At 48.8% G+C, this 243,793-nt stretch overlaps 7 protein-coding genes across 17 annotated transcripts in view; 2 read left to right on the forward strand and 5 right to left on the reverse strand.

The window, feature by feature from the left end:
* Nucleotides 1-52,355, reverse strand: part of FAM222B (family with sequence similarity 222 member B) — a 63,129-nt gene extending 10,774 nt beyond the window's left edge. The window contains exon 1 of one of the 2 annotated variants that reach the window (XM_059998031.1): nucleotides 52,249-52,355. The gene's annotated coding sequence lies outside the window, so the exon portion shown is untranslated. Of the gene's footprint in view, nucleotides 1-25,509; nucleotides 25,650-52,248 lie in introns of those variants that run through there. The other variant, XM_059998034.1, reaches the window with a different exon arrangement.
* Nucleotides 52,356-62,337: 9,982 nt separating this feature from the next.
* On the forward strand, nucleotides 62,338-66,578 carry ERAL1 (Era like 12S mitochondrial rRNA chaperone 1). Its single transcript, XM_059998103.1, has 10 exons — nucleotides 62,338-62,623; nucleotides 63,783-63,910; nucleotides 64,025-64,102; nucleotides 64,504-64,550; nucleotides 64,714-64,775; nucleotides 64,943-65,055; nucleotides 65,141-65,389; nucleotides 65,531-65,680; nucleotides 65,802-65,882; nucleotides 65,999-66,578. Exons 1-10 carry the CDS (start codon nucleotides 62,341-62,343, stop codon nucleotides 66,119-66,121), a joined length of 1,314 nt encoding a protein of 437 aa, XP_059854086.1. The 5' UTR covers nucleotides 62,338-62,340; the 3' UTR covers nucleotides 66,122-66,578.
* Nucleotides 66,579-80,537: 13,959 nt separating this feature from the next.
* FLOT2 (flotillin 2) lies at nucleotides 80,538-96,171 on the reverse strand. Of its 6 annotated transcripts, none has more exons than XM_059998681.2 (11): nucleotides 96,011-96,158; nucleotides 90,573-90,654; nucleotides 85,331-85,421; nucleotides 84,272-84,395; nucleotides 83,704-83,822; nucleotides 83,472-83,585; nucleotides 83,251-83,370; nucleotides 82,947-83,161; nucleotides 82,352-82,535; nucleotides 81,894-82,043; nucleotides 80,538-81,778 (listed from the first exon to the last, which is right to left on the reverse strand). In XM_059998681.2, exons 1-11 carry the CDS (start codon nucleotides 96,057-96,059, stop codon nucleotides 81,740-81,742), a joined length of 1,287 nt encoding a protein of 428 aa, XP_059854664.1. In that variant the 5' UTR covers nucleotides 96,060-96,158; the 3' UTR covers nucleotides 80,538-81,739. The 6 variants fall into 6 exon arrangements, with proteins under 6 accessions (XP_059854664.1, XP_059854666.1, XP_059854667.1 ...); XM_059998683.2 differs by lacking the exon at nucleotides 85,331-85,421 and adding an exon at nucleotides 87,441-87,531; XM_059998684.2 differs by lacking the exon at nucleotides 90,573-90,654 and having other exon boundaries at nucleotides 96,011-96,171.
* Nucleotides 96,172-96,735: 564 nt separating this feature from the next.
* DHRS13 (dehydrogenase/reductase 13) lies at nucleotides 96,736-100,886 on the reverse strand. Its single transcript, XM_059998728.1, has 5 exons — nucleotides 100,662-100,886; nucleotides 100,450-100,568; nucleotides 99,293-99,416; nucleotides 98,801-99,112; nucleotides 96,736-97,369 (listed from the first exon to the last, which is right to left on the reverse strand). The coding sequence occupies exons 1-5, from the start codon at nucleotides 100,786-100,788 to the stop codon at nucleotides 96,927-96,929; spliced, it is 1,125 nt and encodes a 374-aa protein (XP_059854711.1). The 5' UTR covers nucleotides 100,789-100,886; the 3' UTR covers nucleotides 96,736-96,926.
* Nucleotides 100,887-103,148: 2,262 nt separating this feature from the next.
* On the reverse strand, nucleotides 103,149-143,366 carry PHF12 (PHD finger protein 12). 3 transcript variants are annotated; one of them, XM_059997242.1, is made up of 15 exons: nucleotides 142,731-143,366; nucleotides 141,901-142,082; nucleotides 121,547-121,619; nucleotides 118,517-118,910; nucleotides 117,219-117,339; nucleotides 115,860-115,992; nucleotides 113,615-113,779; nucleotides 110,814-110,972; nucleotides 109,400-110,195; nucleotides 108,083-108,208; nucleotides 107,259-107,402; nucleotides 106,274-106,372; nucleotides 105,472-105,554; nucleotides 104,744-104,882; nucleotides 103,149-104,378 (listed from the first exon to the last, which is right to left on the reverse strand). In XM_059997242.1, the coding sequence occupies exons 1-15, from the start codon at nucleotides 142,794-142,796 to the stop codon at nucleotides 104,044-104,046; spliced, it is 3,015 nt and encodes a 1,004-aa protein (XP_059853225.1). In that variant the 5' UTR covers nucleotides 142,797-143,366; the 3' UTR covers nucleotides 103,149-104,043. The 3 variants fall into 3 exon arrangements, 1 of the variants encoding a protein (XP_059853225.1); XR_009516977.1 differs by having other exon boundaries at nucleotides 104,367-104,378; nucleotides 104,744-104,850; XR_009516978.1 differs by lacking the exon at nucleotides 103,149-104,378 and adding an exon at nucleotides 108,332-108,356 and having other exon boundaries at nucleotides 104,842-104,882.
* Nucleotides 143,367-146,859: 3,493 nt separating this feature from the next.
* On the reverse strand, nucleotides 146,860-242,972 carry SEZ6 (seizure related 6 homolog). Of its 2 annotated transcripts, XM_059998141.1 has the most exons (18): nucleotides 242,475-242,972; nucleotides 192,243-192,331; nucleotides 170,936-171,604; nucleotides 170,361-170,494; nucleotides 159,798-159,993; nucleotides 155,629-155,814; nucleotides 152,388-152,556; nucleotides 152,089-152,255; nucleotides 151,317-151,511; nucleotides 150,945-151,083; nucleotides 150,637-150,833; nucleotides 149,846-150,040; nucleotides 149,272-149,463; nucleotides 148,988-149,185; nucleotides 148,671-148,709; nucleotides 148,306-148,423; nucleotides 148,119-148,221; nucleotides 146,860-147,922 (listed from the first exon to the last, which is right to left on the reverse strand). In XM_059998141.1, the coding sequence occupies exons 3-18, from the start codon at nucleotides 171,555-171,557 to the stop codon at nucleotides 147,893-147,895; spliced, it is 2,880 nt and encodes a 959-aa protein (XP_059854124.1). In that variant the 5' UTR covers nucleotides 171,558-171,604; nucleotides 192,243-192,331; nucleotides 242,475-242,972; the 3' UTR covers nucleotides 146,860-147,892. The 2 variants fall into 2 exon arrangements, with proteins under 2 accessions (XP_059854124.1, XP_059854122.1); XM_059998139.1 differs by lacking the exons at nucleotides 192,243-192,331; nucleotides 242,475-242,972 and having other exon boundaries at nucleotides 146,860-147,938; nucleotides 170,936-171,623.
* PIPOX (pipecolic acid and sarcosine oxidase) lies at nucleotides 224,670-237,367 on the forward strand. Of its 2 annotated transcripts, XM_059996326.1 has the most exons (8): nucleotides 224,670-224,833; nucleotides 226,038-226,186; nucleotides 232,628-232,841; nucleotides 233,121-233,303; nucleotides 233,855-234,001; nucleotides 234,362-234,520; nucleotides 235,109-235,184; nucleotides 235,483-237,367. In XM_059996326.1, the coding sequence occupies exons 1-8, from the start codon at nucleotides 224,720-224,722 to the stop codon at nucleotides 235,611-235,613; spliced, it is 1,173 nt and encodes a 390-aa protein (XP_059852309.1). In that variant the 5' UTR covers nucleotides 224,670-224,719; the 3' UTR covers nucleotides 235,614-237,367. The 2 variants fall into 2 exon arrangements, with proteins under 2 accessions (XP_059852309.1, XP_059852310.1); XM_059996327.1 differs by lacking the exon at nucleotides 233,121-233,303.
* Nucleotides 242,973-243,793: the final 821 nt, after the last annotated feature.

The raw sequence follows: 243,793 nt of genomic DNA on the forward strand, positions 1-243,793 counted from the left end.
TTTCATCTGGGCCCCAGCTGAGGCAGGAGCACAAAGGCTAGGGCACAGTCTAACTGAGGTGAAGGAAAAGATGATTTCTCCCTGAAAACAGAACAATGTTCCTGAAGAGAGCTCGCCCTCATAGGGCCCAGCTCCGTCTATTCTCAGCCTTGGCTGGCGGCTGGGGCAGTCAGACATTTCCAGAGACAGTACAGTATATGAGTTGCAAAGGCTCCCAAAGTCCAACTTATGACCCCAGTAATCTGAACTTACTTTGTTTTGGGGGTTTTTTTTTTTTGGCCACGCCCCATGGCTTGCCGGATCTTAGTTCCCAGACCAGGGAGTGAACCTGGGCCCTCAGCAGTGAGAGGGCGGAGTCCGAACTACTGGACGGCCAGGGAATTTCACCTGAACTTACTTTTAAAAAGAGGAAGGAACAAAGCATCCTAAGAGACAAATTAACTACTATTAAAACAAACTGTTTGTATGTTTCTAGGGATTCACCTTGTTATTGCCTTTCACACAATTAGACCTCCAGAACCCAAAAAAAAGAAAAAAATTGCTTTGCTCCCAGGGTAAATCAAGGAGGTGGTAGGCTGCCAGCAGCCCTCTTTGGGCAGGCAGTCCTGACATTGTATCAAGATGGCGTGGTTTCATCAGTGAAGTCTTCCAACAAGACTTACACAGCCAAAGCAAGCAGACACTGATGTAGCCTTCTGTAGGGAAGGAAGCCTTGTCAACAATGCAAGCTCGCTGTGTACCAAGGACCAAGCTTTTTCCCAAACAACTAGAATGTACTAAAACACATTAAATTCCTTTCCCATACTGCAAACCCCAGAAATCAAGGTAGCATATTAAGGCTTTAGATCACAACAAAAGAGGAATGGGGGAAAGCTCAAATGTTAAACAAAGACCACAAAACCTCTTTCTTTCCCTTAGAGGGCCCTCTCAAGTATGTGAAACTACCTTGTCACGATGAGTATCAGAGAGCTCCAGCTGGAAAGGCCAGGTAGCTGAAAAGATACTTTGTAAAAGAGGCTACTCAAACTGTGTCTAAGATAGCAAGTGCAGAAAGAACTGAAGAGTGAATGCCTCAATGAGAATGGAGCTGCCCCAGAGTTCTGGCACGGATTCAGTCTTTTCAGGTCTCTGGTGGGTGGGATGACAGTATGAACACACTGTGCCAACTGCAGTGCCTCAAGAAATAAAAAGTCTTCTGTTAGGGTCAAATGACTGAGGTACTGCTCACAACCCTTCCCTTGTGAATGCTGATCTCTATTTAATAAGCTCTCCCCTATGGTCCTAATATAGCTGAGGGCAAACTCTAAGGAAAGGAAGAGAATTAACAAATACTGGAGCCTAATATTGTGAAATGGACTGTGTGAGGGGCTTTAGTGATTTTTTCCTATTTATTTATTTAGGTATGTATGTATGTATGTCTGCCTGCACTGGGTCTTCGTTGCGGCGAGCAGGGGCTACTCTTCGTTGCAGTGTGCGGGCTTCTCATTGCAGTGGCTTCTCTTGTTGTGGAGCACGGGCCCCAGGAGTGTGGGCTTCAGTGGTTGTGGCTTGAGGGCTCTAGAGCGCAGGCTCAGTAGTTGTGGCGTACAGGCTTAGTTGCTCCGCGGCATGTGGAATCTTCCTGGACCAGGGCTCGAACCCATGTCCCCTTTGTTGGCAGGCAGATTCTTAACTACTGCGCCACCAGGGAAGTCCTAGTGATGTTTTCTTAATTAGGTCTCCCAACCTTTCTTGGAAGTAGGCAATAAGTTCACTTGTCATCTCATCATCTCTAGCCTGGATTACTACAATAGCCTTCCAAATGGTCTCTCTGTTCCACCCTTGCCCCATCACCCAATCTATTCTCCACATAGCAGCCAAAGTAATTTATTTTTTTAAATTGGAAATCATATCAGCTCAAAAATCTCCAATGACTTGCCATCTCACTTAGAATAAAATACAAAATCCTAACGTGGCCCACAAGGCCTTCCATGATCTGTTACATGATCACTACCTCTCTGACCTCATCCTCTAACCTCCCCTGCCCCCCTTGCTGATTCTACGAGCCAAGCACACCCCCACCTCCAGGCTTTGTAATTCACCTGGAAAGCTGAGATACTGTGACGATGGAGGTACAAAAAACACATTCATTCAGCTCTCTTGCAGATACACTCTCTCCCTGTACTTTCTGGAAGGAACCAATCTATGAATGATCACTGTAATCTCTGATATACCTAGTAGATCTTGATGCCTTGCAACCAAGAAGAGACGAGTGGAGGCTGTGGATCCTAAGAGCTGACTATAACATACTGCCCTTCAAGCCACAACTCTGGATTTCAAGAGGCAGAACAAGAGAGAATTAAGTCAGCTAAACTGTGGCAAAAGGCATTAATAGATTTACTGACAGCAAACAAAGGAACAAAAATAAGAGGTCAATTCTGTAAAGACTCCAGAAAGTCAGTTTTTAGTTTGCGCAGGAAGAAGTAAATGAATAAGAAAGACACCAGATCTTGGGACCCTCTATGATTATGTTCCCAACCAGAATCACCCAGCAAGTCTAGACTATTCTTGAGCTCTCACTGGCATTAACTGGGCTGCTAAGAGTACAGCCCTTAGTTTGTGAACCTTTCTTTAAGAGTTCTGCCATCCTTAATCTTCAAGCCCCCTGAGCAGTTTTACTGAAGTCAAGAATCAGATTCTGCCAGGGCAGGGAAGGCAGAGAATGTGGCAAGGTCACAAAGGGTATGATGAAACAGGAAGGAAGCAACTTCCTTCCACAGCCCATTCTAGAAAGCAGGGATGCATAGTATAAAGCACTCCTCTGGAGGCTCGACAGCTGAGCACAAGCCTTTTATTTAAAAACTTCAAACCACCCACACATTTTGATTACCATCTGGCTTTTTCTTAAACGTTAAATTCCAATACAATTTACAGCTGATATTTCCAGAAGCACAATTAGACCCAGAAATCAACATGAGCTCTACCTTCTCTGAAAGGGCCTCAAAATTCAAGTCCAGACTACTGAACAGAATCAACTAGTAACCTGGTGCTCAGACCAAATAAGCTGCAGATGCCACAGAGAAAGGAAAAAGATCTCCTTGGCAGAGCCTCTCTGGGCGCTCTCAGACAGCTTTCCCACCACCAGCTGGTCTGCTGCCTAAGCAGGGGGACGATGGTATTACCATGAGCACAGAACTAAGGTGTCCAGACTCTCCTGGGGCATTTGCACAAGTGCTAGCTTCTCCCAGACTACCTCTAATTAAGGAACAAAAAAACCCTGTCCCCACTGAGAAAATTCAAAAGGACTTTCACCCATGCCCCCCACCTCCCCCGCCCCACCGAGACTGACAGAGGTTTTATTAAGAGTTATGTTGTTACACTCTCTGCTTTCCTGGGTGGCATCTGATAAAGGACCATCTCTGCCTTAGGACAGGTTTGCCAGTAGGAAAACCTCCGCTGTCTGTACTGTTTGTCCCTGTTTATGCTTACGGTCACTGAAGGGTAGAAAAGGAGGAAAAGGAAGACTCCTCTTCATATTTTTTTTTTTTTAGTGAGAAAAGGAAGGGAGAGAAAATAAAATGCTAGCAAAGGCGTTTTTACTTGGGGGCTGGGGGTGAAGCGATCTAGAGTAATCACCTCCCAGCACAGTCTCCCACTCACACCCTAGTGCCTTCCAGTACCCTTCTTTGCCAAGTCTCTCTCCTGCTTTCCTTTTCCTTCCCTTCAACCCCACCTTCAAAAAGAACCCCCCCCACCGCCGCCGCAAAAAAAAGGTTGACTAGCCCAATTTCTGATTCATGCTGTGGTTCAAAATTTTAAACCTGCCATTTATGGACTTTAATTAAAAAATGAAATTGAGAGCAGTGCCATCTCTGAAATACCAAGTAAAAAAGAGAAAATGTTATGCCCCATGTTATTTGACTCCACTTTATAAAATATACCCAACAGTGAAAATCCTAAGCACATGCATCTTAAGAGAATATGATTAACACTGAGAAGCTGCATTAATTAAAAGAGTCATCACTATCTCTGATTAATAAGCCTTCTCATCCATGAGGTAAAAGGCTTATCTAAAAAGACTACTTTTCAATAGTGGGGGTAGAAGTTTTATCCTACTGTTCCCCATTCTTTTACTCCTGGGGTCCAAGAAATTAGGTTAAAACCTAACGGAAATACTGCTCTGGCGAAAATAAACGGGGTCAAGGATGGCAAAAATTACATGTTTATCAAATCAGACTCTGCAGAATCAGTCATCTTATAGTCTGTGTCAATGAAATAATCTATTCAACCAGTAATTTTTGCCAGTCCAGGTAACTGTGAACTTCCAACTACCTTGTACTTTTCACTATTTACGCGATCTGAATAACATTCAGTCATTGCTCAAAGGCATCTTTCTTCTCTATCTTTAACTCAATAGGGGACTTAAAGTCACTTGTAATTGTAACCTCACAACTCTGGGCTGGGAGAAAGAGCAGGAGAGAAAGATGGATGTTCACTCTGGACTAACTTTGTTGAAAGCCCAGAACTATCCCTGCTGCAAACCATCTCCACATAGCTGAACACAGAGGCTCAAGGGGTTTGGAAACATTATTTCTTTTTTTAAAAATTTCTTTTTTTAAAAATATTTATTTATGGCTGCGTTGGGTCTTCATTGCTGCGCGTGGGCTTTTCTCTAGTTGTGGTGAGCGGGGGCTACTCTTCGTTGTGCTGTGCGGGCTTCTCATTGCAGTGGCTTCTCTTGTTGCGGAGCACGGGCTCTAGGTGCACGGGCTTCAGTAGTTGTAGTTCGTGGGCTCTAGAGTGCAGGCTCAGTAGTTGCGGCACACGGGCTTAGTTGCTCTGCAGCATGTGGGAACTTCCTGGACCAGGGCTTGAACCCGTGTCCCCTGAATTGGCAGGCGGATTCTCAACCACTGCGCCACCAGGGAAGCCCTGGAAACATTATTTCTAACTACCCTTTAGACCCATCACAACAGGTCCTGTTCCTATGCTGTTTCCCACCCCACCCTGGTCCCTAAAGGTGCTTTCTCTGCCAGTGCTTTCTTTAGCATGAATACTCTTTCCTAGATCCTCTTATTATTTATCTCATCTATGACCCACTGCTTTCTCCTGAATTTGTTATTCAGGTCCTAGGAAAGTATTTGCCCTGGCCATTCTAACCTTTCAACTCGAGTGTGAGCTTCCAAAGACTGTCTTTTATTTATCCTTCCAAGTAACAGGGTCAGGAATGAGATTATTCATGTAACAGATGTTTAATAAATATTATTGGCTCACATTCCAGAAGAATAGCAATACACTTTAATCCCAGGCTCTGGAATTTATCTGAATTTAGGTCCTTGAAACACATGGATAATACAAGTGCCATAAAGTGTCCGTGCCTGTGTGTGCACAGGTGCCTTTACTCTGAGAGTGAGAGAGCAGAGGAGACAAAAACTGCCTAGGTACTTAAAAAAAAAAAAAAAGGCCCAGGTACTACTTTTGTATTGTATTGAAAAGTATCCTTTGGGACTTCCCTGGTAGTCCAGCGATTAAGACTCCATGCTTCCACTGCAGGGGGCCAAGTTCGATCCCTGGTCTGGGAATTAAGATCCCACATGCTGTGCGGCAAGGCCAAAAAGTAAAAAAAGAAAGAAAAAAAAAACAGTATCCTTTGGCTTCTGTACTTTCATCCCCATTAGGTAGAAATCAGTGTTCCTAAAACTGTGAAATGCAGGCTGTGTTCATTGCAAGCCACTAAATCAGAATTTGCAGTTTTTCATTATCGTATGTAATAGCCTTCAGTTTCCTATCAGGGCTGTATCACTATAACTTAAGCTGAACAATTTTAGAAAGGTAGACTGACCTTTGTATTTAACCACATTCATAATCACAAGCAGAGCTCTCAAGCTGGGTAGAATTTTACTCATAAGTACCTGGGACTGTGCCCAGCAAGACAATGAGAATAACAACGAGAAGAAACCGCTTGCTTGAGATAATACACAAATATTGGATTTTTACCTTTTACAATTTCCTGTAGAAACTTGTATCAAATCAGAAAGTTTCTGATTATTACTCAGATTAAATATAATTTAACAAATAACCTATAATTATGTGGCAGTTTTTAATCTTCAAAGCCCACATCACACATGAGTCCATGAAAAGCTGCCAGAGAAGCACAGATCTCACATCCAGATGGGGAAACTGAGGCATCAGAGCTAAATCATTAAAAAAAAGAAAGTAAATCTGTAGGAAAGATATCAAAGTTGGGTGCAATTTTAAGACTCAGGGTGTCTAAAAAGTCCTTTAATAGGCCTTGACTGAGCCCAAAACAAGTCAGATCATAGACAGGTATTCATTCCGGTTAAAATGAAAAAGGCAGTTCCTCAGTATAGCTTCTGTAATTTTATAGATCAAAGACAACATGGAAAAAGAATGTGAAGAATTTAGCAGGCTGTTAAAAAACTTTGGCAAGAATGTGTTTAAAGAACATCTAAATGAGCTGCTTACTCACGCCCTTTCTCCTCCCCTCACCTGCACGGAGGCCGCATTCTCTAGTGACTCCCTTGCCTCAGAATCACCTCGCCAGAGTAGGCCCCCTAACTCAGTCTAGAGTCTGGCTTTCAAGTTTGAAGGGTGACAGAAATTTAAGAGACTTAAGGTCATTTAGAAAGCCTGCTTCATTTTTTTAAAAATGTGTTTTATTGAAGTTGATTTACAAGGTTGTGTTAATTTCTGCTGTACAGCAAAATGATTCAGTTATACATACATATATACATTCTCTTTCATATTCTTTTCAGTAGAACCTTGTTGTGTATCCAGTCTATATTTAATAATAGTTTGCATCTGCTAATCCCAAACTCCCAGTCCATCCCTCCCGCACACACCCCCCCCTTGGCAACCACAAGTCTGTTCTCTACGTCTGTGAATCTGTTTCTGTTTCATAGGTAAGTTCATTTGTGTCATATTTTAGATTCCACATATAAGTGATATCGTATGGTATTTGTCTTTCTTTCTTTTCTTTTTTTTTTTGGCCGAGCTGCATGGCTTGCAGGATCTCAATTCCCCAACTAGGGATCAAACCCAGGCCACGGCAGTGAAAGCCCAGAATCCTAACCACTAGGCCACCAGGGAACTCCCCTTGTCTTTCTCTTTCTGACTTACTTCACTTAGCATGATAATCTCTAGATTCATCCATGTTGCTGCAAACGGCATTATTTCACTCTTTTTTATAAGCCTGCTCCATTCTGAATACGTAACTACAAGACATTATTATTTATTTTACTAAATAAATTTATTTATTTATTTTAAAATTTTTGGCTGCATCAGGTCTTCGTTGCTGTGCACAGGCTTTCTCTAGTTGTGGTGAGCGAGGGTTTCTCATTGCAGTGCCTTCTCTTGTTTCGGAGCACGGCTCTAGGCACGCGGGCTTCAGCAGTTGCAGCACGCGGGCTCAGTAGTTGTGGCGCATGGGCTTAGCTGCTCCGCGGCATGTGGGATCTTCCCAGACCAGGACTCGAAACCATGTCCCCTGCATTGGCAGGCGGATTCTTAACCACTGCACCACCAGAGAAGTCCCTACAAGGTATTATTCTAAAACAAATCTAGATGAGAGTGTTTGGACCTGTGTGTGCTTCTGTTTCCTCACCCCGGTGCCAAGGTGTCTTCCTTATCTGGGTCTAAAGTGCCTAATCCAAAGTTCACTGCTGGGTTTAGAAATTTCAAGAGACATTTATAAACCCATATTTTTGCTATGTAATGAGTAACACTGATTTATACTGCCTAAGAGAGTAGTTTGTCAAAACTGCAGAGAATGGTTTTAATGAAATTTTGAAGAGGTGTTGAAGAGTTATGAATGGAAGCAGTGAAAGGAGACAGGATCCACAGCAACATCTGAATGCATGTGCGTGGACTGAAGACACAACTCCCACCAAAGTCGTTGGAGAAATATAAGCAAGTACTAAACATATAAAGAAATGGTGCAACTATCTAGTATTTAAAGAAATGTAAATTAAATAGAATGACATTTTATTTTTTGATTAAAAATTGACAAACATGTTTGGAAAAAAATCTAGAACACACTGAGTCAAGGATACAGTGAAGAGTCACTAAAGTGAGATGTTAAATTGACACATTCGTTCTAGAAATAAATATGAAGTTTTTAAAATATTCATACTCCTGATATGGTAACTACACTTCTAAAGTCTAACTTAAGGAACTAATCAGAAATGTAAACAAAGGGCTTCCCTGGTGGCGCAGTGGTTAAGAATCCGCCTGCCAGTGCACAGGACACGGGTTCGAGCCCTGACCCGGGAAGGTCCCACATGCCGCGGAGCAACTAAGCCCCATGCGCCACAACTACTGAGCCTGTGCTCTAGAGCCCTCGAGCCAAAACTACTGAAGCCCGTGTGCCTAGAGCCCATGCTCTGCAACAAGAGAAGCCACCGAAATGAGAAGCCTGCGCACCGCAACGAAGAGTAGCCCCCGCTCACCACAACTAGAGAAAGCCCATGTGCAGCAATGAAGACCCAACACAGCCAAAAATAAATAAATAAAATAAATTTATTAAAAAAAAAAAAGAAATGTAAACAAAGATTTCCATACAACTCTCTTCACTGTAGTATGGTTCATAATTGTGCAAAAACTCCAACAATCTAAATGTCCAAAAGTAAGGAAATCGTTATATAAATTATGGGCTATTCATCTATTAAAATTAGTATGAGCCTCCCAAATTAAAAAATATATATTGTTAAAAAATATCTAAGGACAAAAAAATGCTTATAAGATAAATGCTGGGTTAAAAAAGTATGTGTGTGTGTGTGTGTGTGTATATATATATATATGTATATGGTGTAATAATTTTGTAAAATTTATTATATATACATAAAAATTATGAAGTCATTTGTATTTCAGCATTAAATGCATTACAGCACTTTGTGGGGATAAATTCTCATTCCTGGACTATCTAGTTCAGGATAACATTCTACTTAGCTTTCATTTCTTGAATATAAAACGAACAGAGCCAAGGAAGTAACTTAGGAAAAAACTGGCTGGCAAGGGCAGTCATTTTCTCATAAGTTTTCAAAAGGGGAAAATTCACATATAGATAAGTGTCAAGTGAAGCTCAAATCACCTGAAGAAATCTGGATTAACAAGAGGCACATCAAAGTGGTTAAGAGACAAGACTGAGTTTGACTCTCAGCTCTGCTGCTTACCAGCTATGTGACCTTGGGAAAGAAACAACTTCATCTGTAAAATGGACCTAGTTCATGGGATTGTTGTAAGAATTAAATGAGTTTAATATACTCAAGTGCTTAGGACACCAGTGCCTGAACGTTATTCAAATGTTGGCTCTTATCACTTTCTTAATCTATCAAAATCCAGGTCACTTTTTATTTTGCCAACACAACTAAACCACCACCTTACATTTTATATAGTTCTTTATACTCTGAAACATGTTTGCATACACTATTTCACTTGAAATTTAAAACAATCTTTTAATCTATATGGAATAAGTATCATTCCCTTTCCATAGATTAGCAGGTTTAGAAAGATTAGGTAACTTGTCTAGTGATATGTAGCTGGGATAGTGGACCTCATATCGAGTCTCTGTCATAACTCCTAGACTTGGGGCTCATTCCATTAGACAAGTATTTTCTAATCTGTAGGCTTGACCAGCCTTAAAAAAAAAAAAATCACAAAGTAACAGTAGGAATGCTTATTGTTTCATGACTCTATTCCAGCTATTTAAATTATGTGTGTATTTATTGGGATGCAGTCTTTATTGTGGGCACAGATGAAGATGTTCGAAAAACACTGCACTATACCATGGCTGCCTCTCAAGTCTTTATTTATTCGGTACCTATCACAGCCCTCTTCTTACACTTATTTTATTTTATTTTTTTTGCGGTACGCGGGCCTCTCACTGTCGTGGCCCCTCCCGTTGCGGAGCACAGGCTCCCGACGCGCAGGCTCAGCGGCCATGGCTCATGAGCCTAGCCGCTCCCTGGCATGTGGGATCTTCCCGGACCGGGGCACGAACCCGGTATCCCTGTATCGGCAGGCGGACTCTCAATCATTGCGCCACCAGGGGAAGCCCTTCCTACACTATTATATACAACAAAAACATACAATTCTAAGCCATGGTTTTGTTTTTTAAGTGTAATTATCGACTTTCCTATGGATTTGGGGAACTACCTGTCCCACATCAGCACTTCGCTCTGTAACTCTATTATACTATTATACTCTGTAACTCTTCGGCTAGCCTAACACTTTGGAATCAGCTTTTAGTGAAAATTCCTTTTAAAAAAAAGGGGGCGGGGCAGCAACTATAACCAAGGTAAGACTGCAGTGGGAAAGTGACTACATAAAGGCAAAGAAACGCTTTAGGTTCGAGTGGTCAGACTTTCTTCCCCAGGGGAAAGCTCTACCATGCACACTGAGGAAACTGTATCAGAGAATACTACAAGTAATGATCAAACACAGTTATCTCTCGTTCTCAATCCTCGCACAGAAAACTCTTCCCTTCCTATTCTCATGCTCTTTCCTGAATGTGAGAAGTAAACCTTGCCTAACTGTGAACGTACTCTCAACTCATACCTTTTCTAAGTCTGTTTCCACTTTGGACATGCATACTATGATGGAAGCTGGGCATCATACAGCCCACCAAGGTCTCTGGCAGGAAGCATCCCTCTGCTCTTTAAGATGTTCTAAATTTGGGGGCGGTGAAAAGGAGCTCACACTTTTCCATGGCTATGCATCTAGTATATCCACCATATATTCATTTGGTCTGTTACCTTCTTAGAACTAGTTCTCTGTACACAATACCTTGAGCTTATGTGCCTTAGATTTCTAGTGTAGAGTTTCAGTAAGGCTAGTAAATTCAGCGCAGGTAGGGAATGAAGTTATGCTTACAGTAAACACATCACCCTTCACTGTATTAGTATTATTAGGGTTGGTTTGGCAATAGGCAGATTTTAAGGTAATAGGGCAAGGCATGACTGATACACTAATACGTTCTGTTCATTTAGGCCTTTCCTTCTGCCCCAGCCTGAGTAGAGGACCATGAGGAATTCTGATGTGTAACAACTTTGGGGGAGGGTTTCTATAGCCTTAGTGAAAATCAAAAGATCTTGCCTTGCCATTTCACTAAGACTCACTATCACTGGAAGCTTTATGGCTCACACTCCACATATCCAAGGAATTACCAGGCTTCTGAAGCCTACGGTGTTTCTGAAAGCAGGAGAGGCTGCTAAACCTCAAAAGGACCCAGGAACTGAAAGCTTACTGAGGAAGAGGAGCAACACCTCCTCCCACACCCTGCAAACTACCACAACTGGATAATGAAATTCAGAATACTGGCTGTATCCACAGCAAGAAGAGAGAACAGAGAGACAGTCCCTGTCCCTGCTGGAAGAATACTTTGATAGCTAGAGTAAACACCCACAGAAATAAGATTCTGAACTTAGCTTTAGGAGGCTTCCTCATTTCAGGAACTGCCTTAGGAAACAAAACAAAAACTAACAAAGTAGTTTTAAATTTTTCAAGGACTCAAAGTACTACAGCTCACTCACAGATCAACCCATCAGCAGACTGGCCCTGAGAAATTCCATAATCATTCATCATTGTTATATGTCAGTGTGTGACCGGTTCTAACTGGTCAAACATGTGTCTTATACGAAATATTAAGTGCCACCCAAACAAAGCAATTTAACTCAAGATTACTTTAGCACTGAGTGAATCAGGAAAAAGTATATAAATACACGTTTTATCTTACAGATGTCTAAATGAGCTGTCTTCCTTTACCTCAAAGATACCTCAAAGAAATGGCTAACACTACACAAATTAACATTTTATAGACAGTGGCAGAAAACAAGTTCACAGCTCTTCTATTCCTGGTACATGCCTCCTTTACTCAGTGTACCCATTCACTGTCCTAATTTCAACTCCGTCAACTTCTCGCTCTGGGGTCTCCCTCACCAACTAAGTGTCCTCACCAACTTTCACCCAGTTCCCTCTGTTTCAACTGGATTAGAAAGAGAAGGTACCCAAACAGAGCACAGAGTGAGGAGGGTATCCACAAAGTTGAGGGTGGGGAGCCCTGATGTGGGGAGTCAGAACCCAAGTGGCGTGAGAACATCCCCAGAGGGGATGGACGCAGCGACTACTTCCCATTCAATAACAATGAGCCCCAATAGGGTCTGCTCAGATCTTGGCTTTTAAATACTAAATCCTCCGTAACAGGAACAAAGGCGCCTTGGAGAAATGGCTGAGGCAGAGAAAGTACTAGATGAGGCTGGTACATACTACTGTGTAGGAAAGGAAGTGCTCAAAGAATAATGGTGACATGTCAAAGAACACAGAAGCTACAGGATGCTCAGCTGGTGAGGGAAACTCCAGAAAGATAAGTTTACACAGTAGAAATTAGAGGGAACAGAGAATGGATACACTGAGTGAAGGAGGCATATACTAGGAATAGAATAATTACAAACTTTTTTTTCTACCACTGTTCAAAAGATGTTAGTTTGGGTTAGTGTCAGCCAAACCTTTGAAATAGAAGGACAGCAAATCACTTAGGCATCTTTAAGGTTAAACATATAGTTATGTATTTTTTTTCCTGATTTACTGGCAAAATCTGGGATAATTTGAACATCAAAGTAAATAAAGATAACAGACTAAATTTAATAAAATGTAATAAGTTGAATAAAATAGGAAATCATGAGTCCATACTAATGTAAATAAACTAGTAAACTGAAAGGCTTAAGAGGAAAAGGATATTTGCATGGTTTCAAATTGTCTCCTCCCAAAATACTTAGTAATTACAAAGGGAAAAGAGTAACTTTACACTGGAAATGCCTAGCAGGCACCACCTTAACCAAGTGATCAAACATTCCCAGTTACGGAACAAATAAAAATTCTGCACTTCTTGAAATTATGCAGTGAAGAACACAGCATCACTCCTGTGATATTCCTGTTAAAGACATATAACCTAAGTTAAACACGAGGAACCATTAGACAATCCTAAATTGAGGACTTTCTACGAAATAATTGTCAGTAGTGTCAAGGTCGTGAACATCAAAGGCGGCCTAAAAAACTGTTCCAAATTAAAGGAGACCAAGAAGACATAAGAAATAAATGCAAGGTATGATCCTCAACTGGACCCTTTTTGTAATAAAGAACATTACTGGTACAGCTAGCAACATCTGAGGGGGGTCTGAGAATTATTTGATGGCAATGTGTCATTGTTAACTTCCTGATTTTGATGGCTGAATTGTGATAATGTTGGAGAATGTTCTTGTTTGTAGAAGATAAACACCAGAGTATTCAGGGATGATGATGCATCAAGTCAGCAACTTATTCTCAAATGATTTAAGGAAGAAAAATATTCTCTGTACTGTACTTGCAACTTTTCTATAAATTTGAGATTGTTTCCAATTTTTTTTTTTTTTTTGGCTGCGCTGGGTCTTCATTGCTGCGTGCGGCCTTTCTCTAGCTGTGGCGAGCGGGGGCTACTCTTCGTTGTGGTGTGCGGGCTTCTCATTGCGGTGGCTTCTCTTGCTGTGGAGCACGGGCTCTAGGCGTGCGGACTTCAGTAGTTGTGGCACACGGGCTCAGTAGTTGTGGCTCGCAGTCTCTAGAGCACAGGCTCAGTAGTTTCGGCACACGGGCTTATTAGTTGCTCCGCGGCATGTGGGATCTTCCCGGACCAGAGATCAAACCGGTGTCCCCTGCATTGGCAGGCGGATTCAAACCACTGCACCACCAGGGAAGTCCCTGTTTCCAAATTTTTTACTAAAATTGTTAAAACAAATAAACAAGATAGCAGTGTTGAAATCTGAAGGGGGGCGTGTGGAGATCATAAAGAAAAGTTGAAAAGAGTGGTCTGTTAGAAACCATTCTCATTTTATCTCAACGCAGGTGACATCTTTGAATTGGTGAGTGCCGACACTGGGGTTCCTGCCTTCTGGAATAGGTTTCCTGTATCTTTCTGCCTCATCAACTTCTAATTTCTTTTCAACACTGATCTGAATAACATTTTCTCCTGTGCCTGCACTTCAAATTCTCTCCCAACCTCCACTCTGTTCTGGCAATGCTTCCACTAAGTGGCATTCATGCAACTCTCTTACCCTAAAGATGGAAAATTTCACCTTTAGAAAGGTTCCAAAAGCAATGTCTTATCCTGAAGGAGGCACTATTAATGAGCCTCCTTTCTTTAGGCCTGACATTCACTAACATCTCCATCAAGTTCATGTTTTAGTGAGAGTTTTTCAAGGCCTTTCCTTCTAAACACATATAACCTACGCTCCAAGGGAAAGCCTTGTTATATCTTCTGGACTGTAACAGGGTTTTGACACTCTTTCCTCCCACTATACAAAAAGTTTCAAATGACATCATAAGCTTTATCTCCAGACTTCCTGAAATGTAGCAACTATAACTAGCTTCTCTACTTTCACACCAGCAGCAGCTGGCAGGCAGAGTCTTGGTTATTCTACAGCAGAAAGGTTTTCAGTAACAATCAATGAAGAGCTTTGAAGTAGTACAAAGATGATGTTTATCACTCATCCTTTCCTCTTCTTTCCTATTTAGGGTGATCATGGAAGTTTTGGAAGAGGAACAACTATATTATAGCCTGTCTCCAAGCAGCCACGAACTTTCTCCCCCCTCCCCTCCTTTGGCTGTGCCACGCGGCTTGTAGGATCTTAGGTCCCGGACCAGGGACCAGGGATTGAACCCGGGCCCACGGCAATAAAAGCTCCAAGTCCTAACCACTGGACCGCCAGGGAATTCCCCTTCCCTTACTTTAAACAAACACTAACAAAAGCAGACTCTTAAAATGTGTGGCCATACTTTTTGGCAATTTATCCTCAACAAAATTTTTATGCAGCCACATCCATGAAAATATCTAAGGAGACCGATAGGCCCTTGGGAAGAGAGCCTAGCAACAAAGGACACTAAGGTGAGCAACAACATCCAGAATGAAAGCAGCAGCAGGTCACCTAGAGATCGAGGAACAGCTCTGGCTGGAATCAGCTTCACTCTTTTCGTGTTAAAGAGAGAAAATTTTGCTTACTAAGCCAATTCAGGGTAACCATCAAACAACAACAGAGAAAGGGGAAATAGCAAAGGAACGTCATCATCTTTAGAGAAAGACAAACTATTTCCTTTTGTTTCTTCCCTCTTTCTCTACCTAACAAGGATTGTTTCCAAAGACATTATGCAATTTTTTTAAAAATCACAAACTAAAATTCCTACAGAGCTAAAGAAACGTGTCCTCAGTGTCATACTGACTTTATTTTTTAAAATTTATTATTATTATCTTTTTTTTTTTTTTTTTTTTGGCTGTGCTGGGTCTTCATTGCTGCGTGCAGGCTTCTCTAGTTGCGGCGAGCGGGGGCTACTCTTCGTTGCGGTGCTCAGGCTTCACGCTGCGGTGGCTGCTCTTGTTGCGGAGCACGGGCTCTAGGTGCGCAGGCTTCAATAGTTACAGCGCACGGGCTCAGTAGTTGTGGTTCATGGGCTCTAGAGAGCAGGCTTAGTAGTTGTGGCACACAGGCTTGGTTGCTCCGTGGCATGTGGGATCTTCCTGGACCAGGGATCAAACCCGTGTCGCCTGCATTGGCAGGGGAATTCTTAACCACTGCGCCACCAGGGAAGTCTCCATACTGACTCTAGTGTCCAAAAGTTTTCTTTTGCACTTTTAGTGCAAGCAGAGGACTAAACTGCACCTTGCTAATTACTATAATCTTACATAAGCACATACTCCTGTGAATGACATTTAGTTCCATCTCAGTCTATTCTCCCATGATAAGCAGCAATGAACTCAAGGGTATGATGTCAGAATATAAAAAGCCATTAAGGCTGCTCCTAACAGATTCTTTTAAAATATGATCCTACACTGCTCTTCAAAAGAAGGACAATATGTTTTAATTCTGAAATGGATTTTTACAATGCTTTGACCTCCTATTTAAAAGAAGTCTGGAAAAAAAAGTAACTGCAGTGGAGTGAGGGAGTGAAACATGTCACTCTGGTTATTAAAATCCATCAAGTTCATACTTCAGCCTTAGGATAACTGCAGCCAAAAAACAGACTCGCAAGTAATTAACACCACTGTCTGCAATAAAAGTTAATTGGACACAACTGAACTAATGCCCTAGTCATCAGGAAGCTGCAACTGGCGAAGAGCCCACTTCTCCTGTTCCTTCAATTTGCAAACAAAACTGCTAATGATAATCTGTGGACAAACAAGAAATTGCTCTCATGGCTTCCCCACTGCAAATCACTCAGCAATTCCAGCTAATGCCCAAGCATGTTGGGCCAAGAGAAAAATCATTAACCAACACTTCCTTGGATAAAGATGAATTTTAACAATAACCAAGCCCATTAAGGCTGAGAGTTGCTGAGAACTGTTAACTTTCCCCGGACACCCTAAGTAAAGCAATGTGGCCTGATCTCCACACCTTAGTACTACACACGAGACGTGCCCTGTGCCACTAGCATGTGGTAGTAAGAAGAGACATTATGCAAGGCTGGGAGCTACTGTTACACAAATAATTTATCTTCTTGTAAGAGAATCCTGAGTAATCTCATTTTTAGACAGGCAAATGGCATTGCAGATCTGCTTCAATAGCAAAGATTAAATCGCTTCTGAATTGACTTTGGAGTTGATAGATTCCTGCTGCCTGACTCATCTGCCTTCAATTCTGGACAAGAACTGTGCCCTTTCCCCTGGAATTAGTATCAGACTCTCTGCTTTTCAATTCTGTCTACAGCCCAAGAGACTGAGACTCCTAAGGGTATTATGGCATCTTAGGTAGCCACTCTTACAAAAGGGGAAAATTGTGGTCATTATATCTACAATGACCTGAAAAGTGGGCAGGAGGCAGTAACCTCCTGAGGTGACAGAAGGTAAAAGAGAAAAACAAGTACAAAGTACTACCTCTGCTTATTTTTTCTTAGGTGGTCTGGGCTCTATCCCAGCAAGGAGGTGGCTAGAGAAATTACTAATGCAATCAGAACCATCCCCAAGGAAGCAGCTGGACCAACTGTCCACTTGGTATACTTTTCAATAAAAGTTATTTTGGAAGGTTGCAGTTTACTTCCTCTAGTCATCAAAATACAACATTTTCTGATATGAAATATGGAAAAGCCTAAGAATATCTCATCCAGTATGTAAAAAAGAGAAGGATCTAGAAACTGTAATATGGATAGCAAAGTGAAACAGGAGTTTAACCTGAAAAAGAGGACACTTAGTAGGAACGTCATTCATTCACTGGGCACCTATGACACACTAGGCACTATGGTAGTAGTAGTACTATATATTAGGAATACAGATATGGCAGACAAAATCTTGATGAGGTATGTGATTAATGTGATCATTTCATAATATATACAAATATCAAACCATTATGTTGTACACATGAAACTAATATCATATTGTTTATCAATTAAACCTCAGGAGGGACTTCCCTGGTGGTTCAGTGGCTAAGACTCCACACTCCCAATGCAGGGGGCCCAGGTTTGATCCTTGGTCAGGGAACTAGATCCCACGTGCTGCAACTAAGAGTTCACATGCCGCAACTGAAGATCCTGCATGCTGCAATGAAGACCCAGCAGCACAGCCAAATAAATAATAAATATTCTTAAAATAATAAATAAATAAACCTCAGGAAAGGAAGGACGGAAGGAAGGAAGGAAAACAGAGTTGTTTGAAAACCTAAATAATGAAAAAGATACTTCCAGGAAACAATGAGAAAGATGGGAGAAAACAATATGGGTCATTGAAGGCTGAGTAAGAATTTACCAGATTGAGACAGGTAGGCCACTCTACACAGAGAAACTAGCATAATGAAAGGCATGCAGTTGTAAAACTAACTGGCTGGCTTGTTTGGGGAACCACAAGTGGTCTGGTATGGAGAGGAGAGTGTCGGGTGTATGGGCTAAACCTGGAGATGAGCCTGATGTGTTAAATTATGAAGAGCCTTATATTTTATACTAGAGGGACAGAATAGCAGATTAAAAATAAATCAGGGGGCTTCCCTGGTGGCGCAGCGGTTGAGAATCTGCCTGCCAATGCAGGGGACACAGGTTTGAGCCCTGGTCTGGGAAGATCCCACATGCCGCGGAGCAACTAGGCCCGTGAGCCACAACTACTGAGCCTGTGCGTCTGGAGCCTGTGCTCTGCAACAAGAGAGGCCGCGACAGTGAGAGGCCCGCGCACCACGATGAAGAGTGGCCCCCGCTTGCCGCAACTAGAGAAAGCCCTCGCACAGAAACGAAGACCCAACACAGCCAAAAATAAATTAATTAATTAAAAAAAAAAAGTAAAATAATTTTTTTAAAAAAAATTTTAATAAATAAATAAATCAGCAGGGGCGTCCCTGGTGGCACAGTGGTTAAGAATCCGCCTACCAATGCAGGGGACACGGGTTCGAGCCCTGCTCCGGGAAGAGCCCACATGCCATGGAGCAACTAAGCCCGTGCGCCACAACTACTGAAGCCCGCACGCCTAGAGCCTGTGCTCTGCAACAAGAGAAGCCACCATAATGAGAAGCCCGCACACAGCAATGAAGACCCAACGCAGCCCAAAAAAATAAAAATAAATAAATAAATCAGCAGAAAACTAGCCCTGACATCTTATAGACTAATTGTGATGATTAAATGAGATTATATTTATAAAGTGCTTAGTACAGTGCCTATGCTCAATGACGGTAGTTATAACTATTATTAGCTAATGTCAGACTTTATCCTGAAGCCATGGGGAGATAGGAACAGGTTTTAAGGACAGTAACATGATCAGATGTCTATTTTAAATAAATCTGCTGGAAGTGTGAAAGACAAATGGGAGATGGCAGAAGTCATTTAAGTGGCTATAGTGATTTCGAGGTGAGAGATGATGAAGATCTCAAATAAAGGTGTCATAAGAGGGCTGTCATACAAAGGAGGGAGCAGCTTTATCTCTGAGCTCCAGAGATCAAAAATAGGTTAATAAAGTCTGAAGAAAGGCAATTTTCAGTGAACATAAACAATAATTTGAGCTTATTCAACAGTGGCACAGCACTAGAAACACTAAAGCAAAAGCAATGACCCCTTCATTAAGAATGACGGAAAAGAGTTTATTTTCAGTAGCTAAGAATTTGGACTAGAAGACCACTAAACCCAATTTCCAGATTCCAAGATTCTAAATCACTTACAAAGGTGGTTTTGTAAAATCATTAACAATTGCTTACATTTGTAGAGAGGTTTACAATTTTCAAAGTGCTTTCACATTGATTCTCTAACTTAATTTTCTCAAATGCCCTGAGATAGTCTGGGCAGGTATCATTAGTGCCATTTTCACAGATAAAGAAATTAGGAAAAGCTAGTAAGTGCCTGGACTTCAACCAGATTTTCAGACTCCTGGCTCTGTGCTCTTTCCATTCTCACCATTGCCGCCAACATGGTGCCCGCGTTGAAAATCCATTCTGAGAAACCAGCCCTCTTTGGTCACCTGTTCCAGTGTTTACTCTCAAAATCAGTAAATTCTTCTGCATGTCTTATTTTCGCTGTTCAGAAGTTTCAGCCTATTCCTTTGCCCTCGTGTAGGTGAATAAGAGCTAGTCATCTATCTTTATACAATGTTCCTTCATATTTACATATTATAAAATGTCTGTCATGGGCTTCCCTGGTGGCGCAGTGGTTAAGAATCCGCCTGCCAACGCAGGGGACACAGGTTCGAGGCGTGGTCCGGGAAGATCCCACATGCCGCGGAGCAACTAAGCCCATGCGCCATGACTGAGCCTGCACTCTAGAGCCCGTGAGCCACAACTACTGAGCCCAAGTGCCACAACTACTGAAGCCCGTGCACCTAGAGCCCGTTCTCTGCAACAAGAGAAGGCACCCAATAAGAAGCCCGCGCACCGCAATGAAGAGTAGCCCCCGCTTGCCACAACTAGAGAAAAGCCCACACACAGCAACAAAGACCCGACGCAGCCAAAAATATAAATAAATTAATTTAAAATAATAAAATAAAACAAAATGTCATTTCTCTAATCTAGGATAATTAATCCCAATTACTTGAGTTTTTTCACATAAATATTATTTCCCTTAAAGTAGTTAAGTAATCTGATCCTTAATTTAGTACTAGCTCCAGGAAGATAATATTCTCTTCCCATCACTCCAATTCTAATCCCCAGATATCTATTCTATTAAAGAGTACTTCCTCCAATTAATTAATATCAATATTTATTGAGTACCTAATATGTAGCAAGGCACTGCTCCAGGAGCTAGGGACTCAGCAATGAACAAAACAGACAAGAACTCCTGTCTTCATGGTGCTTCCATTTGTACATGAGGTAGAGTGTGAGGGTCAGATAAACTTAATGAATACGTAAGTGACACAGACTATTAGAAGGTGATAAATGCTATGAAAAAAACAAATGAAGCAGTGTAAGGAGATGAGGAGGACTGGATGGGGCAGCAACCTTAAATAGCATAGTCAGAGTGTGGTCCTCACTGAGAAACTGTACTTTCTCCATGCTTTATCTGCTAGTTTCAGTGCAAGGCAGCAGTACAGCTTTTAATTACATAAGAGACCTTTTTTTAGCAATTAAACTATAACTAAAATAGTTTTTCCCCCCTCTCATTTCAAGTTTAACTCTTAGGTACTTGCACATTTAATAAAAAGCAATTGATCAACTTGTTTTGAAGAGGAAAATTTTGTTTCTGTAATGCTGAAATACTCTTCAAGAAATAATGAAAAAAGTAATGCAAGCCCACCAGCACACACACGAAGACTGCTGCCGGATGCAACTCTGACTTTAATAAAGACTAGCATTTCTCTAGTTGTGGGGAGCTGAAAGATGAGCAGCTGTGGACAGATAGGGGGATGGAGGGAGCTGGTAGAAACAGAATTTTAGAGAGCTACAAAATTGGCATGCAGACTGAAGTGGCATCAGCCTCTCACTTCTAGGTGCACTAAGGAACAATCTCTCCAGAACATACTATGAATGATAAGAACGACACTTTTCAGTTGGGACATTTGTTCAGCTTGGAAAAGAGGCAAAAATTAAAATATAGCTTGCTGAAAAAGCAACTGGTTCCAAATTCATTTTGCCACAGGATATGGAAATAGGGAAAGCACTTTTCTTAAGAGGAAAGGTTCCTTTCATCTCTCTGGAGAAATGTCCTAACACAGTATCACACTCCAATCGTACCATACCTCACAGGGACTGAATGAAGCCTAAGTACTAAAATCCTCAGTAAAGCACTTTATTTATTTATTTTTTGCGTTACGCGGGCCTCTCACTGTTGTGGCCTCTCCCGTTGCGGAGCACAGGCTCCGGACGCGCAGGCTCTGCGGCATGTGGGATCTTCCCGGACCGGGGCACGAACCAGTGTCCCCTGCATCGGCAGGCAGACTCTCAACCACTGCGCCACCAGGGAAGTCCCACCTACTTGTCTCTTGAATGACCAGACAAAGAAACAAAATTTTAATCAGTTTGTTCAGTTGGAAAATCGCAGTTAAAAAGCAGAGGAGGGCTTCCCTAGTGGCGCAGTGGTTGAGAGTCCGCCTGCCGATGCAGGGGACACGGGTTCGTGCCCCGGTCCAGGAAGATCCCACATGCCGCGTAGCGGCTGGACCCGTGAGCCATGGCCGCTGAGCCTGCGCTCCGCAACGGGAGAGGCCACAACAGTTAGAGGCCACAACAGTGAGAGGCCTGTGTACCGCAAAAAAAAAAAAAAAAAAAAAAGCAGAGGAAGTTAAAGCTATTGCTTAAAAATGTGGCCTAGGGATATGTTTGGATTTTACTTGTCTATACTTTGCCTGTTTGCCCTTCTGCATGAATAATCAAGAACTGACTGTATGCTCTGATCAGGAATGAACCCTTAACTAGAGTTCTGCCTGTATGTTGGTAAAGATGCCTCCTGCCCTTTTCAGCTAGGCTTAAATGCAACAAACTCAGTCTATGACTAAATTTGATCTAATCAGCCACACACCCCCACCCCCACACCCCCACCCTGGATCCGTTGGCACCAAATTTAATAAAACTTCAATTTGGCCTTTCCTTTACATCTCTTTTATTCCTCCAGCACCTCATCTTGAACCTTTCTCCTTCTCTTGACTGATACTGGCATCTTGGTCTTTGGATTCTCTTCACAACTAGAGAAATAAAAACACCTTCTCAGGGTAGAGATAGGAAAATTTCAATCATTTCAAATAGGGACCCTGAAAGGAGTTCTTGGAGAAAAGAATTAAATATATTAGAAATTCAGAGAAGGGAAGAATTCAGAGACCTTGGCTCTGGGTCTGGCTTCACTACCAAATCACTTTCTAAGTTATTTAGACATTCTTGAGGCATTAGTTTTCCCTACCTCAGAGAAATGCTGAGACCACTAAGAGAGTGCTTATTTAATTCACTGGATGAAAACTAATCCAAAAGTAAAAATATTTATATTAATACTGGAAATGATTCTTGGGCTGAAGGAATTCTTGTCTTAACCTTTTGTGAGCTGTTATATATTATACCCTACAACCCGACATTTAATTTCAAGGTACAATATAATATGTACTCAAGGTACCAAATAATTCCTTTAAGCCAGGCTCAGGTCCTCTCTTCTATTACTATATATATTTACAGACGATGAAATCTCTAATTAGGCAAAATTCTAAGATGTGACCAAACAAAAGGACTGTCCAGTATTCATAAAATGCTAATGCAGAAAACAAAGTTGGGGGAGGGAGCAAAGGCCTGGATTCTAAAAAACAGATGAGCTATTTGGGTGTTTGGTTTAAAAAAAAAAGAAATGATGGATTAAAAGTTTATATCTAAAAGGCAACTCTATTTTGAATGGCTCTAACAATCCCATAATAAGTGCAGTATCAAACAAGTCAGGGTAATTAATTCAGTGGACTCTTCCCCTTTCACTGCCAGATTGAACAGCTCTGAGGATAATCTCCTTCATTCTCCCAGGGCTCAGTTGGAAGATTCATTATTTATGCCCTCAATTGTTTACTCTGTCCTATTTTTCCATCCATCCAGGCCCAAGTGCAGTGTTATCACTGGCCTGTTTCCAAAACGAATGTATTAGTTCACTGCCTTACTAGTTACAAACTCAAAGATAATCGAATAGTGGTATCTTAACATTGGAGAGCAACTTCATCCCACCACTTGATCCAGGAGAGAAGTTAATGATAATGCTGACCCAGGTTACCAAAAGCTAAGTTATTTTAGATGGATGAAATGAAACACACAAGTTATTCTAGTCTTGTTTTGTTTTTTTTTTTTTTGAACCACTGAGCAACATATATGCACATCCAACAGGATTCTTAAAGGGCAGTATCATTAGAAAGACAGCTCTGGCTCTCACCAAGAGCAGACCTGTAAACTATTGAGGATTAAACTGATTGAGATGCACTTTGCCTAGCAACCATTCATTAGGAAGAGTTCAGTAACTCACCAGCAATCAATTCCATGTCCTTATCTAAGCCATAAACAGATAACAGACTCCACCAAGTCCTCTACCCTCTGGATTCAGACAGCAAACAACTTCCTCAAAAGATTCAGCTTCCAAGAGTCAACCTTTGGGGGAGGGGGTTGTGCTTAAACACACAAAATATTGTCTCAGACACCTGACTGACAGAGCTGAAGAGCTAAAAACTACCACCAGCCCCATCTCCATATGAATGCATTCATTGTCTCCCAGGTCTTTTTGCCTCTAATATTTTCTCACCTTGAGCAAGCTTTTCCCAATTCCAAACCTGACAACACTCAAGCTGATTATCATGAGAATCAAACAACGCCAAGGGTCCAATCTTTTCCTTCACCTTCTCAAGGGGACCATTTTATACTTCTGATGCGAATGGGGGATTGGGCTTGAGTCTCCCTTTAGAGAGAACATAAGACCCTTTTTCTTAACACATTCTAAGCTGTGACTCACAGAAATAAGCAGAATGGACAAAAACAGATTGCTAAAGAAAAATCAGTGGACTGAACCTCAGCTGCACCATGTCCCCTCAACCTAAGAGATTATGGAAAGTCATGGGGGGATTCTCTTTGCCTTTCAATTTAAACATGATTCATGGAGTCTTAAGGGATAAATGGGTAATAAACTAAAAACCCAAAATCTAACAAAGGTTTACTGTGAATCTACTTTTTTTTGCACAACTCTATATTAAGGCTACTTGCGATTAAAAAAAAAAAAAGGATATTAAGTTCCTGATCCCTAGTAAGTTTCCACAACTGAGATGGTTTCCTATCCCATCATCCCTAGTCTTTATAATACTTGCTTTTACCCCAAACTGCCCTTATTGATTAGAGATAAAATAAATCAATGCAAAGAAAAAATATTAATCTAGCTTAAATGGTAAAACAGCTCCAGCATATTAATTCTATCTTCAAAACTGAACTCCAGTTAGAACAATTTCTGGAAACTGAACCTGGATTACAAGACTGAACTCTCAATCATTTCAATTAATACTTACCAAAGTGCTGCCAAAAAAATTGGTATTTCTCACTTTTGGCATTCGAGCTCTTTGCTAATCAACATTAAGATAAATCTGGTCCAAACAAGTTTACCATGAACACTGCCACTCAACACACACACACACACACACACACACACACACACACACACCCTCCTTTGTTTCTATCATAAATTTTGGGTTTTCTATCTTCAATTGATAACTTTCCTCTCAATTAAAAACCTATAAAGAGGTTCCTGATTTTGGCTGAAGATGAGCTCTGTCCTTCAGAAAGAAGGGATCCATACATTGTAGAAGCAAAGGAACTCAGGACATACATATAAATTGTAATGATACAGCCACACGAATTCATGGGGGTGGCGCTTTAAAAAATAAATGAATTAAACAAAATTCATCTGGATTTGTTTAAAGTTTGGTTTTTGATGACAGAAACTAATCCCTCTGAGAGCCTATGAATGAGAAATATACAGATGGAGAAAAAGATAAGACTTTTAAGTTTCAGTAACAGCAAGGTAAGTTTGCTTGCTCTAGCTAGGTTTCTCCAACAGGGCTGAGTGCTACACAAAGCCGGTAACACTGTACTCGGGGAGAGACTTTAGCAGAGTTAATCTCTAACAACTATCAGGATTTCCTTTAACTACCATCTGACGGGGGCTGATCCCTCTTTCCACTGGCACCTCCTTCCTTTTCAGATTGTTTTTGCTGATTAAGGCAGTCCCAAGTAGGAAAATGGTGAAGACAGCCTTAATGGACACGGATGCAGAACAGTTCCAAAAACCCACTCCTATCCTAACCTGCTTTTTTTTTTTTGGTTTGCTGCATCAGATGCCACACAAGAAAGGCTCCTCTTTTTTTCTTCTGTTCATTTTACTACGCGACCGACATCGACACATCAGTAAAAAGAGATGAGAGTCCTGAATCTCCTTACCCTGCTGCACGGGTGAGATGAAGGGAGGGAAAGAAGAATGAAGGGTAGAATTAGAAAATCAAAATAAACTGATTAGATGGGGAGCTCTTACTTCCCATTCCATTTCCCCCTTTCTCACAAGGTTAAGTCGGCTGAAGTCGGGGTTGGTTAGAAAAAGCACACACACCTTGAGCCCTGGAAGGGAGGGAGGTGAGGTTCGCTCCGCAGCGCTCGGTGGGGCTCCGGGCTCCGCCCCGCCTGCCTGGGGCAGCTCAGCCCTCCTCGCCTGAGCCCCGGGAGGATGGAAGAGAAGGGGTTTCTAGCTGTCTTGGCAGGGGGAGGGGGAGGCGGCTGCTCCGGGTGCCAGGCTCTCTGAGCGCAGCACTCCGCGGCGCGCCGACACCCCCTCCCCCAGCCGGCTACCGCTCGCTCCCCCTTCGCCGCCGGAAGCCAGCCCCGCCCCCTCAACTCCATCCCGGCCCTTCTCGAGCCCCCTCCAGTCCGCACAGCCAATGGCGAGCCAGGGAGCCAGCGGAGCGACTCACCAAACAGCCAACTGGGGAGGCCCACTGGGAGGTCAGCCGCCCGGGATAGGCCAGCTACCCGCGGCCCCGGCCCTGGCACGGCTCCTCTTTGTTAGAGCTGCCCCCATCTCTCCAGGCCCCCACCCCGAAGCCTGCAGCCCGGCATCCCGGATGGGCCAGGTGATGCGGCACCCCTTCTCCTGCTCCCCCGCCCACGCCCTGCCTGGGTACTAGGAATGACCCCCATCCAGGCAGTACCTCCCAGAGTGCATCAGACTTCCACAGCAATAGCCATCCGGAGACACCTGAGAGTAGAAAGATGCTCCCCAGGCCTCTCTGCCTCGCCCTTCTTTTCTCAGACTAATCAACTGCACTCCCTCATAACAGTGCATAGATTTAGGTTTGCATATTAGATCAGCTGCACACATCAATCCACCCTGTCTGAAACTCCTGCTTCCCGTGACGCAGAAATTAGGGGGGAGGGGGGCGCATACTGGGAAGGGATTTATCTGGAAGTTGGTGCGCTGGGAGAAGGAATACATCAAATCATCTGCAACAAACAAAACACCAAAGACACACACTCAGCTGGATCCAACCCACCTCAGATACAAGCTATCTACATCCAATTAAACCCAGGCTAACCACTCCCTTAGCAGGTTTCAGTACAATTAGGAAACAAATATCTAAGTCTTGTTCAAGCCATACACCTAATATTAGAAAAAACTCTCAGGAACTGCCAGGCCTCCGCATAACTGGCAGGTTGCATCAACACTTCAATCACTAATGTCAATGTTAAGGGCCTAACACTGCTGGGATGGAATATGCTAAAGACTGTCGAATATTTTCTTAGGTATAGTGGTGAAGCAGTAGTAGGGGTTCATTTAAGAAAAACAAAGTGGGGATGGGGAAGGCAAGTTATTACCTACACTGTCATTTTTGTCCACAAAGTTCTTGCAACTAATGTTAAGTGTCTACCTCACACTACAATCCCGCTTAGTTCCCAAGTGCTACTACAATTTTTAAGAAACAACAACAAAACACTTTAAAATTAAGTAGCCTTTTCTTATGTGGAGCCCAAAGCATTTCATATATATATATATATATATAACCTCAGTGTTCTGGGAAGCTGGAAAAGGAATTGTGTGACATGCCCATTTAAAAGCCAGCTCTTTTTTCTAACCCAAATTAAAAGGCTTGGGCTTAAATAGATTTATGGAGGAACTTCATTGCTGTCTCATAGGCTAAGTTCCAGATAAAAAGACCCAAACGTGAAAATTTTATTTTACATACTGCCCACAAAAGTCTCCCAAATTAGCTAACGAGTCCATTCCCTTCCCAAATACATCTGACCTAAACAAAAATCCTCAAAAGCACAAAAGCAGTTACAACGCTCCATATCATTTAGCAATTCTCTGGCATTTTCCATATTAAAATAACTAAACAATACTTCAAGAAACTACTATTTTAAATAGCTGACCTAAAAGCTACTTTTTTTTTTTTTTTTTTTTTTGCGGTACGCGGGCCTCTCACTGTTGTGGCCTCTCCCGTTGCGGAGCACAGGCTCCGGACGCGCAGGCTCAGTGGCCATGGCTCACGGGCCCAGCCGCTCCGCAACATGTGGGATCTTCCGGGACCGGGGCACGAACCCGCGTTCCCTGCATCGGCAGGCGGACTCTCAACCACTGCGCCACCAGGGAAGCCCTAAAAGCTACTCTTGATGACTAAGGTAAACAGCTGTGTGAGTACTTTCCTTCAAATTCTAACCTTCTTGAAAAAGGCAATTTTTCTCTCTTTAAGGATTAAATAGAAACTAAGATTTAGGGAATTCCCTGGCGGTCCAGTGGTTAGGACTCCACGCTCTCTCATTGCCAAGGGCCTGGGTTCAATCCCTGGTCAGAGAACTAAAATCCTACAAACCTCACTGCGCAGCCAAAAAAAAAAATCCTTCCAAGATCACTCATAAGCCCATTAATTTGCCAAGACATCAAAAACAAACAAATAAACATGTCAGTCTCACCATTATCACAAATGTTCTTGACAATTAGATAATTCAGACAAAACTTCTAATATCCTCTTCTAAAATATAAATGAGGAACTCAGGGTATTTTGAATACCTAAAATAAAATTAAAACATCAAATTTATCTTCATCTACACAGTCCAAGAAAACAGAGAGGAATTACAACTGTTTAATACAAGATCACAGGGGAAGCCCAAAACACCTCCTCCTAAAGAGGAACTCAAGTCCAATTTCTTTTCATGCCGCTCAAATGTACTCTATCTTATTACCACTACCTTAACAGAGACCCTTACTACGTCTGTGGGGGAAACTATAACTTCTTTCTAGTCTCCCTAATTCCACATAGCACTGCTTTCACATCCATTTGCTCTTCTCCTTAAGAACTACAGAAACACTTCAATTTATTGCACATTTACTAGGTGCAAGCCCCTGTGTCAAGGGGGAAAAAAAAATATATATATATATATACACACACACACACACACAAAATAGATAAATAACAAGGACTTACTGTATATCACAGAGAACTATATTCAATATATTGTAATAAGTTATAATGGAAAAGAATCTGAAAAAAATATACATATAAATGAATCACTTTGCTGTACACCTGAAAAATACTGTAAGTCAACTATCCTTCAGTTTAAAAAATATACATAATAAATAATTATGATTTTATCATCATGATAAACCTATGAAATAGACATTTCCCCCATTTTTACAGACAAAGAAGCTGAGGTCCAGAGAGGCTGAACAATCTGCTCTAGGTCAACAAGGTGGTAAATGGAAAAGCCAATTTTAGAAGTTGAGTATTCCTGGCTCCAAGTCTAATACTCCTATCCACTAAGCTCTACTGTGGCTCTCTGGTGCCTATGCCATCCAACCAAGCTTCCACTCTATGGCTATTGTATGTTCCACAGTCTGGTACTATCCTATGTTATCAAACTTACTCTCCACCTTTCCTCAGCAGTTTACTCCCATAGCAGACAGACCGATCTGCTTGCTCACTGTCTGTGTATCTTCCATTTCTACTTTCTTGCCATGACTTGTATTGTTATAACCATTCCATTTAAATCCTACCCATTCTTCAAGGCTCAGCTCAAATTCCACCTCCCTTGTGGAGCCTTCTTTAATGCTCTCAGCAATGACTCCTTTTCTGAATCACTACTACACAATTTAGTACTTAACTGTTCTGTTGTCTAATATGTGATTTGTCTTCCTAATTTAGACTGTAAGTCAAAGCTTATATTACACTTGTTTTTGTATCTTCTCCTTTCCCAATTTTGCACAGTAAGTCATACATAGTAAAGTTCTCTATAAATATTTAGACCAGTAAACACTACAGCAAAAGAATGGTCCAAATCACTAAATGACCCAAGTTCTCATAACAGCCACCAAAGTTGAAATAATTAATAACTTCATTCATTTTCAAGATAGAACAAATAACCAAATTCTAAGTCTGCCGGTACTGACCAAGGACTTATCCACTCTGTGCTTCAACAATATCATGGACAAATTGCTAGGAGGGGATTCAAGAGGGCTGGTAATGTTTCTTGATCTGAGAACTAGTTACGTAAGTATGTTCAATTTGTGAAAATTCATTGAGCTGTACACTTAACGTGCACTTTCCTATACATTTTATCTCAAAAAGTTTTAAAACATCAAGTTTCAGATTGTATTATAAGATAAACACATCTATTTTTGAAGCACATATGAATATTATATATATGTCTGTAGGTCCAAGAAAATATCTAGAAGTACATACACCAATCTGTCAACAGTAGTAACCACTGAGAGGAGGAAAAGAGGGGTACGGAGGAATGAAGAGGAAAAAATTTTTATATTTGTTTTACTCAATCTTTTAAAAGATAAAAAACATGCATTAATTTTGTAATTTTAATAGATTAGCTGAGTAGTAGAATTACAAATTATTATTTGTAATTTTTGAACTTTCTGTGTTGAACATGCCTTACATTCACAATCAGCAAAAGATATTAAAACACAAAACAAACATACCATCTCTCAGAAACAGAAGGAAAGATCAATGGGTTGGACTGAAAACTAGTTTAGGTAACATCCATCTAGTCTGATCATTGTTTGCACTTCAATATTTCTTGAGTACTCTATTTTGCAAATTTCCCAAATGACACTTTTAACAAGCAAAAAAACCCCAAAAAGGTGCGTTTGATGCTTAATTTACTCAAATCAAAATAAATATACAGTTTTCAGCAGAACCAGATAACAAAAATAAAACAATAACAATGATCTATTCTGAACCTAAGCTAAACACTATTAAAAAGGCATTTTCCAAATCAAAACTACGAGGTACCACCTCACACCAGTCAGAATGGCCATCATTAAAAAGTCTACAAATAACAAATGCTGGAGAGGGTGTGGAGAAAAGGGAACCTTCCTACACCGTTGGTGGGAATGTAAATTGGTGCAGCCACTATAGAAAACAGTACGGAGGTTCCTCAAAAAACTAAAAATAGAGTTGCCATATGATCCAGAAATCCCACTCCTGCACACATATCCAGACAAAACTATAATTTGAAAAGATACCTGCACCCCACCCCCCCATGTTCATAGCAGCACTATTCATAATAGCCAAGGCATGGAAGCAACCTAAATGTCCATCAACAGATAAATGCATACAGAAGATGTGGTATATATAAACGATGGAATGCTACTCAGCCAGAAAAAAATGAAATAATGCCATTTGCAGCAATGAAGATGGACCTAGAGATTATCATACTAAGTGAAATAAATCAGAAGCAGGGGGAGGATGAATTCAGAGACTGGGACTGACATATACTGATACTATGTATAAAATAGATAACTAATGAGAACCTACTTTATAGCACAGGGAACTCTACTCAATGCTCTGTGGTGACCTAAACGGGAAGGAAATCCAAAAAAGAGGGGATATATGTATACATATAGCTGATTCACTTTGCTGTACAGTAGAAACTAACACAACATTGTAAAGCAACTGTACTCCAATAAAAATAAAAAAAACAAAAGCGAAAAATACCACATGATGTGACTTATATGTGGAATCTAAAATATGCACAAATGTACTTATTTACAAAACAGAAACAGACTCACAGACATAGAGAACCGACTTTTGGTTACCAAGGGGGAGGGGGGTGGGGGAGGGAGGGATTGGGAGTTTGGTATTAGCAGATGCAAACTATTATATATAGATTGGATAAACCACAAGGTCCTACTGGATAGTACAGGGAACTATATCCAATATCCTGTAATAAAGCATAATGGCAAAGAAAAAAAATAAAACTTTAGTGTTAAAAAATAAGTAAATAAAATAAAATAAAAAGGCATTTTCCCCATAAAGACCCACTAGTGACATTTTACAAAATTCAAACACCCAAGAGACAGAACACAAACTTTGATAAGGAAATTTATTATTCACTAGACTTAAAGAGAACAACAGGTCTGAAAAAACAAGTGTGAAAACTTGGGGGAAAAAAAGAAAAAAGGCAATGCTTTGACTATTATTTCAATGTAGCAAGGTATTCTTTTAACTTTTTTTTTAACTGGCTGCACTTTCTCTTTCAGACACTAGAGGGAAGTATAAAATCCATTCACTGTATCTTTGGGAATTCAATTCATTCATTCATTCACTCACATTACCACGTATTTACTGCATTCCTACATACCAGGAACTTCATTAGACCCCAGAGACAAAAAGATGAATAAGCTACAAACTCTGTCTTTAAGGTGCTTAGTCTAGTGAAGGGAGACACCAGTTTGGAAAAAAAAGGCAAACTACAACAAAGAATGCACATGAGAACCAAACCCCAACTTTTGCAAGACTGTGGGTTTGGGGCAGGACGGTTTGGCAGAGGGAGGAAAAAAACATGTGTCCATATAAAAATTCATACTAGACAAACCAGCTTATCAAAACTGGCTTACTCTCCTATTTACAATTTTCCCACCTTAATCTAAATGGAAATAGCTTCACTTAGAAGGTATCTTTAGGGCTTCCCTGGTGGTGCAGTGGTTGAGAATCCGCCTGCCAATGCAGGGGACATGGGTTCGAGCCCTGGTCTGGGAAGATCCCACATGCGGCGGAGCAACTGGGCCCGTGAGCCACAATTACTGAGCCTGCGCGTCTGGAGCCTGTGCTCCGCAACAACAGAGGCCGCGATAGTGAGAGGCCCACGCACCACAATGAAGAGTGGCCCCCGCTTGCTGCAACTAGAGAAAGCCCACACACAGAAACGAAGACCCAACACAGCTATAAATAAATAAATTTTAAAAAATTAAAAAAAAAAGATTCTTTAAAAAAAAAAAGAAGCTATCTTTAAACTGTTATCTATAGAAAGTAGAGGAGTGAGGCATTAACGTGCGTGGAAGATTTGCTAAAATATCTAGTTGGCTAGGTTTCAAAATCAATTGTACACAGTTTAAAAAGCATGAAGGTAACAGATACAATTGGAGTTAAGACTGCTTACATGATAATAAAAATTCTCATTTGAAATCAAGATAAATTACACTACACCCCCCTGCAAAGAGCACATCAAGGATAAATAAATAAGTAGAAGTTTCCTAAATGTGCTCTCTCTTATGCAAATTAAGTTGCCCTAATCCTCAAAATGACTGCTGCATCTTTTGCTATGGTTTGGGATGTTTGGATTGTGTGTGTTGGGGGTGGAGAGTTGGAGAGAAGGAACAAGTTGTTAATTTCTCATACTGATGGAGTAGCACATGGTAGAAAAAGTAAAAGCCAACATCCTGAAAAAGTTTCACACACATACACAAAATGAGACAGCAAACTTGTGAATCAAGCATGATTTGGCATCTTTAAATGAAGAGCCAATTCCCTTCTAGTGCCAAAGCCAATGGCTTCTCCTGTAGATAAAATGGCACAGTTCCTGAAAAAGCCCTGGACGCTGTTTCCCCACAATCCTATAATCTGTCAGAAGATAGAAAACAAAAAGAAGGCTCTGCCAGCCAGAAAAAGCAAATTATAACCAACACAGAGCCAACACTTTACTTCAGACAGAAGGAGCTTTTCTATGCATTTTTGGAAGGAAAGAGACAAAAGAAGCTTACCATTGCTCAAATAACCAAGGCAAACATTTTAACCAAATATCATCTTTGATAAGCATTTGATGCAATAGCCTGCTTTCTCATTTATACATAGCCTTAAAGAATATTTGCAACAAATTGGCCACAAAATACGAATAATTTTTACAAGTCAATAAGAAAAAGAAACAACCGAAGGGGATATTTTCAAAGGGCATGAACTAGTTAGTAGTCACAGAAGAAATACATAAGATCAAGTATTACATATATTCCATATTGTTAGGAAGTGGTGGAAAGTGCCTTCTCCATACAGTCCCAAAGGTATTTTGGCTTGATAGTACTGCCAACTGCAAGCCTCCAGAATAAAAAGAACAATAACAGAAGATAAGGGTGCCTCAAATCATGTTGTACACTTTAATATCTTACAATTTTATTAATCAATTATACCTTAATAAAGCTGGAAAAAATATACATTCCTAAAAATATATGATAGAAGCTTTGTGAAATATCTACTCTGGAAAAGAAACAAGAAACAATTAAGTAGAATGGATACAGGTCAACTGCAAATCAAACCCAAAGGAACTAAAATAAGAATTTAAGATGAACCTTTACCTATGAACTTGAAGCCAATCCCTGAGTCTACAATGAGCAAGGCAGATGATGGCAGCAGATAACAGAAAGCCTAAATACAACCACAAATGTAAAGCATCTCCAAGAAAGAAAGCTTACTCCACCGTCTTTGCTGTAGAAGCAGACCATTCAGGGACCCCCTTTCCAGTCACCAAATGCAAAAATAAAGCGAATAATGCCTGGGTGAGGCAAAAACAAGTACAGTCTTCCCATCAAAGAGGAAAAGAAACCTAAACCTTTCACTTGTCCTTGATACAAAGAGGTAATGGATTGTGGAACTGAAATTCCAGAAAAAAGATTCAATTCTGACCTATGTAAAGCTAAGAACTTCATGTCACTCTGTTCTAAAATTAGCAATACACAGGTCTCCATAGAAAAAAATAATACACAAGATCCCAACTGAGCTGTCAGCAGGGTAAAGTTCTGAGCACGTCAGCAGACTATTGCTTAACCATTTCCCTTATCGGTTTTAAACATCAAAAGAACCACATCCCAGTTTTCCTCTATTGTTAATGTCACTTTAGAGGCTGAGAAAAATTTAGTTCATCAGATTCAAATTTCAGGCATTTTCTAAGTACATTATAGGTAATGATGCCACCAATTCTATATTTAGAACCAGGTGTGGAACAAGGAGTGCTAGTTTTGCCTGAAATGGCACTGTCTCTCTCTTTAAAGCCTAACTGCAACCATCACCTAAGCCTACATTAAAATGTCTATATGGTGTTGCCTAAAATAAATTAAAATGCTTTTTCAATGCTTTTTTTTGAGTGGTTCTATTGATTGGCTGTGACACTTTAAATATAGACAATAAACCACCACCACCAGTCCTTTAAACAGAGTTTTAACTGCCATAGGGTGCCACTCACACCCTCACTTGAACCAAAAAGCCAAGATGGTAAAACCCTTGTGATAAGAAACCTCTAAAGTGATATTATAATAAACCTTTAGGAAATATTCTCTTTAATAAAAAGTTGTCTCATTATGGTTCCATAATTGTTACACTCCAGAAATTAGGATAGCAATCTTTTCCCAAATCCTGAGCTATTTTTTTCTGCAAATAGTATTTACAAAAATATATCACCGGGACTTCCCTAGTGGTGCAGTGGTTAAGAATCAGCCTGCCAATGTAGAGGACACAGGTTTGAGCCCTGGTCCAGGACGATCCCACATGCCGCGGAGCAACTAAGCCCGTGCGCCACAACTACTGAGCCTGCACTCTAGAGCCCGCGAGCCACGACTACTGAAGCCAGCTCTCCACAACTACTGAAGCCCGCGCACCTAGAGCCGGTGCTCCGCAACAAGAGAAGCCCCCGCAATGAGAAGCCCATGCACCGCAACAAAGAGTAGCCCCCACTCGCCACAACTTGAGAAAGCCCGCGCGCAGCAATGAAGACCCAATGCAACCAAAAATAAAATAAATTTATTTAAAAAGAAAAAAAAAATATATATATATATCACCTTTCTCAAAAGGAACTTAAGGGCTCTAAGAGACAGCATATTGCTAATTTTCACAACATCCCAATAAAGAACTATTATTTAGGGCTTCCCTAGTGGCGCAGTGGTTGAGAGTCCGCCTGCCGATGCAGGGGACACGGGTTCGTGCCCCGGTCCAGGAAGATCCCACATGCCGCGGAGCGGCTAGGCCCGTGAGCCATGGCGGCTGGGCCTGCGTGTCCGGAGCCTGTGCTCCGCAACGGTAGAGGCCACAACAGTGAGAGGCCTGTGTACCGCAAAAAAAAAACCAACAAAAAACAAAAATTATTATTTAGCATTTATATCACATTTTAACTTGCAAAAGTGTTTTACAATTTTCATTAGTAGTCATGCCTCACAACCACCCACTGAGCTAAACTGGTCCTGTTATCCTCATTTGACAGCTGAGAAAACTGATGTATCATAAAGCCAAGGTGAAGCCGGTCTGCTTTTCCAAGACTAGGGACCTGATCCTTAAATACAGTCTCATTCACTCACCAGTGTATATGTATTGTTCATAACCCTAGTTAAACTAGGGGGTTTTGGGGTTTTTTTTTTAAATAAATTTATTTTATTTATTTTTGGCTGCATTGGGTCTTTGTTGCTGTGTGTGGGCCTTCTCTAGTTGTGGCAAGCAGGGGCTACTCTTCATTGCAGTGCGTGGGCCTCTCATTGCGGTGGCCTCTCTTGTTGTGGAGCATGGGCTCTAGGTGCGCGGGCTTCAGTAGTTGTGGCATATGGGCTCAGGAGTTGTAGCTCGCGGGGTCCAGAGAGCATGCTCAGTAGTTGTGGTGCATGGGCCTAGCTGCTCCGCGGCATGTGGGATCCTCCCGGACCAGGGCTCGAACCTGTGTCCCCTGCCTTGGCAGGCGGATTCTTAACCACTGCGCTACCAGGGAAGCCCCTAAGCTAGGTTTTGAGAGGACAGGAATCTACCTAAAATGATGGTACAAAAACATTAAGATTATAATGCTTTGACAAAAATATATAACCACATTGGAATACAAATAAGTAAGAATTTAGTAACTACACAGGAAGTTTTTAGAAACAGGCTTCCAAAACCTTGCCATCATCATACAAAAATGAAATGCTTTTCATCTCATTTGCTCCCTCCAACCACTACAATCAGACATCTATCTCCACCAGTCCAATGAGTAGTTCTACTCAAGATCACCAATAACCTCTAGGTTGCCAAACCCCACAGGTACTTCTCTGCTCTTATCTGAGACAGCAATGCAATACAGTGGTCCACTCCCTTCTTTACATGTTCTTTACTTGCCTTCCATAACATCATTTTTCCTGGTTTTCCTCCTACCTCACTGGCTACTCCTTCTGTGTCAGACCTCTCTTCTCTAGACACAGACCATTCTAGGTGACCTCCTGACTGAATTCCATGATTTCAACTTCTATCTACACGTTGATGATCTCCAAGTCTACAATTCCAGCCCAGACCTCTCCCTGGAATGCCAGGCTTTTCTACCCAACTATCTTATAGCTCCAGTTGGCTGTCGAACATGCAGCTTGAACTCGACATGACCAAAACAGAATCCTTGATAAATATGTTCTGCCACAGTCTTACCCATCTCAATAAATATAATCACCATTTATACACAGTAACCAGAGTATCTTTCTAAAAGTACAAATCAACTCACATCATATCCCTGCTTAAAAGCCTCCAAAGGAAGCACACTACCCTAGCTTTCAAATCTCAATGTCATATGGCCTCTGTCCTCTTCTTGCATCACTCTCCCTCTCACCCACCATATTCAAGCCACATTGGTCTTATTCCTGCTCCTCCAACATATGGAGTTCATTCCTCCTTAGTTTTGCACTGGAATGCTTGATCTGCTAATCCTTGTATCCTCCTGGATCTTAAATGCCATACCCTCAGAGAGATATTCCCTATTCTCCCAATCTAAAGTAGCTATCCATTCATCCTCTAATACATCATGCTGTTTTAATGCTCTGCAACTGATTTTTTAAAAGTTGTTTGTTGTCTGTTTACCCTCACTGGAACATCAGCTCCATAAGAACAGGGACTTTGCTTACAAGAGAATTGTTAGTTCCCAACACATACTAGAAACTCAATAAATTTGGCAGGCTTAGTTGTTAGGTGCTGCTGAACTTAAAAGGGTAAAAAAGACATAACCCCTACCCACAAAGAGCTCACAATCCAGCTGATGAAACAAAACATTAGAATAATAAGTGTAATGCTAACAGGATACTAAAATATCAGAGCAGCCCAGAAGCAGAAGTGATTAATTCTGACTTGGAAACTAGGAAGACTTCACAGAAGAAATGAGCTGTGAGCTAAATTCTAAAGATTAATCAGGAGATTCACTAGATTATTGGTTATGTCTGTCTGCCTGTTTTGGAAGTGTCCTTGGAGGGAAAGAAAACAGCCTGAGCAAAAACATAATGAGGAAAGGAGGAGGGAAGATGGAATCAAGCATGTGCTATGTATCAGGCACTGTGGGTAATGAAGGGTTTGAAAGGGAAAGCCCGTAAGTAGTCTTAGAATTTAGGAAGATCACTCTTGTGGCAGTGTGGTGGATCAAGTGAAGGATGATAAGACCTGAGGCATACAGACCAGTTAGGAGGTTACTGCAACGGTCCAAGTGAGAAATGAAAACGGTCTAATCCAAGACTTCAGCAATATGGCTGGAAAGGAAACGGCAGGTTTAGGAGACCTTGAAGGTTAAAATCAGACCTAGGTATCAACCAGATATGAGTGATGAAGGAGAAGGAAGAAACAAGGTCAAGTCCAAAGTTTTTGATTTAGGCAACTGTGTGGCTGTTAATACCGTTCAACTAGGCAGGAAATCTAGAATGTTTAGATTTTGTGGGGAAGACAATGAATTCTGTGATGCCTATGCAATGTCTAGGTGGGTTTTGGAAATATAAGCCTTAAAAATAAATATATATATAGGCCTGGATTCTAGGAGGGAAGGAGGGATGGTGCAGGGGAGAGGGAAAGAGAGACAAAGAGAGAGATCTGAGTTAAACCTAGACATCTGGAGAAGTTGTCTGTGTGTGCAGTGAATTACATCACCTGTGAAAAGAAAAAATAAAGACAGGAAGACTAAGGATTCGGCTGAAAGAGAAACAGTGATACAAGGTCACAGAGGATTAACAGTATAGTGAAGAAAGGAAAGGCCAACATGAATATAGTAAACCCTATAGGTGTGGAAGAAAGAAGTAAAGATAATCCACTTGATAGCCTTTGAGAGAAAGATGGGGAAGAGAGTAACATCAACGGACTAGAGATTAATGATTTACCAAGAACAGGCAAATATTTAGGTGAGATATAGAAGCCTAATTGGATACCCAACAATCCCTTACTTAAGAGGAAAGATCTTATTTTATCTAAATAAAAGTCCTTACTTAGAAATTTGAGATCTGATGGAAAACCAGAGTATTTGTGGGAAAAAAGGGCAGAGTAGAGACATGATCCAGAAACACTAGCAAATAGTTCAAATTATCTCTCACCAAAAAACCAGTAGCAAAGGGAAGAGGATGGATGCCCAGCAGAGGGGTGCACCAGGTCTTCATTTTGGTTGCGCCAGGTCTTTGTTGTGGCACGCGGGATCTTCGTTGCGGCATGCAGGATATAGTTCCCTGACCAACTACCGAACCCAGGCCCCCTGCACTGGGAGCACCGGGTCTTACCCACTGGACCACGAGGGAAGTGCCCTCATTACGTATCTTTTAAATTATTTAAAATATATTCAAAAAAGAAATTAAGTTAAAAAATTCAAATATTTAAGAAGTTGTATTTCTGGAATTCTTTAATGTCTTTAAAGAGTTATTTAAAATCTTTTTTAAAGTCTTCTACCCTCAGACTTTCTTTCTGAAAAATTTTACACAGGGACTTCCCTGGTGGCACAGTGGTTAAGAATCCGCCTGCCAATGCAGGGGACACGGTTCGAGCTCTGGTCCGGGAAGATCCCACATGACATGGAGCAACTAAGCCAGTGCACCACAACTACTGAGCCTGCGTTCTACAGCCTGCAAGCCACAACTACTGAGTCCACGTGCCACAACTACTGAAGCCCGTGTGCCTAGAGCCCGCACTGGGCAACAAGAGAAGCCACCGCAATGAGAAGCCCACACACCGCAACGAAGAGTAGACCCTGAGGGCTTCCCTGGTGGTGCAGTGGTTGGGAGTCCACCTGCCAATGCAGGGGACAAGGGTTCGTGCCCCGGTCTGGGAGGATCCCATGTGCCGCGGAGCGGCTGGGCCCGTGAGCCATGGCCGCTGAGCCTGCGCATCCGGAGCCTGTGTTCCGCAACGGGAGAGGCCGCAGCAGTGAGAGGACCGTGTACCGCAAAAAAAAAAAAATTAAAAAAAAAATAAAGAGTAGACCCTGAGAAAGCCCGTGCACAGCAATGAAGACCCAATGCAGACATAAATAAATAAATAAATAAAAATTTTACACAGTAGAATTCATTTTATAGTGTTCAGTTCTAAGAGTTCTCATAAATTCATATAACTATAACCACAAACAAGGTACAGAACAGTTCTATCACCTCCCCAAAATATCCTCATGCTACCCCCCTGTAGTCAAACACTTCACCTACCCTTAACCCAAGGCAATCATTGATCTGTTCTCCATCGTCCCTATAGTTTTGAGTTTTCCAGAATGTCATATAAATTCAATCATGTAGTATTTTTTTTAATTGAAGTATAGTTGACTTACAAAGTTATGTTAGTTTCAGGTGTACAACAAAGTGATTCAGTTATATATATATGATATATATATATATCACATATATATATACACACACACACATATATACATTCTCTTTCAGATTCTTTTCCATTATAGTTTATTATAAGATATTGAATATAGTTCCCTGTACTATACAGTAGGTCCTGGTTGTAGAGTAGCCTTTTGAGTATGGCTTCGTTCACTTACCATGATGCATATGAGATTCATTCATGTTATTGCATATATGAATAGTTCCTTTTTGTTGCTGAGTAGTATTCCATTGTATGGATATATCACAGTTGGTTTTTCCATTCCAAAGTTGAGGGATATTCAGGTTGTTTCCAGTTTTGGGTGAGTACCAATAAAGCTGCTATAAATATTCACATACAGGTTTTTGTGTCAGAGGTTGTCATTTAATTTGGGTAAACACCTGAGTCATATGGTTAAGTGTATGTTTTACTTTATAAGAAACCCCCACAGTGTTTTCCAAAGTTCCAATTGTTCCACATCCTCATCAGTCCATAATCTAGACAGTTTTCTTTTGTTGTTTTTTAGTCATTCTAATGGCACATCTCATTATGATTTTAATTTCCATTTTTCTAATGACTAAGATGTTGAGGACATTTTCATGAGCTTATTTGCCATCCATATATCTTCTCTGCTGAAGTCATTCAAATCTCTCACCCATTTTTTTAATGGTGTCATTTGCTTTTCTTCTTGATGAGTTTTGAGCTCTTTATACATTCTATATACAGTTCCTATCTTGATAGATGACTTGCAAATACTTCCTCCCAGTCTGTATCTTGGCTTTTGCAGAGTAAAAGTTTTAAATTTTGATGAAGCCCAATTTATCAATTTTTTCTTTTATGGATTTTGCTTTTGGTACTGTATCTAAGAACTCTTTGCCTAACTCAAGGTAACAAGGATTTTCTCCTGTTTCATTCTAAATATTTTATAGCTTTCCATTTTACATTAAGGTCTGTGATTGATCTTGAGTTAATTTTTACATAAGGTGTGAAGTGTAGGTTGAGGTTCTTTTTTTCTTTTTTTGCGTATAGATATCTAGTGGTTCCAATGACTAGCGGTTGAGAAAACTATCTTTTCTCTGTTGACTTGCCTTTGCACCTCCGTCAAAAATCAAACAGCCCTATTTAATAGTGTGGGTCTATTTCTCTATTCTCTATTCTGTTCATTGATCTATATATCTATCCTTTTGCCAATACCACACTGTCTTGGTTACCGTAGATCTTCAGTAAGTCTTGAAATCAGGTAGTATGAGTCTTCCAACTTTGTTAACCTTTTTCAAAATTGCTTTGGCTATTTTGGTTCCATATAAATTTTAGAATCAACTTGTCAAGGATTTTTTAAGCTTCCCCAAAAGTGTCTACTTATAGATGGAAGTTGGCTGCCTAGGTTAACCTTAAGAAAGACGATGGGGGTACGGGCTTCCCTGGTGGCCCAGTGGTTGGGAATCCACCTGCCAATGCAGGGTACATGGGTTCGAGCCCTGGTCCGGTAGGATCCCACATGCTGCAGAGCAACTAAGCCCGTGCACCACAACTACTGAGCCTGCAAGCCACAACTACGGAGCCCATAAGCCACAACTACTGAAGCCCACGCACCTAGATCCTGTGCTCCGCAACAAGAGAAGCCACCGTAATGAGAAGCCCTCACATCGCAACGAAGAGTAGCCCCCACTCACCACAACTAGAGAAAGCCCACGTGCAGCAACGAAGACTCAACACAGCCATAAAGAAATAAATAAACAAGCAAACAAACGATGGGGGCATTGTAAGGGCTGGAAATTCTAGGCTTATTTTTCAAGGTTCTGATTTTTCACTTGCACAGCTGTTTTGAGATTTCCTTGCAGTTGTGCAAAAGGGAAGAAAAGTGCTTTGTATAAAGATATGTATTAATATTATTTGGTACAATAAAGTTGAAAACACAATTTTCCTAAAAAACATGCTGTTTATTTCAAATAGTGAAAATAAAAATGTTAAACTTATTATATTTTACAAACAACAGTCCCTCTGCTGCCAGTAATCCTAACTCCAAGTCATCCTTCAGGTGTTACATTGAACATTCCTTCATCCATCCACATGCCTTTCTTGATCCCCCAAATATGGGTTAAGGGTTAACATGTTTCCATTGCACCCTGAGGTCCTCTAACATCCCTCTTAACATGTTATATTCTATAACTGATAGCTAACTTTGTTTCTCCCATCAGGACATAAACTGGGTGGGCAGAACTAGCTACACTAGCTAATTCATTCTTAGCTCCTAGCACAGAGTAGGCAATGCATAAATCTTTGTTGTGAATGACCAATTGCTTTGAATGACAGGAAGAAACTGAAAAGAGAATGTCCTATCTTGTAGACATACTGTAAAAGGAATCCTCCAAAAGAGTAAAAGGGGATAACAGCTGTTAAAAAGGAGATATCTTGGGGCTTCCCTGGTGGCGCAGTGGTTAAGAATCTGCCTGCCAACGCAGGGGACACGGGTTTGAGCGCTGGTCCGGGAAGATCTCACATGCCGCGGAGCAACTAAGCCAGCGTGCCACAACTACTGAAGCTCATGCACCTAGAGCCTGTGCTCCGCAACAAGAGAAGCCACTTCAATGAGAAGCCCACGCACCGCAACGAAGAGTAGCCCTGCTCCCCCCAACTAGAGAAAGCCCACGTGCAGCAACGAAGACCCAACGCAGCCAAAAATAAATAAATAAATTTAAAAAAAAAAAGGAGAGATCGTCAATGAATACATGAAGAAATGGAGGGCAAACCTATAGGTTAAACGATAAAAAGCAGACATATGAAATCATTCTGTATGGACCTATTTGGATACTGTTCCAAACAAACAGTTGAAAAATTATTGAGGTAATTGGGGAAATGTGAAAACTAACTGGATAACTGATGCTATTAAGAAATAAAATGCCTGTTAATTTTTTGTGGGATTTCTTTTAGTCCTTATCTTTTAGAGATACATACTGAAATATTTATTCATGAAATTATGATATCCTGGATTTTTAAAAAATAATGTAGGTGGGTTAGTGGGTAGGGGGTACATAGATGAAACAAGACAAGCATGAGTTGACAATTATTATAACAGAGTGATAGGGGTTCATTATACTGTTCTGTCTACTCTTGCATATATTTGAAATTTTCCATAATAAAGCGGTAAAATGATAACATATCTACAGATTAATTTTCTTTTTAACATTAAATCCCCAAGGAAAGGGAGAAAAAGAGAAATATGGGAAGCTAAGCCTTGAACCAAGTCAAGACCCTAGAGATGTCTGTGATTCCCAGCATTTGAAACTCCAGTCAAAGCCAGACATCCTGTTCAATGTCAATATTAAAAATGCTTAGCTAAAATATACCAACAACTTTAAACACTCTGCAAATTCCTTCCTTTCATAAAACATGCCTTTGCTTATATTTCAAAATCATGAACTAAAAAAAAAGCACCTAAATTATACCAAATTGTCCTTCCAAAAAGCAACAACAGCATGTATATCTTTCACTTACCATCGGGCATATTTATTTCAGTGTTTTCAGTTATTATATAAACGGTGGAAAGCTGTGTGGTAGGAAAAGACTGCACAGAGATAGCTGACTTGAGTTCCCAATCCCAACTCTGAACTAACCTGGTATCACTAATTAAAAATTATCCTGTGGTCTTCAAATCAAATCTTCTGAGGTTTTGGTTCATAAAAATCACCTAGCTTGGGACTTCCTTGGTGGCACAGTGGTTAAGAATCCACCAGGGTTCGAGCCCTGGTCCGGGAAGATCCCACATGCTGTGGAGCAACTAAGCCCGTGCACCACAACTACTGAGCCTGCGTTCTAGAGCCTGCGAGCCACAACTACTGAAGCCCGCACGCCTAGAGCCTGTGCTCCACAACAAGAGAAGCCACTGCAGTGAGAAGCCCATGCACCGCAATGAGGAGTAGCCCCCGCTGGTCAAAACTAGAGAAAGCCCGCGCACAGCAACGAAAACCCAAAGCAGCCAAAAAAAAAAATCACCCAGCTTTTTTTTTTTTTTTGCGGTACGCGGGCCTCTCACTGTGGTGGCCTCGCTCGTTGTGGAGCACAGGCTCCGGACGCGCAGGCTCAGCGGCCATGGCTCACGGGCCCAGCCACTCCGCGGCATGTGGGATCTTCCCGGACCGGGGCACGAAACCGCGTCCCCTGCATCGGCAGGCGGACTCTCAACCACTGCGCCACCAGGGAAGCTCTCACCTAGCTTTTAATCTGAGGTACTCAGTGGAACAGATTCCTTTTTTCCCCCCCATATCTATAATGGAACTGATGTTAGAAAAGGCAGTTTTCAGGATTTCCCTGGTGGTCCAGTGGTTAAGAATCCGCCTTCCAATGCAGGGGACGCGGGTTGGATCCTTGGTCGGGGAACCAAGATCCCACATGCTGCAGGGCAACTGAACCTGCGCGACACAACTAGAGAGCCCGTGTGCCGCAACTACAGAACCCACACGCCACAACTAGAGAGGAGCCCGTGTGCCACAACAAAGACCCAACACAGCCAAAAATAAAAGAAGGAAGGAAGGAAGGAGAGAAAGAAAGAAAAAAGAAATAAAGAAAAGGCAGTTTTCTAAGTCTGGTAAACCACTGAGAATAGGAAAAGAAAATGTACAGCTGATGTGCCCACTAATTTCCTTTCATTGAAAAATTTACAAACTTACATATGCTTTTAAGCAGGAATGGTATCCTTATTTAATTAAGAGTAATACCATTCTTTCCACTAAGATGTGAAGTTTTGTGTTTTATTCTTGCTTGCAACCTAAAAGCTGCTAATTTAAGCCAAGTATGTAACACATTAAAAAATGTAAAAATAAGTATGAACTACTATTGAGAAAGTACTGAGTGCCACATTTCCATTAAGCCAATCCCTCCAGATGATGTGAATGAACAACATATTAAGCAACTGGAACTTAGACTCACAGGGTCATCATGCTGGCTTTAACTATTACTTACACCCTAATGATTTCTAGATCTGCATCTCCATTCTAAACCTCTCTACCGAACTCTAGACCCAAATATCCAGAAGCCTATTGGACATTTGCTCCTGGATTTCCCAGACACCTCAAATCTAACATACCAAAATCAAACTCATTTTCCCTCAAATGTAACACCCTCTTATTCCTGTATTCCCTACCTTGTTTAATGACATCACCATCCACTTAGTTGCCCAAGCAATTTCAAATCCATCTTCGACAACCACTTCTCCCTTACACACTCCCCAACATAAAGTCAATAAGATCCTTCTAGTCAGTCTCTTAAAAAGCTCTTTAATCTGTCTACAATTCCATCACTACCACTGTAATTGAGATCTTCAATGTCTCTCAAGCAACCATCACACCAGTCTCATAACTAACTGTCTCCCTGCAGCCAATTTCTCCTTTTAAAATCTAACTTCCACACTGTCAACAGTGTTAGATTACTTTTCTTTTTTTAAAATTTATTGTATTGAAGTATAGTAGATTTACAATGTTGTGTTAATTTCTGTTATACAGCAAAGTGATTCAGTTGTACATATACATTCTTTTTCATATTCTTTACCATTATGGTTTATCACAGGATATAGGACCTTGCTGTTGATCCATCAGTGTTACTTTTCTTAAAGAGTGATCTGAACTCTTCCATAGCACCTACAAAATAAAATTCAGACCCCTCACCAAGGCCATCCACAATTGAGCTCCAACCCATCTTTCACCTCACGTCCTTCCACTTCTACCCCATACCCCATGATCTACGCACATTAAACCACTAGCCTAAGGGTCCATACTCTTATACCCTTGTGCAAGTTGTTCCTTGCACTTGAAACACTATCTTCTCCAATCCTTTTCTGTTGAAGCAGCCAAACTGTATTCATTCCTCAAGACTCAATTGATTCTTCCTCCAGGAAGCCTTCTCCAACCTTCCTTTCCCACCCCCAGGCAGAACCAGTGCTCCCATAGCTCTTAGTGCAGATCTCTATGACAGCACATACTGTATTGGTTCATAATTACATATTTGTCAGCCTCCAATTAAAATGTGAGCACCCTAGGGGACTTCCCTGGTGGCACAGTGGTTAAGAATCCACCTGCCAATGCAGGGGATCCAGGTTCGAGCCCTGATCTGGGAAGATCCCACATGCTGTGGAGTAACTAAGCCCGTGAGCCACAACTACTGAGCCTGCTCTCTAGAGCCTGGGAGCCACAACTACTGAAGCCCGCGCGCCTAGAGCCCGTGCTCCGCAACAAGAGAAGCCACCACAATGAGAAGCCCGCGCACCTCAATGAAGAGTAGCTCCCGCTCACCGCCCGCACAGCAACGAAGACCTAACGCAGCCATAAATAAATAAATAAATTTTTTTAAAAAAATGTGAGCACCCTAATGGACTTCCCTGGTGGTCCAGTGGTTAGTTAAGACTCCACGCTTCCAACGCAGGGGGCACGGGGTCAATCCCTGGTGGGAGAACCAAGATCCCACATGCCGAGCAGAGTGGCCAAAAAATTAAAAAAAAAAAAAAAATGTGAGCACCTTAAAAACAAGGATCATGTCATTCACATTTTAATTCTCAGTGCCTAGCACAACGCCTAACACACAGTAGGCACTTCAATGTTTGCTGAATTTGACTGCTGAGGATCAACCCCAAAATTTTTCAATGAGACCAGAGTCCAAAAAGCTTAAGAGAGTCCAGTTTGGGGGATTTCCCTGGTGGCACACAGGTTAAGACTCCGTGCTCCCAATGCAGGGGGCCCAGGTTCGATCCCTGGTCAGGGAACTAGATCCCACATGCATGCCACAACTAAGTTGTCCACGTGCCATAACTAAGGAGCTGGTGAGCTGTAACTAAGGAGCCTGCCTGTTGCAACTAAGACCCGGCACAACCAAATAAATAAATAAATACTTTTAAAAAAAAAAAGAGGGCTTCGCTGGTGGTGCAGCGGTTGAGAGTCCGCCTGCCAATACAGGGGACACGGGTTTGTGCCCCGGTCCGGGACGATCCCACATGCCACAGAGCGGCTGGGCCCGTGAGCCATGGCCGTTGAGCCTGCACGTCCAGAGCCTGTGCTCCGCAACAGGAGAGGCCACAACAGTGAGAGGCCCGCGTACCGCCAAAAAAAAAATAAAAAGAGAGAGAGAGAGTCAAGTTTTGGCTTACCGGTGAAAAGAAAAGACACTACAGAAATTCATGCTTATGCTATTTTTCGTTTTTCATAGTTTTCCCTACTAGCTTCAGGGTTAGTTACCAGAAAATTAATAACTGAGTTTTTTTTTTCTTTTCTTCTGAGTCTTTTTTTTTTTTTCCGCGGTATGCGGGCCTCTCCCGTTGCGGAGCACAGGCTCCGGACACACAGGCTCAACGGCCATGGCTCACGGGCCCAGCTGCTCCGCGGCATGTGGGATCTTCCCAGACCGGGGCACGAACCCATGTCCCCTGCATCGGCAGGCGGACTCTCAACCACTGTGCCACCAGGGAAGCCCTTCTGAGTCTTTTAAGTCACTCCTTAAATGACCTATGTTTTCCCATGAAACTGTACAATCCAGCACTGTACCAAACCACCATTTTATAACTGAGCTATCAAATCTGATAACTTATTACCCTCCTTGTATTAAATGCATCTTTAATAAAGAAAATTTAGCATTTTTCCTCTCAAGTTGTATTCCTTTTCACTCTGAGTTACAAAGCTCTAACAGGGACACAATCAAGACCCTGATAGGCAGTGAAAAGACAGAAATAGATATTAAACACTTCTCTGCTGAGAAAGCATTCACCTCACACCAAGAGTACAGGGACTTCACACTTATCCCCTCTCTGGTCAGCTGTAAAGCTTCAGCCCTTCCCTTGGCCACTTCACTTCTCACACATACTCTCACTTCCCAATTTATTGTATTAGAATCATCTTTTTAGAGTTGTGATATTTTAGGAGTTTAAATCCAAGAATTAGGCTCATGTCTCTTCTGAAAACGTTCCAAGCTTCCTGTCCTGCTCTGCTGCATTATACAATGTTACTCTGCCAAAGCCTTAGCTCATTTCCTCCTCCTGCTTGTCCTGATATGGTGGTACACATCAATAATGCCCTCTCCCTTCCCATTTTCAGACTTTACTGTCTGTCTGGAATGCCCTATCTTTCATGTCCATCTGCGAGGGCCTATCATGCAGGTTCAATGCAGCAGAGGCCTTTACTGACGATATCTGAACCCAGCCCTTCCATCAACTCTCGTAACAAGTTGTACCTTTCTCTAGTAGAGCACCACTTACTACACTCCATCAATTCTTTTTTTTTTTTTCTTTTGGCCATGTGGCATGCAGGATCTTAGTTCCCCAACCAGGGATCATACCATCATCCCCTGCAGTGGAAACATGGAGTCTTCACCACTGGACCCCAGGGAAGTCTCTCCATCAATTCTAAGACACCCTTTTTTCCGTCATATTTCTCTGAAAACAGGATACACCTTACAACTGATGGCATGCCAGTCTCATTAGCAGCATTTCTTCTTTCTCAGTGGTATGCAAAATAACTGTGAGCCTTACAATCATTAGCACCACAGATTTGATAAAATAAGATATTGCAAAAAAAATTTTTTTTAATTTAAAAAAAATTTTTAAAAATAGATATTGCATTCTATGTAATTACTTTGTATACTTCTGTTTCCTTCACTAGACTGTGAACTCCCAGAGGGCAAGGGCTATGTCATAATCATCTTCGACCAGTGGTTTGGGCACAAAGAGAGTGTGTATCCAACAAACACTAGTAATAATTAGCATTCATTTAGCATTTACTAAGTATCAGGTACCATTCTAAACAATTTACATGTATTACCACATTTAACCCTCACAACAACCCTATGAAGTAAGTACAATTATTATCTTTGTTTTATATATGAGGAAACAGGTAAAGACACAAGGGTAAGCTTATTCAAAGACACACAAAGTTGCAGAAGATTTGAACCCATGTTTGCTGATTATGATTCATATTGTTATTATTTTTCCCTTCAGCAAATATTTAATCAGCAATTACTCTATGCCAACAACCGTGCTAAATAAATAAACACTGGTAAGCAAACCCTGGTCCTCAGAAGGCTACTCTGAACCACAGGTCCATTCTTGAATCCTTTACCCTCCAAACATCAGAACCAACTTACAAATTCACTAAGTTAAATCCACTCTCCTCACAACATTGTAAATCAACTATACTTCAGGTTTAATAAATAAATAAATAAATAAATCCACTCTATTTTTCCTTTTTAACATTTTCTCATATAGTATTCCTTTAAAGTTGTTAGCACTCTATCAAGAACCAAAACAGGGCTTCCCTGGTGGCGCAGTGGTTGAGAGTCCGCCTGCCGATGCAGGGGACGCGGGTTCATGCCCTGGTCTGGGAAGATCCCACATGCCGCGGAGCGGCTGGGCCTGTGGGCCACGGCCACTGAGCCTGCGCGTCCGGAGCCTGTGCTCCACAACGGGAGAGGCCACAACAGTGAGAGGCCCGCGTACCGCAAAAAAAAAAAAAAAAAGAACCAAAACAAATGACAAACAGACCAAAAAAAGAAACCCCTTTGTGCTCTATTGTTAAGTGGCTATAAAAATATCACAAAGGTGACTTCAGCTAAGGAATGGGTGGCAAAATCACAAAGGCTCTGAAGAAACAAAGATTCTGTTTGCAAGCAAATATTCTCAGGAAAAAAGAGAGGGAGGTAAAAACACCAAAATTTTGTTTTTATACAGACTGCTTTAAAAAGGTTCCCCCGAGGGGCCTCCCTGGTGGCGCAGTGGTTAAGAATCCGCCTGCCAATGCAGGGGCCACAGGTTCGAGACCTGGTCCGGGAAGATCCCACGTGCCACGGAGCAACTAAGCCCGTGAGCCACAACTACTGAGCCTGCGCTGTAGAGCCTGTGAGCCACAACTACTGAAGCCCGCGCGCCTAGAGCCCGTGCTCCGCAACAAGAGAAGCCACTGCAATGAGAAGCCTGCGCACCGCAACGAAGAGTAGCTCCCACTTGCCCCAACTAGAGAAAGACCGCGAGCAGCAACGAAGACCCAATGCAGCCAAAATACATTAATTAGTTAATTAATTTTTAAAAAAATAAAAAAATAAAAATGATCCCCCGAGGCATGAGATGCTTTTTGCTTTTTTTTTTAAAAGAAAAATGATTCATTTTATTAGAATAAAAATGAACCGGTAAACCTTATTCCTTTTATTTTAGCTCTTGCTATGTCAGGGATTCAGGGGAAGTCCTTACATCCCCTGGCGGGGGATGTAATCCCTTAGGCGGACTGCTCACACAACAAGGCAATCAAGGCACTGGCCATCCCCTTTCTTTCCCTCAGGGGAAGACTCCTCATTCTGTAACAGTAATCTACTACATAAAAGGAACCACAAATAGGAAAGAGAATAGAAGGAGAGGACAGGCAATTCTCATCACAGCTGAACAAACCTCTACCATTTTAACGTAATAAGGATAGCATTTATGGACTTGTTTGAACTGATGGAAGTTTCCAATAGAGGAGAAAATGCATTACCAAAATTAAAAATAAATGTCCAACTATTAAAAATAAGATGGTTAGGTTAGTTCTAACATTTTATACCTCTACTTCATCTTCCATGTGGTGGTGAAAGACAGAATAAATTTGTATCCTGTAAATGACCTATGACAACAGTAACAAATGCTTTCTTTTTTAAACTAGCCTCTAAATAAGAATAAAAAACTTACCTCTGTGTTATGGACACAGATTTTATTGGGACAGCCAAGGAACTAAAGCAAAAAGTTAAATATAATGTATCACTGTGTATTTCCAGGAAAGAAGTAAAACACATTTTACCAGATGGAGAAGTTAAAGACACCTACGGTGCATTTCCCTATTCCTATAAAATAATTCATTCTCCTTATCTGTGAACCTTCAAGGATCTAATACAGCTACTCCCTACCTTTGGTCAGATGAAAGACAAATCACTCACTAATTTCCAAAAGACCTCACCATTTCAAGCTCCGCATCCTCAGAGCCAGCAGAGCTGAAGCATCGTCTCTTTCTATCCTTTTGAAAGGAGTTTCATCTCTTTCAAAAGCTGTGACTAGAAAGCCATTTTCTCTCTCTCCAAGTACACCGTTTAACTCTGTCCTCTGCTTTGTCCACCCTAAACAGCAAGAACAACAACAAAGCCTCAGGAGCGCTCCTTCAGCCCCTCAGAAACAAACCAGCCACCTCTTGGGCTCCTGCACAGCTGCTTCTGTCTTTCTTTGAGAGGCACTCCACCCTGGAGGTTCCACAGGCAGGGTAACAAAAAGTGGAGATGAAAAGTTGCTATATGCTATCTAACCTCCAAAATAGAGACAGGGCCTTGGGGCAACCAGAGACTCTTGCAACAAAAAACTTTTTTACAATTAAAAAATAACAAATTGTATTCGCACATCCCTCACTGTGCACCCCTCCCAGTTTGTCTCAAACTAGTTTCTTCAACTCATCATAAAGCACGTTAGTACCAACTGTGGTTACAAGGGAACAAACCTAAACGGGCTGTGTTCAGAAAGCATTTAACAGATTGGCCTTCCATTCTCTATTGCCTCCCTCTTGAGTAAGGAGCTACATACCATTTGTAAAAATGCCTGAGAGTATGGTATTTTTCCTAAACAAGTCTGATGGTTAATTTGTCACATCACAGAAGAAACTGGTATTTCTGCACATGCACACGATCTGCTGTGCTGATGAAGAAAACACGTCTGTGCTGTGCCTACTGAGGTTTTACAAACAATATGTTTCGCCTTGACAAAGAAATCAGTTGTTCCATTAATAACGGTAAGATCTAAAATCCAGTGATACTGTTGGTGATATAGCAACCTCGGCACAGTACTCACAATTTACAATTTTTATAAACGATCTCAATCACATACATGATGCTTGCAATAGTCCGTTGAAACATATTACATCTTCCAGAGGTTCAGAAAGGTTAAGTGGGACCTGCCCAAGGTTACCTTTCAGCTTTAAACAGCGGTGGACGTGGGTTCGAAACTGCCGGACTCTAAGCCCCCAGCTCTTTTCCTTAGACCCCTCCCAGCTTTAAACGACCCCCCACCCTCTACCCAGAGCAGCCTATTACTCCGGGCGACCGGCTCTTCCCTGCCTGGACCAGAGCCGTCTTCTTCAGCCCCAGCAGGGCTTTCATCCTCCACGCACCCCCATCCCCCGAGACGATTCTCTGAAAGAAGCAGAAAGCGAGAGGCGACCGAAAGCTCCCGGGAGAAGGGACGATGACAAACGGGGGAGCGCGGGACACTGCCCCTGCGGCGGGCTCCTTCACTCTGCAGCGCGCACCCCGTTCCCTCCCCAAGCTGTCCAGCCCTGACGCCGGGCCATCTGACCACCCCTGCCCCAAATTCCCGCATCATCATCTCAAACTGTCCCTCCCCCACGCCCCTTCGCCTCCGACAGGCAGAGCCCCCCCACCAAGTCGGAGTATCCCTCCAGCAGGTTACCCCCTTCCCTCCCGTCGCCCACCCCGCTTCCACCACCACTCACTGTCGGTGACTGGGCCCGGCCCTCATGGCTGCTCCGTTGCCGCCCGCCGCCGCCACTGCTGCTCCACGCCCCGGCTCCTCAGTCGCCGCTGCCGCCGCCGCCGCCTTGGGGACTCGCCGGCAGCCGCTCCTGCGCCTGCGCAGCCTGGAGCGCCGGGGCCCTTCCGGGCCGCCCGCGCCTGCGCAGCCCGCACCGGGGGTGTCTGCCTCAGTGCCTGATGCCCTGGACCCCCGGGTCTCGGGTGGACATGGCTGCTGGCTTCGAGGACTTAATCTTAAGAGGCTTTGGCGCCTGCCCCAGGGTCTGAGGCTTCTGGAAGGTAGCGTAGGTTTCTAAACGCGGTGCCCGTAGGGGCCGTAGACTTCATAGCACTTCCAGGATTCTGGATCCCACTTGCACTTAAAGGCCTAAATGCTCTGACGTGACTACTGATAAATTTAGGTTTCTTTCAAGAATACGATCACGTCTAGAATGCACTGAGGGGTAATTGTGCAAGAGTCAACTTTGACATCCCTGAATACACTACTGGCCAGTAGGTGCTCAGAAGCTCTGGGGACCTTGTCAAAAAGGTGACTGCACCTAGAATGCACTGTTCAGTCTGTTTATCAAGCTCGTACTGTTTATGGGACGAAAATGCTCTAGGCATCTCATATGTGCCATCGAGGGACTTGCAGGTTAATAGTCCCCTACTTTACAACTCTCGCTGTGGAGCCTGGCTCTTTTGCAAATTGGTAAACAGAAACCAGGCCTTTAGCCCAAGGAGGCCCAGCTGTCACCCCTAGACCCCTACCTAGACTGCTGCCTTATCATAACCCAACAAGAAACTAGGCTCAATTCAGTCCCAGGAATTCAACAATACAAACTTTTTTGTGTCGGGGGGGGGGTGGGGGTGTGGGCAGCGTCTGGTGGCTTGTGGGATCTTAGTTCCGCAACCAGGGATGGAACCCCAGCTCTAGGTAGTGAAAGCATGGAGTCCTAACCACTGGACCACCAGGGAATTCACCTCAACAATGCAAACTTGAAAGCTGCGGACGATGCACTGCAGTCAAAGGGAAGAGGAGGTACAGGACGAAACTCTCCTTATCACCGTGACTCTTCCATCCTACCTCCAGCCCAATCTTCTGTCTACAATTCAGAGTCTGGAGGGATAGAGACCAAGATATAATGTAAGTCCAGAGAGACAGAGAGAGACACACAGAGAGAGAGAGAAAGAGAAGAAGAAGTTCCATTCTTTTGTGAAGGGTCTTAAGTTCGCTTTACTTCTAGGGAAAGCAAAAGCTACTGTTGGATGCCAGGATCTGGTACGAGTATTTGAACTCCTCATCTAAGATTAATATTTGAACTCCTCATCTAACATTAAGGGTCTTCCTCATTTTGGAAAAAAGCAAAAATACGCCCTAGAGTAAAGGTTGAAAAGGCTGTAAATGGAATGTCACAGACATGCTGGAGGTAATAGAGCCTGCTCACATTCTTCTGGAAAAGGAGGCAGGAAGATATATACAAATGCATATAATGGAATTCTCAGTTCCCTAAGAAACTAAGGGTTACTCCCTGAAGCACCTAGGAAACTAAGAATTTTTTTTTCTCCTCAGATGTTTGTGACTTTTACATACATAGGCTTTTACATATATACATATGTTGCTGTAGAGAAAGTGTATAAATTGGCATAATCCTGTCCCTAGAAAAGCAAATCTACTCAAAGGTTCAGGCTTCATGTATGAATACCCTCCCAGCTAGGGAGTTCCATCTGGACATACGTAGAGTAAACTACAACAGCTGAGAGGGTGGTGGGCAGTAAACAGGACATCCTGTAGGTGGGGCCCTACAGAGCCTAGCTCCAGGCTTAGAAGGGTTGTCATTACTTGCAAAAGTATTATCCTTTGGAATGAGAGCACATTTGGCACCACAGGGGAATTGCAGAACCAGAAAGGAGCAAGAATTAATATCGACACGATGTTCTGATGAATGGATGACTAAAAAGAAGGCCATAGCTGCCCCTGAAACTTCTGGGAACCGTGACTTCCTAACCCCACCACCACACACAGCCCCTGAGAAGGCCTGCTGGAATCTATATGATGACAGCATATTTTCTTATATTTGAACCATAAGGGTCTCCTGAGCCATTTCCCTATTTGAATGTCTCACCAAGGGCAAAATTGTGATTTTTTTTTCCTGCCAAGCATTCACTCACTATATCCAATGATACTCATTCAGAGATTCACCCCTACTCCAATTTCAGACCATGTGGATGAGCAAATAGCCTAGACCCCAAGTCAATCAACACGTAACATTCCCTAAGTTACAGTGACTGTTTCATGGATGGGCATGTAATCCAGTCAGAGCCAAAAATGCACAAGGAGTTCCTTCTGGGAAGATCTGTTGCTCTTTCCCACAAAAACTGGATGTAAGAAGATATAATATCTGGAACTGCTTCACATGTTGACACCACCAAGGGACCACCAATCCAAAGAAAGATGTAATTTATTCAGTCACTGAACAATGTGCCAGACACTATGTGCCAGACACTGCTCTAGATGCAGGTGACACAGTAGTGACATACATATAAAATATCTATATTATTTGTCCTCTCACAACTTACAGTCTAGTAGAGGACATATAATAATAATAGCAGGGACTTCTCTGGTGGCGCAGTGGTTAAGAATCCGCCTGCCAATGCAGGGGACACGGGTTCGAGCCCTGGTCCGGGAAGATCCCACATGCTGTGGAGTAACTAAGCCCATGCGCCACAACTACTGTGCCCGCGTGTCACGACTACTGAAGCCCGTGTACCTAGAGCCCGTGCTCTGCAACAAGAATCCCGCAATGAGGAGCCCACGCACTGCAAAGAAGAATAGCCCCTGCTCACCACAACTAGAGAAAGCCCACATACAGCAGCAAAGATCCAACACAGACAAAAATAAATAAAATACATAAATTTTAAAAAAGAAAAGAATCTGCCTGCCAATGCAGGGGACACAGGTTTGAGTCCTGGTCCGGGAAGATCCCACATGCTGCAGAGCAAGTAAGCCTGTGCACCACAACTACTGAACCTGCACTCTAGAGCCACAACTACTGAGCCCACATGCCACAACTACTGAAGCCTGCGCGCCTAGAGCCCGTGCTCCACAACAAGAGAAGCCACCACAATGAGAAGCCTGCGCACTGCAGCAAAGAGTAGCCCCCGCTCACCGCAACTAGAGAAAGCCCATGTGCAGCAATGAAGACCCAACACAGCCATAAATAAATAAAAAATAACAGCAGACACATAGCATTTACAATGTGCCGAGCACTGTTCTAAGCACTTTACACATATTAAATTCTTTTAATTGTAACAACCCTCTTTTACAACAACAATCAATATTCCTGTTTTATAGATGAGGAAACTGAAGTAGAGAGAAGTTACTTGCCCTGGGTCACACAGTAAAATAATGAGGTTGAGAACCATAGCCAGGATGTCTGTCTCAATAATCTGTGTGCTCATTCACTATATTATTAACTGCTTTGTCATAGAAGGATAAAGGATCCTAAGAGAAAATTTAACCAGCCATGGAAGGAACAGGTTATGGAAAGACCTAGAAGTAAGAGAGAATACCAGGCAATTGGGGGACTGAAAAAAATTCAGTTGAGCTGAAAAAGAGGAACAAGAGATGAGACTGGCAAAGTAAGCTGGAGCCACGTTACTTACTTTACACTTTATCCTGAGGGCACTGAAGCAAGGGAGTGACTCGGTTAGATTGGGGCCATCAGCAGGTAGGTAAAACCCTGAAGAGCCCTGCACAGCCTCTTACTGTATTCCAGACACTGCAACAGAATCATTGAAGGTAGTGATAAATGCTGTGAGGAAAAGGCTCTCTGAGGAAGTGACATTTCAGCTGAGACCTGAATGGGGAGCAGAAGCCAAATCTAGAACATAGGAGGCAGGAGTAGCAGGTGTAAAGGCCCTGAGGCAGAAATTAGCTTGATATATTCAAGAGAAAACTAGTGTGCCTGACACCTTGGGAGTAGAAGTTAGCAGGGCTCAATGCATGCAAGGACTTTGGACTAATCTAGTTGTAATAGAAGGCCACTGGAGGGTTTCAAGCACCATCTCCTTCAAATTCTATCTCCTTAAATCTCTGGAATCCATCTGTTTCTGTCCACCATCTTCACTGCAATATTTTAGTGAGAAAGATAAAGTGACTTCTATTGGAAAAGGACTTGGGGGTCAAGGAAGTTTTTGGTTTTCAGATGGAAAAGGTGAAGCCTTTAAAAAATAAATGCTGGGCTTCCCTGGTGGCGCAGTCATTGGGCGTCCGTCTGCCGATGCTGGGGACGCGGGTTCGTGCCCCGGTCCGGGAGGATCCCACGTGCCGCGGAGCAGTTGGGCCCGTGAGCCATGGCCGCTGAGCCTGCGTGTCCGGAGCCTGTGTTCCGCAACGGGAGAGGCCCCGGCGGTGAGAGGCCCGCGTACCGCAAAAAAAAATAAATAAATAAAACATAAATGCTGATGGGAGGTCACCCTGATACCAAAACCAAACAAAGATGTCACATAAAAAGAAAACTACAGGGCTTCCCTGGTGGCGCAGTGGTTGAGAGTCCGCCTGCCGATGGAGGGGACACGGGTTCGTGCCCCGGTCCGGGAAGATCCCACATGCCACGGAGCGGCTAGGCCCGTGAGCCATGGCCGCTGAGCCTGCGCGGCCGGAGCCTGTGCTCCGCAACGGGAGAGGCCACAACAGTGAGAGGCCTGCGTACGGTAAAAAAAAAAAAAAGAAAAAGAAAACTACAGGCCAATATCTCTGATGAACATAGATGCAAAAATCCTCAACAAAATACTAGCAAACAGAATCCAACAGCACATTAAAAGGATCATACAACATGATCAAGTGGGGTTTATCCCAGGAATGCAAGGATTCTTCAATATATGCAAATCAATCAATGTGATACACCATATTAACAAATTGAAGGATGAAAACCATATGATAATCTCCATAGATGCAGAAAAAGCTTTTGACAAAATTCAACACCCACTTATGATAAAAGCTCTCCAGAAAGTAGGCATAGAGGGAACCTACATCAACATAATAAAGGCCATATATGACAAACCCACAGCCAACATCATTCTCAAAGGTGAAAAGCTGAAACCATTTCCACTACGATCAGGAACAAGACAAGGCTGCCCACTGTCACCACTATTATTCAACATAGTTTTAGAAGTTTTAGCCACAGCAATCACAGAAGAAAAAGAAATAAAAGGAATCCAGATCAGAAAAGAAGTAAAACTGTCACTGTTTGCAGATGACATGATACTATACATAGAGAATCCTAAAGATGCTACCAGAAAGCTACTAGAGCTAATCAATCAACTTGGTAGAGTAGCAGCACACAAAATTAATGCACAGATATCTCTTGCATTCCTATACACTAATGATGAAAAGTATGAAAGAGAAATTAAGGAAACACTCCCATTTACCACTGCAACAAAAAGAATAAAATACTTAGGAATAAACCTACCTAAGGAGACAAAAGACCTGTATGCAGAAAACTATAAGACACTGATGAAAGAAATTAAAGATGATATCAACAGATGGAGAGATATACCTTGTTCTTGGATTGGAAGAATCAATATTGTGAAAATATTACCCAAAGCAATCTACAGATTCAATGAATCCCTATCAAACTACCAGTGGCAATTTTCACAGAACTAGAACAAAAAATTTCACAATTTGTATGGAAACACAAAAGATCCCGAATAGCCAAAACAATCTTGAGAAAGAAAAATGGAGCTGGAGGAGTCAGGTTCCCTGACTTCAGACTATACTACAAAGCTACAGTAATCAAGACAGTATGATACTGGCACAAAAATAGAAATATAGATCAATGGAACAGGATAGAAAGCCCAGAGATAAACCCACGCACATATGGTCACCTTATCTTTGATAAAGGAGGCAAGAGTATACAATGGAGAAAAGACAGCTTCTTCAATAAGTGGTGCTGGGAAAACTGGACAGCTACATGTAAAAGAATGAAATTAGAACACTTCCTAACAAACATACACAAAAAAAGTAAACTCAAAATGTATTAAAGACCTAAATGTAAGGCCAGACACTATAAAACTCTTAGAGGAAAACATAAGTAGAACACTCTATGACATAAATCACAGAAAGATCCTTTTTGACCCACCTCCTAGAGAAATGGAAATAAAATAAACAAATGGGACCTAATGAAACTTAAAAGCTTTTGCATAGCAAAGGAAACCATAAAGATGAAAAGACAACCCTCAGAATGGAAGAAAATATTTGCAACTGACAAAGGGTTAATCTCCAAAATACACAAGCAGCTCATGCAGCTCAATATCAAAAAAAAAAAAAAAAAAAAAACCAGACAACACAATCTAAAAATGGGCAGAAGACCTAAATAGACATTTCTCCAGAGATATACAGATTGCCAACAAACACATGAAAGGATGCTCAACATCACTAATCATTGGAGAAATGCAAGTCAAAAACTACAATGAGGTATCACCTCACACTGGTCAGAAGGGCCATCATCAAAAAAATCTACAAATGATAAATGCTGGAGAGGGTGTGGAGGAAAGGGAACACTCTTACACTGTTGGTGGGAATGTAAATTGACACAGCCACTATGGAGAACAGTATGGAGCCTCCTTAAAAAACTAAAAGTAGAACTACCATACGACCCAGCACTCTCACTACTGGGCATATACCCTGAGAAAACCATGATTCAAAAAAGAGTCGTGTACGACAACGTTCATTGCAGTTCTATTTACAATAGCCAGGACCTGGAAGCAACCTAAGTGTCCATTGACAGATGAGTGGATAAAGAAGGTGTGGCATGTATATACAATGGAATATTACTCAGCCATGAAAAGAAACAAAATTGAGTTATTTGTAGTGAGGTGGATGGACCTAGAGTCTGTCATACAGAGCAAAGTCAGTCAGAAAGAGAAAAACAAATACCTTATGCTAACATATATATACAGAATCTTAAAAAAAAAAAAAGGTTCTGATGAACCTAGGGGCAGCACAGGAATAAAGACACAGATGTAGAGAATGGACTTGAGGACATGGGGAGGCGGAAGGGTAAGCTGGGACGAAGTGAGAGAGTAGCACTGACATATATACACTACCAAATGTAAAATAGATAGCTAGTGGGAAGCAGCTGCATGGCACAGGGAGATCAGCTCGGTGCTTTGCGACCACCTAGAGGGGTGGGATAAGGAGGGTGGGAGGGAGACGCAAGAGGAAGGGGATATGGGGATACATGTATGCATATAGCTGATTCACTTTGTTATACAGCAGAAACTAACACAACACTGTAAAGCAGTTATACTCCAATAAAGATGTTAAAAAATATATATACTGGAGCTTCCCTGGTGGCGCAGTGGTTGAGAGTCCAGCTGCCGATGCAGGGGATGAGGGTTCGTGCCCCGGTCTGGGAAGATCCCCACGCCACGGAGCGGCTGGGTCCGTGAGCCATGGCCGCTGAGCCTGCGCGTCCAGAGCCTGTGCTCCACAACCGGAGAGGCCACAACAGTGAGAGGCCCGCGTACCGGAAAAAAAAAAAAAAAATTATATATATATATACTGATGGGAGGAATATAGTACAGAGAGAAATTGTCTATACAGAAAAGAAAGGATAGGGGCTTCCCTGGTGGAGCAGTGGTTAAGAATCTGCCTGCCAATGCAGGGGACATGGGTTCGAGCCCTGGTCAAGGAAGATCCCACATGCCGCAGAGTAACTAAGCCTGTGCGCCACAACTACTGAGCCTATGCTCTATAGTCCATGAGCCACAACTACTGAGCCTGCGTGCCACAACTACTGAAGCCCACGCGCCTAGAGCCCGTGCTCCACAACAGGAGAAACCACTGCAATGAGAAGCCCACGCACCACAACGAAGAGCGGCCCTCATTCGCCGCAACTAGAGAAGGCCCGCGCGGAGCAACGAAGACCCGAGGCAGCCAAAAAATAAATTAATTAAATAAATAAATTTACTTAAAAAAAAAGAAGAGAAAGGATAATTCATGGAACAAGGTTTCTGAGGGGGTAAAACAGCCTTAAGATAGGAACATTTATTAAGAGCCTACATTGTTCTAAACCCTAGATTCAAATGAACATATGATATTAGATAAATATGTTTATTATCATCTGCATTTTACAGAAGAGGAAACTGACACGTGGAGAGTTTAAATAACTTGTCCAAACTCACACAGCTAATAAGTGGCAAGCTGAGATATGAACCCAGGCAGTCTGATTCATTTGATTAATCTCTCCTAACCCCACAAAATACAAAATTCCCCCCACAATATCCCTTGATAGAAAATCTCTGGGAAAGAAGAGAATTAACAAGACACTTTGACTCATTTCCCCTAAGTTTTTGTGTCATCCCTGGGATTCTTTCACTGTTATCTGTTACCACCACTGTAGTACTTAATATGTGTTCCTTGGGTGATAGTTGCATTTATGCAATTAAGCTCTTCAACTACTGTTTAACCTGACATTTCCCTTCTCCTAAATTGCAGTTGAAATGGTATTTCACCTAACTGTCCATGAAGGAAGATTTGTATTTTTCTGATTGTTGGCTGTCTCATATTTAGTAGCATCTTTTTCTTTGGACACCCATATGCCCAAAGGACATCCAGAATATCACGTTCCAAAAAGGTTGTTTCTTCTACTAACAGAGCAGGCAGCCTGAAAGCTGGAACCTGACACCATTTGCAAACCATCAGTGCATCTGGCTGCCCAAGGCTCTGTCAATCCATGTCACTAAGAGCTTCTCTGGACACTCAGCATCCACTCCGACAACAGCAGCCTGGCCAGTTGGTTCTTACCATCCTCCAACAATTCTCCCCTCTCTGTCCTATATCATCCATTTCTTCCTCTCTACTAGGTCACTACCATGAGCAAACAAAAACTTCCCATCTTAAAAAAAAGAAAAAGGAAATCGTCTCTTAACTCCACCCCTCTCTTCCACTCTTGTGTTACCATTCTCTTTTGCTCTGCTCCTCTGGTAAGAGTTGTATATATATTCTGGCCGCCCTCAATTCCTTTCCCCTCATTCTCTCTTAAACCCACTCCATTTAGGCTTTCACCCAGACCATCCTACTGAAATTATTCCTGTCAGGTCACAGGTCACTTACGTATCTCTCTCTCTCTCATACATACACACACACACACACACACACACACACACACGCACGCACAGCCCCCAGGATACAAGTCCCGTGCTGGAGATTTCTGTCCGCTTTGTTCATTGTTGTATCCTCAGCACCTCCAAACCCGCGAGATTTATCCCTCAATTCCAAAAGTCTGACTGAGGCTTCAAAGGATGAAGAGAGGGCTTAAGGCCACAGATCGGCCAAGGTCTATCAGGTTCCTCAGGCCGCTAAGGCAGTCCGGGAGATCCTAGGTGACTAAGCCGCTTCTTCTCCCTTTGCAGACCCTCTGGTTTTTCTCCAGAAAGGAATGGCCTCAGAGAGGAGATAGTAGCCGAGTCTTACAGGAGGGAAATCCGGGTCTGCTGCTCATCGGGAACACCGACCCTTCCTTACAGGAGGCTCCCATAAAGGTACAGACTGCCGGAGGCCGCTGCCGACGCTATGCCAAGCCAGAGGGGCACTGGGAGGGGATCCTGCAAGCCTGAGGCTGGAAAGGACTAAAAAGACCCTCACGGGGAGCAGTACACGGTCCCACGCCCCGGACCATCGCTCCTTCGTTGCGCGAGTTTCTCCCGCTTAGTGGGGTCAGGCGCTAAGAGAACGATTTTGCCGCTTGGCCTCGTGGGAGATGTAGTCTTTCATGAGGCAGGGCTAGAAGGGCCTTCTACAAAACTTTGGCAGGAGAAGAAGAAAACACGATGCGTATGAGAATCCAAAAGATCTTCAAGCTCACACAAACTCTAAATACACTTTTTCCCCGTTCCTTAGCCTCGGGCAGTCTCCAGAGCGCTTCCAACTCCAGCCCACCTCCAATGTCCCATGTTCCTCCGCTCTGTTCGGGCCGATCTAGCTCTCTCCCGCTCGCTCGCCTCTCCGCAGCACTGTCCAATCATAGGTGCGTTCCTGGGAGTTCCCGGCGTGCCTTGCGGTTGCGATGGCTGTCTCCGGCAGGCGAGGTGCTGAGCTCCTTCGAACAGTGTTAGGGGTTTGGCCGCCGGGTCCCGACGCCGCGAGGGAATGGGTGACTCGGCTCCCCTTGCTCTTGGGCAGTCAGCAGAGGTGCGTCTCCTGTGTCTCGGGCCCGGCCTTCTCTGGTCCCCGCCTGGCCTCGGCTTCTCGCCCTAATGGCCAGAGCTCAGCCCTGGACTGCTTCCTCGGACTCTCTCAGCCAGACAGCTCGTTGAATTTTCGCGTCCCCGCCGTGTCCATGCACAGAGGTAAAGGGCCCAGATAGATTTGTCTGGGATTGTCACTGTTTTAGCACAGAAAGTCCCGTGTCGGGGAAACCCCTCAGTCTCTGGGGATACCGTCTTTGGCTCTGTATTACAGAAAACGATCTTGAGGCCCCGAGAGATAGAAGCGAGCAGTGAAGGATCTCATAGGAAAGAGATACTAGGTTCTAAGAGTTTTCGAGCCAGAGGGAACCGATCTGGTCACAACCACAGACGTTCACAAAGAGCAGGAGATTGAAGGGCCACAGGCATGGAAGAGTTGTGGCTCTCTGTCCTCACATGGGGAGCAAGCTTGACCCACCTACTTGTCAAGACACTGAATTACAGTTGGCCCTTGAACAACTCGGGGCAGAGGTGTTAGGGGTGCAGAACCCATGCAATCGAAAATCCTCATATAATTTATTGTGGGCCCTCCGTATATGCAGCTCCTCCGTATCCACGAATCCCATCTGAGGATTCAACCATAGTTGTTCAAGGGCCATAGTACACATTTAGTGAAGAATAAAAAAACAAAATAACCTGCGTATAAGTGGACCAACACAGTTCAAACCCATGTTGCTCAAGGGTCAACTGTACACCTGGAAATAGCACCCTCTATTCTTCAAGTAGCATAGACTAAAGGCTGAACACAAAAACTGGTAATTACGATGCAGTGTCATGAGGAGCAATTACAGAAAGACTGAGAAAGCTTGCAGAGCCTTCATTGTACTCTTAGTAGGGTAAGATAGAGCTGGAGGGATTTCTGGCTTTATCTGGTATAGAGATACTTTCACACATGTACATACATTTACTGGGCACAACTACACAATACGATTCCACAAGATTATTGAGTATTAAGTGCCAGGCATTGTGCTGAGTGGTTTCACACAATTGCCAATGGTCAAAAGAAGGTTATACAGTAAGTAGTCATCAATACCATTTCTGTTTTACATATGAGAAAACTAAGGGGCTTAGAGCAGTTAGAGAACTTGATAAAGGCATATAAACAACGTAATGGACAAACTGAATCTCAAAGCCAGGTCTCGGCTTCAACCTGATGCATGAATCTCGTATCCATATTCCCTTTGTGGATGCGTAGGACCAAGTACCTGACAGGGGATCCATGTTGCACTACCTCTCATTCCCCTCCCATTCCCACACACAGATGAGCAGGATCTCCTCTTGGTCCATCGCCCCGACATGCCTGAGAACCCCCGAGTCCTACGAGCAGTCCTCCTGGGTGCCCCGAATGCAGGAAAGTCAACCCTCTCCAACCAGCTGCTGGGCCGAAAAGTATGCTGCATCCCTGACACCCCCGACCCTTTCATTTCTCACTTCTTACTGTGCCTTCGTGGATTGTCCTAGAGGGATCTGGGACCTCACTTGGGACTTCTTTGTTCCTGGCAGGTGTTCCCTGTCTCCCAGAAGGTGCACACCACTCGCAGCCAAGCTCTGGGGGTCATCACAGAGAAAGAGACCCAGGTGGTGGGTACTTGCAATGGATGTCCAGCAAACAGGACAGAGGTTGAAGCTAAGAGGGTCTCACTTACTGTTAGACCTGAAGAAAATGATGCTTAGGCTCACTGCTCTGAGGGAAGGGGGCTCCTCTTCCTTTTAGGCCTGTGCAGTTCTCTCTCTACCTTCCCCCTTTGGCATCTAGTCAGAAAGGTCTCACTGCCTCTTTACTGCTTCCTAATCTTCCAGATATTCACAGTTGTTCTCTTTCTCCTGGATCCTGTCTAGAATTAAAGCAAGGCTGGAGGGTAAAAATTGGCCAAGAAGTGGGGGCAGGCTCCTGACATCAAGGGTGGGTGACCTTTCACTACCCAGCCATAATCTTTCCTCCTGGGGTCGGGGGTCTGGGCATCTCTTTTTCCTGATTTTAGATTCTACTTGACACACCTGGCCTCATCAGCCCTGCTAAACAGAAAAGGTAATATCTAGGGAAACAGGGAGTTGTAGGGGGAAAAGGTGTTGAAGAGGGAGTGGGGAGATTGCATCATAGGGGCTGGAAAACCCCCTTATCACACCCCATCCCTCCTCAGGAGGGCATCACTCCCAAGACCCTTCCTGATCTATGTATGTCTGTCCCTTAGGCACCATCTGGAGCTCTCTTTGTTGGAAGATCCATGGAAGAGCATGGAATCTGCTGATCTGGGTTAGGCTCAGGATGGGAAACTGAAGCCCAATTTACATGGTCATGGCCTCTCATTGCTGATAGTTTGGGGGGAATGGGGGTTGGCCAGATCCCATACCCTGGAAGTTTTGGGGGTTAGGGGGAATGAGTGGTTATAACCTTGTCCTCCCTACACTGCCAACTGCCAGTTGTGGTTCTTGTGGATGTCTCGGACAAGTGGACTCGGAACCAGCTTAGTCCCCAGGTGCTCCAGTGCTTGACCCAGTTCTCCCAAGTCCCCAGCATCCTTGTCATGAACAAGGTGAGCACCACCTACCTGAGGAAGGGGTCTACTTAAAGGGTCCCGTCTCACTGACCACAGCCCTCTGCCCGTCCCCCACCCCCAGGTTGATTGCCTGAAGCAGAAGTCAGTTCTGCTGGAGCTTACAGCAGCCCTCACTGAGGGTGTGGTCAATGGCAAGAAGCTCAAAATGAGGCAGGCTGTCCGCTCGCAGCCGGGCAACCATTGCTCCAGCCCAGCAGCTAAGGGCCCAAACACACTGTCTGTGGGAGACCCTCAGCGGATTGGCTGGCCCCACTTCCAGGAGATCTTCATGTTGTCAGCCCTAAGCCAGGAGGATGTGAAAACACTAAAGGTCAGTTGGCCTTGACCATAGCCTGGCCCTTGGTTTCCACCATGTGAAGACAAGCCTCAGAGTTCCTCCTCTTGGAAGTGAGAGTGAGAGGAAAGTCCTGCTTGGGACTGAGATGCCTACCTACGCCCTCTGTGCCCATAGCAATACCTCCTGGCACAGGCCCGGCCAGGGCCCTGGGAGTTCCACAGTGGAGTCCTCACCAGCCAGACGCCTGAGGAGATCTGCGCCAACATGATCCGAGAGAAGCTCCTGGAGTACCTGCCCCAGGAGGTGCCCTACAACGTGCAGCAGGTGCAGGCGCAGTTAGGGGTCATGGGGCTCTCCATCAGGCACACACCCGGAGCAGACAGCTGGGTCTCGAAGAGGGCGGGGTAGGGGCCTGCCTGACCAGTCACGGTGTCTCCCTGTGCAGAAGACGGTAATGTGGGAGGAAGGGCCAGACGGGAAGCTGATGATTGAGCAGAAGCTTCTGGTGCCCAAAGAATCTCACATGGTAAGCAGGGCCGGGCTTGGAGGGGGGACCAATACTCTGTTAGGCAGGGGTTCTTCCCTGACTGCTTGGGAGCTCTGAGAGCAGGCTCACGTCCCTGTCTTTTACCCCACCCTCAGAGGATCCTGATCGGTCCGAAAGGGCACCTGATCTCCCAGGTGGCACAGGAGGTGGGCCGCGACCTCATGAACATCTTCCTCTGTGAAGTTCAGCTCCGCCTGTCTGTGAAACTCCTCAAGTGACCACCCTCTGATAGCTTTCCCAAGGCATCCCTGCCCAGGCTGCTGGCGGGAGCCACTGACCAGAGCTGCCCTTACCTGGGGCCTGCAGGGCCTGGAGCCGGGCCTGGACAGTGACTGGGTGGCTAGCCGAGCATGCACAGCCCCTGCCCGGCCATGCCTCCTGCTGGAGGAAGGAATCTGCCTTAGCCTGGTTCCCACGTGGTTCCTCTGCCTGGGCCTGTAGCTACTTAGGTCTTAGAAGCTGGCCCTTTGGTGTGGGAGCACTTCTGCCACCTGGCATTGGGCCGAGTTTCTTCCTGAGTTGTTAGCAGGGAGATCTTTCCCCTCTCCCCTCAGTTCGTACACCTTGCAGCTGTGTAAGGACCCACGTGTCCTGAGTGAGATAGTGCCTCCCACCTGCTCCTCAAGTCCTTGATCCCTCTCTCCAATCTCGGATGCTAATAAAGTTGAAAGACAAGCAGCATTCTGGGTCTCATCTTTATTTCTTTAGAACAGGAAAGAGAAAACGTACCCATTCCCTCCACCCCTACCCCATTGTCTGAGCTGGAGTCTCCCTCCCTTCAGTAGGCTGCTCCAGGGTCCCGAGCAATCTTCTTGGCACGTTTTCTGGGTGCAGCAAAAGAACCGTTACCATTACTAAACTCAGTAATGGTAACGGTTTCCTCGCCACCCCCAAGTGCCCTGGTGGTCGGCAGGCTGTGATAGGCTGAGCAGTGAGAACGGTGGGCTTGCAGCAACCCCTGGCCTCTTCATCAGCCTCCAGAGCTGGGAGTACCCGGACTAGTACATCATCTATACTGTAGTGTCTCATCACAAACTTACAGTATATGATGATATCCCAGCCAGGGCCCTGCAGGAGGCACAGGGAGCATGGCTTGAAGAGCACTGTGGCAGAGAGAGCCAGGCACTGGGGGCACAGCAGGACAGGTCAGGGATGGACACAGCTCCCCACTCCCTGGCCGGCATCTCCTTGATCCTGTGGTCAAGGGCAGCCTGAAGGGGACTGATCCAAAGAGCCCTTCAGAGCTAGGGTCTGTTGAGATGTCCTTAGGGACCCAGTGCCGGAGGTTAACAAGCCAGAGGTCACATAATGAAGCGGAAAATTTCCTCTGGTCAGACCAACAAGCAGACAGACCCAGAGGAGGAACACTTACCTGGGGCTGGAACTGCAGACTAAGGCCTTTGGAAGTAGGGAAACCCTGTCCCTCCTGCCTCTCCACTCGAGCTGCTCACTTTTAATCCACCAGCTGGCCCCTCCCCTTGGGCGGGGCACTTTCCCGGGTTCTGGAAGGCCCTGCCTCTTAACCCTTTCCCTGCTAGACTCCTTGGACTGAGGGTCACTGGCCCTTCTCCATTAGGCCCTTTGTCACATACTCTTTGCAATTTTTTTTTCCCCTCCCCCAGTACGCGGGCCTCTCACTGTTGTGGCCTCTCCCGTTGCGGAGTACAGGCTCTGGACGCGCAGGCTCAGCGGCCATGGCTCACGGGCCCAGCCGCTCCGCGGCATGTGGGATCCTCCCGGACCGGGTCACGAACCCGTGTCCCCTGCATCGGCAGATGAACTCTCAACCACTGCGCCACCAGGGAAGCCCTGTCACATACTCTTTTATGGACCTTGCTAAGCCTGCTAGGCTTGGGCCTGGCTGAAGGAAAAACAGCCTCACCCCAGACATCCTGCAGGGCTTAATTGCTGGTCAGAACCCTGGGGAGGTGGTGGTGGTTGTTTTTGGTGGTGGGAATGTTAGTTTGAATCTCTATAAGGCAGGGAGGGTCCTGACAGCTGGATCTTGGGGCAAGCGCTGACCTAAATTTCAGTCCCCCGGCCCTTGTCTATGTTGCTGAACCCAAGGAGGCCGGACCCTTTGCCCACCTCTGCCAGGGCAAGGTCCTCTAGGGGGAGGGGTCCTCTGCCGGAACATTTGAGGGTGGCTGGCTGAGTCCCAAGCTCACGTGGGAGCCAGCTTAGGAAAGGGTAGGGGCTGTTCGTCAGAGCTCAAGGCCCCCAGAGTGAGAGCCCGGCAGTATTAGGTTCTCTGCCTCTGGGAAAGGTGAGACTTGGAGTAGAGACTCCTCAAAGCAGGGCCTCTGCTCCTTGGACCCCCATTCTGGGGAACACGTCTGCTTTTCTGCTCCCTCCCCTTCTCCTCTCCTAGACCATCTGGTGTGTATTCTGGGAAGCAGTTACACCCCCCTCTGCAGGGGCAGATGAGGCCAGGATGGGGAGTGAGGGGAGAGACCCAAACTTCTTTCGGTTCCTTGGAGGTGTTTTATCTCCTGCCGTCGCAGAGGCTTGACACATGCTCTTGACTCTGTTTGATGATCTTCCCTCCTTTCTTGTCTAGTTAACTCTTATTCCCTCTCTTCAGATCTCTAAGTGTCTCTTCTGCAGGGAAGTTTTTCCTGGCTAGTTAAATCCCCCTGTTATGGGCTCGTTTATTTGTGTGATTATTCACATTAAGCAAATAATCACGAGGGCCTGGTTTATTCACCATTGTATCTCTACCACAGAGCAGTGACTAAACAGGCATTCACGTCGGATGACTGATGTGATGTGGGGGAGGGGAGAGACTTTGACCTGGGGAGGCAGACTGACAAAGATGTGGCTCTCTCAGGCAAGCCATTTTCTTGGACCATCCATGTTTGCCTTTGTAAACAGGAGCAATAACAGTCCCCAGTTCGCAGAGCTGTGAGAGCTAGGTGATGAGCTGCCGGTAAAGCACTTAGCACTTAGCCCACAGAAGGGGTTAAACAAATTAATGCCTACTTCACCCGCTTCCCACAGGGGCTCACTGAAGGCCACAGGTGAGGCCTGTTGCTTCTTTTTAATTAATTAATTTATTTATTTATTTTTGGCTGCATTGGGCCTTCGTTGCTGTGCGTGGGCTTTCTCTGGTTGTGGTGAGCGGGGGCTACTCTTCGTTGCAGTATGCGGGCTTCTCATCGCAGTGGCTTCTCTTGTTGCGGAGCCCGGGCTCTAGGCACATGGATTCTAGAGCACAGGCTCAGTAGTTGTGGCTCACAGGCTTAGTTGCTCTGCGGCACGTGGGATCTTCCTGGACCAGGGTTCGAACCCGTATCCCCTGCATTGGCAGGCGGATTCTTAATCACTGCGCCACCAGGGAGGTCCCGAGACCTGTTGTTGAACATCTGAGAACTCATGAAATACTCTTGAAAGCAGCTGGAGGCCATAGAGAAAGCCCAGGATTAGAGGTAACAGGCCTGGAGTGACAGTCCCGACTCCATTGCATCCAGCTCTGTGCCTCTGGGCCAAGTGCTCTCTGCTTCAGTCTCCTCAAATGTAAAATGGGCGCTGTCCAACCTACCTCAAGCAGTGGTTACAAGGATTATGGGAGCACTCATGTCAAACACCCAGATCAGAGCCCAGCGTGCATGAACCAATGTCAGTTTCCTTCTCTCCTTTCCTGTTTCACTCTCTTGCTGTGTGACTGGGGGCAAATGCCACTGTTCTGAGCTTTGGTGATAATACGTATCTTACCAAGTTGTAAGAATTAAGTGAGAAATGTGGGTGAGAAGCCTTTATAGACCCAGGTGCTCTAACCCAGTGAGGAATTATCCTTGTCTACTCCTGCCTCCCTGCGACCCCCTTTCCTGTCCTGTGACCCCACAGATAGTCCAGGCTCCTTTCCCAGAGTAAAGCCTTCATGCACTAGGGCCAAATTCATGCCACTCGCTGGCTAGGTTTCCACTTAGACCCTGGGGGCCAAGTCCAGGGGTGAGCATGGACAGAACTCAGGGGTCCTGGAGGTAGAGGAGAAATATCTCCACCAGCCAGAGATCTTGTGACTGTGGCCTCAAGCTGGGTGGAGGAGCCTGCGCTCAGGGTGTGGGCTGAAGGAGAGCCTGAGCCTGGGCGGGGTGGTCTGGGGACCCTGATTAGCAGACTTAGGGCTATCAGGGTAGGGGCCCTTTTGCTTATCAGGAGCTTGCAGGGGCCACAGTAGAACCTGAGGACACTTCATGCTGAGGGCGGTCTCCTGGATGGCTGCTTTTCCATCCTTCTCCCTCCTTAGAACCCTGAGGGGAGTTAGGTTGGGAGTACTTCTCCCTTTCTGCAGGTCACATGGAGACGCTGCCCCTTGCCTGGCAGCCAGCCTGGGGTTGGGGGACACAATCCCAGTCCTTGGGAGAAGGCTTATATGCTCACAGCTTTTGCTTCAGACTAGGAGCTTCATGGCTCTCCTGAGACTGGGGTGGGCTTGTCCGGGACCTTATCCTTCCAAAGTCTGATTCCAGTCCCTGCCACTGCAGCTTTAAACGTTTGACTCTTATTTTGTCCTTCTTTGGATGAAGTCCTTAAACCATGTGCTGAGTGATGAAATTAAGGACAGTAAGATCTGCAAGTTTCCTTCAAAAGCATGAAGTTCAAGTCCCTCCTTTATATAAGAGAGGAAACTGAGGCCCAGAGGAGGGGAGGATATATCATCCAAAGCCTCAGGGTTCCCTCCACCTCTGAGAATCAGGGAACCCATGACCCTATGAGGAATAGGAAGGCAGCAGCAGGTACCCACAGGTACACAGACATACAGAGTCACACACAGATACACATACACAACACACATGTATGATGTCTGCATAGACCTATAACACACGGAGATACACATCAAAAAAACCGGACTCAGCTAGTAAAATTACTCTTAATTTTCTCTTGGTTGTTTTACTAAGTTTCACGAAGTCGGCAGTTTTGTACAAAGATAAAAGAAGGCCGAAAAATACGGTCTTTCAATGTCTCACTCACAGCACAGTTAGCAGCAAAACTCATCTTGGAACCAAGGACTTTAAGAAGTTCTGGGAAGCTCTCGCTCTCCTGTTTTGCTTTAGATGCAGGGGACTCAAAGCAAGAGGCTGTTGTGGTTCTAGGAGCTTAACAGGTGTTAGCAAGAAAGGCTGGAAAACTGATCTAATCCTTACTCTCCGTGTGGTAGATTGGGGCTTGCGACCTGGGGCTTCGTCAGAGATTACGCTGGCGAGCGCCTTTCCTCCCAGCTTGGTGTCCTCATGACTGGCCTGTGAAGCCTCTCCTAACCCTCCCTGACACTTGCCCCTGTGTCTAGGCTTGGACCTTCCTTGTTCTCCTTATCACACTGTGAGAATTCATCTGATCCCTTATCTGTCCCCAGCGGCTCCATGAGCAGGCACCTTGTCGGATTCTTCTCTATGGCCCCAGCACCCTTCATGGGCCTTATCCTGGGAGATGCTCAGAGAAAGCCTTACACTGAACAGATGCCTTGCAGACAGTGACCAGCGTGTACTCACGTTCTCAACACATCCCCTTACACGCTCTATTCCTGTTGGCCCCATGAGCAAGGGCACGAAATGAGCAATGAACTCAGGTGCTGCGGGTCATAGCAATGGCTTCTCTGGGGGCCTTGCCAACGTCCATCAGTTTCCGAAAGATGACTGCATGCCAATTTTATAACAGAAACTGAAGCTCTGGGAGGAAACTCATGACCCTGGGTCACACAGTAACCAGGAAAAGAGGCAAGACTACAGCTCTGCTCTCTAAACTCCAGATCCCAAGCTCTGTGCACAAAGCTGCTATGAAATGAGGTTGATCTTGTGTGTGTCTCTGTGGGGCCTTAGAAAGTTTCAGAGGCAATGGAATCAGACCCGAGCTTTGCCACCTACCAGTAATGTGATTCTGACCACAACGCTTGCTTCATCTCTCTGAGCCTTGGTCTCCTCGTCTCTAAAATGGGGCTGACCTCGGGAAGACTCAGTGAAAGTGTACGTGGGAAGCTCCCAATGGAGTCGGGATTCCCTCCTTGCTCCTGCTTCCTCAGATACTCCCACCCGTCTCACCCCTTTTTAAGCCTCTTCCACACCTGCTCTTGGCCAACTGCAACCCAGCAACAATGCTCTGCATCCTCTGACCTCCTGCGGCTCACGAGCCAGGCCCTCGTATGGAGCTCACACGCCCTGGAATCACAGGCCAGGCCCTCTGAGGCTTGAACCAGCGCCTCAGCCTGTACAGTTCAGGAGTCACGCCTTAGAGTTCTTGCTTTTTTTCCAGACCACCGGCCCGGGATAGACTCAGAGCCAGAAGGGAAAAGCATGGCTTTGGACCTGTCAGAGCCCGGGCTCTATCACAGCTGGCCGAGTGGGCCTGGGCCCTGCCTGCTCTTGGAGCGCCGGCTTCCTTATCAGTAAAATGGGCTTAAAATGCCATCTTTTTCATGATTGTGGTACAGATGAAATGAGACGGTAGAGGTGACAGTTTCTAACTTAGGGACTGGCTCATATGTAACAGGAGCTCAGCAAATGCCAGGCTCCTTCCCTTCTGGCTTTGCCATGGGCTTTTCCTACTCATCCTCCCCGGGGCGGAGAGGGGTGGGGCGTGTGCTCACTCAAATACCTGCCAGGTGTGCGTGGGAGCGCACACCTGCCCAGGCTCATATTGAGGCAGAAATAGAAACTTTCCAACCCACACCTTCCTAGATCTGTTCATCAGCTCCCAGTTCCTGTTCTCTTGGTCAGCCCCCATGTCCAGACTCGGGCCATGCCCGCTCCCATCTCCTGGCACAGCCCTGAAGGTAGCTGTTAGGTAGGAAAGGATCTCCAGGGAGTCTGGGTGTCCCTCCCTCCTCAAATCCTTCCCGCCATCAGCCGGGCTTTACCTCCCTCCCTCCCTGCCAGGACAACCTGTCTGCTTCACAGCTGCTGTGAAAGAGATAGGCAGCCTGGATTATCAGGCCAGAAGAGGCTCCTCCAGACAGTCCTCTGCCTCCACCCCCACCCCAGGCAAAGGTTCCAGGGTGCTTAACCCCCTCTGTGCTGGGCCCTCAGCCCTTCCTGAGGCTGGTTCCAGGCTCAGGGAACGAGGCCTTGTTCTCCCCACTCTCGGAGTCCATTGGCTTTAACACAGGTGCTGATGCCTCAGCCTCCCTCCAGATCATTGCCCCTTCCCCGCCTCCAGCATCCTTCAAGCCTCTTTCAGCAAGACCCTTGCCTTTTCCCAGGCCCCTCTGGTCGTCTCCTCTGGCTAGCCACTGTCCCTGACGCTAAGGCGAACCGGGACCATATCCTACTTAGGTCCTAGTGCGGCCACCCAGGCCTCCATTTCCTGAAAATCAACAGGAAGTAGTGAAAAGAGCAGGAGCCTCAGAGTCTGGGCATCTGGCTTGCAGTCCTGGTTCCGGCTCAGACCCTGTGTGACCTCGGGTAAGTTTCTCCACTTCCGTGAGCCTCAGTTATTTCATAAAATGGAGGGCAGTAGCTCTTTTCACAGGTTGACTCAGGGATTAAATGAGTACAACATATACATCATTTTAGTAATCAGTTGGAAAATAAAATTAAAATCTGAAAAAAAGAAAAGAAATGCCTATATGTATATGTATAGCTGATTCACTTTGTTATAAAGCAGAGACTAACACACTACTGTAAAGCAATTATACTCCAATAAAGCTGTTAAAAAAAAAAAGAAATGCCTGCAAGAGGGCTTTATAAGCCAGCTACCAAGCAAATCATACCAGCTCCTACATGCTAAGCGCTCATGAAATGTCATGTTTGATGCGAACCTGAGCTATGTCATTTAGTCCTTATAATAACCCTCACTATAGACGGCCCCAGGCTCAATCCTTGAACCTCTTCTCTTTACACCTGCACTCATTCCTTCGTTGATCTCATCTCGTCCCATGGCTTTAAATACTGTCTACACACCGGTGACTCCCTAATCCATGTGTCCAGGCCAGACCTCTCCCCAAAACTAACTTGTAAAGTGAACCTCCTAGTTGGCAAATTTCTCTAATAGGCACCTTAGACTTAACATGTCCAAAACCGAGGTCCCTGATCCCACCTCAAATCTGCTCCTTCAACTGTTTTTCCCATTTCAGTAAATAGCAGCTCCATTCTTCCAGATCAGCCAAAAAGCCTTGGAGGCAACTTATCCTTTTTTTTTTCAACTTTTAAAAATACTTTATTGAGGGCTTCCCTGGTGGCGCAGTGGTTGAGAGTCCGCCTGCCGATGCAGGGGACGCGGGTTCGTGCCCCGGTCTGGGAGGATCCCACATGCCGCGGAGCGGCTGGGCCCGTGAACCATGGCCGCTGGGCCTGCGCGTCTGGAGCCTGTGCTCCGCAACGGGAGAGGTCACAGCAGTGAGAGGCCCGCGTAACGCAAAAAAAAAAAAAAAAAAAAAATACTTTATTGAGGTATGATTGACCATAAAGTGCACGTATTAAAAATGCACAATTTGATAAGTTTGGAATATATATACACCCACTGAGACAAGTTATTCTTTTTTCGCTTTTTAAAATTTAGTTATTCGTTTTTATTTTTGGCTGTGTTGGGTTTTCGTTGCTGTGCGTGGGCTTTCTCTAGTTGCGGCGAGTGGAGTCTACTCTTTGTTGTGGTGCATGGACTTCTCATTGTCGTGGCTTCTCTTGTTGCGGAGCATGGGCTCTAGGCGTGCAGGCTCAGTAGCTGTGGCTCGCGGGCTTTAGAGCGCAGGCTCAGTAGTTATGGCGCACGGGCTTAGTTGCTCTGTGGCATGTGGGATCTTCCCGGGCCAGGGCTCGAACCTGTGTCCCCTTCATTAGCACACGGATTCTTAACCACTGCGCCACCAGGGAAGCCCGACAATTTATTCTTGAATTAACTTTTTACCGAAGTACAATATATATGTGTGTATATATATATATATATATATATATATATATATATATATATTCAAAAAATGGGGAATTCCTGGTGGTCCAGTAGTTAGGACTCTGAGCCCTGGTCAGGGAACTAAGATCCCGCAAGCTGCGTGGCACCAAAAAAAAGGAAAAGAAAGAAAAAAGAAAAAACCCCACCAAACTCATAAGTGAATTATCACCAAGTGAACACACCCAAGTAAGAACCACCCAGGTCAAGAAACACCACCTTCCCAGGTGCATCCTCTCTCTCTAACCCGCCTCTTTCTCTCCAAAGGTGACTTCTATCCTGCCTTCTAATACCGTAGATTAGCTTTGCGTGCTTTTTTGGATGTTGTATAACGGAACGACGTACTGTGTATCATTTTAGCTCAACATTATGTTTGCAAGACTCATTCAAGTTGTTGTATGGATCAGTAATTGGTTTATTTTCATTACTGCACAGTATTCAATTTCATGAAAACACTACACTTTATTCATTCTACCATTAGTAAACATTTGGATTGTTTGAGTTTGGGGGCCGTTATTCATAATGCTGCCAAGAAGATTCTTTTTTTTACCACGCTGCCACGAGCCATGGCAGTGAAAGCCCAGAATCCCAACCACTAGGCCACCAGGGAACTCCCATTATTCTTGTACATACATGTGTGTGTATCTCTGCTGGGCGTGGAATGGTTGGGTCAAAGGGCATGCTTATGTTCAGGTGTAGGTACTATATTCCGTCAAACAGGTTTTCAAAGTGGTTGTACTGACATTTCTTCCAGCTGTGTGTGAAATTTCCAGTTGCTCCACATCCTCCCCTACACTTGGTATTGTTACTCTTTTCCATTTTAGTCATTCTGGTGCATGTGCAGTGATATCTGTTCTGGTCAGAATTTGGACTTCCCTGATGACTAATGAAGTTATGCATGCTATTCCCATTATCCATTGCTATGTAACAAATCATCCCCAAACTTAGAAGCTTAAACAACAGTCCTTTTCCTACTTTGCACAGTTTTGGAAGTCAGGATTTCAGGAGGTCTGCTGTGCAGAACTGGCTTGGGGTTTCTCATGCAGATGAAGTCAGATGGGGGCTGGGAGAGCTGGGAGCTGGCCGGGCATCCCTCTCTCTTCATGTAGCTCAGGGCCTATCCATGTGGTCTGCCTGCTTGGGCTTCCTCACAGCACAGTCAGACTGCTTACACAGTGGCTGAAGAATTAAAGACAGACTATTCCAGCAAATAAAGTGGAAGATGCATTGTCTTCTATGAGCTAGCCTTGGAAGTCATATACTATCACTTCTGCCGTATTCTATTGACCTAAATAGCCACAAAAGTCCACTCAGTTTCAAGGGGAAGGGGGCATAGTCTCCACCTCTAATTGGAAGGACTGTCAAAGTCACACTGTAAGAGGGACATCTAGAATAGAAAATATTGTTGCCACTGTCTTTGCCACTATCTTTGCCATACATGTTTTCATGCATCTATTGGCCATTCTGTGCAGTGCTTGAGCCATCATTTCTCTTTTTCTTTTGGGTTATCTGTCTTTTCCCTTCTTGATTTGCAAAGTATATTCTGAGTGCTACATTTTCCCCCCAGATATATGTATTATAAATATCTTTTCCCATGATTCTGAGGCTTGCCTTCTCATATTCTCCATGGGTCCTTGTGTGTGAGTGTGTGTGTGTGCTTATTAATTGAAATTTTTATTGAGGCAATTGTGGATTCACATGCAGTTGTCAGAAATAATATGCAGAGGTCCCTTCCACACTTTGCCCAGTTTCTCCACTGGTGACGTTTTGCAAAACTGTAGAGTAATATCATAACCACAGCCAAATATCACAGGATGTTGACATTGATATAATTTACCAATTTTATTCAGATTTCCTGTTTTGCTTGTGCTCACTTATGTAAGTGTATTAAGTTCTACACAATTTCATCACGTGTGTATGTACATGTATCCACCACGATAAAGTTACTGAACAGTTCCAGTACAAGGATCCCTGATGTTTATAACCACACCCACCCCTGTTCCTACCGCTGGCAGCCACTAATCTGTTCTCCATTTCTAAAATTTTGTCATTTCAAAAATGTTATATATAACTCACACTCATTAGGATGGCTACTACCAAAAAAAAAAAAAAAAGAGAGAGAGAGAGAAAGAAAGAAAGGGAGAAAGAAAGAAAAGAACAAGTGAGAATGGTGAGAATGTGGAGAAATTGGAACACTTGTACACTGTTGGTAGGTGGTGGGTATATAAAATCGTGCAGCTGCTGTGGAAAAAAATATAGTTCCTCAAAAAATTAGAAATAGGGGTTCCCTGGTAGTCCAGTGGTTAGGACTCGGAGCTTTCACTGCTGAGGGCCCGAGTTCAATCCCTGGTGGCGGGGGGGGGTGGGGGGGTGGGGGGGGTGGGGGGGGTGGGGGGGTGGGGGGTGGGGACGGTGGGGGGGGGTGGGTGGTGGGTGGGGGAGGATGGAGTGGGGGGGGACAAAACAAAACAAAACAAAAACAATAGCTAAAACATGGAAGCAATCCAAGTGTCCATTAACAGATGAATGGATAAGCAAAATGTGGTGAATATATACAATGGGATGTTATTCAGCATTGAGGATGTTATACTAAGTGAAAGGAGCCAGTCACAAAAAGGCAAATATTTTATGATTTCACTTATGTGAGGAATGTATAGTAGTGAAATGCATAGAAACAGAAAGTAGGTCGTTGGTTGCCAGGGACCAGGGACAAGGAAGAATGGGGAGTTACTGTTGAATGGGTAGAGTTTCAGTTTTACAAAATACAAAGAGTTCTGGGAGATGGATGGTGGTGATGGTTACATAATAATATAAATGTACTTACTACCACTGAAATGTAGGCTTCAGATTGGTTAAGATGGTAAATTTTATGTTATGTGTAATTTACCACAATTAAAAATAAAAGTTATATAATTGGAATCATATATGTAGTATGTAACATTTTGGTACTGATCTTTTTTGCTCAGTATAATTCCCTGGAGATTAGTATGTCTTTTGATAAACAGATATTCTTGATTATTTTTATTATTTTTGGCCACACCTCGAGACTTGCGGGACCTTAGTTCCCTGACCAGGGATTGAACCCAGGCCACTGCAGTGAAAGTGCCAAGTCCTAACCACTGGACCGTCAGGGAATTTCTGCTCTTATAGTTATTGAGTTTTGACTTGTTTAAAAAACTTTTTTGATTATCCTAAGGTCATGAAGATATTCTGTTATTTTCTATATGTTTTACGGTTTTACTTTTAACATTTAGATCCACAACCCATCTGGAAGTGATTTCATGTACAGTGTGAGGTTCAAGGTCAAGAACCATCCCCACCCCCCCAGATATCCAGTATCGTTTATTGAAAAGACTGTCTTTTCCCCACAGTTCTGCATTGCCACTTTTGTCATAAAACAAGTGTGGGTCTTTTTCTGGACTTTCTGTTCTATTCCATTGGTCTACCAAGTGCCAGTATCACACTGTCTTGATTACTAAAACTTTAAAAGTCTTGACATCTGATAGTTCGAATCTTCCGACTTTAGTCTTTTTCAAGCTTGTCTTGCTTATTCTTGGTCCTTTGGCATTTCCCCATAACTTCAGAATTAGTCTGTCAATTAAAAATCTCTTGGGATTTTGATTGGTATTATATTGAACCTATAGACCAATTTGGGAGAAATTATATCTTTGCAATACTGAATCTGTTTGTTTTTTTGGCCGCACTGTGTGGCATGCAGGATCTTAGTTCCCCGACCAGAGATCAAACCCGTGCCCCCTGCAGTGGAAGTGCTGGACCACCAGGGAAGTCCCTGTAATACTGTCTTTACATTCATGAACATGGCATACTGAGGGCATTTTCTTTCCCCTCTTTTTCTCTTATACCCAATGTCAGCAACTCTGGTTAGTTCAAAATAGATCCAGAATCTGAGTGCTTCTCACCAGCCCCCATTGGTCCAAGTCACCATCATATTTCACCTGTATTATTGCAATACAGGTAAGAAGCAACTGTCCCTCTCCATTCTATTTTCAGCAGAGCATTAAGAGTGACGTTCGTATTGTGTTGTGTTTCTATTATTGATTTGTGGGAGCTCTTTTTATTTACTTATTTATTGCCACACCAGCCGCTCGTGGGATCTTAGTTCCCTGACTAGGGACCGAACCAGGGCCCACGACACTGGAATCGCAGAGTCCTAACCATTGGACTGCCAGGGAAGTCCCTGGGAGCTCTTTTTAAATGAGATGCAAGCCCTTTGTTAGAAACGCATACTGTAAATGTTTTTTCTGACTATGCTTGCCTTCTCACTTTAAGTTTCTTTTGATGAACAGAGACTTATTTTGATGGTCTAATTTCTTTATGGTTAGTGCTTTATTTTTGTTGTTTTTGTCCTAAGAAATCTTGCCTGTGCGAAGGTCACAGAAACATTTCCCTGTTGTCTTATAAGCATTATGGTTTGATTTTTTACATTAGATCTATGATCCATCTCAAACTAGTTTTTGTATCAATATATGGAATGAGGTAGGGCTTGTGACTCAATTTTTTTCTTATTTATTTATGTATTTTTGCTGCGCAGCATGTGGGATCTTAGTTCCCCAACCAGGGATTGAATCCTCGCCCCCTGCGTTGGAAGCTCGGAGTCTTAATCACTGGACCACCAGGGAAGTCCCAATTTTTTTCTCATTTAGACTCAGTTGTTCCACCATTTCTGGAAAAGATTTTCCTGCCTCCCTTGGATTGTCTCAGTGCCTAGAATGATCTTTTTACATGTGTCAGATCACATCACTTCTCTTTGGAAGAGCTTCAGTGGTTTCCCATCTCGGAGCAAAGGCAAAAATAGGCCCCATTAAGATTCTACATGAACCAGAAACAGGTTTCCATCCTGACCTCATCTCCCACCACTCACCCCACTGCTCATTCATTCACTCACTTCCAAACACACTGACCTCCTTGCTGGTTTTTCAGTCATGCCAGACACACTTCCATGTCAGAGGCTCTGGACAGAAAGCTCTTCTCTGGTATCTGCATGACTCATTCCTTTGCTTTCCTCAGTGCTACCTTCTCAATGAGGCCTTCCTCACACTAAAGTTTCAACACCCTCTCGAACTTCCTATTCCTTTCCCTGTTTATTTTCCTCCTTAGCACATACCATTATCTAACATAGTGTGTATCTAGTTTTTGTATCTATTTTGTATCTATTTTGTATCTATTTTGTATCTAGTTTTTGTATCTATTTTGTTTCCCCCACCTGAATGTAAGCTCTAAAAGCTAGGGATTGGTTTTATTCACTGCAGTCTCCCCTGCATCTAGGACAACTCCTGGCACATAGGAAGCATTAAATTTGTAAAATGAATACAAATACTGAAGCCCAGAAAGATGAAGCTACCTGCCCAAGATTCCACAGGTGATGAACAACAGAACTAAAATTTAAACCCAAGCAGTCTGACTCCAGGGCTCACGCTCTTGAGAAACAGTCTCCATTACCGAGTGGGGCTCAGGATGGGCAGGGGTGCAGTGAACCTGGCAGCCCCTTCCATCTTCTGTCTGCAGTGGAGCCAGGTCTCCCTGGCCTCAGGTCTAGCTTCAGCACCTGGGCGATGGCGGCCCTGCTCTAGGATGCTAAGGGGGCATGGCCTGGGTGCTGGTGCCCCCCAGTGGCTAGGGTGGGGAAGAACAGGCAAAGTGCAGCTTTCAGGCTGAAGGGGTGTAGGGGGTGGGGGACCTGGTTGGTCCTTGCTTCCCAGTCTCTCCCCTCACAAAAGACACAATACAGGGTGTGGGCATAACCAGATCTTTATTTCACCAGAAGGGACGGGCAGCGGGGCAGTGCAGCGTCCAAGCCCCAGACCACACATGCAGCATCCACATGCAGGAACGGCTACACAGGCTGGGGCAGGGCAAGGGGTGGGGGACTGGGACCACAGGATGCTTGGGTCCTGGGCTCTTCTGCCTCCACTGGAGCAAGGATACAGAGGACTGGGCTGCTTCCCCATGGCTGGAACCTAGTCACTCTGGCCAGGAAGGAAGCTGGCACAAGGGGTGTGGAGTCTATATAGGGTACCATAGCTTTGCCCACTGGAAGGGCCCAGCCCGACGCCCAGGACAGTACAGCCCTGGTAGGAAGAGGGTCTCTACACTTTCTAGTCTCCAGAAGGGCTAGATCCTGATCCCAGAAGGGCTTAGCAGAGTTGGGACCAAGCCCCACTCCACCTAGTAGGGACATGTCCATGAAGGGGACTTCCCTGAGCACAAGCAGGGGCCTCCTAAGGCAGTAGTAAACTGAGGGAGCTGCTCTACACAGGAGGCCTTCCCTCCGTGCCCCTGGGCAGGGGAGAAAGAGGTAAGGTATGAGAGCAGGCCTGGGGCTGGGCACGGGGTTAGTGAATGGTGCTGGCCCTGGGCCTGCAGCCACAGATAACCTGGGCCGAGAAGGGCCAGAGTGTGCGAGGCTGGGGGCTTCCTGGGGGCAGGGACCAGGCCAGGAGAGGGCAGGGTGGCCGTCCTACCCAGAATCCCTGCACCCATGCTGAAGCTCTGGCTGGGGCCACAGGGGGGATGGACAGATGCACAGAAAACTTCAAGGCACCAGGATTCTGAGGAGCAGCAGGGCCACCCCCCAACAGACAGACAATGACTATACTCAACATCTTCAGCCTAAACTACATGATGTGTGTAGAGGATGGGAGGAGAGGGGAGAGAAAAAGACAAACAGACAAAGGAAGAAACGTACAGGAAGATAAGGGCGGAAGAGACAAACCAGACAAATGTGGCAGTGAAAATGAGGGTGTGGGGTAGAGGAGAAGAGGATGTAGACAGACAGAGACAGGGGAGAAGGGAAGACAGCCAGAGGCCTGAACACGCAGCACTCCTGGTCCCTACAAAATAAGGCACCAGAGTCAGTAACGTTCCCGTTGTCCCTGTGGTACTAAAACGGGTGCTGAAGAGGGGGCGGTGGCTGCTGAACGGTGTGAGCCTTCGGGACCTCACACCTGTGCACCGGTGGCCTTCTTGATCAGCGGTATCTGCAAGGATGGGAGATGCCATGAGGCCTTGGTTCCGGGGCCCCCAACTGGCCGCTCCGCCTGGGCCAGTCCACTGGGCTGCCCAGCAACCCACCGCAGATGGCTAGACACCCACCTTAGACAGGTCCACGCCCGTGAGGGCGTGCACAGAGGCAGGCAGCTCGGCCAGCAGTCGGTTCACCTCTGAGGTCACCTTGCTGTTGTCCCCACTGAGGACCACAATCTCATCGACTTTGGTCAGGGGGGCAGAGATTTTGGCAGCAATCTAGGAGGCGGGGGGCGGGAGGGGAGCTGGTTGGTACTCAGACTCCATCCACCTGCCCTGTCCAGCATCTCCCCCTCCCGTCTCTACCTCACCCAATCCCAGTGTAGCCTGGGTGGCCTTCATTTGCAATTCATGGTCAGATGGCCCAGTGGGTTAGGGATGAGCCTATGCCTGTTGTGGGGTTCTCTCCCCACTGCTGAGTACTCCCCAATTTAACCCTCCCAGCCAGCCTGTCGCTGTGTTACGGACAAAGTCCAGAGAAGTCCAGCGCTTGCCCAGCCAGTCCCAGGCTGGGGTGGGAGCCTCACCCGGGGCAGGGCCTCCAGCACCAAGGCCATCTTGGCTGCGTCCCCGTATTTCTGGTAGGCCTCAGCCTTGAGTTTCATCCGCTCAGCCTCCGCCTTGCCCATCGCCTCGATGACTGCTGCCTCCGCCTCCCCGATTCTGCGGATCTTCTCAGCCTCTGCCTGTGCCAAGAGGACCTGCTTCACCCTGGGGGAGCCCGGGTGGGCAGGATCAGTGGGAAGTGCCGGGGGCCCCTCCAGCCTTGCCTGGGGGCCAACAAACCCCGAGCCTCTGCTTTGGCAGGTGTCAGGGGTGGGGGACCCACGAGAGGGGGGTGCCCTGGCCTTCTGGATCTGGCCAAGGAGAGGGCACTGGCTCCCAGATGCAAATGAGAGAGGGGACCAAGCAGAGGTGCCCTCTGTGCCAGGCACCATACCAGGCCCTTAAACCTCCTACATCTAATTCAGTCTTCCTAACAACAATCCCGTGGGGGAGGCGGGTCACTCCTACTTCACAGTGGGGGAGAAGGGGCCCCCAAGCTCGGTCAGGAGTGGAGGGAGTGCATGGGTGGCAGAGGAGCTGGACTAATCCCCCAGCCCGGGCCCCAGCGGCACCTACTTCTCGCCCTCGGCGATCTGCTGTATGCGGTGGGCCTCGGCCTCGGCGGGGCAGCGCACTGTGGCTATGAGCTCCTTGTCTGTGCGCAGGATCTCCTGCGCCTCCACTGCAATCTGCTTCTTGCGCTGCACGACCTCAATCTCAATCTCTTCCTGCCGGATCTTCTGCTGCTCACGGGCTCCTTGTAGCTCGTAAGCTAGCTGGGCCTCAGCCGTCTGGGGCGGGAGTGTGGTCAGCATGTCAGAGGCTGGCTGCCAAGTCCTGGGCCCTGAGCCCCAACTCGGGATGCCCTACGGCTTCTCACCTTGATGTTGACCTCCTCGCTGAAGGCTGACTTTTGCAGCTCGAAGGCTCGCTTGGAGTCGGCGATCTTGGTGTCTGCCATGAACTTCACGTCCAGCATCTCCTTCTTGCACTCGGCTTCCTGGGAGCAGGAGGGGCAGGTGCTCAGGGTCCCCTGAGCAACCGTGGTCCCACCACCCCTGAGCTCCTTGTCCCTGGGGCTGGGAAGGAAAGCCCACATACCCGGATGCCTGCATCCCTCTCAGCCTCGGCCACTCCGATGTCGGCATCTCTCTGTACCACAGCGGTCTGCGTCTTGCCCAGGGAGCTCAGATAGTCCACTTTGTCATACACGTCCTGGGGAGGGAAGGGGGAGTCATCCCTGGAAACAGTCAGAGGCATAAAGGTTCTCCTCTGGCCAAGCTCCCCACTCCCGGATGGACGCAGAGGCCACAGGCTTCCCATCACACTGCACCTTGATGGTGAAGCTGAGGATCTCGATGCCCATGCGGCCGACGTCGGGGGCTGCCACCTCCCGCACCAGCTTGGCAAACTGGTCCCGATCCTGATAGATCTGCTCCACTGTCAGGGTCCCTGAGGGCAGAAGCATCGTGGGCTGGCTCCCCAGGGGCCCAGCCAGCTGGGAAAGGGAGGAGGCATGCAGGCGGAGGTCTGAGTATAGCAGGGGTCACGCGGTCAGAGCTGGGTCTTCCTTGGTTTCTTCTTAACAGTGTCTAACACTGAGCCTCCTCCTGCAGGGTCCAGGCAGGATGAGGAAAAGTGTCCCAAGCAGCACCAGGTGCCTGACCAGACTGGCAGCCGCTCCCCCCCTACTTCAATGCCCTCCTCTTCACTCAAGTCACCTCATGTTTTGAAAGGAAATACTTGACGGAAAAGGTATCAGCTTTTCAGCTAGAAGCCTCTCAGTGGGACTGACAGACAGAACCCCCTGCTCGCCCTGTCCCCTCCCTGGCCATGGCCTGGGGACACTGTGAGGCTCCTTGAAGGCAGCAGAGGGGTCCCTGGGCTGGGCAGGGCCTCACCGAGGATGGAGCGCAGGTGCCCCTCCAGGGTCTGCAGGACGACGTTCTTGATGTCCTGCACACTCTTGCCCAGGAACTGCTCGCAGGCCACGGCCAGGAGCTCCTTCTCGGTCATGATCTTCACCTGCCGGTAGTCACAGAGGCGCCTGAGCCAGGCTGGAGGGAGGCAGACGGAGGCCCCAGACCCAGGAGGATGGTGATGGTACCCCTCCCCTCCTTTTCAGGACCTGGAGGCCTAGGGGCTGGGAGGGGGTGGAGTCTGTCTGAGGCCTCCAGTGTGGAGAAGACAGGAGGAACTCATACTGAGAAGCTTCATCTTCACTGGCAGCCCCAGGCCCTGCCATGGCCTCTCTCCTGGGCATTTGGGGCTCCCCACTACCCCTCCAGTCCACTCTCTGCCCCTCAGCCTGCAGGTCTCTGCAAAAAGGAGAATGAGCAATAGGGGCACAGACAGACAGACAGACTAGGAAAGAGAGCCGGGACAGGGCAGGAGACAGGTCCGGGGTCCGCCACCGAGGGTGGGCATCCTCCTGCCTTTCTCTCCCAAGGCACTAAGCCGACAACCCCCTCACCAGAGGCCTAGAACATGGTTGAACCTGCCCTGTGTGGACTTCTGGAGAGCAGGAAGCCCCTTGGCCAGGCACTGAGCTGGGAAGATAACACGGCCTCCGACTCCAGAGCTCCCCTGCCTCACGTGGCCTCGCCCTCTGGTCCCCACCTGCAGCCCCCTACCCAGGGAACAGGGAAGGCTTGGATTCTGGGGCTTGGCATTTCTGACACCTGCAAAGAACGGGGTGGGGTTAGTGAGACAGGAGTTCTCAGCACTGGTTCTGTCCTCCGTGGGCCCGCTGGGGAGAGAAGGGGTGTCTGTTAGTCCTGCTGGGCGGCCAAGAGGCCGAGTGCGTTCCAGTGGCGATGACACTCTTGGCAGGGGGGGCGGGGGCAGGGGCGCTGGAGGGAGACTGCCCCTGGCTGCCGTCCTCTCCTCCTCCCCCCCAAACCCCAGCATGGGGACGAGGCAGCTCAACGGACATGCGCGGGGCTGCTGAGTTACTATACCTGGGCGACACCCGTCACAGTTAAAGCTACCCCCTCGGCCGTCTCTACGTCCTCGCAGCGGGGCTGCAACGTCATAATCTCTAGGGAAATCCTGCCAAGAAACGCAAAACAGGGACATGGGTCTGGGGGCCCAGGGCCTGGGGTGCGGGGAAAGAGTGCGACACCTCACTGCTCCGGCTGGGATGGGCCAGGGGTCCTGCTGCGGGGGAGGACCCTCTAAGGGGTCAGAGCAGGGAGCATGTGAGGAGGAGATGGGTGGGAAAGCAGGCAGGGGGTGGGGTGCAGAGGGCTCACAGGAAGGAGTGGAGTGTGCTACCCACGTGCACACGTGTCCTCTGCTCAGGTCAGCCTGGCTGGAGGAGTGGGAAAGGGAAGCAGAGGAGAATTGGCTGTGGGTGGTCTGGGCTGGAGGATCGGGGGTGGGCAGAGTCTACAGATGTAGTTGTGTGTGTGTCCTGGGACAGCATGTCAATGCTGGTCCTCTAGGCCGTGCTGTGCGGGCCGTCCAGGGATGCCCTCACCTGTTCCCTGGGTCTGCTCACACCCTGGGATGCCCCAGGAGGCTGCTGAGAAAGCTCTGCCGTGTAGCCTGGCACGCTGGGAGTCTGCCCCCTGCGCGGGAATCCCGGCCTGGTCCCTCTACCTGGCAACAGGCTAGGACTTGAAGCCCACCCTCTGGGGTTGGGGCCAGGTGGGCCAGCGGGGGAAAGGGCTGGGGTCACACTAGAGCTTCCTGGCCAGGGAGCACTAATCCTACAAAGAGCTGTTCTGCCCAGACAACCTGAGTCCTCGAGGGTCCACAGCACCCAGCTGAAAAGGGACCTGGGCATTTGCAGCCGTTTCAAGTAGAACGTTGGTTTGGAGGGAGATGAGGCTGCTCTGGAAGCGGGTCGAGAGAGGCCTGGACCCTACTCATTCCACACAAGGCGCTCTGAGCTTCTTCTCAGGCCTCTGCCCTGAGGCCTTCCCTCCTGTGGCTACAGGGGTGGGTGTGATGGGGACAGTCCCCTTCCCATTAGGGATAACACGATGGGTGAGGAACGGTGTGGTGGTGCCGGGGTTTTGCCTGAGAAGCTGGAAGACAATTTCATGAGAGGGAAGGGGATGGGTAAGGTGACATGTAGGTCTCTTCCAGCCTGGGGACCTGCCAGCATGCAGGCTCTGAGAAGCCAGGGGTTTTCTGATGTTCATCGCTGCCTCCTCAGTGCCTGGAGCTGACAAGGTGCTCAACAGGGAGCTGGTGAATGAAGCAATGAAGATGGGAACTTGCATGTCATGAAGGAAGCACTTGGAGTTGCTCAACGCCCTTGCTCAAGAAAGGGTTTCATAGCTACGGCTGCGTGGCAGTGAGGAGTGAGACAGCAGGTCACTTGCTTTTCCAAGTGAGATCATGAGATCGTGTTCATGGTACAGATGGGGTTCCTCTAGCACTTCTTCCCTGAAAATCCCAAAGCGCCCTCATATTGTTCTACTCGCCTTTCCAATATTCCTACAAGGCACAGGGAGGGCGTAATTCTCCCCATTTCACGGATGCGGAAGCTGAAGTCTGGTGACAAGAGATCTGCTCAAAGGTCCCTCAACACAAATTAGGGGCAGGAAATTGGGGGGCGTCAAGTGGCGAGGTGAACAGAACTCCCCCTGGGACGCATCTCCTGGCCCTGCAGGGAGGACTAGGGCTTGACACTGAGGTGTCAGCCTGGAGCAGGGGCTGGCAAGGGGCTCCGTGGTGCCTGGAGGGCTAGGACTTCTGTAGGAGTCGTTAGGCCGGAACCCTCCGCCCAGACAGCCCAGCTCTGTCACTAGAGGGCCTGTGTCTCCTGCCTCAACTTACTCCCAATTTAGGCTTGTCATCCAAGGACCCCCACTGGCAGACTTGGGCAAAGCTTCCAGAAGCCCTCGCCCTTTCCCCGCTAGCAGCCCCAGTGAGCGAGGGCAAGGGAGTTGGGGATCTGTAGGGATCCACCCTGCCACCCAGAGCAGCAGAGGTGGGAGCAGAGGGGAGAGAGGCACACTCTCAGAAGTGGAGTCCATCCGGCGCCTGCCTGCCAGGCCCCGCAGGGCAGGAAGAGAGAAGGTTAGACACAGAGGAGGGAAGCAGGTGGGTTATTACCTGTGCAACCCCTGTTACGAATAGCGGGACCCCCTCCGACGTCTCAATATTCTCACAGCGACACAGGATGGTCATAACCTCCAGAGACAGTCTGAGGAGCAGCCAGGGGGTGGGGAGAGGTAGGGACAGGAAGGGGTAGGAGGGGACACAGCAAACACACACAGTGGTTACCAGACAAGCACCCAAAGCCTGACGCCTGGGGGGTGGGGCGGGGCTGCTCTTAGCACTTCAGCTCCCCCCCGCTGCCAGCTCAGCCTAGGGCCGTTGGGGGACAGAGACACCCCCTTGCTGGCCTGAGGCCTCTGGGTCTCTTCTCTAGCCCCCATACCCTTCCAGTGAGGAGCTACTGGGCTGGAGGAAAAGGCTGCCAATGCCCTGGGCCTGTGACCTGAGGTTGGGAGGCCTGTGCATAGGGCACCTGGGTTACCCACCACCTCACTTTCCCAGGAGATTCCTGGCACAATCTGCGAGACAGCCTCAGCTCCACCCTCCGGACACAGGCTAACCTGTGTTTCCAGAATTGGCGGGGGAGGCCACTCTGGGGATCAATAAGCCACAGAAAATACTGAATCCTGCTGGGGGCACAAACCCTCAAGGCCTGTGCTTCATATCACTAAGAAGGCAATTTAGGGCCAGAAAAGCCCCCTCCCTAGATTTTTGGATTTTCTGATCAGGGGGAAGGGCGTGTCCAGGAAGGCTGGGGCAGAAAGTGCGCCCCTGCCAGGATAGTCACAGGAACAACAACTGGGAAACAACGGAGTCGTTCACTTTGGAATTTCTAGAGCTGGGCACAGCACAGAGTCATGGCAAAGGAAACCAAGTGCTTCAAAGCTACCTGGCCCCCCCCAGCTGGGCCTTCCTAGGGCAGCGTGTGTGAGAGTGTGTGCAGGGTGCTGGGCCAGGCGGAGGCCAGGCTGTGGACAGCATGGAAGGTTCCTTACACCAGAGGAAGGGAGGAGGGAGGCTGAGGTGACGGAGCAGAAGCAGGTGGACTGGAGGGACGGGGAGCAGTAGGCAATGTGGATCCCCCAACTCTACTCTCGCAGTGCCAGCCCTGGGGGCTCCAGCCATGCAGATGTGCAAAGGTTGCCTTCCCTCGAGCCCCTAAAAATAGCACCCTTGGGTCTGAGAGGACTCTAGACCCAGCTCAGACAGGAACCCACCAAGCTCTCTTTTGGGGAAGGAGGAGAGAGGGGGACAGGAAAGAGGGAGGAGGGAGGGAGTAAGGGAGCGAAGGAGGGAGGCTGCAGCTCAGATGCCAGAGGTGGAGGAATCACTCGGGCAAGGGAGAGAGAGCTGCCCACATCAGGGCCTCAGGATAGGACAGGATGTGGCAGCAAAGTGCAGCAGGAGGAACTTCCCTGATTCTGGAGAAGAATGGCTGACACCAAGGAGGGTGACATGTAGGATGGCTGTGGAAAGTATCTCAAAAGGGAGGCTGGGCTAGAAACCTCTACTCTGACCTGAGAGGCTCCTGCCAGCCTAGGGAAATAAAGGCCCCAGCTTGTGGAGATGTCCCCCAAGCAGGCTAGGGGCTGGGGAAGGGGCTGCCCCAAACAGGGCCCAGGAAGGGGAGCGGCTGCAGGCTCAGACTACCCAGCAAGTGGGACCAGAGGGAGGATGCTGAGCCTGGATGTGGGAGATCAGTTTCCTAGGATGAGGACAAGGGCCCCCACCCCTCACTTCCAAGCCTGCTGTCAGAGGAGCTTGGCCCTCCTGTCTTGGGGCTCTGCTCCCTGGAGCAAGAAGACAGAGCGGGGACCATGGATGTGGAGAAAGGGCTGCTGGGTGTTGCCCCAGCAGTGGATGCCCGGGCAGGACAGGTCTCTGGGCAAATGGCAAACTCTCGGCATGGCTGTATGTCGAGGTGTCTTGACAAGATGCTCTGTCGCCCCATGGCGGGTGGGGTGGGGTGACAGTGTCTCTGCGGAGGGCACCTCAGGGCTTCTGACAGGCCAACTGGCCCCCTCAGGAGTGCTTAGGATCCGCCTGAGAGGAAGCTGTGACCAGTACTGATTACTCTCTGACACTTTTGGCCTTGGGCCAGAAGAGTCCCCCGGGATCCCTCAACTCAGGCAGGGCCAGGTGCGGGGAGAGATGGAACAGTGGAGGGGGTTAGTGAGAAATCAGTGAAGTTTAAAAGCGGTGACATGCTTCCCATGCCCCTGACACTAGCCAACACCCTCAGACTCCCTGAAGCCCCAAGCACTAGCAGCTCAGTGTGGCCATGGGGCATCTCTCTGCTGACTGGTGGGGCTGGGATCCAGGAAGGGGATTTCACTGGAATCTCTGCTGCTTCCCCTTCAGATGACCCCCACCGCCGCCAACATGCCCGCACTTTCGCAGCTCTACTGCCTGTGTTGCCTGGGTCCTGGCCTGGAAGAATCTGGGCCCCTCGCCTGATCTCCCATAGTCAGGAAGTGGTGCTGGTGGAGAGGTGCCCGGGCCTCATCTCCTCCTGGGTGGGCAGTGAGGGGGCAGGAGAGGCCCAGGCCAAGTCCACCCCTGCGGCAGGCTCTGGGAAAGCCAGCAGGTAGAGCCTGACGGTGGGCTCTCTGGGGAGCTGAAACCTCCCTTCCCCGAGTAAGTCTCTCCAGACTGACTTAGGAGGTCCAGAGCTGTCTTGCCCGGCCCCAGAGCCAATTCCTTAGATCCCTACCCCTTGCCTTTAACACGCTGCTGTCAGAGCCCCTTTAGACTGTATATCCATTCTCTGCCATTTAGGCCCTGCCTGCATTGTCCCAGGGCCTGCACAGGTGAGGGTTTGTGTAAGGGGTCCCTTCAGCCCTTCTTCCCTTCTTAGACCCACTCCAAACAGGTGTGTAATTAAGGCTTCGCGAATAACTCTGAGCTAGAATCAGGGCATTAGCATGCTGCTTGAATTCTCTGGGACAGAAGTGATGCCCTCAATGGAAAAAAGCACACCCACCAAGGAGGAGGTGCCCACAGACAGACCTCCTGCATCCCTGTGTAACCCATTTCATCTGCTTCTTAGGAGGTCCCGCCCCCCAGAGTGGAAGGCAGCAAGTGGTAGATGCTCTAGCTGACCTGTGGGGTGAAGGGGGTAAGGATGGAAACCCTTTTCTCCCTTGCCCACCAGGATGCCCGGTTTGCTGGCCCCCAGGCCCTTACCTCTGAGTGTCGGAGATACACCACCAGGCCCAGGCCCAGCCGCCAAACACATACTGTTTATAGTCAGAACCGCAACAGCCCCCTGGAGAGCAAAGCAAACCACTGCTGGTCAGTCAGTTCTTGGGTCTGTCTACCCTCCATGCCGCCAACAGCAGCTCTGGGCCTTCGCCTGCTCTGACACTTGACAACTCCCACTGCTGGGTGCCAGGTGCTGAGGTTACAAATAAATGGAAGGTATGCCCTGAAGGGCCTTGGGATCTAGTTTGGTAGACAGGCAATTTGCATAGAAAGGAGGGTAGCCAATGAGTAGTTCAGAATGTAAGTGCTTTCAGAGAACAGATGAGAGGTCAGTGGGCAGGAGTGAATGGAAAAGCTTCCATCTTTGATTCAACCATCCATTCGGCAAACAAATATTTTTTCATGCTAGGGAAACAGAGATGAAGATAAAATTCCTATCTTAAAAGAGGTGAGACTAGGAAGAGGGACCTTTTCCTGGGATGATGGTCATACTATGCGATTCGCCTGTTATCAGAGTGAGTGCAGTCACAGAGGGAATGCGGGTGGGAGGCTAACGGAAGACAGACTCTGAGCCAAGGTTGGGGCCTTGCTCGTGTCCAACAGTGAGGCTGGTTCTCTACTCCCAGGGGTTCAGAGTGAATTCGTTCTTCTTGTGGGAGTGGATGGGGAAGGCAAGGCCTCATAACAGAGCCCAACTCATGGTACCAACTGGAAAAGAGAAAGGGAAAAGGCCTAAAAAGGAAGTGATTCCTGGAAAAACTGTGTATCAACTAAACAGCATGTTGAACCTGGCCACGACCTGATTCACGCCGTGGACACGTACGGCAGCTCTCTATACAGAAACGAGAAAAATCAATTCTTGAAATTCTTGTCACAAACCCTTCTGCTGATGCCAAAATTACTCAACAAGTTCAAGAAAACTCAGTAAAAGCAAGAGGGGTTGTTCACTTGCAGTGCAGACATGTTCAGAAACAGACGATTCAAAGGAAACGTAATGGGGAAAATGCCAGTGGGTGTCATCATTTCCTCGTTCACAAACGGGTTTTCAGGAAAGCCTTAGGGTGTTTGTCTCCCATGGTCAAAGGTCAGGGCGTAGTTTTGTATATCTGGGTTACAGTGTCTCTCAGGCCCCTTGGGAGGGGACAAGGCAGGGTGGAGGGGCAGAGGGCAGATCATGGAGTGTCTTAGGTATCAGGCCAAGGACAGGGTTTGTGTGTGTGTGTGTGTGTGTGTGTGTGTGTGTGTGTGTGAGTGTGTGTGTGTGTGTGTGTGTGTGTGTGTGTGTCTGAGTGATGGGGGAGTCATTTAAGCTAAGGAGCAACAGTTACATTTGTATTTTAGAAACACCACTTTGCAGTGGGAGGAAGATACCTGGGTCAGGGAGACTGGGTAGAAGCAGCCTCTTGCAGTGACCCAGGCCAGCCCTAGGGGTTCACGTGGGGGGATGACTCCTAGAGTAGTCTTGTCCAAGAGAACTTCCTTCGACGGTAGAAACGCTCCCCAGCTGTGCTGTGCAACAAAGGACCTACCAGGGACATTTGTTACTGAGCACTTGAAATGTGGCGGCTGTAACCAAGGAACTGCATTTTAATTTAATTAACTTAAATTTAAGTGGCCACCTGTGGCTTGTGGCTACCATATCGGACACTGCAGGTCTAGAGCCTGGGTTTGGGTGGGTGGTCAGGCCGACAACCGAGCAGAGACAACAGAGAGAACCACAAACCAGAGACAAGTTTTAAACAGGCGGAGGCAAAGGAACAAGGACCCCGCAGGAGCGTCGGGCCTGCCGAGTCAGAGGGCCGGTGTCTGGCACGGCCCACGGAGCGGCCAGCCCTGTGTCCTGGTCTGCTCTATGCACAGGGTGCGAGCAGCCGAGCCCGAGGCCCAGGGGCCAGGAGCAGCCCCGCAGCGTGCACAGGGGCAGGAAGAGGTCTTAGGTCCTGGAGATACGGGTTCTCGGGGCCGCTGCTCAAGGTAAGGCGCTGCAGGCTTCTCTGCCCTGGGGACGGGGTAAGGGAAGCCGCTAAGGACAAGCAGTCAACTTGAAACCCAAACCATCTCGGGATCCAGTGAAACTGGAAGAGGGTCCAAAACCACAGCTTGTTCCACTTCTTCTGGCCTGGTCGGGGCTGGGGCACAGCTTCCTTGCTGTGGTAGCCTCCTGCAGTGACCCAGGCCAGACCTAGGGGTTCATGTCCGGAGATAACTTCTAGAGTAGCCATCACTTCCTCGTTCCTCACCCCCCCGCCCCCCCCGGGGACTTCTCAGTGTGCTGTGGGAGGGGTGGTGGTAGTGGCGCGGGGCGGAATGGGGGTGGGGGACCCCAGGGTGGCTGTCCACCCTTTACCTTTAACTCATTCTCTGACCTTGGGAGCAGGCTGTCTCGGCTCAGGCTGGGCCTCAGCCAAGGGCAACATGGCCAGGTTCCCAGGGGTAGCAACAACAGGAAGCTGGGACTGCCAGGCTGTCCCGCCCCCAGCAGCCTCCTCCCCTGGAAGGCATCTTCCTCCCCCCAGCTTCCTGGTCACATTGAGCACCACTCCCAAAAGAGGACGCTTAGGCGGCCCCTCCTTGACCTCCCCAGTTCTCACTGTCTCCAGACCCGGAAGTTTCTCCTAATGTTAGCTCACTTTTTCTAACTCAACCTGCTTTCTTTTGCTCTGTCCTCAACCAAGCTGAAAAATCAAAAAATATCCCATGATGACCTCTGTCCTACTCTTAGCCCTCCCCAAACACAGGCGCCAGTCCACCCTCTCAGGAACACTCCTTTCCCTTCCTGCCCCTCTTCCATCCTTTTCTTCCTACTAGTCAAGAAGACCATCTACAACTCTACAAGCGGGATTTTTCTTTTTTTGGCGGTGCTGCGTGACTTGTGGGATTTCAGTTCCCTGACCAGGGATTGAACCCGGGCCATAGCAGTGAAAGTGCCGAATCCTAACCAGTTGACCACCAGGGACCTCCCATACAAGGGGGATTTCTTCAGTCGAAATCTCCCTTAGTAGTCTGGTAATGGCCAAATGTTCATAAATGCATAAAATAAGATACAGAAGAAACAAATTAAAGTTATCAAAATGTTAAAACCACCAAATGTGTGATATAGTAATATGTGCTCTGTGTAATACATTAAATAATAAGATCTCGTGGTAGATATTTTAACAACTGGCTTAATTTCAAAGTAGTGATGAGCATAAATGGTTCTTACGGTACCTGCAACAAAGGCAGAATGGTAGGAAAATACCTGCTAATACTATCATGGATTGTTGCTGACGTTAATAATCATAAGAAACGCTAAATATCAGTTTAGGTTAGTGTGAATAAAAATGTACTATTCTCCCCTCATCCAAATACGAAGACCTCTACATTCAATCCACAAACTCCAGGCTAAGAACTTCTGACCTACTGTAGAGAAGACAGAAAGGTGTATGGAATTTGGATTCCCCTTTTAAACTCCCAAAAGCGGAAACAGAGGAAAAAATTTTACATTACAGAATGAAGGAGCGGGGTTACACAGGAAGAAGAACCTCCAGACTTTTCAAGAGGAAAAGATGCATGAAATCTATCAACATCCTCCTTCTGAAAGTAGGCTGTGTGAGATGCCCCTGGACTTAGATGCAGGCCCAAGTAATGGGGCGGGGGGGCGCCGGGCTGGGAGTCCACGTGCTAGAGAGAGCCACAGCTCAGCTGGATCATCTCAAATCCGAAGGTAATATTATGCCAGGCATTCTCTCTCTCTCTCTCTCTCTCTCTCTCTCTCTCCCTCTCTCTCTCTCTCTCTCTCTCTCTCCTCTTCCACCCTCCCTTGACTCCAGTCCTCTTAATTCTCAGCATGGCCTCCTCTCCGCACCCCTAAAACAGCTTCGAAGCTAGCACTGCCTTGGCCTCTGGCCAGAGGACCAGGTTCCTGGCAACTGGAAGGCACAGAGCAGCCCATCTCAGGGGTTCCTCTTGCTCCTCAGTCTCAAGGATCTCCACAAAGACAGGACTGGACCTTTTGTCTCCTCAGGATTAGGAGATCCAGTGAAACCGGAAGAGTGGCTCCCCCACCCCCATCCTGCCCCGCGCCACTAGGATTCTAGAGAGAAATCCCACAAGAAAAACCAAGTGCAATGCAGATTTGGGTTTCTAAAAACCTTCTTTAGGAGTGGTGGCTGGGAGACTGGCCCAGTTCTTACAGAGGAGCAGGTTTGGCCTCAGTGCTCTCTGGGGGTCTCCCAAGGCTATCTTTTCTGGTTTTCAGGGAAGTGAAGGATCTTAGTTCCCCAACCAGGGATCGAACTCGGGCCCCCTGCAGTGGAAGGATGGAGCCATAACCACTGGACCACCAGGGAATTCCTAGGGAAGTGAAGGATCTTAATTCCCCCACTGGAGTAAGGTGCTAGTTAGGGAGACTGGGGATTTCCCGTCCCAGGGGAGAGATGGATTTTGAGATCCAAACTGAGCCAGAGGCCATGTTCTGGGGTGAAAGTGCCCAATGGATTCATCACACCTCTCAAAGGTGGGCAGCTACAAGCCCTGGCACAGCCCACCCTCTCCTGTTCATTCTGCAGCCGGCCCTAACAACTCTGCACAGGCGGAGAAGCCACACTGACAGTGGGAAGATATGAGGGATTCCTGCAGCTACAGGCCTCCAAGCTGTCAGGAAACACAGCCTCTCCCCAGCACCCGTGCCAGGGGCTGCACGAATTCGTGGCTTGAAAGGCTTCTGCCACTTCCCAAGATACCCAAACATACAATTTAAATAGCAGCCTTAAGGCAAGATATCTCTCCCCTCCCCAATACTGCAGTCCCCCAGCCCCACCTAAGCTCACAGAAGTTCTGGAGCCTGCAGCATTTTGCAACCAGAGCAACACAGAGCCAGGTTTCTGTAGAGGCCGCACCCGCGTCCCTGGGGCAGGCAGTGCCAGTTAACCCCAGCAAACCCAGCCTGCTGGGAATTAACGGGTCTGTGCCCAGAGCCCAAGGATTCATGCCCAGGGTCCCTCCCCAGACGTGCACCTGCGACCCAACCCCCGTCCCAGGCGCTGACATCCGGCCAGACTGTTCCCGGAACCCCAAGGCTTCAGTTCGGGAACCCCTAGGCCACAGGGGAGACCCTGTCAGGGGAGGAAGCAGAGAAAGGAGGGAATAAACACGGTTAAACATTCAGGGCGGGGGAGGTCGGAGGAGACCCTGGCCCGTGCCCTAGGGCGCAGAGCACGGCAAATGGGAGTACTGGGGGGAGGGTCCCTCCTGGAAGGGGTCTCAGGTGCGGCCCGGAACGCCGTAGGCTCAGGCCCCACCCCCGGAGCCCTTCCCCGGCCTGGCCCCTCCCTGCTCGCTCCCCAGCCCGGCCCCCGCCCTCCCAGGCACAGCCCCCGCCCCAAACACCCTCCAGGCCCTGGGTGTCCCAGACCCACCTCCCTCGCTCGCTGCCCGCTCACCTGAAACCACCAGCGCCTCGTTGGGCCCCACCGTGTGGCAATTGCCCATGGAGCCGGCGGGACGGAGGGCCCTCGGGGGGCGCAGAGACCTGGACAACAGCAGCCGGCCCGCAACCCGCGCCCGCCCGCACCGCCGGCCGCGCCCAGCCTATCCCGCCACCCCCAGCGGCCGCCCGCCCGCGCCCCTCCGCGGCCGCGGCCCCACCGGAAGTGTGGCGGCGGAAGGCGGGGCTGGCGTGTCGAGGGAAGCAGCCAGAGCTCAAGCCGCGGCGGTCAACACGCTTTATGGCACGGGGTCGCCATAGCGGGGCCCAGCCCTCAAAGGCGTCCCTCCACTCCCGCCGGGCGCCTCGATAACAACCGCCCTGCCCTTTCTCACCTCCCAGCACCCACCTTACAGCGGCCGGCCCTGGAGTCAGCCTGCCGGGGCTCCAATTTCAGCCCCTGCTCTTACTAGCTGGGAGACCTTGGGCGAGTCCCTTACCTGGCTGCCTAATCCCGCCTCTGGAAAAAGGGGATAATGCAACTACCTAGCTACACGGTCGAAAAGGGCCCGGCTGAGTAATTGTCAGTGTTGGCAGTGCATCAGATCGCAAATTCCCAGGCCCTCATCCAGGGCTGATCAGCATTCCTGAGGGTAGGGCCTGGAAAATACGAAATTCAAATTCCTGAGAAGCCGCATCTGGCACACTACGCCCCACCTCTCAATCTGGGGCTACGGTCACTCTCAGGAAGAAATCATCACCCTTTATTTCCTTCCATCAGGAAACGAGCTGTCCAGGATGTAGCTTGAAGCCCCGGAAGGTAACCATGGAGGTAAAAATTGCAACCCTCTCAATGCCCAGTGCGTGGCCTGGCACACAACTAAGGTTTTCAAGGCCCACCAAGTGCCCTGGAAAGCTTCCCGGCCTGGGGGTTAGGAGGTTTGGAGCTCAGGTTCAGCTTTAACCAGAATTCGGCGCATGACCTTAGACAAGTCTGGTGAACTCTGAGGGCTGGGGTAGAGTTCAGAAGCCGTGGGCTCCTCAGGGTGGGGGCTGCTCGGAGAATATGGGTCCTCAGGCTGGGGATCTTCATCAGATTCGGCACCCTCGCCAGGCCCAAGCCCGGCTAGCCTTTTGCTGGCCTCCCATAGCCGGTGAGCTGCCCGGTCGTCTCTTGCAGCTGGGGGCACCTCCTCCACATGGCAGTTGGCAAAGTATCTCCCACTGAGGGGCTCAATGCCCTCCTGCAGAGCGCAGTACAGGGGGGTCTGGGCACCCCCTCGTGGTGCCCGCAGCACCAGCCAAGCCACTGGGCGCAAAAGTGGGCGGAGCCATCCAGGAACGTGGCGCAGGAACAGCTCCGAGTTCACTGGCCCTGTGGACAGGAAGAAAGGAAGGAAGGAGCAGGGAGGACAGTGGGTGAGGGCCCAGGGTAAAAGCAGCAAGAATAGGGCTACAAGGGAGTGGGGAACAGAGTCCAATTCCAGGGAAACCAAGGTAGTATTTACCAGGTAGTATTTAGGGCCCCGACAAGGTGACCTCACTCGTTTCTAACAGCAAGCTCCTCTTCTCCATCCAAACTCCTTATATATCCTCATCTTCCAGATTTTGCTCATGCTGTGTCCCCAGCCTGGAACAATTCTGACTCTCTCCACCTTTTCTACTAGCTCATCTTTTTTCCTATTCCTTTGTTTAATCAGCAAACATTTATTAACACCTGTAGTAGACCAGACACTGTTTCCGACGTTAGAGGCATGGAGTGTAATAATGGTTATCTATAATTATTATTGTCACTATTATAGTTACTAATGAGCCTTAGGCAATGATTATCTAATATGCAGTATGGTAATACGGGTGGGGCAAATCTTGTTATCCTGGAACCTGTTCCCTAAAGGCAGGGATGGGTCTTAGTCATCAGTAAAATCACTCAGACTGTTAAGACAAAATGCTTCCAGTGGACCCGCAGACCCCGGATGACCCAGCCCATCTCTATTCCTCATCTCTTGTCACTCTCTCCGCTCTCACTCTGTTCCAACCATACCAGGCTCCCTGTTCTTTCTCAAGCACACCAGGCACTTCTGCCTCAGGGCCCTTGCACTCGCTATTTACTCTGTTCTTTAACTCTTCTCCTCAGAAAACCTCATGCCTCATTCTCTCATCTCCTTCAGGCCTCTACTCAAATGTTACCTTTTCAGATACATCTTCCTTGACTGCCATAGATAAAAATAGCACTCCCTGACATTTCTTTTTCTTGTGCCAACCCTGTCATTTCTTAGTCCCCTTACCCTGTTTTATCTTGCCCCGTAGCACTTTATCACCACCTGTCACCGTATATATTTATTTATTAGCTGTCTCCCCCTTCTCTAAAGTAGAATGTAAACTCTACAAGGATAAGGTCTTTGTTTTGTTCACTGCTACATCCCCTGCATTGAGATTAATGCCTGGAACATAGTAGGTACTCAGTAAATGCTCCCGGAATGAATAATTATTAGCTAACATCATCATTATCATCATGTTATAGTCAGTTCAGTCATGTGGATGGCTCCTTGGGGTGAGAACCTAGGCCTTATTCATTGCCATACCCTACCTAGCAGTCAGCATCCCAGTTTGTGGTGTGAGAGGAAAAACCCAGACAAGGAGAGCCTAGCTTCAAGATCAGCAAGGAACAGTTCTCTCCTTGGACCAGACTTCCTTCCTACCCTGAGATTCTGTGGCTCAGTGAGAGGTTGGGGGAGCATGGGATGGGGGCGAGGATGGGAGAGGGGGAATCAAAACACAGCAGAGCAGCCAGAGAGCCAAGTCTCACCTGGGTGGGCTGCATAGCAGGTGATGCCAGTGCCCTCAAGCTGAGTGGCGAGCTCCCTGGCAAACAATACATTGGCCAGCTTGCTGTCGGCATATGCCCGCAGCTCCTGCCGCCAGCCCACCACTGGGCAGTCCAGGCGTGTGAAGTCGAGGCGGCCTCGACGGTGGGCGGCTGAGGATACCACCACCACGCGGCTGGGGGCGCATGTCTTCAGCCGGGGCAGCAGCAGGTGTGTCAGCAGGAAGGGGCCGATGTGGTTCACTCGCAACAGCAGGTTAAAGGACTCCCGGGTTCGGCCACAGGAACTGATCCCTGGGGCAGGGGCTAGGTGTGAGCAACTGCTCCAGAGGGATTCCTGGAGGCCTCGGTGTCCCCCATGTGAGATGGTGGTAGGGGGCATCCTTCCCACATGTCCCCTGGCAAAGCCTGGCTGGAGGGGTCGGCTGCCCCCTGGCCACCCGCCGCCCCCCTGCAGGGCCTGCTGCCCCTCACCGGCATTGTGGATGAGGATGTCCAGCCGTGGCTCAGAGCTCAGGAAGGCAGTGGCAAAGGCCCTCACGGAGGCCAGACTGGCCAAGTCCAAGGCCATGAAGATGACCTCATTGTTCCCACTCTCCTGTGGAGTGGCAAGGGCTGGGCTGTCATATGCACCCTTCTCTTCTTCCCCCTCCCCAGGCACCAAATTCTGAGAGTTCAACTCCTACTATTACTAAGATCTGCCCCTAGGCGTTAGAATGTAGTGGATAAGTGTGTGAACACTGGATGCAAACCTTGACTTTGCCTATTACTAGAGTGAGACCTTGGGCAAGATGCTTAATCTTTCTGAGCCTTAGTTCTCTGTAAAGTGGGAATAATAATAATAGTACCTGTCTCAGAGCTATTGTGAGGATTAAATGAGTTAATATATGTAAAATCTTTAGAACAGTGCCTGGCACGCACTCGTGCATAGGCACTTGCTATTATTATTATTATTATTATTATCATACCCTCTGCCCATTATTGTTTACCCTAAACTCTACAACAGACTTCTCACTGGTGTCCTCCAACCCACCCTTACCCCCTCCAAACCAGACGCCACACGGCCACCAAGGGGTTCATTCCAAAAGGCTATTCTGACAGTCCAGACCCTGTGGAAGACCCTTCACTGGATCTCCACTGCCCATTCTATAAAGTCTGATCTCAGTAGGGTCTGTAAGGGCCCTCAGAACCTGGCCCTGGCTCAGAGTGTTCAGCCCCTTCATTTTGCCTCTTTTCCTCATACTCTGTGTTCCAGGCTCATTAAACCTTTTAATCGGTTTCTTAAATCAGACCAATTAATTTGCCTCAGGGCCTTTGTGTATGCTGTTCCCTCTGCTTTTCCCTTTCCGACTCTTTCATTAATGTAACTTCTACTGGTCCTTAAATGTCTTAGAATAGCAATTAATTCCTTCAGGTCTGGTGCCCTTTTTTTTTTTTTTTTTTCTGGTGCCCTTTTGCTGTGTGACCAGAAGACCTGTGCACCCGCTCTTCTGCACCTGGCGAACCGAGCTGCACTCTCCTTTCAGGGGCTGCGTTTCCTCCAAACCCGCCCCGAGCTGCTCTGCTCACCCCTGTGTCCCAGGTGTGACTGTCCTCTGTTCACGGTCCCGCCGGGCCCCGCCCGCCCTCACCTGGCGGAGGTCGAAGGCGGCCGCCTCCCCGCGCTCCCGGCTCCGGCAGGCTAGAACCACGCGCGCTCCCCGGCGCGCCAGCTCCAGCGCCGTCATCTTCCCGATGCCGCTGTTCGCGCCTGCGGAGGGCGGGCGGGAACCGAACTGAGCCCGCGGGCCACCGCCCCCTCCGTCCCGGCCTCCCCGCCCCCTGCCCGCCAGCCGGCACTCACCCGTGACCACGGCCGTGCGGCCCCGCAGGCTGGCGATGCCGCGGCACGGCGGCGCCTTCACCAGGTTGTAATAGACTAGCACGTAGGCGCCCAGCAGCAACCCCACGCTCAGCAGCAGCGCCTCCATGCCGGCCGCGCCTCCGGGCTCCCGCTCAGGCCTCCAGCCGCCCTGGATCGCCGCCTGGAGGCTGCGGGATCGCCCCGCACGGGCCTGGAAGGGCGACAGGCGCTCTTCGGCCTCGCGAAGGCGAAGGCGGAGGCGGAGGCTGAGGTGGACGGGGGCGGGAGGCAGGGCAGGGGGTGTGTGTGCGTGCGTGTGCGCGTGGGCCCTGGGAGCGCCCCCTAGGCGTGCGTCTGCGTCCTCTGGGTGTGTGCTGGTGCGAAAACCTAGGTGCGCGTGGGCCCTGGGAGCGCCCTCTACGTATGTACATGAATCCCTAGGGAGGGCGTGAATGACTTTTTGGTGTGTAATGTGCCCATGGATCCTGGGATCGCCCTTTAGGTTGTGTGCGTGCCTCTGGATCCTGTGTGTGTGTGTCCATGTGAGCACCTTGTAGGTGTGTGAATCTGTGGGCCTCGAGACCCTCCAGGTGTGTGCATGCATCTGTAGTCTGTCAGTGGGTGCTTGAGTGACGGTCTTCGTATGTACCTGTACTTTGTTCTGGGCTCTGGAGCAGCAGGGGCTAAGCAGATGTGAGAGCCCTCTGGGTGTCAGTAAATAGCAATCCTGCCCATCTGGAGAGGAGTGGGTACATGAATGCTGCTGTGTCTGAGAGCGAGTCCAGTCCTGGATGCTCTGCTCTCAGTAAACACAAGCCCGTCAATTCCTAATCCTCATATTCAGCCCTCAGCTTCTGGGATTCTTCCCAAAGAGGCCAGAGGTGGCACAGTGTGTTCAGGGTGGCACCATCAGTTAAGGGCTGTCAGGAGTCACTCATTCATTAGCTGTCTATCTCCCTGCCTCCCCCACCCCTCCATTTCTGAAGGGAAGCAGGAAGAGAGTGTAAAATCTGTTATCTGACCTTCAGGAGGCAATTTGTCTCTGAAATTCTCACAGGTGGTAGAAATAGGTAAAGAAGCACCATCACTGAATGGAAGTGATTATGATGGCAAAGTGGGTGGGGACAGCTAGGGAGGCATGGGTAAGGGTATTCCTGGCCAGGTGACTTGCCAGGAGAAAGGAGAAAAAAATCTAGTACAATTTAGCACCCATTGTTTGGCACTTAGGGCATGCCCGGCAGTGCAGATAGCCTTGGAAATACCGAGCAGAATAATGTTTTTGTCCTTAAGGAGTTCAAGAGGCCCATTAGGGTAGGGGTAGGAGAGTGGCGGAGACAAAGCTAGACAAGTAGGTGGAAGCCAGGGCCAGACCTCACATTCCATGGGGAAGTTTCCTATTTAGCTGCACTGTGGATTCAGTGTTCAAGTGTTGACACTGTGGGATGAGGCGAGGGATGGAATATTAATGAAATTAATGGATGCACTCTCCACCCCCGCCAAGGCAAAATCCTGATATGCGAACAGGTACCACCCACTCTGACAGTGCTGGCATACACACAGATGTGTTCTTTAAGGAGTAGGAGATGGTCTTCAGGAAAAACTTCTCAGATAAAGTTTCTTAGGTAAGTGTACGAGGAGGAAGAAATAGTTTGGTTTAAAAAGAGGGTGCTTGGGGGCCTTAGAATTAAGGTAACGGGTAGAATCATCTTCTGATGAGGAACTACAGTTGTAAAGTTGTGATCGCAAGTCACGTTACTTGTGGCACGGCTGAGTCTAGAGATTGGATTTCTCCTTTTTCATGTTCTCCAGACATTCGAATCAAAATTCCACACTAGATTCTAAGCTCCAAGAGGCAGGGGCCACATCTGCCCTGGTGATTGCTCACAGCAAGTGACCTAGACCAAGACCAAGGCCTGGCAAAGGCCGGAACTGGAGGAACTCGAGTGATACTGGAATATATTAATGAATTCCTCCATGCCCAGCTAAGGGCTCCAGGCAGAAAAAAACAGAACCAGGTGTTATGACTTCCCCCAGAATAGCTGGATAAAATATGATAACAAACAACTGGAACCAAAGGCAGCCCCAACTCGTTGGGTTAAAGCTTCTAGACCAGAATGCAGAGGTCTCATGCCATCTTCTATTTTAATGTCTTGCTTTTGGAGCCAGGAGGAGCAGCGATCTGCACACTCTTGGATTCTTGCAGAATCTGATCGTGTCAAATGATCAAGCCCTCTGAACTCCCTCAAGTCACCCACAAAGCCACAGAACAGCCCCCCTTCACAGCTGCACCCGTCCCCTCCCATTTCTCCCTCCCACCTTAGGTGCACTTTTCTCCAGCGCCTCCCCTCTCCTGACTTTCCTTGGGGACTAAGCATCTGGGAGTGAGGCTTGTTCAATGAGACTGTGGGACCAGGGCCTCAGGGAGGGTCCCCTCTAAGGGTGATGACAGGTAGGACAGACAGGCAGAAAACATAATTTGAAGTATTTTTGTTTTTTTATATACAGAATACAGGAAAGTTTCTGTAAAGTCTAAAACATTACAATTACTATGTACATCGGTACTAGTTGTCGGGGTGGAAGGAAGAGGAGAGAAGTGGCAGGAGAACAAAAAAAGGAGACAGAACAGGTTTACGACAAAAACGCTTTTGCTACAATAGACAATTTGAAGAAAACGCTCTACCACATGTAGTACTGTACAGTTTTAAAAAACATTGAAAAAATGTCATCACTAGATGTATTTACACAAAATCCAAATACACTTTTCCTTATTTGAAATAAAATAGATGGACAGCCAGAAAAAGAATTCATTTCTCATTTGTCCATAATACACAGTAGCTACCTGTAGTGCAACCGCTGCAGAAAGGGAAAATAACCTGGAGGGTGGGAACCATGGAAGGAGGGTGGGTAGCGATCTTTATATTAAATAAAACAATGATATTGTATAGATTTTGCTGTATGAAAACTGTATTTTTTTCTTTTAATATAAAACTATTGTCACTGCCACAAAATAGAACAAGTTTCTGATTATTTTACAACGGCGGGCGAGGGGGAGGGAGCAGGAGGTGGGTGGGGAACGGTTTTGTGTCGGAGGAGGTGTCCAGACCACTGGCCTTCCCCTCCCTGCCCACGCTGTTCCTCAGCTCGGTCTGCCGCTTTCCCATGAAATGTTGAGTACAAATATATGTGCAAATGCCCCCTAGAACTTGAGAAAAGAAAAAGGATTTTTAAAAAAGTCAAAAGGTTTTCTTCATTTCATGCAAAGATTGTAGTTGAAGGGTTTCTGGTGGAGTATAGAAAAAACCCCGGGCTTGGTTTGTGTACATTTTTGCATTGCAGGAGTCTTGGGTTGGGTGGAAGGGCGGGTGACGGGTGGCCGCCAGTCCTAGGGAACGGAGTTGGAGCGCAGCACAGGGCCCTGGTGGGGCTTGAGAGAGAGCTTCTCGGCCAAGACCCCATCCTGTAGCAGGCCGGCATCGCCTTTGGGCTGTTTGGTCGCAAACTCAGTGATGCTGAAGACAAACTGCAGGCACCCCAGCTTGATGTAGCTGCCGTGGTGCAGTAAGGCCGTGCCCTCCCAGCCGGCCCCACTGCCCCCAATCAAGCTCGAGCTGCTGGCTTTGCAGTTGCAGGGTCTCCGCTGCGGCCCCTGGGCCTGGGAGCTCATCATGGCTGCCTCCTCACTTGGCTCTTCATCCTGTTTCTGGTGCCGGCGGCGCCCTGGGGAAAAGGGGGAAGGTCACAGGAGAGGAACAGTGAGCAGCCAACCCACCGGGGCTGTCTGCCAGGGTTGGGCCCCTGTACCTCCCCCCTCTAAATGCTGCGTGACTCGGGGTGAGGGGCACTCAGAAAGGACTGGTGGAGTCTGAAGTCCCCAGGTAGGTGTGTACACACGTGGGGCTGCACAGCACATGCTTCTCTGTGGCCTTTCCTGGGCCCACGAGCACGGAGAACCTGGCCAACGGGACCAGGAAGGCAAGAGACAGCAGGTCATGGCAGCAAGCCAGAGCCACCCTGACTGAGGCATTAGAGAATGTGTCCAAACATGGTAGGTTCTGTGGCCACAGGCCTCTGCTCCAACTTACTGATGACACTCTGCACTTTGGCAACAATACTGCTTGGGGGGGTTGGCGGGGTCTTCTCAGAGAAGTCACATGAATACAGCACGTTGTCCACCGTCGTCCCGTGCTCACTGTAGTTTAACAGCTCATAATGTTTGGTATTCTGAGGAGGAGGGGGGAAGATAAGATGTGTGGTCTGCTGCGTGGGGCCTGGGGCTAAGGGGAGAGAATACACATGGAGAAGGCTGTGCTGCTCTACCTGGGGAGCTCCCTCTTTCTTCCCCAATCATGCCCCCCTTCCCTGTCCCTTTCGAATGGGGCGCAAGACTCACCTCTTCAAGGAAGTTTCCTTCCTAACCCGCCCCCCGCCCGCGCAATAGTCTGCCTCCTCAGCACGGGCTCCTGGTGAAATGATGTTCACCGGCACGTGATGATGAAGATGAAACTCACAGGGACACGCCCAGAGGGCTTGGTTCCTCCTATGATGGCCCCCTCCCCTGCTTTAGGGTGCTCCGCCCCGCGCTGGGCCTGCTGACCAACCTCAGGAGAAATGGGAGCCCTGCTCCTGGGGAGCGGGTAGCCGGGTAGGATGCCCCTTCACACCAAGACTCTTCTCCAGGGATGACGGGGAGGGAAGAAAAGGAGAGGACCCCCAATCCCCTTCCCCTCACCCCAGGGCACTGAACAAACCCCGGCGCCTGGGACAGGGCTCATGTTGGAAGACCTCTCTCCCACCGCGTCCCCACCCTCACCTCATCGTAGAAGATGCAGGCGTGTTTCCCAGACACGTAGTTACAGTGACCATAGTTTGTAAGGCACACGTCCATGTCAGCTCCTGTGAGGTGGCAGGACGCGAGGAAAAGGAAGGCAGAGAACAGACTGTCAGGGGTATGTGTGGGGGAGGTGAGGGGCCAGGGAACTTCCGGGCGGGAGCTCAAGGGGTAGGTAGCTCAGGGCCCTCTCCTTGTATTTTTGAACAAAAACTGATGTCTTTTCTAATCCCCTGTTAAAGAACAGCTGTCCCCACCAGCTCATCTGCTTTAGAACATGTGCTGTTGCCCAGAGGAGAGCAGTGAGCTACTGAAGAGGATGGGGTATTTCTAGGAGAGTACAAGATGGGGTGCAGGGCCCATAAACCGTATCATCTGAAAGGGAAAGTTCTAGGCTAAGGGCTCATCTGTCCCTCTGCACAAGATGTAGGGCTAACTAAGTAAGTGTTAGATATGTGTGAGCCCCATCACTTTTTCAAAGATCTCCAGGGACAAAGCATCTGCCCTCTCCTCAGGTATTTCCTGCAGTGTTTAAAATGCCTCACTGGGTGGCAGTCAGAGCTGACGTTCAGCCCTCCTGATGCCACACTGGGCACAAGGCAAAAGGGCCTTTAGCAGGGAAGACAAGCAGTTGATGGTCTCCTTTCTTAGTCCCTCTTGTCCAGACGTCTGCTGGGTTAAACCTGTCAGCCCTGGAGAGGGCTTCCCTCCCTTTCTAGCCTCTGTGGGTAAGAGTATCAATCTTTAGGGCCGACAGATTCAGCACCTCTCCCAGCTGGCTTACCTGTCCCGATGTAGAGGGTTCGATAGCACATGTTCACAGCTCCTCCCAACCCTAAGAGAGGGTAGAACACAGCTCGGGCCTGTACTTCCCTTCTCGGCACTACAAGGCAAACACAGGGACGTGACCATTCAGAAACAGAACCTGGGGCCCAAACATAAATCAACAGAACCTGGACCTTTGGTGATGGCCTGAAGAAAATAATCCCACTGGATGAGCCATCTTTCCAAACTCACATCTGACACTAGGCTGCTTCAGGGTGAGGCTTCCTCTCCCCACTTACAGCATTTCCCACATGGGTAATAAGAAGGACCATCTTTGAAGATGACCATATAACTCAAGGATGATAGTACTTGAAGCACCTGGGCTGCTTGTTGGTTTATCAGGGATATACCAACCGATACTATAGGGAGGCTGTGCAAAAAAACCCAGAAGGCAGAGACCAATGCTTCTCTAATTTTGAATATGAATCACCTAGGGTTCTTGTTAAAATGCAGATTCTGATTCCATAGGTCTGAGGTGGGGCCTGAGCTCTGCATTTCTAACAAGCTCTCAGGTGATGCTGATGCTACTGGTTTGGGGACCACCTTCTAAGCAGCATGGCTTTTAATGGCTAATGCTCAAAGGGCTATCCTAAGCAGAGTTAACCTTCTGGGAAACTCTTCTAACTCAAATATTTGAGAGCGATTGAGCAGAAAGCACACCACAAATACCCAAAGGCGCTCATAGCTGCTTTCTGTGCCTCAAAGAGGACGCGTATGAAAGAGTTACAGCAGACTTTCCCGAGCCTGTTCTGAAAGCTGTGGTTGCCATCTTGTTTCTGCTTTCTGAGAAAAGAAACCACGGTGTTTTATTAAGCCCAGTAAAGGCATACATGGAGGACTGAGATACTGAAAGCTGAGGTTCTCCATGGAGAGGAGACGGCTGTTCACACACACAGAGGGTAGATCTAACGGTGTGGTGTGGTGGCAGATATGGGCATGCGCACCTTCTGTGTGGTGCCCTCCAGAAGCCAGCGGATGTGCCCCGACACTGCCCGGTGAAGCTTGGACCCGGGAGGGGAAAAGCTGATGTATTCTCTGCAAGGCCAGAAACTTGACCAGCTTCTCGTCCAGCATATTTATCTCGATTTCTATTAACCAAAGAGAAAGATTAAAAAGCTGCTGAGGAGGAAATGGAATGCGGAAGTAGGTGAGCATCACAGAGCAACTATTTCAGCATTCCTAAAATCCAGCCAAGTGATTTTCTTAAAACAACACAGAGTACAAAGTGGTACAAGGATCTGGAGCTGAGCACCTCACTAGCCATTTGCAGCGAGAGACAGACGCCAACGCAGCCTGTGCAGATGCCTCCTGCAGTGGGGTAGCTTAATGTTAGGTACAGCTGTCCTAGAAAGTGGAGCGAGACAAACCACTTGCCTGCCTGTGGGCGAGGGCCCAGATGTCTGACACTGAGGCTTGGATTTTCCACCCACCCTGTTCACAGAGATCAAGACCTGCCCCAGTTCTCCCTGACTCTGGGGATTTTTCACAGATGAGATCCCTCCTTTGGGAGCAAGGCTCCTCCTGGTTTTATTCTTCAAGTCCAGATGATCTGCCTAAAGTGATTTTCTTCTCTTCTCACTGGTTCAGCTTGGCTTTGCTCTCCCTTCGAAACAGGAGAAGGGGCTTTCTTTCCTACCCCGCTCCCCGACCCACCTCCCAGCCCTCTGAGATCAGGCATCCCTTCTGTCCCCTTTTCAATGAGCTGAATGCTGCACAGGGGCAGCACCTTCACCACAGTCGCTGGTGGCAGAGCAGTTCACTCACTCACCTCCATTGACATCCATAAATGCTCGAAGTGAGTTGGTGAGGTCCACCATGGCAGTAGAGTTGGCTGGGAAAGAGGGTACGGTTAAAGCGCTTCCTATGGATAACGTGCCGGGGCTGACCTTGCCATCTGGGGACGGAGCAGGAAGACTGTTACTTACGTCGCCTGAGGGAAACCCACCGGTCCAATCCCCCACTGCTGAGACAGGTCTGGATTTCGGACCCAAGGTGATGTTCCCTTCTTGATTCTCACCCCATAGGCTCTGGAACTCCTAGAGCTAAAAACGTGTGGTGAGGAAGGGCAGATGGAACGACAATGCACCCGGGCACGCAGGAGTCTCCAGAGCACCGAGAACAAGTGAAATCTACTGCTCTGGGGAACGTGGTGGGACAGCTTCATTCGCTGGGCCGCGACTACCTCCCTGCTGCCTCTGCTCATTCAAATAAGTGGTGTCTGCCTCTGCAATCCCTGCGCACTCAAGTTGGACTCACAGGGTGCAAAATCTACCCAGGTTGGTATTAAGAGATAAGCAGAACAAGAAAAGAGCCTGAGAGTAGGGGCCATCCTGGGACCAGGGGCCCCCATGCAGAGAAGTCACAGTCACCTGGTTACCGAGACTCCCAGCTGACTAGGAGGCCGGCTTCAGTTCAGACGGGAGAGACCACAGGGGGTTCCAGCAGCATCTGAAACCTGGTTCAGATGCTGGGGTCAGCAACCTTGAGGTCCTGAATGCTGACTGGGGACAGCTGAAAGAGCAGGTCTACACCAGGCCAAGTATGGATTAAGGGACTGCCTTTTGGAATGTGGCCCGAGGGCAAGCTTTTGGGCCAGACCAACCTCTGCGGGCATCTGCACTCCCTGACATGGAAATTCCTTCAAATGAGCTCTCTCTGAGAATCTGGATCAGGTGTGGATCTAGTTTCTGGTGTGGATCGTGAAACACTGAAGCCATCACCCAGAACCTCAGGCTGACCACAGTGGCTCCAGAGAGCATGCTGCTTTCCTCTAAGGTGAAGGAACAAAACAGGAAGAAGACTAAGCCTGGAAGGTGCGGGAAGGTGGAGTGAGAAGACCCAGGCCACAGTTCGAATCCTGCACTGACTTGGTAGGTTACCTTAAGGAAATCACTTTCAGAGCCTAAGCAGTCCCGCCTACAAAATAGGGACAAGTTAACATGTACTTTCTCTTCTATCATAGAAACAGGGGAGGACAAATAATACGGACATCGAAGTCCTCTGACATATTTACAGGGATACACGTGTTTTTTGAATCTTAAGTCTTATTTGCCAGGAAGAGCATGAAAGGCTGAGCAGCACTCACCTGACGATGGCGCTGGTGAGCAGAATCGTTGGTTGGCTCCTGTGGCCAAGATACCATCTCCTGCTGCTTGGGGGGGAGTGAGCACCCGGGTGGCACTTGGGGCTGAGCCCAGGGGCCTTGACTCTGCCAGCGGAGGTCCTATCTGTGATTGGACAGTCTTTCTTTGCAAAGTGCTGGTGTTCTCGATGCTGGCACAAGAGCTGGGAACGGAAGGGGGTAGGCTTGGGACAGGAACCAAACTCCTCTGGGGGCAAGAGCTGGGGCCAGTGGCATTCTCTGTCTTCACAATGATGCCGACGGTGTGGTTCTGAAGCCCCCCAGCCGCTGGTGGCGTGAGGGGCCGAGGCCAGCCTTGCCGGTGTGAGAGGCCTGGTAGGGGGGTGTTGGCGCCTGGAAGTCGCCGGGGGTCCGTGGAATCAGTGGGGCTGCTGTAGAGGTGTGGGCCATTGGCTTTCACCTCTGTGTTCACTGGCCCGTTGGCAGTCCCACAGGGGGCTTTCTTGGATTTTTCCGCACAAGAACTGCAGCTGATGTCCTCTAGGGTTGGGGGCTGGTGGGGTGGAGAGCAGCTCAGGGAATTCTGGGTGCTAAGCCCTGAGGGGCAGGACAAGGGGTAGTGGGAAGGTGTAGGTGCCTTGTCAGCTGTTTGCAGGGAGTTGGTGATTGAGCTGTCAGTCACAATAACAGGCTTAATATCAGCCTTCTCTGTCTGCTCAGAGTCCCAATGCGAAGGCATCTGCTTAGCAGATAAATGTTTCAATATGCTGCACTGGAGCGCAACAACACTACAGAGCCACTGCAACGGAAGGAGAGGAGAGGAGAGGAGGGTGAGAGGCCTGGGAGGCGCTGGTCCTTCCTGCCACAGCGGCCAGGGCTACAGCAGAGCTGACAAGCACTGTTTCCGAGGTCCCATCGCGAATGCCCAGAGAGGGTGTGCTTGGCTCCTGAGAGGGTTCCATTTCCATTCCCAAGCACGGCTTGCTGGTATACTCGGCAGGCAACACCCTGGTCAGCAGAGCTTGGGATTCCCGTTCTGACTCTGCCCCTAAGGCTCACCTTGTCACCAATATTGAGCAAGCACCCAAGCACCTGCTGTGTGTCCAGCACTGTCACCTAACTTCTCTATAGGTCTACCGATCTGTTTCTACAAGACAGATTTGCCCGTCTCACAGCACCCTGGGGGACTGACGGAGAGAAGCAGACCAGGTGACTGTGTAGTTCTCTTACTTGCCTCAGGATGTGAGCCAGAGGTTCTCTCTGGAACATTCAACTCAGGGGGCGGGGTGGTGGTGGGGGGCTCAGGGAGGGGGAGGGTGGGGCTGCAGAAGATGGGGATGAGAATGACTTCCAATTAACAGCTGCGGCGAGGTGGAAGGAAGATTGGACTTGGAATCCCGGCCCTGCCTTCACTCACCTCTTGCTGCTCTGCCTGGGTGGCTAAGTGCTCAGAGTTCAAAAGGTGCGTCTGTGATTCCTCAGGGATCCCATTGCAGATCAGCTCCCCATCCCGAATGGCCGCGGGTGCAATGAGAGGGGGTGGAAACTGGTACTGAGATTTGATAGCATCGGGAACCTGTTCAGGATAGATAGATAGAAGGAGGAAGGAGAGGGTGATAGTGCCAACAGGCCCAGTGGATTCTGCCCTGGCCGTGCTCTTCTGTTTGTGGTGCCGATGCCCAAGGGGAAATCATCCACTAGGGTGTCCACCAAGGACAAGGAGGCCCAGTGGGCTGCTACTGTTCTATACCTCCATCTCTTTGACTCTGACACACACACACACACACAGACACACACACTAGCCTGAGAAGGCACAGAACTGGAAAAAGCAGCCATGTCTCCCACTTTTCTTCACCAAGGTCCAAGGGCTGCAGAAACTAGGCCTTCTGGCATGCTGCCTTCTGCTTTGGCCTAAAAAGTATAGGATGGCCACTGGACAGGACTTCAAATTGGTATTCTAGGCTCTTATTGATCAGTATCAAATTTGAGAGATGAGTGAGCAGTATCTGAGAGATAAAAAGTTAAATAAGGTCACATTCACAGCAGAAATGCTCAGCGTGAGGCCTATCTCGTGATAAGCATTCAATCAATGTCAGTTTTCTTCATCCATTCATTCATGACTCACAAAACAATTGAAGACCTATTTGTTGCAGAAAGACAGAAGACACACTCTGAAACACACCACGTATGAATGAAAGAGCCATACAAGCAAAGAGTCATTCATACATTCAATCAACATTTATTGAGCGCCTCCTGAGTCTGGGCACTACGCCAAGTCCTAGAGATCCAGAGATGAACAAAACTTAAGCCTTGCCCCCAAGGAGCTCACAGTCTAGTGGGGAGATAAGCACAGAAACATTACAATACAATGTAAATGGGTCCTAGAAGACAGGCATGTCTAAGGAGCTATAAAAAACACAGAGAGTGCTTATTTCTGTCTGGGGGGGCAGGAGCTTGGGATTAGGGAAGATTTCATAGGAAGGCAGTATTTGAGCTGAGACTTGGAAGTTGAGGACAAACTTCCAGGCAGACAAAGGGGAACTAAAAGTAGGGGAGGTGGACTTGGAAAACATGTGAGAACCAACAGATTTGGTGACCAAGTCCTTACAGAGGATAAGGGAAGAAGAGCTGAACTTTGGTTTGAGGGACTGTGTAGAGATCACTGTCATTGACTGAAACAGGAGATACAAGAGGAAGAGCAGATTTGGAGGCAGAAGACTTTTGGTCTTGGGCAGGCTGAGACTGAGGTGTCTGTGGGATGGGCAGGCAGATATGAATCTAGATATGATGAGAAAGGCAAGGAACATGAAATTGAGAGTCATCCCCACTAACAGTGGCGGCTGGTGCTGTGGGCTTGTCTGAGGTCATCCAGGAATCAGAAGTGGAGGAATGGGGCAGTAGGCTAGCCTAAGGTTGGCCCTCGGGAAGAGTGAAGGGGTGGGGGGAAGAGGAACCCACAACAAAGATAAGATATGAAGGTCTCAGTTGATTTTGCCTGCACTGCTATACATCAAGGATGAAGGCCAATGTTCCAGAACAGAGCTGGAGCAGTTCCCTGCCACTGTCCTCTGGTACTACAGTCCTCATTTCACTCTCAAACTGTCTAAGAACAAAATGCTTTTCAGGTAACTCATACCCTTGGATTTTCTTCGAGAATAAGGAAACATTTAAAAAGGGGGAGGGGGCATCATAAAACAACAGGATTTTATCAGGGCCTCCTGGCCTGTTCACTTCAGCAGCCAGGCTTTCTTCCGAATGCACATGGTGAATCACACAGCTGAGATTACTCTTAGCTCTAGATGTTTAACTAAGGTATGAGGCACGTCACCTCCAAAATACCCTACCCTCAACTGCAAACACCTTAATTTAACTTTGGAAAACTGGTGTTTCTACTGACGCATAAATATTTACACAGTTAAGAGTCTGTTATACAATTTTCAACAGTTAACATCTTGCTAGCTAGCGCTGACACCCAATGAAAGTGTGATGAGTGATTTTAAAGTGTGGCTGCCACCAAGTGGCCATATTTGAGAATTGCTGTTTTCCATTGGTGCATGGGACTGTCTGCAGGATTATTTCAAAAGAGAAAAATCAAGTTTACTTTCAGGTATATAGTGTTGCGCTCTCTAGGTTAAATGAATGAGACCGAACGGTTTATGAGAGCCTCAATACTACCAAACGCTTTTCAATGAAGGAAATACTCCCGTCCATCTCTGTGGACACTTTAGCAGCTGTCAAATGCATACAAATGTCAAGTTGTACCAGTGTCACAATTTTTTGAGTATTGGTTGATATATTAACAGCAGCCCAGAAAAATGGATAGTTCCTCACCTTCCATAAGGCCTTCTGCTTAATCACCCCCACGTTCCCCTCACCCGACAGCTGTGGGAAAGGGGCCATCTAACAGAAACAGATGTAATGAGTGCCAGGCAAGGGGCAGTAAAAGCAGAGCACACCTAAGTTTGGTGGGAGGGGCTGAAAGGGCACTTATCCTTAGGAGAACTAGAAACCTGGCCGAGTCTGAAGGCCCACTTGCGGGTTTCCTGACCACCAACCCCAAGTATTAAAATGATGGTCACATTCATTACTTGCTAAGACACCACAGACAGACCTCAGGGGCTTCAGTCTCCCCATCTGTAAAACTGGGACCATGATCCTCTGTCTACCCCAGGAAGGCAATCGGAGACCACATCCTGCCTGCACCAGGTTGTGACTCACCTTCAAGCTTCTTCTTTTGACCGACTGGAGCACGCGGCGGTTAGGAGGGTGCTTCTTGTGGATTCGGTTCAGGAAGTCCACTTTGACAACGTGCTGCGAAATGGTGTCCTGGAAACGGTCAAACACCTGGCACCGATTGCTCAGCGTCATGTTCTTCTGGTTCAGCTAGGGACAGAGCAGACACACTCCTGCAGTGAAGTTCAGAACGCATCCCCCTCCCAATTAACTCTATGCTCTACTTTTAAAAAAGAGGAAGCCCTGGGCCAAATGGGCTCCTTCTGTCAGGTGCTGGTATGTCAACACTCCCGTCAGAGGGCCAGGGAATATGGATGAGACATTCTCCCTTAACCCTGCCCAGTCCAGCCTAGTTCCTACTCCCTGGGGAGGCTTGAGGGGTACAAGAATAGGGAATTAGCCAAGAAGTGCCCTTCCAAATTCAGCCTCTGACAGTCGACTATCCAGCGTATAGGGTTCAGAGATGCAGGCCTTGGCCCTAGAGCGCTCCAGACTCCCTTCCTAGCAAGGGATTTTCTCCCACCAGAAGCAAGACTGTTTCCTGTATGGAAGCTTGGCTGACAGGTAAGATCAGCACCAAAATACTGTGTCTCCTGCCCTATTCCTCCACCACGGTACTAGGGAACGTTAGTGAACCCATCTGGATACCAGAGCCTTGCTCTACAGCAGGCAGAAAACCCTGGACTGCTCTCAGAGGCCATAAGGAGGGAAGAAAAGTTTGTGCAGCTGCATAGAGAAGGCACAAAGAAACGAGGCCTCTTTTCCTCTTCTACATCTGGTCCCCTACACATTAATTAAAAGAAAAGGGGACTTCCTTGGTGGTCCAGTGGTTAAGAACCTACCTTCCAATGTAGGGGACGTGGGTTCCATCCCTGGTGGGGGAACTAAGATCCCACATGCCGCGGGGCAACTAAGCCTGTGTGCTCTAGAGCCAGCCTGCCACAGCTAAGACCCGATGCAGCCAAATAAATAAATGTTAAAAAAAAAAAAAAAAAAAAGATCTATGTGGCAGCTTCCTACCTAGTACATTAGGAAAAACCCCTAAGTGGCTAATAAAAAGCCACCCAATTAATAATTTCTCATCTGCTGGAAAGCTGCTCTTACAGATTCATATTTGGGTTGACTGCTCATGGTTGGGTTTTTCTGGTTCAGCAAGAGGCAAAACAAGACCACTGGAAAAAAAAAAAAAAAAAACAAGACCACTGAGCCTCGCAGAGAGGCTTCCTCCTATGTAAACTTTTCTGAGTGGCATTAGTCAAATGAAGAGGGCCAAACAAACCTTTTCTCCCTATGTGCAAGTCTATAACTGAAGTTCCTCTTGGTGCAAAGTGGACAGCACACTGTCATGCTGAAGGCAAGCAGTCATTCCATGGTTATCATCATCTGAGGGACAATGTCTTAAGCAATTACCCTTTTAATTTGGAAAGGCTGCTCTTATAAGGGAGCTGCTCCGCCTGAGGCCCTCTCCCATTCAACCTTCTGAGTGACCGTGCCTATCAGGAAATGTCCTAAACCTCTTTTGGAGATAGCAAATTACAGTTCTATTCTAGCCCCGGGAAGCAGTCTGGAAAATGTAACCAAACCTCCTGGGAGATAAGATAATAGCACCCTCATACCATTCATTCATTCATTCAACAACTTACTTACTGAACACCTATTATGTGTCCTGACAAGGTCTTTGTAAAGAAGGAAGAGAAGGGCAAGAGCCTCATGTGGTGCGTAGGACACAAAAGGTGTTCAGTAAGTGGCTGACTGTCTGGAATACCGTTATCTGTGTCAATTCTTCAGTTCTCCAAAGTTACTGGGCAGTTAACTGCCAGTGCTACGAGAATAAATATTTTAGAATTTTCTTAGTTTGTTCCCTCTGAGAACAAGAAGCAAGAAGATATGGAAGAGCATTTATCTGCATAAGGTTGGGTCTAATGCACTCCCCCTTTTAGGGCTGTAAAACCAACTGCTTAATTCATTACAGAGGAAATTATTCATGAACAACCAAGCGCTAGTGGGTTAAGTCTGTCGGTGCGACTGAAACAAGGCATTGCGGGAAAAGGCTAGATGCACAGCTGAGGCATGTCAAAGTAATCAGAACTGAGTAGGATGGTTTGCAGAAACCAGTGTCTGAGAGATTAAAGTGAACTCTGGTACAAAGCTGACTATACTATGCTTTCCACTGAATCAGTCCATGCCCCAGCTGTGCCCACAGAGGACTGAAGGACACTGCTGTGCTTACCACCACATGTTCGATGTGATTCGGACACATCCATCTGCCCAGGGGCATGGCAGTGAGCGGTGGCTCGAGGCAGTCCATGTGGAACAGGAGGGGGCAATAGTCACACTGGATAAGAGGGGCCACGCGACAACTCCTGCAAAAAAGAGATATAGGCCATTTCTATGGCAAGGTGGGAGAATTCAAACAAACTCTGCACTATGGAACAGCATCCCTTCCTTAATCCTAACAATGTTCTCCCACACCCTCCTCCCCAATAATCCCGTTACATTCACCATTAGGAAGATGGATGAAGTTGGGGGCTACCACCAGGCTCCTCATTATTCTCTCTCCTAAGAGGAATGTAGAGAAGTGAATTTTTTTGGAGTAGAGCTAAAGTGGTTGTCACAGCAGGAATGATCAATGCTTGATACCCACTGGGGGAAGACAGCCAACCCTGCTCTGATCTTTCTACTCCTTAAAAGAAAGCAACTACCTCAGTTTAAAAAAAAAAAAAAAAACCACTAGCAACCTTTCCAGAGTCTTATACTACAAAAGGAAAAGACTTCTCTTCCATATGAAGCACTCAGCAAAACTGACAACCAGAGAGTTGTGCTGGAAAAATGATTTTGTAATGTATTCGTGTAAGCATAGATCAAGGGAGGGCATGTAAGCTAATGCCAATCATGATTTGTAACTACGATACTCAGTGAGTCCTTAAGCTATTCTGGAGACACAGTTTGGGTGTGGCTCAGAGTTCTGCTGCTCTACTATCTGGTTCCCTATAGCTTTTGCTGTGGAACATTTCTTTTTGATAGCTATTTTCTCCTGCTATCCTGCCCTTCTAACACATCCAAGCCAACAAGTCCAGCTTCGGTAACTGAAGCAGCTGGTTCCTATCACTGAGGAGATCCTATTTGAAGGGAACCAGCGTCCCAGGGAAGCTACAACTGGGGCAGCCTAGAGGCTTTTGGAAGTCATCCAGTCTGAGGCATACCAGCTAGTATGGATATTTGTACTACTTTAAAATTCATCTTTAGTGCTTTAGAAATCATTTGCCTTTTTCCAGGGATGTGTGTCTCTGCTGGCCACAGTTCTTCCTGCTAGCCAGTCTAAATATCTCATGCTTCATTTTAAGTCCAACTCCTCTCGTTCTAGCCTCTATAAACACGGTTTACAGTACTTCCGCACTGTGATTCTTCAAGAATTTTTTGTTACAACATTCAAGGCTCTGGTCAATTAGTCACTCAGTCTCTTTGTACTCATACCATCAGAATATGGGTTATCTATATGTAACACACATGGTTTGGAAAAGACAATAGAAGAGAGAAAAAAACATTTGCTAGATATGAGGAAGAGCCTCTTGCTATGGAAGAAAAATACCTGTTACACGTGAAACAGACTTTGACTGGTAAGGGAACAAGACCATTGTGATCTAACTCATGCTGTGTCTTCTTAACGTTTTTCCCTGTGGTTTCCTCCTTTCTTCTCCTCTTGCTAGAACCTAGAAGAGAAATTGGTGGTGTTGAATTTCTCCTGGATGGAGAGTTCCTAGTTCGGGATATGGAAACAACAGTAAGTCCGAGGAACAGGTCTTAGTAAAAGCATGTGTCATGGCCTGGACATGCATCTCTTTCTGAGGCCCCCTGGGCTGGTTTGAAGGGAGAAAAAGAATGAGAAAGGAGGAAAAGGGAGATATTAAGTCAGAACTAAGATTACAAGTCACTTGCTCTATGGCAGAAACACATCTAAATGTTTTGCAGACATGAAGTGGTCAGAAACCTAGGTTAGATACGGGTGACTTAAGAAATAGAAATACCCAGGTCTAATGGTCAATAAAGACTATTCTGTGAAGGTGGCTGAGGAAAAAAATATAATTTTACTGCATTTTTATAGAAAGCAGAAAAGCTTTGAGTCTGTATGCATCCTACTGACCAGCAGGTTTCTTAAGCCTGCCAATTTCACTTTCTCTGGGAAGAAAATAAGATCTAGACGCTTTGTGGTATCAAGTAGAAGCCATGAGTTGATTAAAAAAAAAAAAAGGGAATGGAGGGCAATTTATAATATCCATCAAAACTACAAGTGCATAGTTTAAAAACAATATAAATGCATAGTTTTGACCCAGCAATTCTAGTATTAGTAATTTATCCTACTTATCCTACCGATACATTTACATGTATACAATGATGTATTTACAAAATTATTTGTTGAAACAGTATCTGTGGTAACACAAGATTAAGCACAACCAGAATTTCCATTAATAGGAAATTGGTTAAATAAATTATGGTACATCTATATAAAGAAATTCTAGGAGATACATAAGAACCAAACAGTGGTTATCTGTGAGGGGTAGGAATGTAGAAACTAGGCAAATGGCAGACAGGGATGGGTATGAAATTTTTAATTGTAACCCTTTTTATATTTTTTGATTTTTGAACTATGTGTGTGTATTACCTTTTTTGTTTTTTAAAGTGATACTGGGAAGGGTGGAAAATAGAAAACTGAGCAAGCATTGTAAACCTGCAAAGATCTCGAACCAAGAACAGGAACCGGAGACAGTGGCTACACGGACACCAACTACACCTGTGAGGCTACACCTCACAGGCTGCACAGCCCTTTGGTTGGACAAGAGTCCTTTGGGGAAGCCAGGGTAGGGGAGAGGATATGACAGTCTGGCTAACCTGGTAGTGCAGTGGTACAAGTCAGTTCATTGGGCAACTGAAATTGGGTGGGGTTCCGCTCCATGGCGGCAGCAATCAGCAGCTCAAAGGGGCGCCTTAGCTGGGGCTGCACGTAGTCCGGCTCTGCTGCCACTGGCTCCTCGTCCACGTCGATGATGTCCTCGTCGACATCATTCTGCTCAGAGGTGGGGGTCTCTGTGCTGGCATTGGATGTGGGCGTGCCAGGACGGCTGGCTCTCCTTTCCAGGATCCGGGCATGGGCAATGGCCTTGAGTTCAGTTTTGCTAGCTGATCTGTCCAACAAGTCAGTGTCGCTGCTGGGGGATGTAGTCCGTTTGCCAGATTTGTCCACCAGTCCATTGACGTGGCCCAGCTCCTTTTTCTGCTCTCGTTTCTGTGCAAATAAACAGGTGGGCCCATCACACAAAGTGACACAAAATAGAGATGGATGCTACAAAGTCCTGCTAGACCACTAACCAAAATTACGGAAGTCTCTAATATCAGAGACTCATCCACCTGGGTGGGGACTTGGAACAATGGTCTGTTAAAGTTGACAAAACTATAGCTGAACTAAACTAAAGCTGGCAAAACCACTGCAGCAGGGAATCACCAAAAAGTACAAAAGTTAGAAACAATTTTACAAACCACACATCATATGATACACAGTGTCTGTACACGAGGTGGGGGGGGCGGTAAAGGGATAAAACGTTAATTGTGAGAATAAACTTAGTCTAAGTGAGGACAGTGAGAATAACGTAGAGAATCAAAGAGAGCACTGTTGTTTGCCTCGGAGTGCCCTGAATGGTTTTAAGAACTTTGCTCAAAATACAGAAAAACCTGCAGAAGCAAAGGTAAAAAGTAAAAGAGGCAAGTAGAGCTCCCTGTCCAGGGAGGCTGGGTGCTGACTTGCAAGGCAGCCACACCACAAGGTGGAAGGGTGGTGTGTGGAGGGCAGTGATCCAGCAATCATGGCGTCCAAGAACGGCGGCTTTCAATGTCTCAAGTTTAACTAGAACTCTGACAGTGACACTTTTTGAATGGAAAGGTGGGGACATGGAAAAAGATTAAGTGTACAGAGTAGGACTGAATGACTGATAATACATTTTCCTCCAGGGCTCCAAATAGAGTGGTCAAATGAAGGTTTAGCACTGGTCTCCAGTCAGGAGACCTGGGATCTTGTCCCAGTTCTGCCTCTGATTCCCTATGACCTTAGGTGACTCAAGCCGGAGGGCAGGAATTTCTCTATGCGTAAAGTGAGACTAGTAAGACCTTTCTTCTCCTCCTCTCAGGGATACGGTAGAGATAAAGAGCATCACATATATGAAAGGGATGGCTCTGAGTTGGGGGAAGATCTAGCCTCCACTAGGAATAAAACCCGAACATCAGAGGTTGATGAGGCCCACAGGATGTATCATTTCAATCCACTTCACTGTAACCGCAGGAGGCCAGAGGGCTGTAGAGGTGATGGTGCAAAGGGCAGATTTGGCACTGGTAGGCATAGAGGTCCATCTGAGAGCAGGTCAGAGTGGCATTTCAGGAAAAGCACACTCTGTTGAAAAAGGCATACTATAATATAATCCCCAGAAAGTAGCTCTGTTTCCAGAAAATTGATGAAGAAGTAATAGGGCTTTGGAACGAAACAGAATTTGGTTCAAATCTTGGCTGTGTCCATTCCTTTGAGTACTTGGGTAAGTTCTACCAATTGTGAACCTCAGTTTCTTCCTTTTAAAAAGGGAGAGAGAAAAAAAAAAAAAAGGAGAATATACCACCAGTACCCATAGTTGGCTGTATGGGCTAAATGAGATAACACATGTAAAAACCCAGCTATGATGAGCACTAAAACAATGTTAGTTCTTCTTCTTCACCCTCTTTTCCTGGCTTCATCTCTTCCGCCACAGCTGTTCCCAACCCTTTCAAGTCCAGCTTCGAGTGGCAAGTTTCTGAAAGGCCTCCTGGCTGGCAGGTGACTCTAACTGGCCCCACTCTAATCTAGCTGGGGACACACAGGTAGAGATCTTGGAAGGAGGACAAGCTGGAGGACACCCTGGTTTGTGGACTTCAAGAGATATTAAACTACAGCTGTGGTTAGATGGCTGACTTGGCCTTGGCTTGCTTCAATAAGAACCCTATGCACACATTGAAGAATAAAGGTCTGCCTAATTGTTTACCTTCTTCTTAAAGGCTGAAAACTGTTACACACATAAACCACAATCTCTGAATCATCTCATCCTGTTTCTGCAACCAAGGAAGTAATCATTCATTGTGACATCATGTTGAGGGGCCAGGAAGAGGTTGACGTCACAACAAGGGAAAGTTGCTTGGTGTATAATTAGTGTGGGGTGGAGGGTAGGGAGTGGTTTACAATTCACAGACAAATCCGAATCCACAGCCTATAATTTGAGGATTGGGTCTCTCATAATCTGGGTGGAAGCACACCTACTTCCTTTTTTGATAAGGGAGCATTTAGCTTTTATACCCCACAGAAGTTCTCAAAGTAGAAAATTATGTTCTCAAAGCCAGTACTGAATTATCAAAGCTGAGGGAAGGGGAGCTAAAGAAAGGTTAGGCAACCTGGGGTCCAAGTGGGTCCAAGTCCTCTCCACCCCACACACCTGGCCAAGCTTCTGGATACCAGCAACTTATTTGCCTTGGGGTGAAGGGAATCCTTTTTGTATCAAGCTGGAGGAGCGTCTTCCTCTTCAGCCTCTTTCAGCCACTGGATATGGCTGCCACATTCAGGCCACTTATCAGGAGGTCTACAAGGAGATCAGACTACTCCTGTCACTAGTGAATTAACATGGCTCAGTAAATTAACACACCTTTTCTGCCCATTTCAGCAGCCCATGTTTGGATTTTAGGCCCTACTGGATTCTAAACAGTCACCATGGGGAGTGTGAGGGTGATTCCAGGGCTGGAAGAGACAAGAAGAAGGGACAAAAATGCCTTCAGGGCCAAGCCGTCTTAGCTCTAGAATATCAGTGCTCTAGATCTGGCATCCTGAGCAAAGCCTTCAGAAAGCAGCATTATTACCTTTCGGCGAACAGTGCACCGGTGACACATCCACTCCCCAGGAGGCAACATCTCTTCACTCAGTGGAGGGTTACTGTGGGGAAAAGACAAGGGCAAGACTAAGTAACTAACCCTTTGATGCAGCAGGGAAAAGCCTAACTAGGTCTGACACAAAGCTGCATGCCCCTCAACTCGTATTCTGGCCAGTCCTGCAGCACTGCTTGGGTTCTCTTATCCTTCAAAATGCTTACTTGGCATCATTTACAATAACCTAAGGAGTAAGCATCCCTTCCCATATCTTAGAAAGAGAAGCCAAATCCAAAGCTGTTAACACTGGGCTTACAGGGAAAGAAAGATATAATGAACTAGTTTGGAGCCTTGAAGAGTCATTCCCAAACTCTGCACCATGCTAATAAAATCACTGAGAGAGAGGTCCTCCACCATCTTTTTAAAGCCTGCCAAAGGACTTCCATCTGCTGTTCAAAGCGCTCTGTAAAATGGTCTCCTTCCATCTTCCCAGACCCCGTTCGTGTTCTTTTTCTCCTAGTTAAACTGAAGACTTGCTATTTCTTCTGCTAGAACTCTTCCCCTTGAAAGCTATGCCTACCAAAACCCTATTCATCCTGTAAGGCCTGCTTCAATCAGCCTATGGTAGATTAAAGATGCCTACAAATTTTTCGCTACTCCTTCCGCCCAGAAGTAGTCCATTTCCTTCCTCTTGAATTGAGCTTGTCTTGTGACTTTTTTTTTTTTTGGCCACAGCTAGTGGCCAATGGGATCCTAGTTCCCTGACCAGGGATTGAACCTGCGCCCTCAGCAGTGAAACTGTGGAGTCCTAACCACTTGACTGCCAGGTAATTCCCTCTTGTAAGTTGTTTTGACCAACAGAATGCAGCAGAGGTGACAATGCTGTAACTTCCATGGCTGGGTCTGAAGAGACCTGCAGATTCCATTTTTAAATGCTTGCAATGTTCCATCTCAGAGCCCTGCTCTCATGCTGAGAGGTCACATGGAGGAGACTTAAGGCGCTCCAGTTAACTCCAAGCCAACAGCTAGCACAAACTACTGCTATGTGACTGAGTCATCTTGGATCATGCCAGCTCAGTTGAGCCTCCAAATAACTGCAGTCCAGATAACAATGTGTACAGAAAAACCACCCAGCTGAGCCTAGTCAACATGCAGATTTGTGAGAGATAATAACTAGTGTCAAAAATAAATAAATAACTAGCGTCTATTTTAAGCCACTGAGTTTTGGGGTAGTTTGTTATTCAGCGACAGATAACTGAGCACACAGCTCCTCCATGCGCTCTTCCCAGATTACTCAGACATCCTTCTTCAGCTTTCCCTTGTGTGACAATTCTCTTACTTCTTTTATTAGAGGAACCAAGACAAGGACTGGATCTCTTCCCTCTTTGTATCTTTATAATATAGAGGTTGTACACACAGTAGTCACTCAGTAATTCAATACTGAGTCAAAATTACAGCTGTGTAGGGCCGGCCTTACTGCTCCTCCAGATTATTGATTTCCATTAAGGTTACACCAAGAACCATATGAAATTTTATTAAATTCTTAGGAGGGTCACATTTATAATGTCTATACAGCAGTAGTTCTCAAAGTGTGGCATCAGCATCATCTGAGAACTTATTAGAAATGCAAATTCTGTTCGATAAGATACATGCTCCCCAATGTTCACAGCAGCACTATCTACAACAGCCAAGACATGGAAGCAACCTAAATGTTCATCGACAGGTGAATGGATAAAGAAAATGTGATACATATATACAATGGAATATTACTCAGTCATAAAAAAGAATGAAATAATGCCATTTGCAGCTAAGTGAAGTAAGTCAGACAGAGAAAGACAAATATTCTATGTCATTTACATGTGGAATCTAAAAAAAATGATACAAATGAACTCACTTAGAAAATAGAAAAAGACTTACAGACACAGAAAACCAATTTATGGTTACTAAAGGGCATAGCATAGGGGGATGAGGGGTAGGGGGAAGATAAATTAGGAGTCTGGGATTAAAATATACACACAGTACTATATATAAAACAGGTAAACAACAAGGACCTACTGTATAGCCCAGGGAACTATACTCAACATCTTGTAATAACCTATAATGGAAAAGAATCTGAAAAAGAATGTATGTGTGTGTGTGTGTGTCCACATGTATAACTGAATCACTTTGCTGTACACTTGAAACTAACACATTGTAAATTAACTATATTTCAATTAAAAAAAAAAAAAAGAAGAAATGCAAATTTTGAGACCTCACTCCAGGCCTACTGAATTAGAAATTCTGGGAGTGGGGCTCAGCAATTCATGTTTAACAAGTTCTCTGCTCAATACCAAAGTTTGAAAACCACTGCTATACAGAATAAGGCTACGTTTACGCTTAAGAAATGCCTACATTTGGTTCCTGGGAGTCACCTACTTGGAATGGTATGGAGGAAATTTTTTTTTCAAAATACATGAGAAATGCTAAATATATATATACATAGACTATGAATATATAAGGACTCTCCCTTAAGTCCCAGGCCTTAATGCTAGGCTGCTTTACCGTTTCTACCTAAAACAGCACTTGGCTTGACAAATTTTCCTAGCTCCCACTTTGCTAATGCGTCCCTGGAGCCCTGAGCATACATGTCAGGATGTCCACCAAGCCCTCACAGCTCCTTGCTTCCTATCCTCTGTTTCCTTGGTGGAATCTCAGGAGGATCCTTACCAGGAAGCATAAAACTGGAGGCACACTGGCCTACTGGGACAGGTCTTCAAGCCCTGGAGGGCCACAAGTGAATGTCGCCTGTAAAGTCTTTCCTAGTTCTCTCCAATGTATTTCTGCATAGGCCATGTCCAAACTAATGAAATGCATGCATGTAATGTGCAAAGGCCTACAGACTCTGCTGTGCTTCAGCAGCTGTCATATTAAAACTAATCCTGAAAAGGCTGCCATTTCTCATTCTGTTTTTCATCATTTCTTTTCATCTGCCTACTGACTTTGTGTTTTGTATCAAGATACCCTACAGCAAACATGTAAAGCACAGAAGGGTGAGGCAAGGCGGCAGTGGCTTAGATCTTTTACCAAGATGTGAATGGCCCCCTGGCCACTCTTCCTGCCTTCCTCAATCTATTTCCAACCCTGCTGGCAGAATAATTCTGCCACAATTCTGATCATATCATTCTCCTTATTAAAAAGCCCTTCAATATTGCCCTTACCCCATCAGGATAAAGTTCAAGCTCCTCAGTACTGCAAACCAGAACCCTGTCCCTTCCCCAGCTCCATCAGTCTGGTGGCTCCCTACACAGTCCACACTGTTTCTCAACCCTTTCTCTGATCATTCTCATTCTCTGCTACCCACAACCACAAAAGCTGAGCCTCCCCCCACTCCTTCACCTGGTGAACACCTTATCTTTTGGAGCTCAAGTCAGGCACTATCTCCAGGAAGACTCCTCTGACAGCCCCTGATTCCCTACAGCACTTCTGGGCCATACTATAGTGAAATATTATGTACCTGAATCTCCTTCTCTGCCTCATTTACCTTTGTATCTCTACACTCTGCATTATGCCTGGCACACAGTAGGTACTCAATAAAGCTTTAAAGAACTGGGGAACACTAAAATAATGGGCTTCTAAGAAGTGAATGTAACCCCCTCCACCCAAGTCATGAGGCAAGGCAATGTGGATGTGCAGACACTTGTTCTGGTGGTTAAATAACACATGAAATTACTTATGTTTTCAATAAGAAGACATCAAAGTCCATATTTGCAAGCTTGAACTTCATACCGTAACCTACTTAAACCCTCTTTAAACAATTTGATTTCCCATTTCTCTTTCTTTTTTTTTAAACATCTTTATTGGAGTATAATTGCTTTACAATGGTGTGTTAGTTTCTGCTTTGTAACAAAATGAATCAGCTATACATATACATATATCCCCATATCTCTTCCCTCTTGCATCTCCCTCCCTCCCACCCTCTCTATCCCACCCCTCTAGGTGGTCACAAAGCACCGAGCTGATCTCCCTGTGCTATGAGGCTGCTTCCCACTAGCTATCTATTTTACATTTGGTAGTGTATATATCTACATGCCACTCTCTCACTTTGCCCCAGCTTACCCTTCCCCCTCCCTGTGTCCTCATCATTTCTCTTTCTTAACACAGGGGTAAAATGCTCAAAATCTGTATTAAGAGGCTTTCAAAAGTAGCTCCTGGTTAGTTTCTAAAGGATCACTTTCAGAGATACCATGCTGAAGAACAAACATTTCTCAGAATTGTAGATGATGGCCACAGGCTCCTCTTGTCTGCCCTAAAGTTCAGGCTGGGAGTTTAGGGAGCCATGCAGGAAAGTCAGAGTGTTGTCTCCAGGATGAACACAGAACATTTAAAAGAGTGAGGCGTTGTTGGGATTTTGCTGCTTTCTTAGAGACAGAACATGCATCTTGAAATAAATCTGAAAATATGGTGGGACTTCCCTGGTGGCGCAGTGGCTAAGAATCCGCCTGCCAATGCCGGGGACGTGGGTTCGAGCCCTGGTCCGGGAAGATCCCACAGGCCACGGAGCAACTAAGCCCGTGCGCCACAACTACTGAGCCCGCATGCCACAACTACTGAAGCTCGTGTACCTAGAGTCCGTGCTCTGCAACAAGAAGCCCGCAATGAGAAGCCTGCGCACCGCAAGGAAGAGTAGCCCCCCTCCTGCCACAACTAGAGAAAACCCACACAGCAACGAAGGCCCAGCACAGCCAAAAATTAGAAGGCAGTTTTTCAACTCAAACATCTAGAGGAAAAGGATTCATGAAATGACTCAAGGAAAGACAGGCTGCCATTGGGGTAATAAGCTCAGGAACTAGTTCTGGAAGATGTTGTTCTGCAAACAGACTAATTTTGTTCCATATGAGAAATACTGTCAACAGACAAAGGATTCCAGGGAGAAAGGAGATTCTGCAGTCTCGGGGTACTCACATACACATCCTGAGGACTTCCCCACCTCACCCACCCATCTTAAAGCTCCTTGCCCCCCATGTTCTCATAAGTTAAGTATGAACTTCAAAACAATTATATGCATGCCAGAATCTTTAAATCATGATATGCCTGTCAAGAAAAACATGGCTCTGTTCCAGCTCCCTCTCATCCCCATATATCAATGAAGACAGGGTACTGAGAGCCATCCTCTACAAAAGGAAATCATTAAAAGTTAAAAGTCAGGTAGTGCTGAAATTATCAGTTTCTGCTGCTCAGCAGTAAAAACCATGAAAACACTGTAATGAGCCAGTGCTGCTTGTAAAGACATCAATATGCTTCCTAATCGCTAAAGCTTAGAAATAGCAGAGTGACAATCTCATTTTACATCTAGTCTATTACAGTTCACAAAGTGTTTTCACAGATGCTCTTACTTGATCTTCACCATCATACAGTGAAAATTAATTCTTACTCCCATCATACAGGTATCTCTAAACGGACTTATCTAAAGCCATGGAGTCAGAAAGCAGAATTAGAACCAAAATCAGCTTCCTGGTTCTTCCAAATCTTGAGCCCAGTGTGATTTCTAGGTAGTTCTCCTATTTCTAGGGAACACAGTGGAATATCCGTCACAGTATCTTCCTCAACCACAGGGTTGAGCATTCCCCTCTCCTTTAGTCAATATTTATTGAGTTCCCACTGCTTACTAACCAATGCCACACTGGAGGTACCATGCTAGAGGAAGGACACAAAGCAAACAAGTTATGATCTAACCCATCAAGAAACACAGCCTTTAGGGAGAGAGGACCAGAGTCATTCATCACTCAAGCATTTACTGGACACTATGTTATGCTAGACAACGTGCTAAGTGGTGAGATTTCAAAAATGGTCCTTGCTCTCAGGGATCATAATGTGAAAAGGACAGTTGGTAATGAGACCACATATAATCAACTACAAACTGATTCTGATTCTTGCCATACAGACCTATATAAAACTCAGCAGTTCATGGATGCCAGACTCAACACAGAGCCTCAGAACTTTGGTCTTTTGGTACCTGAAGGTGACGGTGGCCTTTCCCCTACTCTTTCCACATCTCAACAACTGCTATTCAGCAAATGGTAATTAAGCCAGTGATCCTTTAAAGATGGTGAAGTTAAGGATCTTGAGGTGTTCACGAGGAGACTATAGTTTTAGAAGAATGTATATTTCTGTATTTTGAAAACCTACCTGATGAAAGGAAGGTTCTGGGAGTGGAGACATTTCCCTGGGAACAGAGACTAAAGTCCACCTAGCACACAATATTATTTGAAACTTTAGATTCCTTCTGAGAACTGTCTATGTCCTGGGAAGGAAGGTGAGTCCTGGAAGAGTCATTTTCTGTATGTGAGCTGGCTTGTCTTGGATAACTGGTAGCTCTTTAGCCAACAGGCCAAGGGCCTTTATTTTACTTTCTGACTTCAAAAGAATATGGCCTGCGGTGCTGCGAGACAGGCACTCTTCTCCATGGCAGAGAAGAGAGTGCCCTGTGAGCATGGTGCTCTTGCAGAATATCTTCCCATCTTCATGGCTCTGGATGTTTCCTTCCAGATCGTTTGTTAAAAAGCCCTGGCCTGCAATTCCTGGCCAGAAAGTGACTGTTCACTGCTCTCCAACTTGTTATTTATTTTAACCACTACCTGATCTTGAAGACACTGTTAGCTATAAAATAATTCATAACAATAGAGCTCTAAATCTTCAGAGATTGTACAACTGAAGAGTATGCGTCTCAGAGTTTGGTGTGGCTCTCTGTGAGGCCTGAGAGGGCCTATAAACTGTTAACAGTAACATCTGCCCACAAACCAACTAAAAAGCTGGACAAACATTAATTTTTTAAAACTAAAACTCCTAAAGCCAACCTCTGCAGCGGGACTCTGGCATCTGAACTTCCATAAACAAATGCAAATGATGCATCTCTGTTGCTGAACAGGGTGTCTAGATTGGTCTATTTCTGGAGTCATCGAAAAGAAAACCACAAACATACACCCCTCAGCTAACTGTAATGCCTGCACTGACAGACCTCTCCATGTCAAAGATTCAAAGCCCAGAGCCAGATGATCCCAACTTACAGCCCAAGGACAGAGCCCAGTTTTAATTTAGAATGCCTCTTTCATTCACTAATGAGGCTGCAGCTCACCACTGCAGGTGGAAGATATTGGTAGTTGTCATGGTTCTTGGCTCTCTAATTAAGAGGATCTATTTCAAGTCATATACCAGTGTGGTTGATCGGAGTCTAACCTCACTCATCTCCCTCGCCTATTAATATATGTGAACCTGCACGACATTAACATTTACTTCAGATTTAGTCGCCACCAGTGGGACCTGTTGCTCCATAGCTCTGCGTTAATTATCCACCCAGCACAAGCAGTTTTTCAATATGGAACTGGAAGAGAGAAGGGGGAGGGGAACAAGAGAACAAAGGGAGGAGGGGAGAGGTGAAGGGAGACAGAGAAGCAGAAAAGACTGCCTTTTATTTCAGAGACCTATTTTTTACATTATAACATGCAGATAAAAATGGTGTTGGGCTCTGGACTTTTTTTTTTTAATATGTTGTTACTGATGTATGGCTTGCAACCGTCCATCCAGCCAAGCAACACTGACATTTTAAAACTTGAGCCAAAGGCAGCCAGAGAGACATGAAAATATCACTTAACCAAATCATAAGCTTTGGTGTACGTCTTAGGACAAGAGGGAGCAAGTGGATGAAAAATACTTAGGAAAGAACACACTCCATTTTCTCTTCCTGGACTGACAAAAATATTCTATTTAACACAAACACTTAACAGGAACACTGTGCAAACAGCATGTCTGCACACAATATACCAACAACAGCCTTCCACTCAGGTTCTCTTCTAAAAGAGGTCAGTCAAATGACCCTGGTTAGGGTCCCTCCTGTCAGAACCCACCATTCTCCAAGAATCAGAAGCTCTCTAGCTACATAAACAGTCATTTCAGTTGAAATAAAATATCAGACTAAGAAAGATTCCACTGCCCGCCGCCCCGCATCATCTGTATGTCTCTCCCCCCCCCCCTTTGGTGGTGGTGGGGTATTCAGCAAGCAAACAACGGCACTGAGCAGTTTTGATTTTTAATTTCACAGTTCATGGGTCTCATCCATCCATGTGAGGTCCACTACCAGATAAAAATCCTGCATCTATATTTCACGGCATCGTGTAAGACCAACTGCAGAAGACAATACATGCGCGGAACAGGCCTCCTCTCTCTCAGACTGGCCCTGCTGCTCTCCGTCCGCTCAGGAAACGTGTTGGTACCAGTTAAAAGGGGAGTGAGGGTGATCGCTGACAGGACCACAACCATGTCCCAGCCTCCTAGCAGCCATCTTGATCTATAAAGGCACCTATCAGTACAGAAAACAAGCCTTTTATAAATTGAAATCAGCTTCTGTCCTGGAAAAGCTAAGAGGTGATGGGTAAAGTTTAATTTAACAATATCTTTTAAAACTTAAATTAAAAGTTATATTAATAATTCCCAAATATAATGGTCTGTGTTTTGAGCGAACAAAATTTAATGAAATTTAAATGTCAGCAGAAATAGTAAGCTTTCTCTGGACACTTGTGTGGGCATCAGCTTTTCCCTTCATGGATGGCCTACCTTTCAAAGGCAGAGAAGAGGGTCATATCGAAGGATACTGGAGAGATGAAAGCAGAGAGAAAGTTCATGGGGGTCCCTGAACCTTAATTTCTTACTCTCCTTTACCCCAGCTACTGACTCAAATACAGCTAATGCCACAAAGTACATAAAAAGTACAAGGGCTGCTGGTTCTTTCATGCAGAGCCTTAGTAGCTGTGTTAACAAGGAGGCCAATGAAATGCCAGGCCATTACAAATGCCCTATTGAGAAACTTAGCTAGTTGCGTCACTTCCACAGGCATATAATCCTTTCAAACTAGCTGACTGTGCCCCCAAATTTTATTGCCTTCTATGTAGAGCTGGCTTGGGGCATCCTCCCAGTGAAGGACACCTGGAGAAGAGGGTTATAAGAAGTGCAGGGAAAGAAGGAGGGAGGGTAGAACCAACAGTTATAACAGGTGTTTGCCTCTGCTAACTTCTCTACAAGCCAAGCCCGGTGCCACAGGACCTGATCTACCACTGGTTTGCCTATTCTTGCAATCCTGGCTTCTCTACAATGGAAAATGAGCTGGCTGCAAACAGTTAAAAATGGGCTTCATTCATTCACCTTATGATGGATGCTGGAGACCACCTATTTTAGAAAAGAGTCAATATTCTGGCCTCAACAGTCACTTTCTTTTTTTTTTTGGCAACAAAGGATTTTAGTTATTTATTTTAAAATTTTTTTATCATCTTTATTGGAGTATAATTGCTCTACAATGTTGTGGTAGTTTCTGCTGTATAACAAAGTGAATCAGCTATATGTATACATACATCCCCAACAGTCACTTTCTAATACTCCACTTTCTAATATTCCATTGGAAAGAACCAACAATTTTAATTGTGTATTCCATAAGAGTCTCAAAGGTATGGAAAACTGGGTACTGTTCCGTGGTCAAATTTTAGTGGGACTATCAAGAATAAGGAAAGAGGCTACACTCTTCTTGTAGACACAGCTCAGGGAATCTGGACCAGTTCACACCTTACAGATATTGGACCTAAAATTCTATAAAGGCTGGGAAAACTAAAAATAATAACATCCTAGGGAGAATATTTGAAATCCAACTAAATGTAGAGCGGGTTTCTACCCAAGGCTCAGCTGCTTTTCCCTAAGGAGGATTTCTGCTTCATTTACTCTCCTCTGACAGGGTCTTCTAAAAAAAAAAAATGAAGGAGGACGAATAATGTTACTGGGACTTTCCTGGTGGCGGAGTGGTTAAGAATCCTCCTGCCACGCAGTGGTTGAGAATCTGCCTGCCAATGCAGGGGACACGGGTTCGAGCCCTGGTCCGGGAGGATCCTACATGTCGCGGAGCAACTAAGCCCGTGCGCCACAGCTACTGAGCCTGCGCTCTGGAGCCCGCGAGCCACAACTACTGAGCCCGCGTGCCACAACTACTGAAGCCTGCACGCCTGGAGCCCATGCTCCGCAACAAGAGAAGCCACCGCAATGAGAAGCCCGTGCACTGCAGCCAAGAGTAGCCCCCCTCGCTGCAACTAGAGAAAGCCTGTGCACAGCAACGAAGACCCAATGCAGCCAAAAATAAATAAATAAAATTTTTAAAAAAGAAAAAAAAAAAGAATCCGCCTGCCAGTGCAAGGGACACGGGTTCGAGCCCTGGCCCAGGAAGATCCCACATGCCGCGGAACAACTAAGCCCATGTGCCACAACTACTGAAGCCTGCGTGCCTAGAGCCCGTGCTCCACAACAAGAGAAGCCACTGCAATGAGAAGCCCGCACATCGCAAGTAAGAGCAGCCCCCGCTCGCTGCAACTAGAGAAAGCCTATGTGCAGCAATGAAGACCCAATGCAAACAAAAATTTAAAAAAATTAAAGAATAATGCTACTATTGGGGCCAAAACAGCACAGGGCTTATTCCCCTCTTCTTTTACCCTTACCCTTGCCCCTCCCCCAATTTTACTCAGAAACCTCAAAGCTCCCCACCCTGCATGACTGAAGTAATCTCCTGGGCACGCTGTCAAACTGTGCTGTCGTGGTTTGATGCCACAGCTAAGTGTGGACTTGGGCTTCTGAAGCCTTCCAGTTATACCCCTGGTGACCTATTTAGGAGTTGAACATACTTGTCAGAGACAGAGTGCCATGATTTTTCCCTTTGGCCCACTTTTCTCTCAGATGGTCCCTAACCAAAGAACAGTCACCCTAAGGGCCTGAATGTGTGCACACAAATGTTAAGATTTGTGGAAAGCTTGTATACAGCAAGCATACAAGCCTTGCACATGAGCTCTTTCCCGTAACTTAAATAACCTGCAGGCACTTTTCTTACTATACAGCTTCCTACAACACCACAAACTGCAGCCTGAAGTCAAAGATGTCTGATATCATGGAATCAGGCGTCAGAATTGCTTTGAGTTAGAATGGCGAAGTGTCATCTATGCCAGGCAAAACCAAGAGGACTACCAAGGAGGGATAAAGCAAAACAAAGATAATAAAGCAAAACAGTGTTTCTCAATAAAGGTCAAAATTAGTGACATAGTTCTCCCTACATTTAAGACGCTCTTTCAAAAAAATGGCAAGATCAAGGAAAGTTAAATATAGCCAACCCATGTATAGAACTATGAAAAGTTACAGGTTTAGACACATTTAATGAGATTTATGTAGTATAATCTTCACAATGTATTTTGACCAATAATTGATGATTGTTAATGGAAAAAGTTCACCATAGAGTTTCCCTCTAATGTTTCCAGAGCTTTGTTAAAACCAAGAAGCAGTAGAGGGGCTTCTCTGGTGGCACAGTTGTTAAGAATCCGCCTGCCAATGCAGGGGACACGGGTTCGAGCCCTGATCCGGGAAGATCCCACATGCCGCAGAGCAACTAAGCCCGTGTGCCCATGAGCCACAACTACTGAGCCCACGTGTTGCAACTACTGAAGCCCGTGCACCTAGATCCCATGCTCTGCAGCAAGAGAAGCCACCGCAATGAGAAGCCTGTGCACCACAACGAAGAGTAGCCCCTGCTCGCTGCAACTAGAGAAAGCCCGTGCACAGCAAGGAAGATGCAACGCAGCCAAAAAAAAAAAAAAAAAGAATCAGTAGAACTCTACCTGAGGGTTCAGTGAACATGGGAATTAAAAAGCTCACAGCTCATCACAGGAGCCCATGGCTGGTGGAAAGAACAGGAGTAGCTCCACATTGCCCAGTTGTAATGCAGAGACTTTTCTAAACTCACTCAAAGTTCCGTGCACTTCATTAGCTTCTCTGCTCTGTTCTTTGTACAAATGCAGACAGGAGGAAAAAATATCCAACAACCCTCTGAGGATCACAGCTGGATAAAAGACTATAAATGTGCTCGTGCTGCTACAAACAGGTTTCCACCCTAGAATTCAACGTTGCTAGTAATTCTGAGAGGTACCCCCACCCCTGCCTGGCCTGGAGGTAAAATGATGTCTTTGGGCTACAGTTAAGCTCAAACCCCACAGAGAGTCCTCTCCTGCTCACTTGAGCTTATTTCAAAAAGAGCCTCACGCAGAGCCCAAATCAGTGGGAAAGACTAACGCTAGGTTCAGGCACTGAGTCCCCGCCACCTGCCTCCCCCACCCTGCTGTTACTAAGTCTTTTGTCCTTTCAAGACCGGGAAACATTTCCTGGGAGATACCCTGTACAATTTGTCAGAAAACAGGGGAAGGGCAAAGATTAAACACCAAAGCTACTAACATACAGAAAAGCAAACGTAATTAGGGAGAACGGAATAGTCACCATGTGTTTGTGTTAACAAAGGTACCATCCACTTCGAAGAACCCACACATCATTTCTGTTCCCCAACCAGTGTTTATCTTTGCACGTCTCTCATTTGTAATACCACTAAGTATTACGCAGCAAAGAGCAGAGGAAATGGGTCAGTCTCTGGCTTTCAAGTAGTTTAATGAACATTTAGTACAGGATTGCAAAAGGGAAAGGAGTAGTTCTTTGAATGAGTGAGTCAAGTTTTTCTTTATTTAGAAAATTTCATCAATCTGCAAGGTGTACTTGGAATTTGCTTATTGTGAATTCAGCAACAGCTGTATGTAACAGCCAAGTTCCTTTTTACTGATGGGTCCAATCAATAGTTTCTTCTTTTGTCAGTGCCCATTATACCCCTCAGTGTCTTTTGCCTCTCACACAAAACTTCGTCTTTATTCTTATTTGCTGAGACTAGATTTAGAAATAATTAAAGGCTTAAAGGATGAGGATTTTGATATCTGTAAGTGGCAGGCAGAAAAAAGAGTCACCTTCTTATTCTTAACTGTTGTTGAGTCATGGGAAAAGCAGTCAGCGAGCGACCTGTGCATGCGTCCTGGGCATGGTGACAAATCTGCAACACCAAAGTGCCTTTCTGAAATTTGGTCTAGGACTTGCACTGAATACAATGTCCTCCTCTTTCAGGAAACTGGCAGGGGGACAGCTGTACTCCTGTCCTGTCTCTTGGGAGGCTAGCATTATGCAGAGGTGCTCTTATAAGTGTCACTCATTGAATGGCAATGCAGCTGGCCATGTTGTACTCCCTGGGGACTTTAAGTCAAAGGAAGAGCACAGTGGAGGTGGGAAAACAAACTTTTTTTTTTCCTGCTCTGGTGACTTAAAACTCTGGCACCTTAAAACAAAAATGCAGGGACTTCCTTGGTGGTCCAGTGGTTAAGAATCCGTCTTCCAATGCAGGGGACATGGGTTCAATCCCTGGTCGGGGAACTGGGATCCCACATGCCACGTGGCAACTAAGCCCTCAGGCTGCAACTACTGAGCCCACAACGAAGAGCCTGCGTGTTGCAATGAACACCCAGTACAGCCAAAGATAAAAAACAAAAACAAACAAAAAAACCCCAGAAAACAAGAATGCATTTCCAGGTGCCTGTGCTGCATTATCATAGTAAATGCCAACATAACCTCAACCAGAATTTTCCACCAGATTGGTCTGCTTAACTACACACCCAAGGAACTGTTGTGTATGCGCAACTACTGAGCCCACAACGAAGAGCCTGCGTGTGGCAATGAACACCCAGTACAGCCAAAGATAAAAAACAAAAACAAACAAAAAAACCCCAGAAAACAAGAATGCATTTCCAGGTGCCTGTGCTGCATTACCATAGTAAATGCCAACATAACCTCAACCAGAATTTTCCACCAGATTGGTCTGCTTAACTACACACCCAAGGAACTGTTGTGTATGTGCTGGGGGTGGGACAAGAAAGTTCAGAGATGGATTTCAGTATTCTACTCATAACTCAAAGCAAACAACATTCAGCTTCATCTATTTTCTATCGCCATATCACTTGTAGAAGAAAAAATATACCCATTTCTGTTAAGAAGCAGGACACCTGCATTTCTAGGGAGCATCAAAGCAGACGGTTTCTTTTTATAAGCTATATAAAACCTTCAAGCAAATATTCTCTGCATGCCGCCTCCCTATTTACTGTTATCTGGACTTACATAAAGACACGTATAAATAGGTGAGTTCACTGCACTGTTCGAACAACTTTTTGTTCTTGTTCACCGAGATCAAAAGCTCATTAACTGATCTGTAGTTATTTCCACCCCAAGCAGTTACCAATCAAACTGAGGTGATTAAAATCTTCCTCCTTAAACCAGGAACCAGGGGCCTCCAAGTATGAGAAGTGCCTATACACAGAAATTTTCTATTCTGGCTGGTGGGAGCCAGGTGAGCATCCTGCCTTAGGGCAGGTGGTGGATTTTTTATACTTCCTCTAGGGTAACTTCCAGCCTTAGACTTCTTTGCTAAGAGGGGTCACCCAGAAAAGCTGAAATAGCAACATACCAAATCATCATAAGGTTCCCTCCACTGAGACACATCATCTTGACTGAGTTCACAGAAAAAATCCTTTACTTACTGTCATTACATAGACAATATAGGCATAGACATTTAAGTGTACTTAAATCAACCATCTTTTTCTAGGTAAGACTAAAAATTTAAAAATAAAAAGATAGGGGAAGTGAAAAGACAACCCACAGAATGGGAGAAAAGACTTGCAAATCATATATCTGACAAGGGACTTGTATCTAGAATATATAGAGAACTTTTACAACTCAATAATAAAAAACCTAATAAGCTGATAAAAATTGGACAAAGATCTGAATAGACATTTCTCCAAGAAAATATACAAATGGCCAAGAAGCACATGAAAAGATGTTCAGTATCGTTAGCCACCAGGCAAATGCAAATCAAAACCACAATGAGATAGCACTTCATAGCCATAGGATGGCTTTAATCAAGAAGACAGGTAATAGCAAGTATTGGAAAGCATGTGGAGAAACTGGAATGCTCATACACTGCTGGTGGGAATGTAAAATGATGCAGCCACTTTGGAAAATAGTCTGGCAGTTCTTCATCGGTTAAATGTAAGAGTTACCATATGACCCAGTGATTTCACTCCTGGGTATATACCTAAGAGAAATGAAAACAGATATCCACAAAAAAACTTGCACACAAGTATTCACAGCATGATTATTCACAATAGCAAAAAGAAGAAACAACCCAAATATCCATCGACTGATGAATGGACTACAAAAATATGGTATAGCCATACACAGAATAGTATTCAGCCATAAAAAGGAATGAAGCACCAACAAATGCTAGAAGGATGAAACTGGAAAACTCACTGAGCCCTTTTGAGTAACACTTGTACTTTCACTCAGAGCTTAATAAAAAACAGTGTTTCATTCAACACACAGTAGTGACAATTTGAATTCCTTTTCAGTTCAAATCAGGTAATTTATTTGTCTTTATGATTTGGCTTTAAAAAAATTCTCTTGGGGCTTCCCTGGTGGCGCAGTGGTTGAGAGTCCGCCTGCCAATGCAGGGGACACGAGTTAGTGCCCCGGTCCGGGAGGATCCCACATGCCCCGGAGGGGCTGGGCCCGTGAACCATGGCCGCTGAGCCTGTGCGTCCGGAGCCTGTGCTCCGCAACCGGAGAGGCCACAACAGTGAGAGGCCCGCGTACCGCAAAAAAAAAAAAAAAAAAAAAAATCTCTTGGAAACATACTTGATTAAGAATTTTAAAAAGACCAACATGAATCTCATCTCCAGATTAAAATGAAGGCTGTACCTAAATATGGCTTTTGCACATTTAAACATGTAAAAAACCACACAACTCATTTACAAAGGCCCCAAACAGCACTAATGTACTAGTGGAGCCCATCTGTAAAGTACTTTCAGAGCCTTAAGGAACAGCAGGAGATGGATGAGATTATAACTGCATTCTACCTTTCACTGAGTATGGTAATTAATTTTGGGACAAGCCCGAAATGAAAAATTTCCTACAACAGTACCACTAAGTACTTGCCTTAAATTACACAAAAACTGTTACCTCTGAGAAGTATTACCTCTCTTTCTGGTTTTAATATTTCTGACGCTTCCTTTCTCAACCAAAGCCATCTGGTTCACAAACATTTTTTGAGTAAACAACTCATACCAAGTATTAGTCTTATATTTTTAAACAGCGATTATCCCTTATCTTTGAACTAAAGTACTCATTTCATAAAAATTGGTCCCGGAGCCCCACATTAATTTGACGAAGCATGCATGTGAAATTGAGTTAAAGTTAAATGTTACTAGACCCCTCCTGTTTGAGTGGACCATTTAAAAACAATACTACACACCCAGATTCCAACACAACACAGCAAATGCAAAAATAAATAAAATACACACAAAACCAAATTAGGTTTGTTTATTGTTGAGTTATTTTACTATTGAGGGGGCAGAGTGAAGGGAGGGAGTCCAGATGCTGTCACCTCCAGTTCTTCAGTGCCAGGCTTCCAAGCACTTGGAATGTCAGAAACAAAAGATGTATAAGATAATGTTAAAACAAATGTATTTTAATTCACCACTTGCCTGATACTATTCTAATGACGAGCTAATAAACACAACAAAATCAGAAAAATCACCTCCTTAAAAGTTCAAACAGTATAGATTTTCTGCAAGGCAGTTTTCTACTGTGTGTGTGAAACCTTTCTTGTTATGACTCACTGAAAATTAAATATGCAAAACTCCAAGCTGAGCTTAGTTTTGCCTGTGCACAGAGACCTTTTTACTCTCATTCTTCGAAAACCTCATTTTGGATCATGCTGCCAACACCAGAGAGAGGAAAGCCGGCCAACAATTCCAAATATAACATGCGGAGGCAAATGCTACAGAAATCTGTCTGACGGGAAGCGACCATGCTGAGGTCTGCTGAGGTAGATGCACTTCTCAACCAGACCGTTCTGGTCCCTCAGACTGTTTGGAGCAAAATGCAATCAGAGGAAACCATCCAGGTTCCAGTCAGCCCCATTACCGATGCCTATGGTATTCACTTTCTCAGTGAGAACAATCCTATCCATCTCAAACAGAAAGATGGGTCGGCGGCAACCAGAGCTCCACCAGTTAGTCTAATTTTTTTTTTTTTTTTAAGGCCAATTTTTAGAGACCAGTCCATGGAGATCAGTATTTTCGGAAAGCTCAACTTATTGCACGACAATTATGATAAAGGTAAGGTTCCCCAGGGAACACTTAAAAACATCTCTTCCTAATTCTCTAGGAGCAGGTTTAGTAACCCCTAACCCCACTCTGAATAATTGATAAACCAGTTAAACTTGGATAAAATGATTATACTATCACTTAAACAAATATGAAGACATCAGCTCCTCAAGTTTAATTCTTCAATGAGTTCATGGTACTGAGCACAGGACAATTCATTCCCTCACCCAGATCATCAGAGAAAACCCAGAAATAGGGCTCCCAGTCTAACTGGGAAGAAAGGACTGTTCCTCATACAGAGCCCTGGCCCCTGAGATAAGACAAGACAATTAATACAGCTTATGTGACCAGTCATTTCCTCCAGTAGATTATCTTAGGAAAAATCCCCTGTGGTTATGGCCATGTCACTAAGCCCAGGAGGTAAAGCTTGCCTAGAATCACTTCGGGAGCATTTTACTAGATGCTGTTCACTGGGAGGCAAGCTGGCAAGGCCACCAGAGACTGAAAGAGGACTTGTCTCACAGAATTTTGAATGGAGACCCACAGCAGCACTGCAATTATGACCTACAGTGTTTGTAAAACGCCACCTTCACTTTTGAACATTCTGTACATAAGGAAAATTATCATTACTATGCTTACCTAAATAATCCAGTCTTAGTTAAAAAGGGAAGGAAGAGAAAATATAGTCACACCTCCTAACCTCACTCCCACATGACACAAATAAACAATAACGGGACAAATTACCATGAGCACACCCAGGAATCAAAATTTTCTGACACCATTAAGTGCTTGACCTAACTACTTGGGTTGAGATGGTTAATGAAATACTTCACTTGGGCTAGAAGAGTGTGGGGTAGGAGGCAGGAAAGTGGGGTAACCCTCACTTGAAAGAAGGGTTCCTGCCTTTGTACCAATATCTGCAACGTTTTGTGATTTATATAACTACTCAGATAAGTCAATGGTACATTCAGTCCTGGCATCTTCAAAGAGGGAACTGGAGATGTGAAACAAGCTCTGCCTCATTTACTAGGATTCGCAAAGCTCTGATTACCAGTTCCCATTCATGGTCTTAAAAAAAAAAGTAGTCAATGAAATGCACAGTCTGAATCTCACTAACAGCTAGAAACCCCTCCCTCTCTCCTACCAGCTAAAGTAGAACTGTTAATTGTTACAATTTGACAAGACTTGAACTCATCAAATTCAAAGATTCAGGGGTTAGGTTTTATAGTTCGAAAGCCCAATCTCAGGCAAAACAGCACACTTTTTCTATGCCTGAAGTTTCTAATAAACAATTTCAGCTTTATTAAACAAACAATAATAAAGAGCTTACAAAATTCTCACTCAGTATGGGAATCACCATTCTTGGTTAACGGTAACTTCATTCTACAGGTAAAACATTAACCCACATTTTAAATCAAGAAGTCTACAATTCAGTCTTAGTATGTATCAAACAAGCGCAATAAAAAAAAAATCAGCTCAAGTTTAATTCTCAACCAGAGCAACACAACACATCCAGGTACAAATCTCTTCTGTGCTCAAGAACAGCACAGGAAACTTGACAGGAGATTTTTTTCCCCAGGTGGATTACACCTTATACCAACAGGAAGCAAAGGTTAAAAACCACAGAACCTTACTGCTGGTATTAGTCACTTCACAATAAAAATTTTAAAGCCATTGGCAAAGCTTCCTCCAGGATAATCATTTTTGTCCCTGCAACATTACAAGCCAAGATAGGGTGCTCTCCTGGGCAAAGGAATCTTGGGAATGGTAATGGGAGCTTCCTACAAAACTTCTGACTACAGACTTAATTTGCCCAGTATCAGTCATCTGTCTAATAAGTGTTCCAAAACCTGCAATTAGTACAAATATACAGTGGGCACTACTCCACCAACCGAGAAACAGAATGTGAATGGAACTGTGTAGAGAGCTTAAGGAAAACCTCACTTTTTTTTTTTTTTTTTTTAAACAGAGGGCTAAAAAAGGCAACATCAAAAACGGGTGGGAACAAACAGAACAGCCCCTCTCCTTCCCGCTCTCTCCAGCCATCTCCTCTCATAAACGCCTGCCTCAGTCAACTGTTGCTGAACAGAACAAGACCCATCAGAACAAGATGCAATCGGGGTCCCGGCGCAGATGTGGGATTTTTGTGGAGGGCAGAGGTGATTTCTCCAGGCAGAACCTGGAGTTTAAACTCTTCTTGGCCGGATTGTTCTGGGCTGAGCTGCAGAGGAGGATCAAGCAGCGGGCGACCAACCCTGGTCCCTCCCTCCCTCTTCGGTCTCTCCCCTCCCCTCGCGTTCAGTAAGCGTCGCGGGGGTGGTGGGGGGGTGGGGGGAAAGCGCACAGCTTTTTTGCTCCGGTCCTTAAAAATGCCCTCGCGGGGCCACCACACACAATCCTAACCCCGACAGCAAAGGATTCTGCAGCGAAGGGTTCGCCGATCCCGAGCGGAGAAGTGAAATCGGCGCCCAATGGCAATTTTAATTGTCTAACCCGGCCCGATTTCCCAAGAGGCGGCAGCGCGGGGCGGGGAGGGAAGAGGGAGGCAGCTCCGACAGGCAACAGGGGGCAAGCGGCGGCAGAGAAAGGGGACTAAAGCGGCAAGATCCCAGCCCCGGCCCCCGAGGAGCTTCCGCAGAAAGGACCCCGAGGCAACCCCCACCGTTCCCCGGGAGACGTTTGCAAATCATATATGCAGCCAAAATGGCGCTGAGAATAAAAATATAATTTAAAGGCAGGTCGCCATATTGTAAACAGAGAGGCAGAGAGAAGAGGCGGACTCGAGAGACACCCTCCATGATTTCTTCCACAGCCGGGAGCGCCCGGGCGCCGGGTCCCGCGGGTCTGGACCAGGGCAGCTCCGGCCGCCGAGGGCTCCGCGCACCCACCGCGAGGACAGCCCAGCCAGGCAGGAGCCCGAGGGCGGCAGGCGCGCGGGGAGGCGAGCGGCGCAGGGCCCGGAGCTCCTCCCCTTCCTCCCCGCCACCGTCGGCCGTGCCCCACCGGCTCCGTCCCGGCTCCTCAGCGACTTCCAATCCCAGATGGGGCTCTCCTCACCCCTCCCAACCCCCACCTCGGGGTCCGGACCCACAGCTGCTCCTCCCCCCCCAAACGGCCGGATCCGGGCAGCACCTGGGGGCGGGGAGGCGCTGGCCCCAGCGGCTGCAGAAAGCTAGCGGCTGCAAGCGCCCGTTATTTCGGCAGCCAGGGGTAGGCCGGGTGAAGGAATGTTCCGAGAAGGGTCCGCCAAGGGGCTCCGGAGGGGTCCCCAGACCTTACCAGCACTGGAGATGGAAGGCGGCCGGGCAGTGGTCACAGCACAGGAGATCCCCACCTTCTTTGCAGCTATCGCAGCTGTCGTGGTTGGTGGCCCTGCCGCTTCGCCGGGGCTCCTTCTCAGGCTTCCGACTCCGCTTTTCTGCCTCGTCCGTCTTGGGGGGAGCCAGCAGAGCTTGGATTTGCTGCACACACATACAAATGGCGTGTGTGCACACCCGGAGGTCCCGGGCGGTCCGTCGCCCCCCCGGCGCGGCTTCTCCGTCACCCACCCCTCTCCCCCCTTTTGTCCTTCTTCCTCCCATCCAGCCTGCTCCCAGAACCTCTCAGCCCCCGGAACCAGGGGGAGCCCAACCTAACCGCGTTCCTGCAGCACAACAACGAGAACGGCTTCTTCCAAATGGGGAGGATCAGAGTAGGGGGATGGGGAGAGGGTGCGCGGTTCCCTTCTCGCCACTTCCTTGTATGGACAGTGGGGGACTCCAAAGCCAGGCTCGGGAGAGGCCTGAAGCCCAGTACCCGGACGTGCTGGGGGAAGCACAAAGGGGCCGACAAGAAGGGGGTGGGGAGGCCCGCCGGTGCAACGAGATGGAGTGGGTTGGCGCCTCGGGAGAGCGAATCGAGGGCGGCGGGTAGGTGAAACTGCTGCAAACGTCCTCGGCGGCTGAGCGTAACCCCCCGAGTTGCAAAGATGGGAGGGAGAGTCTGGGTGAGGAAGAGCCCCCCCGTCCCCCGGCCCTCTTGCGCTGCGAGCTCAGGGCCGGCTTTGTGGGGCGGAGGGCGGAGGTTCCCTCCCGGCGCTGGGGGAAGGGGATGAGGAGGGCCACTCTTACCTCCATCAGCCCCCCCGACGTGTCCAAGTCGTACACGATCGTCTTGGTCTCCATTTTCTCCCACATTCATCCACCTCCCGGGCTGGGCGCTCTCTGCTCCGGCCCCCCCAACCCCGGGGGGAGGGGGGAAACGGGGGGAGGGGGTGCTCCTGACCCCGGCCCCCCTTCTTTTTTCCAAACACGGGTCCCGACTTCCTCGCCCTGGCACCCCCCCCACCCCCCGGCCCCCAGTCCCCGGGACGGCAGCGTCCTCCCCACGGGCCGTGAGGGGGGAGCGGCCCCTCAGCCCCGGCCCGGCGTCTGGCTGCACGGTGGGTCCCGGCTCCGGGAGTCAGGCCTCGGCGGGGCCTAGTCCCACAGGCTAAAGCCGGTGCTGGCGACCGCTGGTCCGGCCGGGAAAGCTGGCGGGCGCTGCCATCCCGGGGTTGGGGGGATCGCAGTGGGGGTGAGAGGTTAGGTGAGGTTGTGGTACGTGAGGTGACTGCGGGGAGGGTGATGGGGGGTGGTCCCCGGGCTCCGCCTCTCGCCGCCGCCGCCGTCTGCGTCCCGGCTGCCGCGCACTTGGCGCAAACTTACCGCGAGCGCCCGCAAAGCCACCCGCGCAGGCGCCCCGGGATCGCCGCTCGCCGCGCGCAACCGCAGTGACAGCCGGCGGCCGGGCTCCCGCGCAGCCGCAGTGAGGGGGTACCCCCCAGCGCGCAGCCGCGCTGGCATTCGTCTGGAGAGCCGAAGCCCCGCCTTTCTGCCCTGCGCCAGCGTACTGAGAGAAAAGGGCGGGACTTGAGGTCTCGCGCAGGCGCCTGGGAGAGCGCCTAAGGGTCACGGCGCAGCCGCAGGAACATGGGGATTCTTCATCCATTGGTGTTTGAGTATAGACCGAGACTACTCTGTTCCCGCGCAGGCGTATTGAGGATGCTCCCCTCCCGCCCCACAGCAACACAGCCGGCTCCGCGCAGGCGTATTGTCACCTGCAGGCCCTAACAAGAATGCTTCTCCTTTCGCCATTTTGGTAGTGGGATATAAACCACCGTGTCCTTGGTGCCCTCAGGCATGAACAGAAAGGAGCAAAGTGTGGTGTTGGCTAGAGCTGGTAGGCTGTCGGTGACAGCAAGTACTTCTAGGGATGTTGTACTGGACTCTGGTTCCAGCGTCAGGTGTGGCTGGACCAGGCGCCATATTGGTAAAGAGAAAAGAAAAGCCATCGCGACGGAAAACGATGCTTTTGGTGTCGGGTTGGATGGCTACTGTTCCCTCTTCCCTCCCGCTCCCAGCAGTAAATTTTAGCCTGAGCATTCCTGCCTTTCATGGTGATGAAAGGAGAGGTCAACCTGCCCGTTACTACCCTCTCTTGATCACTGTTCCTGAGAATTGCTTTCCAAGAGGAAGCCCAAAGCGAAGAGTTCGTAATGCTGACAACGCCCAGCTACCTGCCTACAGTGGACTTCAACTCCCAGTTTGCAATGCGCAAAGGGTCCAAAGGGCGAACGAGAGCGCATTGCATCCTGGGAGCAAGAATCGCGATGGCGCTGGTGGGTTATGGGGGCCGTAGTTCCGTGTGCATGCGATGCAGTGGACGGTAACATAGACTCGGGGAAGAGTGATTTGCCTGCCGGAAAGATACTTTTCAGAGCTGCCGTGCTGCATGCTGGGATTTGTAGTCTGAAAGGCCTCACCTCGAATTCTGGGCGGGGCTTCACGCTCTCCACGGCGCCCGCCCCTGCCCTTGGTACCATCTTCAGAGGCTGCCAGTTATCTCTGCCTGACTGTAGATGAAGCGGTGGAGAAGGGAGTGGCATCATTGTGCCTGACACTAGGCGTTTAGTTGGCGTTGTTACCAGGTAGCTGTGTCCTGGCTCACTTTTGATGTTAAGGTGTACTTAGCATTCTCAGAAGCCTAAAACTGGAAAGGGCTTAAAAACCATCTCTTAATCTCCTCACTTCCAGATGCACAAAGAAGAGCAGTGATTTGCCTCGTTCACATAGTGAATTTATGGCAGAACTAGGAATGAAACAGCTTTCTTGATTCCCAGGCTAGGATACTGTCTAACTGCCTGCGAGGAGTTGCTGCTTTTTTGGGGAGAGTAAGGAGGATGATTGGATAGGGTGGGGATGTCGGTGTGTGGACTTAGGTTTCCGTTTTTCTGACTTTCCTAATGATCCTGTTGTTGCCTGGGAAGAACGATAAAGTCCTGGGCCTTATTGATCAAGCAGGGGAGTATATCATGTAGATCGGCCCTCTCTGCCCTCTACCAGCCTCAGCAAACAAGAAATATTAGTGGCTATGGGCCAGAGATGTGGCCCTCAGAGAGAGGAGGGCTGAGCTAGAAGTATGGAAGTGGGCGGACCTCATCTCTTCTTAGGCTGTATTTCATGCCACAGACCCTCAGAAATGGATACATCATGTGCCCTCTCCCACTGGCGTCCTTCCCACTGCTCAGGGCCCAGCTGTGTTGATGTGTCAGCCTGAAGGTATTATGGGGCAGAAAAGTAAGCCATTGGCACATGTCCAAAGAGCCAGGCTTTGCTTTGATCAACACCATCATTGCTGTTGAGAACAGACATAGGCATTAATAGGCTAAAGAGGGAAATAATACTTGGCTCTGTTGACAAGTGCCAGGGGAACTAATCACTCCACAAACCTTCCCCTCAGAACTTGGAGGATGAGGTCAGCCCAGTGGGGCCAGTAGTTGGTGCCACCTTGGAGAGCTCCAGCCCTGGCTGTTCCAGGGGGATTGAGGAGAGAGAGCAGGTGGGTTACAGATGCCTTCGGAAGTGACCTCTTGTGGCTAATTTAGGCACTGCATCCTGCATAGACTGGAGCCTCTCCATCCTTCAAGGTGGCTTGTGGTAGAACCAGGAGGTGGGCAGCCGTGAGTGGTCAAGACCTCCCTGCTGGATGACTGTAGAATTTCTGGTTACTGCTACTATTTCCGTCAGAGGGTTTGTGTCATCTGGCTTCTGAGTGCCCTTAACTCCCTGTTGCCTCCCTCTTGCTCTTACTCTGGAGAGCAGCCATGCAGAGCATACCTCTAAGCATGGATGTATGATGGGGACCAAGGCTGGCTAAACACATCTCAGGAGGTTCTGGGGGCCATAGGGAAGGGGCATAGAGGCTAGGAGGGACCAAACGTGGCAAACCTAAGCACATCCGCTTCAGTCACCTCTTTCTGGAGTCCATGGATACAGCTTTTGTTAAAATAGGAGCCAGGGGCTTCCCTGGTGGCGCAGTGGTTGAGAGTCCGCCTGCTGATGCAGGGGACATGGGTTCGTGCCCCGGTCCAGGAAGATCCCACATGCTGCGGAGCGGCTAGGCCCGTGAGCCATGGCCACTGAGCCTGCGCATCCGGAGCCTGTGCTCTGCAACGGGAGAGGCCACAACAGTGAGAGGCGCACGTACCACAAAAAAAAAAAAAAAAAAAAAAAATAGGAGCCAGGCCCCTACGCTGCATTGCCTCTGCGCCTCACAGTCTGGATGTTCTCTGAGGACAAAACAGACTAGAGCCTCATGTTCAGGGGTTCAGTCTCTGATTCCTATTCCAATTTCCTAAGCCTTGCTAGCTGGAAGGAAGCGAAAGAAGAGAGGCATCAGGCTTCCTGGGCTTTTTCAGCAATACAGTGGCTCAAAGGAGAGGCTTGGGAATGTGCCAGCCTGCAGTTCTGGACCTAGCAAAGAGGAGGAAATGAAGCATTGGGATTGATAAGCATTTGAGTTCCTGGGCTCCCATACCCCTGTGGCACCAGCAATTGGGACCTCTCATTTCACATGCCATCTGTTGCACTGACCTTGTTGGGACAGTAGTCCCTGAAGCACTGGCACGTGACTGTGTTTTTTCTGTTGTTGTTGTTGTATATTTTTTGGCTGCGCCACACAGCTTGCTGCTGCAAGGTCTTAGTTCCCTGACCAGGGATTGAACCCAGGCCACCACATTGAAAGTGCTGTGTCCCAACCGCTGGACCACCAGGGAATTCCCATGACTGGTTTTTGATAAAATCTGGAGATGATCAGTTGGTAGGTCCAGCATGCCTTCTAGTCCTAAAGTCCACATCCCATTTATCTCCCACCTTCCTTCCCTCCAAGAAAATACCATCCACCAGGCCATTGCTTGTTTTTTTTTTTCAAAAACACCATTTTAATAAGGAAACAACAGAAATAGAAGATTGTTCTCTGGCTGGAGCCCAGACGCCGTATAATACATTACATGTACAAAGTGGCCTGCAGCCAGCTTCTGGGCCTCTCCCTGGGACGCTCTGACCCCCTGTTCCATGCCAAATTCCTGGACCCTTTGACCTCTGCTCCTCTCCAGAATATGCCTGCCCACTCCCCTTATCCCAAAACGCAGTGGCCAGGAGGGAAGCCTGACAGGGGGCTGGGGTTGGGGGAGGGGCTAGTGGGAAAGAGGATGTTTTTAACAGCCAGACTGACATCAGGGGAAGGTCTCCCTCTCTTCAGGGTGCAGGGCTGCCAGGGGAGCAGTGGGGTGTCCTGCTTTGGTGTGGAGCATGAGTGGTGTGGCCTAGGGAAGCCCAACCTGAGCTTGGGGTAGAGTCCCTAAACCCTTTAGGATGCCTTAGAATTATTGCCTCCCCTAGAAAGGGATAGAAGGCAGAACTGACCATTCCCAGGGCCTTAGAGAAAGACTAGAGACCCCCCCCCCCCGAGGGGGCTGATGTCAGCATGTCAGGACTACCCAGAGGTCACTGCTGAGAGCAGTTTTGGCCACTGGTGATGGCCCTGTGAGGAGCACCCTGGCACAGTTTCCGCCACCGTCAAGTTAACCCTGCTGCAGGGCGCTACATGCCAGGGCTGGATGGCGGTCACGTGGAGAGAGGTGCTCCCGCTCTGCCTGTGAATTCCAGGCTGGAGGTCCAGGGCACGAAAGAGAGTCAGGAGAATGCTGGTTCTTGATGCCTGTGCCCCAGCTGTGTTCTGCCTAGAGGCAGATGCCCCTGACTTGGACCCAAGGAAGGGCCCTAAGTGGGCAGTGGTACCAAGAAAATAGGCCCTGGCGGGCATTGCAGGCGGGAAGGGCACAACTTTTTGAGGGATTGGTGGCATCTCTTCCCAGGTGGTATGTACAGGAGGTGGAGGGACAGCAGGAAGCTGGGAGCTCTGCTGCTGGGCTGTGAGGCAGGGCTGAGCCAGCTTGCCCAGGCTGCCCCACCTAGATGGAGACTTCATATTCTCTCGTCTCCTGCAAAGGAAAGAGACTGCTGGGAGTTGGAAACTTGTAAAAGGTTCGTCAGTCCATAATCCACCTTCCCAAGGGAAAGGGAAAGGGAAAGGGAAAGGGAAAGAGAGAGGGCTTGGCAGGACCCTTAGGGGTACCTGCCCAAGGGAGCATAGGATTGGGTCCTGATTAGGGTGTCAAGCCTGGTATGGGTACTTACTCCAGTCTCGTAAGTCGGATTGTCAAATGCTGACTCCACGGTGATGCGGTCATAAGGGCGGGGTCGTGTTCGGGGCAGCTGCAGGGGGCTTTTCCCCTGGAGCCTGTGTGGCAGAGAAGCCTGTGAGTCAGGAGTGCTGGGCAGGAGTGAGTCAGGGGTGCAGGGCAGGAAGGGAAGCCAGACTCACCTGGAGAAGTAGAGGTACACACCTCCCACCAAGAGCGCCATTGCCACCAGCGGCAAGAAGATGGCAGCTGCGATGTGAGCAGCATCCAGGGTGCTGGAGGCAGCAGGCGCCTTGGCAACTGAAAGCACAAAGGATGGGATTGGGGCAGAGGCCTGGGTCCCATATCCCCTCACCTCTGCCCAGGGGCATCCAGCCACCAGCTCCCTCTAGCTGGCTGGGGGCAGGGAAGGAGCTTTTTGCCCCGCTAGTCCCAGACCTCTCTCTCTCTTTCTCTGCCCTCCCTCCTCAGAGAACCCATGGCCTGGGAGCTGTGAGAACTAGGGGCAGGGAGATTATTTCCCTGGCCCTCAAGGTTGGGGGCTCACCATCCAGGCTGCGGCCGCTGTAGAAGCCATCCAGAGAGGCTGGAACAAGAGGGGAGGGCCAAGGGCAGTGGATGAGCCCAAAGAACCAAACCACTAAGGTAGGGAGTGGGCTGATCATGGGAAGGATTTGTCCAAGGAGAGCCCACCCCAGAATCTGTCTTGGTGTCACCAGGTCAGAAGGATCTGGCAGAGACTGGGGAGACCAAGAATAACAGGAAGGGGGCATGGGCAGGGGGTTCTGGTTCTCAGCACTTGACATCTTTGCCAGAGCAGCCCTATGGGCCAGGCAGAGGTTCCGGGGGTGGCAGGGCACTCACCAGCCCTACAGATGGGTGGGGGGTCACTCCAATGTGAGGGGTGTCCGGGTACACACTTAATGCTGGCCTGGCCCTTCAGCACGTAGCCAGGGGCACATGAGAAGTGGATAGTAGCCCCCGCTGGGTGCAGCTGCTTCTCAGGACTGCGGGCACCATTCTCGGGGGCGCTGAGGCCATGGCACGGCTTGAGATGTTCCACTGCAAAGCAGGCAGAGCCCAGTGAGGGTGCCAGGCCCCTAGCCTCCAGAGGCAGCATCTTCCCCTCCTCCTCATTTGAGACTTACGGAGACATTTGGGGGGCCGGTCGCTCCACTTGGGGCTGCTGGCTTGGCGGTCATGGCAGGTGAGGATGGCACTCCCCGTCAGCACAAAACCCTGGTCACAGATGTACTGCACGGTGGCCCCCACGGGAAACTTGGGGCTAGATATGAGGCGTCGGCTGTGCTCCACATCCCCAGGGTCATGGCAGGAAGTCACTAAGGGTGGGGGGCGAGGGGGGAAAGTAGCCCAAGTAGAACTCAGCAAAAGCCAGTCCACGCTGGCTTTGTTCCAAGTCAGCCAACATCTTCATGGCATACGGCTCCACCCCTATTTATTTGCCCCTACCCTTTTGCTGGTGTATCTCCTCATTCGCCCCTTCCCATCCATCAGAGTCAACAAATACTGATTGGCCATATACCAGGAACGAAATACTCGGAGTACTTGGCGGATGACCCTATGAGAAAGTATTATCCCATTTCACAGATGAGGAAATTGAGGCTATGAATACCAGTTAATAATGGCTGGAGTCTGGGTCAGAATCCAGGAGAGAGGCTTGTAGGTTGCGCTGGGGAGAATATGGGGAACAGGTACACTCACCCCTCTGGCAGGAGGGCAGGTCCTCACTCCAGGTTAGGTCCCACTGGCACATGAGGACACTGGATCCCACCACCTGGTAGCCAGGATAGCACTGGTAAGTGACGACAGTGCCATGTACCAGCTCAGGCTGCGACGGGCTCTTCCAGCCATGGGGGATCTCAGGCAGCTCCGGACACGTGTCATTACGGGGCACCTCTGGGGGCAGCAAGAGCAGGCCGTCAGCAGCACCAAAGGGACTGTGCTAGCCTCCCTGACCCTGAGGGCACTCCGGCTCCTGCCAGTTTGTCCTGGGCCTAGCCTGGCCTAGGCAGGCTCAGCGATTCATGCCTTCCTGCTCAAGGGCCCCTCCTTGCCTGTCCCTGGCATCATTGTGTCTCCTAGATTCCAGGGTTGTCACCTAAGCTTTGGCCTTACTTCCAGAAGCACGTTGGCCAATTCCTCAGGGATTGGGTAGGGTGGGGAAAATTGTCATTTCTGTCAAAGATTGTTAGAAAGGTAGAAACGAACACCTCTCCTCAGTTCCCTATTTCTGTTATGAGGTTCCTCCTGCTGTCTACCCAAATCCCTCCTGCTGCAGCGGAGCCTTGCTTCCTCTCACTGGGCCCTCAGGGAGGATGGAGAACAAGACTAGCTTCCCGAAGGTGATACCTGGAGTTTCCCAGCTTTCCCTCATCAGATAAGAGCACTCAGGCTCCTCATTGCCCTGGACTCTCTGACTTGCCATGGTTCAGGGTCTGCATCCTGGCATCCCTTTTCCCCCAGGCAGCAGGATGGGGCAGGGGCAAGCTCACCAAAGAAGTGGATGACAAAGCCCTGCTGGTAGCCCAGCACTGAGGCCCCGGGGTCTGACTGGAACTGTATGGTGACGTCAGCCATGGAGGTAAAGAGCTTGAAGTGGCCACGGGGCCCAGAGTACTGGCCCAGGACCCGGGCTGTCAGGTCATCCCCATCGTAGAAGGTAAGCACGTCACCAGGGCCTATGCGCAGCCTGTGGAGGAGGACTGTCAGGAAGGGTGGGCCCGGGGACCCCAGGACGGGCTGGGTGACAGATGTCCCCAGAGCTCAGGAGGTAGCTTGGCCAAGCCCAGTGAGCACTCACACTCGGACGTCCAGCATGATGCGCTTGTCTTCCTCCACATGCACGCCCCAGATGCAGTCCTGCCCACGGCCGTAGGGCTCTGGCCAGTTGGGGGAGAGCACCACGCCGGCCGAGTCTGTGATCTCCCCACTGCACACAGCTGGAAAGCAGAGGAGGCGCATCCCCTCCGCGTTCCCCCCAGTGCCATGTCCTGGAGCTGCCACCGGCCCACAGGAGTGCCTACCCACTGCTTGGAGCCCCCCACCTCCTCCTCAGGGGGAAGCTTGAATCACACATGTCAGAGGGCCGCTGTGGTCCCAGGCCCTGTGGCTGGCTCCCTGGTGCCCACCCTGCTCCCTGCCCTGGCAGGCCCATCTACTGGTGTCTACTGACCTCGGCAAGCAGGCTCTGTCTCATTCCATTGGGGGTCATGAGGGTCAACGCACTCAATGATGATGGAGCCCTGCTCCAGGGTGTAGCCAGGGTCGCAGCTGAACTCCACGGTGGTACCCACAGGGTAGGAGGGTGCGCTGCTGCTGAAGTTGCCGTATTTGACAAAGGGCTCATAGCAATGGCCTTGCTGGAAGGCTGCAAACCACAGGGCCCAGCCCAGCTCAGCCTCGACTGGAGCAAACACAGGGGGCAGTTGTCCGCCTACTTCCCTCCCCAAGGCCTTTCTCTTCCTGACTGCAGATGTATGTCTGAGATTTGGAGCAGAGGGCAGGGACAGCCCAGAGCATCCGTCCCGATTGTGCTCAGGAGGTCATCTTGATTACCATTGTGTTCCCAGTGCCTAGTTTGTGCTTAGTACACAGAGGGTGCTCAATAAATGTTTTTTGAATAATGAACACATGCATGCATGAGTGGTGCTAGGATGTCTCTTGTAGCAATTCTCCTTCCCTAAGGGTTGGGGCCATTTTTGTTCTTCAAACTCTAGAGAATTCATTCTCTTGGACCAGAGGTCCTGGGTCCAGGCAGGGGTCTCCTGAAAAGATGGAGTAGAATCCTGGACTTCAGGAGAGGGGTAGGGAGAGGGGACCTGGGTGGCAGGTGAGCAAGGGCTGAGTTGGAAGGCGTGATAATGGAATGGAGGCAGAGGGGGAGGGTGTGAGAAGAGACCCCAGGCTCAAGACCCCCACCCCCAGTTAGGTCCCAGCAGACTCACCCTCATAGCGCAGGGCCATGCCTGCAGCCGCACCACTGCTGTCAGTACTGAGCTCCACAAAGAAGTGTCGGCCGGAGCTGAGCAGGCCCTCAATGGGCAGGTACTCCACCTCATAGGAATCATACACCGGGGGGGCCTCCACATTGTCCCCATTGCGGATGATGAGCCTGGGCCAGGAGAGCGGCAGCTGCGTGGCTGGTCGCTGAGTCGAGTGGGGTGAGGCCCCAGGCTTGGGTACCATCCCTCCAGCAGGGTATTACCAGGCCAGGCACTGCTATCCCACCAGGATACCCCCTCACCTGTCGTCATCCTCTGCCAGGGAAACCTTCTCAAAGTGCAGGTGCAGCCGCTGGCCCTCGGGAGCCTCAAGCAGCCAGTGGCAGGTGAGGTTGATGCTGTAGTTGCCCGGGAAGCCAGGAGAGACGATACGGCCCGTGGTGGCATTGCGGATCACTCCACCGCAGGAAGCTGTGAGACAGGGGTGGGACGGTGGGCTGGGCTGGCCAGTGGGATCCTAGACAGCCTAACAAGCCTCTCTGCCCATCCCAGCTCTGTACCTTCTGCACGGGCCAGCAGGGAGCTTGCTTTCATGGCCCTGAAGGTCAATCCTTTGCCCCTGTGACCCTGCTCCAGGCAGCCGACCTCCTAACCTTTCACACCTCTGTTATTCTTCATGTGCAACTCCCTTGACTAAGGTAGATCTTCCATTGCCTAGCCGTGTGGCCCTGGGTAAGTCACTTACCCTCTCTGCTGACTCCTCTGGGAGGCCATCCCTGATTTCCCCTGCCCAGGTGAACTTTATTAATACCCCTTACCAGGGTATATCTGCTGCAGGGTATATCCAACCTTCTTGGGTATATCTGCTGTCTCTACCTCATGTCACTTTCTTAAACCAGTTATTATTGGATATGTCCCTTACGTAGGCCCCCTTGGGCAAGGACCAAGTCTTTTCAGGCCAGGCACAGAGTTGGTATTCAATGTTTGTTGAATAAAATGAGTGAATGGATATTAAAAAAGAGAGTGGGACTAGATCAGGGATGACAAACACCTGGTATGCATGCCGTCCACCTCCAATTCTTGTGCCCTTAGCAGGCATTGCTAGCCAGGCGATGGTCTTGAATGCTGTCTGAAACAGCATCACTACCACTGTCATTTCTGGGCTGACCCCTTAGGGCCTTTCCAGCACTGGTCCCTCTGGCCTGGGACCGTCCTCTCTTCCTAAGCAGAGGCTTATCAGCTCTCCCATCCCCATCATTGAGGGCTGCTGAGTTACTTGGCCACGGGCTCCTGGCAGTTAGATGGGGCCAGAGAAGGAGTCTCAGGCAACAGGAGTGTGGCTGGTTTCAGGCAGCGCTTTCCTCTCCTGGACACGCAGCTCTGGACCAGCTCTCAGAGACCAGGCTGCCATGGCCAAGACCCGGTGCCTTTGTCTCCAAGTGTTCAAGACTGCAGAATATTTTAACCTAATAAAGCTTCCGGGGAAGGAGTTGTGGTGAGTTTCTTCTCTGCTTCTTTGCAGAGGGGGCAGACTCACCTTTCTGCTTGGTCTCAGAATGGAACTGCCCTTCAAATCTGATCATGCCCCATCCTCCACTTAAATTCCTCAGTGGCTCCCTATTACCCTCAGGATAAAGTCCAGCCTCAAGAGGGTGTTCAAGCCCTTTATAAACCACTCTCTCTTGACTCAGCGTCAGCCCTTCCCCGTACACCCGCTTCTTCAGGTGCACCTCACCATGTCCTCACGACAGTGTGCTGCTTCATGCCTCCGCATCTTTGCAGGTGCTGTTCCAGGAATCCACTCCACTTCCCTGACCCTAACATGCCTGTCATCCTTCCCTGCCTTCTCCTTGGGAAGTTTTCCTTGTCTCCTTCCTCATTTTGGAGACGCTCTCCTTCCCTTGGATCCCCACTGTGCCCTGAGTTCCCCCCATCACAGCTCCATCTGCACTGAACTTCCTGAGCTGCTTTCCAGTCTTCCCACCAGACAGAGAGCTCCTTGAGGGCAGAGCCCGTGTCTGGCTTATTCACCTCTGCTTATACCTGGCACCTAGAAAGAGTTTATAGAATGAAATAAGTATCAAAAACCCAAGCTGCCTTTCACACTGCAAACTAAACATTCCATCTCCCTTCTGCCAACAAGCCCCACTCCACTGGCAGCAATCTCAGACTCCCTGATCACCCAGGGCCAGAACCTGGGAGTCTCCTCCTTCCCCCCATTCCCTCATCAGTGACTCTGGAAACACTTCCCTCCTCTTCATTCCCGAAGTCATTGTCTAAGTTCAAACCGTCTTGCCTGGCTGGCTGCCTAGCCTCCAGACACCACCCGGCTGTCTCTCCTGAGGAATAGTTCTGAGCCCCTCCCTCCTCATCTCACAAAATTTCAACAGCTCCCCACCCAGTGTCTTGGCCTGATATTCAAGGCCCTCCCACTGCCCCCTCCACATGTCTCAGGCCTCAGCCAAACCTGGCTGTTTTCTGTGTCCCTAAATGCTCCCTCACCTTCTCACCTCTGTGTCACTGCCCACATTGTTCCCTCCACTGAAATGTCCAGGGACTTCCCTGGTGGTGCAGTGGTTAAGAATCCGCCTGCCAATGCAGGAGTCACAGGTTCGAGCCCTGGTCTGGGAAGATCTCACATGCCACGGAGCAACTAAGCCCGTGTGCCACAACTACGGAGCCCACGTGCCACAACTATGGAGCCCACGTGCCACAACTACTGAAGCCTGCACGCCTATAGCCTGTGCTCTGCAACAAGAAGCCACAGCAATGAGAAGCCCGCGCACCACAACAGAGTAGCCCCCGCTCGCCGCAACTAGAGAAAGCCCACGTGCATCCACGAAGACCCAACACAGCCAAAAATAAAAAAATAAAAAATAAATAAATTTTAAAAATCAGTTACTATAATTTACCACATCAACAGATCAAAGGAAAAATCATATGATCATCTAAATAACAGCTGTATGAATAGTTAATACAACTCAACACTCATTAAAAAAAAAAAAAAAAAAGTCAAACCTTCAACGCTTACTTCCCCTAGGAAGCCTCCTAAGTACCCAGCTAAGGATGATTGCTTCCCCCTATCCCAGGTCACTCTGTCTCTTCACTGGTACTTTTGTGTTTTGTTTTTTGACTGTGCAGCTTGCTGGATCTTAGTTCCCCGACCAGGGGTCGAACGTGGGCCCACAGCAGTGAAAGCACTGAGTCCTAACCACTGGACCGCCAGGGAATTCCCTCTTCATTGGTACTTTTAACTCCCTGCTCTGGAAGCTGGTGACCCATGTACTTTCTTTCACTCCCATTTCCTGGAACTGTGCGCTCCCTGAAGGCACAGTCCCTGTTTAATTCTGCTCTGTATACCTGTGGTGCCTCCGTACAGTAAGTGCTCAATAAGTGCAGGTTGGGTGAACGCCGCTGATGTGTGTGGCCATTTTCTGGCTTCCTTATGGAGAGCAAATGAAGGTGCCAGACAGCAACAGAGAGCAGGAATGAGCCCCCCACCTCACTCCCCTGTTCAGCTCTGAGTCCCCTGGGGCTACTCACCAATGCAGACAGGCTCCTGAGAATCCCATAAGGGCTGGGTGGCGTTGAGACAGGTAAGGAGCCTGGCACCCTTCAGCTGGTAGCCAGTGGCACAGTGGAAGCGGGCACTACCTCCTGGGTGGAGGCTGGTGACAGTCACGGCTCCATAAGCTGGACGTCGGGGAAAGCGGCAGCTCAGGAGATAGGCTGCAGAGAGAGAATGGGTGATGTGTGTGTGTGTGTGTGTGTGTGTGTGTGTGTGTGTGTGTGTGTGTTTTGAGTGGGCTGAGTCATAGCCAGGGCAAAAGGGGCCTGCCCCAGCCTGCCTTGAGGTGTCAGAGGAAGCATCAGGAATTCCAGAAGAGACTCTGATTCCCTCCCCAGAAGGTGCCAGTGATATTTCCGGCAGCCTGGGCTGGTTAATGGAGCAAGTACAGAGGTGGAAGTTGGAGCCTTGGGTTCTGGTCCAAGCTTTCTGACACTTTAGGCAAGTTACTTCGCCTTTCTGTGTCCTAGTTTCCTCATTTGTTAAATGAGGTTCAAAATGCCAGCCCACTTACAGGGGTATTGTGAGAATAAATGAGATAGTATTTTATTCAGCTTGGTACCTCTGGAACCAAGAAATATTTATTGAATGACTTGTAGATGTGAAAGAACTTGAAATAGAGAAAAGCCTATACTGATGTAAAGTACTGATATTATGTTTCCTATAGGGGACAAATATGAATTACAGCAGGAAACACTTAAGTCAGAGACAGTAAAAGCTTTCCCAGTATTCACTGAGAAATGCTAAAAAGCTTGATGGCAAGGGCTGAGGACTTTTTAAAAACAGGATGGGTCGAGGGTGGCAAGGCAGGACACGCCTTCAAGGAAGTTGTGGGAGGGACAAGTTGCCCTGGGAAACTTGGTAACTTTTAGAACTGTCATACCAAGTACGACCGAATGGTGGCAGCAAATCCTATAAAAAAAAAAAACCGGCCAATCCCAATCCAGTGCCAAACTGGGGCCTTAGCTAAAAATAGGGGTCAGGGCTTGGGTCTGAGAGGTGGTCAAGGAGAGGGGCTGAGTGAAGAGTCTGGGCTATAGTCTGCAAACCCTCGGAGGTGGTGGGAGAGATGAGGACCGTCTAGACTGAGGAACCACTCGTGGGTCTCGGGGTGGAGGAGGCCCACCCTTACCGATGGTACTAGGTGGATAGGAAGAAAGGTCCAGGCAGGGACTCTACAAGCCTCTGTGTGCCTTTGTATGAATATAAGAAAAGCCTGCCTCTGGGCAGACGAGGGTCCAGACACAAGTTTTGTGATTTTCACCTGTCCTGGTCTTAGTTACTAGGTCTGTGAAAGGGGGAGATGATTCCTACTCATCCGTCTCTCACAGAGTTCTTAAAAGAATGGCCAATGAGTGATTGCTTGTGATTGGTAGTCAGTATGGGGCAGTGCTTAGGAGGTGGGCTCTGATGTCAGACTGCCTGGGTTTGAATACAGGCTCCCCTACTTGCTGTGCCACTTTGGGCAAGTTACATAACTTCTCTGTGCCTCAGTTTCCTTGTTTACCCACCCATTTGGAGTTTGCATCCAATGTTGTTACATGAGAGGTTAAGTGAGAGGATATATGTGCGGTGTCTGGCCCAGAACAAATACTGCACACACCAGCTCGCTGTTATTGTTTGTAAGTTTGATTAACAAAAGCACCACTCATGTGCATGCACCTTCCAGCCTCTAAAGTGCCTTCACACTCTTCTTACTTGATGTCTACAACATGCTTAGGAGGAAGTTAGGGGTTATTAACTCACCTTCAGGTGAGGAAAACCAAGGTTCAGAGAGACTGAGGGACTTGCCCTGACCACATAGTCAGTAAGTGGTAGAGTGGGTGCTTGAAACTCCTGGCCCTAGAGCCCACTGCTTTATATCTCCTCTTTCCCACCTGCTTTCCCAAATGAAGTAGAAACCTGGGCTCAGGAGTCAGAGAAACCTGAGAGTAATAATGAAGGCTGTCTTGGGTGGTTGTTCAGGGCGGCCACTCACAATGATCTGGGGAGAAACCCCAGGCTGGGATGGGATGGGACACTCTACCCAGAATGGAGGGGGGAGTGACACTGAGGGCAGTCTAGGTCATGAGCCAGAGGTCGTGCTCAGCACTTGTACTTCCATCTTCCCCATGAGTTCTTATCACAGGTCCGGGAAGGGAGGTCCCCCATTTCACAGATTAGGAACTTGGGCTGGGATGAGGTGAGAGCAGGAGGCTGGGGGCAGACAATGAAGCCCCCAGACTCCATGGTGGGTAAAGTGCCACTTCCCAAGACGAGCTTCCTCCTGTTGCCATGACGACTGTTCCCGGGGAGCCTGCATCACTGAAATCTGTTGAGCTATTTTCTCCCTGGCATCTGTTTCTGGGGCCAAGTCCAGTGCCAGGAATATTCAGGAGGGAGGAGGGGGATGCCTGGCAGGACCTTCTACTTCCTCACCCTGCCTGAGGTTGTGGGAGGGGAGATGGAATTTGGTTCTGCAGATGAGGGTCCAACCTTATGATCTCCAACATTATCTTGGATAGCTCTGACAGGGGTGTGGGTACAGGGCCCCTCACCCCCTCTTCTGGCACCCTCTTTCTCCAGCCCAGGGAGATGCGCGTATGAGCACACGCTCCTGTTCCCATCTCTGGGATCAGGGCTAATTACAGCCTATAATTAGGGGAATTACACTCATTAAGGAAAGAGCTGATCATTGACAAAAACTGGGCGAGGAGGGAGGGCTTCTGGGAACTGAGAAAGAGGCAGGACTGGGCCAGCTTTCCCAGCCCCTCCTTGGGGTCTGCACCCCTCGCCAGGCCTCCAACTCGCTGCCTTTCAGCCACCTTTGTCTGGCCCAACAGAGAGAAGGTCTGGGGGTTTGTGCAAAGGAATTTGCAGCAAGAGAGAAGGTTACCGTGGTATGATTATGCCCACTGCTAGGGAGGACTGATGAGCCATTAGGGAGGCTGGTCGGGCTGCCTAGACACTCACCCTTGCCTCAGCTGGCCCCTTGCCTCTGACAAGCCCCTGGCCAGCCCCTGATGGCCACCAGGCTCCCTGTTGCCACACCAGATTGCTCCCCCAGTTTAGGTGGAGAGGCCAGGAAGGGGTGAGTACTCCTTAGGGGAGGGGTCCAAGCATCCCCATCTCCAGAGGAGTGATTGTGGCTCCTGGCAGGGCCGCGGAAGTGGTCCCTGACAATGCAAGCCAATTGTTCATGTCAATCATTTCCCCATTAGCACTCCCCAGTCTGAACTGGTTACCTTGTCACAGCAGTGCAAGGGATCAAGAAGACTTTGGGGAAGAAGGGGCCAACAGGGATACTGATGGGAGAGGGATGGAGTCCCAAACCCCTTTTCCTCCCTTTCCCATCCTACTAGCTCCTTAACATAGTTCCGGTTTCTTTCTGGATGTGTGCTAAGCCCTTGACATGCACCATTTTGTTTCATCCCTACCATGACTTTGTGGAGTAGGTGTTTTGGACTCATTTTACAACAGAGGAAAAGGAGGGTTAGAGAGGTCAAATGACTTGTCCAAGGTCAATAGCCAGTGGGAAGGAGATTCAGACACAGATGTGCCCATATCCTGAGTCTGTGATTTTCCTATTACATCATGCCACTCTCCTATTTCCAGCGGTGTTCTGAGCTGACTGGGACATGGCCAGGTGAGGCAGTTCAGGAAGGCCAGGTTGGTAGCTAAGGACCTTTAGATGGTCACTATCAAGCCCCTTTGACCTCGACCCCCTTGCATTTGGGGAGAGGCCTTCTATTGTTACTGCCTGTTAGGTGTCTGCCTCCTGAGGAGATTCTGAACTCCTTGAGGGCAAGGACTTGGCTGGATCTTGATACTGCCAGTCTCTAGCACAGGCCTCGCAAGGAGCAGATGCCTAGGAAAAGTTTACTGACTGACTGAATGAATGAGTGGCAAGGGACACACCTGGGGCTGCCTGATTCTGTGTCAGTCCCCCTTTGAGACCAGTTCTCTGCAGGGTGGTAGGTGGAACAGGGAAGGTCCTGGAGGTATCAGATGGGCAATACTCACCTCCAGTTGTACAGAGCTTCCCTGGGCAACTGAGTTGTATGTTACTAGTCTCTCCATGCTTCCCCCAGGCTGTAACAGCACCAGAGATCCCCAGGAGGGCAGCCAGTCTGGGCTGGTATTTTCCTCAGCTACCCAGGCCTACCTTGGTAGTAGAAATGGAAGGTGCCAGGCCCAGCGGGTGGTGGGAGGCTCTGGAACCTCAGGGCCGCTTGGTGGGTGGGGCTGCGGATGACGTGCCCCCTCAGCAGGAAAGACTGGTTGGCCAGGGGCAAGGGGTCAGGCCCCCCGAGGCCCTCCACAGTTATTGTCTCCCCTTCTCGGAGGCTGATGTTCTGGACCTGTCCATAGAATAAACAGAGCAAAGCAGAAGAGTCAGGCTTCTTTTTGCTGACTGAGCCCTGCTGCCCTCAGGCTCCTGCAGGCCCGGGGCATGGCCAATCCTCAGTGCCCCTTGGGCATTGGAGCCCCGGCCCTGAGCTAGGCACTTCAGTGCAGGAAGAGCTCATTTTACTTTCCCAGTAACCCTGTGAAATGGGACCTGAAGTTCAGAGATATCAAGTAAATTATCCAAGGTCACATAGAGAGTAGCACAAGTGGGATTTGTAAACACGTCTGTTTCCAAAGCTTTTCAGCTACACCAAATGCTTCCTGTCCCTTCATAGCTCTAGGCTCAGTTTTCTCACTGGTAAGGTGGGGATGCGGTTGGTGTGTTGAACTAGATGGTGTCTGCCGAGGGCCTGGCCAGCAAGGTGGGCTCTTAAACATCAGCTTCCCCTGAACATCCTCTGTTGTCCTCTCACACCCAGCCTGCCTCAAACTGAGCACCCGCTTCCCCCAGCTGGCAGCTCCCCTGGCTCCCCAGCTCAGGGAATGACCTTACCATCCATCTGCAGGCCCAAGTTAGAAACTGGCATCTCTCCTCCTCCCTTATACCCCACATCAAATCCGTCATTCCTTCCTGTCAACTGGCCCCCAACTCTGTTCACTGCCCTTCATCCCCGCTGCTACCTCCCCTGTCCTCGCTGTTATTGCTCACCTAGACCCTCGCAGCAGCCTCCTGCCAGCCTCCCTGCCTGCAGGGCTTAACCCACTTCTCCCTCCACCTCATATTCTCTGAATTGCAGCCAGTGAATAGCCCTGATATGTTGCTGCTCATGGTGCTTCCTTATTTAAATCATCCGTGGCTCTCCAGTGAGCCCACAAAGACCACAGTATCTAGTCCAGACTCCTTGCTGTGGCCCTCGAGGCCCTGCCCAACTTGGCCTCTGCTGACTGCTCAGCCTAGCCTTATGCCACGCCCCTCCACGTGCCAGCCACCCTTCTGTTCTCTCTTCTCCGGGCCTCTTTTTCCAGTCCTTTCCTCTGGCTGTCACAGGCCCCTCTGCCACCACCCCAACACCCTTAGACCTTCAATCCCTGCAGCATCCTCTGGGCTCCATGCCTTCATTCAACAAGGATTGGACAGCAACAGACTCTGCCCAGAGGGGAAGTGTTAGTGTGGCCTGGTAAAGGAGCACTGGATTGGGAGCCCAGAGGTCTGGGACCTAGTCCTAACCATGTGATCTTGGACAAGTATGCCGACTATTGGAGCTTCATTTTCTCCATCATATAAAATGCCTAGTGTGAATCTTTGCTACTCAGAATGTGGTCCCTGGGCCAGCAGCATCAGCACCACCGGGGAGCTTGTTAGAAATGCAGAAGCTCAGACCCCACCTAAGATCTACTAAATCATCCTTTGCATTTTTTTTTTATATCTCTGATTTTCTTTCTTTCTCTCTTTTTAAAATTAATTAATTAATTAATTTTTGGCCGTGTTGGGTCTTCGGTGCTGCTCGCGGGCTTTCTCTAGTTGCGGCGAGCGGGGGCTTCTCTTGTTGCGAAGCACGGGCTCTAGGCGCGCGGGCTTCAGTAGTTGTGACACACGGGCTCTAGAGTGCAGGCTCAGTAGCTGTGGCACACGGGCTTAGTTGCTTCAAGGCATGTGGGATCTTCCCGGCCAGGACCCGAACCCGTGTCCCCTGCATTGGCAGGCAGGTTCTAAACCACTGCGCCACCAGGGAAGTCCTCATCCTTTGCATTTTAACAAGGTGATTCCGAAGCATTGATCTACATGGTTTCCAAGGTCCTTACTATGTTGCTCTGACGTAGGACCTTCACAGATTATCCTCCTGGGCTAGTTAAGTGGCATCCAATGAGTCACCAAATCCTTCCTAATCTTATCTCCCAAATATTTCAGTTGATTCCTCCTCTCCATCCCTTTGTCTCTATCTTGGCTCTGATTACCTACCACCCTCCCCCCCACCCATTGTTCCTCACCTGGCCTTCACCCCTCCCATCCCCAACTCATCTCCCTGGCCCCGGCTGTCTCAAGATTGGACCATGTCTCTCTCCTACCCAAACCCTGTGGGTGACTTCAGATTGTCCACAGGAAGAGGTCCAAACTTCCCAGCTCACAGTTGGCCTCAGCAGCTCTGCCAGCCTCTTATCTTCACTGCAGCCACAGGCCATGCCTCACTCCCCTCCTCTGGGCATTTGCATATGCAGGATCCAGCCCAGGGAATGCCTTCCGTTTTTTCCTCTCCTGCTGAAGCTGCTCATTCTTTCAGGTCTCAGGGCCACCATCCTCTGCCTCCCAAGCCAGGCCAGTCAGTTCCTTTACTTCAGGCCTCTCTACCGTCTGTCTCTCTTATAAAGCCTAAAGGTAGCATTTTGGGTCACAATGCCCTCTTCCCTGGCCAGTTGCAATAAAGATGTGTGGAAAGGGTGAATGTGTGGGTCGCTAGAGGGACATTCCTTGCAGATTTCTGTAAACTGAGAAGCACAGAGCATGCTGAGCCCAGCCAGGTCCAAGGACGCAGCTGCGCTAGGCTCTGGGCCCCTCAGACTGTGGGTGGTGAGAGCATACGTGCCCTGCAGACTCCCCTGCCTGGGAGAAAAGGCCTAGGGGATCTTTGGGGCTGAAGAGAAAACGCAAGGCAGGGTGCTGGGGCAGATGTGCAGCCTCTCCATGAGGAGCTCCCCTCCAGGGCACATTTGGGTGGAGGCTGCTGGACCATCTGCCAGGGACATTCCTCAGGGAATTCCTGCAGCAGGCGGAGGCTGGATGAGGTCCCCTCAAACTTGGAGATTCTGTGATTCTAGAGTTGGGCAAACAAGACACACACACGTGGAATCTGTAATTATCGAGAGATGCCAGGCAGCATATAATTCTGCCTTAAGTGGGACTGAATGCATGCAGCAGGAATCCTCTAGGGGGGAGTGGAGGGGTTGCAGGCTCAGGGAGAGCACGTGGAGCAGGTGGGGCTGAGAGCGCCTTACGGGGGCAGGGCCGGCCTGGGAGGAGGAGAAAGGGAGGACATCACCGCAGGGGAATTACTAATGAAGTGAAGGCAGAGAAGTAGACGTGAAGTTAGCATTTTTCCTAGTTCCCACAAACACCCTTTTGACCCCTATCTTCCAGCTCCTGACCCTGCTTTTTAGCCAGCAACGGTGGCAACAGCAATAACAACAATTACCATTCACAGAGCGCCTACAATGTGTCAAGCCTTGTACTATTTACAGATATTTCATCCTCACCAGAATTCTGTAAGGCGGGTGGTAAAGTCCCCTTAAGTAAACAGAGGCTGGGAGAGGCTAAGGTCACACAGGTGTTAAGTAGTAGAGCCTGGCCTTGCTGGAGGCAAAGGCAGCTCCCTTCCTCCTAACCTCATGGGGGTGTCTCCCGCAGACAGATTTCTAGACATCTTTATTCCTGGGTCCCAGGTCCGCCAGGTTTAGCAGGGAGGTGGTTTTTGGCCATACTGGGCTTTTTTCAAGATGTTGAGCCATCTTTCCCCCCAGAAGCCTGTAAAGCTGAGAAAACTGGGAGCTGAGACCTCTGTCCCCCTCCAATCTGGGGAAGGCATGGGCCCCTCAAAGCTGGCCTGGTGGCAGGGGTTGCCATGAGAGCATGGAATGGAGTGGGCCTGATTACTTGGGGCTCTTATCCAGAAGGTACTCTATTCTCACAATGGCTGTCTATGCAGCGCTGGTCCCTTGGGTTTCAAGCACCCACTTGCAGGCCTGCCACAGTGGCCAGATGTAATTTGTCACTTGTTTGAGGGCCAGGCCTGACAGGGGCCAGACAGGGCTTGGTGTTAGACAAGGGGGGTGATGAAGTCTTGATGTAATTTGCAGGCATCTGAAGGGCTCAGGAGACAGATTGAAATGTCAGCTCTGCTCACGACGGCTGTCTTCCCACACCCCTAGCCAGTGACAAGAGGGGAGCTGTGGATCAGGTTGGGGAAGACAGAAGCAGAGGGAGCTGAGTACAATTCCCACAGGACTCTGGGCTGTCTAACACTGCCCAGCTTCCAGCAGACCAGGGGTCAGTTCAAGGAAGGAAATATGGCTGCTTTGAGGGGGCTGACTCCTTCCTGGATGGGAGGTGGGGAGGATTCAGGTTGCCCTCTGCCAACCCCAGACCATCAGCCTTGACTGGCCTGTCTGTCCCCATGGAAGCTGCCAGTCGGTCTCTAGGACATGCTCTAATGGTGCGACTCATAGACAGGATGGTGCCACAAGTCCTTGCACAAAATCATCTTAGTACAACCCTGCACGGGCCATGAGCTCAGGGATGACTTGTGTGTAAGCCCCTCCCCCAGTACCTGAGTCCCACTCCCAGAAGCTGACCATGGCCCCTGTTCCACTGCGCTCTCCTGATCACCGACACCTGTGTGTGTACTCTGACATTAAACCCACCGCATGCACACAACTCCCTCAAACACGTGACCTGGCACATATGTCCACACATACATGTGCTCCCTCACTCCAACAGTAGTAGAATCACAATTCTTCCCATGAGATCCTTTACAGTTTTCAAAGCTCTTTCACACCCATTATCCTCACAGATCTCACAAAACCTCAATAAGGGAGGCAGGGCAGGCTGTGTTTACCTCCAGCCTATAGAGAAGGGAACCTCGTAATCAGAGAAGTTGAGAGCTCCTCTTTGGGTCACACTGTAAATCCAAGGCAAAGCCAGGACTCCAGGCCAGGACTCCTGATTCCTGGTCCAGTGCTTTGTCTTCATGCAAGCATCCCAGGCCTCTCCCCCGAAACTGGGAGAATTCCAGATGGGGTTCCTAGAGGAGCAGGCAGGGCTGGGCTGAGAAAAGGGGTTGGGGATGGAGTTCTCCAACTGTTCCCAACTGAACTCTCTTTCTGCAACAGGACAATCTTCTGGGCCAGGGGAAGAATAGGGACTCTTGAGTCCTGGATCAACTCCCAGCTCCATCATCGACTAGTTGATAGGTCTTTGGGCAAGTCACATGACATCTCTGAACCCCAGTTTCATCTGTGAAATGGGATAATCACACCCACCTCATGGGGTTATAAGGGTTAAGTTAGATCCCGCCTGTACGGGGCTCAGCACAGAGAGGGCGCATGAGCAGTCCTCTTTCCCGTTTTTGGAGAGACCTGGGCCCCACCCAGGCTGTGGACCCACCTCATCTCAGGTCTGCCAGGGCTCTGCCTGGGAGGCACTGTACCTGGGAGCCACCCTCTCCCTAGCCCAGATTCTGAGCTGCTAGGAAGCAGGAAACAGGGTCAAGGGCCTGAGATACCACTGCCATTCTGAGCTATGAGGGAGCTTCCCACCCAGAAAAGGAGCCACACTCAGAGGGACTGGCTGGGAGAAGCCAGAATCATCTGGTTCAACCTCCTTTAACAGAAAGGGAAACAGGCCCAGAGAAGGCCAGGGCTTAGCCCAGTGACTGAGAGATGGGCTGCAGAACCGGGACTGGAAGCCCACTTTCAGTTTCTGTGCTCTATGTGACAGCCTCTATGCTCTTGTCTCAACTGATGCTTGTCTACAAACACTTATGGGGTAGGGTCTGCTTTAGGGAGGGGAAGAGGGGCCTAAATCCTTGGGGCTAGACCTGTTTCCTCCCTTGTGACCCCCCCTCAGATAAGCCTTCTAGGAGCCAAGAAAGAGGAGCTTGCTGAGAAATCTCACCCCCCTGACCCACCACCCTACTCCTGCGTCCATATCAGGCCTGGCCCTGACCTGGCCTAGAAGGGTAGGGTGTTCTGGTTATCAAACTGGCAGCTGGGCTGGCATGGGAGAGCAGTGTTCCAATGGGGCCATCTGGGGCACTAGGGCAGGGACTGTGGGCAGCTGTGTCCAGGCTCCAGATGGTACAGAGAGCACCCAAGCCAAGATGGGGCTGGCAGCGGGAAGGTTCTTGGAACGCCAAGCACAGTGAGAGACGTGAGCCAGGCCCAGAAAGGCCTGGAGCTCTCAGGAGAGCTGGCTGCCTGGAGAGGAAATGGGACCCTCATGGGCCATGGGGCTCATGCCCACCCACCCTGAAGGGTCTTCTCTGGATCTCTCTAAAAAAGAGCCTAGCCCAGTGCCCAATCCCCAGCTGAAATAGGCAAGCCTCTTCCCATCACAGAGGGCTGGCCCTGGCCTTCTTCCTACGGGCAGCCCAGACCCTCGGCCTCAGAAGGCACAGATAGCTGCAGCATCCTGAGGGGAGGTGGGGGCCAGGGATGAAGCAGGTTATGAGGGGCTGTGGTCTAAGCCATGGAGAGATGGGCTGTTAGGGATTCTGGAACCCCTGAGGCTGTTCCTCACAAGGAGGGGATTGAGAGGGTCTTGCCCAGGGGCCCAGCCTTTAGCCTGAGCTGTGGCCACATGGCAGGGGTTCAGCATGGTGTCAGGCTGACCTGCACAGGAGTGTGATTTTTGGGTCTTTAAGATGTTCCGGACTTCTCTGGTGGTCCACTGGTTAAGACTCCGCACTTCCAATGCAGGGGACTCAGGTTCGATCCCTGGTTGGGGAACTAGGATCCCACATGCCGTGTGGTATGGCCAAAACGAAAAACAAAAAAAGTTCCTCTCCTCCCACGGTTCCTCCAGTCCCCTTGCCTGGATTCCATCCCTTCCACCTACCCTGAGCCATCCCTGTGAATTCACGGAAGGGCAGGCAGGGGCTTACCCATGATGGGAAGAAGCCACAAGCGCTCCCCAAGCCTGAAGGAGCAGTGGGCAGCCTCCTGGGCATTCCAGCTGTCTCATCTGTCTTGCCCCCAGTGCACAGCGTGGCCTGGCCCGACTGCCAGTCCTGGGCAGGAGGGCACTGCACTCAGGCCTAGCCTCTGGCAGGAGTGCAATCCAGAAGCCATTAAGCCCACCTCCTGCTCCTAGGCAATAAGGTCACCCGTTCAAAACTGCCTGGGCAGGCTTCAAGGGCCAGTCTGCCTTACCTGCTGCTTTCCAGCTGAGGCTTGGCTGCTGGCCTCTCATCCTTCAGGCTTCAGAGCAGGTATCATCACCTCTGGGGAGCCTTCTCTGACCCCCCCTGGCCCCCCCATGGTGGAGTGTGCCCTATCCTGGAATTCCTATCGTCCTCTGTGCTTCCCACTCCTATCCCCAACAGCACTGTGCATTCTGTGGTCATCATTTTTTTTTGGGGGGGGTCATCATTTATGATTTCTGTCTCCCTCACTAACTGTGAAGATCCATGTCTCCAGTGCCCAGTACAGAGCCTGGCACATAGTAATTGCTCAATCTGTACTTGTGGAACAAATTCACTCATCAAAAAACATTAGTTAGGGCTTCCTTGGTGGCGCAGTGGTTATGAATCCGCCTGCCAATGCAGGGGACACAGGTTCGAGCCCTGGTCTGGGAGGATCCCACATGCCGCGGAGCAACTAAGCCCGTGCGCCACAACTACTGAGCCTGCGCTCTGGAGCCCGTGAGCCACAATTACTGAAGCCTGCGCACCGAGAGCCTATGCTTCACAATAAGAGAAGCCACCACAATGAGAAGCCCATGCACTGCAACAAAGAGTAGTCCCCGCTCGCCGCAACTAGAGAAAGCCCGCGCGCAGCTACGAAGACCCAATGCAGCCAAACATAAATAAATTAATTAATTAATTAAAAAACCAAAACATTAGTTAATGATTAACTGAGTGACCTTGGGCAATTCCCTTTCCTTCATGGCCTCAGTTTTTCAACTACCCATTGGGTATTGGTCTGCAGTGTCATTAATTCTTTAGGTCCCCAAGTGGCCTGTGTGGTGTGGCCAGGAGGCTTAGATAGGAGCAGAGGTTGCTGGAACTGGCCATGGAAGAACCTTAAACCCTGCTTCAGCCCTGATGATTCTGTCCCTCCCCACCCAGCCCTCCCTGCCATGGCCTCAGGTGCTCTCCGGCCATCAGGGCCGACAGGGTCCCCAAGGACTCTGCCCAGTGGTGGTACGGTAGAGGGCGGGGCCCTCATCTGCCTGCTATGTCTCCTGACAGCAATCCAGGGCTGTGGCAGGTCTTCCTCTCAAGGTTGCCTGGTAACGGCTTTTACATTTGATAAAAAAAATGTGGCAGAACCAGACAACAGATACGGGGCTTCCAGGGCTTCCGGGGGCTTCCATGAGAGGGTGGGTATCCAGGGTGGGGCTTGTGCCTGGGCCAGGGCCAGGGCAGGCAGAGGCAGCATCTTGCCTCATTGTGGAGAGAATGGGCCCGGCCCATTCTTCGGGACTGGGCCCGGCCTGGCCTAGTGGGCGTCAGTGGGGATGGTAGGCTTGGGGGTAGAACCAGCCCAGGCCTGCAGAGGGGCAGCCAGCCTGGCATCTGCCCCCTCCCACCCCCTTCCCCACACCTGCAGCTGGTGCCTTCCACCTGGTGAGCCACAGCCAGTGCCACCACTCATTAGGTGTTGATTTTACATTAATTACCTTAATTAAGCGGCACTGAGTGCTAATGGCTTGAGGTGGGGTGGCTGTTCCTAATTACCCTCCCAGTCAGACCAGAGCGAGGGGCACAGGGCTTGACAGAACAGGAGCAAACAGTTAGAGGAAGAAGGGGAGGGGCCCACCAGTGCTGGGAGGATGTCCCCCTCCGCAGGGCCTGGCTCAGAGACCTGGACCTGACATCCCCAGAGGGCAGGGCTGAGGGTGCTGCCCCAGGACAGATGAGCTTTAGGCCCAGATCCAGGGGCTTTGGGATGCGTGGGGAGCAGGCCGGGAACGGGGGATAGGCAGAGCTGTCCTCTTCCCTGGACTCCTCCTCTGCCCCTTCCCTGTGCTCCTCAGTCACCGCCCTGATTCCCTCAACTGGGCTGAATGCCTCTCCTCTCCACCTCCATTCAGTCTCCAGAGTCACATTAAATGTCACCTCATTCCTCCCCACCTCCATTCATTTGTCCACTCATTCAGTCAGCCCATGGAGAACCCAGTCTGGGCCGTGTACACCAAGGCACCCCTCAAGGAGCTTAGAGTCTAACCCGGGAGATGACAGCTATAAACAGACCCATAGGAGACAGCGTGATGAGCGAGGATGGGGGATGCCCCAGGCTTTGGGGATCAGGAGAGAATTCCCAGAAAAAGTGATGCCAGGGTTGAGTCCTAGGGGAGGAGATAGGAGGATGACTCTTCCATGCAAAGGGACCAGTAGGTGAAACTGGGGCTTGTGGGGAAAGTGCGCTTGACCCATTCCCTTAGCTGCAAGCCGTTTAGTGCAAAGCAGGAGTAGAGAACAAGGGAAGAAGTGGCTAGAGATGAGCCCAGAGGCACTGGCCTTGATTTAGAGGCCCTTGGGGGAGACGTGGGAGGTAGGATCAGTTTCATTTGAGAAAAATGACTGCAGTGTGGGTGGAGGATGGTAATGGGGGCAAGCGTGAGTGGAGTGACCAGTGAGGCATCCACTACAGCATCAGGGGACGGGTGACAGAGGCTGGACCACGTGGGGGTTGGGATAGAGGGGGAGCAGCCGGTAGATCTGAGTCTGGGGGAGTGTCATGGTGACAGAACTTGGGCATCAGGGAGCTGGTGGAACAGGGAGAGGGAAGGGCCAAGGTGCCTCTGGTCACACAGCTCCAGGGATGCCATCTACGATGCACCGTGGTGGCCCTGCTCTAGGTTTCTGGCTGGTTGGGGTCAGTCTCTGAGGACAGGAGTAGGGTGGCAAGCATGTTTGGGGGAACAAAAAGGAAGAGTTGGGTTTGGGGCCTGTGGAGGTGGTGGAGCCTGTGGAACAGCCATGAGGACCTGCAGGCTCAGGTTTGGGGATTAGGAGGGAGCCTTAATGCCAAGGGAGGGATGAGATGGCCCAGGAAGGTAGGGGGCAGGGGGCTGGGCACTAGGTCTGGCTCTCCCAGCAGCTGGTCACCTTTGATGCTGTGGCCATGTCTTTCTTCCCACCTCTGCATCCCAGGAGCCAGCACAGGGCCTGGCCCAGAGGAGCTACTCAGGGAGTATTTGCTGAAGGGAAAGAGTAAGTGAATACAAGAGCGAGTGAATATATGAGTGAGTGAGGCTCCACGGCTCTCACAGGTCCAACAAGGCCGCCCTGGGTTCTTTCAACTCAGACGCATGGATTCAGATGCTCACCCAATCCCGTGCCCATCGAGGCTAGAGCCCCTCCTCAGGCTCTCCTGAGCTCCTGATTAAACCCTTGGGGGAAGAGGATAGGCACACGTGCTTCTCCAGCAGCCCCTCTCAGCCTAGGCATCGCTGCGCGGGAGCAGGACCCTCTTCACTCCCTGAGGCGCAGGGCAGAATCCAACCATGTTTTAGGCCCACTGCCCGGTCCTGGCCCTAGGTCCCTGTCCAACTGCTGACCCTGCACATCTCTACCCAACCCCCCGCCCCCATGGCCAGCACCTTTCCGGAAAGATAACACACTAGCCCCAGTTCTGCCCCTGCCGAATCCAGGTCACTCACCTTGATTTCCACACCGTAGCCAGGATAGACGGAGATGTAGTAGAAACAGTCCAGGCCGACATCAAGGGGTGAGCTGGGGGCTGTGGGGGAGTCCAGAGAGCCCTCTGGGCCTGAGAAATTCCAGCTACAAGGGCCTGGGAGGCAGGAGGAGACATAAGGCTAAACCCAGCTCTGGCGAAGTGGATCCAACTATGGCTGACCTGTGCGTGTGTGTGTGTGTGTGTGTGTGTGTGTGTGTGTGTGTGTGGTGAAGCTCACCCCTTGGGAGGTCTACTACCCTGTTAAAAGCAGGGGACCCCTTTCTCTTGAGCACCTACTGTGTGCAATCTTATCTCAGTTCTTGGCAGTAGCTCAATGAGGTAGGTCTTCTTATTGCCGTTTTACAGATGAGGCTCAGGGAGGTGAGATCAAATTTCTAAGGTCTGCTGTAGTTGCTTCCAATCAGGATTTGAACCTGGGTCTGTCTGGTTCCCAAGGGCAAGGCAGGCCAGCACAGTGACAGAGAGGGAGGAATTCAGGGGCCCCTCACCTCCCCCATTCCCATCTCTAGATCTGCAAGCCCTCAAGTAGCTGACCTGGTGGCTGGACTGTGGTGATGGTGGTGGTGATGATGGTGCTGGTGGTGGTGGTCTCCTCATCATCTCCTGAAGCCGTAGAGGTGGTGACGGTCCCCTCAATCCCAAGCCCTGTGGTCTGCGACATGACCTCTGGAGCCCAGGGCCTGCCTACGTCTCCAGGACCTTCTCGGGTCGGAGTCCATGCCCTGCTAGGGGGTGTAGTATTGGGCCTCTCTGCTGGGCCTGGGGTGGGCATTGCCATACTGGGCCCTGGAGGTAGGGGAGCTGTGATATGAAGTGCAGAGGGCTCTGACTCCAGGCTCCAGGGTCCTTCCCTGGACTGGGGCTGAGTAGGTGCTGCCACGATGGCTGGAGTGGGGCTGGTGAAGACGGGGCGGCTGTCCTGCTTGGCCAGAAGGGGAAGGGGACTCGGGGTGTATGGTGTAGGTGGGTCAGGCCGGAAGGGCTGTGCTGGCCTCAGCTCTGTCTCCCCCTCCTCCAACCCCTCTTGTAGGAATTCCTCGAGCAGGGGGTGGTGGTTAAGCAGCTTCAGGGTAGGGGCCGTTGTGACGAAGTGGATGCCTCGTTCTGGCTGCTCAGGTGTGGGGTTCACTGTCAGCTCCCCATCCATCTCCTCCATGCCTGGGGCCTGCTCTTCCCCCACTGTAGGGGCCTCCGAGGAAAGTCCTGAAATAGTAACAGATGATCAGAGGTTCTCCTCCTGCCCCACAGTGAGCAGCATCACACCTAGTCCAGGCAGTAGGAGACCCACCTCTCTTTTTTTTTTTTTTTTGCGGTATGCGGGCCTCTCACTGCTGTGGCCTCTCCCGTTGTGGAGCACAGGCTCCGGATGCGCAGGCTCAGCGGCCATGGCTCACGGGCCCAGCCGCTCCGCGGCATGTGGGATCTTCCCGGACCGGGGCACGAACCTGTGTCCCCTGCATCGGCAGGCAGACTCAACCACTGCGCCACCAGGGAAGCCCCCACCTCTCTTTTGACATAGAGCCTTGGGGAATGTCCTCATGGTTGAAAATCATGGAGCTATAGAATTTTAGAGCTGGAAGATAGATGATATCACATACTTTAAGGATGGCACATGAGATATCCCTTCTCCTCCAACACCAGAGGTGGACATTACTAATCTATCATTGCACTATTTCCTGGCTGTTCTCAGATTCGGCCTCAGAATCCTTCTCAACACAGCACTCTAGGCAGCCACGCCTGATACCTCAGACCAACATGACGAACAAATATTTCTCATCCCTAACGTAGCTCAAAGGCCTTATTTTACCAATGACGAAACAAGGTCAAAGAAAGGAAATGACTTGCTCAAAGTCAACGACCAGGTAATTGAAGACGGGAGATGACACCCTTAGCAAGAGTGCCATCCCCCACCAGTGTGACTTTTCTGCCTGAGATTACAGGGCATTGCATTCAAGTTCACTTTCTGTTTTCAATGAACCTGGTCATTAGTCTCAGGAAATGCTTCATATATTTGGATTCCTTCACGGACACATGACGACATTTTTGTTGGGGTCCCATTATGCCCTATTTCTCTCACTTTTCAGAAAATAATTTCTTTTGTCTCTCTCTCTCTCTTTTTTGTCCTTCTACAAAAGCTAAACTCTGGAGTAAGGCAGATGTAGCTTCAAATCCATCACCATGGGACTGTGTGACCTTGGGCAAATAACAAACTCCCCGAACCTTATTTTTCTCATCTGTAAAATGGGGTTTCTTTTATAGGATTAACTGAGATAATGTTACTTCCCTTTCCCATTTGCTGTGCCTCTCTGAATTCTCTTTATCTTTCTTTTGACACAAGCCAGGGGCCATCTAGGGCAGGATCTAAAGTAGGGTCATCTGCATGCTACAAGCCCCTCCCCCCCAAATCCATGGTAGACATTATTAACCAATTTTGGTTATTTCTTGCTGAGGCCACATGGGGCTTCAGAATCCTTCTTAACACAGTTATCCAGGCAGCCACTACCAATTGATTAGATAGGCTATGGAAGAAGAAACTTATTTGCTGATACTGGTCTGAGGTTGCTATGCTGTTGATTGTATTGACTTATTTAAACACATAGCTGAAGAGATGATGCATATTCTGCCTGTGGCCCACTAGGCTCCCCAGATCCTTGACTGCCAGAAAAAGGTCAATGGATGCTGGCTCCAGATTCACTTCACATAGAATTTTGCCAGTTTGGAGAAGGCTGGGAAGATATTCTGATTTTAACAGCTCTCAAAATGGCTGCATGAAGATTTGAAGGGAAACACAGCCAGGGTGAGATAACAGAGTTTGCAAGGAGAAGGTTGGTTCCTCTGCACATCCGATGGTGGGGCTGTCATTCCACAGGCTCACACCCACCCCATGGATTGGCAGGCGTGAGGAAGCGGCAGATGGCCTACCTTCTGTCCAGGAGACCATGGTAGCTCTGATGTGTCAGACAGTTGGGAGGAGGGAGGAAATTGGCGTGAGGGAGGGGGGTGCAGGTCAGAGGGCTCTCCACTGCTCTGGGTCAGAGGGGCCTTGGGGCCCCAAAGCCCTGAGGAACGAGGCCCAACCCCTATCTCCTGAGATGCTCACTAAAGGAGTCCATCTGTGCCTTGGCATTCTGTACCAGACACTGACAACACAGTGTCCAAACTAGATGCCCAGCCAGACCCATACCCCCTGGAGCAGACGGTCTGGCAGTGTCCCGTGTGTTTCATCTGAGTCAGGTGGAGGGTCCAGGGAGTGCCTCTGACATGCCAGCACAGGGCTATTCTCTTTGCCCAGCCCCCAGATGTCACACGGTCTTTGCCAGGTTACCTGAGAGTGATCATAGCATATGACAAGGAAGAAGAGCCTTTCTCATCACATAGACTGGAGCCTTAGGGTTCCAGTGTCCCCTTCCAGGGTTGCCCAAGAAGAGATGTAGCAGAGGCTCCCAGGGTAGGCACCTGCGGAAGTCTTCACTGGGAGAGGGAGTGCCTCTGTCTCAGGAAGGGACCGTAGCGGGCACAGCTCCTCCCGCTGGCTGCCAGGTGGGTGCTGGGCAATGGAGCAGAGTTAATGGGCACCTCCCGTCACTGTCGATTGCACTGATTGTGTTATCTGGGGGGACTGAGCACTTGGTTAAGTGGGATCGAGATAGCATATCAAACAAGCAAATTGATTCTACAATCCGCTGCCACGTGGTCCTGGAGGGCGCTACCCACTATCAGAGAGGGTAAGATAATCTCCGGGAGACAAGCCATTTCCAGGGAAAGGGCATCTCCAGACACCCTGGATGATTCTGATGGAATCCTGAGGCCCTGTGAGCCCCCTTCCCAGGTTCCTGGGGTTCTCTCTGCCTGGTCAGTCTCTACACCAAAGGTGTAGAGACTGACAAACGGGGAGTGTGATGCAGGGGAAGCAGCAGGAGGTGTCAGAGACCCAAATGCCCAGTCTCATCAGGCACCTTAATGTGTGCCAGACACTGAGTTGGGCCGTTCCCGTATCTTGGATTATTTAATTGACGCTACGAGTCTGTGAGGTGGGACTCTTATTTCCACATTACAGAAAAAGAACCTGAAGCTTAGAAAGGTAAGGTGAGGACTTGTCCAGTCACACAAAGGTGGATTTGAACCTATGTTGATCTGGTTCACAAAGCCCTAGTCTTTCCAGGACACTAGCTTGCCTCACAGGAGGAGGGGACTGGGGCTACCCAGCAGAGAGTCCTCTAGCCAGTTGAGGAAACTAAGGCCCAGAGAGAGGAATGGACTTGTCCACGGTCTTATGCAGGTTAGAAGTGGAGCTGAGGCCAGAGTTTCTGGCATCTGGGACCTGAGCTGAGGCTGAGCTGAGCTGGGCCCTCAGGAAGCCTTCTGGCTGGGACCCAGGGAGCCCCCGTTCTGTGTCCAAAGCACACCTGAGTCTGGGACTCAAACCAGAAGCCGAGGACACTGCTCCGCAGGGCGGGCATGCCAAGTCACACATACACTGGGGTGTAAATGTCAGCTCTGCCACTTAAAAGTCAAGTGAGCCTGGGCAAGTCACCTCTGTGTCCTCAGCTGTAAAACGGGCAGTTTGGAGAGGTTCTGTGAGAATCTTTTTGTTCTAAATAGCAGGGGTTTTTTGTTTGTTTGTTGTTGTTTTTTTTTTTTGGTGGCGGGGACTACAGAGGGAGAGGCCACACTCCGAGGGGGGCAGCCCCCTGCCAGGGCAGCACTGAGCAGGCCTTTAGGGTTGGGAGAAGCTGGCCCGGGTGAGGCCTCTCCTTTCTGGGCGACCATGTCCCCTGTTGTGTGGCAGTGTGTGTGACCTCGAGCATGTCAGCATCCTCAGCTGTACAAGGAGGATAATACTGCATCGCGCTGCACAAAGGGCAGCCGCCTCCGAGGCTGGCATGTATGTGGGGGACAGTGGCCCACAGCAAAACAGCCCCCCATGATCCCCACCTGTCCGGTGCCGGTGCCGAAACGCAGGAATGCACACCCTGGGCTGCTGCTCCCGCGGGGGCCGGGGGGCTGCGTCCTCCAGGTGGGCTGGGACTGGGAAACACCCCTCGGCTCCCACACCACCCTGTCGCCGTTCCTGCCGCGGAGCTTCCCGGCAGCCCCCAGCCCTGGTGGGCCCCGCTGCCGCCTCCTGGGCCCTCCCCCCGCATTAGCTCTCAAGCTATGCAAATAGACATCGGAGGGAGCCCTGTTTAAAGTATTTAGACGAAATGAAAAAAGGCTTTCATCGGCACTAATGAGCCATTCAGGATGCCTCCCCAGTGGATTCTCTCCCGCTCCGCCTCCCGGCCCGCGCCGCCCCCCTGTGGCCCCTCTTGGGATTGGAAGCCCCCTCCTCTTAGCCCCCGCCGGGGCCTCCCAGGGAAAGCCGCCTGACCTGCCCGCTCCTCCCCTGGGCCCAGCTGGATGAGGGTGGAGACAGGGGGCCGCGTGCTCCACCTGCACAGACTGGGATCTAGATGGGGCGCGGTGCTAGCTTCTGTTTAGGGAAAGCCACAACGACTGGGGACTCTTCTTCATAGCATCCAGCTGGGTAGGTGTTCTGTCCCTGTCTGAGAGTTGGGGAAACTGAGGCTCAGTGAGGCCCAGGACGTTGCCAAGGGTCACTGCCCCTGCGGGCTGAGGAGTTGGAATTGGTCTGTGTGGAGACAATGGCGGAGGGTGGTGGTCCCTGCCTGGGGCAAATGCTGCACCAGGCAACACACTCCAGATGCCACCTAAGGCCCAGGCGGGCTGTCTGCTTAGTGCTGTTGTGTCTGCAGATCTTTCTGCTCCAGACAGAAAGAAAAACCTCAGGTTCCAATCCCCAATCTATGTCTCACTAGCGGTGTGACTGGGCAGGGGGCTGCCCACTCGAGCCTTTGCTTCTCCAGCTGTGGAGTGGGGATCTCCTGGGTTTGGTGAGGGCCATCTAGAGACAGGCCCATCCTCCCAACGGCCAGCCCCACCCCGTCCTCTGCAAGGGCGGGGGAACCTGCTGGCCTTAGCGGCTGGCACAGGAAGGGGACCCCACAGTTCTCAGAAAGGTCAGGCTTGATCCCCAACTTGTGGTAGCACCAGCTTTCAGCTGAGGGGAGCATGACTGCAGGTGGGTACAGGGGGAACCTGGGGATACAGTGGGCAGGGAGCTACCCCTCAGGATTCTGGAGGTTGGGCTGGCCCAGCATAGGGAGAATGAGTATTCAATGGGATCCATTTATTATCCCATAAAAGCTAATGAGTTTATTCTGGAGGTTCTCTGGCCCCTTTCACGTTTTAATAGGGAATTAGTGAGGGCCTGGCCCCCGTGGACCCCCTTTATCCCAGAGCCCGAGGGAGGGAAGAGAGGCTCCTGGAGTAAGAGCACCTGGGCCCCCCAGAGCCAGAGCCTGGTCTCCACAGCGACGGTTCCACTGGGCCCAGGCCTGCCTCCTGAATTGAGGGTCCCCAGCTGGAGGCTGACAGGGCCACATAGGGCCCCTGAGGCCTGATTCCATGTTCTACTACTGAAATAATTACCCCACAGTATCCCTGTGTCTGAGGTAGGTCTGCTGCTGTCGACTACTTGTATTAACAGAAAAGGCAATAGAAGCCCTATACAACAGATGGGGAAACGGAAGCCTAGAGTGGGGGTGTGGCTTCTTCAGGATCACCCAAAAGGTGTGGCAGAGGCAGGACGGACACGTTCTGCCTCCTGTGGTTTGCAGCCAGGCAGCTACCATTACTCAGTGCTAAGCATGCCCTCAGCAGTTTCACACGTAATCAGTTATCCTCCTAAGAGACAGAGACACTGAGGCCCAGAATGGTTAAGTAAGTTGTGCGAGGTTGCACAGCCCATGCGTGGCAAGCCTGGGACTAGAACCCAGAGCTCAGCCGCTCCATAGCTCAGCTCAGTCTACTGCTCCCACTGGCCCTCAGCTGTACCTCTTGACTATCTCCCCACCAGCCTGGCCATCACTATCCTAGGGCACTCTTGCTGGGAGCACTGCAGCTTGGGGTGATGGGGAAGGAGTCCTGGTGGTGTCTTGGAGGGCCAGTGGTTAGGGTGGGCAGTGGTTTGAGTGCGGCAGATACACTCAAAGGGAACTTCTCTGCCAGAACAGGTGCCTTCCCCCTTCTTCCCTATTGCTCACTACTTTGTCTCTTTAAACTTTCCCACCCTACCAGATCCAGCTCCAATCCCCACTTGGGACTGAGGGAGCCATCCCTGCCTGGCCCAGTGGGTGACAACAGCTCTCTCCTCTGATCTCCTGGGAGCACTTCTCGGTAGGCCCTCAGCACACGTACAGCTTTGTCCACGGCCAAGGATCTAGCAGAAGGCATCTCTCTTCCCTCATCTCTGCCCACAAATGCTGACCCCTGGTGCCAGGTACATTGAAGGTGGGCTCAGGGGACACACTCTCCAAGCCAGGATTCTGCCTGTCTGCACACTTGGAAGGCACCCTGCTCCCCCAAGTGCTTGGCCCTTGGCCAGGAGGAGTGGGCAGGGGAGGGCAGGGGTGGGCAGAGGTGTGTCCTGCAGGGAGAAGATGGGCAGCCAACCCTTGGCAGTGCCCCAGCACAGCCCCAACTGGCAACTGATGAAGAGTGTCTATCGGCACAAGCTGGTGGGCCCTGCAACCCCAGACTGCCCTCTCTTCCCCTGCCACTGACCATCCCCCATCTCACCCTCTTACTTCCCTCTCTTGGCCAACTCCTGGCAGTTCGGTTAAATCTGGAGTACAAATGCGAATGGGGGCATCTCCTCCTGGCTGGGACCTAGGCAAGGAAGCGGCTGCTCCCCAGAATCTGAGCCCTTGTAGCCTCTGTGTGCATCTCATCCCTCCCTCATTTACACAGGAAGAAACAGAATCCAGAGAGGTTTCCCAGGTCACACAGTAAACTTGGGGCAGGGCTAGAACTCAAGATTTTGGGGCTCAAAGAGCATCTGGCCCAACTGTTCTGAAGAGTGAACCCTCCAATACTTTTGGGGCTGTCTGCCATCTGTGGGCATGCCTCCAGCGACAGAGAGCATGCTGCTTCCTGAGCTGCCAGGAACAGCTACCTCCCCCATTGTACTAGGTTGGGGGTGGGCGGGTAACCCTGGGCTTCGGCATCTCCAGCGTTGGGGTCTTCTTGCCGATGGAGGGAGTAATGGGGGTAGAGCAGGCAACACCCAGGTGTCAGCCCACCTGTTCTGGTCCCCCCCCAACAGGCTAATTGGTCCCCCTGCACAAATCACTTCCCCATCCCGAACCTTCATTTCCCCATCAGTAAAATGGAAAAAGTATCACATTCCAGGATCTGGTGAGCCACAAAGGGCTCTGTGAAAAAAATACTGAACGCCACTGTTCACTGAGAATTTACCATACACCTAGCACCATTCTAAGGTGCTTTACCAGAATTAACTCATTTATCCCCCCACAATAACTCTGAGATATGAACTTTTATAGGTGAAGAAACTGGGACCCAGGGAAGGGCAGTTCCCAAGTTACCAGTTTGGATGTGTCAGATTCAAACGCAAAGGCCATGCAGCCCTAGTGCAGTGCTGTCTCATAGAACGTTTCATGATGATGGAAATGTTTTATGTCTGCACGTCTGTCATGGTAGTCAGTAGCCATACATGGCTAGTAAGCCCTTGAAATGTGGCTGGTGAGACCAAGACACCGAATTTTAAATTTGATTTCATGTTCATGAATTTACATTTAAATCGCCACATGTAGTTGGTGGCTACCATGATGGAAAGCGCAGCTCCAAAACCCGACCTCTAGACCCAGAAGTATTCACCGCTCAGAAGGGAAGAGCCTAGAGTGGGAGGGGGTCCTGGAGAAGATTAAGATGGGCTGACAGGGTACTTCCCTGGTGGCGCAGTGGTTAAGACTCCGCCTGCCAATGCAGGGGACGCAGGTTCGAGCCCTGGTCCAGGAAAATCCCACATGCCGCGGAGCAACTAAGCCCATGTGCCACAACTACTGAGCCTCTGCTCTAGAGCCCGCGAGCCACAACTACTGAGCCCATGTGCCACAACTACTGAAGCCTGCGTGCTCTAGGGCCTGTGCTCCACAGCAAAGAGAAACCACTGCAATGAGAAGCCTGAGCACTGCAACAAAGCATGGCTCCTGCTCGCCACAACTAGAGAAAGCCTGAGTGCAGCAGCGAAGACCCAACGCAGCCAAAAATAAGTAAATAAATAAGTAAATAAATTTATTAAAAAAAAAAAAAAGATGGGCTGACAGTGTCTACTCCCTTCCTTTGGGCCTGGGAAAACTGGGGCCTGGGGTTGGGCAGGGAGAGGTGACAAGGAGCCCTGGGACTTCTTTAGGTTTTTCATAAAGGCCTCGGGAGAGCTGAGCCTGTCAGCCACTCACTCCTCAGGGAGGACTGGTGCCACCCACCCACAATGTTTTCTTCCCAACCTGGGCTGAGCACTGATGTTCGGAGGGGTGGGGTGTTCAATGGGCAATTTGGGGACCTCAGGCAGAGCTGGTATAGGAGGACGTTATGGATGGAGGGCAGCCAGGAATCCCTGGCCTCTGGCTATTTGGCCCAGGACGGGGCCAGGGTGTGTGAACGCTCCATGACAATGCCTGCTGTGCTCGGCTCACCTGCCCCTACCTCCCTGCCCAGTCAGGCACACAGGGGCAGGGAGCCTGGCCTGGCCAGCACCCCAGGGCTCCTGGGCAGCCCCAGAGTAGCTGCCTGGTCTTGGGACCAGGGGAGGGCATCACATTTACTGAGCACCCTCCATGGGTCAGGCAGGACTTCCTAGGGGGCTGTCTTCCACCCAGAGCAGCGCCTTTTATGCCTGGAATCAATATTTTACACTTTGTATGTGAAGGAACTGAGGCTGAGAGGCAAAGTGAATCATCCTAGTTCATACAGGAGGAAAGTGGCAGATAAGGGGTCTGAACTGGGTTTGCCTGTTCCACAGCCTGGGCTCAAGTTTCTACTGCAGAGTTACTGCTTCATGTGAGCATGTGTGGGCCTGTGAATATGTGGGCCCGTGTGTATACGTGAGCGTGTGCATGTGCCTGCATGTGTGTTTGTGTGTGTGTGTGTGTGTGTAGTTCCAAACACACAAGGACCAAAAGTCATTACCCTTTGTTCTTGACCATGGACGCCACACCCTGGAACCTGGATTCAGGGTCCTCAAGCCTGGAAAGGCCCAACCTCCCAGAAGGGATGCACTTCTCCCCAAGGCGGCTGCTGTGCTGCCTCCTTTTCACCCTGCGCCCTTCTTGGACCCTGACTTGACCCTTCCCAGGGCCATGTGGCCTGGACAGCCCCTTAGGCTCTGGGTGTGTGGGGAGAGAGGGGACAGGGCTCTGGGCGGCTGCCCTCTCCTCCCCACTGCCCCTTCTCTCCTGTGAGGCTGTGGCCAGGGGCCCAGGGTAGAGGGAGCGCTAACTGCCACGTTCTCCGCTTTCCAATTTAAAATCTAATATGGTCTCGCCACTGCAGAGCTGGGGGCTGGAGAGGTGATTAATGAGGCCTCTGCTGCAGCGTCGCCTGCTGTGCACTACACCTTCCCCTGCGGCCCTGAGTTCCCCGCTCCTGCCTGCCTGCTGGCCCTGGGACCCCTAGCCCTGCCTGCCAGCAGTTCCTGGTGCTGGACAGGTGGCACAGGAGCTGGGGGCCTGGAGTGGGGCGTTGGGAGAGAGAAAGGGGCTGGCCTTGGACGTGGGGGCAGCAGGACTGACGCCCACCCCTGGGGCAGGCTGGAAGGAGAGGAACAACCTGGACCCTCTTTGGCCTTACCTCCCTCACCAGCTGGTACCTAACCATTCTGCTAACTCCTCGTGATAATGCCAGCTGGCAGGAGTGTGGCCAGGGCAGAGGAGGGATGTGGCCCTGGGCTGGGTGCTCAGGTCAGCCCTCCCCCAGCGCCGCCACCTCAGCAGCAGCAGGGATCATATTTCTCTGAATGGAAAACCTTGGAAATGTCAGCTGGGCTGAGGAAGGCTGTGAAGGCCTTCTCCCTGGAGCTAGTACCAGGGCTGGCTCAGCCCAGCCCAGTGGTGAAGCTGGGGGACAGGGGTTGGTCTAGGGAGGAGGAGGAATGGCCATCCCCTCCATCCTCTGCCCCCTGCCCAATTCCAGGTACCTGCGGAGGAGAGTCCCTCCTAGCCACTGAGCCCAGCAAGGTACCAGGGTACCAAGGTACCAGCATCTTTGGGCTGTTTCTCCCTCCCCCCACCAATCCCCCCTGTAGTTCAAAAGCTGGCATTACTGAGGTTACTCCCAGTGCCTGTGTTCACCTCTGAGCTGGATGGCCAGCCCGGTAGCCCCAAGATTCTGTGGCCTTTGGTCAGAGGAAGAGGCTCACTCTACGTACCAGGGCCAAAGTGACCTTGTGACCTTTGCCCTGTGGCTACTTTTGTCAGCTACATCTGGGAAGAGATGGATTGAGGGATTTGGCTGCGCCTAGACCCCCAGTTGCCCTGATCCTTAATGCTGAGGTCGGCTCTCTCTCCCCTGGGGGTCACTAGAGTGTCTGTCCTTAGCTGTGAAAGCTGAGAAGACTGGTGAGGCCTTGTCAGAGCCCTGTCTCCAGCATGGAGGTAGCTTTGCCATGGACAGGCTGTGTGACCTTGGGCTTCTCTTGCCCTCTCTGGGCCTGTCTGGCTTTTCATATAGTACTTGGTTCCTGGCTTTTTAGGTTCTTCGGGTGGGTGGGGTGGAGAGTCACAGCCCCTCTACTATCAGTGCCCAACTGCAGGGGTTGACGGAGCCTCACAGTGGGCAGTGGTACAAGTGGAGGGGGCCTGGCAGGGCAGGGGACTGTGCTCTGTTGACTTGCCACTTTCCTTCTGAATGTCACTGGACCCCATACACCTCATCTCCAGTACCTGAAGTCCCTGTGTGTGTGTGGGTAGCCTCATCCAGGTATACTCCCTCCCGTCTCCCTCACACTTTGAACTCCATTCTGTCTCTCCAGCTTCTATGGGGGAGATGCAGGAGGTCCTGCCTTACTTCCAAATGGCCTGTGGAAGAATCACTGGAGGCCTGGGATCTGCCTTTAGAGGTTTGGAGGGGGCGGGGGAGGGTAGCCTGGGACCTTCTCCTAGCCCCAGGCAGGTGGCATGGGGCCTAAGCTGCCCCAGGGCATGGGCCCTGCACCTGTGGACAATCCCAGACTCCCCTTGTTTCTATGGCCTGTGGGACTGAGGGGAAAGGGCCTTACCAGCCCAGCACCCCAGCCTGTGAGGCTTCCGAGGCTCAGCTTGTCCTCCCCACTTCCCCAGCAAGCCTGAGTGGGGGAGGGGAGGGGTGCAGAGCAGCTAAAAATAGCAGCAGCAGCTCAAGTCTCCTTGAGGGGTCAGTGGAGCCCAAGATTGGGGAGGAAGAGAGGGGAACAGGCTCTGGGGAGGGGAGAGACCAGACTGAACTGGGACCTGCTGTGCCTACACCCAGGGCCACAGTCCCAGGGTATAGGGACAGAAGGGTACAGATATGCAGGGACATGTGGACACAGACACCCAGGGGTAGATGGACAAGCCAGGCAGAGATATATACAGACATGGCTACCTGCGTATCTGGGGCTTCTTCTCCCCCAGACCCCCTGGGAACACCAGATGGACCCAGCTGTGCAGCCCCCAATCCCTCAGTCTTCTCTCTTGACTCAACCTTGCTCTGACTTCCAAGGACCCTGCCAGACGGGGTGTGTGTACACCTTGAGTAGAGAAGGCTAAGTCCTCCCTCTGTGTCCCCGTCAGTCTCCTCTGCTCGAGGCCCAGGGCAGGGAAGGACCAGGGAGCGCCAGAGGTAGTATCAGGGATACAGGTGCAACAGAGACTAGGCTGAGGGCACCACCCCAGCCTAGGCGGCAGGCTTCTTCCTAGCCTGGGCTGGCAGGCAGGGTGGGGGGATGAGAGAGAGACGGCTGGACCCAGAAGAGCAAGGCTAGGGCTCTGTCAGGAGGTGGAAAGAATGGAGTGGGCGGTGAAGGAAGGTGGACCAGGGGAGGCTGGATAAGCAAATGCACCAATGACCTCTCTCAGGCATGCCTTGTTTGGTCCCACCTTTACACCTTTGCCTGGAGACGCCAGGGGCTCTTCCGTCCTCAAAAGAAGGTGACTCCCTCTCCCCCATTTCCTCTAACCAGCCAGAAAATAGGACCTCACAACAAGAGGGAGGCTGCCAGCTGCCAGACCAGATGTTTCCAATCACTAGCACATCCCCTTGCTGGATATAAATGATATCTAAGAATGTCCATCAGAGCAGCAAGCCAGGGTGAAAGCCCTTAGAAGCACTCTAATCCCAGCCTTCATCCCTCTACACTGCTAGTCTCAGCTTCCTAGTCAGACCTGGGCCAGCTGGCACTCACTGCCCGCCCCTGCCTTGGGAGTCCAGCACTGGGCTCCTCCGGCTTCTGACCCAGCCCCTTCAGTGACGACCTGAAAACCAGCCCCTCCTGGTGCTGGACAGCTCTGGCTACACGAGGACCCTCCTCTTAAGCGGGGCTTCCAGTTTCTTCCCTGTCACCACCCCTTCTGACTTTCTTTGATTTTGGATGCTGTTTTTTGAAAGAGGTGGGACAGATGCCATGAATTCCCAAGGAAACTGAGGCACAGGAAGGTGACATGATTTGCCCAAGGTCACCCAGCCAGTAAGAGGCAGTATCAGGTTTAAACTCTGGGAGTCCTGGTGCCCTGATCAGCATTCTTCTAATCATGTTCTTCCTTTGGGGCTGCCCCCTCCTCCCGGAGGCACAACTTGGCTCTCCAGACTGCATGATATCCCCCCCTCACAGGCTTTGGGGCTCCCTAGGCACCTGCTGGCTGGTGGGACCCAGGCCAGACACTCAGCAGGTGGCTGCCTGGGGCACAAAGGAGCTGGTGCTCAGCTGCTGGGCTGGGAGGGAGAGAGGGAGAAGCTATGGGGGTGGGAATGGGGGAGGGATCGGGGCTGAGAGTGGGAGGGGCAGGGTCTGCTTCTGTGCCTTTTATAAGGAGCGAGAATGCAAAGGGGGTAAAACAGCATGCAAATGAGCATCTGTTGGGGGTTGCTCTGTGGTTCAGGCACTTTTCACAGGGGCCCTGCAGTTCTGCCCTTGCAGCACATGACCAGCTGGAAGGAGAGTCCTGAGGGTAGAGAGACGAGCCCATGGGGAGGGGAGGAGTGGGGGACTGAGGGAGATGCTGAGGTTAATGGGTGCAGGATTCCGGCTGGGCCCCTGGGGACTGCACTGGGGGAGGGGAGAGACCCACAGCTTGGATTCTCCAGCACATGTGGTTTGGTGGCAGGAGGGGCCCTGCACCTGCTCTGCCTTCTTGGGAGGTTAGAGAGACACTCAGACCCAGCAAAGATGGAAGGAGTTGTGATGGGGGGCACCAAGCAAGGCCTGGCCTAGGGATCCCAGAGGCTCACTGGGCCCTCAAAGACCCCAAAGATGAACTCTCTTGCTACAGAAGAGAAACTGAGGCTCAGAGCAGTCCCTGGCCAGGAATCTCTTGTCCTTTTGAAGGTGAGTGGTTGGATGCTGTTGAGTATCTTGTCTGTATCGCATTTAATTAAAATCAGAGGGTCTGTAGTCTAGCTGGGGAGGCAGTCACAGCTGAGTTTATTAAGAAGGCAGCTCCCCCTCCAAAATGAGTTCCTTAAGGGCAGGGATTATGTTGCATTTCTGCCTATTAAAGCACCTGATAGGTGCTCAATAGAGGGTTGTTGAACGGAAAAGGGATGGGTGGATGAAGGATGGATGGATGGGCTAAGTTCCTGATGGGTGGTAGTGTTGAGAGAAGAGAGAGAGCCCTCTGGGCTGGATGATCAGGAAAAGAGGGGGTAGTCGAACTGAAATAAACAGAAGGACCCAGGGATAGCATTCCAGGTATGGAAAAATGGCTGAGCAAAACTGTAGAGATTGGACTGAACAAGGCATGCACAGGGTCTAGGGTTCACCCTAGCACCCTCACCCAGTCTCTCCGTTGCCCACCTTCCCACACACTCAGTTCCTTCTCATCTCCTGGCAGAGCCCCTTGTCCCTGCTGAGCCCAGCCAGCACCCCTCACCCCCGCCTCTTTCCACCAGCCTGTCTGCCGGCAAGGCTGCACTCTGCAGCCTGAGACCCCGGATTGTTGTTGGAGAAGCAGCAGGTTTGTTTACTCCAGAGCCCGCCTGAGAAATCTCAACAATCAATGGCCAACAGCACTGCCGGTGCTGCGGCATCGATCCTCCCCTCCCAGGGCAGGCAGCCGCGTGGCAGGTAGGCAGGTGGAGGGAAGCTGTGGTAGGCTTGGTTCCCAGTCCTGTCCAAGATCTGAGCTTCAGGCAAGCTTGGGCCTTCCTCCGTGGGGGCTGGGCCTCAGCGGGGGTGGGGGTAGGTGGGGCAGCCCAGATGCAGGAGAGGACTGACTCCTATTCTCATTCACCAAGGCTCCTAAAAGATGGGAGAATAAGACTTACCCAAGGTCACTGGCCTCTGGGCCAACACTTCAGGGTTCATTTGACTCCCAGTCCCGTGCTCTATACTGGCCTCCAAGTGTCAGAAAAGATGTTTTATTCCTCTGCCCCTAAGGACTGAGCAAGATAAAATGTCCCTAATCTACATCAGTAACGACTGAGGGTAGACATCAGGAAGATAAACCACTGTCATCATTAGAAACATGCTAGAAGAAAGTCAGGAGCCATTTATGTCTTGGGTCTGTCTGACAACATGGGCTTGAACTTGGCATTCTATAAAATGCAGATAATAGCTTCTATCTCATAGAGATGATATGAGGACTAAATGTATATAAAGCAGTACAGTGCCTGGCACGTAGCTGGTATCTGATAAATGTTTGCTATTATTGTTGCTGCTATTATTATTATTATAAGGATATTGATACTCTTCTGGGTTCCCATCTGCTTGTACTGAAGCTCTGCCTTAGGGTGGGGGAGTAGACACAGTGCTGGCTGCAGCCAGGTTTTGCAAAATGGGCAGGCACTTTGGAGTAGTCTTATTACTGATTGGCTTTAAGCCCAGGGTAAGTGACTTAATCTCTCTGAAGCTCAGTTTTCCTATCTGTAAAGTGGGGATAACTAGTCTCTTGTATTAAAATAGAAAAGGCTTAAAAATGAAAGACTTGGCCCCTGAAGGTTCTGAGCCAGGCCTCATACCTCAATAACATGTTTGTGAAATGATGAATGAATGTACCCCAGGGGATGGATACACCGCAGGGGCCACTTTTTCGGAGCTGTGGAAGGTTCCTGGACATGAACTGTGGTGGTCCTGGATGACTCCTCTACCCCCACCTTTTCATTCAAGGGCATGACAGGCTCAGAGCTGCTCCCAAGGTTTCATATTGGTCCTTCCAAGCTCTGTGAGGGTGTCTGAAGCTGAGATGGATGAGGAGGTGATAAAGACAGAAGACATGGGGCTACCCCTCCCTGTCTCAGTCCTTAAGTTCATGCAGGGCACCCCCTCCCAGCCAGCAGAAGTGGTGGGTACATGCTGTGGGAGCGAGTCAAGAAGCCTAGGCTCTGGGCTTAACTCTGCCGCTGCCTACCTGCACAGCTCATGAATTTATTCAACGTGTATTTAATGCATGCCATGTGCTAGGCTCTGTGCCACTGGGGACCCAAGCAGTGGTGGCACTAGGGCAGCAGGAGAGAGGCTTTAGTCCTCTCAGAATGGCCATCAGCACCCCACCCCCAAGCCACCTCAGGCTGACAGCGTGACAGCTTAATTTGTGGAAGGGAAAAACTAAGTAAAGGCTATAATTTACAGTTGGGATAATTGGCCAACCGTTAGGAGAGGGAAAAAATCCTAACATACAATCTATGTAAAAATAGTGTGCTTGCTACGCAAACTCAGCTTCAAGACACAGTCCCAGCTGCCATGCACCCAGCTCTCCTTTCTAAACAGGCAGCTGACCCTAAACTTCTTCCAGAGAGGAATTCTAGAACGGCCCTGAAATGGAGGGGCGGAGCAAAACAGATTTGGTACCCTTGTTTTTGAGTTCCGTCTTGCTCTTGGAAAGGAGCATCAGGCAATCAGGCGCTCGCGTTCCAACAAGATGCGTAACCTGATGGGGGAAAGCCAGGGGATGGTGGGAGCACGGAAGAATCCCCTGACCCAGGCTGGAGGTCAGGTGAGGCTTCCCCTGAGAAATCATATAGTAGATGTCCTATAAATATGTGCAGAAGAATTGCATGAAGGGCCAACTAAGCTGGGACCTGAAGCATGAGATGGAGTGAGCCAGGTTGGCCCAGGAGGGGAAAAGAATTTCAGGCAGGAGGAACAGCAAGAGACCAGAAGCTGTTGAAAACATGGATAGTTTGGGGAACTGATTGGCCTGGCTGGGCAAATTGGCTTCCTGCCGGAATTACTGTGAAAGGGGCCTTGGAGACCTCCTAGTACCTGCTCCCCACCTCCCAGCTGCTGACTAGGGCTGGTAGCATTGTCTCCTCAACACCAACCCCCCCGCCCCCAAGCCTCTAACATACACAGCCTGGCTCTTCCTCCCTGAGAGGAGGCCAGTAAGCTGGAGACCCAGAAATCGGCATGACTTGACAGCCTTTGGAGGCCCTAATGTGCTTCCAGGCTTGGCAACCACCAGTTTGGTGCACCCTTAAACTTGAACGCTCCAGGAGGTGGAGACCCACAGAGGACAGAGACATGCCTGAGGACAGACAGGTAGCCTGAGGCTCTTAACCATCCGAAGTGAGAGGTCGCTTCACTAAAGTAATCCTTACCTATACGCCCTTTTCCACAGCCTCTTTCTTATTTGGGGGTTGGGGTACCCAGCTCTGACAGCTCTGCCCAGGTTGGGGCACAGCATCCCTGAACTGAGCCCAGCCTGGCAAACGGGGCCTGAAAAGGCTTGGAGAGTTGGGGACAAAGAGGGTGGAGGAGGCTGGCACGCTTGGGCACCTAGGGCTGGGTGGAGGGAGGGGCTAAGGAAGGAGGTTTGTTGACATGCCCCCCACCATTCAGGCAGCCATGGTGGGAGGGGCACAGAAGCTCTAATTAAGCCCAGTTTCTAATTAAACCCAGCCCCTGTGTCTCCTCAATCCCCATTAGCGCCCCATGGTGTCTCCAAGGCATTTTAAGCTGCCACCCTGCTGAGGAGGCTGGGACCGCTGCCAGGGCCTGCCTAGCCTGATGAGCTTAGGCCCGTGAGGGGCAAAAAGCCAACCCAGACTTCCCCTCCAGTCCGTGGCAGTTTCTGGGTCCTCCAGTCTCCTCAGAAAGCCAGGGGAGCCTCCTGCCCGCCATGTCAACCTCTGGGGCTCTGAGTGCAATCTAGACTGTCTCCCACTGAGGCTTGTGCCCAGCACTCCCTTCCTTACCCCAAAGTGCCAGGTTGGGCAACAGGGAGAAGGGCTTGGTGCTAGTTTTGGCTGTAGCCCCCAGACTCAGGAATATTCGATCAGACTCCAGCACCTACCACAGAGTCTGCAGGAAACGGCAATTACCATTTTATGTTAAGGCAGCCCTGGTTTGTTAACTCTTTCAGCACTAGGGCTCCTGGAGGCCAAGCCTTCCTCCTCTTCTTGCCTCCCAGACACCGTCCCCCAGTTCTTGGCACAGAGAGCAACCCCTACTTGCTGTCCCCTCCCTCACTCTTCCCACCACATACTCCATCAGAGTTCAGAGAGGGAGAGCATCAGGTCCAAGGTCACACAGCCAGTGGAGGCAGCCTCTACCTCTGGAGACCCAAACCCCACCCCAGTTTCTGCTGCTTCCACCTTCATAATCTCCCCAGGCCACATTCACACATGCAGAGTTTAATTAACTTTATTGATATTCAGAAATTAGGAGAATGACTAAAGGTAATTGCTCATTAAAAATCATTAAACTGACACAGCAGGCTCAAGCACACGCCGCCCCTCCCAAACCGCTTTCCTCTCCCCTTGTGGCAGGATCGCTGGGTACCAACTGTGGGTTGAGAGGACCACCGGTGGCTCATGGCGCCCCTCAAGCCTCAGGCCGATCGTGCCCCCGTAGCTGCAGAGGGAATAGGGGACTGAACCCATGGGGTTGAGCCTGGCCCAGCACGATCTTGCTCTGCCCCTGAGGTCTCCACCTATGCCGCCTCCTGCCACTTCTGGGCTGCTTCCGGCTGCATCCAAGCCTGTGTCTCTCTGCCAAAATGTGAGGAAAGCTGAGGCTCCCCTCTTGAGGCCACGAGGCAGAGGGATGCACCACCCAGCCACAAAGGCTCATAGGCCGAGGTCTTTACTGCTCCGGGCCCGCCTTCTCATTGCTGAAGCCCCCAGGAGCCCTGAGATGGCCAAATGCATTGCCTGCCAGTGAGACCACTCAGTACCCAAACGACTGGGACCTTGCAGCCCCGCTGGGAGGAAGGGGTGTGCCAGGGCTGGCCCAGGTCCAGGCTTTCTCCCCTCAGGCCTGGCATTGCCAGGCTCCTTCCTCTTCTCCCTTGGGGAGTGAAAATAAAGATCTTTCCAAGCAGGCAGACCCCTATCCCACACACCCCCTGGGGGAGAGGTCTCGTGGGCATTGGGGAGGTCCGGATGGTCAGGGAGGGACACTGGCTGGACACACACAGACTCTCTGCCACAGAGTGAACAGATTCTTCTCAGCGCTCACACCCACAAGCCTAGCGAGGCTTCCCAGACTCCCGGCCACACCAGCCATCCTCCTGGAGACCCGCAGTCTCACTCCAGCCCTGCAGGGAGCTTTCCGGCAGAGGCTGCACCGCACACTGGTGGCCTTACACACTCCTCACACCACTCACTGCTGAGCCCTCATGCAACATCCAGACCTTCTGAAGCCCAGACACACTCGGACCCACTACTCCGGACACTCTGGGCCCTGATTACGTTCACACACAGACCCACACACCCACCCAGGAGATTTCGGACCACAGGCCAGGAGGCACACACAGGCCCTGCACCCCAAGGGAGCTGTCCAGCACAAGGACATGGCCCAATCACAAGAAATGCCCCGGGCTCCCAGGGACATTTTCGGACAGCTGGGCCAGGATGCGAGCTTCTCCTCCCCCCTCTCCCTGCCCTGGCCCTGTAGGGCGTTCAGGACTCTTTCCCTCTTCCCCAGCGGGAACACATGGCACTGAGTTCCTGGAGCCACAAAAGAACCCGGTCTGGGCAGCCAGGGAGCAGAGTGAGCACACCTGGCTGCGTGTGACTGGAGCCAGAGGCTCAGAGAGGGGCTTCCACGTCTCTGGGGACGCAGAGCGAAGAAAACCGTGGCCCAGGGGCCCAACCTGGCCCCGGCCCCACCGCCCTGAGCTCCAACGAGGCCTGGAAAGATGGAGCGAAGAGGTTAGAAACTCCCACCTTCTCCCCCCTCCACATCATGCCCTACGAACCATACTCCTAGGGATGGCGGGTCCCAACGCCAAGCAAGGTTTCGGCAATCACACCAGTCACTGGCTGCAGTGGAAGAAAGACGTGGGTGTCCGTAGTTTTGAGAGCGTTTGTTTGAGCCAGGGCAGGTCCCGCCGAGAGTTGGAAACCTTCCTTCCCCGAGGCACAGAACCCCCATCCTCTCCCTAACATTCCCTCGCTGCACACTCCATGGCCAAGCTTCTCTCGACCCGGGACCGATGAAGTTGGAAATCTGACCGCAAGCGGGGGACCGAGGAACGCAGGGTGAGGTACCAGTCCTCCTGCGAAGAGTCTGCGGCCATGGGGTGGGGAGGGGCCGAGCAGGACGGCAGGCAGGGAGGTAGGAAGAGCTCGGGGCGTGTGCAAGAATGGAGGGTGCAAGGAAAGGACTCCGGGGAGGACAGAGTCTTTATCTCAGGACCTCAGTTGTTGCAGCCCAGGGCAGAGTGAGGAGCCTGATAGGGGTCCCCGGACCCCCCGAGTTTCTCCCTGGAATTGTACTCTAAATCCCGACTCCCGCGTGGCAGCGCCAAGGCGGAGAGAGGTGAGCGAAGTCCCGAATCCGGGTCCGGCCGCCATCCGGCCCCGTCCCTCCGCAGTGAGAGGCCCCGGAACGGGTGGCAAAGTCGAACGAAGTTTGGCGGGCGACAACGGAGGCGGGACCTTGGGCCGCCAACGGGACCGTCCCGACTCACCGCCCTGTGCTCTGCCCCCCGGCACGCGCCCCAGCGCTCCCAGACGCCTGGAGTGTGGAGAGGTAGCGAGCGGGTGAACGCGTGAGTGTATGTGGGAAGTGGGTGGCGTGATGAATTGCCGCTGAAAAATCCCATTAGATCCGGAGAGATGATTAAAGGCGAGGTCTCGGCCGGGTGCGAATGGCGGGAGCAGCGGCAGCTTCCCGCCCGCGGAGCCCGTGCCCCGCCCGGCTCGGCCGGCGCGGGGGGCAGCGCAGCCGGCGGAGCGCGGTGCCTGGGCTGGGCAGCCAGATGCGCGGAGCTCAGCGCGGGGATGGTCCTCTCTTCCCACCCCCGAGACCCTGCTCCTGCCCAGTCCTGCCGCCGGACGCCGGGGTCCCTTACCGTGAGCCAGGAGCGCCAGCAGCGAGGGCAGGAGCAGCAGGTCTGCCGGGCGCATAGTGCCGGTAGCGGCCGCGCCCCAGGTCGGGGCCGCGATGGGAGGGCTGGGAGCTCGGCGGGGCTTGGGTGCGGGTCCTGCCGGGGAGAGGGAGCGTGGCCGCAGCCGCCGCCGGCGCCTGACAGAATCAGCACCACGGCCAGCGCCTGGCGTCGGCGCCTGGGATCGCCGCGCCGGCTGGGGGCGGGGGCGCGGGAGGAGCGGCTTACCGTAAAGTCTCAAGCAAAGGCGCAGAAGACCCGGCGGCGGGAGCACAGGCTCCCGCGCCGCCGCCAGCTCAAGGGAAGGACTTCCCTGCTAATGTGGGCACACGGCCCCCGCCCTTCCGCGCTGCCCACGCCCAGCCAAGCCTGCTGCCCTCTCCCCCATTAGCAGCCTGCTGAGGAGGTGGGGTTCTAACCCGATTCTCCGTGAGAGAGCCACCCTCTCACCATCTCTCCCCACCCCATCCTGGTACCTGAAGGCGCCAAGGGTGACCTGGGAAGAAGTCCGCGAGTGAGGCAGCTGGCGAGGTCCGCGTGCCCTTGGGGCAGCTTCGTCCTGGGCCTATAATGAAGATGGCTTTTGAGCGTACAAAGGACAATAATTTATTACTTTGTGTTCAATAAATGCCAGGGCTCCAGGCAGCTGCAGCAGCAGCAAACTGTGCTCACAGAAAAGCTTAATTATTCTGATATTATAGTTAAAAGCCAGTGGTACTCGTGTCCTGGGAAGACATTCTACACTTGGCAGGAGCCAACCTGGTCAAACTGTGGGAAGCTGAAGGTAATATCCTGGGTCCCCATTGCAGCCCTGGATCTCCAGTACCCTGCCTTGGCCCCCCTACAGGACCAGAGAAGCCACAACGCTAGCCAGTGAGAGCAGACCCTTCACACCTATCCCTGCCCAGGTTCCTGGAACTGGCGGAGAAAATGGGAGAGGCATGGGGTGTGTGTGAGATGGCATTTCCCTAGGGCTATTTTAGATAGAGACTTGAAGGAGGCCCAGGGGAGTAGCCAGGGAGGCTGTACCATTCAAGGGCATAGAAGAACAAGCTTCTAGGACTCTGCTTGGGCTGAGCAGCCCCAGTGAGTCATGGGGCAGCAAAGAGGGCAGTCACATCCCTGAGGCAGATGTTTAGATCCAGAGGTTTTTCTGGCTCCAAGGATGAGCTCACTTGAAGAGCCTCAATGGACAAATGGGACATGACCCTGTGACTGATGTTATTACTCCCTGTAGAGGAAGAGGAGGGCTGAACTTCCTGTGGCCCCCGGGGAGAAGGATAGCTTTCTGTTTAGTTCTTTTCACATGAACTTGGCTCCTCTCCAAAGCTTCCAGACTCCAGTCATTGTCCAATGCTCTTCCTGATCTCATTCTAGAAGCAAGTGGCAAGACTTCTGCTCATTCCTCAGTCTTTTTGTCCTTACCACCTCCACAATCTTCCAGCTCTGCTTATCAGATTCTCTCTAGATCCTCTTACTGTGGGCCCTGGGGAGCTACCTTGATCCCTGTAAAGAATCCCAGGCAGCAGGCAGGTGGCATGTAGAATTACCTGAGGGAGTCACTGGGAGAGGATTTCTGGGCCGTTGTTTCAAGAAGCTGAGAAAAAATATGGCAGTAGCAGAAGGATGGCAGAAGGGAAGGGACTTGACAAAAGAATCAGAGGTAGGGAGAGGAAGCCAGGAAAGAAGATGCAGAAGGGACGGAGGGAGAGGGTTGCCAACAGAGGAGGGAGGTAGAAGGTTTTGTGGATGAGGGGAGTTTGAGGAAATACTGGCAAGTGGCATGAGATTCTTCCTTTCCTCCTTGAAGGTATTCCTGAGCTCCTCCTTGATTCCTGGGCTCCTCTGAACTAAGCAGCTTGGTCAGAGGAGGGTGAATCATGACCCAGGGATGAACCTTGTGTGCCAGGATGATTCATGGGGATTTGGAGGCTGGTGGCAGCTGGGCTTCTTGATGAGGTGGGCACTACTCACAAGAAGGAGAAGCTCAGGAACATGTCACATCATGGTTTCTACCGCCTGAAGTAACCTAGGCATTCAGGAGGGGGTCCAATAAAGACTACAAACCCCAGAATGCATCACTCTGCCCTGAGCTCAGAGGATGGGTTTGTACTGCATCATGGGAAGAATATGTACCTGGGCTGTCCCTCCCTCCTGAAGACAGTCAACGTGGCCTCTGTGCTATGGGTTCCCAGTTAGGTTGAGGCAGAGCCTGGACCAAATTGGGAAGTAGTAGAGTTTCTGTCAACACCTTGTCTCACGCCCTTCAAGGGGCCCGTTCTCCCCAGATCTCAGCATCACCCACAAATTAAGGACAATAAGATGCCTTAGGGAACATTCAGCTCTACGCTACAGGTTTATAGTGCACTCAAGTCATATACACATTTGAAAGTGGCAGCCTGGGGAGACTTGCAAGGCTCCCTTTACTGGTCTCATTTCTCCTCTTCATTCTGTGTCCTCCACCTGGCTCTTTACCCCCAGAGGATCTTGGGCTTCCTTGTCTATGTAATTGCTTGCTTGTCTTCTCTACTAGCTGTCAACTCTGTGAAGGTTCAGAACATGTCTGTCTCTTCAAATCTCAACCTAGCCCAGTGCCCTACACATAGTAGATGCTTAATAAATATTTGTGAATAAATAATGGCATGCCCAAGGCAGGTCACTGGTGCCAAATTAGTGCTGTAAGATAATGGAGAGGGGACAATTGCTTTTGAGGAGGAGGGGAGGTCATTGAAAGTTTCACACAGCAGATGGGTTGACTGAAATCAGTCTTTTTTTGTTTGTTTTTGGCCACACCATGCAGCTTGTGGGATCTTAGTTCCCTCGACCAGGGATTGAAACCGTGCCTCCTGCAGTGGAAGCGCTAAGTCCTAACCACTGGACAACCAGGGAATTCCCTGAAATCGGTCTTAATTATGCTTTAGGTTTCAGTCAGGGGAGAGGAAGAAGGAGGGCATCCAAAGTGGAGGGAGGGACTTGTGCAAATGCAAAGTGGTGGAAATTGCAAGATGGTGTGGGGTCAGGGAGAAGACTGGTTCTGGTGGAGAAGGGAGTCTCTGCAGGGATGTAGGAGGAAGCGTTGGAGCAGTCTGGGGCCAGGCTTTGTGTTCGTCTGAGCCATAGGACATCCTTAGTGACTACATGGAAGGGGTTACCCCATCACAAAGATATTTGCACCCAAACAAGGGAGTCCAGACTTATTAAGGTTGGTTTTCAAGCACCATGGCTAGTGATAGGAACTGAGGGGTTCACTGCTGACTCAGAAGGTACGGGAAGGGATCTGAGTTACAATGGCTGCATTAGGACTGAGAGCCAGAGAGAGGGAGGAAGGGGCTTTCCAACCTCAGGGACCCTCATAGCTTCTGCCCAGAGAGTGCCAGACATCCAGCACACACCCTTGGAGAAGCCAGCCTCATGTCCCCACTTCCAAACAGCCCATCAATTTGCGGGATCACAGGCACATTGGTGACTTATTTTGAAGTCTCTGCCTGGATGACATTTGCTTTCTGAGTGAAAGGAGAAGAAAATTAGTCTCCTCTAACACAGCTTTCAAACCAGAGCTACATCTTCCATGGAGTCAAGGGGTTTTGGGGGTTTCAGGGAAGCAGGAGCAGGGGCTACCACCTAACTCCAGAGACTCCCAGGGGCACACTGCTGCCTGTTCACCTCAAACCACTCCTCAGAGGGGGCTCCGAGACCCTGCAGCATCTGGAGCAGTCTGGGATGCCACAGCTCCAGCCAGGCTTCCTGGAGTACCCAAAGTCAACCTTTTGAATTTAGGGGCAGAAGGAGGGCTCTGCTCTCATAAATGGGAGTCCTAACTCCTGAGTATTTGCTCCCACTGCAGGACCAGGGCCAGATCAGCTTCTGCAAGAGCCCAGGATGGGTAGAGACAGCAGCAGAAGGGGGTTTGATGCTTTCTGCTTTCCATCTCCAGATCGAGGCCTCCAGCCGGCCCACCACCCCCAGCCAAAGCCTTTGATCCTCCACAGCTCCATAAATGTTTAATGCCACTGGCTGGGCAGAAATGAGGCAGGTGCTGAAACAGAGAGACTGGGGAAAGGACTTAAGATCCATGATGTTGGCTACATTATTTTCACGTAGGAGCCCTGGGATGGTGGGAGGAGGCCTTCCTCCTCCATATGATTGAAGTCCCAGGATTCAAGTTTGTGGCACCAATAAAGGAAACTCTTAAAAACCCACCAAGGGGTTGAAAATAAAATGAATAATCAATTGCAGAAGCCCAATCCCCGGTTTGATTGAAGGAGAAAGATGGACAGTTAAATGACAATCAAATGCAAATACAGCTCAACAAACACCACAGCAATTACCAGGCACAGGGACCACATGGTGCTTGCAGGCAGCAGGGGTTGACAATGTGGAAGCCTGGGCCTATGCAGAGGTGATGGGTGTGAGGCCATTTTAATGGACAGTTAAATAGATGCAAACCCTCCCCTATCTACTTTGCATACACTGTTAATGAGTGGGGAACTGGAATTCTGGCATCCAGAGGGAGGTTATATCACCTTCTGTGGCTGTCTCTGCATCATTTCAGAATGGAAGAGGACCCGAGTGCCTGGGAGGTGAGACCAGAGTGGGCCCTTGCATCAGAGGACCTTGACATGGTCACTCTAGTCTCGTCGGATTCTTCACACCAGCTGGTGCTGAAGTGTTGAGGGTTGAAATTGAAGGGAGCCTGTGGGGTCCTCTGGGAAAGGGCTCAAGGTGCTGGTCTTCCAACAGCTGAAAGGCCCTCGGTGACAGCGGCCTTCTCTTCTAGATTTGCATAATGCTTTGCATCTCATTTGAATGCTATTAATTTGGTGTCAGGCTAGGTTGGCACCGTGTAGAAAAGAGAACAGCTGGCTTTCTCCCTCCCCTCTGTACCCTGAGGCTCACCCTGAGCAGAGCCCTCCCTAACTTGGGGGATGAGGCCTCTACTTCCACCACCCCTCAATGTTCCCTGGCACTTGGAGAGTCTCTTGGTGAAGCCAACTCCTAAAAGCCAAGGCTGCCTGGGCAGTGCGGCCACCTGCAGAGTTATGCAGAAGGAAGAAGAAAGGGTTCCCCAAGATTGCCCTCACCAGACCCAGAGAAACCTTGGGAGTATGCTGGCGGCCTTCTTCTCCCCAGGCAATCAAGGCAGCTTGGCTTGGAAAGGGTCCAAAGATAATAACCCAGAAAGGGAGAGAACAAAGACAGGTGATAATCCCAGAGAAATATAGAGGGCTCTAGAAATAAAATGCTCTGAACTCCATATTTCTAGTGCTTGAACTTACATTAAATACATCTGTCCAGAGGCATTGGGTTTACAGTGGTGTGGCTCAGGCTGGAGACCTGGTACCAGGATGATGACCATGTGATGAGGGTGTGGGTCACGGGTGGGGGGGCAGTGAGCTCCTGAGAAAGGGGGAGGAGGCCCCAGATGCATTGTGTGGGCTGCTCCTGTCCGGTGGGCCTCAGGGGGCTACTGTGAGCTGGGGGTGGGGGAGGAAGGAACAAACTTTCCAGGCTGCCTGGGATGCCCCTCAAAGGCATCTTAGTTCTTTCCTATGTGGAGCCAGCTAGAGTGCCCCACCTGCTTCTTACCTGGGTTGGCCTGACCTGGAATCCCGGTCAGTAGTAGACAGAGAGTATTTATACATAGGACAAGCAAGGAGGAGGTACCAACTGACCAAAAGCTGGTCTCCTTTTGTCAGGGAGAGCCCTTCTACCCAACAGAATCCCAAGGCCAGCTCCACCTACCTCCGGGGACTAGGACAGGATGGGGGAGGCATGAACCACTTTCTGGACCTCATGCCCTTGCCCCTGACAGTACTTACCCTGGGTCATGCCATGGCTGGGGGTAGAAGAATGCCTCCCACCCTTTTTTTTTAACGCCTGAGGTAAGATTAGGGGTTGCTTTGAATAATGTGAGAGGATAATTGAGTTTTCCCCTTTAAGCAAACCCAGGCATGAAGCTTTGGAATTACATAAAGGACGGGCTCATAGCTGGTTCATATTTTACAGAAGGGCTTTAAGTATTTCCTCTTCAAAAAGATTGCCACATGCACTTAAAGCAGATTTATGAAAATTTGGTATATTCCCCATTTTTTTAGAAGTTAGCCCTGAATCCAGTGGGCTGTACTTCACCTCTAAAAATAAGAATAACAGCATCATTTATTATTTACTATTACTGGGCATTGAGCTGGGGAATTTATATCCTCACAGCAACCCTATGAAGTAGGTATTGTTATTGTCCCCACTGTACAGATGAGGAAACTGAGGCTCTGGGAGGCTAAGTGATTTGTAGCTAGTTAGTAGGTCCAACCAAGATATACAGAATACCAAGGCAGAGCAGAAAGCTATAGATGCCAGTGGGCCTTTGCAGGAGCAGGTGTGGGAGGGATCTCAGGTTCACTGGACCTCTAACCGCTGCCCTGGTCTCACCTCCAGGAGGTCTATGCACAGATGTTCTCCTCTGGTGCAGTCCGTGGATGGTGGGCCACTTGGAACAGGCAGGGCAGGGCTGGTTACTTATCAACTTATTCTTTAGACAAATATTAAGTATCCACTGTGCTAAGTGATGGGGATAAAAAGGTGAGTGAAAACAGACACTGCCCCAGCCTGCTCAGAGCTCACTGTCTAGAATGGGATACCTTGCACAGAACCACCTGATTAAATGCAAAGCTACAATGTAGCAGATGCTCAGGAGAGGTTCACAGGCTGTGGAGGCCCATGCTGGGGACCTGATCTAGTCAGGAGAGGCTTCCGTGAGGAGGCAGTGATTGAATACAAATTTAAAGGACAAGTATGAGTTATTCGATTGAATAGGCATGGGAAGTATGTTCCATGCAGAGGGGACAGCATGTGCAAAGTCCTGTGGTAGGCAGGACTAAGAGATGGTTAGTGTGGCTGGATCACAGAGAAAAAGAAGTGTGGGGTGGGATGCAGCTAGAGAGGCAGGCAGGTGTATAGCTCCAAAGCTCAGGGGGCTGCACATGACCTCTGGGCTCCCCATCTGCCCATCTGTCCATGAATTCATCTGTCCATGCATTCATTCTACCTTCCTCCAACCTCCTACCCAGTTCATTCATCACCCTCTCACTCATTTGTTTACTGAATGAGGGAACGTCTATTGTGGCAGAACCTTAGTGGCCTGTTGGAAAGGCAGAGCTCCCAGTCCAGGGAGGGGAGATAGAGTCTCAATACACTGAAACACAGCATGTCCATTTGTACAAGGTGCTTCAACAGGGCAATGAAAGCCCTAGAGGCTAAGTGTCTCCCATGGTTCAAGCTTCCTAAGGCAAAGCAACATCATCCACTCCAGGGAGATCTTCCAGTCACACAGTTCCTCCTGGCATCTATCTCATTCCTTTGAGAGCCCAAGGTGGGGAGTGTTTCTGATGTCCCTTTTCATTGGCCCTTCTTTTGGGTTCTTAGGCATCTCAGTCCCAGGAGAACACAGGAAAAATTGGTCAGGTCTCCCTCAGATATCAGAATGCAGTTCCAGACACTACCTTTTCTGGGCATGAAAATAGGACAGAAATCCCAAATGTCCCTTAATTCTAGCCATGCACTCCAACCCTTCACTCCTCCTTGAACTACTTGTCCTCTGCTTGTGACATCACAATGGTCTCTATGGCAACCAATTGTGAGGTCACCAATCTTTAAAGCAACAGAATCTGCAGGGCCAGACAATGGCCTGGAAGAGAGAGGGAGAGGGCAAAATGCAGGCTTGAGAGGGAAACCAGCTCCCACTGGGAAAGCAAGGCCACCTGAGACCTATGGGAGGGAGGAGGATTCCACTTCTAGCACATCTGTAGGGGGGTAAAAACAGCTTCTTGACTTTGCCCCTCACTGAAAACTTCTACACTGACAATCAGCCCCTCTGAAATTGCCTGTGAAGGGAGAACTTCATCTAATCCTACTAAGATGAGCTGTAGAAATCGATGGGACATGGTGAGCAGCATCCTGGGATCACTGAGGTGGCCCCATGTACCACTGGGAAGTGGAGGTAGGCGTGATTCTGGTCTCAGCCCCACTGGCCCAGAGGGGCTGGCCAAGACCTGGCCCATGTTGGAGCCTTGATTTCCTTATCAGGGAAGGAGTGAGGATGTGAAGGTGCTAAGGAGCTCTGTTTCCTCACTTATAGGATAAGCAACTGATTCTCTTAACGCTGTTGGGCCTGCCCTCCATCTTCTGAGTGAGTGGGGGAAAGGAAGTTGCTGGTACTTCTTGGGTAGGGCTGGGCAGGCCTGCTGGCTGCTCCGAGATCATGTTAGTGGTTTGCAAGAACAAGGCCTTCTGGAAAGGAAGACTGCTCATCAAGAGGCTGGGGGGGGCATCCTGAACAGTGCCCGGGCTTCAAAGTCAGGTCTGGGTTCAAATCATCCCAGCCTTTTGCTTGCCTTGGGCAAGTCTCTGAGCCTCTCTGGGCTTCTACTTCTTTACCAGGGACTTCCCTGGTGGTCCAGTGGCTTAGACTCCATGCTCCCAATGCAGGGAGCCCGGGTTTGATCCCTGGTCGGGGAACTAGATCCCACATGCTGCAACTAAGAGTTCACATGCTGCAACTGAAGACCCCGCATGCCGCAACTAAAGATCCCACGTGCTGCAATGAAGATCCCGCATGCCGCAACTAAGACCCGGCACAGCCAAATAAATAAATCTTTTTTTAAAAAATGAAGGATGATGCTACTTGCCTTTCAGAGAAATATTCAGTGAGATAACCTGTAGGAGTGCTTGGCACATAGTAGGTGCTCAATAAATGCTCATATTTTTCTATCCCCTCAGCCCTTAGCCTAGGGTTTTGCATATTATATGTGCTTCATTAATGCTTGTGACTATAAGTGCAGCGTGAGAAATAGAGGGCAGTGTTTAGAGCAAGGGAAGTCAGTGGATCTGGGTTCAAATTCCGGTCCTTACCAGCTGTACGCTTTCAAGCAAATCACCTTACCTTTTTGTGCCTCAGTTTCCTTAAGTATAAAATGGGAACTAGTGATAGTATTGTCCTCATAGGGGTGCTTAGGACTAAATGAGACAAGGAGAGAGGAAGCCTGGCACTCAAGTGCCACAGTGGCTGGTGGTGATTGTGCTCAGTCTTGAGTAGAGCTGTTTCTGAACATGCTGCACAGTTTCTGTTCACTGTCAGCTTGAAGGGAATGCTAGTGAATCTGTGGGATGTGTGGAACTAGAGAGTGAGTGAGCCTCAAGACAGGGACATAGGATGGCAGCCTCCCCAGGAAGGGGTCACCACTTCCTGTTTGGATTCCCTTGGTGTGGACACTCAGGACTGCTGCCCAGTTCATGCCAGTCACAGGGGCTGGGTCCCCAGCTGGGCTCCATGAAATGAGGGCTGGGCTGTGTCTCACTCATCTGTGAAGCCCACACCAAGGCCTGGCGCATGGCAGAGGCTCAGTGGCAGTTCAGGTGAACTGAGTTAGATGATGTCTATCATGTTCTGGCTAACATAGTCTGCGCATACCCCTTGCCAGGCTCTGTTCTAAACATTCTGCATGTCATTGATCCTCACAGCAACTTTTAAGGTAGATGCTATTAACCATTTGTAAAAGGAGGAAGCAGAAAGGCTAAGTAAACTGCTCAAGGTCACACAGCTAGTAAGCAACGATGGGGCTGGGATTTAAACCCAGGCTACCCGGCTCTAGAACCTGAACTCTTAACTCCCATGTTACCCCCAGCCTCATGGGCCCTGTCCAGCCATTTTGCCACATCTGCCACCACGAATTTTCCCCCCCAGCTCTCCCTCCCATCCCTCTCTTCTTCCGGCTGAGCCTGGGCCCAGTGCAGCCCGAATAATGCAAATTCTCCCACCACCCGCCTCAGCCATCTCCCTCCCCCTCTGCTGAAATAAAGCTGCGGCTGCCACTGCCACAGCTGAAGCCGTCACCACCAGATCCGTCGCTTATTTCAAGTCCTCCTAAAGCATGTCGAGTTCTTAACTTATTAAAGATAAGCACATGGATACAGGGAGCAAATCTCTTTATTTATGACATAATCTCCAGCCCAAAAAAGCGGCAGGAACGGCGTTACCTATATTAGGGAACCAATAGGAAAAAAATCAATTAGATCCGCCAGAGCGTTTCGCTATTAACTTTCTTCTGATGTTTCTCTTAAGGCTGGCCATGGGGGTCTCCACCAGCTACCGAGCTGGAGGAAAGAGGAGAGCTTTGTAGGAACAGAGGCAGGAATGTCACAAGGAAGGCAGTAGGCCAGGCTCCCAGACAGACACGGGAGTCTCTCCATCCAGGGTCTCCTTCACCGCTTTCCAAACCTCAGCCAGGAAGTACTTATGTTGATTTGACCTCCATGTTTCTTGCTGCAGTTTCAGCTGGTGTCTTCAGGGGCAGTGGGAGTCAGCTGGTTATTCTTTGCTTCTTGCAGACCAGAACCACGAAGTCTAATCACATTTCTGCTAGATCCTTTGAGGGCAGGATCCTCTTCTTCCTGGAAGAATGCTATTCTGGAGGGGCTCTTGTGGACTGATTTTTAGCAGAGCTGTCTTCTGCTGGGTAACCCTGCCTGGGACCTGCGCCCACTCCATGAGATCCTTATGTCCATCTGCCTGCTTTCCAAGTTGTCTCCCAGAAAGCGGGCTCTCCCTAACCCCTGAGAGCCTCCAGCAAGTGGGATGTCCTGCTTCCCATAGTAACCCAGGTCTCCTCAAAGCAATCATGGCTTCTTTCCTAGTTCTTCCTCAGGGCCAGGCGTGTAGCAGGTGCTCAGTAAATATCATAGAATTAATAATTATTATAATAATAACTCTACTGACCAAATGCTCACTCTGTCAAGGCTGAGAAGGGCAGGTGCTTTGTTACCCAAAGTAGGACCGTTTGCTTCTCCCTGAACCAGCAGACAGCCCAGAAGAGGCCTTGAGTTTTGTTTTGTCTTATTTTTTTGGCCCAGAATAGCAGTAGCAGAAGCTCTGAGAAGTTAAGTATTATAATCTCCAATTTACAGAGGAGGAAAGAGACTCAGAAATAACTTGTCCAGGCTCATAAGTGAATGAAATGCTCTATCCATCCACTTTCGGTCATTAGTAAGTCCTTCTTGAGGTCTAACCTAAATCTTGCCTGTTTCAGCAGCACCAGTGCCTTCTCTGTCCCATGGAAGCAGAGACCAGCATCACCACCCATGCAAACTTCCCTCAGTTTAGGAGTGTCCACCAGCTCTTTGTACAGGTTGACCCACAATGAATATTAAACACCAAACTTCACAGAGGCCAGCCCTGCAGGGCAAGCAACGAACCAACCCTCCTCATGCCTGTTCATTATTATAATTAATATTGAACCAGAGTTGGTGGCGACCTCGCCCTCACCAGGTATTTGGGCTATTTTAGAAGCTTATTCAGATCAATAACAGACAGCTCCAAATAGATAAACTCCTCGCCATCTAGACGAATCAATTGCAACACTGTCGTCACAACAAGCCCAAGAAATCGATCTGATTTCAGGCGACATGGTAACTTAGTGCTGGGCAAGCCGGTTTTAATTTCCCCGTGGCCGAGACCAGCTTCCTCTGCTCACCGAAGCACTTCTCTTTCCCAGCTGGTGTTTCATGCACACAGGTGTCCAGGGTCTTTGGAGAGCTCAGGCCAAGGGGACAGTCGTATGGAGGACAGGGTGACTGGGAGGCTGTGTGACCTTGTGGAAGGTTCTTGAACCCCGAGACCCAGGAGGAGCTGACTCAGACCTGCGGCAGGGAACCTCGTTTTGCTGGCTTCAGCTCCGATTTTCCGCTGCCCCTTGCAAAAACCAAGCCTGGAGGCCTTTCTGGGCTGCCTCCCAAATTGGGAATCACAGAGGTAGTCTGCCTATTTCAGGCACCAGGATAACTGCCCTTCTTGGTCTTGGAGATGGAGTTTGTCTAGCAGGGCAGCAAAAAAGCTCACCCGTACAGACACAGCCATTTATTGGGTGCTTACTTTATGCCCAGGGAGTAAGCTTAGAACTTTACACCCCTCATCTTCTTAACCCGCACAACAGCCCAAAGAGAGGAAACAATTTCCATATTTTGTAGAAGAAAAAACCAAAACTCAAAGAGGTTAAGTAACTTGTTCTGGGTCAGACAGCTTGTAAGCCATGGAGCCTGGATTTGAACCCAGGTCTATTAGACTCCCTTCCCTAAGCCTTAGCCAGCACTCTGTCCTAAACATACCATCAGAGATCCCCTCATTCTCCCCCTGCCTGAATCCTGTCTGGTTAAATGAAGCCATTCCTCCTCCCCCAGCCTGCCAGGGAAGGGAGCCTCCCCAGAATTCTCACAATCAGCAATTATTCCCTGAACTTTCACCTGATGCTGCAGGTACTGAGCTGAGGGTATTGAGGTGATGAGTCAGGAGGCCAGCTGGCCAGCTTCCTGCACCTCAGCTTTTACTCCCCTCCTCTCCCCAACCGTGTTAGTCTATCTAGGTGGTGAGGCATGGGGCCTGGGACAGGCAGCAGGGTGTTGGGAGATGTGACTTTGGAGTCAGCTGATCTGGGTTCAAATTCTAGCCCAATCACTATAGTCCAATACCCTGGGCAAGTCTCTTAACCTCTTGGAACTTCTCTTATCCAGTCTCTACAGTGGAGATACTATTACCCAAGTCACAGGTTGTGAGGATTAACATGAAACACTGCAGGTGGAATACCTAGGAGTGCCCGGCATGCAGCAGGTGCTCAACGTGTATTGGGTCCCTTTCCCCTTCTCTTGTGCCTCCTCTTTCTGGAACCCCATGCCTTGGGTGCCCAGTTCTGAACGGCCAAGGTCAGGGCTTTTAAAATATATTTTAGCTAAGAAACTCTTTAAAATCAGGAGATAGGGGCTTCCCTGGTGGCGCAGTGGTTAAGAATCGGCCTGCCAATGCAGGGGACACTGGTTCAAGCCCTGCTCCGGGAAGATCCCACATGCTGCAGAGCAACTAAGCCCGTGCGCCACAACTACTGAGCCTGTGTTCTAGAGTCTGCGAGCCACGACTACTGAAGCCTGAACGCCTAGAGCCCTTGTTCCGCAACAAGAGAAGCCACCACAATGAGAAGCCTGCGCACTGCAACGAAGAGTAGCCCCTGCTCTCCGCAACTAGAGAAAAAAACCCCGTGCACAGTAACAAAGACCCAATGCAGCCAAAGATAAATAAAATAAAAAATAACTAAATTTAAAAATAAAATAAAATAAAATCAGGAGACAGGTAATGAGGAAGGTAAGGATCCAAACAGATAAAAAGGGAGTTGGTCAGATAGCGATGGGGGCTGGGAGCACTGCTGCTCCACCCCTTCCCTCACCCCCAGCCCCATAGTAGCCCCCCAGGGGCTGTGACTGAGCCCTGAGCCTGGCTGATTTTCTGCCTCCAACACTATCTCTCAGCCACCAGCTACCCTGAGCCTGTTTGGATTTAGAACAATTTAGGTACTAAGTGGGCAAAGCTACACCAGCCATAGGGAGGCCATATATCTACCTCCTTTGGGGGTTGGGACTGGGCATTGCAGCTGGGGAGGCTTGGGTCTGGGGGCCAGATGGCCCTGGATTGTGAAGGGGGTCTTCTGTCTGTCCTGGGGAGCAAAGGGCATGAGCTGAATCTTGTGGGGATGGACGCCTGTTCATCAGGCCCAGCATCTTAGTCTTCCCCGAGGGAGGCAGGGATGTCTGGACTCTGAAGCCTAGCAAGGGAGAGTGACATACAATACCACACAGCTAGGGAGTGACAGATGCGGATTAAAACCCAGGCCTATATGCTCCAGAGGGCTGGGCTTGCCTGCACTCCCTCTGCTCTGTACTGTGGCTGCTCCTCACCCGCCCCCACCCCCGTCCCCATTTTGCATCTATCAGCCCTTTCACCCACCAAATACAGCGCATGAAGAGAGAAACTCCAAAGAAAGCAGGGGGGAATGGGAACAGATCCTGGAAGCACTTCCGGACTCATGAGCTTGTCTCCAGGAGAGGTTATCAGAGATGCAGCACTGTCTCTGGAGGGGTCTCAGCTGGGGTCTCAATTCAGCTGCCCCCTGTGGCTCCCACCTCCTGAAAGCTACTGAGAGACAAGGTGACCTCTGATGTGTGTGACTCTATATTTTGAACAGGCAATACTTGCACATGGTTCAAAAAATAAAGGTACAAAAAATAAGCTGGTTCATTGAAAATCCTCCGTCCCACCCCAATCTCCCTGTTCCCCTTCCCAGGGGCAGGCAGTGTTCTGCATTTCCTATCCACACATATACAAGCAAATAGGGACACATATTCTCTTTCTTTAGTCCCATTTTTAATACACAAGATGTAGCATAGCTCCACACACTGTTCTGTGCCTTGCTTTTGTCACCTGACAATATATCTTGGAGATTACTCTGATTCAGTACATAAAGAGCTGCCTTACTCTTAGGTGTCTTTTTATGGTCACAGGCTTCTCGGGAGCTCAGAAGTAATCACATTTGGTTTGATTAGCTTCACATTTCCATTTATGACTTCCCCGCCCAGAGAGGGCAGGAAAGCTGTCCAAGGTCACGCAGCAAGGACTAAGGATGCGCCCTGATTTCTCTCCCCAGCTCAGTCCTCGGCTCCTGGCCCGGGCCACCTCGAAGCTGAGGCTGCCCAGACAGGGGAAAGAGAGGGAGGGGGGCGTCTTTAATTGAAATGCTCTCCGCTCTGCTCCTTTGCAGGTGCGCGGTGCGGCTGCGGCCCGCCTGGTGCGCTGGGTGCGCAAGGGGCGGGGGGTGGGGGGGGACGGGGGGTGCGGAGCGCCCACTTGGGAGCAGGCGAGGCCGGCTGATTCCCCGGGAAATCCGCGCCAGTAATGAGCTCCCGGGGCCCGAGGTGAGCTTCCCTAGCTGCTCACACGGCAGCCTCGTGGCACCAAAGGAAACGGGGACTTTTTTTCTTCCGTGCCTGACAGCTCATTAGAAGAATTAATTTACTCCAGCGTTTGCAGTTTAAAGGACATTATTTACTGGTTAATTGTTGTTATTACAAAATGTTAAATATAATTATTTATTTCCCAGGCCCTGACTGCTTCTCTGACAGGAATTTATTAGGTGAGACAGGATCACCGGTGGGCACCCCTGTGCTGAGCAGCGTGAAGGTGGGGGGTTCACCCTTGGGCCTAGGTCTCTGGGCAGGGCGGGCACGTTGAGGGGCAGGACGTGAGGGGCTGTCTAGATCCTCCCTGCCCCCCACCCAGGGGGCTTCCTGGAAGCCACTTCAGCTTTGGGAACCCTCTGTTCTGACTGGGCAGCACTCTGCCCTACAGTCTATCAACCATCACCCACAGCTCAGTCTAAGGGGCGAGGCTGATTACGCTCATATTACAAGTTAGGAACCTGAGGCTCATATACAGGTGACAGGCTGGGTGCTGATGAATGAGATGATCTGGAAAGGAGAGAGCACTGTTGTCTGAGACCCAACACCCAGTCCTGGGAAATGTGGATCTTTGGGGCAGACTGCAAACAATGGCCCTTTAGACAAGGCCTTCAGCTCCCCCCTTTCCTGCCCAGGAACCTGCCAGCAGCAAGTCCCCTCAAGGAAAATTTGGAGAACCAAAGGGAGATGAAAAGTACTTTGAAAAAGTATGAAAACGGGCTCAAGGAAGCCGTTATTGTTGCTGTGCTGTAAATTATTGCAGAGTTATTTCTGGCTGGCAGCCTGGTTTATTTTAGACCCTACCTCATTTCTTAGGTTATAGGCCCTAATTCCTTGCCTGGTGAGACAGAAAGAGTCGAGCACTACTGGAGAAACTATTGTATAACTACAGCTTGAGGAATTTTGCAGATTCCCAGAATACCAGGGCTTGCCATCCTTCAGAGGTCTTCTCCAACTGCCCCTCATTTTATTTTATCGCCATATTAAATTTTAAAAAATTTTATTCATTTTTCAAATAGGTAATTCGTGCCCAAGGTGCAAAATTCAAAAGGCATAAAACGGTATATGGTGAACTGTCTCTCTCATTCCTCAGAGGCAGCCAATGTTATCCATTCTTTGTGTTTTACTATATTTAAAAATGCCATTGTTTCCCTTTTCTGTTCATGTAGAAAATACAATTATTCCTGTAGAAGGAAATAAAAATCATATGCAATCCCACTATTCAGAGCTGAATACTGTTAACGTTTTGGTGTATAATCAGTGAGTCTTTTTCTCTTTGCACTGACACACATCTCTAGTTACCAACTTGCATAACCTGAGTTTTATTACTTGTTTACATTAAATATTGATTCTTCAAAAATAAAGGTCTGAGAGGGTATGTGCTAAATTGATAATTGGTATCTTGAGGAGAGGAACTGGACTGGGTTAGGGTAAGGGGGAACTTTGCTTTGTATTTATTATATGAAATTTAGAATGCAAATATATTTGTACATTACTTCCCCCCAGTATTCCAGAATCTGATTTTAAATGACTGCATCTGAAGGCAACTATTCAACCAATCCTTTCATTCTTTTTTTTTGTTTGTTTATTTATTTATTTTTGGCTGTGTTGTGTCTTTGTTGCTGCACATGGGCTTTCTCTAGTTGCAGCAAGCGGGGGCTACCCTTTGTTGCAGTGCATGGGCTTCTCGTTGTGGAGCATGGGCTCTAGGCTCGTGAGCTTCAGTAGTTGTGGCACACGGGCTCAGTAGTTGTGGCTCGCAGGCTCCAGAGCGCAGGCTCAGTAGCCATGGCACACAGGCCTAGTTGCTCCGCGGCATGTGGGATCCTCCCAGACCAGGGATCAAACCCGTGTCCCCTGCATTGGCAGGCGGATTCCTAACCACTGCACCACCAGGGAAGTCCCATAACCAATCCTTTCTTATTGTGGTTTGAAGATGTTTGCTGGTTTTGCCATTATCAACAAAGCTGGGGTGGACATTTTGTACATCTTTGCACACTCACCCAATGTTTCCTTGGGGCAGTTTCTTAGAAATGGAATTGCTAAAGGGAACATACACTTTAAGGGCTTTTTGATCCATCATGTCAAATTTCCTTACAGGCTGTTTCAATCTCCCATTCCATCAGCAGTGCCCACTCCCCACCCACACTTCCGATTTGTTCAGCACAGCACAAGTGTAAGGTTTGTGAGATAGTGGGGCAAAGCCAGGGGAGGCAGGCACAGGTTCTTCTCTGGGTGACGTTCAAGAAGGGGGCAGTGTGTGGTTTGAGAAGCCTGCGCTGGTGCCTCAGACCCATGGGATGCTGGCAGGAGCCCCGAGGGGACCTCAGTGGCCAAAGTGAAAAGGGGAAGGAGCAAGGAATGAGTGCCAAACCCTCAGGCCAGGAGGGCAGGGGCCTCAGCTAGTCCTAATCACGAGGCCTAAGGGGTGTGCATCAAGCACCTGAGCCTGGATCCAGATCCTTCCTCCAGGCGTCCAACCGTAGGCTGAGTGTAGCCCCACTATCTGGGAGGGTCTCAGAGCTAAAGGCACAGCTGAGATGACTCCTCTTAGAGCTCTTGAGCCCTTGAGAGTTACAACCCTCAAGTTTATGCGGCATGTGGAGGACCTTCCAACTCCTGCCTCCTCTAAATGTCACAGTCAGTCTTCTCTTTGATTCTAGGTGCCTGTTGCTGCCCAATTCTTGTCGGTCTCACCTATAGCCGTTGTTCCCTTAGATTCTCTGGCAAGTTGACCCATCCCATTTGGAAGTCTTTGGGAAGAACAAGAGGGACACGAGATGGACTTGTTGAATTAATATTGAAAAGATGGCATTCTGAAAGTGCCTCTCCTCTCTGGAGCCCAGTTTCTCCACGGTAGCCGAGGTTTCCTCTTGATGGGGGGAAAAGAGAAAGCCCAAGATTGCATCTCATTGGTGAGATGAATAATACATGTGAAGCATCTCACAAACTGTGTTTGATCCGCCTAAAGCTTCAACCGTTAACGTATTTCTCTTTATCCCCAGCAAGGGAGGGCTGGGAACTGTCAACATTTTCCTTTCTGCCTAATTTGTGCTTTCTCCATCAAGCGAAAAGCAGGGGCTGGGGGAGGGAAGGAGACGGGGAAAGAGGATGGTGGCGGTGGCGGTGACAGCCACTCCCTGAAACAATTCAATGAGCCACAAGACTGGGGGGTGCTCCCGTGGCCTGGGAACTGCTAGGGTCACTTGGTCAGAGCAGGGGCAGGGGGCGTCTGAGGACAGGGGCTGTGCTCTGGGTGTTGGGTCTGTTTGCAGCACTGTGTGCCCCTGTGAAGTTGATCCTTGGAAGGGCCCGTTCTCATTTCTGGAAATGTTTCCCAGAGGTGAGAAGTTGAGGCTTGCCAGCTGCCAAGCACGGAAGATGCTCTCTTCCTCTCATGGGAGGAGCAGAGTAACGATGTTAAAAACTGCCACTGACTGAGCTCCGGGGCCAGGTGCTGTGCCAGTGTTTAAACCTATAAGCCTTCAGGCACTTCTCAGTTCACTCTGAGGGGTGACCTTAAACTCTAAGGATTTTATCCAAGGTCATACTGCTAGTCAGTGTCAGGCTATCTGGCCCAGAAGTTCACGTTCATTACCACAGTGCTATTCTCCCTCTCGACTAGTCTCTGATACTTTGCCAAACCTGTCTCCTGTTCTGGAGGAGCAGAGAGAAGTGGTTAAAAGCACAGACTCTGAAAAAAAAAAAAAAAAAAAGAAAGAGCACAGACTCTGGAGATTGGAATCCTTTTTCCTCCTCTTCACCTCTCACTGTGCCTCAGTTTCTTCATGTGTAAAATGGAGATGTTAACAACAGTACCACCCTCATAGGATTGTGGTGAGGATTAAAGAAGTAAATATTCTCAGGTTCTCAGAGCCTGGAGTGTAGGAAGCACTGACTAGGTGTATTTGCCCTTATTCCCAGCTTATTTTACTCCACAGTCAAATTGCAACTCTCCCAACTGATCTTGAACTTATTCCATCTTCCCTCTTGGGACTGCCTGTCTCTGTCCCAATTTACCTTATTTCCCAGACCCCTTCCTGTGCCCAGCCTGGCTTGGGGCCCCACTGTCACACTCCCCAGGTTCTTGGAGGGCTCCCTGTGACTCCAGCATTCTGTAGACACGAATTAGATTTCAGCAGGTCTTTTGCCAGATTTCTAACAGGTCCTCTCATACCCATGAACCTTGCTGATGTTCATGGCTCTTTCACCTTCTGCTGTAGCTGGTACGGGAAATGCCCATTCCCTAGGTAACCAGCAGCACACTTTGGCAGGAGGTGGAGCACAGAGAGAGATGGCTTCCCTGGGAGGGAAGCAGAGCAGGTAGTCTCTACCGGGGAAGGAACAAGGGATGGAGGATGGAGAGGGATTTTCCTAATAACTAACAATGTGTCTTCCATTCTGAACCATTCATTCCTGTACTTTCACAGGCACCCCGCTCCCTGTGGGGAAGCTACTCACTGTGTCCACCCTCAATCCCTCCCATTGTAGAAGTGTGGAACAGGAGGAGGAAGTCCTCCAAAGCAAGTACCGAAACTAGATTTTGGAGAGGACATCCTTACAGCCTTACAGGTGGTGAGAGGGTGATTCTGGTGAAGCGGAACCTCTCTCATCAGGGCCACGCAGGCCCAGTGGTCCCTAGCAGCCTGGCCTGTGTGCCAGTGTCCCAGAACCCTTCTGTTCAGGCCTGGCATCCCACGGAGGTGGCATTCTGCTCAGCAGCTCAGAGCACAGACGGAAGGGCGGGCATTGCTGAGAATTGATTTGCGGGAGCAGCGGGGGCTTTTTCTTCCTCCCTACTTCCCTGGTCTTTGATCTCCTGTCCTTCCTCACAGTCCCATTTCCTCCCTCCTTCTTCCCTTGATGCCTCCCTCTTTCTTTCCCTTCAGCAGGATCACAGCAGCTCCCTGGAAGGCAGGTGTGTGTGGTGGGTAGCAGGGTTGGGGGGGGGATTTTTTGTCTTCTTGCTACTTCTGACTGGGCGGGGCCTCGCTGCCCAAGGTACCATCCTCCGACCCAAGTTCTGAGAGGCAGGGACGGGGAGAGTCAGAGACAACGAAAAAGGAGAATTCAGCAAATTAAAAATTTTACAACCATCCTGCAAGTCTGCAGAAATGGTCTTCCCTGCGGTCTTTCATTTATCTCATTATCTGACTCCTAATGTGCTTTTGCCCCCTTTTCTTTTCTCGCCACACTTGGCGCAGAATCTTACCAGCTTTTTTTTCCCCTCTGGCAGGGCCTTCACATAGCCTTTTTCATTACATTTCCTAATAAAAGCAACCACGAGGATGGCACGGCTGGAGGATTAAAAAGCCACCTCAGCAGCCTCCTGGCGAGCAGAGCCAGGACTTGCTGTAGCCGTGTTTGCACTGCCAGGGGAGCGGACCAACCCCAGCGGGCCAGGTCAGGGAGGCCCAGGCTGTGGAATGTTCCAGGACTGGGAGAGGTGTTATAGCAGCCGTGGCAGGTGGACGATGTTATGGGACATGAGAGAACACCTGGAGGAGGTGGCCCCTTCCCGGAGCTGTCCCAGAGCAGAAGCCTGAGCCCAGCACCAGCCTGACCCCAGCGCTCCAGTTTTGCTCCAGAGCAAAGAATATTTGGGGCCTTTCTCTTTGGACCTTGGCTCACCCTGTAGCAAATTCTTTTGAATATTAGTGATGTCAAGTCTTCATCTTTTGAGAGTAGATTTGATTTTGTTATCCACACTTTTTTGTGTGGTAAAATTCACATAACATAAAATTTACCATTTTATTTATTTTATTTTTTGGCCACGTCACGCAGCTTGTGGGATCTTAGTTCCCAGACCAGGGATCAAACCTGGGCCTATGGCAGTGAAAGCGCCAAGTCCTAACCACTGGACCGCCAGGGAGTTCCCTATTTTTATTTTTCTCTCTTTTTTTTTTTTTGCGGTACGCGGGCCTCTCACTGTTGTGGCCTCTCCCATTGCGGAGCACAGGCTCCGGACGCTCAGGCTCAGCGGCCATGGCTCACGGCCCCAGCCACTCTGTGGCATGTGGGATCTTCCCGGACCGGGCCACGAACCCGTGTCCCCTGCATTTGCAGACGGACTCTCAACCACTGCGCCACCAGGGAAGCCCCCTATTTTTATTTTTAAATTTACCATTTCAAGTATACAGTTCAGTGGCATTAAGTACATTTACATAGTTGTGCAACCATCACCACCGTCCAGAACATTTTCATAATCCCAGGGGGAACTCTGTACACATTAAACAGTAGTTCCCATTCCCTCCTCCCTCGACTGCTGGCACCCACCATTCTACTTTCTGTCTCTATGAACTTGAGTGCCCTGGGTACCTCATATAAGTGGTATCATACAGTATTTGTTCTTTTGTGACTGACTTATTTCCCTTAGCTTAATGTCTTTAAGGTTCATCCATATTGCAGCATGTGTTAGAATTTCATTCCTTTTTAAGGCTGAATAATATTCCATTGTATGAATAGACCACATTTTGTTTATTCCACGCTAAAAACAAACAAACAAACATTTCTATCCACACGAGGAAAGTGAAAAGAGAAAACCCACCCAGGGTCCCATCGCGTTAACATAACAATTCTTCTTCCTTTTGTGTGTTTCTCTCTTTTGCTAATAACTGAACAATCTTGTCCTCCAAGGACCATTCCAGACCACTCTGAGAAAGCAGCTTGGCAGAGGATTTGGTACTTGGAAAGGGGCAAAAGTTACCAGGAAACAGGTCTGATAAATCAAGTTAAGGGAAAAGAAGGAACCCCCTATAAAGTAACATGACATTTTATTGCCCCAGGTTATAAACTGGCCCTGAAAGTATTTCACACATCGCCCTCTAAGATGATTTGGGCCGCACACAGAGTGCCACTGGATTAACAACGCAAGCTCTCAAGGGGGAGACTTTGAAGAGAACAACGGTCATTTGGAAATATTTGGTTTAGTACTTTAAAAAATACATGTACAAAAAAATCAAATTAAAAGCAACTTTGAAATGGCTTGTTGATTTGGGAACCACTGAGGCCATCCCTGGTTAACGGCTTCATTTCTCAGGCACTTGGTCAGGGCTGTTGGCGTTGGTCCCAACCAGCATATCTCAAAGACCAGAGGGCATCACAGATTTAGGAGACCGGCAAGGGAAGGTATTATTGTATAGTGTCCATGTCAGTTCCAGCAGGGCATCTCCAGTCTCAGCCACTGGTTGTGTTAATAATGTCAATGCCTTGTATCTGTGTGGTCCTTTGGGAAACTTTACCTTTCATTTCTTTCCACTTTCCTCCAGGACCCCCTTGCTCTAAGTCTCTGCTAGCCTCTCTGTCCCTTTCCCGACCCCAGAAGATAGCAGATTCTGCTTAGGGAGAGTAGAAGCCCAGAGGTTACAAAGACAGCCTCACGGATATCTTTCCCTTCCCTCATCTTGTGTCAGAGCTCCTGAAATGAACCGCTGTTTTCTTTCTCTCTACGTAAATAGAACGTATTTGTTTTCCACGTGGTCTTAAACACTGGGTCTTCTCCTTACACACACACACACAGACACACAGACACACACACACACCCTCTCTGCTCCACCAGTATCAGCCTTTTTGAGACCACTCTTTCTCTTTCTGAGAAGCTGCCTCCTCCCATCAGTGCTCCAGGGGGCTTTTATTTTTCTTTTATTCTCAGCTCTCTATCAATCAAGAGGAGGGGGAAGCACTTCATCTGAACCCTTGGTGAGCAACAGCAACAACCAGCAGCTCCCGAGGCAGTGGGAACTTCATTTCCAGTGTTGACGTTTATAAATGTGGCACAGAAAACCAGTAGGGACCAGAATAAATCAAACAGCTTCTCCAAAGGTCCCCAGGGGGCTGCTTTAGAATTTCTTCCCATTGGGGTCATGCTCCTTCTCTTTCTTTGCAGAGGACGGGGTGGGGAATGCTATGGTTTGCAACATGGAATGAACCACATTCTTGCCCATTCTCCATGTAGGCACTGAGCCCAGCACCCAGGATGCTCTGGAGCAAGACCATTGGGCCTGTCTCTGGATGTAGAGAAAGGCTTGGGGCTTGAAATCCTGGCTGGGGGTTGGAATGTTGGCTCTGTCACTTACCAGCTATCAGTTTCCTCATCTGCAAAATAGGGGTAAAAATGCCTGCCCTGCCCACCTCCCAGGGCTGTTGTGAAGATTCAGTGAGATGTCTATAAAGTGAGGGCCCTTATGCGATGTAGCGAAAGGTTATTAAGGAGCAATGATAAGAACCAGGGTTGTCCAGACCCCCCAGGGTGTCCAGAGAGCTTTCTGGATGGTTTCCAGGCAGACCTCTCTCAGCCTATTCCATGAACCTCGGCTTTCTCTTTTCCTTTAAGAATTCTGGGCAAGGAGCACTGATAGTCTGTTCCAAACACAGCTGGACTGTTCCCAATGTATTTTCTAAGCCTTTCCTTCTTCTGCCCCTCCAAATATCAAGAAAATAAAGGTGGAAAAATATGATAGGTGGAGGGAGGGAGACAGAGAGAGAGAGAGAGAGAGAGAGAGAGAGAGAGAGAGACTGAGAGAACGAGGGTTCCAAGGATGAGGCAGGAAGGCAGGAAGCAGGAGCAGTTGCCTAACACTCTCCATGTCACTGGGAACTCATCATGGATCATTTCAAGGTTCTGTACGAGACCCTGCTCAGTGAGATGAGACCCAGAGTGGGTCCCGAAATCCCACTCCCTTTATACTCCCTACATTTCCAGGTGTTGCACACCATCTTTCACCTGCTTTCTGGCCCTTCTGTGGATTTTGATCCTACCAAGGCGAAACCCTGCCTGTGGTTGGGAACTTAGGTGCAGGCAGGATGCTATGTCCAGAGTCTGTCCCTGAGCCCCCTCAGGACAGCAATTATCTGTACGGTGTTTTCTTCTAAGCCTTTTCCTATATAACAAGATTCCACTCAGCTTCATTCCCCAGAGGCAACTAGTGTTGCAAGTTTCTTGTTATCCTTATAGAAAGAAAACTGATTTTCTTTAAATATTTGTTCAACACTTTATGTAAAGGGATTAGGCGCTGCAAAGAGGAAGGTTGAACAGAGGACCATGTTTCTTCATTGTTCTGAGCAATTCAGCTCTGGTGGGCAGTTGCATGCCCCATTATTTAAAACAAAAACTGTGAAGTAAGTAGGACCCACTCTCAGGTGAAGGCAGTTAACCTGGGTGATGGGGTGGGGTCTACACTTGCATCTTATCAAAATAGTTTTCCTTTTATACAAATAGAGTGATTCTCTAAAAGGCATCTGGTCAGCAAAATTCCCTTCTTATTCCAGTCATGATGATGCTTTAGTGTCCCATGTATACTGGCCCTTCAGCCAAGGCTGGCTGGTCCACCCCTAAATCTGACTCTCATGGTGGCTATTATGAGATTCCCACTCTTGTTGTCCTCTGAGGAAGGTGGTCATTTTTGTTGACAATTGCCTTTTTTTTTTTTTTCCACTTCTTATCTGAGGAGGAAGGGGTCAGGAGAGTGTAAATGGAGGACATACTGAAGGGGTGATGTATTTTGGGTACTAGTAATCTGACTGCAGCTGAGGTTGGAAGCCTGGTTATGGCAGGCTGAGTTATTTGGACCAACTATACCAGCAAAGGCAACTAAAAGTGCTAGATAAAATATCAAAAACACCTTAAAAGCCCCAAAGAGTTGATAAAATAGTAGGGAATTAATGGGCCAACATGGAAGAGAAAGCCAGAGCATAGAAACCACTTTTCTCTGAAAGAGCCCAGCTGTCCTAGCAAATCTGAACATTCATTTTAATCACCTGTAAGAGGGAGGGGGTTAGAATTCCAAGCTCAGTGCCTTCACATGGTGGACAATCTAATAGAAGATCCTTTTTTCAATACACTGAGACCCCAAATGGCTACATTATCAGGGTAAGGGTGGACTGAAGTACTCCAGCCCAGGTTCACATTGCCTAGGTGATCCAGGGAACCTAAGATCCAGAACTTGTTTAGATAGCTCAGGACTGGTGGTGCCCCTGATGCCTGGCAGAAGTAAGCACACTCTTCTCTAGAGAAAGGCTCCTTCATACTCAAATTATTCCTATTTATTTGGAAAAACATATAATAAATAATAATTTGTTCAAGTGCAGTCACCAGAATTTGGTTGAAGAGAGTGGAGCCTACAACAAAATAAGGCTCCATGAGTGAGAATCATAGAGACAAGAGACAAATGATAAACAGCTGAGGGGGACTTCCCTGGTGGTCCAGTGGCTAAGGCTCTGCAGGGGGCCCAGGTTCCATCCCTGGTCAGGGAACTGGATCCCACATGCTGCAACTAAGAGTTTGCATGCCACAATGAAGATCCCACGTGCCACAACTAAGACCCAGTGGAGTCAAATAAATAAATGTTTAAAGAAACCCAAAGAACAGCAGAGACTTCACAATTAGAATGATCAGATGTAGACTATAGCGAATTCCCTGGCAGTCTAGTGGTTAGGAGCCGAGGTTTCACTGCGGGGGGACTGGGTTCGGTCCCTGGTCAGGGAACTAAGATCCTGCAAGACACGCAGCATGGCCGAAAAACAACAACAACAACAACAAATGTAGACTATAAATAATGCTTCCTGTGGTCAAAGAAATAAAAGACAAGCCTGAAAATATTTACAGGGAATAAGAAATTGTGTAAGGTGACAAAACGAATTTAAAAAAAATAGAAATTCTAAAAAAGAAAAAACCCATAGGAACTGCAATTGAAACGAAACCCATTAATTTATTTTTTACTTTTTAAAAGAAAATATTTATTTATTTATTTGGCTGTGCTGGGTCTTAGCTGCGGGATATTTAGTTGCAGCATGTGAACTCTTAGTTGCAGCAAGTGGGACCAAGTTTGCTGGCCAGGGATAGAACCTGGGCCCCCTGCACTGGGAGTGTGGAGTCTTAACAACTGGACCACCAGGGAAGTCCCACAACTCATTAATTTAAAAGCATCTTAAATGCAGTGGAACAGAGAATTAGCAAAGTAAAAGGTAATAGTGAGAAATTGCCCAGAATGCAGCGCAGAGAGAAAAAAAGGGAGGAGGGAATAGGGAAGATAAGAGACACAATGGATAGAGGCCTGATACGTGTTTAATTAACATCCCAGAAAAAGAGGAAAGAACAAATAGGGCAGACAAATATTTGAAAAGAGATAATGGCTGAGCAGTTTCCAGAACTGATAAAAGACACTAGTCCACAGATTTAAGAGGCCAGTAAATCCCAAGCATGAAAGTCCTGTTTAAATCAGCAGCCAGATGAGAAAGGAGGGAGTGGTACAGCTGAGTTTCCTTCCCAGCCCCAGCAGGCTAAACCTCCATAAAGCCTCGCACCAAGAAGCAGAGCCCTGTGGCTTTGGTACCTAAGATTCCCTGGCTCCTTTTGGCCTTTCTCCCTCTTCCACTGCCTTGAGGCCTCTCCTCCAACCAGGCCCTGGTATCATACCATCCATCCACAAAGGGCTTCCCTCAAACCTCTCCTTCTCTCTTGATCTCAAGGGAAGAAAGGGGGCCCAAGGCAGAAACAAAAAAGGACAGAAGAAAAAGAACCAGTGAGAAAGCAGAGTATGAGATGAATGTTGTAGGCATTAATGCTCAGGAGATGGGCTAGACTGGTTTGGGGGGCAGCCTGGAGGTCACAAGCAGAAAATGGGAATTGAAGATGACTTAGAAGTTGCTGTCTAGAATTCCGCTTCTCTTCCCTTCCCTCCTTTCCCTCAGGCTTCCCTCTGATTCTCTGCCGCTATGACCCTGAGTCTGCCAGTATATTGTGGGGAGGACCCGAACTCCCATACCCATCTGCCTTCCCTAACAAACAGCAACATCTGCAGAGGTGGGAGAGGGGAAGACAATATCTCCTTGAAAACTGGACAATACCAGAGAGTTGAACCCCTGGAGTTAATCTTTCTGCACACTACCGAATTTTAGTTGTTATTTGTCACCTGTCAAGCCAGCCCAATTCATGCAAAAGCTACTTTTCTTTTCCTGCCCCCAATTCTTACTCCTCCCTGCAACTCCCCAGCCCAGAGTTTCCTGATATCCAGGCTATGAAGCGTAAGAAAGATGTGGAAGAGAGAGGAAGGGGAGATTCCTGACAGAGGATTCATATGCAGTCTCCATTCCAGACACACCCTCACCTCCTAGGAGCAGAACTGGGGCACCAATTCTCAACACTCTTTGATTTGCCGTATCCCTCAGTGCCTGCTGAGCTTTAATGGGACCTTCTCCAAAAGCCTAGCGGTGGAGGGGACTTCCCTGGTGGTTCAGTGGCTAAGACTCCATGATCCCAATGCAGGGGGCCCGGGTTCGATCCCTGGTCAGGAAACTAGGTCCTGCATGGCGCAACAAAGACCTGATGTAGCCAAATAAATAAATATTTTATAAAAAACAAACAAAAGCCTAGTGGTGGAAATATACCCACTCAGATACACATACATGTAAATACAACTACTTAATGAACACTTGGGTATATCTTAGAGCACCACAGTCAGATGAGTGTGCAAATATGCACACATATTTGTATAGAGCTGGGGTAGAAAGCCCTCAAGACAAGATTAAGAAGATTCCATTGTTCCTCTTCAGGGATGTTTTCCCTTAAGACAATGAAAACCTCTTCTCCCTCATTTTTATTGAATTTCCTCTCATCCCAGGGAGGTCTGAGAGCATCCTTTCATAGGCAGATCCCCAGTGCTCAGGCTAAATGATGATTTAATATTTTCTCAGAGGTTTCAGCCCAATTTCCAGGACTTTCCTTATTTCCTCCCTCCCCTGGAGACTGCTTAGTAGTCGAACTCTTGTGTTGAGGGAGCAGAGTTGACCCTAATATTTGCCATTTAACAAACCCAAAACAAAGGCACGGCAGGAAGCAGAAGTCAGGGTCTCTGGGGATTCCACCCCCTACCTCCTGGCTTGAAGGAGGGTACTGTCCTCAGCAACTCACAGAAGACACTGTCAGCCTTTGATAAACTTGCTGGGCGAGTCCAGAACAGACCTCTCACCTCCCTGAACACCTAATACCAGCAGGCTAGAGAGCCACATGTCTAAGGTGTCTGTGACAGCCAGAGAAACCCACTGTCTATTCAGCAAACACGTGTGGGTGATTATCTGTCCCATATGCCTCCTCCACACCAGGGAATACTATGCAGCCATCAGGAAGAATGTGCCAGCCCCGGATGACTCAGGTGGAAGCCAAGATATAGGAAATGGAAATAGCAAGGTGCTGTACAGTACGTTACTTCTGAGATTAAAAAAAAAAAGGAATATACCATATGTTTGTACACCCATAGAACATCTCTGGAAGCATACAAAAGAAAATAGTGACAGTATTGCATGTGGTGAGGAGCAGGAAATGGCTGAGGACAGGGTGGGAAGGAGAATTCCTTTTTGTAGTGTTTTCTTTTGAACCTTTTCATTGCTGTTCCTTATGTCTGTATTACCTAAAAAAATGACAATCAGAAGAAGACCCTTCTCCTTAAGGAGCTTAGGGTGAAGGCAGACATGCAGACACTTATCAATACAGTATTCTCTGCTCGTTGTTATCATGGAGATGAAGACAGGGTAGGAAGGGACTATAGGCGAGAAGTCATCCAAGTCAGCCTGCGGGTGTGTGAGGGATTTGGGATCATCATAGGGAACGCTGGAACCTCTCTCAGCTCAGCCTTGCCAGGGCCTAAAGTGCACAGTGAGAAGGGACCCGCAGTAGAACTGCAGGAGCAGACAGAGGCCACAACGCCTACCGCCTTGTGTGCCAAGCTAAGAAGTTGCGATTTTATCCTAATGGGAAATAGGCAACTATTAAAGAATGTTCAGCAGGGGAGTGACATGTTCAGATTTGCTGTTTAGAGAGAGGATTCTGGCAGGAACACGGAAGGATAGATTAAGAGGGGCAAGGATGGGGTGGAGAGACTGCTTATGAGGTTAATGCAAGAATCTAGGTGAAGGAAGGCAGGTGGACGACCTGGGGCAAAGGGAGTGGGGATGGAGGAGAGGGATGAAAGCTGAGACATGCAATAGGTCCGAAATGTGTATGGAGACCACGTACAGATCCAGCTTTCCTGCTCTTGGTTTTCTCATGCTGGCATCCTCTGCACATTCTTCCCCAAACACCCTCAGCACCCGGCAGGATGGGTCTGCAGGGGCCACTTCCTGGTCGGCCTGCCTGTCTCCTTGCCCCGGGCTCCAGCTCCTTGGCAAAGAGGTGCAGAGGAAAGAGAACAGAAGCCTCTCCCTAGTCATTCAACTCCCAGGTAGGTCTCTCTTATTTATTCCGTGCTCTCTCTCTCTCTCACGATTCGGGTGCTCTCATTATTTCTGAGCTGTACAGCTTGCTGCTTCCCTGGCTCGGCTCTCCCACCCGTGTCTGCAAAGTGTCAATCAAACCATCAGATGAGCAGTTCAGCCTTACATCCTCCACGGCTCTGCCCCAGGACACAGCGGCAATTGCTGACACATGGCAGCGGTGTAGGGCTGCTGGCTCTCCCTTTAGTGGTCTTCCGACCCAGAATGGGTGTTAATGGGGAATTTGAGGAGATCGTTTCTCTCTACCTGCCCCTATCAGGATGGCCACAAGGATGGGCAGCCCTGAGAGAGAGGGGCAGCCTTCAGAAGCTGGTTTGCTTTTCATTTGAAGGTTGGACCATGGCCAGTGTCTGCTTTCAGAGGAGTCGTTTGAAATTCTTAACAAGAAGCAGAATGCTTGACTCCAGGAATCGAGGGCAGGCTTGTGAAGTAGGGATGGGGAAATGGAGTTGTTATTTCTGAAGTTATATTATATTAAACAAAGAAGATGTGGGATACAGAGCTGCTTTGTAGCTTCCCTGGAGGACAAACAATAAGAAATGTCGGGGGATGGGGTGGGGGGGGCAGCTGGGGAAAACTGAGATTAGAACAAAAAAAGAACTTCCCCAGGCCCCAGAACCGGTGACCGGGAAGATATGAAGCATCTGCTTCCTCAGGGGATTTCTCCTTATCCTTTTACAAATTATGAATGGAAGTGCAATTTTTATAGAATATGGGAATTAATGAGTATTAAGCTCAGTCACCTTGCCAAATTCTCTTTAGATCTTTGATACACACACACGTAACTCATGGTTGTGATCTGTGTGTGTCTATTTGTGTTCTGCTTCTCTTCCTCAGTATGATTTCATATACACAGGTCTGCGGAGCCCTCTGTCCTCACACTTGTCATTTTGAATCCTACCCAGTATTCCATTGTGTCGACGGGCCAGCGTTTGTTCAGCTGTCCCCTGTGGCTGGGTTGTTTCCCATTTTTTTATATTATAAAAGTGCAACTAGGAATGTCTTCATACAAATGTCTTTTTCTTCCCTTGGATATTTCCTTGGGGTACAGTTCCCCAAGTCGAATTTCTAGGTCAGAAGGTTTGAACCATTTTACCACCCTGGAGCTCTCCAGAAAGCCCAGACAATCTGAGTCGCCACCCTACTCTCTCTCCGTCCCCACTGTACTGACAGATTTTATCATTTTTATTTACTTTTGCTCATTTCATAGGCATGTAATTGTACCTTGAAGTTATTTAATCCCCATTTCTTTCGTTGCTAGTGAGACTGGGTGCATTTCCACGTGAGGATTTATTGTCTGCTTCTCCTTTGTGTAAACTGTTCATCTCCTCTGACATCTTGTCAAGAGAAATCCGAAGGCTGACCTTATATATTTATATCAAGCCTTTACATACTTAAATAGTCCACTTTTCTCAGTTATGTCTGCCACTTTTTACCGTAAGGAAGCTGTCCCATCGGGAGGTGGATGCTATCTTGTCCCATGTGGGTCAGGGATTGGGGAGAGTTGAGGTGACTTCTGGATCCTAGAGAAATTTTTTTCAGAAGAAAAAGAAATGCCAGTCGTATGGTACCCCCTCCCTGGGCCCCTATCTTCCTAAGAAAGGAAGCCTGGGCTGAAAGAACTGCTAGTTGCCAAGGCCACTCTGGAGGATTCTTTGCTAGGGCTAAGCATCTTCCTAGGGTCACATGGATGTCCTGATCTATTATTTTCTCCCACTCACAGTATGGCCATGAGAGAAACAGCAAAATATTCAAATCAGAATCATCATTACAAGTCTGACTACTCCTTGGTATAGCACGGGGGTTAAGGGAACAGGTTTTGGAACAGGCAAACCGAGGTTCACACCTCAGTGCATATGTTTACCAGGTGCGTGGCTTTGGGCAAGTTATAACCTCCGTAAGCCTTCATGTCTTTGGCTGTGAAGTGGTGTTTCAGTTACGGCTGCATAAAAAACTACTTCAAATCTTAGTGGCTAAAAACACCAACTGTTTTATTCTATCTCATGATTTTGTAGGTCAGGAGTTCAGATGGGTCTTGGCTGGATGAGTCTTCTGCTCCACGTGGCATTAATTGGGTCACTCAGTGGTATTTAGCTGGTGGCTGGGCTGGGCTGGAGGGTCCAAGATTGCTTCACTCTGGCTCTCCATGTAGTCTCAGGGCCTCCCTATGTGGTCTCTCCAACAGGTGGTTGGACTAACATGGAGGCTCAGGGGTCCAAAAGTGGGTGTTCCAAGACACGAAGAGGAAGCTACTTTTAAGGCTTGGGCCAGAAAGTGTCCCAGTGTCACTTCCACCATATTCTATAGGTCAAGCAGTCACAGAGCCTGTGATGGGAACAGTGACCAAGAATTGGGAGCTATCTTTAATGTGACAAAAGTAGGGATAAAAATATTTACACCTAGGACTGTGAGGATTAAAGTAAATAATGCATGAAGAGTTTGATTTATCGGGAAGCTAATGAAACTTCAACCACAGGGCTCCTTAATTGCACAATCTCTTCCAAATCCTAGCACTTAATTTTGTATTCACAATTTTTCTTTTCCTTTTCTTTTTTCTTTCTTTCTTTCTCCTTCCTTCCTTCCTTCCCTTCCTTCCTTCCTTCCTTCCTCCCTCCCTCCCTCCCTCCCTCCCTTCCTTCCTTCTTTTCTTTCTTTCTTTCTTTCCACCAGGTCTTAGTTGTGGCCGGAGGCTCATCACTTGCAACTCCAGGGCTCTTTAGTTGCAGTTCACCAGCTCCTTAGTTGCGACACATGGACTCCTTAGTTGCAGCTTGTGAGATCTAGTTCCCTGACCGGGGATTGAACCTGAGCCCCCTGCATTGGGAGCACGAAGTCTTATCCACTGCACCACCAGGGAAGTCCCTCTTTTCCTTTCCTTACAGAGGCCCCCCCACAAATTGTATGGGAATTAGGCCTGGGCTTCCCTGGTGGCACAGAGGTTAAGAATCCGCCTGCCAATGCAGGAGACACGGGTTTGAGCCCTGCTCGGGGAAGATCCCACATGCCGCGGAGCAACTAAGCGCCTGCACCACAACTACTGAGCCTGCGCTCTAGAGCCCGCGAGCCACACCTACTGAGCCCGTATGCCACAACTACTGAAGCCCGCACGCCTAGAGCCCATGCTCTGCAACAAGAGAAGCCACGGCAATGAGAAGCCAGTGCACCGCAACGAAGAGTAGCCCCTGCTTGCCACAACTAGAGAAAGCCTGTGCACAGCAACAAAGACCCGATGCAGCCAAAAATAAATAAATTAAAAAAAAAAAGAATTAGGCCTTACAAATCCCAGCTCTGTCCCACATGCATGCAAGAGTACTCATTTAGCACACTGCCCTGCACAGAGGGAGCCCTCACTCCAGGGGCCCTCACACCCTAGGCAGATGCCTGGTCTGTACCCTCTAGAATCTCCAAAGGAAATCAGGCTGGAGAGAGGGAGGCCAGCAGGGGGAGGCAGCATTCCGGGTGCCCAGCTTGGTCTAGGAGGCATTGAAATTCCAGGGCCGAAGGCCTGAGACAAAGATCATAATGAGACAGGAAGGTGGCATAGGAAAGATCCATTTGCATGACAATAATTGAGCCAAGAATAGAAAGCTAGAGGGATGCAAGGGTGAGGCTGGCAGCTGAGCCGGGCTAAACCTCACAAATCATACTACCCAGCTCTGCTCTGCAGGGGAGGCGGGGGCTCAGCCCTGTGCCAGGTTTTGGGGGTTGGGAGGAGTGGGGAGAAGGACAGGGCCCAGGGAATTGTGGGAATGCTGGCCAGGTTGGACTTTGCTTTACTCCTCCTCCTTCAGGCTGGAGCCCGCCTCCGCTTGCCTTCTCCTTTGTATGTGGTCTCTGAGGCTGTAGGGCTAACTCAGTGGGCAGGATGGCTGCTCAGAAAGATCTCTATGACGCCATTGTGATCGGGGCAGGCATCCAGGGCTGCTTCACTGCGTACCACCTGGCCAAACACAGGAAGAGGGTCCTCCTGCTGGAGCAGGTACCGTGTCCCCTCTGCACTCCTGACCTCAGGGACTGTCCCTTTCTCCTCCCCCAAGAGGGTTTTCTGTGGGGTGAAGGCCAAAGGGCCTGATCTTCACAAATTCTATGCAATTTGTAGCTTAGCTGCCTGGTGTGTTTCATGACAATGCAAAGAAAGTTCCACCCTCCCTGAGACCCAGTTTGGGTTTCTAGGCACATTTCCTCCTTTTGCTGCCTCCCAGATCCTGCTCTTGACCAAGAAGCACCCCAGACCCCATTCTCTTCTTTCTTCCCATCCAGTCTCTTCTGTGCCAAAATGGTTGCCCTGGCCCAGAAAAGTAATCAGTTCTGCTTTGGGTAACCTTAAATAGAGATAATTTGCCTAGAGGGAAAGGCTGATTTGTCAGTCTAGGAGGTAGGATTCTTCCCTGCATATTTCTGGCCTCTCACCCTGGAACCCAGCAGAGGCTTCTGTTTTTTCTGCCACCTCTGGATAATAGCAGCCTCCTTGTTTGATACACAGGAAATAAGACTTAGGTATTTATTTTTCCTTATAGAAAAGTGACCCCATGAAGTGCAGTCTACTGGCCACTGTACATAGGCCTGGGCCCTGTATATCCGCAGCCTTCCCGAGGCAGGTGCACCCAGCCCACCTTCCAAAGGTTTCTACCCTCCCATTCTGCCTAAATCTATCCAGGCTGGTTTTGGTTTATTCTTCTTGGTAATGAGCTGGATTGGTTAGAAACCTTTTTCATTTCTCTATCAGTTTTCTCAAAGCCTGAGGGATTCCTGGTCCAACCTTTCAGGAAACACTCCATCTTTTGCTAAATCTCAACATGGTTCTCTTGTCTTGAGCAATCTGAAACTACAGAGAAAGAGTCAGCATCAGTTTTCTTGTGCATAAAGATGAGGAGCCTAGACTAGAATGATCTCAAAGGTTCTTTCTGCTTCTCCATGAGTCTAAGTGGGGCAAGGTTGCAGCAGGATGACTGAAGACTAACTCACAGAGGGACTTCAGGAAGTGAATGATGTTAGCAAAAAGGATGCCTGAGTTAGAGCTACTGAAGAAATTCTATCCTGAAGCCAAGCCAGTAACTTGGCCACAAAGGGAGACTGTATGGAAATATTTGAAGAATAAGTGTTCCTTGTTGACAGCACATGATGAGTGGGCTCCGAAAGGGGAGGGGTGACAGCTGCAGTTGTCTCTTGTCCTCCTTCTCCAGTTCTTCCTCCCGCACTCCCGAGGAAGTTCCCATGGGCAAAGCCGGATAATCCGAAGGGCGTACCCTGAAGACTTCTACACCCAGATGATGGCTGAGTGCTACCAGATATGGGCCCAGCTGGAGCATGAGGCGGGAACCCAATTATACAGGTTGGGTTGGTGGGGAGAATCCCTTGGATCGTGGGGCTCAGCACCTGGGGGTGCTTTTACTATGCAAGAGGGCGGTGCCAGGAATACTTGACATGCAACGGAGGGACACGGGGCCTCCGGAAGTGCCAGACACGTGGAAGCATTCTGCTTGCTGTCATCGTCGTCACCCGACAGGTCCAGCTGGCTCTTGACAGTCTCTGAGTTCCAGGGCTGGGGTTAGACCATGTGTCCAAGGCTTGCAGAGGTTGTTTGGGGAAAACTGCTGGAAAGACACTGGGCAGATGCTCAGAGCTGGAGTTTGTATCTACATCTCCGTGGAACCGTCAGAGAACCTCTCAGGGCAGGGATTGAAATAGAGGAGAAGGCCTCTGCCTGATTCTTTATATTCCTACTAGTATCACAAACTTTCATGCTGGGTCCTCTCCCCCAGAACAACCCTTATAAATCCATTTCATTCTCTGAATACCTCCTCCCATAGGAGCAAATGGGGATGCTCCTCAGGCTGCATTGCTGACCAGGGAGTGAGCCTGCAGCTATTTCTCTGTTGCCTGCATGGCCTTCTCTGACCCTTAAGACCCCCCCTCACTGACCTTTCAAATATTCATGGGGAAGAAGGCAGACAACCCAGGAGGCAAAGAGAACTTTTACCAACCATGCTACCATCCCTCCCGCCTTCTCTGTGGCTCTTAACTGAACTTCCTACAAAACCACTGCTCTACCCTACAGGGTGGCAGTTATTTTAATGGCCAGGAACCAAGAGGTTACTGTTCTGTTGCAAAAACACCATTAACTTAAGAACAAAGTGAAATCCATTATGCAAATACAGCTAGGGCAGCTAATTACAGATTTATTCCAGACGCAGCTAATACACCCAGCACCCAAATAAAGGAGCATGTCTTGCTGAGGCGTGGCCTGGCAAAGGGATCTCTCTCTGTCAGCCATCTGTGAATACTGCTGAGTATCTTGTGTTAAAAGAACTGCTGAGGCCTTAGAGGGCACGCTTCATCCCAGCAGATAAGGAGGCAACTAGAAGATGTTTGGAAAGTGTCTGGAATCTTTCAGAGGGGAGACAATTCTGGAGTCAGACAGGCTTGAATTTGACTTTGTGCTCTACCTCTTACCAGCTGTGTGACCTTGGAAAAGTTTCTGTACCTCTCTGCGCCTCATTTTTCTCACAGGGCTTTGTGAGGATTAAACGAGACTCTTGGCACTATGCCTAGCACTTTTGAATAAATGGCAGTTCCTGCCACTTATTCTGGGTCAGCTGTATCCTATCTCCATTGAGCAAGGGGGGAAGAAAGGCAGAAGGAGACAGATGGGATGCAGCAACCATGGACATCGAGGGGAAGGGCTGCTGGAGAGAGGGAAAGGGACCCTTGGATAGGAGAATCTCATAATCTCACAATCCCTCTCTTTGGCAGGAGGACAAGAATTTGGAAGGGCTTTGGAACCAGGCAGGGCTGGCTCTAGATATCATCTTGCTCTGACATATTTAGCTGTGTGGTTTGGAGCAAGCTGTCTAACCTCTGTGAGACTCAGTTTTCTCATCTGTAAAGTAGGGGTAATAATGTCTATTTCCTGTGTCTGTTGTGAGGATAAAGTTTGTAAAGGGCTTGCAATAGTGCCTGACAAATCATCATCATCATTATCATTATCACTGCGTGTTTTAGTGCTTAGAATGAGAAACTAAGGCTGTTCTAAAAGTACTTGATCCAGGTTAACTCATTTAATTCTCCCCACAAACTCATGAGAGGGTTGCTACTGAGTAGTCAGGGTCTTAACCTGTAGTGCAAGTCACAGAATTACTCAACTTTCAGTCTAGAACAGGGTTTGTCAAACTTTTTCTGTGAATGGCCACATAGTTTTATAGGCTTTGCAGGCCATATGGTCTCTATTGCAACAATTCAACTCTGCCAGCAACTCAACTGTGCCATTGTGAAAGCAGCCACAGATAATATGTAAACAAATGGGCATGGCTGGGTTCCAATAAAACTTTATTTATGGACACAAATTTCAGATAATTTTCATGTCATGAAATATTCTTCGGGACTTCCCTGGTGGTCCAGTGGTTAAGAATCCGCCTTCCAATGCAGGGGACGTGGGTTCGATCCCTGGTCAGGGAACTAAGATCCCACATGCTGCAGGGCAACTAAGCCCGCGTGCCACAACTAGAGAGCCCGTTTGCCACAACTACAGAGCCCACATGCTCTGGAGCCTGCATGCTACAACTAGAGAGAAGCCCGTGTGCCACAATGAAAGATCCCGCGTACCACAACTAAGACCTGATGCAGCCAAAAATAAACAAACAAATAAATATTAAAAAAAAGAAATATTCTTCTTTTGCTTTTTATCAACCATTTAAAATTGTAAAAACCATCTTGGCTTGTGGGACAGACAAAAACAGGTGATTTGGCCCCTGGGTCATCGCTTGCTGCCTCCTGATTTAGGAAATACCACAAACTGGTTACCTTGTCCATCCCCTGTTTCCAAACAAGTTCATGCCTAAATCATCCCAGGTCAGAAGGCTGCTAACATACATTTAAAGACTGGGACATATCATAGCTCCTCTTAAAAGACTATCCTTATGCTTTACAGCCCCAATTATGGAAAATGAAGAGTAAAGTGAATGTTCTTTGAAAAATCTTTGAAGTTCTATATAGTGCTAGGCATTACTATTGTTGTTGTTGTTGTTATTATTAGCAAGTCCTTTCTTATGGCCAAACTAATTTACTCAGGCACACTAATTTATTTGGTTCTTTTACTTAGTAGAGACACAGAACAGATACTTCCTATTCCAATTCCTTTAGCTTTTGTTCCTAATTCTGATTTTCTAAATGATTCATTAGCTGTGTGATTCTTATTCTCCTAGGTTCTTCTGGAAGAACCAGCACAATATCATAATTGAACTGATAGATATGAACATATTAACTTAATGATATTTGATGATGATTTAAAAAAAAAAAACCTTCAGGAGTTGATAAGGTGGTTGTCCAATTCTCTTCATTCTGTTCTGCTGCTTCCTGTGACAGAGGCATACTAAATATGGGTGGCTCAGGATATTTGCATATATTCTGGGAACAGACGATGACACATGTGTCAGATCACAAGGTCTGAATCTTTTGTGATGTGTACAGCCAGGATGCTGATACCAAGAGCAAATCCCAGCTCTGTGGCCCATCTCTTTCCTGCCCCACCTTCTCCCTTTGAGTCCTACTATCTAGCTCCTGACCCGGGCTGCCCCTGCTTAGCTGACAATATCAGACAAGATCACAGCCGTAGGCAGTACAGCTGCTGCCAGAACCTGGTGGCCCCCTGCGCAGCTGCTGCTTCCTGTGTCTGCGAAGTGTCTGGCTTGTCAGCCACATCCCCTCCCTGGAGCAGTCTTTGTTAACCAATTCCACCTCGGCCCACTGAGCAGAAGATGAAACGCCAAGAGCTCCTCCCAAACCAACAAAGACAGCAGCCATTACCAAGTCCCTGTTGGAGTCTCTTCCCCAAGGTGACTCTGAGAGCTGGCTTTCCTGGCACTTTTAACCCAGAGCGGGGAAAGCTGGAGCTTGGGATGGGAGATGGCAGATGCAGGGAGAGCTGTCTGCCCCTCCCAAATCCTCCCCACTCCATCCTGCCTCCTGTCCTGCTATAGTAACTGGTGGAAATCCCTCATCACCAACTCCCTACATCACGTCTGAGGCTTTAGTTGGGCCATAGAGAAGTCAACAAGGCCCTTGGGAGGAATCTTCGATTATCTCTTCCTAGGGCCGGATCCAGCTAGGGTTGGGAGGAAGGCACAGTTAGTACCAAATGCTCTGAAGGTGTTCTGGGACTTGGGAGCTGCACTCTTTCCAGGGATCCCCAGCACCCCGGCCTCACTACAAGGTGCCGTCTTTCTAGACCAGCCCTGACCGCTCATTTCCTGGTCTTTTTTTTTTTTTTTTCCTGCAATGCCCTTGTCCCTTCTCACCCTCCTCCTCCTCAAACTTCGTAGCCTGGATCCGAGCAGAAAAAGAGGAAAGGGAGGCCCAGAGCATAGGGGTGAGAAATTGATGCAGAATGAGCAGACTGTTTATTGGGATCTAGGAAAAGCCATTAAGAAAATAAGTACTTAAATGATTTTCAATCTGCGCATGGAAGTCATCTATCTTCATACTGGGGGAAAAAGGCCCGTTCTCTGATCCCGGTTTTGATTGACTGCTTTCCAGTTCTCTAAGCATCTCCCACAGGAGCCTCTCACCTATTTCCCATAATGACAGGCCTTTGCATTTCCAGGCAGTGTTTTACATTTATTTCCGATTTGCTCATAATGGTCAAAAATCTCTCTCCGATCCAAGGCATTTCTCTGGCAGTGCATGGTTTCCCTCAGGCCAAATGGTTCAGCTGTGATCCACGGAAAATGAGAATTTCCCAAACGCACCTCCGGACTAAGGGAGGGTCCAGCATCACAAATTCAGATGGAAAATTTCCCACTGTTAGATCAATATCTGGGCTGAGAAATAAATGCCACAGGGGCAGAGAGCTGGAGCAAAATGATTACAATTGGCACAATTACATTCACCAGCAGAATCAACTTGCTGATTACTCCTAGGGATAGGGAGCTCCCGCTTCATCCACCGCAGGACGGCTTGGGAATTAGAACATCACTCAGCATTTCATAATTCAACAGATTTGCCCGTTGCTTTGGCGTGAGTTCATTTCCTCCATATAGTACATTCCTGAAAGAGGAGTTCTTATTTCAAGGAAAGAAGGAAGGAAGGAAGGGAAGAAGGGAGAAAGGAAGGGAAGGAAGAGAAAGTAACTGAATCTCAGAGTATGTGAGAGACCAAGGCTAGTATATTGCAGGCAGAGGTTAGAATATGCTGCTCTGGAATTTCCGGGCCAGGGATCTGACATTGTGACTGCTAAGGTGAGGTCTTTCCCAGAATTCTACACAGCTACAACCTCATCAGGTACAAAGGGCTCAAGAACGTACGCTTGGGTGCCTTAATCATCCTGTTGACCAAGGAGTTTACTAGGCAAATTTTCATTAACTGAGAACCAATCTGAAGTTCTTTTGGGGCCACAGGAAAAAGACAGTCTGCTGGCTAGTGGGGATTTCTACAGCATCTTTCCTCTGTTGAGCTTTGAAGAGGCAGAGGCGTTCACTGCTTTCTCACCAGTGGTGAATGCTGGGTAGGCGGGGGCCATGGCAAATGGATTGGGCATGCTGCGTGGCTCTGTGTACTGACACTGGCCCCAGGGCCCGCTGTGTCCCTACCCCCTCCCAATCTTCTCTTTAATCCCCCCAACCAGATAATGTGGGATTTGGAAGCATGTAATATCCATGAGACTCCATTATAGGCTATTACGAGCTTTATACACAGTACCTGGGGGATGTGTCGGGCTGATGCTTGTCACTGTGGCTGCTGAAACCGAGAGGGACTACAGGAATGGTCCCAAGGGCCAAAGTGACCCTTCTATTGTTTTGATCAGTTACCCCCAAAAGGGAGCTCTGATCTCTTGTGACATAGAGATGGAAAGCGTTAAAGAGAAACAGCTCTCATTCTCTTATGGTGGAAGAAACACAGAGGGATGTATAGGGAGAACAAAAACATTAATCGCTGAATTAATTGCTGGAGTCCTAAGAGGCCATCTCACCTACTGGGGTTTCTGCATGAGGGCACTATTGGCATTTGGGTGGGATCTTCCTGAGCATTGCAGGTTTAGCATCCCTGGCCCCTGCCCACCAAATGTGAGTGGCAACCCCCAGGCATTGTGACAAGCAAAAAAATGATCCATGCCATTTCCACAACTCCCCTGGTGTGGAACCACCAACAGTCCAACAGTCATGTGTTACAGAGGAGGAATCTGGGATCAGCGAGCAATCAGACCAAGGTCACAGAGGGGATGCTGGGACTGGACCCAGAGCCAGAGCTCCCAACTTAGGACCCTTTCCACAAAACAGGCAGCCTCTGAGAAGGAACTGAGAGATAGATCACAAGAAGAGACAAAACATTATATGACAAGAAAAAGGAACAGGGAAAAGAAACAGCAGGGAGTTGGGGAGGGGAAAAGGGATAAAGAATTGAGATCAAAACAGTGAGTGGGGTCAGGGGACTGGAGGAAAGGGAAATCTTATCAAGTTCATTGAACATTTACCACCTTCTAGGTGTGGAGATAAAAGAGGACTTAGGGTCTCTGACCTCAAGGGCAGGATGGATCCTGATGAGGGAAGATGGAGGGATAAGCAAACCAATAGTGAGAGCCAAGGGCAGACTTGGGGATGGGCTGGAAACCAGCACAACAATACTGGACTGTTACAACAGAATGTAGATGTCTTTGCCTGTTTTTTGAATGTGAGGCCAGGACTCCCCTTGATGCCTGGTCTGGGCCCCTTGCTGAAAAATGACAGAGAAGGCCCAGGGCCCGGACGCAGACTCTCACTCAGGTGTCTTTTTTTTTTTATAGGCAGACTGGACTACTGCTGCTGGGAATGAAGGAGAATGCAGAATTAAAGATAATCGAGGCTACTCTGTCTAGGCAGGGAGTGGAACACCAGTGTCTTCCATCTGAGGAACTGAAGCAACGTTTCCCCAATATTCGGTTGGCCAGGGGAGAAGTGGGGCTCTTGGAAAAGTCTGGAGGAGTTCTCTATGCTGACAAGGCGCTCAGAGCCCTTCAGGTGATACCGTGCAGCATTAGGGGCACTGCAGCTCCTGCTCTGGGCATCCTGGGTCCCCATCAGCCATCCCCTGATGCCCAGTTGGATGACAGCCTTTGCCCTGCCAGCTTTAGTCTTGACTTTTTGGACTGGGCAGTTTTATATACCCTGCTAGGCCTCACAATATGGGAGAGGAGATCTAGATTCTGTCCTCTCTTTTCTGCACTCGATGAAGGATTCTTTGTCCAGGGTGAACCACATACATAACTGATTTGCCCTTTCCTGCTCCTGCCCTTTCAGGATGCAATTCGACAGCTAGGAGGCATAGTGCATGATGGAGAGAAGGTGATGGAGATAAAACCAGGGCTACTGGTCGTGGTGAAAACCACCTCCAGGAGCTACCAAGCCAAGAGTTTGATCATCACAGCAGGTCCTTGGACCAACCGGCTCCTCCGTCCCCTGGGCATTGAGCTGCCTCTCCAGGTAGAGGGAGCTGAAAGCCTGAGAGGTGGTGCTTAAGAAAAGAAGCCTTGGACCCAGATGGACTTGAGTCTTCCATCTGCCACTTGCTAGTGGATGACTTTGGGCAAATTTCATTCATCTTCACCTCACTTAGCCTCAATTTTATAACCTGTAAAGTGGGGACTAGGGCTGTTGGAGAATTAAATTAAATTTTATATATATATATATATATATATATATATATATATATATATATATATATATATATATATATATAACCTAAGGAGATGGCCTGGCCTATAGTAAGCACTCAATAAACATGAGGTATTATTAACTCCTGGAGAGAGAGAGAAGTAGGCTGGATGCAGTTTTGGGAGAAGATTAAGAATAGGGGAAGAGACAGATTCAGCAATTTTTATGCATCATAACATAATGTAACATGTAAATGACATAAGAATTGAGTGAAACAAAGATGGGTGAGTTAATCAGGGCATCTGGGCTTATATTAAAGGGCTACGGGACCCCAGAAATGCTTTCTCCCTTCATTTCCCACTTCTTCTTCCTGCTCCAAGACCCTGCGGATCAATGTGTGTTACTGGCGAGAGAAGGTTCCCGGAAGCTATGGTGTGTCCCAGGCCTTTCCATGCTTCCTGGGCTTCGGCCTGGCTCCTTACCACATCTATGGATTGCCCTCCGGAGAGTACCCAGGGCTGATGAAGGTGAGCGGAGAGGCCAAGAGAAGGCTAATAGGGGCCCAGGCAGATGTGGGGCAGCTATTCTAACTTTCCTCTCACCAGACTCCCTCAGATCCCAGTGGGCAGGAGCAGGAACGGACTTCACTATTCACTATGCGCAACACAAGACCCCTGGCTGTCATGGAGCCCTTCCTTTGCAATCATAGGGTTGGCGGGGGAATGGACAGCTAGGCAAACTCATGTGGCAACAAACAGCATCTGTCAGGACTGGGGAAGGCTGGGATGATGGATGGGGTGCATTCTGTGTACAACCTGCCCCCTGGGTTGGGGGTGGTGTGCAGGAGGCCAGCCATCCCAGCTCACACTGCTCTGATTGGGAGCCAGGTCTGCTATCACCACGGCAACAATGCAGATCCTGAGGAGCGGGACTGCCCTGCAGCTTTCTCAGACATCCAAGACGTCCACATCCTGAGCTGCTTTGTCAGAGATCACTTACCTAACTTAGAGCCTGAGCCTGCTGTTATGGAGCACTGCATGTACACGGTAAGGGTGTGGGCAACTGGGCCAGGCTCTCTTGCAGCCCTGGAGAACAGGGGAATGAGACAGACTGGCCTTGTGCAGCTCAGGCTGGACTCTACCTGACCCCTGACACAGTATGTGACTTGAAACAAATGAGCTCATTCCTGCGGGTCAGTTCACCTCCACCAGAGAGGGCCCACTAGAGGTTATTCGTATTCTTTTTCATTAGGAAACTAGGCATACGTCTGGCAGTCCTTCACTATATTTCCCAGAAGAGCTCTAAAAGAGTTTTTGGCAAGATGTTCTAGTTGAGCAGGCCTTAGGGACAAAGAGAAGAGACAGATGTCACCAGGGCCTGAGGCGTCTTCGCTAAAGTTACTTTACACGCGTTAACTGAGCACCTACTGTGTTCATAGCTCTACATGAGAAGAGACAGATGGACAAATGAGAAAGACTGGCGTACCCTAGGGCACTGGCATGCAGAAAGCATTCCTGTGCCCCATTCCTATTCTTTCTGGAAAGAAATCCAGCTGAGTCTCCTCCCCTCTGAGCCTGCAATTCTTCTTCCTCCCTCTATCCTCAAAGGACACAGGTGTGATTGTTTCTTTCTAGAACACCCCTGATGAGCACTTCATTCTTGATCGACACCCAAAGTACGACAACATTGTCATTGGTGCTGGATTCTCTGGTGAGCCTGAGCAAGGGAAGACGGGGTGCCTTAAAGATGACCCACCTCAGTGCCAGGCAAAATGGTGTTTTTCATGCTTTTAGTTGGACAGAGAGGGGCCAAAGCATAGACCTTGAGTGTATAAGGGGGTTAAGAGGGGCTATCAGAGAAGAAAGGGTTCTCACGGTGGGAGGCAACTTCCAGCTTTGGGATGCGACCAATGGGGAGGTTAGCTCTATCTGGGGACTGTGTAGGGGACGTCCAGGGAGTCCAGTACCTGTCTCTGAGGATGCCTGACCACCTGTTCTCCTTTCCCTAGGGCATGGGTTTAAGCTGTCCCCTGTTGTGGGGAAGATCCTGTATGAATTAAGCATGAAATTAATGCCATCCTATGACTTGACACCTTTTCGAATCAGCCGCTTCCCCCGCCTGGGCAAAGCCCACATTTGACTGGCCAGCTGCTTCCCTTCTGTGCACAGGAGCTCGGAACAAAGCCCTCTTCTGGGAAAGACTTCTCAGAGGAAGGAAGTGTCTGTGAGATGTTATCCTTTTTTCTTGCCCCTCTTCAGTTCCCCATAAACACCAGCTGATTGAATTTACCTTCTTTCCCTAGCCAGCTCCCCAATCCCACAATTTTTTTGCTTCAGAAGTTAAATCAGATATTCTATGATCACAGAGTAGCAAGGACCTTGAAGCTGGATCTCTCAATAAGGAGGGGGCATAAGGACTGGCTCAGGAGACCAAAGCAGTTGTTAAAATTCTCTTCACGGGGGCATTTGATGAATTTGGGATAGATTTGACTAAGGCTGCCTGGGGGAGAGTAAATAAGATGATCTGTAGACCACTAAGGCCCTTGGCATTCCTGTTCATAAAACTAGAGCCACCCTCTATCACAAACTCCTGTAAAATTTGGCTCATCTTGGGTGCACAGTAAATGTTTGTTGCAAAAAATGTGTTGAACAAACAGATAAGTAAATGACTGCATTGCATGAAAGCCTGTGGTGGGCTTTATTTTCCATGTGACCTTATTTCTTATAGACTTTAACTGTCTAAATTAGCACCACAGAATCCATTACCCCAGGACTCCTTGGGGTCTTTATCCCCTCAGTGCACCACACCCTCTTTCTCTGGATTCTTTGTTTGGTTCTCATCCTCTCTCTGGTTCTATAAAGATGCTCAGCTCCCCAGTCTCTCATTAAGGTGTATTGTCAGGTCTTTATGAAGATGGAGCTGTTCTACCAGAAAGGAAGAGAGAGACACACTCGCTTAGAAACCCTGTTCAATGTTTGAATGTTAAATGTGCCATTTTATTATCATTAGGATTGCTCCCACTTAATGAAACGGCATTAACACCCAGTCGGCTGGCCTCCTTGCACTAATTGCTTTGGAAGGAAACAGGCTCATAACTGCCCCAGGGTGGGTGGAGGGGTGAGAGGTGTAAATAGAGACTCAAGCAAGGCTGAGTGCACTCAGATGAAACCCAAGCAGGAGCATTTCTAGACAGGGCCAGTTTGACCCAAAAGAACAGGAGTTAAAGTGCTCTGGGGAGAAAAAACTGGGACTGGGTGGGGTGGAAATATTCGAAGGAATCGCTGAGAGGGGAAGAGTGGGAAATGGAAATAAGAGTAAAAATATTCCCAAAGGAAATAACAACACAGAGGAAATTACTCTTCAATTGCCTTATAGGCCTAGGCACATGGATTAGTACTGATTTCTCCTGGGAATTATAAAAGCCAGCCAATCCTGTCAACCCCACGCCAAGTCTGCTTCTTGGGTGCTCTCACTTAGTTCCCTGAACCACAGCCTCTGTAAAGTGGGAATAATCCTATCTGTAAAACGGGAATAATACTATTGATACATTCCATGGATCAACCTTGAAGACATAATGCTAAATAAAATAATCCAGACATAAAAGGACAAGTATTGTATGATTCCACTTGTGTGAGCTACCTAGAGTAGTCAAATTCATAGAGACAGAAAGTAGAATGGTGGTTGCCAGGGGCTGGAGGGAGGGGGGAATAAGGAGTTATTGTTTAATGGGCACAGAGTTTCAGTCTGGGAAGATAAAAAAGTTCTGGAGATGGATGGTGGTGATGGCTGCACAACACTGTGAATGTACTTAAATGCCACTCAACTGTACACCTAAAACGGTTAAGATGGTACATTGTAAGTTATGCATATTTTACCGTAGTAAATAAAAAGGGAATAATAATACTGACCAACTCTACAGGAGTGTGTGAGGATCCAATAAGATCATTCATTCATTCATTCATTCAACACACAAATATTTGTTGAGTTCTGCTGTGTGCCAGGCACTGTGCTAGGCATGGTGGATGTATCTGTGAACAAAACAGAAATCTCTGCTCTTGTGGTGTTTACAGTTCAGTGAGGAGAGGACATGTTAATAATACGTATAAATAAATTGTATTGTACATTAGAGGGTGACAAGTGCATTGGGGATAAAACAGAGCAGAATGGGGAAGGTAGAGAATGCTGGGGGAGGGGCTGCCCTTTTCAATGGTGGTCAGGGTAGGACTCATTGAGGAGGAGGCATTTGAGCAGACTTGGAGGAGAGGGAGTACACCATGCAGATACCTGGAGGCCTGTAAGAGAATGTGGTAAATTGTAAAGCAAGGTATCGTGTTATTACTGAGAGAGAGAAAAATGCAGTACAGAGAGGGATCAGTGTAAGATCCTGCCAGCTCCCAAGCTGGCAAAGTTGGGGAGGAAGGATGTTGGGAACCTCTCTCTCCCTCTCATTCCATGGCTGCCCGCAGCTCCCTCTGCTCCTGCTTCTCTCAGTGCCACCCTCCTCCCCCAGCCAGCTGCAGCTCCCCTTCCAAAATATCCAGTCTTATTCAGCTTGCCGGTGACAGCTAAAGGAGGGGACAAGTGTCTAGAGGAGGCTGAGAAAGGACAAGTGGGGGATGCTGACAAGCCCTGCCTGGGCTGGCAAAGTCTCTTTAGAAATGAGCCAGTGTGTCCTAGAAATAGAGTGCAAGCAAGGGCAGGGGCAGGGGCGTGTGGGGTGGGACGGGTGTGTGTGGGAGGGATGAGGTCAGGGAAGAGTGGAGAGAAACAGGAATTGGATAAGAAGAGACTGGCAATGTGCAGGCCAAGAAGGCAGGTGAGGACCTGCAGGGGTGCTGCACACAACCCAAGTGGGAGGAACTGAGCATTTCTTACTGAGCGTGGGATGGGGTCATAGAGGGGAAGAAGGGATGTAGGAGATAGAGTCTGTGGATATGGAGAAGAGGACTAGACATTGTAGATGGGCTCGGAGGACAACCTGAGGGTTTTGGTAACTTTGAAGGATTTGCCAAGCAGACCCACCAGCGTTATCTCCCTGCCTACCTTCTGCTTGAGTGTGGCCAGGCATCCACTTTCAGGCCGACCCTACCTATCTTCAAGATGGGAGAAAATCAAAATAAATCAGGCAGGCAATAAGAGACCTCTGGAAGGGCAACTGGGGTCCTCACAGGCTGCAGGGGAGAGATAAGGGCAGTGAAGAGAAAGAGGCGGGCATGGTTGCCAACCAGACTAAGGAAAACAGAGGCAGGCTCAAAATAGATTGGGGTTGGGGGAGGGAGGAGAGGCAGCCCAGAAAAGAAGGGAAAGCAGAGGCAATCGATGCCATTGCGACTCTGACCCAGTTCTTCATTTCTCAGCCTCATCATCTGAAAAATTAGGGGGTGATGGGGAAAAAGGGAAAGACTGAGGAGAGTCAGGGGAAAGTAATTTGAGTCCTAAGGCCTAGGCAATTGTGGGGTACAAGTCAGTAATCCCAATGTGAAAAAGAGGAGGTATATGGTGTAGTCAGTACGAGTTAAACACTAACCAGAGTTTGGTATCCCAGGACAGGTTTAAGAGCTTAAGGAGTGTGATTGTAACTTGGAATGAGGTTCACCTGTCTAGCAAGGTAAGTGGCAGCAACAAGGACGAGTTAATCTGGGGGTACTAGGCTGGAGTGACTTGATGCTTGCATTTAACTTCTCAAAAGAGTGATTAAAGAGAATTTGGTTATTGGATATTCTATTTCAGTGGTGGGCTTCCCATGCAGCAAGAGGGATTTAGGTTAGAACTCGGGGAATCCATCCCACTAAGTAGATTTGTGAGATATTAAAACATGTATATAGCACTGCTTAGGGTATTCTTTCCTTGGAAATCTTTAAAACCGAGAAGCCCACCTATTTGGGTCTGTATAGTCTTGCCTGAAGGCCAGGACCTCCCAACAAATCTCTGGAAGACTTCTGGCTAGAGAGGAGGTAGGGTCTGAGAAGAGATTCTGGGCAGGGAGAATGAATGTAAGCACCTTGGAGGAGAGGTGAGGCATAAGGCAGGCTGGATCTGTCAGGCAGGAAGAAGCAGCAGGGACAAGGGGCAGGAGTCTAACAAGCAGGACCCAGTGGCATTTACATAACTTTGAATAATGAATAAGCCCAGCTCTGGGGCTCCTAGTCAACATGCTCATCTGCATCTTTATTAGGCTTTATAAGTGATTCAGCTCCCTACCCTTTCCCCCCAGCCCCTGCCCAGCCTGCCCCAAGCATCGGGTAGTTGATTGCTCATTATTTTAGACTAGATTTGTTTCACCAACATTCAGTGAGGCATGGAGTGGGGGACACAGGAGGGAGGAATAAATCCAAAAGGCAGGTGGAGCGGAGGGGTAGGGGAATGAACAGAAGCAGCAGCCACAGGAAGGCAGGCAGACGGCTGCGAGCTAGGAACGTGGGCATAATTCTCTGAAATGCTCCTGAGGCCAGCATCTTCAGGAGAGGAAGGTTTCTTAGATTCCCCAAAATGTGCTGGGTTCAAGTCCCACTCAATCCCCTGTCTCCCTTACATCTGTTGCCAAGCCCCCAGCAGGCTTCTCTCTCAGCTCCAGTGCAGTGCTGAGCCACTTGAGCAGCCAGATGAAAACTGCCCCCAGGGAAGTTCTCACTTTTTCCTGAGGCAGGAATTTTGCTATTTTCATGAAAAAAAAAAAAAATCTACTATGCTTTGCAAGGCCAGAACAGGCACCAGGCATATTAGGGGAGAAAGTGATAGGAACAGGCCTACGTGGTATGTGAATTTGTAGAGAAGGGAATGCTTGTGTCCATAGAGAGTTTCAGCCCATCTGGAAAGAAAAGCCTGGAAAAGATGGGCAGCCCTCGACTCCTCCAGGTAGGCATATTAGGGCCAACTGCTCTGGTCTACTGGCAGGAGGCAGAAGAAGTATTTAAGAGCCTGGACGAGGAGTTGGCAGGAAACTGGTAGGGGGAAAGGTAGAGCACTTCTCAACCCTGGCTGCACATTAAAACCATCAAGAGAGCTTTAAAAAATATGATGCTTGGGCCCCACCCAAGGCCAATTAAATCAGAATCCCCGAGGGAGAAGGCCTTGGGCACAGTAGTATTTCTTAAAAAGCTCCTCAATGATAGGACTTCCTTGGCAGTCCAGTCCTTCTACAGCAGGGGACATGGGTTCGATCCCTGGTTGGGGAACTAAGGTCCCACATGCCGTGCTGAGTGGCCAAAAAAAAACCTCCTCAATGTTGTTTGGATGCTGATTTGAACAAACTAAGTTAAAAAAAAAAAATATATATATATATATATGTAAAATTTATTACATTATTAATATTTAAAATCAGGAAAATTTAAACACTGAATATTTGGTACTAAGGAGTTATTGATAATTTTTTTTAGGTGTGATAAGAGTATTGTGATTACATTAAGGAGTCATTTTCTTTTCTTTGAGGGGTAGATACTAAACAAATATCTTCATTGTAACAAAGTGATATCATATCTGGGGTCTCCTTCAAAATAATCCAAGGGAATGGGGAAGTGGGCCAGGTTCAAATGAAGCAAGATTCACTGTGTTGAAAATTGTTGAAGCTGTTTGGTGGATAAGGTTCATTATACTATGTTTTTTACTCTTTGTATACAAAACAAAAACAGTTCCTTGAGTGTTTCTAATATACAGCAAGGTGAGAACCCCAGAGCCAGGCATTCAGCTGGAAATGGGCCACCATGGCACCTCTGTGGGCACAACTGACTTTAAGGAGACCAGGTTTGTGGGACCCTAAATGATAGGTGAGAGCCCTGTCCTCCAACGCCCTAGGCTTCAGGCAGAGTCACAGGGACCACTTGTGAGGAACCAGAGCTGGCAGTCAGAGATGCACTGGGGGTGTCCAAAGAGCCCTTCAGGCTTCCTCCCCCACCCCAGCACAGCCTCTGGGGACTCAGGCTCTATGCACCAGGCCAGGAGGCTGGACCAAGGGGAGCCGCCTGCCTGCGGCACCCAGAGCAAGCAATCAGCCTGTCTCTTCTCTCTCAATCCCTGCCCTCTCTCGATTGACTCCACAGGAGCCAGGCCCCCATCTCAGCCGGCAACACCCCCTCCCCCCCCCCCCCCCACCCGCAAGCCGTCACCACTGCTTCCCAGCGCTGTCACCCTCCCGACGGGCTCATCTGCCTCTGTCAGGGAACATTAGCCCAGCAGACTTCATCAAGGACGTGAGGGGAGGCTGAACACCAGTCCACAGAAGTATGGGCACCCAGGCAGCCACCCCCGGCGGCTGCCGGCAGAGCTGTCTGAGCTGCTGAGAGATTCGCGGGTAGCTTGATCTCATTTGCATATCACTTCTTTAACGAACACATTCACAAGAATCTCAAATTCTCAGTTTTCTACTCTCACCGACAGATTGGATCTCCTCACACTTGTCCCTGACACGGATCAACCATTCCCACGTTCTCCACATGCTCTTGAGAAATAACTTCCCGCCCTGCCGAGGTGCAAGGTATTCCCTCCCCCACCCCGCCCCTCCCCTCCGAACTCAGCCCCGCCCCCATAACTCAGCCCCGCCCCCACCCCACCTCCACCGGAGCAACCATCAGCTCCACCATCGCGCTCAGCTTGGGGCTCGCTCTCTCTTCTGCGCTCCATTACCTTCCCCTGATGGCCTCTAGGGGCTGGGCAGGGGAGAGAGTTGGAGGGGGTCTATTGAAGAGATTTTTGGAATCTGTGCCTGCGTATCACCCGCTGCCATGAGTTATTTCAGCGCCGATGTTTGTCTCGAGCTGATTATTCCAACCCGAGAACAGGTGGAGCAGCCTGTGGTGGCTTATTCGTCAGCCAAGGCCATCTGTTCCCAACAAGCTGAGATTTGTAGCTGATTTCTACTGGGGAGCAAGGAGTGGGGGCGGGGAGGGAGATGAAGATCACCTCCAGGCCCCAGGAGACTTACTCCTCCCAGACCTTATGCGAGGTTTGAACCCCTAGTCCTCCCCTTCTAAAATCAATACCTTCTCATTTTCTCAGAGAACTCACCGATCAGTTGACTCTCTGAAACAGCGAAAATACTTTTTCCTTAAGGGGCTAAACCTTCTTAGACGGAGTCAGGTATGAGAAGCAGGAATCCATTAGCTAGGCACAGTCTGGCCATTGGGTCATGTCCACCCTTACAGATCTTAAAAAAAAAAAAAGTATATAACCATAACACAAATATCCTAAATGACCTTCTTGACTCTCAGCTTCTCCTCACCCCACTCCACCACCGGTCCCTTCATCAACACGAGTCTCCTTGCCTAAACCTGTCACCTGCAGGGCTCCAGGCTGCATGGGAGGCCATGTCTGGATCCTCTTATCTCCCCCTCCCCCACTGCTCCTCTCCCCTAAATACCCTGTTCAAGTTCCACCCTCCAATCTGTTCCTCTTCCAGCTTCCATTCTCTGCCATGCCAAGAGACGCCTGCTGCTTTAAGAATGGCTTTCCCTGAGCAAGGGATCTAAGCAGTTTCTAAGCAGCTTTGCCACATGGTTTACCCCTCCCCGCCCAGGGCTACTATTTCTATATATGCAATGCTGGGAAAGACGCTACTCTTATAGTCACACTAATATGACAATTGGGGGCCTTCTTTGGTGTTTGACACAGATACACATCTGTACTGACTTAAAAGAAAAATTGTATGAAAACTTTATTACAAGCACAGATACTTCATCTAGAATCCCACACCCCCAAACAAAGCTATTTCTATTTTTCAGCAGTCTCATCTAACGTTTATCTATTTATCTGTTTTCACATGTACTTTTGTCATGTGTACATGTTCCCTTAAGAACCCATTCAAAGAGCTTAAGACTGCCTCACTTTCGAGTTGGTTCTCTAGGCTTATTTTGCCAGTGCCTGGGAGCGGAAGCTCCTTTTCTCCTCTTAAATCCTGTCCAGTGGCTCAGTATGTGGTTCACTGGAAAGACAAGCCCCCACAGATGAGCTCCTGGACCCTCAAAAGCAGGCCATGGACCTGTGCTTCTAGTGCAGAACCTTCCAGGGCAGTGCCACTCACTAGGGTCAATCTCCCTTGCTCTCCAGAGGACACTATTCCTGTGGGGGCCAGAAGCAGCCCTTAAGCAAGGGTGCCAACCTGTAACTGACGCCAGTCCCCAGGATTAAATATAAGCCACGAGGCCTATTTCATCATGTACAGTTTCATATTTGCCTCGTCATCAGTTGTTGACCTGTCTTTCAAAGAGGTAAAATTTCTGAAGCTATTGGCTGTATTCCCGTACCAGGATTTTTTTTTTTTAATTCTCCACTTTCAAATTCCCTAGTGTCCTTTCTTCCGCAAATCCTTTTGCTTCTTTTTCTAATCT

This window comes from Delphinus delphis, chromosome 19, assembly GCF_949987515.2.
Source record: "Delphinus delphis chromosome 19, mDelDel1.2, whole genome shotgun sequence".
NCBI classification, from domain to species: Eukaryota; Metazoa; Chordata; class Mammalia; order Artiodactyla; family Delphinidae; genus Delphinus; species Delphinus delphis.

Bases quoted from the DNA above. Each gene is read 5' to 3' on its own strand.
- ERAL1 (XM_059998103.1), top strand. From the start codon at position 62,341: ATGGCTGTCTCCGGCAGGCGAGGTGCTGAGCTCCTTCGAACAGTGTTA. The intron at 64,776-64,942 runs GTTAGGCTCAGG...GCCAACTGCCAG, and splicing joins CATGGAATCTGCTGATCTGG to TTGTGGTTCTTGTGGATGTC. The intron at 65,056-65,140 runs GTGAGCACCACC...CCCCACCCCCAG, and splicing joins GCATCCTTGTCATGAACAAG to GTTGATTGCCTGAAGCAGAA.
- FLOT2 (XM_059998681.2), bottom strand. From the start codon at position 96,059: ATGGGCAATTGCCACACGGTGGGGCCCAACGAGGCGCTGGTGGTTTCA. The intron at 83,371-83,471 runs GTATGTGGGCTT...TCCTGCTCCCAG, and splicing joins AGAGGGATGCAGGCATCCGG to GAAGCCGAGTGCAAGAAGGA. The intron at 82,536-82,946 runs GTAGGTGCCGCT...GGGCTCCCCCAG, and splicing joins CAGATCGCCGAGGGCGAGAA to GGTGAAGCAGGTCCTCTTGG.
- DHRS13 (XM_059998728.1), bottom strand. From the start codon at position 100,788: ATGGAGGCGCTGCTGCTGAGCGTGGGGTTGCTGCTGGGCGCCTACGTG. The intron at 100,569-100,661 runs GTGAGTGCCGGC...CGCCCTCCGCAG, and splicing joins CCGCACGGCCGTGGTCACGG to GCGCGAACAGCGGCATCGGG. The intron at 99,113-99,292 runs GTGAGGGGCAGC...CCCCTGCCCCAG, and splicing joins CATCCTCATCCACAATGCCG to GGATCAGTTCCTGTGGCCGA.
- PHF12 (XM_059997242.1), bottom strand. From the start codon at position 142,796: ATGTGGGAGAAAATGGAGACCAAGACGATCGTGTACGACTTGGACACG. The intron at 142,083-142,730 runs GTAAGAGTGGCC...ATGTGTGTGCAG, and splicing joins CGTCGGGGGGGCTGATGGAG to CAAATCCAAGCTCTGCTGGC. The intron at 121,620-141,900 runs GTAAGGTCTGGG...TTTTCCCCACAG, and splicing joins GCCTTCCATCTCCAGTGCTG to TAACCCTCCACTGAGTGAAG.
- SEZ6 (XM_059998139.1), bottom strand. From the start codon at position 171,557: ATGGAGGAGATGGATGGGGAGCTGACAGTGAACCCCACACCTGAGCAG. The intron at 151,084-151,316 runs GTCAGTAGACAC...TCTGCTTTCCAG, and splicing joins GACAGAGCCTGCTTGCCGAG to CTGTGTGCAGTGGGGAGATC. The intron at 148,424-148,670 runs GTGAGCCCCCAA...TTGTGCTTTCAG, and splicing joins CAGCGGCCGCAGCCTGGATG to TTGCCAAGGCGCCTGCTGCC.
- PIPOX (XM_059996326.1), top strand. From the start codon at position 224,720: ATGGCTGCTCAGAAAGATCTCTATGACGCCATTGTGATCGGGGCAGGC. The intron at 234,002-234,361 runs GTGAGCGGAGAG...ATTGGGAGCCAG, and splicing joins AGTACCCAGGGCTGATGAAG to GTCTGCTATCACCACGGCAA. The intron at 235,185-235,482 runs GTGAGCCTGAGC...TCCTTTCCCTAG, and splicing joins CATTGGTGCTGGATTCTCTG to GGCATGGGTTTAAGCTGTCC.